Here is a 269,976-nt window from a genome sequence, read left to right as displayed (position 1 = left end):
TAAATGTTTCATATGTGCCCTTAAGAGGCAAAAGGTGTATTGTGCTATTCTGCCACTTGTATATTGATGATTAAATTGCCTTATTATGTGTCTGGTGCCCAATGTGAGCCAACACAAACCTCTCAGAGGCACCCAGCAGGTGCAGTGGTGCTGGATGGCTTCCGAATGCCATCTCTCCTGGATATATCTGCCCAGTGAAGGGGACCAGGATGTCTTGTCAGGAATGTCCTTGGAAATGCCTTGCTGTTTATGGCTGGGACATGGGGTTGAACAGGCTCACAGAGGGGCCAGACAGCTGCTTCTCAGGTTTATCCCTACCAATGCAGTGGGAGTGCTTGTAAGACAGTCCAGAGGCAGACCTACTGACTAGGCAGCAGGACTTGGGAATTCCCTTCAAGGGACCTGTTAGGTCAGCCTACCTGAAGCCATAGGTGCCTCTCAGTGGAGGCTTGCAGCCTTGCCTGACTGACATACTGGCAGCACTTCGTATTGGGAGCGGCAAGTTAACCAACTCAGCTAATTTTTCTGCATATATTTGAATGTCAAAAATAGTGCTGATGCAACAGCAGTTGGAAAATATATAAAGTATGACTTACTGCTTTAGACTAATTCAAAGCCAATCAAGAGGACTCTATAGAAGACAGCAGCTAAGACAAAGCTCTTGTGGTGCCCTGAAATAAAAGTCACTGCTGTGCAAATCAGTGAGTTGGTGGTCTTGGTGGTCTGCTTTGATACTGGCTGGTGTTGAGTCATGAAGCATGTCTGAAGAGCTCTGTTCTGCTGTCTGAGCTGAGAGCAGTGCCAATGAGGGTGAAGGTCAGAGTGGCTCCTCAGTTTTTGAGGACAGTTTTTGAGACTCAGTGTTTGAGGACCTACCTCATGCAGCCTGTGGATGCCTTGGAGGTCTTTCAAGAAGCAGAGGATCCCAGAGAACAAAAATAAGGCATTTCTTCAGGAAATGAAAGGTGAGATAGGGCATAAAGGAAGAGCTGACCAACCACACTTGAAGAAGCTCTTCAGGTACTAGAATAAGTTAACAACCATACATTTCTTGTCACTGCTACAGCTGCATGAAATTTATTTCTGGTTTTTTTCTGTGTACATTTTAACATACATACCCCAGAATGTCTGGTCTAGCCCCACTGAAGGAACTAGGAACACTTGTAAACTTTTTCCAAAAATTAGTTCATAGTGACAGTTCATCTTTCAGTTACATCAAATACATTTACTATAGTTTTCAAACCTGTAAAGTGTATTTTTCTTGTGATTTATACTGAACTTTTTGTTTGGCTCAAGTTTGACTCCCCCAGGTTGTCTTCTGGCCAACATCTGAAGCAGCATCCATCATGCAGCTCTTTTGCTAGACCTGACTCTTTCTCCTTCTGTTAGAGTAAAACCTCAGGACTCTGGTAGTTTGATGGTTTACCTAATCCTGTTGTGCTTGCCCATTCTAGAGTCAAGAGCAGGGCAACTTCTGGGGCTAAATTCACGGACTACCTTCTTAGTTTAAAACATCCAAAGGGGAATTTCTAGATTTTGACTACCCAATAATTCTACCCATGAGCTCCCAACTATCCTTCTGGAGCTAATGCCCCACAGTCAGTTTTTTTCACTATAAAAAAATGACTGATTATGCCCATGGATTCAGTGCCATGTCTGCGGGTTAGTTGCATTACTCTGGGTTGCCTTACTGACTCTCCTTATAAAGGTCTCAGTTAATTTCATGTGTACAGAAGAGACAGGCATTTCCAGCTAGCTGGAAACGTAGCTAGGTTATTCCTCTGTGGCTCTGGATTTCCTTGCCAGCATCTCAGACTGCTGGCAGGATCAGGGCCTCTGCTTCTGGGATGAGGGAGGAGACCTCTGCAAGGTGCTTCATCTGTCACTCAGGCTGGAAGTTCAGTAGTTTATTTTCTTCCCCTTTAATCTATATCCTATAAAAGGTCTAGAATTTAAGCACAACCTAGTTAAGAATCTTCACTTTCTTACTTCTGCCTTGGAGCTGCACTCTTGTCAGTATGAGCTGCTAAGATAATTTCTTTAAAACTGCAGAAATAGGAAGAGAACTTTGCAATCATCTCAGATCTATTTTGTCACATTAGCCTTGGGCTTAAACTTACATGTCAGGCCAACATCCCAATCTATCCTGCTGCCCCAGCAACTCTGTCTTGAGTATAAAGTGAGCCAGGTAAGTCAAGGAACAGCAAAGCATTGGAGGATACAGTTGGCTGAAATTCATCTCCTGTCTCAACAGGGCCCATGGCCATAATCCTCTTCCAACAATGTCCTGTGAGGATCTCTATTTAACACTGGATTAACTAATCCGCTTTAGAATACCAAAATAAAATTAATGGAAAGGGTGATATTCTAGGTGTAAAATGTTGTATTTAGGAGTCCCAAGACAGTGCATCATTATAGCCAGAGACCTGGCCCAGGGGATGAGTCTGGGACATTCATGGTGTGTGAGTCACCAGGTAAGAAAAGTAGCTGCCAGAGATGGAGATAGCCATGAATGAAGTCTAGAGGAAATACAGAAGGCAAAGTGTATAAGAATTGTCCAGGCATACTTACACTTCTGTTTGAATTGCCAGAAACTTCTCCTGAATGGAGACTAACTAATCACATAGTTTTGCACAGTTGCGCACCACAGACCAGCAGTGGAGCTTGAACCACAGTGTGCTCACTCAGCTAATGGCCATGGCTCCAATTGTTACTGCAATTTCCTTTGCTGCATCAGCTGACAACGTATATCTATGCCTGCCTAAGTGCAGTTATATGAGACTGCAGGAAGTGAAGATCAAAGCAGTAAAGTGTATTTGACAACCAAGGCAGATTGACAGATATAAGATCCATGTATTGAGCAATGTAAGAAATATACATGGCAATTTTTGATCAAAATCATCAGAGGCAAAGGGTCAAACTTTCATGCACTTTTTGCGTGAGAGACAATAGGTCCTGGGGTAGTTAAAAAGAGCCATGATATGTCAGGAAACTAAGACAGCAGGGACTGCCTAACAGACGTTCTGCTGTCACTGGGAAAGAAAATTGGGCTGTGGAGACAAGATAGAGAGCTGCACTAAAGCTACAAACAGGAGAGAGTGCTGAGCCTGCAGGAGAAACAGAAAGTGTTTTCTTTATCCTATCTGGCAATCCTAACAGGAGTAGTGCAGGCTCACCCAGCCAGGCTAGGACTGTGAAATAGTCACTAGAGTAACAGACTCTGTGTGACAGAATGAGCTCTTTGGTCTTTCTGTTTTACGAATAAAAACAAGCATTTAATGTCAATCTTGAGACCCAGTGTTAATACTTAGTATGCTCAGTGTCTTCCCTTTTACAGTACCTGGTATGCACAATATCCCCCCCTTTACTCAGTGCTGTTGGATTCTTGGATGATTAAATAACTGATTTCAGGCAACTGACTTTTAACAAATTTTTAAAAATTTGATTTTGATTGCTGTGTTAGAGAGTCACAAGTCAATGAATGGCCAGGCTACTAATGAACATTCAATAAAAATATAGAACAATCCCTCATCTGCATAGGCTAAAGCCATCTACATGTATTCTCCATTTCCACATCTCCACAGCTAACCAGCTAGTGAACTAAACTTCGGGGTTTACAAGCAGTAGTGTGTACATTGTGCTGTCTTTGCAGGCAGGATTTCAAATATTATTTGTTTTAGCATCCCAAGCACAACAATATGGGTTTTTTAAACTAAACTTTGTATTTAAATGCACACATGTGTACATATACTGCAGGTGCATAGGAGGTGGTTTGTAACTCTGGATGGCATAAACCAAAGTAGTACCTTCTGTTCAGGAAAAATCATACATAGTGAACCACAGGAAGAAATATTCCAAAGCAACAGAGTACCACAGAGTGCTTTGAGAAAGCCAAGGCTCTCTAGGACATCAAAGGACAGAAAAGCCAAGTATAAGTTTTTCATCAATGAATTAATATGTTGTCAAAGATCTGACCACTGCTAACTTGTCTTTGTATGGAAGAGGAACCACAGCAGCTTTTGTCTCACTCCCTGAGCACTGAATCATCTTTTCTACCTACATTAAATATCCACTGAACTAATCTAAACCTTCTGTAAATGTCTCTCTTCCTTAAAAGAAAGGGGTTTTCTGAATTAGTTCTGCCTGCATTTTTATGAACCAAGATAAATGTGAGTTGTTAACACATTTTTCAAGCACTTACTCAGGTTTTCAGGCTTGAAAAATCAAGCTAAGTACATCAGTAAGAAGTCTGCATACAACACACACAGCATCTCTGTCACTGCACTGTAATTCCTCCACTCTGGGATTAAATTCCAATGGACCTTGTCCTGCAAGTCTTACAGAAAGTAACTAATCAAGAGAGGCTATATGAAAAGATAGAATTTGGCATGAGAATGAAAGATCACATTTAAGGGACTGATATGTCTCTTGATTCCTATCATACTTAGCTTGTAATGACTTGCTGAAGTGCTGGGATAGAGAGGAAGAAGTCCAAGAGGTCTGTTAGCTCTGCCCTTTCTCTAAGTGCCCAACTAAACTCTTGCTTTGGTCTGATCAAACTCCTTTCTGGAATCAAAACTCTATGGCTCTAAGCAACTTTGTAAGCTCACCAAACTTCTTTTTAACTACTGCTTATAAAGAAAACAATAATTCTCCTGTGAGCAAGATTCACTTTTCCAAATTATATCTGCATATGCAAATATAGATGTTTTCTGATACTGTATTGGGTTTGTGGGGCCAGGTGGAGGGGGGGTGGAGAGGGATTACAGGGTGGCTTTTGTGAGAAGCTGCCAGAAGCTTCCCCTGTGTCCGACAGAGCCAAGGCCAGATGGCTACAGGATGGCTCCAAGATGGACCCATCACTGATCAAGGCTGAGCCCTTCAGTGATGGTGGGAGAGGCTCTGTGATAATATATTTAAGAAGAAAAAATAGTTATTGTGCAGAAGTAACTGTAGCAGAAGAGGAGAGAGGAGTGAAAATATGTGATAAAATCAATTCTGCAGACACCAAGGTCAGTGAAGAAGGAGGGGGAAGAAGTGTTTCAGGCACCACAGCTGAGATTCCCCTGCAGCTTGTGGTGGAGACTATGGTGAGGCAGGCTTATCGCCCTGCAGACCATGGAGGTCCATGGAAGAGCAGAGATCTACCTGCACCCCGTGGAAGAGATCCATGGCGGAGCATGTGGATGCTCAAAAGGTTATGACCCCTTGGGAACCCTGTGTTGGAGCAGGGTCCTGGCAGGGACCTGTTGACCCATGGAGAGAGGAGCCTACACTAGAGCAGGTTTTCTGGCAGGACTTGTGACCCCATGGGGAACTCTGGAACAGGCTGTGCCTGAAGTACTGCACCTCATGGAAGCAACCCCAAATATGTAGGTAACAGTAGACACAGAAGTACTGGATCTGACAGCATCTCACTCTCCATCTAACACCCTTTCAGTGGCTTCCAATGGTGCAGCAAATGCTACACAAAACCTTTTGTGGCTAAATCCTACTTTTCTCAATATTCCATTTCCTTGCAGGGCTTTTGCATTGTCCTCAGCATTTATGTCCCTGTGCCCTGCCTGAAAGTGCCCTTGATGCCCCTAGCTGTGTGGCCCCAAGGGATGGCACAGTCTCCTCTCCTCTACAGGTTTTCCTCAGACCGGGAGGGTAGCCATCAGGATGAAGAGCAGCCTTCCACCCTGCTTCCCTTTTTCATGGGCCCTTTCACAGGAACATGTTAACACGCAATAACCAAGGAAGCGTTTTAAACATCTGTGCCACCCATTCACTCATTTAAGCCAGAGTTTCTAGATGGGGTCTGCCCTGCCTGGTGTGAAGGGCAGTGACAGGTTGGCAGTGACAGCTGGTTACTAGAAGACATTATCTACTGAATTAGTAGCATTTCCAGACCCATGAGACATGGGTGTAGTTTCAGCCTACAACCTCTAAATAAAATTAACAAAACTTCTGTTCATGTTCAGCCAGAGGTCTGCCAAGGGGGCCAAGAAGGCTGATGGCCTCCCAGATTCAAAATATTATGGCCAGCAGGACTAGGGAAATGACTGTCCCTCTGTATTCAGCACTGGTGAGGCCACACCTTGAGTACTGTGTCCAGTTCTGGGCTCCTCACTTCAAGAAAGACATTGAGGTGCTGGAGCACGTCCAGAGAAGGGCAACAAAGCTGATGAGGGGTCTAGAGAGCAAGTCCTATGAAGAGCAACTGAGCGAGCTGGGGTTGTTTAATCTGAAGAGGAGGCTCAGGTACTTTATCACTCTCTACAACTACCTGAAAGGAGGTTGTAGCCAGGTGGGAGTTGGTCTCTTCTCCCAGGCAATTAATGATAGGACAAGAGGACATAGCCTCAAGCTGTGCCAGGGGAGGTTCATGTTGGACATCAATAAAAATTTTTGACTGAAAGGGTGGTCAGACATTGGAATGGGATCCCCAGGGAGGTGGTGGAGTTGCCATCCCTGGAAGTGTTCAAGAAACAACAGAATGTGGCACTTAGTGGTTTGGTTTAGTTGACAAAGTAGTGTTCGGTGGAAGGCTGGACTTGATGATCTTGGAGGTATTTTCCCACCTTAATGATTCTATGATTTTTTTATTCTCAGGGTGCACGGCAGGCTGCAAAGTGCCTGGGCTTTCCTTGTCAAACCCTCTCTCTACTCTTTTCCCAATGAGTGGAAGAAAAAAGAGCCAAGACCAAAAGAGCCTTTCCTATAGAGAAACACAGACCTGCTTTAGAAAACACTGGTGCCATTAGAAATCAGTTTTCAAGCAAGGGCCAGCAGTGAGCAGGGAACAGTGGTATGTTTTCGGCTCCTTGGTGCCTGCGGCAGGATCCCTGGCCCAGCAGGGGGCAATCCCAGCAAATAACTCAGGAATCAGTGCTGTAGCTAGGGTTCAATTCTCTTGCAAAGGTAAAAGGTTGAAAAAGTTATGGAGCCACAGCTACCTGGCTTCCTGCACCACCCTGTGAGTGAGTGTGAGGTGGGAGCTGGGAGTATGGAATGTCGGGGAATGGCCCTATTTCTGCTAATTTTGGATCAGCTTCTGATCTCAGGAACTCTGTGCCTTCCAAAGGTTTATGGGATCAAGCCCTGCTGGAAAGAAGACTTCTGAAAAGCAGCCAAATTCTGCAGACATGGAAAGATCCTGGGAGAACTGTTTTATTTTTTTGCACACCTCACTTGTACGACTTCAAATCTTCTCTAGGCCTGTCTGGAAGAATATTTGCAAGTAAAAGAAAATCAGAGCAGCTTAGTAGTCAGACAGTTTCTGGGTGCTTATTTCCGCTACTAAATGAAGTGACTCACTTCTAAGCTTCCAAGTACACTGAGTGTACTTTCCCACACATTGGTATCAGCAAACATTTTTACTGTAAAGCATATTAGCTAGTCATAAGCTTTCTTTTCTATAAAATAATGCAATGTGTACAATCCCCTGCTCATCTACATAGGTATTTGTTTGTTATTCTAGGCAGTCGATTAGCACTGAAAGCCAGAGATACCACAGAAATCATGCAACACCAAGTGTCACTGTATCACTTTTCTACATAGAAGGGAACTTAACTATTCTTAGCAGTATAAACATACATGTTATATCACTGACAAAAAAACATACCTATTTGAGGTAATGTTCCAAGAAGGCATTTGGTGTTCCCTCCATCAGCAGCACAATTGCTCAGCAAACGAGTTAAAACAGTAGACAGTACAGTAGACAAACTGGGCGGAGACAGAGCCACGGATGAATGCTGTAAGGTCTGCAGTCTCTTGGCCAGCCAAAGGTGATTAACAGCAACAAAGACTTGTGTACTGTTCCTTAAAAGCTGCTGCAGGAAAGCAGGCTGGACAGGTCAGAGACAATTCCAGGAAGTGCCATTAAGCAGAGTTCTATAACTTTAGGAGAGGGGACTTTTCTAGTGACACCCTTTGTTCCATGCAAGAAAAAAGTGATTGCCTGTGGTGTCTTGTGATTGTCATACAGGCTATAATTTATCCCACACTACCAGCGGGTTCAGAAGGGAATATTCAATGGTCTTTGAGGTACATCTTCTGATATTTTATCTCTCACTTTTAGTGACAAGATAGCATCATCAAGAGCTCTCAACAAAGGCATAAAATTGCTGTACTCATTTCTTCACCCCATCTTTGGAGCAAATCTGCTAAAATACAAGTCTACAAGTATTGATTTACCCCAACCCTCCTACAAATATGTATGTATGTATGTATACAAATACATATATATAACATATATATATGTATTCCATACCATTTCTCTAAGCATCCCGGTGCATTATGTCTTATGTATGCTCATCAATGTACAGTCAGTTCAAATGTTAATGAGATTTAAAAATTGTTTAAAACTGAGTTCATCATCAGGTACTTTGCTGGCTCATTCAGCAATACTCTTTTATTTCACAGTCAACCTAATGTGAGTTAAAACGTCATATCAGATCATCAAGCTCATCTCATAAACCCTAGAGAAAAGGAAATAATCACTAGAGAACCAATTCAGTATCAGTTGGCTATTTAATTAATTAGTCGAACAAGAAAGATGAATATAAAATTTCTACTAGAAATAATTTCTACAGAAATCAGTAATACCACTGATACATTGATCATATAATAAAGCTTCATTTTATAAACTTTTGCACTGTAATTTTTATTTGAAGACTTCTTCACAATATTTTTTAAACCAATTAAGCAAATATTTTTGCTTCTTATCACAGTGTGTCATTACTTGGCGTTCTCTTATTTAGGAAAAGAGACACAAAGAAAAATGTAATATTGTAAATGATACAGTGAAATGACTGCATCATTTTGAAATATGAATATACTACAAGCATGCCTTTTCAAACTATTGTAGTTGTGCACTGTGTATGCCGTTTTGCTGTGCACAGTGACTTTTGCTGAGGGCTTTGGACTGTAGCAAGAAAATATTTTAGTCACATGTATAATCATGGAAATATGTACTAATCACAGTGGGGCATATGACAGGGTTGTAGCCAACCCTTGATCCAACACCGCTGTGGTTGCTAGACTATGGCACTAAGTGCCACATCCAGTCTCATCTTAAAAACCTCCAGGGACGGAGAATCCACCACTTCCCTGGGCAGCCCATTTCAATGCCTGATTACTCTCTCTGTAAAGAATTTCTTCCTAATATCCAACCTAAACCTCCCCTGGCACAACTTAAGACCATGCCCTCTTGTCCGACTGCTGGCAGCCTGGGAGAAGACACCAACCCCCACCAGAATCCAGGCAAATCATATCGTCCACCCCAGCTCAGCTGGGGTCACATCCAATGGAGAGTGTGAATGCCTCCTCCTCATGGGCTATCTCTGCCTTCGGGGCAGTTACTCAGTGAGCAACAGGTTCATGACATGGTGCAGGTAATCTTTACTGCACCAGGGAGATACTTGGCATCAAGGAGGAAAGGTCCAAACCTGGTGAGGGTGCCTGCTCAAAAAGGAGAATACGAACAACAAAGGAATGGTGAGTTTGGACCATTGTAGGGAGGAAGGAGGGCAAAGAAAAGTAAGTGAAAAAACTGACTTTCTCATGGATTGTGTAAGTGAGATAGTTGATCCAGACAAAAGTTAGAAATACTAATTTAAAAAAATATTTGAGGGGGCAACTTTAGGCAGAGTAAGTGGTTCAGTGCTTTGAATTAGGTGATGATGTCACTTCTGTTATGAATGTCGTTTTTCCTTGGAAGGAAACACTCAGGGTTTTTCATACTGCCACTAAGCCTGGGAACAGTTATTGCAATATGCTGGAACAAGCACGGAAACATTTAGGCAGAAACTGTTAGTTTTATACAGTCAAATACCTAAAGTCTCTTCTAGAAGCTGGTTGACTCCCTGGTTTTCTCACAGGGCTTACCCACAGGCAGTGAATTGGGCTCAGTGTTTTGCGGTTGCATTCTACCTTTGAACTTGGTAATTCTCTCATCTCTTAATCTTCTTTTCTGTAGGAACTGGCAGACTGCCTGGCTTTAAGCAAAAGCACTGGCAATGATTTTGCATTTTGTATGTGTTTTTGTTTTTTTTTTAATTTTTAGGGCACTGCTCAATCTTGAATTTTGGATCTTCTTATCTGACATTCAGCCGCAATGACAGAAACAGGGAAGAAAACAAGTTACAGTCAGTCCAGTTTGTCTCACAGACAGAAGCAGTTATTCCTCAGACTCCTATGAATCGCAAGATTTCCTCAACTGGCATTTTGGAAAAACGACAGTGACAGCTATATATCACAGCTGTCTGTTGTGGCATGAGGAACAGGTATTTCCAAGGACCACAGCTGATCCCTGGGGACATTGCATACAAGATTCAAGGTATCTGTCCTCTGATTAGATCTTGTGCTCTGCTTCCTCCTGCATAGACTGGGGAGACACAGCAGTCTTCCTTGCCTGTGTCAGTTTACTTCCAGGTCAGACATGTTCAACTCACATTTGGGCTTTCTGTTCTTCAGGTTCTTGCTTCACGTTACAACATCGGTTTTTGCTGGCAGCTTTTAAAATGTATGTTTTGAGACATAAGAGAAAATCTGGAACATCTTTGAATTAAATCAGAATTGAAATCTTCCTTCCTGAAGCCACAGGTTTTTGAGTACTGCTTTGTTATGGGAGTTCATTTCCTTAGAAAATCCCCTCAGAATCTTTCCCCAGACTACTGAAAAAGACAAAGAAATTTTTAATCACTCTTCCTCTGTGGCCTCTGAAGGACTTTGGCACATTGCCTCAGGGTCAGATCTGTCTCTGCTCCCTGAAATACATCCTGACTGATGTGGTTCCTGATTCCCTCCATCCAGTAAGGTAGTTGAACCTCTTCCTTGCAGTGCAGAGGAGGATTTTCAAGGGTATGAAGAACATCTACATCACTCCTGCAGCATCACATGGAGTAAATTCTTACCAGAAATACTGTGGATGAAAATAGCATTGACTGTATGATGACAACATTGTTTTTGACCTTGAGATTTACTTTCCTATTCTTTAATGTTCCCACTCCTTTAAAGTGATAAAGACCATACAAAATCCTTCACTATTTTATTTGTTTCTTTTTTTAAACAGAATCGGCCACATCTCAGACTCACAGGAACTGGAACATCAGCCTCATGGGAAAATAGTTTACTGCTAATTCTTCATTATATAAGTTATTAATCAATAGCTTGAGGCTTGGGGAAGTACAGTGGAGAGATACGGAAGTTCTCAGTAATAATTAGATTGAATGCAGAAGTCTGTTAGATATGACCATGTTCTGCACGTGCCAGGTAAGAGTTAGCTGTGTGGGAAAAAAAAGATTGCTGTCCTAACTCTTCGGGTAACAGAAAGTCAGATCAGACAGATCTGAGCCTCTATCTTCAGTTTGCCAGGGTATCTTAGTGCATGCAGATTGCATGGAAGACAAGATATGTTTTCTCTTGCTCTATAGGCAGGCTCACCCCACTGTGTCTGGCACAGGGCAATGAAGGGATTGGAATTGCTGGTGGATGGAGGAGAAGGGCCTGGCTGCTGTAATGGCTGCAACTGCCCTACTGCATCAGAGACATGAATGTATTGGGATAGAAGAGGTGCCCTGCTGGGTCACAGCCAGATGACCATCTTTGTCTCTGCCAGCGTCAGAGGTGGTGTCTGAGGAGCACACATGGGCCTGGCTTCATTTTGTATTCCATCCTCCTACACGTTCCCAGCACCATGACTGTTGTATTACAGATGTTAGAAAGACTAACTCAGCCTAAAACTTTCAAGAACTCCTTGTGGACTTGTTCCATGTGAATTCTGTTGAATCTACTGACTACTGCTCATGTCATGAAGCCCTGCAGTCCTTTTGAGCCCCTGTATCAGTTTGGCCTGGCTCTCTTGCCAAGTCCAAGCTGTCTCCTCCCCCCTCCCGCTCTTTCAAGCAAGGAAAAAAAAAACCGAACCACAGAAAAAACAAAAGAAGCCCGAACGAACTGGGATTATATCAAAAATATGTATTTACATATATTTACAATTATATATACAATTTGAATATATTGCACATACAATAGGGAGCTCCTGAGGGGAAAAAGGGAAAAGGGAGGGGGGGAAACAGGGATAAAAAAAACTAAAACAAATATCTTCCAAATATACATCGTTAATAGAGAGCTAGCAAATAAATAAAAAAATTAATTAAATACTTCCCCAAACAAGACAACAGAACTGTGCAAAGCATCAACCAACTCCCCATGCCTCCTGGAGGGACCGGAGGCAACAGCAGGTCTAAGCAGGCAGGCCTTGGCCTAGAGAAGCAAAGACCATCTGTAGAGAGACCTGTCGTCTTCAGCCACTGGAGGAGAGAAGAGAGCGAGCTCTCTTATCTGCACCTTATTTATATGTTGTGTTACACTAAAGGATGATATGGAATACTTCCTTAGATTTCTGACCCCCGTTGCTAAGGAAGGCCTAAAAAATCCAAAAGCCAAGCCACTACAGGCCTTTCCGACTCAGGATATTTTATGATTCTGTAATAGTGATGATGATGATGATGAATAGTACTTGTATAGAGGGATTTTGTGAATAACACATCTGCATTAATTTTTTTCACAATCTTGTAAGTGTTGAGCACCTCCTCGGTGCGTGAATTATAGTTGCCTTATGAGGACAGACTAGAAGGCTGGGCTCTCCTCCAGTGCCCCATTCAAAGAATGGTCATGTTCTTACCTCTCCTTGTAGGGCAGCTGTCCCACCTCTCTGACCCCTGGGATGCCCCTGCGCATGTCTCTCCTGAGATGCACACACCAGAACCGCTGGAGATGTGGGTGTGCCAACACGAGAAACATGTAGCACCAACCCTCCATCCTGTTCTCAGCAGTGTTGCTGTTGATAGGCAACACTTTATTGGTTTTCTTGCTTGCTGCTACACAGAGACAAGGACTTCAGGTCAAGATCTCCTTCCTGTATTGACCCTGCCAGTTGCATTCACCAGCATCTGGCATGGTTTAAATTGTATATCACTGTCCAAAGCTTTGTCCGTCTGCGAACCTGGAGATTTCATTGTTATTGATGAAGACGTTGAACAAAACTAGTCCCAGAACTGGTCCACACTACTGGCTTCTCCCCATCTTAAAAAGTGATTGTTAAATACTACTACTTGCCTCTTGCTCCTTATTCAGCTTTCAATCTGTAAAAGGGCCTTTGCTCCAATCCCATGGAAATTTTCTTTCTTTAATATTTTTTGGGAACAAACCCAGGCAGTACAAACTGTCAAGACACTGGAACTGATGGGTGGTAGCCTCTACCCTGGTGTGTCTGGTTCTTCAAACAAGTGTTTTGTCACCTGGTGATGCAGATCTTGCCACGTGGCAGGTAACACCAGCACAGCAGGCACAGTAAAAGCTGTTATTATTGAGAAGATATGAAACAGGGCAAGTGACACAATAAAGAAGACCATCACTGAGAAGAGGAAATTTTAGCTGTCATCCAGAAAAGGAAGGAAATAGACAAAGAAAACTGTGGGGTTGGAAGATGCAGCATGTAAAGTTAGTTAGGAAAGCAGCTACCATAAGTTACCAGTGACTGCCATACAGGTACCAGTCAACTGTGAGGTTTCAGAGATGTCCAGTCAGCCTCCCTGGCATTGTCTGAGGAAGTCATAAGTACCAGCAGGTCAGCAGGATTTATGCACTCTGTAATAAAGAAAACCAGTTATTTAGAACTCTTTTCCACTGAAATTTTCAGAACTGTGAATTTAATGCTGTGTCAGCTGCAATGGGACATCACCTTCAGGTTAAGACATGTCCTACCAACAAAGCAAACATTTCCTCAAAACCCCAAACCCCAGATGTTAGATTTTAGATTTTTTTGGTTACTCAACAAAACATGCCAACATGAAGTGGGGCGTCAGTGAGAGACAGCCTGAATACCCCTTCTTTGAAAGGGGTAAACAGGGATTCAGCCAAATAAAGTGATCTTTGAGAAAGAAACAGATGTAGAACGTTGTTCATATTGATAAATCTTTATCTCACACTTCTGCATAGAATCATAAAATATGAAAAATGGTGAAAACAGAAGTCAAAGGTAAAATTCTATAAGAATCATTAATCAATGATAAGGAACAGAAAGATATAAGACAAATGAAAAAGCACAGAATAATGACTTTGACACTTTATCACACAAGAGTGGTATATCACTTAATAATAAAAAGAAAAAAAAAAGAAAAAAAACATAGAAAGGTACATACTAGCCCAGTTGACTCCTGTCATAAACTGTGAGCAGTGAACAAGGACTATTCCTACAACAGAAAATGGGGCAGTTACAGCTGTCTGGGTGGACAACAGTGGAAAGCTCTCAGCACATTCAGATTTCATCAGCAGTGTAACAGCCAAGACAGACAGTAATATAGAAATTCATAATAGTAACTTAGGGCAGTCATTGCCAGCCTAGAGATCAAACTGAAATGATATGTGGCTTAAAAAATTGGTGTTTCAAGAAAAAAATATTAGTCAAGGCTTTGCAAAGTTGTGCAAGAGAATGAAAATGAACAAAAGGTGTGAGTCGGAATCCCCCAACACCTGTGAAGAAGTTTCCAACATATTGGTAATTCTGCCTAGATTGCAGATTGCAAATGATATTCTATGTTTTAAAGGCAAAAAGGGACCACCATATTCCTTTGGTTATGATTTCCTGCATAATATAGCTTCAGACTTTCATTCAAGAGAATTATTTTTAGAAAATCATGTAGTCTTAAGACTTCAAATAATGGAGAAACTACTACCTTTCTATTCCATTAATTCAGATTATTAACTGGCACATACCATAAAGGATATATACACTATAAGAAGGACATGGACCTGTTGGAGCAAGTTTAGAGAAGGGCCATGAAGGTGATCAGAGGGCTGTCATCTCCTATGATGACAGGCTGAGAGAGTAGGGGTTGTTCAGACTGAAGAAGAGAAGGCTCTGGGGAGATCTTTTAGCAGCCTTCCAGTAGCTAAAGGGGGCCTATAACAAAGCTGGAGAGGGACCTTTTACAAGGGCATATAAAGATAGGGCAAGGGTGAATGGCTTTAAAATGAAAAAGAGTGAGTTTAGATTAGGTATGAGGAAGAAATTCTGTACTGTGATGGTGATGAAACACCGGAGCAGGTTGCCCAGAGAAGTTGTAGATGTCCTATCACTAGAAGTGTTCAAGGCCAGGTTGGATGGGGCTTTGGCAACCTGATTTAGAGAAAGGTGTCTCTGTTCATGGCAGGGGGTTGGAACTAGGTAATCTTTGAGATCCTTTCCAACCCAAACCATCCTATGATTCTTATCAAGTTGATATTGTCCAGTTTTAATTTCTTACTAATAGATTGTGTTGTCTGTAATATGACATTTTGACTAAATACCTTTATTTCCTGAAAAAAATGAACCTGCATTCTGAGAAATCTTCATTCCCTCCGGATGCTTGCTGACAGTAGTCAAATCACAGTCAGTGGTCTATAAAAGGTAACAAAAACATTTCTAATATATTACCATTCCACATTGTTGTACCTGATCATTTAATTGATAGCATTCAATTCATGGAGATAAAATTGCTTTTGTCTCTTATTTCTTCTTTGTCTCTTACAAAAATTCTCTTTTTGCCTCCTATACAGAATTTTCTTATAGAAAAAAAGGTAAAGCTAGATTATTAGTGCATCATATTGCCAGCAGATACTGAAAATTGCCTTTTGTCAAGATGTTTCTGGGTGAAATTTGTCTCTCAGTTTGTAGCAATGCACTAGTAAAGCCTACCTAGGATGCATGTTATGAGAACACTTCCTATGCAGAAAGGGTAAAGGGGGGGATGTCTTTAAAAAGTGAAGTAAACTAGGATGTTCTCTAATACTACTCTTTTTGCTTTTTATAGAAACATCTCCTTCTCCCTAGCTTGTTGCATCCATTAGAGGCACAAATAAACAAGTCAGCAAGCATCTTTGCTCACTTATTACCTTGTTCTTAAATCATCTTGGAAATAGATTCCCTGCCTTAGAAACATCAACCACAGAAACTCATTATATTATATATGATGATCCTGTACCAACCCTCTCTGCCTGCCCTGTCCTGTGCAGGGCACAAATGTGTCCCTGACATGCCTCTCAAATACACCTGCCCTGCCATCACACCCTTCCACTGGTACCTGAGTGCTGAAACATACCTTTCTTCACAGCTAACATTACCTTTCTCCTTCCCACTTTTTCCCCATCTCCCTGTGCCCTGCGCCACAGCCAGCCCTGGCCCCAGACCCTCCACACCTTGGCCCCTTGTTACTGAAATATCTCTTGAAAGTACTGGTTCTCCAACCAAAGAGAAATTTAGTTGGTTAATAATATGTACAAATATAAGTAAGTGGGTTCAAATAATATCTTATCCCTATTAATTTTGTCTTATTTATGTTTGGAAAATGTCTAGATCAGAAGAGAAAACCTACTAGTGATATGTCCTTAGGTGGCAAGGCTATATCTCTGCATATCCTCAGGAATAGAAGGCAATTCCATAGAAAGGTAGTTCTGACAAATCCTATCCCTCAAACAGGAATCACCTTGAAGGTCTAAAGACCAAACAGATTTCTTTAGAATACAGTCTCAGATTGAGTCTCAAAATACCTAAAGAAGACCTTTCAAAAAGTGTTTGAGAAACTAAATGTCTGTATTTGGACTACAAATTAAGAATGCATTCTATTACTCAGTGTAATTTTATTGCTTTGTTACTAGGGGACACCCAGTCATACAAATACCCTGAAGCAGCTCTTCACAGGATAAAGGAGTAAATATGGTCACGCAGCTGAACTTTTGCATTTGCTGCTAGAAGCCCTAAAACTAGAAAAGAGAACAGTAAACCTTACTCAACACACAAGCCCCTTTTGGTAAAGGAAAGCCCTTGTTTATATAAATACCCATTTCTAGCAATTTAGAAGCAGCTGCTAACCACAAGTGTTTTAATTGCCACTGCACTATTTCAATTACTAATCTCTGCTTTGTTCCTACCTCTCTATGGATGTGCTGTAAATTATTATAATTTGTTATGATGGACAGCATTAGAATGGCATCTATTAGCACTTCTATTTAGAGACCCTCATAATGTCTATTAGCAACCCTTGCAGGTGATGACAATGATGGAGGGGAGGTACACCATCCAATGTCTACTGTGAGTAGTAATTCAGGCCACTGAGTTCTGAATAATTACTCCTTTTTTCTTCCTTTTCTGTCTTTTCCCCCTTTTCTTTGTCTCTCTTCCAGACATAAATATCGTAATATGTAAGCACACTCAGTCATGCTTAAATCCCTGTAATAGGGTTCAGCAATATTTTACTACACTCAAAATTATTTAAAAATCTAGTATTTTACAGACAATGAGTTTCTTATATGTTTAATGATGATTTTTGGTTCTTTGTTTAAAATATTGAAAGAGAGCAAGTTAAGACTTTAAAAGGTTTTAATAAGCAGTAGGCTTGTTGCACAGTGGGTGGCAACACAGAGTAGCATAGAAGAGATAGAGCTTTTCTGCAACCTTAGTGACCCTGCAAGCTGCAAAAATCAATAAGAGAATCAAACCAATTAAGGGGTACTGAGAAGTTTGCAGAGGCTTAAAATGGAACTCAGGCATACAGCCATTGATTTATTGTCATAAAGTGATCTCAAATAATAGATTTATAATTCATTGTTTGTCATTGGATTTTTTTTTTCTTTAAAGTAATCAAATACAAGGCCCTCTTCTGATGCAGATGTGTTAGGTAATCATCCTTGTGAAAGGTGCTTTTGTCCTCTTTGCTCTTTAAAATACTTGAAGAATCACTTAGACAAAAAGCAAATTATTGAAAATGGTGTATGGCTCAGTAGGTGAGAGCATTATTCTCATTCTATTTCTGTGGGGGTGGGAGGAAATGTAAATGTTGATAAAAAAAACTAAAATTGCAAGAAATGGGATTCCTACTATCACTTCTTCCCTAGTGATAAATACTTTAGAAAGCATTCTCCTGAGACATGTTATGGTCTTCAATCCATACAGAGGATGGCACCAAACCTTGCTCATCTCCAGTACATGTCCATTCTCCTAATGACCCAGCAAGTGTAACACCTCTCCCCTCAGCTGCTTTGTGCTCCTGCTCCCTCACAAGACTCCTTTTTTCTCATATGTGCCCAAACAAGATGGTTTCATTCTGAACCACAGGGAACATTGCAGCAAAGGAGGTGTGAGGTTTCCAGGATCTCTAATTACAATGGTACAGGACCCATCACTTAGTGAAAGTGTACTGGTCCAGGGCACCTACTGTCTGATGTTCAGCTCAATAGTGCTGGTATAGGGGGGGTGTCTCCTCCTCTGCATGTTTGAACTGGCTTCACACTGCAGAAATTTAACCTCTTTAATTCTGATGTTAAATAGATACACCCTTGAGTGGAAAGGTTCTTCCCTTGGTTTCACAGCTAGCTATGCAGGAGTGATAACTGCTTGCAGTCAAGATATCACAGCCATTACACAAGGCAGTTGCCTCAGTTTGCTTTGAAATACCTCCAGATTTTTGGGAAATGCTCCCGAATTATCTCATGTTTCAGCCTCTCTGGCATCCTTCCTGGGTAATGTACTGGCTGCCCTTTCTCATTTCTTGGACAATGGAATGCTCCAGCCCAATGCAGGTACTCTCCCTAGATATGAATTGTCCTGTGTAGCCTGCCCCAGACCTCCAAACTCGAAGCTGCTCTGGGATACAGCTGAGCAATTCAGGAGCACTTTGGCAACTGAGTGGCTCCATCCTGTGCAAAAAGCCCTTTCTTTCTTCACTTTGTATTACATTAGAAATGTGTAATTCTACCAGAGAGGTAAGATGCAACTGTGTGATCCATGTCTCACTGCCCTCTTTGTTCTGGTATATGACCAGGGAACTCTGTACCTACACCAAAATACAATTTCTATTCTGATCTTTTTCTGATCTTTTTCTGATCTCTGTTACTGCTGCCCTGCCTGTGTCCTTTTTCTTCCCGAACAAGATCTATTTGTGGTATGCAATTTCTCTGTCTTGCTAACACAAGCACAGGGGATGTATAGAATAAAATACAGCATAGCTGACAATCGTGGTACAGGGAGAGGGGCTATAAAGGCATTGGAGAAGCAACTGAACTAGGATAAAGTATAACTGGATTTGGGAATGAGGAAAGAGGAACAGTGAAAGATCATTAACACAATTGCTCTGCTGCTGCTGGTATGTGAAAGAGGGTAGAAAGAACTTTTGGAAAATGTATCACAGCTCTTTTGGAAGTAATTGCTTCTCTGCCAGTCTTCACATCTTCCTTCATCAGTGCCAGCAGTTGCTGTGCAGGGTTCTAGGGCTCAGCACAGGCAGAGCCAGGCCAGTAGGGACATGGCTGGCTGACAGCCTCACAGCAACCCAACTTACCTTGTCTTTACAGGTCCTGAAAGTTGCTAAAGATACAGACAGTTAACAAGATCAAACTAGAACTTGTGTGTCTGGAGAGAACACTCTACTTAATACAGCTTTCTCTAAAAATACATCTGAGCTGCCTGCAGACCCTTAAATTTCTCCAAACACATCTAAATTTTGCCTTGGAGGTCTAGAAAACACTTTATTACTTTGGCTATGCATGATGGGAAATTCTGAAGATTATTTAGTTAATATTTGCAAGCACTTTAAAGATAAAACATGTCAATTATATGTTACAAGTAGCAGTAGTTACGCTCTTAGATTGTTCTTTTTAGTAGAGAACCAGGTACTTTAGTTAAAGATGAGAAAACAAAGGAGAATAAGCAGTGATGGACTAATTGCTACCAATTGCATTCCAACACTTTGCCTTTACAGTCAGCCAAGATTTGTTTTCTCATCTGTTTGGTGATTTAACTATGTGACTTCCCCAAAGCTAGACATCATCCCAATAAAATTCTGATGCATTTCCCTGGCAAACTTCTCCTTAAATTACTTCTTTTCCATTTACTAAAATACAACCATTCATAAATAGTCAATTCATTGATCCCAGTGACACTGTGCAGCTTCAGCCCTGCTAGCAGCTAAGTGACACTAATATTATATTGAATTTAGAAAGCAGCTTATTTGCACGGAAGAGCCTCATTGTTCAGCTATAGTCTATAGTCTGTGGAAATTAAGCAGCAGCTACTGAATGTGAAGACCCATGAGCTTCGTATTTTGTAAAGTTTTCACTCTGAGTGTGCTAGGGCAATAAAAGAGCTAAAATGGTGTATATGCCAGGTGGTTTCACAAGCCCTTATCCAGCATTTGGCATCATCCTGATTGTAAAATGACAAATATATTTGATCTTTTGCAACATACAATTGAACACAAGAAAGTAAAATATCCCCCATTCTCCCAAACACACAAAAAGGACCTTTTGAAATATAAATATATTACAAAAATGGGGCTATTTCTTGTTAAAACAGCTCAGTTATGGCCTAGTTATACAAAATCAATAGGCACAACATATTTTTGGTGAAGAACTATGTACATGTTTTTGCTAGATACTAATAATGGTATCAATTTTCTAATTAAAAGGACAATAGATATTACTTTAAAACTGTCTTAACGTGACTGATGCAGTTTCATATTGGCTAATAATATTCCTCCATTTGTTTCTCACACATTTATATGCCACCATTTAGTGTTAGTGAAGTGTGACCTTGCCAGATGTGCCTGCAGAACTAAAACGAGGGCACACAAGCAGTGAAAGCCTTGCAAGCCCTTCAGCTAATTGACATTACTGTGTGTACAGGAGGGTGCAGAAGAACAGCAGAACAGTAGTTTCTTTCTTCACCAGACTTGCACTGCAAAACCACAGTCATGGCATCCTGCTGAGCTGAACTGCCTTTGTCAGGAGACACTCCCTCTGGTTTAGTGTGAATTTTTAAAGATTCAAATTTTTTATTGACAAGAGGATTTTAGTCTTTACCATATTTACATGTTTCATTAGAATCCAAGCAATTGTCCTGGGTGAGATTATTAAATTTCACCTTATTTGGATTCAAGTTTTTTGAAAGAGAGAGTGTAAGAAAGACTCTCTCCTCCCTCCACACACACACCCTCATCCAAAGAACACCTTATGAGAGAAAATGCCAAATAAGACACAGTTTTTTAAAACAGTATGACATACAATTGTCCAACTTCTTTTGTTTTCTTTTTTTATAACTTCTTAAATACACAGCTGGCCTTTGCTTTACATTAGAAATACATGTGGACACTGATGCTAAAGTCCAGAGGGATCATTCATGTCAGGTATCAGCTCCTCACACAGGCAGTCCCAGCTCCAAAGGTGAGAGATGGGTCTGCATCTATATCCATGCCTCAGAGCTTGGTGATAGCACCTAGAAAACCAGGTTCTTGACTACATGTATTGCTCTTCTCTGGACATCTAAACAGACAATACCTCAAGGATGCTGCACTGGTGAACAGGCTGGGAAACCATCTAGTCATCTGCAAAGATAATGCACTGTCTTTGCTCTTGCTGTGGTGCTCAGTGAAAGGAACTTAATCCTCAAACTACTTCTTTTCTCCTCAAAAAACTTCATGTGTTGCATGAGGCAGGGACAGCAAAAGCCAGGGGTGCAGCAAAGTCCACACAAACATGGCTGGGGCCATGGAGAGGAGTTGGATGGGGCAGTGGTTGGACATGAGCGGGGAAGCCTCAACAAGATAGCCCTGCAGTAATCCAGGACTAGCTGACTGCTACAGGGATGTAAAGGTGAGCAGCTGAAGCTCAGCAAACTGAACAGATTTGAAATGAAACCTTTTTTAAGTAGGGAAAGTAATAAGCCATGGAACAAATCGTTAGAGATGAAGTGTCCTTGCTGCCACCACTTGAAAATGTAAACAAATGTTGGGTTTCTTTTTGAAATATTTGTCCTGTTTCCTCCACCTATTGCAGGTGTTAAGACTGGATAGTTCAGATATTAATGATAGGAGGGATCTTTCTCCTTTGCAATACACAACAGCGAGCACAGCAGCTTCTTGTGCCCTTACAATAGATTGATCTATCAGTCCCTTGACATCCATCAGTTACCAGCCACATCTCAAACAGACCTGTCAATTGTTCATTTCACATCATTTTCTTGAGATGAGGAATGAGTGGATAACGGCTGTCTTTGTTGGCAGGAAGAGTTGCATGATAGTGGCACAGCTGATGAGCAAAGCAGTCATTGCTGAAGGCCAGATTTCCATGCTGCTCACAGTTGAGGGCCACTTTGGTCAGCCTCCAAACACCCAGGGCTGACCGAAGCACCTGAGGTGTGCCTGCAGAGCCCAGCTTCTGCTCTGTTTCACCCAAAAGAGAGACACAGGCTCTCAGATTACACTGCATGGTAGATGGTGATGGTTTGCTTAAACTGCAGTCTCATGGTCAAACCACAGTGGTGATGTGGACACACCCCCACTATCATGGCACAGAAATGCCCCAGTCCAGGAGAAGACTTGACTACGATAATAATCAGCTCTGGGTCCTCAAGAAGCAGGAAAAATGACATCTTATGATTCCCATGGGCAATAGTATGACACTTTGATATGGACTTGGACTTAGTCTTGAGATGATAGCAGGATCTGGCTATCTAAATGAGGGACATGTGTTTTTTTTAATCTCTAAGACATATGGTTTAAGTCAGTTATGTAAAAAGAAAAATATTTACATGATCAACTCTAAAAATGCTGAAACATGTGGAACATTATTTCTAACAACCTGAGAAAATGTTGCCTAATAGCAGTTCTTGTCGTCTCTTTAGCAAGGCTAATCTTAGTCTTCATTTGTTTTCCAAATGACATTATTCAGTAAATAGAATATGAAGCCAAGGAACAGAAATCGCTCAATTCCTGGCAAACTATTCTCATCTTGCTCAATAATCATAATTATAATGATTTTATTCATAAGTCACATTAATTTTTTCCCTATGGTAAAATTAAATGCAATGGGAATTGAATGATCTGTTCCCTAAATGCAAAGTTAGAAGCAATACGTCTTGCTCTTACATGAAACAACTATATTTATGCTCCAGATAGTCAGTGACTGAATCAGAAATAACTATTCGGATGAACACTGGCATTCAACTCTTCCTTTTCTTTTTGTTTAATAGCAGAACAAAATGTCAGTCTAATAAATTAAAGCATTGAGATCTTTATGGAGACCCCACAATGTCAGAAAGATTGATACTAACTTGCTGGATGCAGAGTAATCAATGTCATCTGAAAGATCAGAATCCAAAAGTCAAATATCACACTGAATAGATGATTTGTGCTATGTTTTATTATAAAACATGTGCCACCAACTCTCTACATTTGCACCAGCCTGAAGGGGACCAGTTTTAGGACTAAAGTTGGTGTGAACATTTTGCTGAATTGGGGTATCTATAAAACCAAAGCCTGGATATGATTTGCTGATATTTTAGTTTAGTAGAAAGTTCTTACAATTAGGGGGAATGCTCTGAAAACCAGACACCCAAGGAAAGTGCCTGGGGTCTGAGGTTAGCAAGCAAACACATCTTCTTTGTTCACTATTGCCGAGTGAAGGTATATTGGACCGTACCAGGACACCTTCTGAGGGAAGCAGGATAATAATACAAAAGCCAAATAGTCTCTTCCCTTTGGAAGTGAAGTAGATGATTTTTGGAGGAGTAGGGCAAGCAGCAGCAGGCAGTCTTGAGGCTTGACACAATCCCGAACCTGACAAAGGACACAGAGAACAAGAAGTAGGAAAGGATGCAATGACTCAGATCAAAAACTTGCAGCCTTGGGAGGTGAGTGACTGATGTGTTTGCAAAAGGCACTGCAATTGTTTTATATTTGCTTGGCATTTGTGAAGGGTCAGTCTTCTGGGTTTATACCTGTCACATACAGCAAACTGAGGAGATTTGAGGGAAGAAGACTTAATAATAAATCTGCTAAGGCTCTATGAGTATAAAATGTTCTATAATAACAGTCGCAGCATTTACCTGAGGTATCTGAATTATTTTGGAGAAATTTTCACATATAATTTATGGTTGCAATGTTCAGCAACTTACCAAACCTAAAATAAGTTTGATTATGCTTGAATATTATATATTGCTTTAATCAAGGCTATAGCATGTCCATGACACAACTCTTGGAGAGCAAATGTCCCCACCGGCACTTTGAAAGAAAAATCAGCTAAATGCATGGGATCATTAAGCATAAAGAGGACATGTAGTCCTATCCAGATATCGTGACCTGAGCCAGCAACCAAGCACCACACAGCCACTTGCTCTCTCCCCCACCAGCAGGATCGGGGAGAGAATCAGAAGGGTAAAAACTGTTAAACGCAGGGGTTGAGATAAAGACAGTTTATTAGGGAAAGCAAAAGATGCACACACAAGCAAAGCAAAACAGGAAATTAATTCACTGCTTCCCATGTGCAGGCCCCAGGTGTTCAGCCATGTCCAGGAGAGCAGGGCCCTATCACACATGACGGAGTCTTGGGAAGACAAACACCATCACTCCAAATGTCTCCCCCTTCCCCCTTCCTCTCCCCACTGAGCATGATGTCATATGGTATGGAATATCCCTTTGCTCAGCTGGAATCAGCTGTCCTAGCTCTTTCTCCTCCCAGCCTCTCATGCACTACCAACTTTCTTGCCGGTATGGCAGTAAGCAAAGCAGAAAAGGCCTTGGCTCTGTGTAAGCCCTGCTCAGCAATCATAAAAGCATCTCTATATTATCAGCACTGTGTTCAGCACAAATCTAAAACACAGCCCCATACCAGCCACTGTGAAGAAAATAACTCTATCCCAGCCAAAACCAGAGCACCAGGTTGTCATAATACAATAATAAAAAGAGTTCACCAGAGAGCAAAGCAATACAACCAGGCATGTGTCGTTGTGTCTGTCTCACAAAGCGTATTTTCTGTAGTATGCTGAAATTTCCTAAAGTTTTGCCAGACAAGTCCTGTTTTTAGGATTACTTTTTGATAGCTTGAGAAAATTGATGCTAATTCCCACGTAGTGTGAGACAGGGAGACTCAGAAAGACAGCACCAAAGTACACACCATGTCACCCTACTCTCCTACCAGTGAAGATGGTGACAAAAGCAGCTCTGGTGAGGTAGATGTAGGATAGTCTGATCTGAAATGTGTGGAGCTAGGAGGCCACACTTAACCCCTAAGGGCTGAAATGCTCAGTGTAGGCAAAATGCAACTAGGGTCCAAAACCATCAAAACCATACTGGGCACTGAGTCGCCTTCTAGAAATGACCACTTGGCTTGCTCAGGATTCTGCTTTCTGAATATGAACCTAAGCAAAAAATGACGTCTATTTCTTTATTAATTTCTCCGTCTTGTTTGCAGCAGACTAGATGTCAAGAATCCATGTCTGTTTAGTTCATGCTGAATTTATGGCAGAAGGAAAATGTGATCAATGTTGAAGCCACATTACCTCAAATAATGGAGTTAATCAACTAGTTCAACATAGAGCACCATAGAAACAGCATGTTTAAAAGAAATACAAGGTTTTGATTAACTTCCTTGCATGTATTGTATGGATATGTGTGTGTAGCATATGTAAAGGTTACGTTTATTTATACTTGGTATCCCTGTGGAGTACCAGATACTCCCTTGCAGGAAAGAGTATGTCCTCTTTTTTGCCATGAATTTACCTCTGGAACTACACATGGAAGAACATTAAGATTTACAAAGCTATTACAACTGACATATTAAATTTCATGGGCATATGTATTTTAATTGATAACCATAAAAGCGGTGCAGTAAAGGTTATCTTGCAACTATATTTGGAAATTGCTTTCATAACATCACTTAATTTCTCCAGAAGTTATCTTTAATCAAAGAAACTCTCTGATGATATTATTACATATATTTTATCTGAAAGTGACCCTATTTTGTCTTGTTGGGACCTTATCTTATGCATGATCCAGCAAGAATGGGAACTCATTTGCTTTCCACAGATCCTTTTGCTTCATATATCTTGCCTAGATTTTCTATCCCCAAATAGACTAATGCAAGTATATAACCACTTGCTATGACATACTGAAATCCCTGATTAAAAAATGGCTGACGTGTAATTGTGTCCTCAAGCAGCTGACTACAAAATATTAGAAAATTGTGACAGAAGGTTGATTTTTTTCTCGTGTTTTTGTATAATAAAGATTTTTGCAGGAGAAAGGTATGTTGACTGAAGACCAAAATAATATTGTAGTGTCACTTACTACACATAATATAGAATTTTTTTCATCATTAAAAATAGAAGAAAATAAAGACTCTACTCTTTGGCTGGCAATACTGGGTCACGTCTCTTCCCAGCCGCAGGTGGACAGCGGCACCGTTTGCCTCCCTTGTGCTATCAGGTGTCCACAACCTGAATAATGGTATTGTGAGAAACAACAATTTAAAAATCTCCCTAGGCTGTATAAGTGCATCAACATATCAGGGAAGCATAACAGCTTGGAAAATGATTTGACTGGCAGTTTTGTCATTTCAGTCTGTGTTTTCCCTCCTCCCTTAATAAAACTTACTGGCTGTTCAGCTGTGCAGAGCTGCAGGGAGGCAGGGGAATTTGAAGGCTGTAGAGTTGTCTCTAAGGGTGTCTGTAGGGGTGGCTGTAGTGGTGTCTGTAAAGGTGACAGTTCTTTTTTCAACATGATAGTTACCATGTTAATTAAATAACATATCCAGTTGTTAACAGATATTCTTAATGTACAATTAATTGTATCCATATTGCACATGAAAGCACAAGTGTTAGAATTACTTTCAAAAATTAGAAGGATGTGAAATGAGAGGCCTGGTAATGCTCGTCTTGTTTTACCTTCAGTGCTCTTGTACAGCATGTCCCCCATACAGCCTGTGCTCCAGATCCTAGTTATGAGCCATCAGACTGTACTAGTGACATCTAGTTACAAATACACGTGGAAAAAACATAACGAAGGGTCAGTAAGAAAAGTTATAGAGCAAGTATGGACAAACCAAACTGCAACAACTTGCTAAGATCAGATGATTTCCAGCCAGCATCAATAGTAGACAACATACACAGAGTCATGTATTTGAAGAGAGATGGCCCTACCCTGAACAAGTTCATTCATTTAAAGGTGCCAAGAAGGGGGTGAGAATAAATGATCAGTTTTAACAGTAGAGTGGCTACCAGGGGGGTATGAGTGATGCAGTATAATCATAGACAATCTGGAAAAGGGGTGAACGGTCAAAAAAATGAACCAGACATGAGGAGTTATAGGAAAGAAACAGAGAACAAATCAGAGAACATGATTGTGCCTCTGTAGAAATGCATGATGTGTTTGAATTTGACTTGTTTACGTATTTCTAGTCCTCAGATTTCAGCCCACAGGGGACATACTGGAAATGGAAGAAGTTCAGAGGAAGGATGGTTATTGATACAGTGCAACTTCCATTAAAGCACTGATTAATTACACTAGGATGCATTTGCTTAACAGTAAATTAAAAGGGTACTTCCTCTATAAAAGCTCTAGTGACCTGGACAGAGTGAATGCAATACTGAGGAAAGAGTAGATGGACTTCAGAAGAAAAATTTGTACACCCAAAGCAAATCAAATCAGGCTTTTTTTCCCCATGATGTACAGTAAAACTGTTACTCCTTGCTGCAGAATTGTAACTTCTAAGTGTGGCTTCCATGGGACTACTGAGACAAATTCGATGAAGAAAAATCCATTGACAAAAATTAAATACAGAAGTATTTCTGTCTCAAGAAATGTCTGAGGTGTAAATTTTCAGTCTGAAATGGTAGAGCCAAGAGGCCTCATTCCAAGCTTGCCCTGTGCTTTTACTACTCTCTAGCTGCTGGGCACTGCTCAGGGCAAAGCCCTGGGCTGCCTGTGGTTGTGGTCTGGCCACTATTACCACCCCCATCAGAAAAAGTGTTGAACAATAAATACACTTTCCCACATTTTACAATAATTATTTAAATACAAATATGAGAAAAGAATTGAAAAAATAATAAACTAACAAATGTTTTACAGTGCAGTAATGGACCCCGAGGTAGTTGCTGTCCTGCTTGGGTCTATTGGGGAGATACATTACTATATGTTTTGTCCATCTGTGGTAGGCTTAAACATTTTCACCAATGATCAGTCTGACAAGACAGGGGCTTTCTGCGAAGTTTACCTGCACGGTTCAGCCTAGTGAAGGAATTGAAAGTGGTATTCTATAACTGACCCAGCTCCACAACTCTGCTCTGCCAGTACAGAACTGATTGGAGGCTGGAGGACCACCATGCTCATATTAATTTACCAGCTAGGTTAAATAAAAATTTTTTTGCTTATATAACCAAATAAAATAATTGCTGACCTTTATGCTACTATTTGCAGGAAGTGCACTGGGGTTTTGTTATTCTTCTGTTATTTCTTAGGATTGATTCAGATTAATCAGAAAGCTCCTGAAACCTTTACATAGTATTAAAGAGATCATGCCAGATAATCAGCACCTTTAGTACCAAATTTTTTACTGCATAACAAGTATATATCCTTTCCTTTCCTGCTCTGGGAACTGCATTTTCAGTGAATTAAACACATGGAGGCTGAAAGGCTCAGAAAAGTAGAGTTATATTAAGGGGAAAAGAAAACAAACACTATCGAGTGGCTGCTAAGTCACTTCAGAAACATATATTCTCCCTCTGGTCCCTTGTTAAAGGCCAGGCAGCCTTGGTGAAAACACATCTGACTCAAAAGAAGAACCTGCACACATTGAAAACTCTGTTGTACAGAAAGAGAGCAAGCATTGCAACAGGACTTTTTTGGGAAAAATGTGTGGATTAAATATGAAGAAACAAGTAGTTTCCTGAGGCTGATATTTTTACTCATCTTCTGAGATCAAATACCATGTGATATATTTAGCATATATCTTATCTCACAGTTGCGGGTTCAAAAATCCTATGGAAAGACATCCTACTAAATTCTGATGTACCTTTCTAGAAAATAAATGTATCCATTCCCATTTTTTCTTGGTGTATGACTTCTTTAAAGGTTTGTGCTTGACTAAATCTTTCTCCTTCAAAAACCAGACATTGAGAAAACAGCACTGCCAAGAAATTCTAATCAAGATTTAGAAGAGTCTGTTGCTATGGAAATAGGCATGGCATAACATGTTCAATACGACTTCTGCTGCAAAAAAAAGCAGAATGAAAAAACCAGGAAAGTCTTGCCTGAATACAATAAAACAACAGAGTAAACCAATTGAGTGAATTATATCAGTGATACATTAACAGTGAAAATTTAGCCTTTAATAATGATACTTTCATTGGATCATTTTTACCTGCAAGCACAGGGACTGCCTCCCCCCAGGAAGGGTGACTGCAGCAGAGAGGGATTACTTGCCCCCAAGCATCCAAAATGAGTTCACTATTTTGCTGAGTATATGTTTAGTTTTGGAGGTTGTATCTGCTCTCACTCAGCACTGCTGACACCAGGGTTGAGAAATCATGACTTAACTCTTCAAAATATTAAGTAGTTTTTCAAGAGCAAAGGTTCCCTACTCCAGGGGAGTGTGTGCATGTGGGCTGCAGTCAGAGCTACTGATTATTCTCATGAACTGGCAGAGCCCCATGTAACCTCAGCCCCACAGAATCTCAGCTCCACAGAAAGCCTATGGTAGTTTATTCTACATCCAAAATTAATCCAGATGCACTGTCCAGCTCTCATTTCTATCCCATCAAGCTTCAAGATACAGTAGAGCCTGCATCTCCAGTCTGCCCATTGACAAGCCCCCTGTACCAGTTCTGTCCTTTCAGCTCCACCAGATCCCATCCATTGATTCTTGCTACCACAACAGCCCTCCTTTTGTTTAGTTTGATCCCTAGTTGAAAGATTACTAAAGCTGAAGATACAAATGATCATTTGTGCCTGGAGACCTGATGACCTTGGAGGTGAATCAAACGATTCGCACCTCCCTCTAGTCAGTGCTCAGAATGTTCTATGTTCCAGGTAGATCTCATCACTTTGACAATGTTTAAGAATGTGAAATTAATTCAAACATGAAATCTCAGTTTATGGAACAGGACCTGGGTGGCTCCTGCCAAGCATTATGTGTAGATGCACATCCATTTTGGGGCAGTTCATGGACATATGGAGATTATGAGCACAATGGTAACTGAACTCTTTACAGAAATGGCTTTACATCATTTCCACATGCTGTGCAAGATTGCCCTGCGCATGTATAACTCTGTATGTACAAAGTGCAAACGTTGCTTTTCTGGGTCCTCTGTATCTGAATATCTGATTTTAGATCTAGGCAATCATCTGACTGCTGCAAAACCTTCCTGCAAAACTATATACTTGTGAAGAAAGATGTGATATCTGATGTACAACATGGAAAAGCCCATGTTATACAGGGTGCCTAAGCCTAGTGTGGCAGATGGATCTTGAAAGTCTTTGGCCTGTGTATTACGAATCCATGCCTTAACATCCAGCTGATCCAGTGCAGCTCCTTGTAAGCCATCTTATGCTAGTGATGACTATAGTGAAACTACTTTTAAAAGCTAGAACAAAATTGTCTAGTTATCTTAACTGAATTTTGCACCTTTTGATTTAACCTGATGTGGCCTCAGGAGGAAGAAAGGAACAGGAAGAGTTAAGTCCAATGTTGGTAGAAGGACGTGCTCTAAAAGCCTGATTATCCAGATGGAACAGATAAATCTGTTACTCTTTCTCTAAATATCAACACTGCATAATTAGCAGCTGCTAAAATAATGGAAGCCAATTGAAGAAAAACATGGTATGCTCTACATTCATTTATTAAATACCTTATGTTTCCAAACAGAGCTTTCCATATTTGCTGCAAAACTCTGTAGCTTCATGCTTTACACAACTGAGCAAAGATGACAGCACTGAAATGAGCTATTACTATTTCCATCAGGACGATATGGGGAACTAGTCTGTGTCTTTGAGGCAAAAATATATATTCATCAAATGGAAAAGCTTTAAAAAGCAGCACTATCTAAGATATCAGCATCCCGTCTCCCTTGGAGACAGCTAAACCCCATATTTATCTAAATTATCTTGGTAATATGACAGAGTGATTGCTCACTAATGGTCAGTAACAGTTTTCTTTGTCATTTTCCTAGTCATTACCTCCTCAGAATGAACTCCAGAATAAACTGCTGATGCATCGTGACTAGAATATAAAGCGCACCATCACAACAGAGACCATTTCTATTAAACTCACGAACCCTTACATTGGGCTTCTGACATTTTCATTTACGAAAAATAATACCCCTCTATTACAAACTCTGATGAGCTTAGAGATATTTTATGCTTAAAACAGAAGTTATATTTATTTTGCACAGCTGTCTTCTATTTTGTTCCTTTTCTCCCCACAGCTATTCGTGCACAGGAGCCACATTCTCTGCGAAATGAAGAGCACGGCTGTAAGCAGGCTAGTTTTGTAGGTACTGTATTTCATAGCCCATTCATCTGAATTTTTTAATTTGGATGTTTAAGTCTATTTGCCCTTTTTCAGGAGCTGGAGAAAATCACTGATTACACAGTCTGCCTGAATCTCATTTCCCCTGCTGAGTCTGAGAAAAGCCCCCACAAAGGGCTTGTGCACGTGGCAGCTGCTTATTGACTACTACTTCTCTCAAAGAGTGGAAATTTTCAGTGCTCTGATCCATTGTCTTTATTTCAAATTAAATGGAGCTGATTTGTTGAGCTACCAAGATGGAGGAGACAAAAAACTCGATCAGAAGTAGTAAAGGAGCCAAAGTGCTGCCGTGTGAAGCTGCATGATTTTGAAACAGTGCATCAGCCTAGAAAAACAGCATTGGAGTGACCATAAAGGAGTATCCTGTCTTTTCCAGTGTCACACCAAACAGATGCATACTGATCCTTCTGGGAGTCCTAAAGGCTGAAGCACTGTTGAAATGCTCTGGAGCTTTTACACTGCATTGTCTGACTTTTTTTTCTACAAGAGGGTATCCTATCTGTTTGCTGGGCAAATGGACATAGACGACATGGGCAGCCACAGAGTGACAGAGGTTCTTCCTTCAGTGAGTCGTCAAATGCTCCTCCAACCTTGTAAAAAACACACGCACAAATAAGCTATACCTACGAAAAGCTATCAATACTTTTTTTAAGCTCTGCTGTACTTAGGAGGGAGGAGAGAATTACAGCACACTCTGACTCCTAAGAAAGTGAGGCCCACCTGAAAAGCCTGATATTTCTGAATCATTAGGGCACAAGGAATAAAAGAGATCAAATTTCTCTTTCTCTTGCAACAGGCTACCAAGCCACATAATTTCCCTTGTTTTAAAGAAAATTCCATGTACCTTTGTTAGCCTACCTTTACTGTGAAGTTCAGGTCAGGACCATGGAGGAGTTCAGGTCAGCTTGATCATGAATTCAGGTCAGATCGTTGGACTTCATGACCGTGGAGTTCAGGTCACGTCCTCGCTTTAGTTAATCCCCAGGTGCACAGTTTACAAAAGAAAAACAGGATGCAGAGCCTCCTGAGGTGCTTTTCATAGCTGACCCCCAAGAATAGGCAGTGGTTACTTAAATGAATTCAGGTTTTCCCAAAAAGTGCCTTCTGGCAGCATCATGAACCACTCTACCCCTGGAGCACTGGGGCAGAGAGCTCAGGGAGGAGCAGCCTTGACCTGGGCTTCTCTGCTGAGCCTCATCCCAGGGCTGTGCAATGCTCCCCTCACCAAAGTTTTGGCTTGCTTGTGAAAGTGGATGATGCAAAATGCTTGCTGCCAGAAGCTTTCAGGTACAATACAGATGTATTCTTTCCTTTTTAAAGGGAAGGGAAAAGACAAAAAGTTGAGGTCTGATTGTAATTAGACTTTTTGAGTCCAGGTTGCTTCATTCCTATTGCCTTTCCTGGAACACAGTGGTGAAGATTTGCATATTTCTGTGTCTGTGTAAACATTAGATCTCCTTGGCAGGCAATGTATTTACCTGAGAGGGCAATGAAGGACTGGCACAAAAAGGAAACATTTTTCCTGCCAAAGTATTCATGCATGGCTATTCAAATTCTGTTTTCTTACTTTCAAAAAGCCACCTACCATCTGAATGTGATCAGTCTCCTTGAGGGCTAAGAAACAAAACGGTGCATCTGCTTCACATGCTGAATGGGCCATGAGAAAAAGGCTAGGAAGTCATCCCAAGCTATATGAGTCCTGTCCACAAGGAGTGAGGGAGTTATGGCTTCAGAAAGGATTCCCACTACATCCATGAATTAGCATCGACTTACTTGTTATCTACTATTCTGAAACTAGATTAATTGCTAAATTTTCTGGATGCAAGGTAAGAAACACAACAAGAATCTAAGAGTGTAAGACCCAACAGGGTGAGCTGGACAAAAGCTCAGGTTAGCTCATTATCATATCTGCAGTTCCCAGCTTTGCATGGGTATCCAAATGCAGCATTTTGTGGCAGCAACTGATTCCACAGCTTAATTATGGATTCTGTCACAAACTGCTTCATCTTTTGAGACTTGCTGGAAATGTCATTTAACGCCCTTTACTTGCTACGTATGAGAAACAGTCACTAACTTTTCACCTTCTCTATACATCTCTCTCCCAAGTCAAGGGTTTTAATCTGATCTTATATGGAACATATTCCGATAGACAATATTTGAATGTTAAATGAATAATTTGCAAATCAAGTAAATTAATGAAATGTTTTTAAATAAAGCTAATATGCCTAAGAAGAATAACTATTTGAAGATGGAGATCAGTTCACATAGTGCTGAGACAGGTAAGATTATTTTTACTGTTTAGTCCTCTGCTCTTGGGAAAAATTAAACACTCAAAGATTTGAAAATATATATATTGCAATAAAGAAGTAGTAAAAATATCAGCAGGAACCACCTAAGTATATGTGGGAGAGGTGAGAGGAGGCAGGAGGAAAGGGAGAAGGAGTTTAAGCTAGCATAGAAAATTCCCTCCCCAAAATCATTGGAATGCAATAAGAAATTAATCTGTTCTATATATTTCCCACTATAATGAGCTATTTTTGCTTCAGGCTGCCAATCAATTCTGCTGACAAAGACTCCAAACCTTCAAATGTCTTGCATCACTCTCTTGCATGAACTAAATTTTCCAGTTAAACGTAATAGAGGGTTAGGAAAAGATATTGAAAAATGTTGCTAAATTTATCAAGTGGAAAAGTGGCAAGGGCTAATTTATAAGAAAATTATTTAATTCTCCAAGGCGATTTAGTCTATCTTTCATGACTGTGTCTGAGAATTTAGCAGGCTATGTAAGCAAAATCACTCTTTTCAAAATGTGTACCAGATCTGCAGACAGATGTTTTGACCCTTAAGGAGATTTTAATCCATGGTTGCATAATCCTGAACCTAATCTTCCAGGTGGTCTTGCCTGAGGGGGAAAACGAAGTAAAGGAAATAGTAATATATGAAAGAAACAACACTATGCCAACTTGGCAAAAGGAGAAGTCTCATAACAAACCCCATGCCTGGGGTATGCCCCACTGATGTGACAACAAGGTGCCAAAGGGGATTTTCACTCAGAAACCAAAGGCTGGGGTACCTCAGGGCATCCCCTCTGGCAGTGAGAGCACACTGTTATCACTGCCGATCACATGTGGGGTGCTTCCTTTGCCAGAGTGGTCTCTGAAGTGCAAAAAAAGACATCTTAACTTTCAGTATTATTATTATAGATGTATCTGCAGGGAAACCGAATTTTTAGGAAAAGAAGTTTTGGTGTTTTAAAAATGAATGGGAGACCTTTTTGACCTTAAATGACATGCACAATTCTCTAATCCTCTCAGAAGCAGCCTCGTCACACCACACGGACCATTCAGAGGAACTCCAGGCCACTCTAAAATCAGGGGGCATATGATTAGCATTAAACCAAAAAGCATTTTAATCCTGCTGCAAGATTAAAAGGGTGCTGAAAAACAAAATGGTGTTCCTGTTTCCCTCTGAACAAAATATTTCATCTGATAACAGGAAGCTCTAGAGAAGAAACACCTGCACATTGGGATGGATGAGTGTGTGGCTGGAGGACTTTTCAACTTTTATACATCCAGCTATTAACTCCAGGGTGGTTGGTCCGACTCTGCATCGGTATCACTGAGAGCAGACCCTGGGCTCCAGCCATCAGACCTTGCCCAGTTCTCAAATGGCTTATCTGTAGCTCCCTAATAGAGAGGCTTACAAATAAGTGGCTCAGCTTGGTAAAAGCCACTTTATAAGCTGCCTGCTACAATACAAAGCTTCGTTCTTTGATTAAAAGATACTAAATTTATGGGAAGACAGCAGTGGCATGCCTTCCTGATGCTTAATGAGAACACACTGATTTATGAGAGAAGCCAATAAAAATGTATAGGTTGAGTCAAAAGCTTTTGATGAAGCTGAAAAATATGCTTTTAGGTATTTGTAAATTATTAACTAATTTCTGGACACAAACTGAGCACTTTTAAAAATATCTCCATATTTACAAACTGTAAAAATGTGGTCGAAGTTATCCTATTTAATTATGACAACTAGCTGACCGTCAATAGCCTAGACTATTGCTTGGTGCAATGGGATCAAAAGTGCTCTGAAAGTGACTATTTATTTAGGCAAGAATGAAGTATCTTGGGTGATGAGGCTTCTATTTTTCACAACCACAAAAATACATGAAGCTCCTAAACGCAACCCATAGGCTGAAAATATAAGGAGTTATTCCTGTCTTGTTGTCAATACTTTGTTATTTTATCTGTTTAATTTGGTCTTGAACCAAAACCAAATAGGGATTTGCCCTTACTGTCTATCAATTTGTGCAGTGTCTATAATACATGTCATGGTAAGAAACAAAATACAGAGTGCTGTGATAAGATGAAGTACCTATATTTATTCTTGTCTCCATTTTTAATAGTTTATGGCAAATTTCTATTCTAGTTAGTGGAAATTATAGTATATTGATGGAAGATGATAATTCAACATCTTGCAAGACAGGAGACAGAAAAATCAAAGGGAAACTTGCAGATTTAGCATCCTTATTACAATATAATAGTACCAGAGCATATATTTTCTTTTTAAGATGTTCCATTTAATTTTTACTTGCTTTGGATTCTTGGATTTAAGAAAAAAAATCTTAGCCACCACTTTATGGGAAATGTGCTGGTAAGAGGAGGAGCCCTGGTGCTATGGTAACAGAGCTGCATGCCTGTGTGAGCCACACATGCGAGGACCGTGAAACACAGGCTTTGTTCCCATCGAGTTCAACTGGAAGAGCTTCTGTCATTTCAAGCAGCATGAAATCACTCCTTTTCTTTCTATGCCAATGCAGGATAGTATTTCTCCAGATAATTTCCCTTCAAGGTAAAATTTTTAAGGAAGTACGCATAACAATGGGTCTGTTAAATTGACTTCTTTGAAAACACCTCCTTTATTCAGGGTTAAACACTCAGATACCTACCTCTGCTTCAGCTGTATCTTACATTTACTCGTGGTTCTATTACTCTACTTTGCAAATAGTCCATGAGATGTAAGGAATTAAATGTATATGCCAAAAATCTGAAAAAGACTTACACACCTTGTCCTGTATTTACCAAGTGGCCAGTGGCCTTGACAATCTGCACTTTCAAGGATTTCAGGCACCATAGTAGATGTGTACAGGCAGATAGCAATTCCTTCATATCAAGCTTCAATGACCACTAGTAATTTCTAAAAATGTAAGCTGCTGACTGCATGGAAGTGCTCGTGAGATAGAGGTCCAGTGGTGATTGACAATAGGTATCTTCTGAACAGCCCTCAAATTCCTAAGGAGGTTGCCTGACTTGAACTATAAACCTCTTCAATTATTTCTTAATCTGCACTTACTTTCAGACTCTGAGACAGTTTTACTGAAAACAAACAAACAAAGTTGCTAATTTAAAATTGATTGCAAATGCAGCAGTACAACTAATTATGCCTAATGTCATAACTCCATAAATTGGTCACAGCAGAGAAGGGAAGCATATGTGTAAGCTTGCTGTTTCTAGGGTGTGTGAGGTAGACTCAATGTTCACTTTAGGAGTTTAATTTGTCCACTATGTCCCCAGAACTTTAGGGGAGGGAATGTCCATTCTTTCTAACTTCTGTATCACGTGGAGAAGTATGCTGTAGGTAGAGACCCAGCCCACCTCAAGTGGGGGCCTTACTCCCTCATCGACTGCTTGAGGAGATCTGAGGGACCACTGGGCTCCTCCAGGACATGGAAGGGGGCAGGGATCACCCCTTCCACCAACATAAATACCTGTAGGGGTATGGTAGGTGCCATAATGCCCCGTGCGTTTAGTCCGAATGGTTCTCTTGTGAGGGCTGTGTGCTAGTTAAGGCACTGTGCCAGGGCTGCAGGACTGGCTCAGATGGGAGGGATCAGACTCCGTCTCCCACGTTTTAGGAGATGTTGAATCCACCAAAACAAGGATACCCAAGGATGCACTGGTTTTTTTGAGTGTGATCTGCACAGGAACCCTTGAGCCACACAGCCCAGTGAAGCCTGCAGAGGAGGGCACACGACTGAGGACATCCACTGCCTGGGGTAGCTGAGGCCCTGTTCCTAATCTGGAGTGCTTCTCATTCATTCATGGTACCATGCAGCCTGGGAAGCTGGGACCAGAGGTCCAGCAGAGGTAAGGAGGGGATAAAGCACAACTTTTTCATTGCTTTAACATACCTTGTTGTAGAGAAACAGCCTCATGATTTTAAAATTGCTCTAGAGCAAGACTTCTTTCATCTTTTACCAGACAAGATAATGGTTGGGGTGCTCATTTTTCCCTTTTAAATGAAGAAGACAAATGGAGACTGCAAATAACACTATAGCCCTTTAAAAAATAAAGACACAAATATTGAGCAGCTATAGTGAACAATACTTCTGTACAGACCTCCAGGTACATGAAAACCAGCCCCAGTGTGATATTGGAGACAATAAAGAAACAGGATTAATCTCTTTCAGAGATTTTTTTTGGAAGAAAATGAATCTCTTTTTGTTTGCAAATTGTTCCTCGGAAAGTTTTGCCCATGCCTGCATGCAGCTATAGTACACAGAGTGTCATGGCAGCAGTTTCCTCAGAAGTGAAGCATAGTTTGAGAGCAAGTGTTTACACATTCTATATGCAACACAGCAAGTATTAATGCAGAGGTAAACAACAATAATAGGATGTTGCTCTTGCAACTCCCTTCAAGTGTTTTTTCATGTTATTAGAGAAGAAAATTTGGGCTCCAAAACTCTGGTAGGACTTTTTATTTGCTAAAAATTAGGCAAGTGCAAGGAGTATAGCAACAAGTGGGCCCATGTCAAGATAAAAATATAATAGGGCATCTTGAAGATATTTGTCATGACTTTCACCCTGCCCATGTTTATAGCTAGGTGCTGCCCTTACTATCCTCTTCTGCCTCTCTAGTTTCCTCCTGCAGTGCTCAGATAGCCTTTGCTCTCAGGGCCCTCAGGAGTGCAAACGTGGAGCAGTCATTGCAGGGACGAGCACAGAGCTACTTCAAAAAGTCACTTAGAGAAGGAGCAGCTGAGAGCAAGTTCCCTTCAGTCAAACACATGTCTGATGTACTGATCTAAAAATAAACCTGTGCAGTCTGTGAGATGTGCCAGTCCCTGACAGCCTCCACCTTTGCTCACTGTGTCCTCACAAGGTGTGGAGCAGTGCAGTTGCAGAGGTTCACCTGAGCTGACCAGAGTAAGCCTGCCTATGCCCCCACAAGTAAAGCAAGTAGCCACTGAAAACAGAGGCAGATCTTTGTGTGGGCGTGTGATGGTGTGATGGTTCAATGCAAAGTTGTCTAGACAGCAGCCTAAGACAAATCAATACCTGGAATAAGGCTCATCATGCTCCAATAGCTGCTGCAATCTGCATAGAAAGACTCATGCTGGAAGAAGAGGACATGTGTGCTCCTGAGGAAGAAAACACTTAACAATAAATTCTCATTAAGTGAAAATTATTTGCTGATGAAAGATTGAGCCAGTTGGCAACGGCACAAAAGATGGGCGTATGGCAGAGAAAGAGCACATAATGTTTCCTAATAGATTCAGCTGAGGTTTGTGGTGGTGAAGTACAATGTAAGCAGCAGAAAATACTGCAGCTTTGCTTCCAATCACAGCTACTTTTTATCTCCTTTCTAAGAGGAATATCTGTAGGAACATTGACCAATATTCCTACAGAAGAAAGGCAAGATAGATCTACTGGAAAATAGCTGGAAAGACTATTTTTCTGTCTTTCATTAAATATTATAAAGAAGTACATTTCTGAGAGAAAAATGTGCTTATATTATAGTGTGGAATTTCTTTTTCCCAAATGTGTCATTAGGCTATCAGAGATAAGAGCATTTATGATTTCCCACATAGATCTGATGAAACAGTTTTTTAATTTACATTTGAAAGAAGGAATTGCATGGGTAACTTATGCAAGAAAAATAAGACAGAAAAAAAGAAGAGCATTGTAAAGCTACAAACACCTCCTGGAGTTACAGTGGAAAGAAGAGTGTTCACAGGTCACTGTGGCTTTATGCCTGACAAGGGGCAAAACAAATTTTGACCATTTTACTGTGGGTACCAGAACATGCATCATGTGTTCGGGGATGAGGGGGAGGGTTTCAAAAGCTTTTATTACTGAGTAGTGGCTTCCCACCATGAGTTAATGCCTCGTTACATGCAACCCTGGCAAATAACTCTTCCTCAACAAACTTAAGGAGTGGTAGACCCACACAGACAGAGCCTGACTCGCATCGATGTCCATGGGTCCTTGGGAAGCTGATCTGATGTCCCTCAGGACCTTGCCAAACCAATCACCTCTGGTGCTGTGCTCCTGCATCCAGTGGAACTCTGCATGGAGATTGCCAGGGATGCTGGTACAGAGGAAAGATTTGCATTCCCACTGCTTGCTCTTGCCACAACTAAATAACTGAAACCCACAGTAGGGAGGGTGTCTGCCTGTGATGCTCTGCCTCCTGCCACCTGATCTCCCAGCCATTCAGTCCTTCCCTCTGCTTTCCAGCCAGCAGCAGCTGAGAGCCAGCAAGCCCCAGCTGGAAAGGGAACAGCCTGGCCGAGACAGAGTGAGTACAATTATTTAAATGAAGAAAGTTGGACAGTTGTCAATGGAAAGAAAATTATTTGGAATCTAAATCTAACTAAAAGAAACTACCCAGATTACGGATACTGTAAATTGGATTAAAATTAAGTCCTATGGGAAAATCAATGGAAAGTGATAAGGAAGTAAGTCAAAATGACAGCAGAAAGAGGCAGATGCTCTCTGAGAGCTTATTCAAGAGATCCAGTCAGAAGTAGAAAAGAAAATTTAATTGAGCCAATCCAAATCTAAATGGTAGAAAAATAAAGGGAAATTGGAAGAGATTAGAGAGAAAGCCCATGGAAAATATTTTTAAGAAGGCTACAAATTAGTACAGAAAACAGAAAATGGAGGGGAAATTAAAGAAAAGAAAAAGGCAATTTTAATTACGTCTTAGAGCAAGTGAAATTAAGTGCCTGAGAGTAGGTTTTTTTATAGGATGCATTTGTTTACGTAGAAGTAGACTTTGATAGATATGCAGATGTTGTTTTTCTGAAAACAGGCTGATTTTTTTTAACCTATATGTGCAATTACAAAGCCTCTGAAATGCATGTGTTCTCACTCCATGCTCTGAAAACCACCTTTTTTTTTTTTCTCTCTCTGTCTTTTCCTTTACAGGTTCATCTCTTACAGAGGTGCTGCTCCAGGCTGTGGGAAGCTGGAGCTCTCTGCATCCCGCCAGCCTCCTCCAAGGGGCTGGAGCACAGGGAGCCTGTCCCAGTGTGAGGGAACCTGTCACCTCAGGAGTGAAAGGCTTTATCTTTCCTTGGCTACACCTACAGTACCACTGGATGTCACTGTTGTTTCATGAAAGACAAAATCTTACTGTGATCTTTTTGACAGATAACGTTTGGTAAATAAATATATGTGTATTTATATTCTCTTCCCCATAACTTTTCTGCACAAGGATTGCAACCTCCTGGCTCTCACATTTTCGATGACTATTTTACAGCAACTTTGTTCATGGGTCCCTTTGTGGCACTCTAAGATATCTTTTCTGTAAAGGATTTCTTTTTGCCATGGTAGATGTAAAGCATGGCCAAACTGCCACAATAAATTTCAAATGTTTTTTTTGCTTCCATTTATTATATTTCCTGTGAAATACTTTAACTCACCGCATCTGGACTGATTGCAGCTGTGTTGGAGTGGAGGAGTGAGCTGCCTGCAGAGCAGCAGGATCTGCTGGTGTCTGTCTGCAGCCCAGAGAGCTGGGCACTGCCAGGGCAGCGCTGTCCATAAATCAGGATTACCCTGGAGGTGTCTGCTTCCCTCCACTCTTAGGAGCACTGTGCAGAGACTCTGCCCCTGAATCAGGCACCTCCTGTACTGAGAGTCAGTGAGAAATTCAGGCCCTATTTCTTATAAAGGAAAAACCTTTTCCCCCTCTCCCCCATCAGTTGCCTGGGGTGGTCAAATGAAGACAAATAACTCTCTTTAAAGTCAGTGAAGAGGAACAGGCAGTTCCAGGAAAGTGATTCATCCCATCTGAAAGAACACTTCTAGCAGATAGGTCAGGCAGGTAAAGGTTTACAGGCACCTATTTCTGCCAAGTCACATTGCATGAGCCTTCAGTGACCTTTCAAGAAGAATCCCAACACCTCTACAGCAGGGGTATAGAGATCTTTTCTACATAAACTTCACTCCACTACTGATGATCTTTCAGCCAACTTTCTACATATTTCCCTAATGCTAAACATGTCCAAAAAGGCACATGATACCCAGTGACTCACCCCAAACTGCCCACCAGGATCTCAATTATCTCTCCTTCTCAGGGACTGAGAGTGAGTCAAGAGAGGCCTTGATAGCCCCTGTTGAAAACACACCAGGAGTTGATCCAACAATATGGCAGTATGGACAGTGGCATTGCTGTGCCCAACAAGGCTTCTGGTGCCATTTCATTTTCAGTGCTGCAGCTTAGGTGAAAAAAAAGTATATTTCTGTCGGTGGCAGGTATGTAGACCTCAGTTTCCTCACTGTCCCCAGCTCCCAGAAGTTCATCTGGTATACTGAGGACAACACAACTGTTGTTGCCTATGACAGGACATGAAATACAATGCTAAGAAAGTGGTCCTCTATTTCCATGAAAATAGTTCAGCTCTGTTAACTGTTCTCCATCTCACAACCCATATGAATTTCCAGAAACAGTGTAAATAAAGAAACTAAGGAATTTCTGATAGTTGCCTGTATCTCTTCATGCGTGAAAATAAAAAAAAAGAGATAAAGTTTGAGAATTAAAGCCCAATTATTCCAGTGAAGAGGTAACAAATTTGGGGCTAAAGGTCATGAATGCAGACTGGCCTAAGAGATTTGCTAATTTTAATTAAAAAGGATGCTAAAACCACTAAGAGGAATAATGCGTGCTGTGCAAATTGAATAGGAGCACTCCTCAGTCCCTGCTGTTTCTGGCAGCGCTATTTTCATTCTATATGCATAAATAAAGGATTGTGAAAAGATTACTGTCATTTAGTAGGGCACAGCAAAATGTCTGAATCACGCGAAGTTAGTGTCAGGGAATCAAAATTATAAGACCTTTCCAAAAATAAGGCTTTCTAGGGTAACTGCTTGGAGCAGGGCTCTTCTGGGGTTTGATAGGCAATTCCCCCATTTATCCACAGCACAAACCCCTGCCATCACCCGCATCTTTGGGCTACTGGTACCTCTAGAGGCAGCGGAAGGAAACCTGTCTCCCCAGTGCGTGCACAGGCACGCTAGTTGCATCTTCTTCGTCTTATTTTGATTGCCCCCAGGAGGTCTGTACCTGCCAGGCAGCCTCGGGCACTCCTGGGAGGTGCGCAGTGCGCCGGGGATGCAGCCCGTGTTCCCCCCAGCCGGGATGCTCAGCACACCCTGCTCGCCCGCGGGCGCGTTGTCTGTCGGCGGCTGCCGTAGAGCCCAGGCTGCTGTGCTGCCTGCCCAGCCACAGCCCGTGTCCCTGACAGGCAGAACGGCACCTGAATTTTGTGTATAAAATTAAGCAGCATGCAGAGTGCTCAGAGACACGTGCGAGCTGTGGGGCAGGGTGAGATTCCACCGCTCTACCTCTTCCGGTGCTAATGTGGTTGCATGAGGCCCCACGGGTGCAGGGACCTGAGTAACATCCCTTCACCCTCACTTCTTCTCCCCCTCTGGCGCTCCTCAGGACAGAAGGCAATGCTAAAAATGCCAGGTTTTCTATATCCATAATTATATGCATTTTTTCCCAATTTGTTGCCATTATTCCCATCACCCAAAATGTGATTAGTGATTTACAGAAGATGGAACAAGCCTGATCCTACTCTCATGTCAGTTTACTCCCAAGCTGTTTCATGGTACACATTCCCGCGGCAGCCGTGGAGATCAAATCCGCTTCACGCTCGGGCACTTGGAGATTGTCATGGGCAGGGAGCTGAGAAGCGCTATTCCTTCACGCTCCACAGCACAGGGAGGCTGGGAGGCAGACACAGCCCGCCCTGTGCCGGGACTCAGCCGACACGGGAGCTCCTCCTCGCGGCTCTTTGCCCGCCGAGGCCACGCGTCAGGGAGCCCCAGCCCCACTGGAAGCCTTTCGGGGGGGAAAAGGGACACCCCGGGAGCGGGAAGCTGACAGCATCGCTGTGCGGCATCCTTTTAGAAAGCTTTTTGCATTTGCTGTTATCTCCGCGAGTCATATGTATGCAAATTAAACACGGCTGGTAGCCGCTAAATAGGTATTTCTTTCCAAAACTATCTGCTCTCTGGGGTCCCCACCTTCTTGCGTTTGCAAACTGCATCAGATGCCACATAAAAAAGACATCCTCCAAGATGTGCCGACGCTGATACCAGTTTCAGGCAAGAAGTTCCCAGCCCTCCCTGCTTTTCCCCTTTAATCTTTTTTTCTTCGATTTTAGGTTTTTGCTTTCACACTTTTAAGCAATTAATTTTTTGGCTCCCACGTAGGATCAACAGGTGTGGAATGACTGGCATGGCCTTGATACGCTCCATCTGGTTGCTACTGATAAGGTAATCCTTCGAGCTGAGGGCAATATCTCCAATAAGCTTAAACGGCGGCAGCACCCTAATCTATTTGCAAGAGAGAACAAGCCCTGCAGCCAACATTGTTATTTCGCGGGAACAACTGGGCACAGACAGCACTTTCACAGGCGCGGTGGGGAGGCTTTCACCCCCCTATTTTTCCCTTGGGAGTGATGATTCACTCAGTGCAGTTGTACCCTCTCTCTCAGGAAAATTAAAAGCTTTGCTTTTTAATTTGCCCCCCCAACCCATGATTGCTGAATCAAACCGGTTATCGCTTTGCTTCTTTACATCCATAAAATCATGGCTCCTTATTTAATCTTCCCCAAAGCAATGGGAAAAAATGACCGTTGGCTTTGTGTTGATAATAAATAATATTGTCTGTAACTTCCATAAAACTACGACAGCTGTTGAGTTCTGATGTTGCATGTGATGAAAGCAATGGGGTGTGCTTGGGGTGCCCTCTGCAGATGAAGGGTTCTGTCATCTCCACGCAGGTTTTGGTCTGTGGTCACAGCCAAGGAAGCCGTGCAGGCACATGAGAACCATCTCACCTCCCCTCAGTGTGTTGTGCCGGTTTGTGGCATGAACCACGCAGTGTCAGGCCGACAGCATCACAAACCTACGCCTGCATCTTTCCTGGCGCCCATTTTGTAGGATTTCAGCCAGCAGCTTTGGAGCTTATTTTATTGGTGATTTCTGTTCTTAGCTTTCACTGTGTGGTTACCTTGTTCAAATACCTCTTCCAGTTTTCTGCCGACCAAGTCGTGCTGCGGGGTCAGCTGCCGAGCCGAGCCGCCCCGCCGACGGCAGCCAGACAGCCCTGCTGTAGCTCCTTGAGGAGCCACGGGAATTAACAGCTTGTATCCTCTCCTCTGGGCTGAGGAAAGGGTATTTTTAAGACGGTCTCTACTTAGAAAAACAAGAGAGAAGCGCTCTGGCAGACACGTTTACCGACGCGCAGGACGGGGTGATCCCACACTCGTCACACAAGGGCACAGGTGTGACGGAGGCCCCTGCGGAGCTGCCACCCCGTGCTGGACATCATGGTCCAGTAATGAGCACAAGCAGCGTCCCTGCAAACACGGCATTAATTGCGTCGAAGGGAGTTGCGGCATTACTGCATCACACTTTGTACCTTTGCTCCTCTCAGCCACAGCCGTTTCTGCTACGTGCGTGCACAGTGAATGCGCTTGGCTGTGCCCGAGGGGACACAGTCGGCAGCGATCCCTCAAAGCAGGGGCAGAGAGGAAGCGGGCAGCATCCGGGCTCTCCTGCACAAATCGTTAAGCTTTTTCGGCTGCTGCTGGTGTCAGACATTACCCCATCTGCTGGTGAGCAAAGCAATGAGCTCGCAGCAGCCAAGGGGAGTTCTTGCATCATGTGGGAAGGAGACGTCGCAGGGATGTCTTGACCATTTCTGCTGCCCAGGGCTCCCCAGGGGTATTGGGACCCTCTCGTCCTGCCAACCCACTGTGGGGAATCCCTGTGCCCCCATCTGCTGCACAAGAGGGGCCAAATCCAAATGGACCCCAGAATGTGTTGGGGGGACCACCACCGCCCCATGTAATGAAGGTACCATGATGCTCAGGTGATGGCCTTACTGCAAGATCCTGAAGTGAAGGGGAAGACACCATAGCAGGAAGGTGGGCAGGTGATCTGGGAGATGTGGCCCTCACAGAGGACCATGTGGTGGAAGATGAGGCTGCTCTCCAGTGAGGAGTTGTAGCAGCAATGCTGGGCTACAGCTGGTGCTCACCCCTCAGCTACAAGGAGGATGAGGCCAGGAGCTTCAGTTTCAACCAAATACATTTTTTCTGCCGACATGGTTTATGTCATTCATGGATTTACCAGATAAAAAGTTAAGATTAGTAGATTAAACATGCATAGTTGATTCTCCAGAGAGAGCTTCATCTCTTACCTCCCTTCTAAATCTGCAAGGACATCGGGACACAGAGACAAGACCTTCAGCTCCCAGTTAAGAAACAGGTAGTGACTCTGACAGCACTTTTAAAATGGACATTTTTGAGAAGAAAAGTGGCTCTTCCTCTTCCCTGCTGTCTCCCTGCCCAGCTCCAGGCAGCCCCAGAAAGAGGGCTCCAGCTGCACCCACCTCAGCACCCCACTTTTTCCATGCCCCTGCAGAATCTCTGCCACACTGAGCCTGCACTCATGTTGGGCGCTCAGCTGAGATGCTCCTGTTTGCACCACAGACAGCAAGTGAAGAAGGAGTGAGCATCAGTAATTACATGGAACAGCTTACATGATGCCCACATACATGCCTTTTGGGACAAATGCAGGACACAGAGGTGATGGGAGAGGTCTGCATGCTGTCAACCCATCTCAGAATAAATGAATGAATAAGACCAAAATTCTGATTACTTTTGCACCTGGGTGCTTCACTGGTGTTAATTACATGGTGGAAATGGAGGATCCATGTAAGCAAGATTCAAATCAGACACTGATATTTAGCTCTGCTTCAGGTCCTCTCTATAGGATTGCTTCTATCAAAGTGAAGAATGAAACAAAGAGGGGAAAACCTAAATAGTGATTAATGAAGAACAGTCCTTATTTAATCACAGCTTTCAATTCAGACTTTATAATTTAAACTTCAGTAATTGTCTTCATGATTTTGGCATCTGCTCATCCCAGCCTACACACTATCTTTGAACTAACAGCATGGCTTATCTTTGCAATTAAGCATTCAGTGTAGCAACAAAACTTCAATTTGGTGTGAGTCACTCAGCTGCTAAATCAAACAATGTGTTACTAAACAAACCAGTTTCCTCCTGACCTCATATGATGATAATAACGACTTGTGAAACCATCTTGAGATTTCTTTGGTATAATTTGCTGGTACTTTCTGACACGCTTTTTTTTATCACTGTAACTGGGTTCTGGATAAGAAATGAACAGTACACAAAAAATTGATAGTTGTTATTATCATGGAAATACCTTGAAACCAGTTGCTAATAAAGCAAAATAATTTTCTGTAAGTAAAGGCTGTAAGTACAGGGCAAGCCAAAGTTGCAACTGCATCAGCCTCAGTGGGTAGGTGGGGATCTGGACTCCTGTTATGAGGATGGGAAGTGCTGGGTGGACAAAGTGGACACTCCTGGTGCAAATGGGATCCCCATGCCTCCATATGGCAGACACACACGTGCTGCTCTGCATCACAAGTGTCTGTATGTGCAATCAATTAATACAAATAATTAATAATCTTCATCTTAATGTAGTTAAGATGACATTTGGAACCAAAAGTTACCTAGAAACTCATTTCTGTACTCAACCAGAGAAAAGCAATGCTGGGGGGCCAGTTGTGATGTGCAGTCCCAGGACAGGCTGGGCTCCCAAAACACACACCATATTGGCTGGTGAAGGGACTGGAGCATAAGTCCTATGGGGAGAGGCTGAGGGAGCTGGGGTTGTTTAGCCTGGAGAAGAGGAGGCTCAGAGGTGACCTCATCACCGTCTATAACTCCCTGAAGGGAAGTTCTAGCCAGGTGGGGGTTGGTCTCTTCTCTCAGGCACTCAGCAATAGGACAAGGGGGCACGGGCTTAAGCTCCGCCAGGGGAAATTTAAGTTGGATATCAGGAGAAAATTCTTTACAGAGAGAGTAATCAGGCATTGGAATGGGCTGCCCAGAGAGGTGGTGGATTCACCATCCCTGGAGATTTTAAACGCAGATTGGACGTGGCACTGAGTGCCATGATCTAGTAAATGGACTGGATTTGGACCAAGGGTTGGACTCGATGATCTCGGAGGTCTTTTCCAACCCAATCGATTCTATGATTCTATTCTATGATTCTATGATTCTATGATTTCATGCAGCTGAAATTTCTGAGAAGCTGGATTTGGAGTCATGGTGGATGCGGGCAGTTGTTTACCCTGGCAGCACTGCCTCATTGTAACCATACATCCTTGAAGTCCATAACACACAGAAATTGGTAGTGTCCTTTTGGGTGCTCAAGCTTTTAGTGCTCTTCCTCCTCAACCCTAGAAGCCACCAGAGATCCACCACAGCATTTTCTCAACTGTAGCTGAAAATACCTGGGAGGGCTTTTACTTCAAAGGCCTAGCTGCAGGACACGATAGCAGCTCTGAGTGGGTTTTGCTGTTAGCTGCTGACACAACAGGGTCAGAGATTGTCCTCATTTTAGGCAGCAGCACAGGCTGCAGCATCAAGGTGACACTGCTGCCTGCCACCTAGGTCTGTGTCTGGAGGGCTTCCTGAACCTCATTGAAGCTTACCTAGTAGATACACTATTGCAATGTCTTCAGTGGCATACTCTCTGCTTAGCTGAAGGATCCAGGTAGAAAGTCACTCACCTTCTTTCCTATTCCTACCTCTCATACAGCTCTTTGTTCCTTGGCATAAACCTGTTTCCCTCCTTCAGTGAACCTAACGCACTCAGGCAAGTTCTCACATCCACATGTCAGCTGCTGTCAGGTGAATTTTGTACCTTTTGAGCAGCACAAAATGAACTTGGCAATTTGAAAAATGTGATCCAGAAGCTGTTCTAGAGTCAAAATGTCATAGTCATGGTGCCTTCCTGTATTCAGGAGAACATATGCATCTAATCATAGTATTTAATTAGCTTAATTGGGCTTTTCATTGTACTGCACTGCTTTACTTCAGTTCTCAAAATGATTTCTAAGGGTTAAGATCCTCCTTTTACCAAAGGAGGAGCTTGTATGCAGCAACAGAGATTCAGCGTTAGATATGGGCCATCACCTGCCTGAATGAACCCTAATAAATATGCAGGAGGGAGCTACTTACTAGCATATTTTCACATTTCAATCACTGCAACTAAGGTGAAACAAAATAAAGTCACTCATTTTTTGATGGCAGTGCCAAGAGAAATAGGCTTCATGTTCTGTATTCTCTTTAATTATTGCCTTTGTCTGGCTCAGGAACTACATGAGGTACAGTGAATGCTACCACCTACAGCAGAGCTGCTGGTCTGTAAAAAAGCAGTATGATCAGATGACAGCGGGAAAAAGGCAAGAGTTAAAAAAATCATTTGCTTTTTATAGCAAGAAAATAGATTTCGGAATAGACGAAACAGAATAGGTTGCCACAGAAAAGGCAGCCACTTGGAGAGATGCTGAAGAGATGACAGATCTCACTTGTTTTGGTTACATGCATTTTAGAAGTTTCATTTTGCAAACCTTCACCTTCATTTGTACCACTGACTTTACCAGCTTCACTCCAGCAGCCCAGGCTTTCCCAGAACAGAGTCCCTTCCCAGTTGTTCTGAGCCTGGAAACACTGCAAAGTTTCCAAACCATCTCATTAACAGACAAAAATTAAATTTAATTGACTTTTCAATGGCAGCATGATGGGTATTTTCAGTTTGGTACCTACAGACTGCTCTTGCATCTTGTTTTCATGTCCATCTTCACAACTAGAGGAATTTTTTTAAAAGGCGAAAGCTGAGATGTTTGTTTATCCTACGTCTCCAAGACCTGGAAGAAGCATGCTGCATGTCCTGGTAAAGACAGGTCACACAGCTATAGGACTGTTCATGCCACGACACGTAGTCCTAAGGAAGTGGTACTACATAGATCACACCTCTCACAGACATTTCTTAGAGATGATTGAAAGACAGTTCCCTCCAAACTCATGTCAGTATTATTAGCAGAAAACAAAGTAATTTCATCTAATCCCTTCCAGCCAAAATCAGTTCAGCCACTGTGAGTGGTAGGTTTGGGTTGCAAGGATACTCCAAGCTTCACTGTTTACTCCTCCTGACCACCACACCTGGTGTGGAAAGGGAATCATGAACAGGTGGGTGGCCAGGCAGTGAACACTCTGCCACCAAAGTCACACCCCAGTTCAGGTTTTCTCCATTCCTGCACATGTTTTCGCCACCATCTCCTGAATGCTTCCAGGAACCACCTCTGGTGAGAGAGCCAGCCTCAGAAATTTGGGGGTTCATCAACAAAGGTTCTTGATCAGAGACCACGTGAGTGGCCTCTCTACTCTTAAACAGCCATAGCTCTATGAAGAAATCTGCCTCTGTGTGTCCAATCTCTGGTATTCACTTTCTGATTTACCTGCTGGGAAAAATACAGTCAGGCAGATTTCCTTGCAGAGAAACAGCTGTAGGCACGTGGCAGGCCAAGTGCAAGTAAGTCTTCAAAGTAGCTCTTTAGTGTTCTCAGAAGAAAAGTGGGTCAGACCTTGCTGCTTAAGTCTTCTGGGACTTTGACTTTAATTAAAGTATAAGATATCAGCACTTACCCTCACCTAGACATACAGTGGAGATGTGCTGCTATTAGTGCTTACAGATTCAAAACCCCAGGCTGGGAGCTTCTCTTTCCTGGTCTTAAGCCTCAAGTCACACAGAAACTGCATTTGTGACTTTATGAATCCATTCAACTGATGCAGAAATAATGTGCCAGGTGGAATGACACCAAAAGGGCTTTCCCTTGCACTGCTGACCAGAAGGAAGCTTCCCAGAGGGAGATGTCATGTTATTCAGGCAGCTTTTGCTCCACAAAATCCTTGGATTTGGCAGTGCCTGATCCTGGGAGGTCCTTGTGGAAGCTACCAGGCTACTGTAGAGCAGGAGATCAAACTTGAACCCCCAATCTCTTCTAGTAGAAACTGGTATTTCAGCACAAATGTCCATGGCAGCTATGTAATAAACTGACTGTTAACAAGAAATGTCAAGAGAGAAGTGTCTGAGGGCAGTAAAAGGCTGACAGGGAGACGTGGGATGCTGGAGCTGGTGGTAGGGACTGGAAACTGATGTCACAGTGAGTGGGGAGATAATAGATTACCTCGTTTCTACATTTTCAGGATGTGAGAGGGATATGGCAGCCTTAAAGAAAAGATTTTCAACTGCTTTTTGCAATTTATTTTAATTTCTTATTATGTCAAAACAGCATTTTTCTTACCCTGACTAAGTTAGTATGGTTTTATCTGTCTGTTTATATAGTGTTCTACCTATACTCTGCCAGCTCACCCAAATTTTCCAAATTTCTTTTAATATTTTGTGTTCTTCTAAAATCTCAGTTCCTGGAGATAAGGGGCATCCTCAGCATTTTAATTTTTGCTTTTTTTTTATAAATTCTAGCCAAAAATAATTTTAAAAAATCCTCAACTGCAATATTTGAAATGCATTCTTATAATTTAGAGGATGACACCATATTTTTCAATACATAACTTTCGAAATATTTATTGATGCTGCAGAAAGGACTGAACTGCTCAAATACTGTGACTTGCATGCCTCATATCAGTTTTATATTCTGGATGACAAATACAGCCTCGTGCAAATATTAGTCTGTATCTAACTAGTCTGTTCTAAACAACCACTATACCATTGTTAACGTTCTCCCCTTTGGAGTTTTTAATTATCCTAAAGTTCCGTTCATTTGGAAAACATCCATTAAGTCTATTCGCCATTTGAATGAAGCCAATAAACCTGAGAGTACACTCAAGTATATGAACAACTGACAATTTTTATTTCTTACTCAGAGTGAAGTTTTCAGCAGTAGCTGAGCAGAAATCCACAACTGATAAAAGCTGTATAATCAGGTAACTATAAGTTCTCCTGTAGCTGACCCTGCCCCTGTGCTGGTCAGATGGTCTCACTGCTGCCCAGAGGCAGTCCTGCCCCTTGCCCAGGGGAACATGTCCACAGCTCATGGGGACGCTGTCAGGTGCTGCAACAGGTGCAACTGGTCTTTCAAACCTCACAGTTTTCATCTCTTCCCCAGCCAGAGGGGAAGGGGAACTGTCACCTTCATGAGTAGTTACATTTGCTGATGGCTCTGCTTTCCTCCTTTTATGTACACAAGCCTGAAGCAAAATGCCCTGGATATGGTGGACAGGTAGATGATGCTTAAAGATCAGCAGATGCTACCTGGTGTAAGAACTGGAAGTTTGTTGAGCTTTGCATGTTTATCACCAATTTCATCTGCTCAGGCATCCAGAACTACATGTATAATCTGACAGATCTCTGACATGTTTCTGTGATACATGTTCTGCAGAAGAGTGAGTGGGGAAATGGTGTCAGAATCCTGACCGGGCAGCCAGCAAGGGCAGTGCTTATACACCCGGTGGTATAATACAAGAAGGAAACCAAAATGCCTCATAAATCTGTATTGTAGAGCTGCAAGGCACCCATACTCACAGCTGGCACATTTCAGGACGTTGAATCACTTAGATTGAATATCCATAAGGATAAGCAAATTGGTGATTACAGCACCTGATTTAGACTGTCACCATGCCACATGTCCTAGAACATTTAGTTACCTACTTTACACTTGTAGAGAGAGGCACCAATTTTAGGAGCAAACATTTAAGGTGGAGCTATTTCAATTATTATTTTTCTATGAGGCACAGCACAGCAGATTGTATTTGTGTTCTGGGCTTTGCAGGAAAGGACATGGGCTGCCAAAGGAAAAGCTAACTAGGCTGGTTCCATCTTAGTGGTAGCACAGAACATATTAATACACAAGATGGAATTGGGGGGCTACTTTAAAATGATGATCTAACAGCTAGCTAGTATATTTTGCAGCTGGGATCACTTACACTCACTTGGCAACAGTGTTCTGGCCATGCTGGCATCTCCTCAGCATAGCAGTTTGGCTTTGTCTCATTTTTTTCTGCAGCTTTTCAATGAGGAAACCAATTGCAGTTTTGCTGCACGAATGCAGGAGCATCACCAAGGTCAGCCAAGGAGAAAGGCTCATCCTGTTGTCCTCTGATGGTCATGCACCATCTGGTAGTAGGTTAGTATGCATTGTATGCATGGTATTCCAATGACAGGTGAAGCCACTCTCTCACTCTCTCTCTGCAACTGGACAGAGGAGAGAGAAAAAAAACAGCTAAGGATTCATGAGTAGAGATAAGAGCTGGGAGAGGTCAGTTATTGATTACCTTCATTGGCAAAACAGACTCAAAGTGGGGATAGCACTTAAATTTATTACTAACAGGATAAAAGCCAAAGAGTGAGAAATAAAACAGTCTCAAAAACACCTTCCCCCCACCTCTCCTTCCATGTTCTCCCTCCTCCCCCCCAGCTCTGCAGGGGGGCGGGGAATGGGGTTACTGTCAGTTGATGTTTCTGCCGCTGCTCAGAGAGAGGAGTCCTTCCCCTGCTTCCGTGTGGTCCCTCCCACGGGAGACAGTCCTTGATGGACCTTTCCAGCGTGAGTCCATCCCTTGGGCAGCAGTTCTTCCCAAATTACTGTCCTGTGGGTCACTTCTCCATGGGGTGCAGTCCTTCACGAATAAGCTGCTCCACCGTGGGTCCCCCACAGGGGCCACAAGTCCTACCTGGGAAAAACCTGCTCCCAGGAAGTGTGGGCTTCCCTCTCCATGGGCTGCAGCTCTCCGGCAGGACCTTGCTCCATCTTGGGCTTCCCACAGGGTCACAGCCTCCTTCATGCATCCACTTGCTCCAGCAGGGGCTTCTCCATGGGCTGCAGGTGAGTCTCTGCACCCCAATGGCTCTCCATGGGCTGCAGGGGCACAGCTGCCCCACCATGGTCTGCACTGCAGGGGAACCTCAGCTCTAGTGCCTGGAACACCTCCTCCCCCTCCTTCTGTGCTGACCTTGGTGTCTACTTTGTTGTTCCCATGTTCTCACTCCGCTCTTCCCTGGCTGGAATTCTTCTGCGCAACAACCTTCTGTTCTTAAATGTTATCACAGAGGCGCTACTACCACTCCTAATTGGCTCGGCCTTGGCCAGTGGCAGGAAGCCCATCCTGGAGTCAGCTGGCATTGGCTCCATGGGACAGGGGAAGCTTCTAGCAGCTTCTAACAGAGGTCACCACTGTAGCCTCACCCCCCGCTACCAAAACCCAGCCACAGAAACCCACTACATCTAGATATCTACATACACGTATATCTGTGAGCTAAGTATGAGATCTGCATTATGGTGGATGGAGTCAATAATGTTGATGAAGCGTAGGGTGCAACTGAGGCTGTCACAGATTTGGTTTCCCTGGCAGAGTGGGATACATCATGCTCTGGCTCCACTGCCCACAGTCGTGTGGGTTGTTTGGGACTATGGACGTGAGGCTGGATCAGGCACCTATGTTCCCTCTCATCTTGATGCAGCTGAAATAAGTGGAGCCCAGACCTCACTGGTCCACATTTCAATGTCTCAGACATAAGCTGAATCCCACCCTGGATGAAGTGTAGAGTTCTCCCTCTTCTGGAAACCTTGTAGGGCCTGGATATCACAAACACTACTATGCCTTCACCTGGGGCTGTAAATGACCAGCATACCTGAGGACCAAGGTACTCCTGGACATCCCTGCTAACTCCCATGGTCATGCTGCAATTTCAGTCAGTGAGGACTTCTGTCATTGTATTGGTTGAACAGAGGCTTTGTGTTTGCCAGAGGCTGCATCTGAGTGCAGTTATCTTTGTACTGTACATATATACATGATTAGCTGGGTAGCTTTACCATTTAGCAAGCAAAATATTATGCTGAAAATAAATGGTTAATGGAATGATTTAAACATTAAACACAGAAAATGCTGCTTAAGCAAAATTATATAATTTTCAGTCTTTTACTTAACTTTGCCATCTACAGTAGTGCTTCCACCAGATGTCACCCCTCTGCCTCCTGGCTTTTGTAGAATATTATATTTTGTCAGGAGCTCTCAAAAACTCGGTAATTAATATAATTTTCTCTTCTGTTTCCCTGATGGTTGTTTAGCTCTATTGTCAGTAACCAACTGGCAGTGAAATGGCCTGAACTCAATTTCTAAGTACTTCAACTGAAAGCACTTGATTGATACCAGTTCAAGACTCCATCTGGCACCCAGGGAAACCTGCAGCTCACTAGCTGTGTACCACAGCAGATCATTGGTGCTCACTCATCAGCAAAGGGCTCCCAGTGTGAACATAGCTGGAGTAGATGTGCATTTGCAGAGCTACCACCTGCTCGCTGCTCCTCACCCCAGGGGCACCAGCCATCACCTATCACCAGTTATCTGTGGTATAGGTGTGCTGTGATGGCATGAATACCTACCTGGCTCCAAGAAGAGACGTAAAGTATGAATGTTTTCTCCAAAAAGGCTTTATGAATTGTACCTGATGGCAGACAGCTCCCAATATGCATGACCTTTTACCTGGGATGAGTGTTGGTTTTCAGGACAATTTATGCTTACTACAAGACTAGCCTAAAGGCCTCCTAGCTGTTTTGGTTTATTCTGTAAATTTGCCTGTACTCCCGATGAAGCAATGCTGAGCTGTCCAGACTGGCTTTCTGCACAGCAAATCCAGATCCATATACTAGCTCTTCACTCATGACTATTCAGGACAGTCAAGGTAGGAAGATGTGGTGGTATTAATTTCTCAAGGGCCATTCTAAGTTTGCAAAGGAAGCAGAATGTTTATATAACATTGTCATTGACTAAATTCCAGTTTTAGATTAGAGGAGCAATCAGTGGAGCAATTTCATTGCTTGTCTATTACAGAATGCAGGAGGGCAACTTGCAAATGATAATTTGTGCTGGCTGATGGTAACAGAAGTGTGAATGATTATCCATAAATGGGCACTGTAGGCATCACAAATGTCCTCTCTGTGTGTACTAGTTTTGGCTGGGATGGAGTTAATTTTCTTCATAGCAGTCCATATGGTGTTTCGGATTTGTGACCAAAAGAGTGTTGATAACACACCAATGTTTTGGTTGTTGTTGAGTAGTACTTGCAAAAAACCCATACATTCTATACCAATTCTTTTGCTCATGCTCCCCTCTCAGCAAGTGTACTGACAGTGGCCAAGACTCTGTGAAGGGATAGAGCTGAGATAGCTGACCCTAACTGACTAGAGAGATATCCCACATGGTACTCAGCAATAAAATATATGGACATAAAAAAAAAAAAGAAAGAGGGGATACTTGGAGTTTGTCTTCCCAAATAATCATTATGTGTGATGAAGCCCTGCATTCCTGGAAATGAGAGATTTTGACTCTGGGGTCTAGCTATCAGGTGCAGAAACTGCCGGTCTGATCAAAAAAGAAAAAGAGACGTGCTGTATATCTCAGAAGAATGCACGCACAAAGGTCTGCTTTTCAGACCAAGAGATAACCTTTCATCTCCATCCACATCTACACCTCAAAAAGATTAAGTCAGAAAATGCGCAGATGCTTGGGCTCTTTAATCCTGCTGACAACTGTGGGTGCTGGATGGATTTCTTTGCTGGGGCTGTGAGTGAGCTCAAGCAGCGATACCAAATCACATGTATTATGGTGGCTTGTGGACACGTGATCTACTTGTTTCTATGTCTTTCAAAGTAATTTCTTTACAATGTCAAAGATGTTTCTTTGCATTGTCATCAGTTTCTTAGCTTCTGTGAAAAAAACAGAGAGCTGGATTTGATGGGGATTGCAGAGAACACAGAACTGGCTGTTTCCCCTCATATTCCTGGCAGGACTAGCTCTGCCAATTGGCACTGTAGGCAGCCCTGGCAGGCAGAATGGCTGGAGCCCTGCTCCCTCTCCATAGTCACACAGGCTCCTCCACCTTCCCTCCTCACTCTCTCTCTGCCTCTTGGATAAAAGATTATTCATGTTTTCTCAAATCTTAGGATGAATCTCTCTTTGAGTAGATCAAAATGTGAATGTTGGCATCCTTTTGAGAAAGTCTAGTTTCCCATGGGCCTAGTGTAATCTTTTCAGAAATTAAACAAACAAACAAACAAACAGAGTCAGTGTCAGTAAAGAGTATTCCTGCACTGCTACTGTTACAGGAATACTGTAACCTATCTTAACTTACGTTATAGAAAGACAGGATATATTCTAGAGTCGTGAACTTTAAGATGTTGTCCGTACCTGTCCAGTCATCCTTGGTATTTCTGTTGTGTCCATGTCTGTGCCTGTCCCATACTCAGCCTATCCCTGAGATTTCTCTTGTCTAACTTTCGAAAATCAAAATGCAAAACTTCAGCTGAAATACTCACCTCAGTGAAAAATCAGTGGCTCAAGACAGGCCTTATAAAGGGCAGTTCGCTCCCACCTAAGGCAGGCATTTGCAGAGGACAGGTGGTTAACTCCTCACTACAGAGGCTTCATGTTTTGAGGACTAGCATTGAGATGACACTCACTGTCCAAATGAGGTTCACTCTCTCCTCCACAGCTTTCTCTGCTGACCCACTGATGAGGAAAACATCTTCCTCCCCTGCAAAAAGAAGAAACCAGAAGGTGCAATTGCACCTGAATTTTAGTTCCTTAGTAGTGTCTCTGGGGAGGGAATGAGGGAGGCAGGGGCTGCTGTCTACCAGTCCCCCTTGACTGCTAGGAGCCCCATGGCTGTGTGACACCTTGGGGTGTAAGCCCAGAGTCACAGAATGTTTGGGGGACCCAACAGCCACTTTGTCATTTACACTGTTTTGTTCACAGCAGCAGGAGACACAGTTAACATTCCCCCAAGGAGAAAGAAGGTGGAAGATCTGATACCAAAACTCATTGCCACCACCTTATGAGGGTGATGTCCACTTGTGATGACAAGACTGAATTAAGCAAATTCACGTTATTATGACAAATACATGCCAGATTTGGCCAGACTCTACCTTCTAAAGTAGAATTTGTTGCTATTGGAATTCTGTTTTGTCTTCACTACTGTATTGGGAGTGGGCAGAAGATGGGCATGTAACTGTGGAGGTCATAACTTTTCCCAGATCTAGATCTGGGAGACATTTCAAATGTAAACTAAAGGGGGGATGGGGAGAGGTAGCAGCTGCCAAAGCAGAACTAGCCCTGGCATCCACATTCCTTCCCCTGGGAGACACCCTGTGATGCTCCCAGGGATCAGAGCAGAGAGGAAACCCGCACTGGGCACCCAGCCAGCACTTGCTGTCTGGCACATTCTTCAGAGCACAATTCATTTTATTCACCTCGTGCCCCATGTACCAATGGAGACTGGTTTTAGGGAAACATCTCACGCCTTCCTAGGCCCTCACACACATCTCCAGCACTTGCCCTGCCTTGTAACTGTTTGTCTCTGCAGCTGTCATGATATGAAGGTTTAATGGTCTTTTAAAACTGCTTTATTCCAGGTATTCTTGCTTGGTGTCAGAATTTGTAAGGTTGAAATACGAAGCCAAGAATTTGGGGTTTGGGTTATTCTCACTCTGGCCTCTCATTTGAACTTCTCAGCTGAACATCTTTTAGTGAAAGCTTCTTTCAGCTTACTGAAAGATGCTGTGATCTGCCTTGGCAGCATCTTATTAAAATGCCAGGAACAAGATCAACAGCTGTGCTGTGATTTCCATTTCTGTGCTGTAAGTGTATGACATTTTCTCACTCCAGCCCTCCTACCACCACACATTGGACCTCTGAATGTCCCTTCCAGCCTAAGTGAGGCTCTGATTTTATGGCTGCTCAAGCAGAGACCTCTATGCACAGCTCTGCAGCTTGAAATGAATTACACTTAATGAGGGCATTTCTTAAACAACATGTCCTTTTGAGGTATGTCAATGCTTTTAGGTTTCTTTTCATAGACTTTTCCTTGAATAAAATATCCCACAACCTTTATTCTAGTCACATAAAAGATTCATGCATGTCTTCTTTTGAGATGAGTGAAGAGAGGCATAATGTATGGGAAAAGGGGGAGCAACACTTAATATGTTTCCTCTTATGTATACTGAAATTAAATATAAGAGGTATTTTATATTTAATTTATCACCATATTACTATCTAAATTATATGTGCATGGAAAATTTATAGACCTCCTTTGCCACTCTTAGTCTCTCTTTTTCTTTCTTCCTAGAAATTAACATATCTTGGGTATTTCCATTGCTCTTTCCCCAATATAAGAAAATAACTAATGCAATTTTATCTACATTTTTTGGGACTTTTTTTCATTATATGGTTTACAACAACTCAAGGTGGAGGGGGTAATTTTCCATAGGCAGGCACTTCCACTGAAGGAGGCAGGATTGATACGCTTAAGACATTTTGCTTTGCAATAAAGCAGATTTGGAGGATGACTATGAGGGCAGACTGAAGGAAAGGGAATATTCTTTGTAAATTTTCTGTGGAAAAACAACTTCAGAAGTGACTGGATGTGCTTGTCCTAAACCCACCTCTCTCCCTCAAAACATGATTTAAATGCACATGATCTCACACCCTTTGATCAAAGACAAAACCTTGAAGCCCCAACAAATATCTTCTCCTGGTCATCTGAAAACTCACTGACCCTTCTGGTTCATTTTACCTTCCTGCAGGGTCCAAAACTCACACTGCAGAGATTGTGGGCTTCCCTGTCATCTTGCATGCTATCCCCATTCACCACATTTTTCAGTTGCTCCCTGTGCACACCTCAGTGGACACCATGTCCACGGCTCTGTCAGGGCCACCTCTGCCACCCAGAACTGCCCACCTGCATCTTTCATAGCATTAAAAACTTTCTCATTTTGCTAATTTCATACAAAGTGCAGTTTTTGAAATTGATACAGAAAGAGAATGTGATAGACAAGAAACAGCTGCCACTGTGAAAAACACAGCAACAAATCCACAGATTGAATTTCAAATATGAAGAAAACGTGTATGGCCTTGAGGGTTTCAGCCACAGGATGAGCAAGGACTGCTCGTCCACTCACCTGCACTTCTGTTCTGACAGTGGGTGAATGAAAATATTTTTTAAAAGCTGTCATTTTGTTTTGAATCCTTTGTGCACAAATTTTGCAGGGTGATTCCCAGCTCTTGTAGGTGGAGCCTTGCCAAATAACTGCTCACTTCGTAGAAACTGTCTCTTATAAAAAGTTCTAGTATAGCTCCTTTTGATCACCACTTTTTTAGTGATAGTCTCTTCAAACAGTAGCTGCAAGATACACTGATCATCTTAAAGACAACTTTTTTAGGCCTTTTTTATGCTTTCATAATGTGGGGAATGAAGGTGGCTCCAAATATCAACGGTACAGTATTTACACTGTCGCATCTGGCATTGTCTCTGTTAGTCACTACTCTCCCTCTGTTAGTTCCTGAATATTCAATTTTCCTCTTTGGCTGCTATCAGGAAGAGGGCTGAGGTTTTTCTAGGACTCTGGGAACTTTTTCTCACTTAGTCAGGGGCCATTTTCTGTTTGAAGCTTGTACTTTGTCTCCTGCTCATCTGCCATCCCTGCAGCATGGGTAAGGCATGACCACCTTCATGCACCATCTGAGGGGATTATGGGGGCCCCTGCAAAGTCTGGCACCTCAATGCCATCAGCAACTTGGCATCATAGCTTTGGCTATTTGTTTAAAATTAAATCCTCCATTTTTCAGTTCTATATTTGTGTTCACTAACTTGTAGGCTAAATGCCATCTTGGAGTAAGAGGATAAGTATGGAAGTCATAGGTGTTCCAGGTGTGACATCTCCACTGTCTCTGCTCTACTTTTCATTCCTTTACCTCTGTATTTTGACAAAGGCCAGCTTCTGCTTTTATGATGAGACCCCCCAGAGCTGCATGTGATGCTCAGATAGATGCTGTTCCTTTTCTCTCTGCATCCATTCTTGTTTGAGAAGATGATTTTATGGGGGTAGGAAGTGTGGTGCTTGTTAGCCCATACCTTAGACAGATACAGTTAAATAGTCCCATCCTCCCACTGCTGACAACTGATGGGATTTTATGTCTGTTTGCAGACACATTATCCTGGATGTCAAACTTTTTTGCTGGTATTCTTTACTTGCAGGGTCTCAAAAAGCACCAGGACATGAGCTGTAGATGTTGTGATTTTGTTTTGTGTGATGAGCTCCCTTGAGCCTCATGTGCCTTGCGCCCAAGCAGGGTCCAGGAAGTCCATGGAGTTGCTCACAGGAGCAAAAGAAGCAGCAGGCAGCACATACAGCAGAGCATGCTGAAGTTAGTAAGAATCTTTTAAGCTCCCACCTTCTTTTTTTTTCCCCCTGTTCCTTATCCTTTGCTGTCCAGTGCTTGCAAACCCAGCAGTATGCTGTGGTGACTTGCTCTTCCCATCCCATGCCTGCTCAGAGGGCACATGGGTGTGATGAAATGCCTGCTCACACAGTTCTCTGCACCAGGGCTGAGCACTTGAGTCTCAGTGCCTGTGCCCACCTGTTGCAGCAGGGGTCAAGAGGCAGCCCTTGGAGCACTGCACTTCCCTTGCACGCTCATCTCCTAAAACTGAGGCGTAAAACACCTTCCTGGAAGCGCAGGCAGTTCCTTTTATTCTGATCACCAACACACCACCTGGAAAAAACTGGGCAGTACAGTAAAGAGGAGAGGCATAAATACTGTGTAGCATCCTTATATATTCACTCAGTTACCTCGCATCTCACTTTTCTGTTATTTTGTAACCATCATTTAAATAAAGGAATTTTTCCTTCCACTGCCATCCACATCTTTTACTTTATGTTGCAATGGACTTGGAAACCACTTGGGGGAACTTTTCCCATTGCAGTTAATTATAGATGAAAGGCTGTGTTGTCACAAATACCCAGTGATCTGACTCAGCTGCTTTTATGAGCACTGAATATCACAGAAATCCAGCAAATTTCACTAAGAAATGTCAAATGCTTAGGACATTTGCAGATAAAACATTCTTTAGATTTCTTACTCTGATCATATAGTTTGGGAAACTTTGAGTGAGTGCCTAGTTAAGCACTGAAGTAGCTCTGAAAGACCTTTTCTAAAGTCTTGAACTGTATAGTGACCTACAAAAATAGGGAAATGTTATTTAGTTGCTAAACAGGATTTTGTGGTCCTGTAAGATAACTACTTTGAACGGTTAGATTAATGTCGTGCTAGAAATTGTTCAGCATGTACCTGTGCAAATCTTGTAGGGACTTTTTCCCCTTAAAGCTCCCCTATACATACTGTTGTTCGAGCCCTCCTACGCAGGCGGCACGAGTGGAATGAGCGCCGGGAGCCTCCAGCAGCAGCTGGGAGCTGCAGCAGCGCCTGTCGCGGAGCCGCCCGGCGCGGCAGAGCCGCAGTAGCGTCACCAGGTGGAGCCCTGCCCCGCGGTTCGCCTGCAAAATCCTCCCCGAAAACGTGAGCCCGTGCCTTTGCCGGGGTGAGGCCACATTTCTTACAAACGCGGTTTCTAGGGAATGTCCTTTGAATTCAGTTTTCAGTGCTAAATGACATTGGGGTGCTGTGCGGTGCCGCTGTGCCCGGCCACGGGATGCGCAGCGAGCGGGGACTTTGCAGGGAAGCGCCCTGTGCCCCCCTCACTTACAGCCCTGTGAGTCGGCCTACCTGCCGCTCCCGGCTTCCGCGATGAATCCACTTCCACCCCGGCTGTCGGGAACCTGGCACTGCCCCGGTGTCTTTTGGCCATTAATCAGTTTTGCCCGTCGAATGTGCCCCTCGCTCCTGCCCGCCCACAAGGTGTGTGCAGCCTTGTCCAGCCCGGCTGCCCAGAGCACCTCAGATACCAGGATCACAGCATTTCTCATGCTTCTAGTGAAATCAGTGGAGGTAAGGTCCAGGGCTGAGGTTAAGCATGCATCTGGTTGCTGTCCAGGACTGGGGCCCTGTCTTCCTCCTCCTCTTCCTCCTCCCCTCTCAGGGCCAAGGGGAAATGCTCTGAGTAGAAGCATTTTTCTTTGTGAGGATGTTGAATTTTGTGGCAGAGGCTGCAGTGTCAGTCACTAGGCCAGTGCCCAGAGTGTATGTGGCCAGAAGAAACTAATGGATGGACATGCATGAGAAAGAAGAGAGGAGAAGCAAGGTGAGGTGGGAAGAGGAGAGGAAAGGGAAAATAGAAAAAAAAAAAGTGAAAGGAAGGGAAGAGGGAAGGGATGCAAACTGGAAGCCAGAGGGACCACTCAAAGTGAGATCTGCTGTTCCTTAATGCATCCTTCAAGGAGAGAACAGAGATGCAAACAGGTGTGAGGAGTAGTAGTCGCAGAGGATTTTGTTAGAAGTATCTGCCATAAGGTAACTCTCCACCATTGAAAACATGAGACTAAATGCAACACATACATGCAAAGATAATTCCAGTATTTAGTTTTCATTTTTCTTTTTAGGTAAACACAAGGAAGGTCTGATATTCACTTGCAGAAATCATTGCTCCCCTGGGAACAGTGTACCTGCAGTGTAGCTGAAACATCTCATGGTCTTCTGTAATTGAACTTGAGGCACCCCGTGGTGGCTGAGTGCTGTTGAATAATCTGGGGCTGTCATGTCAGCTTTTTAAAGGCAGGAAAGCATTTTCTTGGACTGGGATGAAAGTCTCTAAACCACAGCCACAGATGGAAAAGAGACTCACTAGCCACTAGGTCACCCACTGACAGCCACAGCTTGGGGAAAAGCTCCCCAAAGTGATCAGGGAGGAGGCTGGGCATCAGCAAGTACACTTTTAGAGAAGGGAAGGTTAGAGAGCTTGAGGGAGGAGTATCTGCCACTTTGCTGCTATTTTAGCACTCTGCATCCAGCAGCCAAGCTGATCAAAAGCAATCAGGACTGAGGTTTGATGGCCTAAACTGCTTCTTCTTTCCAAAGTGTATTTCATCTATGCCTCCCAACTGCCCAGCTGTGGGAGAGCCCACCTCTGAGAGAGGAACAAGCAATCACCACTGAATTTTTGGCCCTCCAGCCTGCTGCTTTCCTTGCTGAAGCCAGGGAAGCACTCCTTTTTGCATTGCCCACAACACAGGCACAGCACTCCTTAGGACGGGGGAGCACTCCAAGGAAGGCTCTATCTGCCCATTTTAGCCGCCTTCTGAACCACGACCAGTGCTGATGGCCCCTTCCTCTGGCTTCTTCTTCCAAGGAATGTATATAAACAGTTATTTGTAAGGATTTTTTTTTTGCAATAAATATGGTTTTGTGGTGTTTATCAGGTCATTGGATAAACTTCAGAGAGTCAAAGCACAGCTGGGCTTATGCAGCTGCCCTTAATGGAAGGTCATCATTAGGATTTGCAGAAATTTGCACTATAAAGACTTGGCTTTGACTGGACCATCAGGGGATTTCTGCCCAGGAAAAACAACAGATTGTCATTTAGTATCTCCCTGGTATGACTTTAAACAGTTAAGAGAAATCAAAAGCTTAGAGGCCCAGAACTGCCTGACCAGGTCTTGCCAGGCATCCAGTTTGCTCAGCAGCATTGGGAGAACTGGCAAGAAACCTCTCAGCTTCTGGCTGGGACAACTTGAGCCTGAGAATTTATATCATTCTTTGAAATGTTTGAGTCACAGCAAACATTATTTCTATTATGACAAATTTTTGAATAGAGATTGAAATGATAATTTTTCTTCTTGCTGTAGGAGTTCAAGTTTTTCTTTGCCTCCTAGTCTAGAGGCTTAGGGTTGCCTGGTTACTCTGACTCAGAAGCTCTGTGAGGTATCTCTTAGTGAAGAGATACAATTTGGCAATTAGAAAAGCTTGATTTGTCATCTAAATGTAGAAATCCTTAGGAAAAAATAACCGTTTGAAGAGCAGTTGTACAGAAAACACAGTGAGAAAACTCTCAGAATGTACATTGGTACTGAACATTGCTGGTTTGCTTATTGTAGAGGCACAAAGGTCATTAATAATATATGCAATAATTAGGAATTTTTTTCCAGTGTTCAATTAATAGAATTCTGTTCATAGCATATATGAATTGCAAATGTGATCAGAAAAGCATTTTTGTTGAAGAATTTCCCCATGGACTAGCACTATAAAAAGACTCCATTCAACCAGCAATCTGTTCATCTTGGGCTGGAGTTAAAAGAGCTTGATGTATTTAGGTGAGGGCCTCAGCACAGCCAGCACAACAAGCTAAAAAGTGTCTGCTTAAATGAGCATGTGGCTACATATGCATTTATATATAGTGCACGTGTGTGTGCATAAATGTGTGCAGATGTTCTTATAAGAATTCATTTGTGCTGATGTGGAAATTTGTGATTGCAGAAACTATTTTATTTTGCAAAGTATTTCCATTAGAATTGAGACCATGTTGTTTCAACAGTTGCTTCATAGATGCCCTTTAGTTGTTTGCATTTTGATGAACAGCAGCAAACACTTTAAGAACAAGGAATGGCGTTTAATGATCGGGAAGGCGGGGAATGTTTGGTGAAAAACTGAGATCTGTGGACTGACAGTTTTGCTTGGAGGTCCAGGGAGCAGAAAGTCTCAGCCAGAGTAAACTCTAAAAGGTCAGACTTTGATTTAGTGAACTTAACTTTCAAGAAAACAAGCCTTTTTCATGCAGAATATCCCCTCAGGCTCACTGTATTTAACCAGCAATAAATGCAGAACAAATAGAATGACAAAAAAAAGTCCTGTTTTGTAAATCCTACCATGTTTTTAACCTAGTGCCACCACTACAAGCTTAAAAATAAATTTTAGATATATGTTGCTGTATCTACTAGGGGTAGGGTAAATCTATGGTATTATCTGGTTCCTTTATATCCTTGTGTTATGCCCACTACTGTAGCCTACACTACCAAGGTCTGAATTGTCTGCAAGTCCTCCACCAGGTCTACTCTCACAGACTCACTTTGGACACAGCTCAGTTGCAATGGGCTGTTGGCTTAAACACCTACACTCTGTTGGGATCTCTGACTTCTCACAATCTGCTTTTTTGAGCTCTTAAAATGCAATGGCTGTAATAGAGAAACAAAAAGCAACAAGGGTTTGTCCTTATTATTAAAAAGTAGGGATAACTCAGGAAAAACAGACATCACCCAGAATTATTATCAGTGGTATATAACTGGGTGTAACAATCATTTTAGATCTGAAATGGTGAAACTGTTAGGTAGTCATGATACTGTGAGCTTCTTGCCAGAACTTCAACAAAATAAAATTGTGCCTCACTAATCTCTTACATGAGTTTGTTGGGGTTTGTTTTGTTTACTAGAATCAATTGCAGTTAATGAAACAATCAGCATAAATATTTTTTCAGCAGGGCACAAGGTGAGCCTACAATGTGCACTGGAGTGATATGTAATCTATTTACTAAGTACTTACTAAGTACTGTGGGAAAATTCCAGTGAAATGAGATAATTTGCAGATAACACTGCCCTCCAAAAATATTTATATTAAAGTATGAGAAACGGAGAAGAGTTCAGGAAGCCTTACTGCAGCAAAGCTGGGTGAGCAGTGAGGTGGGACATGGCATGCAGAGTGGTGGTTGGCAGGAATAATTAGAGAATATGGCAGTCTAAATTAGTACTGTCAATTAAAAAATAGGGATTTAGTTCAGGTGCCTGAGGTGGATGGTGGGTTGCCTGTGGTATCTCCTCTCCTACGCTCCCTAAGGGGCCCTACAAGCTCCACAAAGTCCCAGGACAGGCAGGGCCCCAAGCTTGGCAGCGTTGGGTTGAACCTCCACCCACATCTTCCCCACCACTCAGCACACAGTGGCAGCAGGGAAGGGAGCAGGGAAAATTAGATTAGGAAGAATCACAGAATCATAGAATGGAAAAGAAAACGGCATAAGAGGTTGCACTGAGAGTTTGTTGTTGCAGATCGCAAATCATCAATCTGTCTGTGACCAGAAAAAGGATTTAAAATCTGGTCACCACAAGAAAGCAGGATTTAACATCAGGAGAACCAGCACTAGGATACAGTTGAGTGAGTGAGCCACCTCCAAACAGGCTGCTTATTTTTTAATGACTTATGGAAGCAATACTTGCACCCTCCCTTTAGGATCTTCCACTGGGTTCCTTTCTGAGTCAGTCTACTGGGTCAGAGGCATATGGGACACAGAGATATACGGAAGCCAATATGACAATACTTGTGTTTTTATGTTAAGATTCAGTCACGTTTAATAACATTATTCCAACGACCGTTATAGTTTTGACTGATATATCTTATGTTCTATTTTCTGAAGTTAATATCCATGTTAACTCTATCACAATATAGAAGGAATTTCATCAGCCTGGTTTGTATGTTTTCACTGACCTCATGTATGCAATATAATTTGTCTGTACAGACAGTTTATTTAGGAGGACTTAATGAGAAAACGGCAAATCAGAGAGGCCTTATATTTTTATTCCTGTCTGTAAACACTATTTATTTATTAAGAACTACATTTGCCTTTAATCAGAAATATGGTCTCTCACATCTTTTGCCAGTCATGTTTTCACTTACAGAAGTTGCCACAGTAAAGAGATACTTTGCATTTCCAGGTTGTCTTTCTCCAGCAAATAACCCAAACATGGTATTCATGGGATTTCAGTGCTCCCTATTGCAAGGGAAGAATGGAGCAATAACACCGAAGTGTAAAGCCCAAGGATAAGAAGGGTCTGTTTTTACCCCAAATTTCTCACAGCATCAAGTGCTTCTTTGTTAACGTGGGAAGTACCATGGTACTCAAGGAAGATTCATTTAACAAAACCACCTGAAATACACCCAAACTCAGGCACAGGAAAAGCTTTCAGATTCAAACTTGGATGTCACAAATTTACAGAGAGAAAAAGAAAACACAGTAGAGAGGAGGATGATTTCCCAAGCCCTGAGGGATAGATACTCTTTTACCAGAATTCAGGAAATACAGTTGCCTCAGTGTTAGCCTAAACTGTAGCACTCAGAAGGATCAGGCTAGTGGCAGGCTGCTATCCTCTTTTCTGCAATTCTGATTTAATTTTAGCATAAGAATAGGGATTTTATTATAGTTCTTTCTTGCTTAATGAATTATCAAAGTTTTCCACAGCTTTGGATGGAAATATGCTGGGCCCAATTTTTTTTCCTAGTCTTTGCCCAAACGATGCAATCACAGCCTCCCAGTGGAGACACATTACTTGAGGCTCAGAGGAAGAATAAATAAATTACTTAGAGGCAGTTGTATGAAATACACATCTGCATACATAGCTGTGAGGTTCTGGTCTCATAATTGGAGATCCTTTTTACAGATTTATCCACAGCCTGGTACACTTCTGGCTTCCTACAGTGAACTAGTTTACCCCTTTTTAAAAGTCACTTTGTTACATATCTGGTGCATAATATTAATGATGTTCTCAGCAAATGAGAGGAATTATAAACATCAGTGATGATGGAGAAATAATCAAGGAGCAGGAAGTTTCTAATGGGAAAATGGAGCCTCCCACAGAGAATTCTGCTTAAAATATCCTCTTTCACTAATTGATACGGCCACTGGTGTTAGAGATGTTGTTGTTTTGCACCTGATTTAAATAGAGTTCAAGGAATACTTAAATCAGATATGGAATTTGAAGTGTTTATTGTGTTTTTTCTGAAAGAGTGTTGTAAAAAAATATTTTAGAGACCCTGGGAACTCAGCAGCTAACACCAGTGGTGCCCCAGCTGTGTGGGAAAGGGCTAGAACCGTGCAGTTTCACATTGATAGGTGGCCTAAATACTCACCCAGGTATATCCATCTCTGCATGAAGGAAAAATTTTCTCAATTGCCTGGATCGTTACTTCCCAAAGACCAGTGCTATTGGAAAAGGAGGAGGAGATGTGAATTAACTCACCTGTGCAGTGAAGGGCCTCCTATGAAATGTGCAGTGGGGTGGGTATGGATCTGTAAGATTTCTGAAATGTAACAAAGTCCAGGCTGGGTTTCTCAGGCTCCTCTGAAGGATTAAGTGCATATTGTAGTGGATTTCCTTGCGCCTGAAGCTGTGAATGCAGAGTGACAGTATTCACATAGGACCCCCGGGGACCCTTGAATCCATTCCTGACAAAAAGTAGGCTGCATATATGTGTTGCTGCATGTAGGAGTTAGCTGCTTCTCTGCCATAGAAGTATCCTCCTCAAAGCTATTTTTGTACAGCCGCTCTTTCTCTCAGTATGTGCAAAGCCTCAAGTTTTAATTGCCTTCTCATATTTGAGCTTTTTATGATCCTCTTTACAGTTATTTATTTAATACAAATTCATATAAACAAAAGCAGATTTTTTCCAACTAATAAAGTCCCTTCATTTAAGTAAGGAAACTAAAGATACACATTTCTATCAAAGAACTACTCATTTCAAATGTCTTCCTGCATTATTATTTAAGGGTGTAGGAGGAGTGGGAGAGGGAAGAAATGCATTTCTCTCTCATTCAACCACAGAGGTGCAAACCATGGAGTGAATCCGCCTCTCCAGCTCCCTCCTAGCAAACAATGGTTTTTGGACACAGCTTAAGATAACTTTTTCATCTTACTGATGACTTCCTCAGCATTGTTGACTTCCTCAGCATTAACTTTGAGGAAGAGAAATAATGCTGCACAGAGACCTGGCTTAGTCAGAGATGGCAGCAATAGCTACAGGAAGCTTTTTTATGCCTTTCTGAAAGCAACATATCAAAGGGTAAGAGCTAAGCTACAGAGGATGCTTATTGTGCCAGGACAATAGCACAGACACCCTCACTTGAGATGGTGAAGATGAATTTTTCATGAAGCCTTTCATACTGCTGCCAGAAAATGTCATCCCATTGAATGTTTTCATGACAATGTACTGATGTACCTTTCCTCAGCAGGAGCTTCTTGAATTCATAATGTACACCTGGTCAAACAAGAGACGATAACTCTCCATGATGCACCCATGTTGCCATGATCTCCAAGCTGCAGTCACTCTTCCTAGATTTTTTTAATTAAGCTTGAAAAAATCCACATAAGCAAGCAATGAAACTCTCCACAGAACAGGTTTTTTTATTTCTCCAGCTCTCCCTAGTCCTTCCCTAATGACAACAGGTTGTGTGTTGCCTCAAAGAACACATATCTCACAGAAGCTCTGCCAGGAAGAAGGAAGTCAGATTGCTGTTGCTAGAGGGGCAGAGCTGGGGTTTCCAAGGTATTTTAGCTATGCATTGCCTTATTTTCAAAAATGATCATATTTTAGATTTAAAATACAGTCTGAATTTGTAAGTTGCTACAGTTTTTCTTGTGACTTAAAACATTTTGGTTCTCTTCAGGCTGCTGCCACACATGGTGAACCTTAAACATGTTCAGTACAATCCTAAGAACACAGTATATTGCCAGCATCAATCAAGACTACAGCTGCAATAGCACAGTCATCTATAACACTCATGCACAAAAGGTACATGCATTTTGTACATTGGTAACCTCTGAATGGGAAAGTTAACAACATCAGAACATTCCTCTGCTCTGGGAAAAACACTGCCAGATAGGACCAAATAAACCAAGACAGAAGGATACTTGGATTAGCATCTCATATCAGAGCACATTGGAGTAGTTTGGCTTCCTTTTACATAAAAGGATTTCTCTAGAACAAGGCTGATGTTTGAGAGCTTCTTGATGTTTCAGTCTCTCATCTAAAGATTTGCCTGCAAAAAGCAGCAGTTCATTCCATAGTGACTCACTTTAGCGGATGGAAGACAGAAAACCTCCCCGACAGCACTTTATTCTTAGTCACAGTTCTCCGAAGCAGCATCTATTCAATGTACATGGACTGTCATCTTACTTGATCAATTAAAATCTGGAGCATTGCGTAAACATTATCGGAGAAAGGTTGTAACTACAGTGGTAATGGGATACATCTGCATAACAAGAAAGTAACATGCAGTACCAGCTTCCTGCTTTTAGAGCTTTTGGTTGAATTTTTTTTAAATAACTGCTTTCACATGTCAAGATTTTTAGGCAGCATCTAGGAGATAAATCAGGGATAGTTGGATATAGTTGTGTATGATTCTTTGTGTGCCTATGTGTGTATTTAAATGCATTATATATATATATATATACACACCACTCACACACATATATACATACATGTATTTACATATACATTTTATATATAAATATATACAAAAACATGCAAAACCTAGATTTATACATAAATTACTATGCAATTGGGATGGTTATTCATGAAAGTATGGAATAAGAGAGAGACCTCAGCAGAGAGTTGTGTTCTGCTGCCGCCTGCGTACTGTCATGCTCCCAGATAATTTCTGAAGTCAAAGCAGCCTTCATTGGGCAGGAGAGCACAGTGCAGTGGAGAGCCCAGGATGGGCAGCAGACAGGTGGTGAGGAACTGTAGGCACAGGGACAGCACTAAGAACACTGACTTCACTGACAGCAAACTAATTGAATTGGTGCAAACTTAAGACTCGCCCAAACGTCTATTAAATGTTTCAGTCTTATTCAAAATAACATTAAAGTGGATAATTTTCATTGTAGAAAATTAGGGGGGGAAATTACAGTATACCCACAGAAGCGTAACGAAAGCTTAACAATTAGAGATATTAACAAACCTGACATACACAGGTGTTTTTACTCATAATTAAGTAGTAATCCTGGAAAGATTACTGAGTTTCTTCCCAGTAACCCTGGGAAGAAAGTGTGGCTTTCTCAGTAAAGACAACAGTGATGACTTTTACTCTAGTTATACTTTAGACATGTAAATCGTCAGCATTGTTGCTTGAACTTGAACCTTAACATCCTTCATGTTCAAGAGACAGAAATTAGTATAGCAACATTTAGGTTGGAAAAGAACCTTAAGACCAAGTCCCACTGTTAACCCAGCACTGCCAAGTCCATCACTAAATCGTGTCCCTAAGTGCCACATCTGCACATCTTGTAAATACCTCCAGGAATTGTGACTCAACCACTTCCCTGGGCAGCCTGTTCTAATGTTCTACAGGAAATTTTGGAGAGTGTTTTATTTGTTCTCTTAGATGTGGAGTTTCACTAATTGTGTCCCAGACTCCATCAACTATATTGATTTGATCTTTGTAAAGGGGACCCAGGGAGACTCAGAGATGTTGGTTCCAACTCAGATGGATATTATTTTGGGTAGTGTTTGCACAGAAAGTTGCTGATACTTCCCAGGTTTCCTCAGTTCCCTCCCTCATCCCTCCCCCACACCTTTCTTGTGGAATTGTCTCTCTTGCTTCTTTTTTTCCCCAACTCCTGCAGCACAAGAGAATCATGGGTCCTCTTGGTTCCCAGAACAGATTTGGCTGGAACGTGGTGTGAAGGGTGGTTCTCTTGGTGAGCCATTGTGATCTGTACAGCAGGTTTGACAGAAAGCTCTATTTCATCTGCCTGCACTGGGCTCAGCCCTTTCACCAGGACATGATGCCAACACCCCCCTGCCTGACATGCAAAAGAGATGAGAGGAGCCTGGGCAGCAGCAGCTGCACACTGTGGTGACAGAGCACACCCCAAGGCTGTGGAGCCGTGTTGCCATTTGGAAACATTTGGTGCCACTGTGTTCCTGAATGAAGGGACTGACACAGAAGTACTGTCCTTGCACATTTAGGCAGGGTTAAATAGAGGGTTTAAATAAGAAAGCATTGGAAAGGAGGTCAGGTCTATCTGCTTGGGGTTCTGGAATCTGTTTCTTGAGTTAATAAGGCCACTGGGGGAACATTGCGTTGTGATACTGGACCACAGTGCATTACTGATGCATATTGTTTACTACACTGACGGTTGCTATGGACTGCAATTATAATGCAGGGCAAAACACAACATGAATGCACAGAGAAAGGTATGGATATTCATTTCTCAACGAAAGAATGATATTTAGTTGAGTGGTGTAGAAGGTTGGCTTCAACAGCAAGCAGGCCAGCTATGTATCTTGAGAGGTGTGATCACACTGCATATATCACACCTGTGCTATGGCATATAAGTTTTTGAGGAAGAGAAAGAGCTTAAATGGTGAAGTAGAAGTGCTGATTTAGCTCAGTGATAAGTGACATTTCAGGGGCAGAACAAAGGGGTGGTTAGATCTCTGAGTGGGTTGGAGTACGATGTACCATTTACACCCTCACCATTGATACGATGAATCTCAGATGCTGTATTACATTAACTCTGCACTTACTCGTGCATGGAGCATCTTTAAAGCCTAACTTCATATTAGGCATGACCTGCCACAACATTAGCATTATGATCCATACATTTCATGGATCTCCATTCTCACTGTCATACAGATTATCACACTTGGCAAATTACAGATCCCAAATTCATCATATCCACATTTAATAGTTTTCAGTGCTGCAATGATTCTGTATTACCTAGCACGTCATACCTATGATTAATAGCCTTAATGTTCATCTCACTATACACATACATTTTACCTGATACTGATATTATGCTGCCGCCCTTAATTTCAGTACTTTAAGGTATTCCTTCAATGTTTAAAAACTACATCAGTTTCAAGGGAAATTGCAATCCATATATTATTTAAATAATTTTAAGCTTCATCGCTTTATATGACATCATTTCAATTACATCGTTGATCAATATATAGAGCACTTACTCATAAAAGAGAATGAGTGAGTTAGTCAGATGTACAGAGTTTTCAAGGTCACTATATTGTTAATAAAACCTGTTAACTGACATAGGCATTAGTCATAAAGCTGAGTAAATGTAATGATTAAGCCACTCACAGCTCCTCACCATTCTGTTATATCCTGTCTTCTAAAGAGACAATTTTTATTTTGGGGCCTAATTTAAACCTACTTAAGTCAGTGGAAAAACTCCCTCTGGTTTCACTGGTATTCATATCAGACTGCCACTAAATAACAGAACCACACTCATGAAAGGAGCAGACAACAGGCTGGTAATTCAGGCAGACTCCTACACATCAGCTCCTGGCACAGTTTGTAGCTGTAACGTTCATCTCAGCAAGACAGATGGAGCTTGACCAAGCTCTAGGTGGAACTGTAATTACATTTTATTCCTTCAGACACCTCTTACTGCAGAAAGCACAACATTTCCCTGCTGCAGAAAGAGTGGAATAATAATTGTTTGGACTTGATGGGGGTTTGTTGATCCCCTAATGGTAGGCTGGTACCCATTTGCTGGGTGCAAGGGACCAAATGAGAGTATAGATACAACATGCAACCCTACAAAATGTGCAATAAACAAAGTAATCAGGACCCAAATGGAGACACTTCAATTTAATGAAATCCCCACTCAGCTCCTGGGAGAGATTACAACAGACAAAGTTCCCTTTTAGTGATAAGGAGTACATTATTTCTATATACATGACCATTCTATACTGAATATTAACAGGTATTATGTATTCTGTTTAAAAGCAAAGAATTTGTCTGGCCTGTGGCTTTCTGCCTTACTCAGAAAATCACCGAGGTTTTAAGATTAGGTATTTGAAAGATCCTTGCCAAATGAAAAGTTGGAAGGCTGGAAAGAAGACTAAGGCATTGTCAGTGCCAATATGTACAGTATAGGATGAATCATGTCCTATGTGGGATCCCACATCTCACCTAGTATGAGACATCTTGGATACCTCTAAATCTGAGCTAGTCATCCTAATCTTCCTTGGAAAATGGAAAGATGGCAACTACCTCCTATAGGCACTGTCTTTAGTGTGAAAGGAATTCTGCCATTGACCCCAGGAGGTATACTGAATAAATCTCCATTGACCATACAAGGGCCCAAAGAAGACTCACATACATGTAGATTTCTACATGGTGACATTCATTCAAGGCAGTGCCAACTACCCAGAAGCATCTGCTGCTGGGTACCACAAGGCAAAAGAAAGACAAGTTGCCAGTACAGATTGCCACCAAAACAGGCAAAATCCCTCTTTGGCAATGCCAGACAACTGCAACACACCCTTGAGGAAGCCAAGTCTGCCACAGAGACTAAGGGAGCACAAAAAACCTCTGTGAGTAGACTGTACACTGCAGTCCCCTGTAGAAGCCCCACTTAGGGCAGCATACAAGAGAAAACGTCCAGTTAAATAGACAACTTGCCAACTAAAAAAATACTTACACAACATGTATATAGGGTGTCTGCAGATCTCAGAGAGCGAGGCATTAAATTCACTGAAAAGTAATGGGGGACAGGCAGCACCTCATCTAGAAAGCTGATCTGGTTAGGAGCAGCAAGACAGAGAAGTCTGGCATTAGATACAGCATATGAACAGATCATCAGAATGTCACACAGCAGAGGGACAACAGCAGCAAGGTCAAAGGACTCCTTCTCCTGGTAGTAATAGTAATAAGGGAGCATTCAATACAAAATCCAAGACACTTGAAGGATGCATCCAGAAGGTACAGCAGACCAGCAGCAGAGACTGTCCTTCAGTGCGATTCATTTATCAGCATCACAGCCTCTGTCACAGCCAGCTGCTACCGAAACAGCTTTTTCTAAAGAAAGCAAATCTTAATCCAGCATGGTCCTAAGAAAGAAAAATCATGGTTTTGGGAGCTGGACCTGAAAGAAGCAGCAGTCTGTGCACATGGCTACATTGTTATCAACAAAACATTTAGAAAAAGGAGCTAGAAAATTCTCTTAAGAATCTGTAGTTTATGCAAACAAGAGCGGAGTCTTCCTACATTATTGTAAAGTTCATGTCTCATGAAACAGTATGGATACATGCAGAATTTAGTTTCGTCAACAGAATTATTTTAATAACATAAAATTATTTTTATATTTTTATTTTTGTTTGAAAAGTACTCTTTACAAATCATAAACAATATCTCAATAGCTGGAAAATGGTGAACATTTTTTTTGTGTCAGTGATGTGTTCATTATACTCACATGATAGTTATCCCTCTTCCTATTTTGATTTTGTCTTTTTCTTCCTATAATCGTAGGCTGTAAAGACTAAAAAAAGAGTAAATCAGCACTTAATTTTGCATGTGCATCTTTGTATAATTGCCACCACAACAGAAATTGATGCAATCGTGATGCCACTCCAGCCTGATTAGGGAATCCAGAAAGACTAGGGAAGATAAGGTAGAGGGGGATTCACTCAAGTAGGGCAGCAGTGTCTGGAGCAAAACACGTGTCCATGGGGAGAAGAGAATTCAGAGCAGATGTCAAGGTGAGGGGTGATGAATGTCTGGGATGTCAGGATGGAGCACACGGTCTTTGCTAGCTGAAATTATTTTGAAGCTGAATTGGAAAAACAGGGGGCTTTAGCAAAGCCACAAGCACAGACTTAGTGGAGAAGGCAGAGGAAAACTCTAACACAAAATTTGTGTCTGACACACATGGAAAAGCTGAGAATCAAAGACAAGGAAGCATGCAGGACAGATGGGGTAAATAAGATTTTTAAAAACACCTAGATTCCTAGGGCTTCTAAGTGTCTCTTGTTTTCAGTGTCCTGCTTGGTATCAACAGGTAGAGATGAAAAATCCCACTGAAGGAGAAGAGCTCCAATCAGGCCGAGCAAGAGCTGGACCTCAGGCATGAAAAAGGGGTTAAAAAGAAATATGAAAGACTAGGAGACATATGTGCATCTGAGCCAATGTTAGTACATAAGCTCGTTTTGATCACTGTTTGTAAAGAAGAGGGGGAGAAAACAGTCCTTGAAGGAGATCAGCAGAGAACACTAGAAAAGAGGATCAGGAAATGCACCTAAAGCTTTCTTCAAGATCTGAGTTTACTACGCATGAAGGTTGTGACAGTGACATTAAATACAAACAAACTAGCTGCTCACAACAGATTTGATCTCCACATGGTGCCACAACTTAGCTTACTTCTGAGCAGAATCAGCCCTGTTTAACAGAGCCCAGCTATTTTACTTAAGGGTGTAAAGAGGAACAGACTTCGATATTATTTATTTGAATTTACCTGGCTCCATGGAATTGAACAGAGATTAAGACCTGCTGAAATTAAACAGACACACATAAAACTGTACCAGATGTGCCACAGATGCAAATACTCAAGACCCTCCCTGTGACATTTGGATAGTATTTGGAGAAGCAAGGAGGATTTTTAATTTGCTCTCCATGTGTACACAGGAATGCTGTGATAGCAGCAGTAAGCTGTGCAGGTGGGCAGGGGAAATTCTGGACAACTCCTGACACTGGTGCTAAAAAACAAGTATTAATTTCCTACTTCTGAACAACTCAGGAGACTATAAGAATTTTAATATAGGAAAAGGTCAGGTTATTTCAACTTGGAGTTTGTCTGGGCTTTATTCATTTTGCTAAGGAAAAATGTAAATTATAAAAGAGCCAGGAGGAAATTTCTCACGGTATAAAATTGCTTACATTAAGCAAGCTTCCATACTTGAAAGTTGATAATAACCTGCTTTGTGAATCGCCTTTTACTGTCATTCAACACTATATAATCCTTTGTCATACAGAAGGTGAGGAGCAGTACCATACATGGGTTTATTAATGCTATCAAAATTATCTAAAGACTGTAAGATTTTAACTGCATCCTTCTTCCTACCATCAGTAGGAAGCAGTCAGGTCTTTGTCACACAGTGATGGGAAATCAAGGCACAGGGAGCCTGGGAGTCAGACCAGTACCTATGTAAAAAATTTGCCCCTTAATGATTTGCCAAATATTACACTGGAAATTTACAGCTGAGCAGAAAAGTAAATGAGTGTGGCTTTGTCCTGGCTATCTCTGGTCCGGGGCAAGGGGGCAACATGGCTTTAGTCTGTACGGTAGCGCGATTTTAAAACAATAAAGTGGGATGTTTGAAGAAGATAAGGATAATAGTGCTGCCATCTGCCCAGTACTTGAGCTTGGGAAAGTAACTCTGGTGATTAAAGGGAGCTGAACAGCCAGGAGAAAAAGCTGAAAAGAGCTTTAGTTTGCAGCACAATGCTTCTGGCCTCTGGCTGAAAAGACGGCAGAACCAAGCATAAGCCTCTGTGACATTTCCAATGAAAAGGCAAACCTTTTGTACTACCTGCAAGGTGGCAAAGGGTAGTAAGCACCTGGTGGGACCACCAGCTGGAAAGCAGGGATCTGAATGGGCAGTGGCAGCTCTTGGGATAATGAATGCTTTTTTGTTCCTTAAGGGTTTTGTATCAGGTGAATTGCTGACAGCAGGTTTCTGTTTCCCTGGTATGAATGTGAACCAGATCCTGACTTAACACAGGCCACCTAATTCAGTGGCCTACTTTGTATGAGCTTGTGGTCTCTCCATTGCAGTCCAGCTGAAAATACAGTTTGACAGTGTTTATACCGTCAAACACATTTTCTTTCATGTTTGGCTCTAATAACTAACTCCTGCTAGTGCAAAATTAATGTTGGATATAGTCAATGTGTAGTTCTTTGTATTGTTCCAAACAGTTTCCCACACCAACAGTCCACTTGGCTTCACATCAGCCTGTTTCTCCAAGCAGTTGTACAAGGGCATGGACTCTATTGCTGGCTTTGTAGATTTTTTTATTGCCATCAAAACCAATAAACTAGACTTTCAGACTTGAGTTTTCACAGAGAAATGGAGGCTAAATTAATTTCCTAGTGGCATTGAAAATCAGTAATTTCTATGCTAATAATTAACTAATAGTTTGCCTCTCATCCAGCAACTTGGTAATCTGTCCTCTAAGTCTTCTTTTGGGTCATATTAAGTTACAGTAGAAAATATGTTCCCCATGCGAGGAGACAACAAACAAGCAGAGGAAAGTGGGAATTCTGCTTAAAAAGCCCCCAAATGCTGCATTGTTTGTTTTGTGTAAATGTATTTCCTTTTATCATCTACCTGTTTGACACTCCAAACATGCACACACTTTGGAAGTAACAATATCCAAATAATTTACTTCCATAAAAAAGCAATTTACTGTGAGATAAAAGCAGGAACAGCATAAAATGGTGATAAAAGCCAAAAATCATATGCAGGCATGGAACTTCAATATATATTTATGGTTTCTGCACCTTCTGTTGAAACTCATCCCCACTGGGTCAAATGCACCTGCAGAAAAAAATAAGTTTTGGGCACTACAAGATACATACTTGTTTCAGCTGAAATCACATGGGTTTTGAATAGACAGAATGTACACAGCAGTATTTGATCAATTAGAAATGTACAAAAGTTTTCTCTGAGCTCCTTAATACTAAAATAATTGGTTCTGAATAGAAAAGCAGTAAACAAAATCCTCATTGTTTTGTTCTATTTTCTCCCCTAGAAATGCTAGGATTTTCACTATCACATTTTTAACAAAATAAAGAATATGCAATTTTATCTCATTGTTTTTCTATTATTATCTGCTTGTCCATCATATTGAATTTTAATATTGTTCCCAAAGATTTAAGAATAATATCTAAATTTACAAGACAATGAATAAAACACCAAAGCAGGTGGTTTAGCAAGTACTTTAGCTTGTGTGTAAAAACGCTTGTTATACACAGATGAGATGGCAAATCCAAAAACCTAATCCCCACCTAGGCAATGATTGATTGTAATATGACTTCGCAATTCCAGTGTTAATGTAGACAACAAACAGTTGAATGGAAACATTATACAATGCACAATTGCAATGTACAATTAATCATAAATCCTAGAAGGAAAATACATCTAAATGACACCTAGAAAGTAACAAATGTAGCATTTTGTCACCAGTTCTTACTCATTGCAATTTTGTTGGTCATTAAAATACAATAAATAATTGAAGTAATCAGAATAATCAAAATTGTATTTTAAAATATTTAACTAGTTCTGAAGGAAAATTCCATGAATTGTGAAACTACTGCTTTCGGACTTTAAACACAAATACTTTTGTGAGGATAATGCTGGCCTTGCAATGGAGCCCCTGAGATAGAAATCACATTTTGTAGGAAGTTCCTGTAAAAGGATCAAAAAATCATCACAGAGATACCGAAAGTGCTGTAAATAAAGGCAAAGAGAAATGTTGTAAAACAAAAGCATTAAAATGAATATAAACATAAAATATATTGTATACAGAGAAGCACTAGTCAATTTTGCTGGCTTACACAAATCCTGTGCAGTTGCCAAGTACCTCATAAAATATCATGTGGGAACAGAGCTGGACAGGTGGCTTCTCCAGTGCTGCTGTGATTTTCCTTTGATGATGTCTCCAAGATGACTGCTTTGGAACCACACGATTCTTACCCCCCTGCAGTTTAAAAAAACCTTTCATGGCAAAGACATCGTTATATGATACTATTTTTGGCACTGAAGTATGTCAAATCAACGTGTTTTTCATCTGTAGTACTGCAGCCAGTCTAAACTCCCTGCCAACATCACCTGTCAAGCAGTACAACTAATAGTGTTCAAAAAGATCCAGGCAGCCTCCAGAAGACTCACTCTGTCCCACTCTGACAACCCTGCAGCATCCAAACCCATCTCATCTCCACTGCTCTTGGCAGCTTCTGCGGAGCAGCAGGGGAGAAGGTACAGCAGAGAGCCACCATTACGGGTGTTTGCCAAGCCCATCAGGCAAATACAGGTTTTTAGGTCTACTCCATGATTCCCCATCATTAACTAAGGGCACAGCAGGTGACCATCAAGCAGGGAAGCAAGAGCTCACCCATGTGGGCATGACAACCCGTGCTGTGGTGGATCTGCATTTGCTCTGCCTCAGAACATCTCCCCAACAGCCAAGAAGCAAAGACATAGGCACACATTTTATACCCGGAGACCCAAAAGACACTGAGTGGTTTGAATTTCATGAAAAGATTTCCACTGAGCAGGTTTAGCAATCTTCTCTTTTAACTGCTTCTCTTTAATTGCTACTTTACTGGAAAACCCTGCCTTCTGCACCTACACGGCTGCAGTAATGATTCTGTACTTTGTATATGAGCTATGCATATCTATATTATAGAGAAGATCATAAATGCATATTTCAAAAATACATGGCTATTTTGGGTACAATGCAATGTTTTTTCATGCTTTGAAACAATGAAAAATTTGAATCAACTCATATATCTAGCAATCTAAAAGCCAGTAATTTCATGGTAGAATGTCCAGGCTTTGATTTGTTTGTGCATTTTCTGTGACTAAAAGAGTTAACTCATAAATAAATGGAGGAAAAAAAAAGAAAAAGAAAAATCACCTGCAGAAATGGAGCGATAATGTTTAATTTTCCAAGTGTTAAAGAAGCAGAAGTTTGAATATTGCAACACAATGGCAGCTTGCCAACCAACGATCAATATCCTTTACTAAATTTCTAGCATTGTTAAAGCTAATTTCTGAGTTGATGAAAAAGCTCCTTATGAATTGGAAAAGTTGGCTCCAACCCTGTCAGAAATATTATTTTACTGAAAAAAACCCAAAATGACATTCAGCTTGAAATAACTTCTCTGCAGGCAGGCTGGCAGCCCTGTAACCCTGAATCAAATCAACTGCCATTTTGAAGAGTTGCATTCACCTCCCCCCCCCCCCGATTCAGAATTTCTTCATGGTTCCTTCAGAACCCAACAGTGATTTTAAAAAAATCCTCAAAGTGTTAGAGAAAAACATTAAAATTTTTATGGAGTTTCTTTCAATTGTACATCAGCTCAAGTACTCACTCGGCATAGGCAGCTAAAACTTCTACCCAACCAGCTCTAAAAAAAATAATTTCCTTCTTCACTTTGTTACCATGATCATCTGGGCTCTGGAGGTCAGAGGAAAAGCCAAATCCTGTTATGGCAGCTAGTGTTTGTTCAGAGGGTTTGCCCACAGTTATGTATTGTCTAAATGAATGTGTGTCCTGTGCTCCTGGGCAGGAGTCAGAGCTACCTGGTATCCACCTGCAAGCCTTCCAAAGGATCATGTGAGGGGTAAGTTCTGGTAGTAAACACTTTTCACAGGACAACAGGATCATTCAGGAGGTCTCCAACCTGCTGTTCAAATCTACAGGATCAGGGCTTTATCCAAGAAAAGCTCCAAGGATGGGAACAGCACAATCTCTGGGAAAACTTCACTGTTTGACTTCTCACGGTGAAAAACTTTTCTGAATATTCATTCTGAGCCTCTTGTTTGCATTTATGCCTGTATTTCTCTTCTTCCCACCATGTACTGCTGTGTAGAGCCCATCTGCCTTCTCTATCCCCTCCCCATGGGTGCCAGCAGGCTGATGGTGGGACAACCCCCCGCCCCAGCTTCTCATGGCTGGGCAGGCACAGTCATGGTTTCCTCTCATGGAATATAATGGGAGAAGCAAGATGGTATTTGAAAATACAGCAGTGGATGATTTCCAAAGCCATAAAACTTTGGAAATCATTCCCTTACTTCTTAAAAACTGTGAAAATGTCAGAAGTGGGGCTCAAAAGGCCACTATTAATTTTGACACCCTGCACCTGAGAGGGCAAAGCTGCTCTCAATTTGAGCTGAGCCCCATGGAGTGGTTAAAAGAAAAATCTCCAGGTCTTATTTTTCTGGACTTCTTGCTTGCAAAGGACTTGTATACAGTTCATTTATGGAACATAAGTAATTCCCTTTCCCTTCTTTCCCTGTCACGTCTCCTGAGATTCACAGCAATCTGTGAAAATGAGCTTCACAATTTATTTATGCCATATACAGAAGAAAACTTCATTTGTTTTAAGCTGCTGTATGATGGTCACCCTGGGTGTTCTGTAGTTTCCGCATGAGAAAATCCAGCAAATTCCAGTCTCCTAATTACCTTCAAATCCTTCATAATTTTATATAGATCTCATCCCCCTTTCTGAGTCACCTCTCTCCCAAGCTAAACAAGTTGCACTTACACAGCTGCCATTTTCTATCTCTTATCTTTTTTGTTACCATTCTTTAAATCTTTCCTATATCTGTTAGACACATATCTTAGATGAGGAATTCAGGTATACACACATACCGTACAGATGAGCTGTAGGATTTTACAGTGACATGATAAAATGCCATCCAGTTACTTCCTGTTATTTTTAATATTGTAGTTGCCATTAAATTTAAAAAATAGAACAGCCTCTACAGTTTTCACCTCAAAATTGCAACCACTGAGAAAACAGAGCTATTTCCTTAACCAGAAATCCTGAACACAGTACAAATCTACTCTAAAGGCTGATGTTAAGAAAATATGAGGAAAATCCAGAAAATGCTACTGACATGATCAGATCATATAAGCTGTAAAAATTAGCTACTTTAGAAGTTTGATGGGAAACCTGTTTAGCTTGGATCAGTAATGACTTCAGAAGACCACAACACAAAAGCCTGCAGACAGATTTCATATAAATGTGCTTTATTGCAGAGAAGTTACATTATTTACATGCTGCAACACATTACAACATAAATCTATTAAGTATTTCATGGTGGATGCTGTTGGTTGCCAGATAACATTGTCATAAGAACCACATTATAAAGTGAAGAGACTTACAGCTTTATATACTCTACAACTTGGAGTAGCTAAAATGTTAAAAGTCAAAGGCAGTGTTTGCTCAGGCCTGCCTGTTGTCATATGCATGCAAAAGCCTAAGGAGAGCAAATATAAAAGTATTGTCCGGTTTCAAGTCTATGATGCCACCAAAGCTGACGATAGGTGTGTACTGATTTATATTTAAAAGCGCATAATCTTGCATAAATTATACAAGTCTAATAAGATTGGTATAAATCTAATTCTTTATAAACCATGTCTTAGAAATAAAGGAGAAATGCAGCTTGCACATGCATTTAAAAGGACAACCTAGCAAATGTTTGTGACCTTCATGTTTATTGTCTTTTCTCTGAACAGATATGCTAGAAAACATCTTTATAACATTTTTATTCTAGAGTTGCACTTCTCTTGGCTGAACAATGATAATGAAACTCCAGAAAAAGACAACTAAGCAATCTAGCCCATATTTGCTGGTGGAGAAAAATCTATGAAATACAGAACATTATTTATGTCTAACTTAGTATGTCTTCATTAAGCAATGTTTCTAGTAGCATCATAGTGAAATAGAATAGTTGTGTGAAGTTTGGCCCCTCATTTTCTTAAATGTGAAATAATTTTAAGTCCCAATTGAATCTGTAGTCCAAAGATCAGTTTCTTAAAAGACTGGGGAAAGCTTTGTTGTCTTCTAAAGGAAAGTTACCCAGTTGTGTCAGTCTTAGGGGATGTGACTACAATGAGCCTAAAGAACCATAACAGACACTTTTTAAGAAGTGAAGGAAACAGTCAGGATGAAAAAAATCAAACCCAAATGAGAATATACAAACCAGTGCCTTCCCCGGTAAACCAGCTTTTTGCTTGCTGTGCAACTGGGCTGTTGTACACCAGCCAAGGACTGGGCTTTGTTTCTGTGTTTCTAATGAAGTCATCTTTTAAAAAGAGAAAGAAAGGGAAAAGAAACCAAGCAAGGAATTATAGATACATAGCGGTGGCACAGACACAGTCATGCATGAAGGGCTTGATCCTGCCAGGAATGCAAGGGGCAGTGGTACTGTGCGGACACTTTGCCAGTGTGGATCCCCTCATCCTTGGTGTGTGCTGCACCCCAACACGGCTCCCACAGAGCAGGGCATGGGCAGTGTGTCCTTGCTCAGCTCTGAGGTTGAGGATGGAGGGCCAGACGAGCAAGGGCAAGAGGGTTGGTGCCTGCTCCTTGTGACCATCTGTCTCCAAGAGGCAGTGAGAACACACAAATATCTAGTTTCATGATTCCTCCATGGATTCCCACTTCTAACGTCACTGCCTGGGTCTGACAAAGTACTAGTTTTGTGAGTCAGGGCAGCCTGCAATAAGCTGTCCCCCCATCCCGTTCCCACAAACCACTGCTAAGATGGGCTGCAGAACCTCCCTTTGAGGGTAGGGGAGGTGTGAGGTGGTAAGCATTTCATCAGGTTTAAAACTGTGTATTTCTCTGCATACAGGGTCAGTGTGCTCCTGGAGGACTCCCAGGAAGCTATGTTCCCATGATGGACTTCTTCCCATAGAAATATAGGGTTACTTTCTCTGTGAAGAGCTGATCAAGTCCCACTGAAGTTGACAGAAAATTTACAGACAAATTCCACTAGTGTCTGGGACCGGGAAGGGAGAAGCTGAGCACACCAAGTCTAACCTCAGCTCTTTTCCACACTAAGGACAGAGCTGGATTTGGGCTGCACATAGGATGCCACTGGCACTGTGTGTACAAAGTGGGTGCACTGATGTCCAAAGCACTCAGGCTCATATGTCTGACTCTCTTTCATGGGGGAAACGGGGATTTTGGGTTGCAAGGGTGCCAGTCAGATCTCCTAGGCCATAATTACACCCTACAAAAGAGGGGTGGGAGAGTCGGACAAGCCCAGGGTAGTAAAGACCTGAGGCAGCATGTCCTTGTGGTGTAACTGAGCATCATTCTGGCTAACCAGGTTGGCTGGGGCAGCTCAGCCACTTAATCTGGAGCTATGAGGAGACTTTATAAGTGAGGTCAATGTGTTTAGACAGCACCAAGACCTGAGCCAACTTGTCCCTAGCTGGCTTAAGTGTTGGCATATTCCAGATTAGGGCTTAGCAGAGGCAGTAGGAAGATCAGATATATCTTGATCTGTCAGTCTAGACATGCCCATAGACTCCTCTCCCTTCTAAAGGACAGAAAAAGTCCTCCTCATGCCCAGGTTGTCTATGCCCCTCTGCTCATTGCATTTTATCTTAAGCCACTTTTCTATGATGCCACAAAAATCAGTTTATACTACATACGTGTATGTGCATGTGTGTATTAGATATGACATTTATATATATATATTAAACATATATAAATATCTATTTTTATATATATTATATATATATTAAACAACACATTCTATTCAATCATCCTCATTTCACGTTCTTCCACTGAATCCCATCACTTCTCTCAAATTGCACAAGTTCTTTAGGACTGAGCTGTCTTTGTTTTGGAGTACACTACGTAGAGCCAGTTTCAGTGAACAGCACTTTACTGGTACCGCATTTAGATGGCTGGGGTTTTTCATAATTACTGATACTCCTTGGAATCTTTACAATATGTCCTCAGACCCTGATGGTGAACCATCACTAAGACTCATAGTTGTGGATGGGCCATTTATGAATTAAGCTCATATGCATGATGAGGACTGTAGCTATTGCTGAAAAGTAGCACTGTATTAAACACTAACTTTTACTGTAAATGTACATATAAATTTTAAAAAATCAAAGCATTTTGGAGAGTGGGAGAGAAGTGCCATCATTTCCATTCCCATTACCTCTTACAATTGCATGTATGGGGAAGAGTAATATTTTGGACTTCTCACTCAAGGGCGAAGTTTTTGAGGTTTGCCATCAGGGGTAAACAGTACAGTGTTGTTCTATATAGGCTAGCTAATATACTTCCCAGAGCTGTCTGGTTTTAGTAAAACAGGTGATCATTTCTGGGGTATATTCATTGTCATTCTTTCTTACCTTATTTAGCAGGATATGCTCAGTAGGGAATACTGAACAAGATCATCACAATCAATGTTTAAAGTAAGAGTTCTGTTTTGTTAGATGATATTTTCCAATTAGTAACAAAAAAACAGATAAGTTGTCCTAATATGTAGCTAAGACGACTGAATTTCCACTACTAACAAAGAACATTAACAGGGAAGTGCATAACTTACTGAATATAAAACTCCTGAATAATACAGTATCAAACTATAAATTTAAATAACAGAGAGTAAACAAAAAAATTCACTATATAAATCACAGGAAAGGAAAAAAAAATAATCTCCAAAGACCAAAAGAATTTCCTGATAAGAATTACGGCTTCCATAGCCAGTGAAAGATTACTGCAATTCTATATATAAACAAAATGATATTTTAACTTGCAATTAAAAGAAAGTATCTGCAGATTGCATAAATATGTTGTTGTGTCACATAATATCAAAGTTATTTGCAAAAATTATACAATCTGGAATGCTTTAATATGAGACACAACGGTGTACTTAAACATACAGTAATAAGAAAATGAGAGCAACCATTATAGAAAATATTTTTGGGATGCATTGAGTTAGCAGTGCTATTTAGATTAAATATATAAAGTGAAAAGTCGTCATTTTAATAAGCTGCTCATTGATACCCCTTTCTGCCATCAGAACATTTTCTGTGCCCTACTTCTGCCAGATCTTTAAAGTCCCAAGGGCAAGTTAAAGCAAGTTACGGCATCCAGAAATAATTCGGTTAAGATCTACACTGTGCGTTTGTTACCATCATGTTATTTTTCTTTTAAATGAGAAGTGATTTCACAAAGGCAGATTTCTTTCACTGACACAGTAAAATCCTTGGAGCAGGGACCATATTCCGGGCATTGCTAATCACATTGTTGGCACGCAACAAATAAATAATAACAACATCAATGATAATTTACTTCACTTCTACTTATTTGTAGTGCTGATTCCCTTGATTTAAGTGATGCTCCTTAGGAATTTTCAGATCCTTTTGGCCTAAGTCCCCTCTGTCTTTCCTGTTGTCTTTCTTCTCAATGTTGCTACTCTCCTCAGTCCAAAAGCCTCTTATTTTCGAGGTGCTGCTGTTTTATTTGCACTTATAGCAGAGGTGTTCAATAAAGCTACACTTCTTTCTGCATTTGGTAAATCTGGTGTATCATACTCCCAAGGGCAGACTTCAGCTCGAGATGCTAAAGGTTGCTGTAAGTAACTACTTGGCTTATGGGAGTTAGATGAAAGCACATTTCCCTCGGAAGAGGCATTTTTTTTCTGTTCTGCCAATTTATTGAGGTTTTCCTTTTCTGCTGCTTTCTGGGGCAGCTCCTCCCGCTCCCCAGCACAGGTATTAGGTGTATATTTATTAACATTCTCACACTTCAGCCCAGGAGCGACCTGAGACTTGGAATTTGACTGGTTTTTCTCATTTTCAAAGACCTGCTGCTCTTGTGTCTCCCGAGTGGCTGCCTCCACCTTCTCTGAGCTCTTTTGATTTGACTGTTGGTACCCCTCAGGTGTCTTCAGCTTGTGATGAGTCTTCCCCTTTGGCTGGGAAGGGTGGTTTTTCTCTGCCTCTGAGGAAGCAATAGATACATGTTTTTGAGCTTTAGAGTCAAAAGGCACAGGACCAGGAATTTGGTCATATATCTCCCAAGGACAAACTTCTCCTCTGTCGAAATTGTCCTTGTGCAAAGACTTACCTGGGCCTGTGTCTGGATTTGCAGGTGTTTGACTAACCCTTTGCTGTTTAATAATTCCAGATTTATGGGCTTTCTTTGTTTCCTCAGAGTGGGTAGAGTTTTTCCTGTGGGAATCCTTATGTTCCCCCTTATCAGAGGCTGAGTGCTTTTTGCTGGCCTCCTTACCCTTCTGCTGAGGTTTATGAGATTTAGTGCTTTCTTCTAGACTTTGTGTTTTACCTGTTAGTCCCAGAGTCTTTTCCTTGGCACTAGCAATAACACTGAGGGATTTTTGTAACACAGACGTTCTTGGATGCAGAGGTTTCTTATCAGCACTTAAATTATGTGCACTTACTGATTTGCACACCAAAGGGACCGATTCAGTGGAGACAGCTTCAACTTTTTCAGGAGCATTTTTGGTTAATTTGTTACCATTCAAGGAGTCCAGGAGTGTTTTCTCAGCAGGTATAACTTCTGCACTTTCTGTAGTTAAGCCATTTGGTTCTTCTGTTTGATCCCTAACATGATCGTAAGTGCTGTGGGACTTTTTTAAGGAAAAGACCCTGTTTTTCAAAGTCTCTTCCTTTGGCTTTGCAGAGCTTGTGGAATCCTGTGCATTTTTCTTCAGTGTGGCCAAGCTCTTCACAGCACTGTGCTCCATCAAGTCCTTCTCATCCCTGGAGCACTGCCGGGTGACTGTCTCAGGGATTTCTGTAATACGTCGCATTATCGAGCGCCCCAAGCCCTTTTTAGAGCACCTTTTTTTCTGGAGATGTGGATTATTAGCAATCATCTTTTTCCTTTTATAGATTTCAAGCTGGGCATATAGTTTCTTCAACTCATCCTGCAAAGCAAAGTGAATGGCAAAACTAGTATGTACAGAGCGAGTACAGTCAAACAAGCAGCCTGATGAGTGCAAGATCTATTGCTCTAACAACGGCATTAAACTTACTTCACTGTCTTTTCTAATTCTTGAATTTGCTATTTCTGCACCAAATTGAATCCAATTTTTTTTCCACTTTAAAAATAAGTTCAACCCTCATGCACAAACATGTTACTTTCCACAGCACACATAATTCATATGCATTTATGCTGTATGTTTCACATTTCACAATGCTGTGGTGTATGCTTTCCTGCTGATCTCTATAGCTATTCTTTATTCTCAGAATATAACCCCTTTTATCATGTAAAATAGGAATCATTTTTTTCTTTTAATCACGTTTTTAAAATTTTATCTATGCAGTTATATATGCTTATTTATATGTTACATACCAATGGCTAATCACACTGAAACCAAATGTTGTTAGCACTTCAAGATAATTCAAAGAGCCTATGTAAACTGACAAACAGCTCTTGCTGTGGATGATTCCTCCTCCTTAACTGCCAGTATGACTTTTACTGCAACTAATAATTCAGCATCTCTTCACACTAGTGAATACTTTCCATGAGATTTTACATGACCTGATACCACAATCGTAAGAGACCTAAGCTAGCCTTTTTCAGCCGATATCTGCAAAGAAAGATAAATGCATGCAATTTGGAGTTTACTTGTAGGAAAAAGTGTTGTTCTTGAAAATGAATGCTATTCAAATCAGTTATATGTACCCGAATATCTTCAGGATCCAAACTATGTTCACTCCATGCTGAATTGATACTGCTGTTCAGATAGGATCCAGATCGACCCATATCAAGCTCATCTTCATAAGCTTCTGTAGCTATATCATCTCTTGGGTTATTGCTTGAATGTGAAAACTGCAACAAGTATTCATAAAAGAGAGGTTGCCATGAGTGCAAAAGTTTACTCCAACATCACTGTAAGAGCTTACAGCAGTTTTTATGGTACAATGATCCTTCTATAGATTTCATGTGATTCTCGAACACAAAACACTAGCTATAATCTTCACTGGCATAAGTAGTGTCCTATAGAATATCAGTATTGTGTGGAAGGAACTCTTATTAAGATGCCTTAACTTGATAAATCTTAGAGATTTACATAAGAAAAAATTCCTACTTGTTTTGATGCTTGTTTAAACCTCTTTAAATGGCATTTCAATTAAGCTAGGATAAAAATAGACTTTCAGACAGTATTTTCAATTAGGCAGCTAAAACCGTAAACCACTATTTTGTATTCCATACACCTTAATAATCCTGTGGAAAGCAATTTTTCCATTTTAGATCCTGACCCTGAAAAGGAAGACATGAGGTGGCCAAAAAAGGAAAAATAAAGGAAAAAAGATGGAAACTAATGAAAAAGGAGATATTTTTTCTCTTCTATGTTTTAGCAAATGCTTGAATCAAGAGTTGGAGAGTGTTTGTCATAATTTTTTTGTTCATATTGATTCACTCATCTGTAGTTACTATTGTTCACACAGTCATCTGTCTTCAGGAGTTTATGAATAGAACAGAACCTTGTGAATCTTAATTCCCTGAATTCTTTGGTATGTTGGAAGAAAAGCCTCCGCAGTGTTACACAGATAATAAGCTAAAAATTAAAATGTTGATCAGTAGTTATGAATCAGCTTCAGAAAGCTCAACAAATTTTCTAGACTAGTTTAGAAAGACACCTCTGAAGATACCTTATAAAGTATATGAATATAAAGTAGAATATATGACTATTGCTAAAGACCAGAAAAGTAATTTAAAATAAAACAAGATTATGCAGTATTAAGGCTGCATCCATGTGTCCCCTCGTTGTGACTGTTCGATGTATGTATATTTGACAATTATCAGCATACCCTGTTCTGACACACAGGCAAAAGATGGGAATAGCAGCTTCATTAACCTGAACATTCTATCAACTCAAACTGCTTAATGCTTTTCCTTCATATGTAGCTTTCACCTCTACTCCTGACCTTTAGATTAATATGATTGGTCATTTCAAAAGCCATTATAAAATCATTCCCTTTGCTGGGGTACTGTCTTAAGAAGGATGCTCCATTCAAATCCTGGGGATCAGTGCTAGAGACAGGTGGAGCTTCCTGCAGTTCTCCTGTCCCTGGTGACACTGACATATTGCCACTTCAGCCTCAGTGCCCGATGGGAGGTGACTGCAGCGCTCGGAGCATTTTCTCTTCTCTTCCCCGACTCCTGTCATCCCCCTCGTACTTGTGCCCCTACAGTGTTGGCACCCAACACTGCTCCTGGCTCCATGTCATGGGCCATGTCTCCTCCCAGTATGCAGCATATGTCCATCCCAGGCTCTGATTTGCAAAGGGCTCTACTTTTTCAGCCTATAACTGCCTGGTTTAAATCCCAACCTCCCTGACTCATGGCTAGTCCAGTCTCCTGATTCTAGTTTTTCTATCCCCTTGCCTAAACTCTTTTTCTGTTCCCTGCTAACTCTGGCAGCAGCACAGTCACCCAAACACCTGAAAAAAGTATAGCTGGGCAGGATTCTTTCCTTCTTATATTAATCATATCAAAATTTTAAGTACTTTAAACTCCTGGAATTTTGAGAGCTGAAAGAAAGAATCTTTGAAAATGTGTAAGTTTTTTTAAAAAAAAACAAACCAAACCAGCTTTTTAGGTAGCCAAATAGCCAAATTTTACATCTTCCTTTTTTATCAGTTGCTTGCTAGATTTATACAGAATTGCTTCTGCATGACAACTTTTATCTGCCTTAGTCTTGGCAAAAGAAAAGAGACAGAAGACTCAAATACCTTAGGAATCAGAAGTAGCCCAACAGTGACTGTCACAGTCAAATGTGTGTGTGCAAAGAACAGCATCAGCATCCAGTCAGACTGAAGTCTTGAAACAAGAATGAATCTGAAAATAGAATTCAGGTTTGCAATTCACTGCGTTTTCTCCAGTGCATTAGATTTAATATCTTTAATGTTCCTTAGGTTTCTTTTCATTGAATGGCCAAACACAACTGGTTTTGTTCTGTACTGCTTTCATAAAGACTAAAAATTACATCCACATGCTTTTTCTATATATCACATTTCAAAACAACTCAGAAAAAACCCAATCAACAAATCAAAATATAAAAAGAAATAACAGACCTTAAATGATACTGCTTATTCCATCTTTCTCACTGTATTGAGCTGTCTTTTTGTTTGGTTTATATTGTCACAGTTTCTCTAGCCTGAGCTGAGTTATGGCAACTTACATACATTAAGGATGTGAAGGGATGATTTTAGGTTAAGTAAGCACACGTACTATGATAAATTGCAGTGCACTTCATAAACACAGGATGTCCACAGATCGCAGCTACCAAGTACAGCTGATAAGCCATCAAAGAGAGAACTGAACTGAAATGCATTTTAGTGGGGAGCAGAGAAATGATCTTGACTGCAGGACCGCCCAGCTCACTGCTGCGGGGCCCAAGAGCCTTGTGAATGCTTAGAAATGAGTGGCTGAACCTCCCAAACAAAACAGTTCCTTGCTGAGCTTTCTATAAGGGTGGTAGAACAAGCAGTGCAGGTAAAGCTAGCTGGAGCATGCTTGGCTTGTCTGCTTTAGTGAGCTCCCAAAGATAGAAAGAGTAAGCAATGCAATGGATGAATGGATGTACCGCTGGCTTGCAATTTGCAGGTTTACAAAAATCATTCAGACAGAAATGACATTTGCAACTTATCCAAGTTCACAGATGCACATTTTGCAGAAGCTTTTGTTAACAGAAATAGTCTGGCATGAAACACTGGTTTATATGCTGCAATAATACAGTCATAATTACTTGTTTAATACTTTGTAAATGAAATGTTTCATGAACACAATAAAATATTATCATTAATTATTTCTTACAGAGATGTTGCTGTTGGGATGTGCAGGGATATGAGGAGGCTCAGGCCTGAGGTTTAGCTAACTGAACACGAGAACTGATGAAGATGACATGAACTGCTGGATGTAACAGTGAACAAAAGTTAGAGGGATGGCAAGATTTCACAGGTGGTTAACAGGGAGTCATTTGAAAGATGGCCAAACTTCACAGGTAACTGAAGGATCTTTGAGGGAGTAGAACTTGCAAGGTCAGTGGTGCCAATGTAACCTATCAGTAACAGCATATATGACTGCATATGATTACCCTGCTAATGGCATCACAAATACCAAATTTGAGTACAGATGTAGCAAAACTTGGACCAATCAGAAAAAAATAATGAGGGGTGGGTTGTTTATTTGGGAGAAGACAAGAATTGGGACAGATAGGTGATAAGGTAGGTGAGGGAAGAACACCGGAGACCTGCACCTGGAAGACCCAAGGTCTCAGCCCGTGCCCAGCTGCAGAGGAGGAACAGGACCAGGCTGTCTGTGTTGGGCCTGTGCTGGTCCATGTGGGCAGCCACGTGCTGTGTGTGACTGCACTGCAGTTGATGTGCTCAATCTGCAAATGGAAACAGTGGCAGCCAGATCCATCAGACAGCCAGGAAAAAGTACCCGCATCCTGATGCCCACTGGATTTGTTTAACCCTGAACAGATCCAACCCTCAAATTCTGTGAAGGTTTTTTGCTTGTTTTATGTATGAGATCTTGACGGATTAAGGTATATGTGCCATACAATACCTCTGAAAGCAAAATAGCACTTGTGGTATCCATTCAGTCCTACAGAGATGGGGTTTCTATTTGAATGAGATTTTTTCCATATAAATTTTGGGTTTCTCTGTAATATAAGAGAAAGAGTAACACAGGAGTTTAATACTGTGCTGATCTGAAGATAATCCAGAATCCTCTTTTTCTGAAATGGGAATATTTTAAAAGGAAAACAAAATGCAAACAGTTCAAGGTTTTATTTAGTGCTCACATCAATCTTCTATGAGCTTCAGGAGTTTTTAAACTGGATGGTTGCCTTGTAGGTGTCCTTCAAGGCTCCAGTGCTTTCAACTTCATGACAACTCAGATATGTCATATAAATCTGAGTCCTACATATCCACCCTTTTAATTGCATCCAGAACTTGGCAGGGAAGATGAAAGCAAAAAAAAAAAAAAAAAAAAAAAAAGTAAGGAAACAGACTAAAACTTGTATGCAGAAATGGACATAATCTCAGGAGGGATCGTGTGCATTTTATTCATTCCTATCCATAAACACTACATGATTCTTCTTCAACAAATCAGCATGTATCAGACAGATGGCAAAGAATCAATACAAAATGTACATAAAAAAAAAAAAGGAAGAACAAGATCAGCAGACCTTAGGCTGGAGGCACAGGACTGTCAATAAGATAAACTGAAAGACAATCCTTTTCTGTCTCCTTCATAAAGCATGTATTAAAATGCCATATTTTCCTATTTTTCCCTTTTCCCCTCTCTTTAATCCAAGATTACTTTCATCCTGCTCTATTGTTAAAAGAAACTTGCAGCCCACATAATAGGTCTCCTAGTGCACTGAACTGTATCTTCTAACATGGCCCAAAATACAGTTTAGGAATATTAATTAAGGGGGGGGGGAAATTGACTGAGAAGCTGTCATATTGGTTATAATAAATTCAAAAGCATTTTAACTGAATTTTACATCCACTAGGAATTAAAAAAAATGCTTCCATCAAATATAGATTTTAAACAATAGCTTTGCAGATGTTTGTGATAGGGAGTAAAGATTTTGAGAGTATGTGGATGTTGAGACACGGGGTTAAAAGAAGGGGAAGGAAAAAAAAAAGTTGCAAGTCTGAAAAATGCAGTGAACTGTATGACAACGATAAGGGAAAAGAGTACCAGGAAAGAACTGAGATGAAGGATTTGCTTTGCTGATGTTTACTCAGAAGAAAACATGAAAGCAAACAGCAAGAAGACAGAGAGAAATGTGAATACCAAGACAGACCAAGGAACTGGTCTGTCAATTTGAAGACTGTCAATTAAGCAATGCAAAAAAAATAATCTTAGTAGATAAGATCTGTCAGGAGGCAAAGGAAGGTGTGAGAACATCATAAGAAAGTCTTAAGAGTTTTTACAGGATGAGATGAAACTCATGTTATCTTGCTATTTTGCATTTTCTAGGACCAATTCATTTGTACAGGGTACTCTGTAGGAAAGGAATATATAGCAATTTTCATGTAGCTCTAGCAAAGATCCTTATTACCCAAATACTACCCAAATAGTTTAGAAGTATGAAATGTAGAGCTCATTACAGACTTTAGAAGAAACATGGGCTTTATATTACTAATATACCATCATACGCATAACAATACTTTTATGTCAGCATATAAAACACTATGCTTCATGCCCAAACCAGTACAGTTATCTTAATATATAGCTGCAGCTCACCAATCTGTTATACACCAGGAAAAGTTCATATAAACCAACATTCTTACCTGCTGTTTTTCTAGGGGTACAAAACAGTGAGCAGTATGTAGACGACTGAAGACAGATAGCAGTTTTGCTATACCTAATTTATCATATATCTAATTTATCAGCTATATTGAAAAAAACCCTAATTATATAATTTCATACTCTTGAATCCCATGGGAACATTTTTAAGTTTAGTAATCTCTTAATTAGCAGAAACATATTTATAAGACCTTCCATTATGCATCCTATCCCATTCACCCATTTTAAGTTGTACCATATGAAACGTGAAAGATAAATAGTTAATTACTAGATCTACAGATCACTTGCCTAATTGTATGGAATATAGCAGAGATAATGAGCTCATTGTGAACTGCAACAGCCATATAACGTGGCTCATGAAATGCTGATGGGACTGTCCGCACTGCATAGCAGAGATAAACACCCCACAAGAGGAATAAAAATTCAGCTGTGAGAAGAACAAAAAGAAATAATTTGCAATTAGTTTTATAGATGGAAGGAAATGTGAAGTACTACAGCATCTTCTGTATGTGTGAGTATCTATGCAAAGACAATACACATGTACATAGGCACACACATAGGCATTTAAACTCTTTCAGGTACTGTTACTGTACATCATACATTTGGTTTTAATTTTACACACTTTTTTCCAGATCAGGAACCTTTACATTTATGGTGTTTCAGTTTTTCAATTGACAAACTTTAAGACAATGTCTAATAATGTCTTGCTTGCTTTTATATTTGGTACTACAGAAGTCTGACATCATTTCAAATAGCAAGTATTTTTAATTGCAGGTCTGGTTCTTGTTATAGAGGCAGATACTGGTGCTATTACTAGACTGTGCTTTTTAAGACAACACTTTCATTTCAAAGGTTTATAACTCAGATATAACAATATATTTGGGTTTAAAAAATTCCTTTGTTCATGGTAATTAATTCTGCTGGTACCCATTATATGATGAGTCACTTCTGAGGGTCTAATGCAATTATAACAAATGATGTGTTTCTGTTAGGAGAAAAATGAGTAAGGGAAGAAAGAAGAAGGAGTAAAGGGTCAAGATCATCTTAAATTATCTGGTTAGAGCTAACTCATCTGCACCCAGCAGTATGCTGACTTCAGTTTCCACTGGACAGTCTGATGTGACATCATTTTGATTTTGATACAAATGAGGTGATTTCCTACCCATCTTGAAAAAACTCTCAGAAAAAAAAAAAAAACCACAGCTCTGCCATGTGATTATGAATAGAGCTGGTGCCTGTCCCTCTTGCCTTCCAGCCTGGGTGACAAAGGCTGAAAGTGTTTGAGTGTCATCCAGCAACGTGCCGTTCCATGTTAGGCCAGCATTACTCCAGGCCAGCTTCAGAAACTGAGTGTGATCCTGTTGTTACTCAGACACTGCTTTTGCCTTGTTGAATTTTAGCAGTAAAAGCTACAATCAAATGTAGTATAATAGAAAATTATTTCTTTTTCATACTTACTTTTGCCAAAAAATGTTATTATACTGTAACTAAAACCAGTGATCAGTGACATCACTCTATGGTAGTGGTCAGCAAATAATTACTGGTCTGATTTAGATAAGCACACAAAAGCTTGTGAACCCCACCATTATCAACAAACTGAAATAAAACATCAGTACTGGATATCTCATGAGAAAACGTCCTCTGGTTTTTCCACTTTTAGTAGTACACAGCTGCTGTAAATTACCTATATTATATTGTTATATAATTTTGAAATTTCTAATTTTGCTATTAATTTCATGTAAAATCAGTAAGAGACAAGTCTGGATAAAATGAATTCAGTTACATAGATCTCACTGTCCTGTGATAAGAGTTCAGTTTGAACTCTGAACAACACTTTGCATGTTTCTTAATGAAAAATAGATGGCCTTGCTCCGAGATCATTGCTTTTACTAGATCATATCCTTCAGACACTCGGCAGCCCTACCAGTTACATAAACCCAAACATGTGAAGAGGCACAATCCATGCATATTGATGTTTTTATGTTCTTCCTCACCAAAATCCCAACAATAATAAACCTTTTTATCTTTTGACTAAGTAATAGTTTGAGTATGTGTCCTAGCCTGGTTTTGAGCTCAACAAAAGTATATACGCAGGTATGTTTTTCCCACATCCCCCATACACTCACTGCCTGGGCAAACTGGCTGCTACTTCCATTTCATTCCTAAAAAATTAGCTATGCTACCAAAGAAGTCTGTTACTCTGGTTTCCTAAAACCTTCTACGCAGAATGATCTATCAAGAGATCTTGTTCCTAAAGTCTTTCCTGGCCAAGTGGAATACAAATTTTGCTTCAATGAAATAATACTAGAGGCTCTTTTACAAATGTTAGCAGTTTGGTGTTTTTTTTTCCTTTAAGTACTTGCCTTGCATATGCAGAGTCATGGCACTGAAATGTACTGCTCTTCAAAGCACTGTAATTTATTGTTTTAATTGCTCTGTAATAATTTAGAAGAAATTGAAAAGCAGAAAATGGTTAGAATTAGGCTGCTAAAGCCAAATCACTCTATCTTACTGTCCTATCGTCTATGAAAACCCTTAATAATACGGCTCGACAGGAACCCCCTGAACATGCCAGAAAAACTATTTCTTAACATTTTGCCTTTCATCCAAACTCCCCCTGCTCCCCAAAATGAGCAGCAGAACTGAACAGACAAGCTAATTACGAAATAACAGGCATACTCCGCAAAACTACCCGTGGTCCATTCTTCTTTCTCAGCTGAAGTGAGAAGAGCTCAAGTCTCTTACTGAAAAGTTCAGTTACAAGTGCTAACAGAGGCTGAGAGCTTGAAAAGGTTTGGCTTTTAAAGGTATAAAAATTCCCATATAAACCTTCATGTGCTGAAGGTATTCTTACTTAATTAAAGAGTGTGGGCTGAATCTTGCTTATTTTTACAAGAAAAAACCCTACTCTAAGTTGGAAGATTTACAAGAATTATCTTTTTTGTATACAGAGCAAATGAAAATGAAAAAGCCACACTTCCATTGAAAAAACCACACACAACCCAAACATTTCATTTAGCTGGGCTGAGTAGGAAGGCAGGTAGCATTTGATCTCCAGATCTGATTAATTCTGAAAATTTCACAGTTTTCAGTTTCACAATCATAGTTACAAGGAGTTCCTAAGAAAACAAGGGGCAATTTCAAAGCATTAACATACTGAAGCATAACAGTAGCTTGCACCATTCAGTGCATAATGCTTTTAGAAAAGCTTTACATATAGAGCAGAGATGGCACTCTTGTCTGCAGATAATAATTAGTGTGACATCTGGTATGCAACACAAATAGGGAATAGCTCTTAAAACACAAGGTAAAATAACAGAGTTCCTTTACTTGCTAAGCCCAACATTACAATAATTTCATTAGCAATGACAAAACAAAACAGACTGATAGAAGACCAATTTATTATCTAAACCACTAATTAAACAGCTTAAATGTATAATGTAAAAGCTGTGCTTGAGGGGGGAAATCAAGTACCTATAATTAGCTACAGACTATTAGTGCAATTTGTAACAAAAATCTGAAGGACTATCTTAGCATACTGCATACCTGTCAAGACCAAACTCAAAGCTCAAAACACATGATCTCGTTCCTATAAGTAAGATTTATCACAAGGCTTATAAATTACCACATTTTACATATTAAGCACAAAAGCAAGAAAACCTTCTTTTCCCCTCCCGAAAAATTACGGAAATTCCTAGGAGAGAGTGTTGTCAACAGCTCTCTGGACAGAAAATGTGGAGTCAAAACAACAAAGCACAAAAGAGCTCTGAAAAAACCTGCAGTAGTTACTCTTTGACTGTCCAAACCAGGCATTCGGATGTCAGGAGAAAATCTCTGAGAGATAAGAGGTTAAGAAAAGGCGTAATTCCTTTAAAGGCATAAATGGATGTAGATGTGAATGGAAGGTAGGAGATGAAAATGTAAAGTGACCTCAATATGTCATGTGCATAAATGAATTAATCTTTAAATATCTCTCTTCCTAGTCACTACCTACTTCTTATCCACAGAACCTCTTATCTGGTCTTTGCATTATCTAATCAACCTGCTTAATATATTCTCTGGTGCTTATAAAGCAAAAGTCTTCCTTGTCTTTGTGATGCTGATCATGTTTTTAGAAAACGAAGCAATTTGGAATACTTAGCTTGATCATCCAAGATACTGGGCCAGATTCATGTCTGATGCCACTGGCCTGTTACAATGAAGAGTGTGCCATGTCTGCTCACTTGACATTTGTTTAGACCATTGCTCATATTCTGCATCTTCTGATACCGAAGGACAATTATATATGTTCACAGTTTGTGATACGTATCTGTTGTTAGAAAAGGACAGCTCCAGGGTTGTTATTATTGACTCAAACTTTCTCAGAAAATCTGGGTTAATATATTTACTAGGTTTTGCTAAACATGCAGTTGTCTGTATTGCAAATTATTCTTTCATATTTAAAACCAGTACAAGGTGAAGCTGTGTCCAGAGCCTGTGATATTTTCTTTCAGTGTCCATCAGCCATGCTGTGTCATGCCTTGCATGATACAGTGTGTGCAGCCTGACCTGTGCCCACCTCTCCAGCCCCCAGTAGAAGGAAATCCCCACGTTAAACCATAGCCACTTCCATTGCCTGCTCTGCAGATGTCTGTACTTCATCTGAGAGCACAGAACTACAGAGCAAGACAACTGACAACTTCGGTGATCGAAGTCACTGTCCTCTCTTTAAATATTGAAAAAGTCATTGAGATTCATATAAGGAAACATGAAAAACCAAGAAATGTGAAGATGGACCTTGGAACATGGCTTACACACCAGCTCTTCTCAGAGGCCTTAGCAAAGTACTTCATCCTTACTTCTACAGCTTTGCTGCCTAAGAACAGGACAGCACCAAATAAAAATACCACACATGCAGCCTTACGTTGCTCTCTTTTGCATATATAGTTTTCAGTTAACACTATCATTTCTTAAGAGACCAGACTTATTTAATGCATGTGACAGAGTATTTCCAGGGATAAATCAAGGTTGGCTAATGAAGAAATCTCTGTAATTTGTTGCAAATAACATCTAGATGTCTAGTGAATGAGAGGAAAGACTGCAGGGTGGGGAAAACCAGTCTAGTGCACATGCACAACTGAATTCTAACTTTGCCTGTGCCTCAAGCTTTTATGCATATGAAAAAAAAACCCACTCAAGGTCCCCATTGAATCCAAACTTTGCAGAGGTGATCACAGAGTGAATTTTTCTTGCTATCTGGGTGCCAAACAAGGCATTTTTGCTGCAATTTGCAGCAGAACTAAGCATGCAGGGCTGTATTTGTAGCCAGTGAGACCATACGTAAGGTTATATATAGATTTGACTAAGCTCTGTAACTGAGCCAAAGGCATTGCAAACTGGACACCCAGATTAAATGGACCATATAACCCTAATCTTACTGTGCCTCAGCTTTGCCTGTGTAAAATGGGGATAATGCCACTGTCATTGCAAGGTGACAGTGGAAATAAATTTATCCATATTTGTGAAAAGCTTAAATCCTAAACTGCGTGTTTTCTTCCTGCCATGGTCAGGAAAGCAAAGCAAGTTATTTCAGACTGTCCATCCTGGTTGCTTCTCAGTCCTCCTACCCTGGCAGAAATGCCCTTCTGTTGTGCTTCTTCATGCCAGCCTCTCAGTGGAGATGGCTGTGGGCTAGAGATCCTGAAAGGAGCTCCCCGGAGCCAGGACACCCATCCCCGTGCTCGTTTGCACTCTGCTATCCAAAAGACACTTGCAAAAAGAAGACACCCCTGGAGGATTAAAGCCTATTTTCATGACTCTGTATGAAGTTTTATGTGTGACCACACTTATTTGTTTAAAAAGCACCATCACAGGCTAAGAACAGGACACTGATCCCCAGAGATGGTGACCTGCTCTGCCTCTTTTCCTTAAACCAATAAAGGAAAGCCCATTAAAGCTGTGACTTGACTAAGTTCAACTGGTATTCTGAACTCTGCGCTGTTGGTAAAACAGTACTGTTCCAACAGTTATACCATTTTTAGCTCAGATTTTGGAAACAAATTACTGATTACCACTCTACTTATATCCATAACACAGCTACAACAACTCATCTATTTCTCCACCACACTTCACTACATTTTAAATCCCGTTTATTAAAATGAAGTGAGCTATGGATCTGGAAGCACAGCTCCTCCATTCGTTCATTCACTCAGGGTGCCAGCTGGAGCCATTTTAAAACTGGGAAAAAATCGTGTCCTTGATTGCTCCTGTGTTGCCAGCCAACGCAATATCTTCCTACTTCGCTGCGTCCAATCTCCCACCTGGAGAGTTGCACCGTGTCATAGGAGAAGCTTTTTTCTTCAACTGAAAGGATTTTCATATATTTCAATGAACTGTGATTACATGTGTAAGTCTTTAGTGTCAAGTCATTCCTAGCAAATTATAAATCACCAAAGGTTTATCCGTCTCTCTCACCATATCTCAGCATCATTTTAATTAGCTACACACAGCAATAAAAAGACCTATATGTGGAGAAAGAAGTAATGGTGCCAATTCCAGACTTTTTTCCCTACCAGAACTTCTGTGGGCTGTGGTTGTGCAAGGCTGAGAAAGAAGAGCAGGGGTCCTTGGGCTGGTGGGGGGCACAGCATACTCTGTCCCCCACACAGCCACAAAACTGCCTTGCAGGCGCACTTAAAGCAATGCAAGGGACATGCTAACCCACAGTCTGTGGGTCCCGTGGCTGGAGGGTGCCCTAGAGATGGTTTTTGCTAGCAGTGGAAAAATATCCACTGACTTGAGTGTGAGCAACATGCCTAGGAGTCTCACTGCACTAAACATATGCCAGTGCTCAGGTTTAAAATCCCTAGGAACTCCCCTCATTTCTCTTAGCCCTTATACTAAAGCACTTTTTAAATTCTTCTACACAGATGTGCTGTCCTGCCTTATACCTTCCATAGCTCACTGTTGTTATTAAAGTCAGTTAGCCACTCTTCCTGTCTCCATGTGCCCTATCATCCTCTTCACTTGGGTGTGGATGAAAGAGGAAGAACAGGATCAGAAAAATCTACCACTAGCAGCTGAAAACTGGCTGAGTGTGGGGCCTTTTATCTCACATATTAAAGGGTATGCAAGCAAATGCCAATGGTGTCCAAAGTACTTGAAGCACTGGAAAGACTTGGAGTAGTACAAGTAGTGGATTCCAATAGGGGTGGTGCAAAGGAAGTCAGAGCATCCATTCCAGCCTCTCCCAAAGCCGTCTCCTCCCACAAGTGGCTTGCAAAAGCAGCGAAATATGGCATTTACCAATATATAAACATGCAGCTAAGGCAACCCAAACATGGTTTCCTGAGTAGAAATACTTTGTAGAAATTGTGACTAAATAAAGGGTCTGGAAATTCATCTACCATGTAACAAGAAAAACCAACATTACTGCAGGGGGTAATGCAATGCAAACTGCTCAACCTGGGGATTCCAGCACCACTCACCATCTTTGGTGCTCTTCCTCATACTCTTCCAGATTTACCATATCCTAGAGATGAGTGACATAAACTGCACACAGTGTTGGTGATGCAGACTGTGGAAGAGGTGTACGTGGTAGCAGAAGTGGCTTATAAGCAGAAAAGAGACAGAGCTGAAGGCACTTTGTAAAACAGTATTCTTCTCCTATTTCTGCTCCAAACATTTTATACATCTCTGGCCTTATCACTTAAAGTAAGCTTTTCACAAGTGATCACTATTTTTACATGATACATTTTCTGAGCAACTAATGTGAGAGATGAAGCACACAGTGATCCACACCAGTGTTGAATTCTAACAGGTGTCTCCTGGTTGTGCTTTCCACACAGGCTATAAATAGTACTCTGAAAAAACAGGCCCTCAATGTCTCAAGACAGAAACTTAAAATGGATAGCTACTGTTGACAATTCTGGCTTTAATCTTTGTGCATCAATACTAAGGAGAACATGCTTTAAAATGCCCATTTGGAAATGAACAGTTCTTTATTCATTGCGTGCTCTGAACCATACACTCTGAATATGGCATAGGGCCACATCAAACAGTGATAACAAAAAGAAATAATAATCATTCATTTACTGAATGCAGCAGAGGGGCTGTAGAATATTTAATAAAGGGCCTCATAAAGATGTATTACAATGCCCCAGCTCCAAACTGTACAAGCAGTCTTAATGCACAATCTGTCAGAGCCTGTCCTGGCACCTCTTGCCCTCTCTGCAAATATTGTATTTGTTAAATATCAGCAAATGAACAGTGGGAGGGAGTTCTTTCAGGAACAGTCCAAAATACTCACTTTGTTCCTTTTCCTGGCTGAGAGCATGCAGTAATCACGAGAAAGCTTTGTGTTTGAAATCCTCCTGATGTCCAAGACCTAAAGCATGACCTACAGATGCGTGGGCCATGGCAGCAGCTCAGGCCAGCCACACAGGAGTAGCACTGCTCCTGTCAGCCAAGAATCAAAGAGGTTCTGGGGAAAAACACCTCCTTGTGCTTAGTTAAAACATGTCATTCATATCTAAATAAAATACTAAAAAATGCATACAGAATGCATGGGGGATTTTTAAAAACTATCCTATCCGTGCTGGGTGAAACTCTGGCCCTGATGAAGTCAGGAACATCCATCCACCAAGATTTCACCTCTGCTTTTTATTTGTCCTTGTGCAGGCATGTTTATCTCTCTGCCTGCCTTTCTCTCCTGCCTGGGGCTTTGTTCATTAAACTTATTATTGTCTTTTTTTTCAGTTTCTGGGAAGTTCTTTTAAATCCTGTGCCTATATCTGTTTCACTTTCAGAATGCTTTCTCCTCAGGATAAAAAATAATAGTTTGATTTGTGACACTGCAAGCCCTTAGGTTTATCAGAAGTTTATCACTTGGGTTTTTTTCCAACTTGGAATCTGACTGTGACAGGTATAGTATACATTCAGGCTATAGGAAAAAAGCTTTGTGGGTGAGTGTTTTCAAGCCCCCAGGTCTTTCTCTACAATCTCAGACTGTCACCCATGCCATGGTTTCTCAATGAGACAGATGCCTCAACCTTGAAAGCGATGCAGAAACAAACACAAAGGAAATAAAAAGAATCCAGGCAAGTAACACATAAGCTACCCACAAGTATCCAACCCCAAGGAAAACACACGCAAACCCACATTATGTTCTGTAGATAAAATAAGATTTACTGAATGCTAATTTTTCTCATCAGCGTATCACAGAGTACAGAGGCAATGCTAGAAATGGTGACAACCTTTATATCTAGGTCCCTACTTCTCTCACAGAGAGCATCCTCTTAAACTTAATGGAAATGTAAATATAAAATGTTCACTGCAATAAAAGTCTCCAGAGTCTAAGTAGCATGATTAGTATGGAAAATGCTTCATAAATCCCAACTCCACTAATCTCTAGTAGCATAAAGGATTCATCTCATTATGACTTTCTAACAGAGCCTTGTTAATTCTCACTTCACTAATCTGCGACCTTGAAAATTCCCTCTCTGCATTTCAAAGAAGTGTTGACAGCCAAGTGAAATAGGGAGGTATCCCAGCAAGGACTACAAGTAACAGAACATATCCCAAAACACTCACTAGTTTTATATAAAATACTGTGCTTAACTATATTAAATGAAATAACAAGTCTTTAAAAAATTGCTATCCACCAGCTTTATTTTAGCATTTGAAATCAAATAGCATAATCTATCAATTAATTTATCACATAGTATATTTTGCAAGGCTGCTCCCAGTCAATTATAGGAATAAAAGAAGTTTGGTATTATGGGCATTTCTTCTGACACATCTCTGAGATGAAGCATCTAAATTCGGAAGTAGTTCCTATTGACTGTAAGCTTTTCACACTGCTATTAACAATAAAAATCCTGAAGTGCACATGCACACACACACATATATAAATATATATAGACACACACATTAGTACAGTCTTGTAGGTGTACATCTCCTGGTACTGCTAATGTGACTGCATAGTTTACTGAAGACTTGCACAAGCATAACTCTGTGTATGAGGTAATTTGGGTAAGAAGACAAAATGACAGAACATAAGAAATTTTGCCCAATTTATTCAGGCTTGAGAGCTCACTTTGCCTCTACTGCCCTTGAGTATATTTTGAAAAACATTTAAAATCCTTCTAAATGTAAATATATCTAAAAAAATTATCCTTCTTTTTTTCCAAAACTATGCAGACAGTAACTTATGCAATTTCTTACCAAAAAGGGACTATTGATCATAATTAGGTATTACGATCTGAATTATTAATCACTGCACTACCACAACTATAAAATACAGAGACTAAAAACATTTGTTTGTCATTATGCAAAAACCATTACTATCAAAATTTTAATGAAACTACATTGTCAAATGCAGTAAAATTTTGATCCAAAATGGGTTAGTGCAAATGACATTATCAAACATTTCACATTTAATTCTCTTTTGTTATTAATTTTAAAACATCTCTGGCAAGAGTACTATTCCATTACTGCAAAAGGGCCCAGATCAAGATGCATTTCAAAACATACCCCCTTCTATTCCTCTCTGTGTGGTTTACCAGTGAGCATATTCACAGATGGGATACCCATGTGCCTCACTGCCTCTGAGATTTTACACAAAGGAGAGAAAAGCAGAGCATGGGGGTACCTTAGAGCCATGGACACACCTTGATGAGGCTGGCAGCAGTGTTTTGTTCTGTGTATTGCCATGCACTGGCTTTCTGTACACCACTCAGAGAAAACACTTCTTATACCTGCAGACCACCTCTGGCCATCTCATCTGCACTCTGATGTGGAGGAGCCACCATTACCTCTCCCTAATCCTCAGCAGCAGAGCTCTGTCAGTGGGATGTCCATGGGGGAATCGGGAAAAGAGCAGTAAGGTAAGAATCTTTTTTAGATTTCAGAACACTGATGTATTTGAAACAGTGCGTGTCAAGCTTGGGCTGTACTTGAAAAAATGGCTCTAGGTGGAAGCACCGAAGCTGTGTGACCACTGGGAGAAAGCACATTACACTGTTTAACTGAACCCTGGCACGGGGAACCCCCTGGTTGTCATAGGGTTAAGGAAACAAAACCAAATATTTTTTCTCCTTTCTATAAGTTCTGTGGAGTGTAATTTTTTAGCTCCTGCCTACTCCATGCACTGAGAACACATCCAACAAATACATTAAGTTGGCATATTTGATGTGCATTTCCTATTTCCTTTACTTTTACGCTGATTTTTGTAAGTCTATGAAGGAGTGTTCTTGGAAGTTCTTTCCCTCCTTACACAAGAGATCTGCCCAGTTCTGCGGCGTAAAAACAAAAAGCCTCCTCTAATCTAGCCACAATTTCTGACTGCAATAGCAGAAAAGCTTTTGAAGAGCTTCAGTAGTAGAAGAACTAGATACCTTCTGCCTTCAAAGATGAAATGTCTTGAGTACCCATCACTTTGTTACTACAATCCAAGTTACAAACCTTTGAAAGGCATAGAAGTTCAGTATATTTTAATTGTTTTACTTCTCACTCCATTTAAAAAACTTATATGCCGATATTTTACTTCCATAGAAGCTTTTCACATAATATTAGGCGGTCTGACAAAACTTTAAGAAATTCTAAAAGAAGAAAAATTAAAAGGCAACCAAGCTTTATTTTAGAAATTAAAGATAAACTAGAAAATTAACATACCAACAGCCATCATGTAATCCCAGCGGTCTATGAGGCACATGTTGAAGATCAGGTGGTCAGATGTCTGCCCCTGGCCAATGAGTGGAATGTTTCTCTCCAAATTTTGGGTTATTGCAGAAGTCCAGCCAACAAGAAACCAAATGACTACCAGAAGAATAACAGCCAGCATCCTCATCACTCGCCCACCTGTCATATATGGAATACGCTGAGCCGTTCGGGACAGGAATACCTTCAAAACCCTGAAAAATTCAGACAGTGCAGAATTAAGAAGAGCGCTAGCAAGTGTCACAGGAATTAGATTTTCCTTTTATTTTACTATCAAATTATTACAAAAAAAATAAATCAACATTCTTTCCCCCTGACACTATGTGCAAGAGTGAAATTTGAAACACTACTACTTTCATATTAATTGTATTTAAATGGAACTGATTGCTGCCCAGAGAGTGCTACACAGCAATAATAGAAAATATTAGCTATGCTTATGTTAAAGACATGCATTCACATGCTGTGTTGTCAAGCTGTTTTGTACCTTCCAGCTCGCAGTGGAAGACTTTTGTCTTTGGAAAAGGAAAGGTTATTTCCATAAAACAGCAACCATGTATGTTAGATTTCATTCTGTTTTGATGCTGTCTGCCTGCTCATCCCCAATCATGCTATTTCCAGAGAACAAATTAACACTTGGATATTTTTCCCACTGAGTTAGATGCTGCTGAGACAATAACCTACTCATCATAGAAATAACTGTGGAAGGCTCTTGGCTAATTAAGTGGTTTCTGATTTGTTCAGAGGCAACAACATGTTTTTCAAGCTAGGACAGAAACATCGTAAGAAAAGCCACACCACAGATCAGGCACATATACCATGTAACAGCCACTGAACATGTAACACTTTAAAAGTATTTGCACTTACTATTAGGATAAGTTTACTCCCACCAAGAATTATTCAAGGAAATATCACCTGCATTTTCTATCCATCACCACCTGCTAATGCAGAAAAAGGTCCTCCTGGGAGCATGAGAACAATCAAAACTTGAGGAAATCACCCTGGGAAGAGGGAGCAGTTTGATTCTTCATGTGGCACAGAATATCTCCTTGTGCCTCCTGTGGCACGGGATCTGCCTGGGAGCATTGCAGTGCTCCAGCCTTGGCCCTGCTAAGCTACCAATGACGAGCAGTGTGGAAAGGCTATCATGTACCCAGACCTTTAGAAGCAGATGGGCTGAAGTTTAAAGACTGTTTCAGAGACTGGGGTGAGGAGTTTTTCAAAGTGAAGAGGTAAGCTGTTTCAGTGATTTTGTCCTGACTCCTAAGCATGAGCATGTCCAGTGAATACTCTTGATATTCATGAAGGGACAAATTATCACTGAGGTTTAGGGATCTGGATTTTTTTTCAGAAAGTTGAGTTTTTAAGTGCTGTTGTCAGCTCTGAAGTTTTTTCAGTGTACCAAGCATCAAGCCACCTCCCAAGCCATTCCACAGCCAGGCCTGCCTTTTCAACAGTAAAAAAAAAAATCATACTTCAGATTAACATTTATGCTTATATTTGTCTAAGAGAAGGCAGAAACAACCAGTGTTGCCACTCCCTTGAAAAACAACTAATAGAGCAGTGCCTTTAAAGGCAGAAGCACAAAAGCTTTTCCATATCCATAAAAATGAATCAGCATTTGACTACAAACACAGTCTTCACAGTGTGCATTAGGTGAAGTCAGAGATCTGAATATGTTCAACATTATTTAGCTGTTTCCCTCCCAACAGTCACTCCACAGGGAGTCACAATTTTTGATCTTTCCATGTTTGATAGATGTTCTGCTCTGCCTTTAAGTGCTAAGTGCCTTATGTTGGAAGCAGCTTCCCAAAGACTTCAGGGAGGAGAGAAAGAAAACTCTACAGAGGCAAGACAGGCCACTTCCCTCCACATTGCTCAGCCACAGCACTGGTAAACCCCCATTTTCTAAACAGTAAAAATCAGGGAGCAAAGGCTTTTCTACTCCCTATTGTGAATGCTGGTCAATAGTTTGCTTCTCTGAAGAGAAGGAAAATCTATTCTTTTTGTAGTGAACTGGAAAATTTCACAGCTTTAGTCTATCATTTGAGAAAAATCTCATTGTACATTTTTATGAAGGTAATAATTACAGAAATCATACAAACCAGCTGAGAACTATTAGAAATGTTCAGTATTTTGGCTCTCCAAAGTCAATTCTTGATGATTCTACTGAAAGTCAACATGTGAGCTTTCTCTGGACATAACAAGGCAGGACCCATTAGATTACTTCCAGTACTAGCTCATGTGAGACAGTTCACTGCTGCCTGTGAGACAGCTTTCTAAGGGAGAAGGGTGGGCTGCTGTTACATTATTGATCTAAGCACAGTGAAACAAATATCATTTTGCAATACAGCAGTCAAACTCCCTCCAATTTGGATCAAATCACATTTCTTTTTTTTCTCCTCTTTTTCACAAAAATAAGCATCCCCCACCATGACCATCTCTACCTTAGTCATATAGTCCTACATGTAACCCAACCTTTACACTTCACTTTTCAAACATTCTTTTTCTGGAAAAATGTAAGGAAAGTTGGGTTAGATTTGTAGTGTTGAAAATCTCCTTTTCAGAGGCTGTGGCATAGAAGTGCTCAACCAGAACATGAGCTCCAAAGTTGCAATTCCCTCATCTTCCTGCCACAACATGAATCTAAAGTTGCATTGCTCACCACCTCAGCACTGACTTACATGCTTCGTCTGCTCTCATCTCCTATGTATTATTGAACATGGATCCAAGCAGAGACAACTGCCCAGGAGTTTCCCTCCCAAGAGCAAGCACTCTCACCAGGCTGGAGGATGATTACCCTTCCTGTACCTCTGACTCATACAGTCAAAGTTCACTATAAAAAAGTTGAATCACTGCAATATGAGACCAAACTGCCTCACCAAGCATGTAGTGTTCGATGACTGGTACCCTCTATGAGAAAACAGGGGAGTTCTCAATTCAAATCCCTGCCCTGACTTCTGGGTAGCAAATGCTCAGACCCCCTTTTCCACTCAGTTCTATATCTATGTATTGGGTCAAACTAGCTGTGGAACAAATGAGGGAGAATTCTCACAGGGAGGCAAGAAGTGAAGCTGCATCTATACTAGGAAATCAAATAGGCCCTGGGTTGTCCCTGGCACTGATGCCAACCAGCACAGAACAGCCAGCATCCATACTATTACCCTCAGCATTACAATTCAGCAGGACAGAGGATGGGGCTCCAGTGTCTAGGAATGTTCTCTGATGCTACTTAATTTATGAATATAGATATAGCCTTGCATTCAAGTTCCTGAGTAAAATAATGTTTAATTATGAGTTTCAAGTAAGTAAATGTAAAATGGAAAGACTTCTCCTCCTGTCCTACCTACCCCCAAAATGCCTGGCAGCACCAAGCACCAGTCAGTGCCCTGGTAGAAGCCTAGGGCGCTGTTTGAGCCATATGGTCTCTGATCTAAGGCAAAAGAGGAAACTTCACCATCTTCCTTGGCATCTTCTAGTTCTTCTCCCACCTAAAACCATTCAGCATATGCATTCCACTTTTCTGTGCTGTCGTTGGATAATCAAACAATCATTTTCAGTGACATGTCATCAGCTCTGTTTACAGGCAGATCAGACAGAACACTGCAATGTGCTCTACCTGCTTTGTGGGAAGACACAGCTGCCTTCAAGCAAAGCTCTGACGTACAGGCAGCATTAAAGCTGATATGCAATAGCCATCCTTTTTACAGAGTAAACAGAAGGCACAGTTCAGGCTGAATGAACTGCCTGGAGACCCCTGCAGGTAACTCCCAACTCTTCTGGCTGCACTGTCAGGTCTGGGAAGAATTAAGCTATGCGGTCTGAGGGTTTTCTTTGCGGTGCCTGGCTTCACATAAAGGGACAAGGAGAGGGCTTGGTTGCAAACACGGAGAGCCAAGGGAAGCCCAACAGCTGGGAAGAGAAGTGATGCTGTAAGTGGGTCTGAAGCAGAGGGACAAAGCCTGCTGGTTCACAGGACTGGCTGGGATCACCAGCCTGGAAAAAACAAGCAAAGCAGGCGACTGCCACTGTAGTTACATCCTGAGATGCAATGTGTAATCTTTGAAAATAAATAAAATCATATTAAATTTTCAAGTCATATCAATAATCTGTCCTGTGAACAGAAAAGATGGCCCCAAACTACTGCTGACTGCATAAGCATTAGCAACAACAGGTGACGGATCCTGCTTTGACAGCAATGACCCAGCACAGTTTGTTTATTTTTTATTTCTAGCATCTGTCATTTTGTGGCTCTACTGAGTCATTCTGTCAAACTGTTCAGTTCCAGATTGATGATTTTTATTGTGATACGAAAGCTACAGCGGAAAGATAACAGGCCAAGCTCTTAGGAAGTATATTGCTCTCCTGCAGTGCAGGGATTATGTTTTACCTGCTTTTTCTGGAGTAACAGTGAATATGCCACTAGTTACTTTGAGTTTGTAGATTGATGTGATTCTACTAAAAGTGAAAAGGTACTGGTGATACATGTATGGCACAGTGTCAATGTCAAGAGAGCCTAGACTTCACACTTGACACACAGTTACACACACATACACAAATACTGAGTGCAAGTTTTATTTCCACATCAGAAAACATGACTGAACAAAGAGTATTAACACTTAAGGCCCAAGACCTCAGAAATCATATTTAGATGGACTCACACCACCAGTTACTGGCTCTCCCTGGAAAGGATAAAACCCAACTGAGAGAGAAATGAACAGCTTTCTAAACAACTTTCCAGTTGAAAGTGTCCAAATTAGTCATTGTTTACTTCCCAAGTGATTTCTCAAGACCTCAGCACAGAACAGACAAGAAGTGCACCTCTGAAGAAAATGCTCACTGAAATTGGGATGATCTTTCACTTTATTGATTCTGACCACATTGAACCTGAGCAAACCTGGACTGAGAGACACCATGACAATGAAAGACCTGCATCATCTTCATCATGTCCTGTCCAGTCAAAAGGTATAACAACTAGAAAAAGAAGTTCTGGCGATTATTTGGGTGTATGAATACTTCAGAGAGTCCCCACCTTGTGTATAGCCAGCAAACTTGGCCCCATATTACTAATAGCCATCAAAATATCTCAATTCCTTCACACCATGCATGCAATAAATCCCAGTGTAGATAGTAGGAAATCTTTCACATTTTTCATTTCAGAAAAGAATTTTGTAACAGCAAATACACAGTCAAGAACATTGCCATGAAAGGCAACAAATGCTCAGAAGAATCAACTGACCCTTCCAAATGCACTGGATTTTGTAGTGGGTAACAGAGCACAAGTGTGCCCTTGTGGCCAGGAAGGCCAATGGTATCCTAGGCTACCTCAGGAAAAGCACTGCAAGCAGGTCAAGGAATGTGATCCTGCCCCTCTACTCAACCCTAGTGAGGCCACATCTGGAGTGCTGTGTCCAGTTCTGGGCTCCTCGGTACAGGAGTGACATGGAGCTCCTGGAGTCAGTCCAGCAGAGGGTGACAAAGATGATTAAGGGACTGCAGCATCTCTTACAAGGAAAGGCTGAGGGAACTGGGCCTGTTCAGCCTTGAGAAGACTGAGAGGGGACCACTTCAATGTTATAAGTATCTGAAAGGGGGGTGCCAAGAAGATGGACCCAGGCTCTTTTTGGTGATGCCAAGCAATATCACAAGAGGCAACACAGAGAAACTGATGCACAGAAATTCCACCCGAATATGAGGAAGGACTTCTTTACTGTGACAGTGACCATGCACCGGAACAGGTTGCCCAGAGAGGTTGTGGAGTCTCCGTCACTGGAGATATTCAAAAACCACCTGGACACAATCCTGTGCAATGGGCTCTAGGATGTCGCTGCTTGAGCAAGGATGTTGGAACAGATGACCCACTGTGGTCCCTTCCAACCTGACCCACTTTGTGATCCTGTGAAGGCTGGTCTGCACAGTGAGACCACTAATGTTATCACAAGCTTGCTCAATAGTTACAAGGTAAACCCTAGGTACCAACAGTACTGGAAACATGCGGAGGAAGACTGTGGTGAAGCATTTTTTTCCTCTGTACTGGAAGCATGTCTGGCTTCAAATCCTCACCTGGCAGTCTGTGGTTAATAAATGGCATTAATATCTGAGGATATCTTCATGGTACATTAAAAATTACTGATCAGACATTCTTGTTTTATGGAATGATGAAACAGTGCTGTCTGTTTTCCGTAACAAATTATATTTACTTTCAAAGATGTGATTTTGAAAGTACAGTTTCCTTGACATATTCCCTAATGCTTTAAAGTGTTTTTCTGCTGTGAAGAACAATGCAATACAAATTTATCAGATGTATGGGTAGAAAAACAAGCTGCGAAGATGTATTTTACCTCAGTGCCTGGTAAAATCTATCACTAGTAGGCAAAGACACAGGGGTAATGACTTAATGCTAAGCTACTCCATACAGAAGTTTCCTAGATTAGTTTTAATGTTAAAGGTAATTCTGTAGTGCTTAAATGAAAGTTCCCCTTCTGGATAAATGTACAGAAGACAAACTATTTGAACATAATTTCCAAGAGTTTGAGCAGACTAAGGAAGGTGGGAGGGAAATTACATGCAGTTCAAGGGAAGGCTCTGCGCATTGGGAGGCGATAGGTTTCCCACCGCTATCAGAGCCACTCACTCACTCCCATGTGAGCAGCACTGGACTCAGTCTCATGTATATTTAATAACATGGAAAAAGTCTAAAAATATGATTTGCTTTGATGAAAATTTATTGATTTGAAGTACCTTTTGTCTGCCAACCTGTAGGCAAGCCTGGAATGAGTAAACAACATTGTTACTTCTTTAAATGTAGCCTAGATTCTGACAATTTTCATGCTATACATAGGCTTTATTTTCTCCTTTCACCTGCTAGTCTAAACTCCCATCTGAGAAGAGCTCAATTTCCTGGTGGATTATAGATCAAAAAGCTTCCTCTGCCTACAGCCAGTTCCAAGAACTGTAGCAGGAGTCTTTTGACAGACCAGCTGAGGTTTGCTTTTCCTCAGTGCCCCCTTGCTCCCCAGCTCACTGCCTTGCTGCCCCATCTGTTCCAGCTGCCTGTCAGCTCCCATTACAGGAGACACTGAAGCTCTGTGTGTGTGTTGCTTTTTAAAGTGCTTTTGTTTATATCACCATATCATCCAGGTAGGCCTCATCAGCAAAGGCTGTTCCTCAAGGGGATTTGCCCATCCTGAGTGTGTGCTGCTGTATTTACTAAGCACTGGGGAGCTGAGAGGTAAGAAGGCTCAACAAGGGGACTTACTTGCCATGTCACGTAACTAGGTTTCAGTGATGCAGACCAAGTCTCCTTATTTATTAAATCCTCATCTGCTTTGTGCTCATTATCTCTTCTAATAAACCACTTACTACACTAATACCCCCACGAATCCTGCTGAGATTAGCAGAACTACAGAGCACCAGTGAAACGTCTGAAACTTCTCTGTCATACTCTGATGAGGCAGAGCTCTTACAAGGCACACCATAAATCATTAAATAAAAAGCCCATCAATCTGTCCCCAGACAACTAGCAGTGACATATCACAGAACAGTTAGGGTTGGAAGGGACCTTAAAGATCAGCTAGTTCCACCCCACTTCCACTAGAACAGATTGCTCAAAGTCCCATCCTACCTGGCCTTGAACACTTTCCTGTCTCCTGTTTGTCAACTACTTGGAGCTTAAGGTTACATCACACAGTTGCTTTGGTAGCACCAAAATCAAGAGCTTATGATCACAGAATCTGATTCTTAAAATTCTGAAAATCCCAGGTCCTTGGGATAGGCACAAAGTCATCTCTTTTCAAGTCTGCTACTGAATGGTTAACATAGCCCATTTCAATACCTTCCTCTTGGTAGATATGTTTAAATAACTACATCCTTCACTCAGTGAAAAACGAGGTCAGCTCCTCAGACAATTTTCTCCATAAGAAACCAACCTTGCTGAAGTCTTCATTCAAATTTGTAGTGATTTTGTGACAGGAACCTTAATTCATAGATCCTTAAGACTCCTACCACTAGTAGTTTGAACAGATGATTACAAATCCTTCAGCCTTTATAAGGACTGGCTAAGTTAATTATTTCTTAAAATTCATCAGGTGGTTATTATCTTTTCGTAAATCTAAAGCCATTGAGTTCTTTACCCTTATCAAAGACTTTCAGAACAGGCAGTACAGATCTCAAGGTCATTATTTATCAGGAAGCTTATACCGAAAACAGATGCAAGAGCTGCCTCCTGGTAACCTTTTCCTACAATAGGTCAAGAACATTTTCAAGGCTTTCATTCCAAAATTTGCTTCACATAGAGCTGTGGAGTTGAAACAACCTTTACAATTGTCAGAGGCATTTTCTAGTGTCAGTAATACGGTAACTGCTCAAAACCTTATGCCAAAGCTTGTACTTTTGTTCTTAAAATTGTCACACTACAGACAGGGAAAGTCTTGAAATGGATAAAGCCCAAATTCAAACCAAAGTAAATTTGAGAGTGGCTATTTATCTTGATACAGAAAGATTTTCTTTCCTTTCTTCTTCTCCTTAAGTAAGTACTTATGATCAGAGAATGATAAGCCCCACCTAAAAAAGACAGTACTTTTTCAGCATTTCTATTGTGTCCAGAAAACCAAAATACCTCACCCCTAAAGCTGAAGACAGTAAATATTTTGGTCCATTTGCATGATGTGAAAAGTTACAGCTTTAATAAAGACTTAACCATCAATTGCAGCTGTACTACATGTTTCACTACTTTTATAAATAGATTAATTTATTCATTCAGGTACTGTATAAGAAGAATGCAAGGCTTTTCTCGGGATCAAAAAACAGTGAAAAAAAATTTAGTGGACTTGAACAAATCACAATTCACTCTGCTAGCAGTCGTTTATTGTGAGGACTGAACTATACATCCATAGCATACTTACAGCTCACTCCACTTTGCTTTTTGAGAAATGCACCAAACAGTAGTCAGCAGTTGAAGTAAAACAACGTAACCATAGTTTCACAGATAAATGTCTTCACATTCATAGATAGATGCTTCATTGTTTTACACTTTGTATTTCACCTATGGTTGATATGATACTGTAACTGTTAGTTTGTGTGTGCTACATTGTGGATTGAATAAGATAAAAAGATTTCAATAAAAATATCTCATCCATTTAACTTATTTTAACCCTAATTACATACCAAGTTTCTACATTAAAGCAGCATAAAATGAAATGTGGTGTTATGTGATCTCTTTTGTCTTGTTAGTTGCTTTAACAACGTTAAAAACTATTAAAAAATGCTTTTATAATAATATCATACAATTCTGTTACTGAATTTTCTAGAGCAGCATCTGAGATCCTGCAGGGCGGGGCAGATGTAGCTCTTTATTTCACCCAGACTGCCATGCCTGGGACCCCTTTAATACACAGACCAGTGAAGGTGTTTTTCACGGTCTCCACAGCCCCAGCAACAAGGGGGTTCCCCAACCTTGCTCTAAAGGAACAAATACGTTGATTTACAAGATCTAACCACACAGTTTGGGTTTGGATTTGTCATCACAGCTGCTTCAGTGACCCAGTGATTTTTCTGAATACTCCACTTGCAGGAGATGAAAAGCAGCAAAATTCTTTTCTCCTTAGGAGTCAAATTACATTTTCCTTATACAGTTTCTCATGCTGATGAGATTTTCTTGTGGATCTTCAAACTCCATGTGACATCTGTTATTATCTATATTTATCTATATATCTATCATAAGATATTAAATATACAATTCTTTAAGAAACAATGGGGTCAGTAGACTTCTCTGACAGAAGTGCTATTTCTCTGCCTGTCTATGGACTGCTGAGTAAGCTCAGATCTGGGAGACAGCAGCGGGTAACAGTAAGAGATCTGGAGCAGTTCCAAGAATCTGAAACAAAATTCACAAGCAACAGAGAAGACTGTAGAAAATTTGATGTAACTTCAAAATTCACCAAGCCAGATCAAATCAAGACCTGCCCTGCAAGAGGATGGCACACTAATCAAGAATTAGGCACAAACACTGCTACTTCTGGTCTGATGCATCTAGTTGCCTTGAGTTTTTTCCACCAAAAAAACAAGTAATCTTGTCTAGTCAAACAGATTTTCTGAGTTTTCTCATTGCCTTTTTGGAGGAGGTGCCTTCAGGAGAAGGCAACTACAGCTCAAAGGTGTCACTGACTGTGTGTTTTAACTGTATTTTCAGGGACACTCAAGAGAAGTATTTTTCAAATAAACTGGTTTAAGCATATTGCCTTGAAAAAAAATCCAGGGAAAAGAAGCAGACCAGGAAAAGAACTGTATCTGTGATGCACTCACTAAAACACTATGCACAAAAGCTTTTGGCACTGAAGCATCTCCTCACAAATTTTACTTGCAAGTGCTTGTTTCCTTTTCTGCTGTGAAATGACATTCCTACACACTACTTTAAAGCAGCAATCCATTATTAAAGATGCAGGAAGCAAACATCAGCAATTGAGGAACAGGAACCTCTCCCATCTTTAAACACTGCAACAAACCAGCATTTTTATGCCCTTATATCTTTTGGAATGTGCTTTTTTTTTTTCCTTTCACTTTCCTTCTGTCAGAGTATTTCAGTGCTGGAAGTTACTGTGAACTGGTTAAGTTGCTTCCATACCGAATGACCAGAAGTAAGTGCATCTTTACATATCCAAATGAAGCCATATAAATGTTCACTTTTTTAACACATCATCCTCCCAATCTTTTCACTTCATTGATAATCCTATCTAGATAAACAATAACAATCTACATATGTATTTCTTTTCAACCACGAGGACACTCAGGAGGAGGACACATTGAAAGATCCAGTCTCTGATGTGTTCTGCTCTCACTTAGATGCATTCACTGCCATGGCAGATAATCAAACAGCACAGATGTAACAGAAAGTCTGACTATTTTACTCCCTTTAGGTGTGAGACAGAGTAATAATCACACCCACTGGAACAATCCTACTCTCAGATCTTTTGTACTTCAGCAGAACTCAGGAGAGGTGCTGGGTTACCAACACCCTTATTATATGATGCAAAGATGACAGGGGTTAATGAAATGCGGTACAGAAAGCTGCAGAAGGACACATAACTGTAATATTTAGTTATAACATTTGTTGCTGATTTTGTGCCCATTTTAATAAAACAAATGTTAACCAATTTATAATGTGATTGACAGGCAGCAGCATTTTATATCAACTCTACAGAAGAAGAAGCTCTTTATCAGCACTGTGTTCTCCTTCCACTTGTGGAATAAATATTAACTTTATCTCGTGGTTATGCATGCAGGTATCATGGCTAGGACCCCCATGTGTATTTGAAAGGAAAGTTTATTCTTCAGCTTGTTGGCAAAAGATAACATTCAAGCCACTTTTATAACAGATAAAATCAGGAACATCTCCACCTCTCACAAAATATAACAGTGTCAACACCAATAGAAATTGAGACCATAAATAACATTAACTTTTTTTGAATAAAATTTCTATGTTATTACTAACAATATTCCTCTGTAAACGTGCACCCAGAGTAGTTTAAACCGAATGGAATGAAAATGTTGGCAAGGGTATTACAGCTCATGAGGCATCTGGGGAGTTATTATGTCTCTGGTTGATTAATTCACAGAATAGCCAAGGTTGGAAGGGAGAAATTACAAAATTGCCTAATGACAGCAGGTTATTGAGGACCTTGTACAGTTGGGTTTTGAGTTATTAGTCTATGTCAAGCAGAGGAGAAAACAAGAGGCCAGCTGCTGGCGTCGAGGAGCAGTGACCCTCTGTAGAATAAAAAGTCCAACATGCAAGTTAAATAGCAAAGGTTTCATGTCTTTCACTGCAAGTTTCATGCTTTCCAGGCTCTCAGGAGATACTTAAGATGCAGGAACAACATCATATAAAAATATGCCTCCAATCTATCAATATAGGGGTGCAGATATGGCTATTAAAGGTTGCAGTGCTACCACAGACGTCCCTTTGCTTTACTAGTCATCTTATTTTACATTCTCCACTCTCAAAAGCAACAATGACAAAGGTTCCAAACCTTTATTACTTCAAACTCCTGTCTTCTCTTCTGAATAGAGATGGTACAGAGGACAAACAGACAATAGTCGGTAACCAAGCTGACAGTCACATAAATTCCCTGACATACTGCCCAACTTATTTATGTTTCCTTCACTAAAAACTTAGGAAAAAATGACATTCTATAGTAAAGGTAAGCAGACCAAACCAGAATTTTTTAGGTATTTCAGTATGTCAAACACCTCTCCTGTTGGAAGAACAAGTAGAGCAATGATCATGTAAGAAAATTAATATCAGTATGTGCATAGCAGTTTCTCAGCTAAAGTAGAAGACAAATTCTGGCCAGAGCAAAGTCAAATAAAGAAGAATGCACTTCTTCTGTTTATAATACTATAGTAACAAGACAAATAACTAAAAAAATCTGACATGCCACTGACTATCATTATTGAAACAGATCAGTTACATTCATGCTCTGGAGGAGATAAATTGCATTCTGTATGTTCTCCCAATGTTTCAGATAAAATAAAACATACAGTTATAAGAAATTTAGAGAACAGTAGCTGAAAATCATTGCATAGTATCAGCAATATCTGAATAAAATTAATTCTTTAATAAAACTCCATGACCTATTGCCAGGTAAATGCTTATTCAATGGTGTTTACTCTCAATACGTGTAAGCATGTGTAGCAGTCAGAAAAAACTGCCAATCATGAGCACTTCTGAGGAAGCTTCAGTTTCTTGGAAACTAGTTTCTGATTGTCTGTCTGAATTTAAATTTTGTGAAAATAGTTTAAGTTGCATGTCTGGATAAATACTTGCTGGGCAAGAACAACCCCTTGCAGCAGTACATTCCGAGGGCCAACCAGCTGGAAAGTAGCTCTGCAGAAGACAACTTGGTGGTACTGGTGGACAGCAAATTGACCATGAGCCAGCAGAGTACCCTTGTGGCCATATCAGGACCAGTGTTCTGTACCATACGAGGCAGAGTATGTTCAGCGAGTTGAGGGGGTGATCCGACCCCTTTACTCATCATTGATGAGACAGCTGGAGGGACGTGTCCAGTTCTGGCCTCCCCGGTACCAGCGAGACATGGACATAGTGGAGATAAGCCCTGTGAAGGGCCACAGAGATGACTGAAAGCCTTGAACGTCTTCTAAGGGGAGAGGCTGAGAGGGACTGTTCAGCCTGGAGAAGAGAAGGCTTAGGGAAGAACTTATCATTGTACATAAATGTATATAAATATCTGATGAAAGGGAGTAAAGATGATTGAGCCAGACTCTTTCTCAGTAGTGCCCTGTGTCAAGATGAGAGGTAATGGACATAAACTTAAATCCAGGAAAGTTCATTTAAACATAAGAAAAATATTTTATTCTATCAATGTGTTCAGACACTAGAATAGGTTGCCAAGAGGAACCTTGTGGAACTACATCCTCAGAGAAATTCAGAACCTGACTGTACATGGCCCTGAGCATCCTGATCTGGCTGAGTCTGCTCTGAGCAGGTAAGTTGGACTAGAAGACCTGCAGAAGTCCTTCCCAGCATCAACTCTTCTGTGGTTCTGTAGTCTTTGTGCAGATGTACAGATGGAAGAAACTATATTTTCTTAGTATACTTTCTGCAACAAGCTTTTTATTCAGACCTTAAATCTTAAAATTTATTATGCTTTAGAAGTGTATTAGTACTAAAAGTATAGTTAGCAGTAGAAGCTCTCTTGCATAACTTATTCTGTGAACTTCTTCAGAGCTTTGACTGAATATTCTACAAAGTATCACAAATTCTGCTCTCAGGGGCCCACTAAAGTACACATTTTCACTTTTATTTTCCAAATTTATTACTAGACAGTACTGTCACCCATTCTAATGAAGAGGGCAGTGCAATTACTCATAATCCCCTGCACGGTTATATATATCAATGCAACATACAACTTCAATAACTAAATGAAACATTCTCTTTGTTTATCATTCTACAATAAAATATTCAAGTTAAAAAAGTCAACTACAAGAAACACTAATTCTCATCTCCTAGTTTCCTCTCACACACACAGGAAGAAACAGCACCAACTGACAAGTTGAATGCTGCAAACTGTTGTTTTCTGCATTCACCATAAAATAATGAAAAAAATTATAATTTAAATTACAGTCAAAGGTTTAGTTGTCAAGAAAAACAAAAATAATGTGTCTATTTAATGATAATTAAAATTATTCTACTCTTCTGAAGGAGCATGAAGCAAGCACACAAGAGAAGCAAGCACACATGAGAGCTAATCTAAATGCCACAATTTTCAGGACAGAAGAGGAAAGGTTGATTTCTATGAGACAGATAAAACGCTCATAAATTCTGACTGAAATCAAATGTAAAAGATGCCGACGCAGGCAATCTACCCACACAGAGCAATGAGACCCTACTGCCAACAACATGGACTGAACAGAATGGGAGGAAAATGCAATAACTTGAAGTTCTGTAAAATCTGCAAAGATAAATTAAGGACAAAGAGTGCCATCTCCACTTTGAGGTCATATACACACTAGAAGTGTTGATAGCCGTGAATTTTTTTAGAGAGTAGTTGTTTAAAAAGAAATATTACAATTAAAGAGACAACAAATAGTGCTAAGAAATGCAGTGGCAATGACCTTGCTTCACAACCAAATAACCCAAAGAAGTAAACAGGGAAAAAAGGGGGAATTAATAAGACTCCTTTTTAATTAACAGTCAGACTTTGACTCAAATTCAGACTTGGTGACATCCATGAAACAAGAGCTAATCACACAAGAAACAGATTTGGACTCTTGAACATAACAAACAGCTTAAATGTGGTGTTTTATGTAACACAAAGATGAAAATAAAACAAATTAACCCAGTCTAACTGAGCATGCAGACAAAAAGGAACAGAAAACATGGTTTGTTTTCATTGAAAATAGTCTTGATATGTCATTTGGTTTCTGTATTATATATCTGACAAGTCTTGCAAATGACATGGATGACTGATTTTTCATGCTAATGCAGAAGCATGGTGACAGACCTGAGGCTGTCCAGGGTAGGGCATGCTGCCAGCTCTTCTTACATCTGAGCCTGCTAGGACTACTTCCAGGCTGCAAGCTAGGAAACAGCCAGGCTTCAGTGCTCATTGCATTCTGAGAGCATAGCTACAAAGCTCACCTCACTAATTTTGATTTCCGTTATCTTTCAGGATACTCAATTTTGCTGTTCTCCACAGTCTTGTGTTTATTTCAGAAACTGAGAAGCCCACCCAGGAAACCCTTCTGGGATTTGGGATAAATAATATTGTTTGGGTTTGCAGGCTGATCTTTGTCAGTGGCTTTAGTACAGTCACTACGCTTATAGTAGAAGGGTGCAGAAAACAACTATGAAAGTTCACTGACTTGATTTATAAATTCTATGTTTTTTCTGCCTCACAGCTGAAGTCTCAAGGGCTTTGGGTTGGGGTTTTTGTTTGATTATTTCAGAAGGTCTGTGCACTCTGGCTGTGCTGTGGATTTAACAGACACAGTACACTCTGGCTGCTATGCACTCTGTACAAGAAGGTCCTTGCCAGCTGAGGGGAACTGTGTCTTTAGGAAGGTCTGGCAGAGAGTTACTGCAGCTGGTTGCTATGTGCCTCCTGTCCTGCAACACTGGATTCTGCCACTGGATAAAGCAAACTTTGCCTCTGCATGGTTTCTGAACACTACAGAAGGAAAACAAAAACATAGACAACTCAGTTCTCTGTGGTCAATCTATCTTTCTCAGCTCAAGCAGCACTTTAAGTGTTTCATGGTGCTCAGAGTTAAATCCAGGCAAGCTGTGTATGTGCAACCAGGAGCACTGAGGTGTGAGCAGCAGGCACAGTTCAGTGACAGCCAGCTAAGGAACTGTTGCACTGACATTTGAAAAAGCAGGACTTTCTTCATCAAAGTGGTATTTTAGACACCCAAAAGAAGGTGGGAACAAGAGAGTTTGTGACACATCTACGGTGAAGAATCGGTCTTGTCATTTGAGGTGGAGAAACTGAGCAACAGAACTGGCTGACATCTGATCGAAAAAAACTCAGAAGGGAATTACTGTGATCCCAGAATTAGCCCTTTAAAAAGCCACTAGGATTTGTCTAGCAAATAAATTACCTAAACAGAACTTGGGATCAGAAGACCTGTGGGACAAAAAGGCATGTGAAAGAATCTACAATAAATACAGCACTGCACCTGATGGTGCTAGACAAGACATCTATGTTCTTCAAACACCAGTCACAGTGTTTGAAGAAAATGATGCCATATCTATTGCTATACCTGGTGTTTGAAGAAAGGCTCTTACACTCTGCACAGGACTATACCAGCAATGCAATTACTTCCACAGAAGTAATGAATGAAACAACAAAGTATCATGATTAAGTTTAAGGTGATGAAGGGCTCCCAAGGCAAAATGGCAGCTAAAATAATGCCTAGTGCTCAAAATAAATGCATAGCTAATGAAAACTAAGTATAGTTTTGCAGGTAATTAGTGAGCAAACATCCTGTAAGCTGGCAAGTTAAGCATACATATAGCTAAATAAATAACCGGAAACTACTCAGTTTATAGCTTTTACCAACAAAAACATGTATGAATTAAGAGGATAATAGCATGCCTCATTCTTGGTATCGCTCAGCCTTATCTTTCCTTGGACAGGCAAGGAATAGGCAATTGAAGAACATCCTGGCAGAATATACCACATTCATAAGAGTTCAAATAACCTATAGTTTTATGATGATTTATGCAGCTTACCACAGGGCAACAGCTTAAATGGAGAGAGAGTCACTTGGTACTCTGACAAAGAAGTAAGGAAATAGGTAGTTCTGGTTCTCCAGAAAGCAAATGAAGACTAGTTAAAGATGCAACCCAGCCCCTGTAAGGCTAAAATACAAATATGAATATGAAAGAAACATTTGAATGCCTCAACCAGGGAAAACCTGAAGGACATGGACTAGGAAAAAAGCTAAGGCAATTGTGCAATACTCTCATCTTCAAGAGAGGTTATGGGACAGGGCACAGAAATGCTGTATTAATAAAAAGCACACTGGTATCAGGACTGGTAGCACCATCACTACGTTAGTGAGGTGCACACCTTAGCTATTTGTTGAGAGTTCGGTTTTTTTGCTCAAGTTGACCTCAAGTTGTGCCAGGGGAAGTTTAGATTAGATACTAGGAAAAATTTCTTCCCAGAAAGGGTTGTCAGGCATTGGAACAGGCTGCCCAGGGAAGTGGTTGAGTCACCAACCCTGGAGGTATGTAAAAGATGTGTAGGTGTGGCACATAGGGACATAGTTTAGTGGTGAACCTGGCAGTGTTAGGTTTACAGCTGCTCTCAATGATCTTAAAGGTATTTTCCAACCTAAATGATTCTATGATTTTATGTCTGGCACATTGTTGCAGGGTTCTACTACTTTCAGGTATCTGCATGATGTTGTACCTTGCAGGAGAAAAATCAAGCAACAGCGTTTGTTTGGCACTGCTGCCTCATGCTTCAATTCATGGCACACATCACATTCTCCTCTGGGTGAGATAGTTTATCTTGGGCACGCCTAAATTTTCAGTCAGAAACACAAAAGCCATTTGTTAGCACAAAACCCATTCTAGAACGGTTAGAACAGTTGTCCAAGACTCTGAGGATCTTTGATGAGAGCTTGGAGTTCTGAGCAAAGATAAACAAATACCAGAGCGCCACATGAGAGCAAAGGTAAGCACAGAAACAAAGTTCAAAGAGAAGTATAAATAGACAGTAGGCAACACCATCATGTTTGCCACCCAAATAAAAAACTGTATGAAAACACACAGAATGGTCCGCAAGGTGGACTTGATGGTGCAGATGTGCAGCAGATGTGAGTGCAAATCCCAATAAAGAATATGAAAAACAGTGGGAGTTTATTCACTGGGCCTCCAGACCTGGGGTAACATCTTAGGAAGCAAACAAACCGAACTGAACACCAGCCAATATTTTTGAGGATGGACACTGACAAAGTTTCCTTACAAGAGACTGAGCCACAGGCAAAATTAAACATCACATAGCATATGTTCTTGCAAACCTCTGCATTTTAATAAATTCAAATGGTAAAACAGTCAATGTCTTTTCCATGGGTACAACAGTGACATGGTTTACCAGCCAGCACAAATAGGCTTTTGTTCATCAGAGGCCAATGCTGGCTGATACTCACCAGAAGCCAACAATTGCTACTTTAAAACAAGTTTAACAATTACCACGTACAAGGATCCCAGAACAATATACAGGCCATTTCCTCAACTAGCAAAGTATGATTTGCAAATTGAATATAAACTTGGAACTGAGATTTGGTCATTGCAGCCACATTCTCCAAAGCATCTGAAAAGGTGCTGGGAAGCAAAGTCCAGAGCTGGATTATGTTAATCCGATTTAAAAGAAAAAAAGCCTGTCCAGTCTAAGATAGAAGGCAGACTTATTGCTGAGGCAAGATCCTGCATAAAGTAACTAAGGCTGTTACTAAAGGATGGCTAGGACAGTGTAATTCCAGCTCTTTTATCAGTTTTAAGGCTCTCAGCACTATATGGAGTTTTGTTCAAAGCCTACAGAGAGTGATTTCTGAGGTGCTAGAGAAATATCTCAAAAGGAATATATGATGGTCATTTATGGACTGAAGGAAACCATAGGACAGCTAGAAAATACATGTTTTAAGAAAAAATAATTTAAAATAGAAAGTTGAATACATAACTTCATGAAACAAGAACAGTAGCATGAAAAAAGTTTTAAAACCTGGTCACATGCAAAACCTAGAAAAACAAGTCAAGAAAACCTGTAAAGGTGTGCTCACTAATCTGATTGCAACATCTAGAACTAAACAATTCATAGAATAGCCTTATTTCAGTTAGACAGTGGTACCAAACAGTTCCATGCTTATACATATCAACTTTCTTTTTACCAGCCCTGGTGAAACTGCCACAGTACTTCTGACATTGCCCCTTGTTTAGAGGCCATGAATTTACGTAGTTTGAACTGAAGTATGATTTCAGACATGTAATGCCCATTTGCATTATTCATGAGTGAACAGTAAAAAACAATGTCAAAATAATGCTGAAAAACATATCTGACAAAGACTCTGGTCCACATACACCAACAAGGGAGAACCAGTGAATCCCTGGTTTTCAATGCCTGACATTTTTTAGAATAGGAAGCTGAAAACAAGAATACCTGCACTGGTGAAGACTGATACCAGTCAGAGTAGCTTAATATATAAAAAGATATATAAAAAGATAGGCAAGGAAAAACAAAAAACTTAGTAAGATTGGTGGTCACAAGAGCAGGTGCCACTTCCCAACAACTCTGTGCAAGCCAGTGCTTGAGGCACAGGCTGCCAACGGCAGGAGCCTCCCCACCAGCAGCGCTGTACTCACAGGAAATTGTAACTTCCCCATGGCAGACCTGGGACGAACAGGTGGCATCTCCCTAAAATCCTAGCAAGGCAGGAGAAGGATTGTTTTGCTCAAGAAGATCTCAGAAGACTAACAGACGTTGCTGTTGTAGAGGCCACGAGCAGAACATGGCTCCACCAGGACAACTGCGCTGCTGGGAACTGCCAGAGCGCAGTGATGCTGAAGGCTGGGAAGAGACTCAGAGGCCCCTGAGTAACGCAGCACTGCTAACTAACTCAATTCACACAATAGAAATAGGCACTCAAAATTTTACACTCATTATTAACAGCTAGTACTTTTAGAGTTGCCAGAAACAGAGGCTCCAGCTTGAACCATATACAATAACTGCAAGTAAGCACAGAGTGCACATGGAGGAGGTAGGACTCAAGAACACACAAAACCTGTCCTGTACTGTAATACTCTACAGTAGGAAAACATTTTTATTTTTAATAAATTTTTTGCAGTAAATTGAAAATATTGCAGATTAGTTCTAACATAAATAGCTGGATATTTACAACTGAGTTAATAAATACTGCAAGTTTCTAGAGGACCTGCTGGGTATGTATTCCTGAGCTTCAAGCAGCCAAGTCAGCATTGTCTTGGCCTTTCCAGTTCAGATCATGGATCCAATACATTCCATCTAAAATCCTTGGAGCACCTTGGACATCTTTCAGAAAAGCATCTATGAGGATAATTCACTAGTGTGCAGAGTGGTACAATGCTGATGAGCTTTACCCTTCTGTATGTTATAGCAGGGCAACACAGCATTTTATGTCACCAGTGGTTGGTTACCACTGAGCAGGTACTCCATTTTTCACGAACATAATGGCAATTTTTGGCCTTCATAGTAATCCAGAAAAGGACAACAAATATGTGAGAATATTTGGTCCAGGGATCAGTTTCTGCAGTCCTAAAGATCTTCATTAGAGTAAGTGATCAGGAATAATGTCAAAGCAGCTGGTATATCCCATTAAGCAGTACAACTATATGTAATTTCAGTTTATAAATATGTTTAATTTCTTAATAGATCCATACTAATATGAAGCTATCATTTTTATTGCATATTTGTAAAATAAAGGCCAAATATAGGATTAACCACTAAATTTTATAGTTTGATCAGTTGTATAGCACAGACCATTACATTTTTCTATTGAAACTCCTGTAATTTGTAGTAGTAGTTAACTACAGAATCTTCCAAAAAAGGATTCAGTCTTGAACTGAAAGCAGCACAAAAAATTTCTCATTTCTCCTGTTGGATTTTTTCAACAGCTAAGCACCCTTCTGAGAAAAACTTGTGCCAGATTGCTCATTTGAATTTCTCTAGCTTTGGCTTCCCGCTACCAGATCTTATTAAACCTCAGTCCAATAGATTAAAGAGTCTTTTGTGACTACTTTTCCTCTTCCTGCTTGCTTATACACCTCATAAGAAGTCATCTTTCAATCTTCTTGCTGATCTAAAAATCACAGTATCAAGCATTTTCCCAGCCCTCAAACACCAGCCAGGTGTTGGACTTCAATGATCCCTTCTAACTCAAGATATTCTATAATTCTAATAAAGATTACTTTTCATTACTATACTTTCTGAAACAAAATTTACCATTTCACCAAGGTTTGTGTTATCCACAAATTTTATGTGTAATCATTTTTTGCTTGGTTCTTCATTGCAACTCAAAATGCTAAATAGTATCAGGCTTATTCCTCATCCTTCACAGTAGCCCACCAGAAGCCTCCTCTCCAGTCATGATTTTTCACTGACAATCAGTGTATGTGATCTGCAAACCCCTCCTTCCACTCAACTGTGATCAGCCCCTGGGTGTGAGTCACATAGTTAACTCCCTTCTTCACACTCCTCCACAAATAGCCTGTAACTCAAGTATTGCAGTGCAATGCCTGGTTTCTCTTTCATGCCATAATTCCACCCAGCAGAGATACCTTGTTCCATGGACCAATTCTGTCCTTCCCACGTAATGAGAAAAAGCCCAGTCTGTAGAGCTATATTACTTGTACTGCTGATGCATGCACAAATGCACACCTACCTGGAAGGTACTGCATCACAGCACAAAGTTTTGCCACCTTGGGGGGGTCCTGGACTTGGATAAGGTCTCAGAAAGGATAGGTTCCAGTTCTAGTTCTGCAACCCTTCTGCTATCATATAATCTGATGTGTAAAACCAGTCCTTTCTCCCATTATTTGCCACGGTGCTCTTGCATGCCATCAAAAGACATCTGAAAGGTCTTGTGATACCTGTGGATCATTACAGAGGGCCTTCCAACCCACTGCTGGGTTTTTCTACACATGATAGCAATATAATTTAATATTAGAACACCAGATACTTTCTTTATCTTCTCTTTGAACTTTCCTAGCCAAATTCAGTCTACTATGATAAGGAAGAATGTTTGCTATATTAAGGTGATTAAACAAACAGCCCATGGAACTGTACAGCTGTATCTACAAAATTTTTATATAAATTAAATATTAATAGGAATATGGATGAGAATAGTTTGAGGATCACAGTGCTCTAATAATCTTATATGCTGTTGACTTTTTTTCTTTAAGATAATGTTTATTAGTCCCACTTCTACATTGTGCTCCATCAAGATTAATTCTGCACTGTGTTTTTGTAACAGTTGTGCTGCATTTTATTAGTTTATACATAAGAAAGTAGATACTTTATTCAGAAATACAAAACTGAAACATTATGCTGTCTAGTTAAGGCTAGTTATTGCTTGAGAATGGTAGGGATACAAAAGAGCTAAGTAGGATTTTAATAATGTAGATTTTATTGGGAAAAAGGCCACAACACAACAGAATGAGACTCATTTAATCTGGAAGAACTACAAAAATGAGAATTTAATCTTGAATGTGCATCACGGAGGAATGCTATATGAAATTTACTGTCTAAAGCCCCGGTTTTTTCTATACCATAAAAATAATTAAATATAGTAGCAAAGGTTTGCAGCAGATAAGAAATAAATTAGACCCAGGAAATTAATTAATTAGGTTAAGATATGATAACAAGAAAGCAGATTTTTCCATGACCAGTCTAATTAGTAACATTTTGTTCCTTATGAGCTCCTACTGTATGTGCATACACTTTTGCAGCAAGTCCAGCTCCCACCCTCCCTAAACTGCATCTCCCAATCTTTCAGTCTGCCCCCAGCCCTTAAAATCCCTGTTTCTCTGCCACTTCCTCCAGCAGTCAGGCCTGAGGCATAGTGTGGGAGCCACCAGCACCATGTGCCCCACTGATCACCAATGACATATCAGACAGAGAAGGACCTACTGATGCTGTGGGTTTCAGCCTTTGGTCTGTGAGGACATGCATAAGGTCTGTTTTCTGCCCCATCACGTTTTTTCACAAAGCTTTGTAGGATTCAGTGTGTACAACCTCTGGTGCTAAAATATGCCACTTCTAGGGAAGAGATAGACAAATGGCTGGAATAGTTATAAGAAGTCCCTATGGTGTAAACATCTCTACAGCTTGACCAAACCACTCCTTTTCCTGTCTCGCAAACATACTCAAACACATATTCCTGTCAGTCAAGTTAAAGCAGTAAAACTCAAACAATTCAATGAAACAGTAACAGACCAGCACTCTGGACACTGCATTTTTGCAACATTATCATCTGCCTTGAATTTTCCCCCCTTTTGTTTCACATGAGATAACAACCATTACAGAAACCACATCCAGTAGCAAAATCCAACAGTGAATGCATCTGTTTGAAGCCATTTCACTCTCACCTTCCATAAGAAAAAAGAATAATTTAATAGAAAGTATATGTCCCACTTTTTTTGAGTGTTAACCTAAAAGACCACGAGGGTCTGACTCATTTAAAAAAAAACAGGGGGGCTCACCACTACCGCTGCTGCTCATCTCGCTTTCCTTGCCCACTTAAGCTGAGGTTACACAGTAACCACTACTCCAAGACAAAACTACTCTCTGCAGTGCTTCATCACTAGTGCCTGGTGTCATGGAAACATTGGGTAGTGGTGTATTGGCACTACAGAACTATCATCTATTGGCACTACAGCCTGTGAAATATTGGTCTAGGGACCATCCAACTGTACAGGTTCCAGTTGCCAAGGCACGTTCTGCCCTTTCTGCACCACATTCCCACTAGCCACTTTTAGACAGGATCATCTATATCTTCTTTCCCACCTTTAGCTATGAGAAGAGCCATTTGTCATGGTTTCGGAATGATATTCCCCAATTTAGCGTTCCCCCTGAAACACCTCAGACCGTGTGCCACTCGCTCACACCCATCTCCCCCTGCAGTGGGATGGAGAGAAGAATTGCAGGAACAAAAATGCAAAGATCATAGGTTGAGATAAGCACAATTTAGTAGAAACAGCAATGAAATAAGAAAATGAACAGTAACAACAACAGAACTAATAACAGAGTGTACAAGAGAGGCAAACAATTCACATGTGAGCGCTCACCATGTGCCACCCAATCGCACACCCCGGTAAAGCCAGAAAAAACCCCTCCATCCCCCCGCACATGCCATGAGGTGGTATCCAATAACCCCAGGCTCCTGGCTGTGCCCCTCCTGGCTGATGCAAAAATTAACCATGTCCTCGCCATTGATGCTTCAAGGAGCAAATCAACATCTTCTTTGGGTTCTCTGCTAGCACGAGTCTCCTCTTCGATCAGATACTGAACCATGACCCACACAATCATAGAATCATTGAATCATTTAGGGTGGAAAAGACCCTTAAGATCATCAAGTCCAACCATAAACCTAACACTGACAGATCAACCACTAAACCATGTGCCACACTAAATCATATCCCTGAGCACCTGATGCTATCTATACTGCTTTTCTCCTTCTTTCTTTCTCACCTACAAAGATCTGTAGGAAGGTCCACTACTTGCTCCAACTGTACCAGATGGCAAGGCACAGCAGTGTAATCTCAGCACAGCATTTAGATGAAGTGCAGAATTGCCTCATAGTGTTAACATCTTGTTCTCCCACTAACACGTCCATCCCACCCTCACTACTCACAAAAAAAAGTAATTTTATGTCATTGCCATGTTTCCCATACCTGGAACATTACCTTCTCCATACCTTCTGATTCTCCTCACTTTCCCAGTCTTCTCTGTTTCTCTTAGTAATATAAGAAATGGAGACTCCTACAAACTAGAGACACCGTTCTTGGGTTTCATTTTCCTCAAATGTCTGTAAGCTATCCTATGTATACACACACACATACATACATTTGTCTGTATGTATATAACTCTCTTTCACTCTTATGCTTTGATCCAGAATTAAGGATTCTGTATTAATCCTGATGTCAAGATGACAGAAGTTATCTCATTATTAAAAATAATTCCTTGCTATTAAAAATAATGAGATAACCTGTTCATAAAATACAGGGCTTGAAAAAGGACACAGTCTCCTCACTCACACAAATACACTGAAAGGTGCAAAATCAGCAGATCCTTTAAACCCAAAAGGTTAAATTTGAAATATCATTATTTCTTGAGATAATTATTTTGAAGAATTCATTGTTAAGGAAAGTATTGTAATTTATGTTCATGGCTCTACAGCTAGATTTCTTAAATTAAGCTCATTTCCTTACCCCCCATCCTTCCACCCCCACAAACATCAGCTCGTTATTTTAAAAATGCACAATGAATAAGAAAGAGGCAATTTAAGATGAGGCACTGTAGAAACTGTGACAGGTGTTCAAAGAATGAATCAGTACATGATTTCCTAGTTCTTTTACTCTTCCTTAAGCATCTGCTTTTGACTACTTTTCTAACTTCTCCTTGATGCTTGACCCTAACAAAACCTCTGAGATCTCCTTAGGAAGTGAGGAGCTACAGGACAAAAAAGAAAAAAAAGCTACAAAGAAAACAAGTGTTTCCAGTGACTCCTACCTGGCTTTGGTTAATCTTCATGCTCCGCTGCTACTCAAAGCACCTCATTTGTTGAGAACTACAGCTTTAGACTTTCTTGTTATCATTAATAGCTGTCTTTACACAATATTGGTTCTCCCATTAAACGCAGAAAAATCGCAAGTTCCTTGCTAGCAATTGGTTCTTCCCCCAGGCAAGACACAGCTGAGCTGCAGGAGGGAACCAGTCTTGCCATGAATATTTGTGGTGTCTGCAGTAACCCATTTCTCAACCCTGTAAGGCCTGTGGGTTGAATTAGATCTGCAAAATTTTCTACCAAATTTCTATTAGCACCACATTTTTCCTAATCAGCATAACTGCTGTCAGTGTATACAATAAAACATACATCTAATTTGACTCAGTCTTTTGCAAGACACACTCTGTGACTGAAATATTCTGTACCAAAAATCCCCACAACATCATGAATGTAGGAAATGTATAATCAGGTTATCTGTGTGGAAAACAAAAGACAGATTCCTAGAGAAAGTAATTCTAGAATGATATATTAAATAGGCTTTTTTCCCTCTTCACATTTCACAAAGGAATACAGAATTTTTCAAGTTGGAATTACCTCAAGTGGCCATCCAATGCTCACAGCAGGCTTAACGGTGAATCCATACCAGGTTGCTCAGAGTTTTATCCAGTTGGGTCTTGAAAACCTCCAAGTACGGAAATTCATAACCCCATGAGCAACCAGTTCCATGGCTTAAGCACCCTGATACTGAAAATGCTTTCCTTGTATATCGCTGACCCTAATATTAATTTATATTGTATAAAATTGAAATCTCCTATTTTAATTTGTCATTATCTTTTGTTCTCCCAATATACATCACTGTAGAGAACATGACTCCACCTCCTTGTAGCTGTTGGATAGCTGCTGTTAGGCCCCTCCGATGCCATCTCTTCTCCAGGCCGTACAAGCCTCAACCTCTCCTTGCAGAACAAGTGCTTCAAGCCCTGACCATTTCGATGGCCTTTCACTGAACTCACCCAAGTTTACTGATGTCTGGACACATCATTGCAGATATGGTCTAAGGTGTGCTGAGTAAAGGAGAATAATCACTTCCCTCAGCCTTCTGTCTACTGTCCTATTGATACAGGCCATTCTGCTGCTAGCCTTCATGGCTTTGTGCTGATCAAGAACAAGGATATAGTTCATTCTTGGTTTCTTATTCAATCTTTGTCCTGTTTGATCACCCTGTCAGCACAGGTGCCAAGTAACACCGAACAGCTGAATGAGCAAAGCAGAAGTGCAAGACTTTCTGCCCAATTTTGCAGCCTGCCCTCGCTTCATATGAATGGAAGATCAACTGCTTCCTCACATCATGCAAAATCATATAAAAAACCTTGTAGGATAGCAGAACTGCAATGACAACATGAACTGCCCACAGTCTTAGGCTGTTTCTCTATATCTGAGTTACAGATAACAAAGATCCAAGCAAAGTCACTGGTTCTCTCTTGTCTATAGTGCTCTAGTTGTTTTACTTTGTGCATCAGAAATTGTTCATCCCAGAAAATACCATGAGGGTGTGGGATTTTCTGGATCAATTTCAAGGCAAACATGTGGTCAGACATAGCACTTTACAATCAGTTTAGTAGCCAAAGTGTACACTTGTACTCAGGGACACAAATAAAAGGGACATGCAAGAAGAGACTCTATTTCAATGGGAAAGCATGGTTTTTCACCTAAAATGTGACAAGTCAATATGCATCATGAAACACAAGATATTTTTAGTTCTTATTCAGTTTATGAGCATAATATCAAACCTCCTCTATATAACATGCCAGCACAGTAATGAAACTAAGATAAAAAGATGAGCAAGTGTACTTCATCCAATACGTCCAAGTATCAATATACTGCTTATCTCTTTGCTTGAATAAAAATACTTGCAAAATGTATCAGTAATTTTTTTCATTAAAGTTTCAAGAGGAAAAAGCATTAGGATTTTATACAGCATATACAAAAAAGGTTTAAATTTTTAAAGGGACTGTAGAAGTGGGAATTGGGCCTCTCGACCTTAAATCTCTGAATCAAATGTGAACACACTGCCAACCCTCTGGAATCCAGAATTTCCCACACATTTTTGCTGGCAGGTACGGATGCTTGTGAGTGTGTAGCCTGTCTGCTGTGATTGCCTGAAGAAAGCAGCCCTTGACTTAAGAGACATAAGAAAACACAGTAAGCACATATACCATAGTCTATTATTTTAGCCACCATTGCTGTACCTAAACACTTCAAAAGCATCTATCTATGAACACTTCACAGGGAAACTTTTGATCACTCTATGAACGCTTCTGTATTTTCTATATTCAAGGAAAACACATTCACCTTCTATGAAAAGGGGTTCTTGCACAATTTTACAGTTGATGTATATATTTTCATCAAATCCTGTCTGCATTCATAGCTCTCGACTGGCAATTAGCAGCATATAATTTGAACAGGAAAATTGAGGAGAAATACACAGTGGTTTTAAAATCAGAAACGGCACTTGTTTATGATAATATCTGCAGCTCTTCCATCTAAGTACCCACACAGATTGCACATACTCCCACAGAGATGGAAATTAATACGTGAAATACCTGTGCAGCTTGAGCGTCACAGTTCCATAAACAGTAGCAAAGCCCAGAAGACGAACCCATCTTAGGAGAACACAGCGAAATACACTTGGCTCAAAATACAAAATGACAACCTATAGAACAGAAAGATAGAGAGAGCTTCAGTACTGCTTTCATGAGAAAGTAGTTCTTCATTCAAATGCAGAATAGCTGCAAAACAGGACAGCAGACACATTTCAGCTCGTACTGCTGTATATTTAGATTCTCTAGTAAAGCAGCGGGATGATCTGATCAACCAGCTGGCACAGTTATAGGCACCAACTTCTTTTGAAGGGAGCTGGCAAAAGCCCTGTGACAGACTGTGAAGTGACAACACTTTTAAATGCAATTCCACTGACTTTTCTTAACTGAGTGAAAACATGTACTCAGAGAAGAGGATAGAACAGACAAGGACATTTTCCTTGAGCTATTCCAGTAATATGCAGCTGGCCTAATTCTGGTTTGATGGGCTGTATTTACTAGGTTACACTTCAAAGTCACTTCTAATAAACCTATCAAAATTATAGCTGCTCATTTTTTTCTGCCAAACTAAAGTGATTGCACTAGCCTCTCTCTATCCAAAATGACAAAATATTGATGACATATTTGACTGTTTTCTTCCCCATACATTTTGTGCCTAAGCTATACCAAATCTCCTTATGCATCATCGCATTCTTAAGGAAAATAATCTTTTTGTTCACCTACATATTTTTCTAATCACAACAAAAAGGTCCTACCGGTCTTTCGCACTATCTACCAAGTACCATGCATGACGGCAACATCCCATAAGCAGTAAAATAAAGCTACTTCTGCAGGTATAGTGCATATAGAAGCTTCATTACCAAGTAAAATGCCACCCTTCTCTAAAACAGGACTGCTCGGTGGACTCGGTCACAATTTGAACCAAGAATCCATTTCTTCTCATTCCAACAGGCTTTGTCCCTGGTGTCCTGAGGCATGATCCCATATTCCTTCTCACCACTGGCCCCTTCCTTCTTTCATCTCACCCCACCAGGAGCCTGATGTCTCAGGGATTTGGCTGTAAGCTGCCCCTACCCCACCTGCAGACCCTGCTTGATCAGCAGTTAGACCCAGTGCATCCCACATGTCTGACTAAACCTGATAAAACGACCCAGTGCACCATAGTATAAATTAATTGGGTAATCCTGGTTCACAAAAGAAAGCACTGAAACATTTCAGGCCATCTGCCACAGCTTCATTTACAGTCAGTACATTCTGGCAGCAGAGGTAGTATTATGCCTACTGGCTGCCACATGGTATTATTTTCCTAAGTAAATGCTCTTCTATGTGGGAATTCAAGTCCAGGATATGGCCAAAAGCCCAGGACTGTGTCCTTTGGGTGACACAGACTTCTTTTAGAAGGGTGGGGACAAAAGTGGCAGACATGGGTTGAGAAGCTTTTGTGCTTTGCTGGCATGCTTTTCTTTTACAGAATCAAACTATTTCTTTTAAAAATATGTTTTGTTGAATTAAATTGTGGTGTAAAACTTAATCTGCTTTTTTTCATTGTTATTGGACTGAGATGTTTCAAGGTAGACATTTTCTGGGAATATGACAACTTCTCCATGTAGGGAAGGAAGGAACAGCGTGCAGCTTTTCTCCTTGGAAAATCATCTGGAAAAATAAAATGCATCCACACACGCATGACTATGCTTGGGCAAAAAGAGCATCCAGCAAAAAGTTTCTCAGAAAGACCTGAATGATAGCAATGACCTCTTATCCTAATATACAGTTACATACATTAGGACAGTTGCAGAACCAGAGCGAAGTCTGTAGCAGTAATATGCCTCCTGAGGTTTGCCAGGGGGTAGAAAACACCATGTTTCATCTTTGATTCTTCCAAACTAGAAAAACAATGTCAAAAAAAGACTCGTACACAGAGATCCTGAACATTTCAAAGTCGATCTGAAAGCAGAATTTTTCAGATAATTGAAATGGGAAGGTCTGAAAACTCTCCAGGCATAGAATTTTCTGAACAAGGGCAACTGCTCTCTTTGCTGTGCAATCTGACACAGCAATTTCATCTGCAGTAGCTTGTTGAAATATTAACTGCTTGTGTCTAGAAAATCTCATTGATTTGCACTGAATCATTTGTATGAGCAGCTGAGGCATTTGGCTAGATATCAGCCAAGACACCACTTCAAATGCAGCACAGTGTGAGCCGGCATGTGGCACCTCACAGTTTACCTGCTCCTTTGCCCAGTGGTGTAGGACATTGCAGAAGCACGACTTGATCCAAGTTTGAATCCCTTTTGGATCTTCCTGTGTTTATATGATGAAGAATAGTTACAATTCTCTCACAAGGGCCAACATCCATTTCTACCTATTTTTGCATGTGGTCTGTCATGGACCTAGGCTTTGAAGAGCAAGAATTGCTATATGTACACTTCACTTGCTTCCTAGGCTTTCCAGAAAGCTCTTCTGAGAATATGTCATTCCCATCAGGGCTCACCAGGATGTTCAGATGACTGCCCTCTCTAAGCTCTTGTCAGCATTAAGTCTCTTATAATCACCATGAATTTCAGAGGCACAATTTTTAAACTGAATAATCTTTAATAGATTAGAGTCAAGGGGCTATAGAAACACTGCCCTGAAATCCATGCTCAATTTTTTAATCTAAGTGGAATACAATTCTTGTAAAGAATCTGGTCCAAAGTATGGCTGCTGCACTCCATCCCTCACTCTCCCTAGGTTTTAAAAAAAAAAAAAAAAAGAAACATAAGATAGAAGTCTTGGTTTAGTTTCATACCAGCCTCTTCTACCTCACCAAAAACCCCATTCACTACTGTTATTCCCAGATCTAAGCTTTCTTCAAGCGACAAACAACATGCAGCAAAAGGTCGCTGAGCTCCAAGTGAGGAGTGTAGGATGAAACCAGGATTCACCCACATATCCAGGCTGCTCTCAGCAGAACAAGGGAATCCCTCTGCAGATCTAAAAGACTGCCCTGCCCACCAAAAATCTGACAATAATTCATTTTCCCTTTTGGCTTTTCTAATGCATTAGACCATAACAGCAGCATAGATCCCACTAAAAATGCTTAGAGGTTTTGCTGATGGATGTAATAAAACCTCTTTACTGTACATAAAGAAATGTGTTAGCTGTTTTGCCAGCACCTGGAATTCACTTAAATACCAGACATAAGTTTCTGTTACTTAAATAGCAAAGATCAGGGAAAAAAATATTTGGAAACCAGAAGAAGAGAAGCCAAACAGTGACTGTTCATGTACCAGTTACTGCAGCTGTGCGTGAGACTTCATGAACTATCTCATCTTTGTCATTTGGACAAATGCATTTAGATGTCTGCTTTTAAACTCAATGTGTTTTAAGCTATTATTATCCTTGCCAAAACACCGTCCCAGCAGTCATGCTACCACTTGTGGAGTCAGAGATGAAAAGACTTTCTGAGGTCACCAGCTAACTGTCAAGTGTGTTTAGAGCTGGAGAATTACGGTCATGGAAGAGGGACTTAGCTTGCTGACACAGCGATGAGCCAGCTCCGTTATTCATCTCACGTGATGAACAGACACGCACACTCTCTAAAGACAATGGCTAAAGTCAATACAGGCACCTTGCACAATACAGCAAATTTTTGTTATCAGGACAGGTAGGGCAGTAAAAGTGCAAAGAGAACTAACACTTAACAATTGAAGGTTGAATATCATAATAGAGTTTGTTGTCACAAAAAATTAGCAATTAGGGACTTTTATAGGATCAGTGCCATTGCTTCTTAAAAGATAAACAAATAATCTTTAGAAAGATTATTTAAAAAAAAAATCCACCTTATCACAGCTCTATAATGTTAACAGTAAGCAATACTTCTGTGCATCACAAAATACTCTTTTATTTTTCAGATTAACTTTATTGTGCACATTAAAAGATGGTTAATTCTGCACTTCACCTTGGGCACCAGATACAGGCAAAAATATTTTAATACTGTGCATTTCCCCAAGGTGCATTAACTGGGATAGTAAATCAACCAGGTCTAGTAAATCAGCTCTACTAGCGCAAGTTCCATAGATAATCCAGGGATAAAGGCAGGTACCTTGAAGAAGTTTGGCTTCAGCTACTTGAACAGAATCTTGGCCTACAGGTTTCAAATACGCATCTCCATTGGCTAGAAAGGTACTTCAGCATTTATTTTAGGGAATTTGCTTTACTACATGTCAATTAATAACCTGCATTAGGAGGACTAAACCAAGCATTCTATAGCCAGCTGTAACTATTTTGTAATGTGTTGAAGACAATTTGCTTTTCACCTTGATTTTTAAGCCACAGAAGTCACATGAATAGATCAAAAACTCATTTTCCTCTTCAATCATCAAACTGCTATACTCTATATTGAGAAGGAATGGGAAACACTATAACGTCTCAAAAGATCAGAAGTCGAAGAACTTTAAAAAATACATGTGGTTGTCAGTGCTACAAATCCTAAAGCTAAACATGAAAAATTTTGAGCAGGACCTTAACTCAAAAAGCGTCAAAGTGTTCATTTTTGAACCCTTATTCTTTCCCTCGGTTGTAGAATCGTGGTAAGGTTTGGGTTAGAAGGGACCTTTAAACATCATCTAGTTCCTAGTGCTGTGAGCAGGGATGTTATCCATGTCAAATACATGGAAATGAAATTCAGAGTTTAGAATTTGAGCATCAGCATCATTTGGTTATGGATGAGAGACAAAAGTGATGCAAGAGTAATAGTTATTTTCTCAATTGCAAATAACCATATTTTTCTTAAAATTGTGCACACTTAACCCAGAGAGCATTTCAGGAAAACTATCTACTTTTTATATTGAACTTCAGAATTTTTTGCAAGTACTCTGCACAGTTCAATGCAGGACATGACACAGCCATTTAACATAATGCCTTTCGGGCTAATTCCATTAACAAGCATCTAGGAGATACTGTGAAGAGATCCATCTGATCTGTTCCACTGCCCAATACCATCTGCCCTTGCCTGACTGCAACAGCTGTCTAGGGCTGTCTCTAGGCAATTCTGCTACAGAACAAGCCATCAGATACTTCCTTTCAGTATCCTGCTGTGTTGTGAGATGGGCAGTCTTCCTTCTTCTGCCATGTTTCAGTAGTTTCTTCCAACACATAAAATACTCTCCAGGGTGCATCAAGTCACCTATTAATGTTTTATTATCACCTATACTGAGAAGGGATTTCCTGCAACGGAGGTGCTGTTTGCAATGTTAGATAAGCTTGCCATCCAAACTCATAACAATCTGGCACTACACTTCCTAGAAAAGGGACCAATCAATCCACTTCTATGTGGGCACAATGCCATCCTAACAGATGGGCATGAATGGAGGCATTCATGAGCCTGTGTACACTACGGGCACCACATAGCACTGCTCAAAACATGAGTCACAGCTCAGATCATCTGCTTAAGTATTAGCGAGTGCACAACTCCTTATCCAATCCTGTACTACCAACAGACATTTCCGGTGCAACTACACAAAACACTTTAGAGGTATGATAGCAACTGAATATAAACTTAGGCTAATTACATAAGAACACTTCCTTCCATTTTCATCCCATTTTTTTAAACTATATGTGCTTTTTAAGACATGACATTTTATTCTAATATGTCTGCGATCAACAGTACCATCAAACCCCTCCATCTTTGCAAATCTCACCATTTTAAAGCAAAGCTGTGCCAGATCATCAGCTCACTGTCTCTGTAAAGCACTTTGTTGCAGGAAACCACAGTAACTACTCAGTAAGTTTTATTCTTGCCTCTGAATTGGAACTGAATCAAATTCCCAGTACACAGCACTGGAGGCACTATGCTGCTGGGGGCAATGCATTTCAGATAAGATGTATGCCAAAGTCAAAATACTTAGAGCCACTTAAGATCTTTTGGGTTTCTTCATAAAAGAAGACAAGTTTTTCCTAGTCACCCACACAAAGTCCAGCTTGAAATTCTGCCTACTGAAATCCTCTTTTCCTTCCCACTACACTTTCAACTGTAGATATTCACTGCCTGTCTTAATATATATATTAATATATATTTAATCTCTGTCTGTGTCTGTGTTTCAGCAAAGACACGTCTTGCCTATAAAGTCTTTTGGAAGACCACGACCCAGTACAAGCTCCTAACCACAGCATCAGTGTAAAAATACGAGGGCAGACTTCTAGAACTTGATTCATCAGAACCCTTTGCTATCACTAGGTTTTATTACACTTTGGATTCATCCCCATCAGGCAGTAACAACAGATCTCTAAAGCTCTTTATGGAACAAATATTTTAATATTTTACAGAGGAGCTCATTTAGCCTCCTGAGAGATATTACTGGTGATTAAGCAAACAGAACCTTCAAGACCATTCTGGTTTGACACAAGACTGCATACTTAGAATGCCTTTTTACTGATATATCTTCAATTATTTTCCCTCTTTTTTTTTGCTCTGTTCATAAGCCAGATCTCAGCTAATATTTGACAAGACACCCCTGAATATGTTATTCTGAGGAACATAAATGTCCACATGACTTCCAAGATGCTGTCAAGTCTTTCCTCCAATTTGAAGAGAAAAAGTGATATGGCACAGATCCTACCAGCTCTGGAAATACTTATTTATAAGTGACCTGAACATATGGCCTGAAAATGCATTTATCTGCCACAGATTCTAGCCCCTGCTTAGACTTACTAATTATCCAGCTTCACTGTTCCTATTAATGTTGGCCTAATGAATAGTATTCTAAAGTCAAGTAATAAAAAAATCAACATATAATCCATGATGGATTAAAAAAGAGACATGTTTGCACTCTGTGAACAGATTTGATCCTCAAAAAATGAAGTTTTATCCCAACAAGGCTCACGCAGTGGAGAAGGGCATTCTGGGACTTTTTCCTAATAATGGCTAAAACTTTGTCACAAAACAATTCCTCAGCTTATGAGAGACATTAACTGATGCCCTGGCTGAATCAAGTATAAATGCTAAGGGTTGAAGGGTACCCCAAGGGTCAATTCACAATCAACAAGAGAAAGGAGATACAAAACAAGACAGCACACCAGGTCTGTACCCTCTTACAGGAAAAAAGCTAAGAACTAGTATTAACAAAAAGACTAGACCAGGCTGCTGTGGGAACCATCAGGGGAACTGAGGAGACACAGAAATTACCTTGAATCGCTGAGTTACCACTTGTGTTCTCTGCATCTATTTCCAAACAGAGATTATGCTTAGTTTTTCATTGTAATAGAATAAACTATTTATCTTTAACCATAAACTTCTCAAATACAAGGAGAGATTTCAATGGCACTGGCTCAGGGAATGATGATCCTAAGCAGGTCATTCAGGAAGTCTCCCAGTCTAAGGGGCTATAGGCACTGAGCTGCTGGAGGTGGCAAATCCCATTTCTTGTGGGCAAATCCCATTCTTGTCCAAGAAAGGCATCTTCCTGACCTCTGTGGGTTATTAGATGCTTCTGCAGCATGGAGTACAAGACAGAGAGAAGGTCTGAAGCTCAGAAGTTCCACTGAGACCATGACAAGGTGTACTGTAATGAACAAATTGCCTAACACTGAAAAATCCAAGTCTGAAAAAAAATATATATGATAGCTCTAATAATGTCCCATCTTAAGACAGAAGAGAAAATAAAGTCTGAATTACATACTAGGTTTTCCTTGTTCTCATTCAAACGTACTTCTGCTTCACCACTACCAGAAAGCAAAAGAAGCAAATGAATATTCTTAGGCAGTCCAAACAGGAATGGGCTTGGCTGGCCCAACAGATCTTCTTATCCATCTGCTTTAATGTGCCAGTTATTTGTCTGTCTTTGGTATGTGTTTATCCCTCATACATATGTTGGTTCCCTCCTGACAGCCTCACAGTCTTTAATACAGTTACCCTAAAAGTCGCCTGAAGAGCCTCAGAAGTCAGTCCTTGAGGACCTGAGAGCTGGCTCATCTCAGTAGTTCAGAGGCTTCAAGCTGGTGAGATGTGGACTTGGTTGGACATCCACTTAAGACATTGCCTCACAAAGATTAAAATCTGTTTAAACAAGATTTTTAAAAACAGTAATAACTGTTGTGCTTCAAAATTTAAAGCCTATCAGAATCCATGTCGCTAACGGTGCACAGGAGCTTCTCCTGACTCATGCAGATCACCAGCCACAGTTTTGAAGCACAAAATAATAACTTATCTGATTTTAAAGATACGTAAGAGCTAGCCAGGGAGTAGGAGCCTTTGAATTCACTGAAAGGCAACTACTCAAATATTTAAAAAATATCTGGCTTCTTGCCTTCAAACAGAGCTTCAAGCATTAAGAGCAGTGTAATTAACACCAACACTGATGTAGTTAACACATTTGATGTTCTTCTTCCCAAAATTATACAAAAAGGCCTTGGATTACTTTCCAGTTAAATACTGAAAGAGAAATGAAAATGTGGGTTTCCTGATCAAGCACATGGTCAGGTTTTCAGTGAAGCTTATTAGACCTGATCTGCCAGCAGGAACACTAAAAGCAAATATGAGCAGATGCAACATTCAAGGCTTCAGCCACATGCACACTATGGATGAGAAGAGAAGCACAAGTGAAATACAGAGAAGCTGAGCTCCTTAAACATTCAGTGCTTCTGTTTTCATAGTGTGCATTACATTCAAAAAACATAATTCAAAATTAATGGAAATAATTTCATCAGAACATTTTATCTAGACAAAAGGTATGATGTATGGGCACACCAAAAATTGTTCTCACTGATGCAAAATTATAAAAGTGGAAAATCAAAGGAAGTTGTAAAGTCAAAACATCTTCTAAAATATTTGCTTTTTCCACCAGTTAACTTTTATAATGCAACTATTTCTGTCATTTGTTCAGACACATTTTTTCCCATGTAACACACCACTTGGGTAAATGACAACAAGTCAACTGAATGTTCTAGTTTACCTACTTCATATGTGAAAACAAAACCCCATATGTGAAAACAAAACTTACTTACTGGATGCATTACTATCACCGTTTCTTAACAAACACGTGGTCTCAAAGAAGCAGAAAGAGAAATATTTTAAGGAGCTGAAACATCTCTAATGAAAAAAATTGACATCTATTCAGCCCAGTCATTTGCCAAATCATTGACACATTTTAACAACAGGGTTAAGGGTATGCTAGTTTCATTATTTTATTAAAAACAAGGATAATCTAACAATCAATTTTAAGATCACATCTGATTTTAGGAAAAAGGAATCTTTTAGAAACATAATGGTAAAGGAATTTATATTAAAATAAATCTTGCAAGAGCTGCAGCTAAATCAAGACATAATAGACTAAATTATTCAGAGCAATTTGTCAAGTATACTTAATGCAAGACATAGGTCATACAAGACTTGTATAAAAGTCACACAGACTTTTATATCTCATGGATTCAGTATGGCTGAAATCCTTAGAAATATACAGTGCAGACAGGGGGTTTTATGTGAGTATTTCAAAATACTGACTTATTCCTGGGGAAATGAAAACATGCAATATTTAGAGTTCCAAAAATACCTTATCTCCTGGTCTTAATCTATAAAAGCCAGTGAGGTATTTAATGCTGAGTTTGTGAGAAAAAAAAACTACCTGATGGTTTAGGTTCTTCTGGAATACCTCCTTCCTGGCTGCATGCTTTCTCTGAACTACATATTGGCAGGTTCATGCGTCAAGGCAAGAATTCTATTGACATCAGCTTTTAAGACTGTTATTGGGAAGAGATAATGAGGACAGATCAGGACTTTGAAATACACTGTTAAACCACAGCAAAAAGCAGGACAGAACCAGCTGCAACCCTGCTCAGGAAAGTTTTTGTCAGTATTTATTTTGACAACCAGCAATTTAGAAAAACTCTCTCCACAAAATACCAGCTGGACACCTCAATCCAGCCAGCGCTGATTAGTTTACTGCAGACATCACTGCTGGAACTATCGACTTTTAATTTTCAGCTTATGTACCTGTAGCAACAACAGCAGTGGGGATAAGCCAGAGGCCACAGTGTGACAAACCTCCAGAGAAAGTGCTGGGAACATTCCATCTCCTAATGTTCCGTAATGAAGAATGGATGCCTTTCTGAGAAATCTGCTATAGGTAAACTGAAGCCATCAGCTTCAGTAGAGAGGTAATTGGATGAATAGTGAAAATGAGTGACATACTCTGCTGGCATGAGCAGCATGAACATTAATCTTAAATCTACATTAACCATTTCAAGCAAATTATGTCACTAACATGATTAATTAATTAGGAGTAATTAACAAAGTCCAGAAGAAACCAGCCACAGCTGCAAACTCAAAATTCACTCCGCAGTAGAAGCTATGGAAATAGGAATTAAACACTTCTTCTCTTCTAGTAGAAAGACATTCTTATAGTTCTTATATCACAAGGATATGAACATTGCTACCTTCAAAAAAAATTGTCTAGACAGTATGCTTGGCTAAGAGGGCCAGAGTGCTCATGCTCTTTGGTTCTAGCCAAAATTAAAAAAAATTGTTTAAGATAAATCCATGCAATAAAAATATTTATGCAGTATTGAGCAGATATTGTAAAATTATTATGACCGAGAAACTAAAGCAAATTTAGCAAAATAAATTCCTATATTCAAGGCGATCAAGCTCTTCAGAGATTTTCTCTCAGTCACATATGATATCTAGGTGATTTTTAAAGAACAGCATAAAATTAATCACATATTTGTATAAATATTTATGCATCTATACATTTAAAGACAGAAATAGATTTGATGCATTTGTTGCTCTCTTTCAAAAGTTAGCTACTTTTCATGCAGATTCTAAAGCACATTGATTCCAAAATAGCAGCATAATTCAAGTATATCTGTGTCAATGTTTTCTTCTTGATGAAAAGCAACACAGAACTTGATCAGTATCAGTTTTCTGCAATCCTAAGCAACTCTGAAATACACTTTATTGCAGAAGGGTTCACAGGGCATCTCCGTGAGCCATAAAACACTCCCTCATACAGTATGTGTGGAAGTCATATTTTCTACATTCACTCTCTTCCACCACATTCAACTAAGGTGATTTGATACTATAATCCATCTATTTCCATAGGGATGATAAATCTGGGGTAGAGGTTCTACACACCTGAGCTAGGGAAGACAAGTGAATTGTTGAAATCCAAGACAGCCAGGCTAAAATCCCTCTGTATTCAATGGGGAACACTGTATGCAGAGGCCAAACTACATTGTTCTTCTACAGGCACCTAAGGTAGGTTACGAGTGCTGTCCTCCAGAGGTGCCTACTTTTTTCCATGGGCTATAAAGGCACCCTGGGGCAAAATGGGATGTTCAGAGTTAAAAGTAATTAAAAAAAACCCAACCAACCAACCCCGCACTGCAATAGCCACTCCAAAGTTTTACTCACAGTTCTCAGCACTCTTTCCTTCTCAAATGCAGGCAGTTAGCAACCTGTCAGACCATGTAAAGTCCATCCTTCAACTCCGAAATACTACAGAGGACAACAAGCTGGAAAAGGCTTTAGCCTGATTTAATATTTATTACTATTTTAAACTGGGCGTCACAAAGGAAGCAAAGAACTTTAGAACAACTCAACAGATTTGGAAAGAAATGAGCCTAGAACAAAAGGTATGTTTCGTGGATTTTAAGGGGGATGCAGACACACAGAAATAAGATGCCAAAGAAAGTAACAGAGACAGTAGCTTGTTGAGGGCTATGAATGGACAGGTGTCATTTAAATTACAGAAGAAAAGTGAAAAAGTCGCAAAATGAAAAGTAACGATCTCAAAGGAGGCATATTGGATACAAGATGCCGAGAAGCTATCTTGAGCAATGTATCAGCAAGATAGCTCGATGAACTCAGACGAGCCTCTTCTTTACAGACCTCAGGAAGAATATTTCCTTAATAGTTCAAGAACAACATATTCAACTCTGAATGAGCAGTCTTCAAAAGCTTCAACACGTGTAGGTGGCAACCAATTAAAGAGAACAACTCAGAAAAGAAACCTCTCCTTGGAAATGCTGCATGGAAGTGGAAAGTAGGAGGTTTGGATCTTGGGGCAGAACTTCAGGAAATTGAGCGTGGACTTGAAAAACTTTAAAAAGAGCAGCGGCTGAGAATTCTGAAGTACAATGGTGCAGGAAAGAGAGGAGTCAGGTGACACAGGCGTTGCACAATGTGAAATCACTGACTGGGAGAAACTAGGGTAATAAATCCTCCTCCTCCGGAAAACAAAGTTTCATGACACCTCAATGATTTGTATTGTTGTTCATCACCTGAACAATCAGCGACAGTGAAAACCCTAAGGGACAATAGGCAAATCTCATCCTTCAAATACTGCATTTTCTAACCTTTGCATACGTTCAGGTTTTCCATAAAACGGCATTGCCAAATGCACAAATAAATGTATTGATGAATTCTTAATTGTCTGACATGGGCAATTTATTTTTCAAAAAGTAACAGAGAAGCCACAAAACATTTGAGATATAAGGTTGCATTAGACAGGCATATCTTTGATCTTTAACGGTTTTTTTTGGTTATCATTAAAAACTTCAATCCTCTCTCTCATACGATACAAAGTCTTTTCGGGTCATAACGATTTGAACTCAGACACTCAGAACTGCATTAAGGCTTGCGATTTGTTTTGCTGAACTCTGCTTTTTCTGTATCTTAGGCTTTGTTTAATGTGAATATAATTGCCATTTACTTTGAACATGTAAAGTAACTGTACATAAATAAATTGTGAATAAGGAAAAGAAACTCCAAGGAGCTGATTTATTATTATTTTGAAAATTAAGTGGGATTAGATGAAACAACAGTGCCCTGTCTGCAGTGCAACAATTAGCAAGTTTCTGAGGAAAGTTCTTGACAGTAAATGATTTAACCTGGAAATCAACTAAATTCAAGCTATGTTTTCACAGTGACATCAGTTGAGGCCCATATGCTACTTTCTGCTCATACCTAAAAATAACTTAACCATTCAGTTAGAAGCCAGATCTCCACATTTTAACCAACAGGTAATCTAACCAACAGGTAAAATACTCTCCCTACTGCTCTGTGGAGTTGGATTAATATTTGTGCTTATACCCATATACTACTGCTTAATGAAGCCATGTGAAATGGAACAATAGCAGCACAAGAGGCTGAACACTTCTCATACTCGAGCATCTTAGAGCCAAAGCATTAAAGCTTTCTTCAAGGTGGTATGAGTTTGTATCTTCTGAGTCACAGGGGGAACTGAACCCAAGTGCCACATCCAGAAGAAAAACATTAACAAGTGGAATACTGAAAAAAAAAACACTGTCTGTAGGTTGCGTTTTTTACCACCTATGCTTGGTAAGAAAGTGAGGATTGCACAGTGTACCTGAAGAAAGGGTTCCAGTCTGCAGCCCATGTGAAGGAAGGCATGTTCCCATGCAGAAAAATGAGGCAGATCATAAACCAGAAATTCCTCTCTCTTCAGCACATCCAACTCCCTAAGAGTCCCTGACTGGGAGCACATGGCCCTCTCATGCCAAGAGTACCTCACTTGACCTCAAGGCACCAAAACTGAGCAGTGTAATATGGAGTTGCAATGTTTCCCCAATGGGAAGTTGAGTCCTTAAAAGACTTGCCATGATAAAAAGTTGAAGCTGTATTAGGAAACACATTCCCTACTAATGGCTTAACTATTCAACCACATTTAGTCTCCTCTTTTCAGAGACACTGACCAAAATAGCTATAACCAGTACCTGCTGGTTCCCTCCTGTTGCGGCAGCTGCAAAAATAAAACGTTAGAAATACCAGTCTTTCAGGGTAAGATCGCTCATTTGCATTCCTGGCACATCTCACTTGCACGGTCCACAAAATGCGTTCATTAACAGATAACAAAACAGCAGAAGGAGGCTTTCTTCAAATGTTCCACTCCTTCCTGAGCACAGGGGGAGTCCTCCAAACATTTCACTGATTTATCAAACAAAAGTCCCACCCTCTATCAGGAGAGACATATTCTACTGCATTTTGTTGCGAGGCAGTCCTCTGCATTTAATTGCAATTATTTATTTATGTGAACTTCCTTCTCCATCCTCCCTACCAAGCTGCTTGTGGTGTTGGATAAACAACTGTACAATAAAAAAACCATAAAAGCAGAAGGACAAAATATTTAAGAGCAAAATTAACAGTTGTCACCAGAACTAAGAACGAGATGGTAAACAGAAACCAAAATAACTGAACTCCAGGAGGCCAAGGAGAAACACAGCAATTTTTTAAAAGAGAAGTCAGACTCTAAGATAGACAGATAGCAATGAGATAAACCAACTAAGTGGTGAGACCCCATATCTGAGACTGCCCAAAACAAACATTTCAAGACTCACATTTAGATGAGGAGCTGTGAGTACTCAGAAGGCCATGACCTTCTTTTTCTTCAAGGTTCTTGAACACTTACTATATATATATATATAACAACTATTTATGATTTAAAACAAATCCATTCTGGCAGATTTTGACGGGATTGATTGTGACATGTCTGAGAAAAATGCATTACTTTAAACAGTCTGAGGAAATGAACCTAGCAGATTCAGTGTATCATGCTACAAAATTTCATCTACTTTATGAAAGACACGCACGGAGGGTAAAAAAAACCCCAAACATTTCTTCGAACTTGCTTAGGTAACTACAAAATCTCAAGAATGTCTGATGTGCTCTCTAGACCAACAGAGCACTCAGTGTTTAGCGACAGGAACTTCTCTGTCCTCTGTTTAATTTTCTTTCTTTCACTGTGGTTTCAACTTTTGTCCAACTTTTTCCTGTTATTTAACCTATTTCTTAATCAGTTAAGACTAAACACTATTTGAAGTTAGATCAAGATTCCAAACTTTTTGTTTTCATTTGTTGACAATAACAGAGAATGATTTTTCTCAATTTTACTGTCTTCTCAAGAATTCCTTGTCTGTCAACTTGCTTGTTTAATCTGATCTTCTATTATTATTATTGTTATTATTATTATTAACAATAGCATTACTAATTATGGCATCAAATACAATTAATTATCTATCAATTTCACATCTTCAAGTTCTTGATCACATCTGATGTCTGCTATACACACTGGAGAGTCAAATCAGAAATGAGTGCCTTTCACAATTATATCATTTGATATGAAAGGCTTTTGATGTTATCAGGTTAGCCCAGTTTATAGGTACTTGTGGAAAATCTGATATAGTAGAGGTTTCCTTTCCAAATGTAGTAAGTACAGATGTCACTTATCCTAAAAAGACAAGTTAACCTGCCTGAGAAAAAAGTGCTCCTTATTACCTGTCAAATCCCACAACCAACAGCACAACACATCAAATTTCTTTTCCTGTAAATCTAGCAATGTGGAATGTTTTTGGTTCCAGAAAAATTACATAAAGAGCAGCTAAAAGTGAAATTTAGATTTTTTTTTACGTATTCCTGGTGACATCTGAAATTGTCAGATACCTTGTTGTTGTCAATAATAAATCTATTAATCTCACTTAAGACTTACATGGTAGGTATTTAGAGTACGTTTCTGATTCAGCTATCTTCCAAAATTCCTGGATCTTTTTTAAAGACCTGAGCATATGATATTCCAACAGAGCCTTATGTTGAATTAATGGATAATATATATGTTCCTTACGGTTTTAAAATACTTGTTATGACAGCATTTTGCCTTCTCAGAGCAACAACTGGTGATTACTTGAACAGAGAGTGCCTGCTACTATGGCAGTAACTTATTTGGATTATGATTTCAAAGATGTAAATATGCCTTAAGGCTTGGAAAGTAAACACACATTTAATAAATATGGATATAAAGAGCTGACTAAATAAGCCAGTACATAGACTTCTATAGATCAGTTCTTTACAGGTTTCAAGGCAGTGCCATCAATAAAGACAGAAAAAAGGATGAGCTGACTCTACGGGCCAGGAAGTTCTGCCAGATTTAAAATAAAAAAACTCCACATTTCAAGGATTCAGCATGTTGGTGTTGTCAGATTTGGAATTTAAGAGACAGAGTTGAACACTGAGAACACATGCTTGTATACAGCACCCCAGTACATGCTATATTTGAGAGGATTAGACTAGTTAAAAAACTAAGCAAAATTAGTAGATTTAACAACATACTACTGGAATATATACAATTGAACTCTGACTAATGTGACAACTTACATTCTTGGATTGACATAGAAAAAGAGATCTGAAGATTAAATCACAGTTCCATGTTTCAAAAACATTGGTTATTTAACTATTTCCTGCAGAAAATTCCAAAATTAAAAGGAAGATGTAAGTCTGAACAAAATACGATACTTGAAGGGAAAGTGGAAAGCACTTCCTTATGCCAACAAAACTTCCTTTACTTTTCTTCCTAAATGTCATCACAGTCTGCATAAGTGCCAGCATATGACATATAAAATGTTTGATATACCTGTTTGATATACATGTAACAGGTTTAAACATTTCCTTCAGTGAAAGTGATAAAAAAAGTTTTGGTCATGCAGGAAAAACAGTATCAGTATAAATTTCTTAGGAAAAAAAAGTTAAATGAAGAACTATTAAGATTTCCCTTTATCAAAAAATGGTTTCTCACCAAACTTTGTACACGCACCACGAAGCAGAACCACACCTCTTTGTTATACGCTCTCAGTCAGCAAGTGCCCACAGGGACGACGCGCTGCTGCCGGGATGGCAGTCGGCCACGGGAGCAGCACAGGGCACGCTCTCCCATCAGAAACTCTTAACACAGCTTGACTCCATCACAAAGCACTGAGACTGCAGCACATCTGAGGAACACACTCTGCCTTTGTGGTGGATCTGCCCACCACAAGTTGCACCAGTGGAACACATTCGGAATATGTAAGGATTTGTGTCTGTGTATGCTATGGATATGGTTTGCATTTTCCAATGCATTTGGACCCTCAGATTACTTTTAAAACCAATGACCCTGACACTGACAAAGTTTCCAGGTACTCCAAGTATCTGCTTAGGTTTACTTTTGCCTGCTTTTTGGCTTACTGCCTTTCTCACTAGCCTTGAGTCGATCTCACACTCGACATACAAAGCAAGAACCCTCTATTGTCTGCAATATGTGAGAAGACAAGAAGACATGTAAATCGGTAATCCTTACCTGCCAAGGGGTCTAAGGCATCTAAAGGATTAGCTTCAAGACCGACTCCTTGCTGTAAGTCACAAAAACCTTGTCTAATGTAGCATACATCTGAGCCCCTCTCCACACAAACAAACCCACCCAACTCATGCCAATGCCAAACTATGGAACATTTAACTCCCTTCTGAGCCCTCTTCAGCTGTTAGTGTGTAGGATCCAGGTTTACTGGTAAGGCCAAACCAAGGGACTCAGTAACCTCACTCAGGCCATGGAAAAGCAGTTTTAAATCCCTGGTTAGTGTAAGGGAGTGCAAAGACCCTTATCTGTAAAGGCATGCCAACTGTGAGGCAGCTCAGGCATTGGAAGCTGGCCTGTTCCCAACCCACTCTAGCAGAGCTGCTCCAGTTTACATGGAATGCTTGAACATATTCACCAGGACACTCTGTACCTTATGAGCTCAGGTCAGTCCCCTAAAAATGAACAAATCTGAGTTAAAAACTCATCATTCCGTGACTATTCAGAAGAAGACTGGATTATTCATCTGATAAAACTGGGACCTCTTCTTGCTCTTGCCCCTTGACAGTGCAAGCTTTCCCACTGTTCCTCCTATAATCTTAAAGCCCATAGATTGATGCTTTCTAGTGAGAGTTTCTTTCTGCTTTGTTTATCATCTAATGTCTTTTAATGCAAGTTGGAGCAGCTCCATAGAAATGACAGTAGTTCTGAAATACAGTCCATGTGGGACCAGTGTCAGGCTTTTTCCTGTTTGTACTTCTATGCCTTAATCTTTTCAAGCCTAAATCAAATATTCTCAGATCATTCTCATAAAGTACCTATAATTTCTAGCACTGTAAAAAAAAAATGGATGCTACCAGACCTTTGGAAGATGAAAAATTCACCATTAAATGTGTCCTTGCTCACACCTTTAATAAAATATTTTTAAACACTTTCATTGTTATTATTAGTAACAGCCATTTGTAACGTGATTCTTACTCATTGATCATGACCCTGCTGTGCACGGCACAGCTAAGCCAAACATCCCTGTACCAAAGAGTTCATAATTTAAATATGAGATGAGAAACCACACATCAATACAGAGGAAGCAAAAGGAAAGAATAAAAGATTTATCTTATACAATTATGTAAGTGGTGTTTTAGGAAAGAAAAAGAAAGCTTGCAAGGAGTAGTGAGAAATAACTGTATGCAAGCAAGGAACAAGCACTGAATGTACAATCTGTGGTTTTACAGATATCTTCTATAACATGTAGTCGTGATAATAAGAGTGCTGACTGTATCAAAGTACAAGATGTCATTTGTGTCTTGTTTTCATTTCTATACTGTTTGATTGCTCAATTTTAGATTAATTTTCCTGTTGCTACATTAGACTTTTTGCTGTGTTTCAATGAGATCTCTCAAATTCTTTATTTGATTTTCTCACTATCATCCTTTCCCTTTTCTCTTTACATTGCTTTTACTGACTAAACAATATGCAATAAGGCTTTAGCACCCTAGTTTATTTAAAATATTAACATCAAATAATAATGAAAATTCCAGATGATTTAAATAATTTAAGTTTGATAAATTATACACTGTAAGAGAACTGTATAAAATGTTATTTTCATCCACTTACAATTTTTTTGTTTGATGAAAGAAAGTCTCTTTTCATCCTCTTATTTTCTATGCTTTTTTGTCCACATGTATTACCTGGGAATTGCTTTAAATTATTTTTAGCTCTGAAATCCTTCTATCCATTTCCAATAAGAGTTTTGACTGAATTGGTATATTTTTCCTTTGCTTCTTTTTTTTTTTTTCTCTCCCCCAAGAACATCCAGAACTTACTGAACTGCCTCATGCCACTAGAAGAAATCTACTTTGGGTTCAGTGAACACTGTATATCAGTTATGAAGTACAGTATATTTCTTAATAGCTTTCTCAAAACTTGTATCTATTTGCAGATCTGTGCTTAGTTCCATAAAGGCATAGAATCTCGAAATCAAAGTTTGTATAAAACACTGCCTGTTGAAAATAGTGCTTTTTTATGTGGTCCTAATACACAGTTATATCCAAGAAATAGAAGGTTTATATCACATAGGAAAAAGCTGCTTTTTATAAAGACTAATTGTTTGCTCTAATGAACATTTTCTGTCGCATCCACAGTATTATTGCTACTTCTAAGAACAGAAACCTCATCTCTGCCTACTTGATGTGATGTATGTTTAGACCCAAGCACTAGTCTTTCAAGTCTCAGTTTCAGAAATGAATCTAGCTAGTTTCATAGCAAATTTTTTACCTGCTGGCCCCTACCACTTCAATTTTTTAACCCTGGCAAAGTAAAATTTTGAGCATTTCTGTCAGATGACTCTACTATTATCAATAATAGAAGAAATACAGAATACCTCATACACTGCTACTTGTTCATGTGTTTTGATAATTTTATATTGCAACTCATGTCATATTTTAAACTTGTCTTTGCTCTCATAAGTATTTATATTACTTTTCCTAGTTTCTACAAGTAAACAGCTAATTTCTTATTTACATCAGGCAATAAGTGGTCTTGGGTTAACAGCATTGATTTAAATCCCATTGATCTCTAATCCCAGAGTTTAGGAATGAGAAGTTTAGAAGTGCTACACAGTAATGAAAACTTTGCACTATCACTAATATAATTCTGTAAGATTTTTCCAGTGCAAAGATTTCATTAGTTAACATATAATTTTCCCTGTAAACTGAAAACTGCTTAACTTCTAGCAGTTGTTATTAAAAACCGTAAAGATATCATTGCCTGCATCTTCTAGGTATTCAGCATGCAGAATGACTGAATAAGGGCGGCCTCATCTCTGATGGATGAAATCTCCTTTGTTAAGGATCTCTTCCAAAAACATCAACTCTTCTCTTTCTCCATTGTAATGTATTGAATTTCTCATCTCTCCTAATCATTAACCATTAATCACCCTTCATGGTGCAACACTTAAACTCTTAAATTGATGATTAGGAAATACCTAATGCATTCATACATAAAAGAAGAGAGATCAAGAAAGAAAAACAAACGAGAAAAAAAAAGCATATTTCAGCTCCTGTATTATTCACAGTGAACAGGCTTTGAGATGGAGACTCTGTCTTTTCCTTTTCCTCTGTGTTGATGCAGAGTTCTCTGTCAAGTGACATGGAAGTTGATAGGTAAAGTATCATGTTTTATCACTCAGCTGTACATTTTATACTGGTTTATGTCTTACCTTTAATATCTCAACTTCATATTCCAAGGCATGGTGAGTTATGATACTGCCACTATCCCTCTGACAGCACTGGTTTACAACTGCACTAAATTTCATATCAGAAACAGCATCATAGTATCAGCTTATCTATTTCAAGTCTTCCTTAGGCTTGAACTGCTACTGCTTTCATTTTGCTTCAGATTCTTGTTGGGGCAGATCACAACAACAACACCTGAGTCTAAAAAGTTCAGGAAGACTTAAAAACAAGATACAGACCTTTCACTTGACTATAGTTGTTGCTCCTTGGGTCTCAGGTATGAAAGCATGAATAAACAATGGTGGAAGAATATGAACATGTCTCTAGCTTTCACTGAAACGCAATGGGTAAGTGAAAAAGAATGAAATTTATCTCCCATCAACATGAGTCTCTCAGGTGCTAAACTGAGTGATAAAATGAGTGAAGGCAAATCACTGATAAAAGGGCTATGCCCTACTGAGAATATGTACATGACAACTACAACTTCTAATATTTTCCTTTTTGGCACAGTTCAATCCTGGCTCATCTATACTACCTAAACTTCTTGTCTCTTTAGTTTTACAGTTTAATAAAAATAGGGTATATCCTTTTTCATTATCTTTCCTGTAAAAGTTCCATCACATTTATATTTTGAACTAATACATGTGAGCGCCTTTTCTCATGTATTAATTTTTTTCATAAGCTTTTACATCACTACAGTAAAATTCAAACATATTCTAAAGCATCATGCCTATCAATTCAGTTCACTTGCCAAGTGATCAGTGTGGTCATCAAAACATGTTTGTCTGAGAAAATTAGTCCAATCCTTTCTAGTTTATTTGCTATTAAGATCCAACAAGAGTTATATAAAATAAAGTACATAATCATTCAGTAAGACCTTTTTCCTGTTTTCTTACTCTAATTCAGCAGAAACAGTGAGGTCAAACAAGGACTTTCACTAATTTGATTTTTTTCAATCAGGTGTTCTTCAGTAATTCTTTGACTTGAAAGTGGCACTGCTGTAGTCTCCTGCTCAAGTGTCTAATGGTTTAGCTTTAGAGAGCAGAGCAATGAGGATGAATTATTACAGCATGGTTTCAGGCTTAAGTAAGGAACATACCATGAGTATTTCCAGCACTATTTTCCTCCATATGAATGCTCCCACATTCTACCCTTGGATAACTTTTGTGTTTCAAAGCTTTCTATGATCAGAAGAGAGTTCCCACAATTTTAATTTTCAAATGTAGCGGATTTTTAACTTGTGCATGTGTTATTGCTCATGCTATATCCAAAAAATTTTAAAACTCCTTGCTAAATATTTTGCATTGTTTTTCAGGACTGTGGTCTGGTTTTATAACACTATTTTGAAAAGAATATATTAATGTAGAGTTTCATCTATATATAAGTAAGTTTATTCATGCAAGTTATTTCAGTGGAATTATGAATAAAGAGGAAAGACCACAAGATTTTGCCCCGCTCCCCTCACCGCAGGATTAATTTCGCCGAATGAAGGGCTGGCAAGACTGTACCACACAAGTCCCTGCAAGCCAGCAGTGCAAGACAGTAATTTAAAATAAAAAGGTCAACAAAAACCCAGTGTGGCAGTTGGTTCAGGTCACTGGCTGCTGTCCTTTTCTCTCCAGCTCTCAAATCCTGCACGCTTACATATACTTGGCTATTCACTGAACTTAGACTCTGACAAATGTGTCCTTCAAACTCAGTTCTCAAAAAAGCTTTCAGAGTAGCAAAAATAACACTAGCCTCCTACAACACTGTACTGTACCTTTGTGGAAGGGGAAAATTGAGTTTTGTCATGGTATTGCAATTATTGTCTCAAGGATGAGCATAGAAGTCCAAGATGTGAAAGAATAGTAACATCAGTACCTGTATGTTCACTGACGTATCTTCAGCCTGTCATTTATAAATCCCACTATATGTTCCAGCAACATCACATATTTTATCACTATTCAAAGAAACTACAACTATGTGACTTTACTGTGTGCCTGGTTGGGGAGTCTCTATCCTTGCAGGTTTTTAAGACCTATTGGATAAAGCCCTTAGTAACCCTGTGTCCTGCTTCTGGCCAAGACAGGGTTAATTTTTTGCAGTAGCCAGGAGGGCATATTGGCCACAAGGGGGAAGGGACTGTCTTCTGGGGAGAAGGAGTTCCTTCTGGGGGAGAAAATGTGGCAGGGGGAGCTGTCCAGTATTGTTTATTGTCATGAGGCCCTCCTGAACATTTTTGCACATGAATCACTCTCTCTCTTTTGTACACTTTTGTTTTTAATATCATTGCTGTTAATGTTCATTTTCTTATTTCTTATCTCAACCCATAATCTTTGCCTTTTGTGCCTCCAATTGGAGAGGGGGAAGGGGGAGTGGCATGTGGGGTTTTCATGGGAGTACTAAATTAGAGAATACTGTTCCTAAACCATGACACCTTGTCTTGTAGCAAGTCTTATAGCTGACTGTCCTTTGAGCAGGAAGTTAGACTAGAGGCCTCCTGAGGTCCCTTCCAGCTTAAGCTATCCTGGGAACACAGTACATAGACACACACAAACACAGAGAATATAAAAAAATACTCCTCACCAAATTCCATCTGCATGATCTCTTAGAATTTATGATGTCATAGCTCTACTAAGTTTCCAATACCCCAAATATTGGTCATATACACAGAGATATCAATATCTAATCAAGATCAGGAGACATATAGCTCTTGCTAATCACAATTCTTAATGTGGATAATCATATATACAACAGTCTCTAGTTAATAGTAGCTAGTAGAATCTTTTAAGATAGCTATGTAGATTAGTGGTAACAGAACCATGAAAAACTACCACACTGTGTATCTTGCTTTTCTGCTATTTCAAATATATTTATCTGAAAAGCAGAAAATATTCAGTGCTTACTCCCTATTAATAAAAACAGTCATAAACATTTTTCTTAGCACAGTTCAGGACAAGGACAGAAGTGTTTCCAGTACCTATGAGGTTTCTGTACTTTGTAGCACAAGCTTGTAATGCAGAGGCTACACCAGCTTACTTCTGGCTTTTGCATTCAAAGAAAGCTGGTTCTCCAAAAAACTCTATTGGTTTACCAGTTGTATATTAACTTCAAAAAATACGTTCATCTGACAAGGACACTGACCAAGGGAGACAAATGATTGCATCATCTTCAGCCTGGTTCCCTTGCATCTCTGCTAAGACAATGTACATATAAAATCCTGGCAACACTATTTAAAATCTGCCTTTTCCATTGTCTGGACATCTAATCCACTACGATCCAAACAAAATGGAAAGACCCTTTTCTAGAGTACTAGGGAAATCTGCAGTGATTATCTCAGAGCAGATATTTACACTGTGTCCTTGGACTTCAGTGACATGAACACCAAAGACAGGCATGTTCTTTATCAGAAACAACAACAATAAAATGACAAGTGTTAATTCTAAAGGCTTTAAACACTATTTTGTGAGTAAAGAAGATGTAATTATATTCTGAAAAAGAATCAACCTAAAACATCTGGGGTATCAAAGCAGGTTTGCAGTGCTAAATGTGTTGGAAAAAGCCAATCTTTCAGTTGACCTTAGTGCACATCAATGTGCATAGAATAAACAGTGACTGAGCTCTTGTAACACATCCCTTACAGGAATACTTGAGGGACAAATGCATAAAAGTATTTTGCACTGTTCCATTTTCACATTCATAAATGTCAAAACCAGAGCTTTCCAGTGACCTTGCTCTGCTCAGGACTATTACAACTAACGGAGCTACCACAGCCTCATCCTCCCAACCCTCATGGCTCACTTCTTCCATGCTAATTCACATACAGATCATTTGAGGGGAAAAAAACCCACATCCATATCTAAGCTCTACTCCTCCTCACTTTCTATCTCTTCTCATAACAGAAAAGGGTAGGTGATACTAGCTCAGGCACGAGAGGAAGTAAGACAGCCCCAGAAACACATCCTAACACCTAACACATGCAGCAAGATGTCTGAGCACAAAGCTTATTCGAGGATTCACTACTGAACTATTTCATGAGCATTAGGAAGTCCATGCTCTGCCATCCCACAGCTCCATTTCTCTAAAGTGGTAACCGGCCTTGCTATAACTTGCAGTTTGGAAAAACAAGGGAAAGCAGTAAAGAATTCAGATTCTTTAGCCAAAGGATGAGAAGACTGAAGGACCAAAATCCTAACAGTCTTTAAAAAGATACTCTGCAGCCTCCTAAACTAGTTCATCTTATGGTCTAACTGACCTCACTGTTACAAGGTTCACCTCCGCTGTCTAACATAACTTTGACTTGCTGGAATTTAAACCTAGTACTTATCTGCTATATCAAGAATATGGAGAAGAAATTATTCCCTTTGTCTTTGCATCATCAGACTCACTAACTTTTCTCACTGGCTGTAGAAACTGTATCATAATATTGCATGGAGTTAATTTTGGAGTTCCAGTTAACACAGACTAGCAGTATGGAAAATATTTAATATATCAGATAATCCTAGTTGCCTAGGGTAGAGTTCATCACCATTTGAGGCAAGTACCTCAGGCTTCCTTTATAGTCCATGAAGTGTTGGCCATGATGCACCTCATTTTCAAGTCTAAAGTCATAAAAGGCCCATTTCCTCTTCAGGTGGGCATAGGGTAACTGTTTCAGCTATGGATACATACATAAGAAACACAGGCTCACAGAATAATTTCCTTTGCAAGGGAGTTTCAGAGGTCATCTAGTCCAGCCTCCTGCTCAAAACAGGTCTAGTAGGTCAGGTTGCTCAGAGCTGGGCCCAGTCAAGTCATGATACCTCCAAGGATGGATATTTTACCAACTCTGGACAAACTGTTCCAGTATTTGACCACCCTCATAGTAAAAAAATGTTTCCTGCTATCTAATCAGAATTTCCTATTTTTCAACTTGTGCCTAATACAGATATGTAAAATCAGCTGAGATCTGACCCCTAATGCAATGAACAGGTTTTTCTCTTATAATATTGTGCTTGTGTTCACTTTTGTTGAAGGTCTTTGTAGCATGCAAAAGTTTTTAAACCTGTGTCAGTGAGTTCCAAGCATTAGCAAGACATGGAATTAGGAAAGGTGTAAAAGTTTCAATAGTTAATATTTCTGGAAAAGGAAAGTAATCAGATACCAAGTGCAGAAGTCAAGGGACTCATCCATAAGATGGCTGGGTTTTGTCTTTCTATTCAAAATCTAAGAACAAAGAAATATAAGCAAAATCAATTAGAAACCCTAGAGTTCATCTGGAGGAGGTCCATTGATAATTGAAAAGACTAAGCAAAGGAATATTAGAGTTGTTACTGTGAGACTACAGAAAACACAAAAAATGAGAGCTGCCCAGCAACTTCTGGGTAAAATCTATGCATTTGTAATTCATCTGCCTGTTTATAATTCAGGAAAGATCAGAGTGTTGTTATCAGTATAGCAGAATTTGAATAATAAATTTAGGTGGAGACCATCATTTGCACTTCCCATTTGGTTAGAAGGGCATTGTAACAGCTGTTTTTCTCACCAAAAGCAGCTGACTGGTGATATTATTTTTCAATTAATGATGTTACACTATGAATAGATTACTGCATGTAGACATGCAAACAACGACAATTAGTGAAAGAAATTCAGCAATGTAACAAAGTAGGTTTTGGTTTCCATTTAATTAGAGGGTAGAAAAAGTCAGAGATGCAGTAAACCCCTTTTGGACACAGTGAAATTTGTATGCTGAAGGTTCTCAAAACAATCCAAGACAGACTGAGTGAACAGATCTAGAAAAAGTGCGAATTTAGGAAAGTGTAGAAGAACAGAGAATAAAGATGCAAAGACTTGGAGCAGTGTTGAGAAAACCCAAGGGGATTTTGCTTTTTAAATAAGAATGTAATTTTGCATTGTATCTGTAAATGAATAGTGATTTCAGTTATTTAGAACCGAAATGCTGTCACTTTATGTCTTTACATTGTTACGTGCACTAAGCCACGCTCCGTAATTCCGCACTTGGTTGAGTGCGAAAGTAAAGCTTTTTGGTTTTACACTCCAAATCACAATAGAAGAGATGATACAAAAAGGAAAACAGCCTCATGTTAAAAGACAACATCCTTCTGTAGTGATGCTTGTGAACTCCATTCCATATATTAACTTGCATTTCACACTATCTGTGGAAAACATAGCCTAATTTGGGTCTATAAGAGGTGAGATCTGTATTAACTAGCCTTAAAACTCTAATGTACTACTCTATCATAAAATGAGGACCAAATCAAATAGCTGAAACAACAACCTCTGAGTACATGTTACTAAGTCTTTAACTGTATCAGTAAGTCACAGAATATTCCCAATTCTTCTCAGAAACAAACAAAACCACCAAATAACAGGAAGGACTAAATAAGCAATGGATATGACCCAGGAAAAACAAGATCTGCTTTGCAGGTACGTGACTCATGACTAACATATAAAATGATAATATATGCTCTATGCCTTGCTATAAATGTGCATGTGAATGTCAGCTGGTGCAAATGAGACTCTCCATTTAGACCTTAGGTTTCCTTTCTCAAGCCATTCCACTCTGTTTTGTGCTCCTTTTCAAAACAATAAGCAGATGAGCACACTTAGATACTGCCCATGTAAAGCTAAATATCAAGAGTTCACATTCCAAGCACCTGAAGACTGAAGACAGACACCACCAAAAGGCATTCGTCCTTTGTGAAATGGAATGCTTTATGCTATGAATTTCTGTGAATGCTTCTTTCACACCACCAGCTGAGGAAACAGTGCATGGGCTTTCTGTTCTGTTCACCAGAAGGAAACATGAAAGACACTCTGAAAATTCTGGGGAAATGTATTGTTGTAAAAAAACATTTGTGCAATATGGAAAAAACAAAAACTTTTACTTCCCTGACATCTGCAAAGTGAAACATGAAAAAACACGTAAAACTATCCTAGAAATGCACACACTTTTTCTTGAGAACTTGAGAGGCCCACACGATTGAAAAAATAATGTATAAAAATTCCATCAGGATTTGTGTTTCTTATAGTATTCTTCACACATTCTACTACAGTTTATTTGCTACTTTTTCTGCAACTACATATTTGAAAACAGCCCACAACTCCACCTTTGTTTCTCTCCTGACCTGCATGCTATCAACTTCTTTCAATCTACACTTTGATATCTTGCCTTATCTAGCCATTGTGTTGGGTTTATGCAACAATTAACAAACTCAGTTTTCCTGGGATTTTTGAAAAGAGAATGGTTCCACATTTCTATAAGTTTTGTAATGTATTTCTCACATGACTGTGAAATTACTTTTTTTTCCACTTACAGCATAGAGATAATACCATCTAATTTTCCCAAATACATGGTGTTGCAGATGTCACATAGCCTTAAAAACATCAAAATATATGCCACTAATACACTGAAATAACTATCTTCCTCTGTACTACATTCCAGAAAAATACTTGGTGTAATCAGTGTCTTTCTTTTACACACCTTGCTGATTAGAGAGCTGTCATCTCTAAAAAAAAAATAAATCAGCTTAGCCCAGAACACCTAAAAACTTCCAAGTCAAAATGGCTGGTAAGTTCACTAAATTGAAAATGGAGAATTATTACAAATATAGCAAAACATTTGAATGCTCTTAAGAATATTTACAGAACACAGCACATTTTACAGTCAGATTAAACTAATAATTAGTTTTGACATTTATATTTTCACCAAGTCACTCATGCAATGTTTTAAAATGTTGGCAGGGATATAATTTTTTTTAAAGTTATAGTTTGACTTACTGGAAAGTACAGAAGAAGTGATCCAAAAAGAATGGTTTCCAACAGCACCAGCCCTGAAGCCCTGATACTCTAGAAGACAAAAACCAACACAAAATATTAGAAAATTCTCTCCATGTGACATTTCAATGCTAGTTTCTTTGCAGAAGGCACCTTCACTATTGTCAGTATAACACTTCCACAGTAAAGCTTATTAAAGCAGAATATTAAGCTGTCTGTCATACTGGCTCTGCACTCTTTAATTCACAGGCCCATTAAAATGGTTGTGTTTTACAAAATCCAATTTAAAAAAAAAAAATCACTCTTTCCTATGTCAAATACTATTCAACACACAATACCTGGATACAATTTGAAACTGCTAAATTTGCTCTCAAGTGTAAAGAATTATGGATCGTGGGAATTACAGATAAGAATTAACTGTGGAATTTGTTCTGCATTGTTTAAATTTCAAGAAGTCCTTTGAATATTTTTACTTATTTCACATTAAAGACTTGGCTTCTATAATATGTATGAATAATCTACCATTTTACTGAATGTAGTGTGCTCTTAGATTGAAAGTGCCTTTATTTTTTCTGACATTTTGTACAAAGATGTTAATTCGGATATTAATTTGTCAGGATTGTAAAAATACCATGCCATTTCCTTACTGATTCTAATGTAGTCTCTCCATCATGTTTTCTTACATCTTAAAATTAAACAAAAAAATCAATTCTTTTTCCTAACACAAAGTGTATTCAAACAAGTTTGATGATTTATGTAGAGTGCAACTGTGCCTTATCTTAGAGACAAAACGTCAGCACTGCTTCCCTCTTCTTTAACCATCTCCTTCCCCAGGGAGTTTCACACTTTGTGATGTCAAATTCCCAGCACAAAATTATAAAAACTATAAAAAGCATTATAGGACTGTGTCCACAAGATTCCTTTTGTGGTCCTGATTCTGCCATAGGTGGAAGCTTCACTTGTTTTGATAGTTTTTCTTCACAACATCTTTGTAAGACAACATTTTTCTCCCCAGGAACCAATGCAGAGGGGTCTGCCCAACACCATACAAGACACTGGCAGAGGTCAGTGAACTCATCTCTCATGACTGAGCAATACTCAAACCACTGAAGAAACTCTTTTTTCTGATTTTATACAATGCATCTGTGTGTGATAGGATGGCCAACAAAGTGAAACAGACTTCATACAGGGAAGATGGAAATTATCTAAAACATCTGGTCTTTATATAGCTTCTGTGTGAACATCCTTTTCTAAACAAGTTTTCACATCCTGATCAGTCTTTACTTATCGAGCTTTTTTCTGGATGGCTTGATCGTAAGAGAACCTGCAGGGGCAAAGAACTTCAGCATTTACAGCTCTTCTTCCAAAACAAGTAATTAATCCATGATTTTCTTCTCACCTGTGTTCAGGGAGGGACCATTCTCTGTGAATTCTGTCTATGCACTTCTCCTTCCTGCCTTAAAAGAAATGTGGCTTACAAAGAAACACCGAAATTCAAAATGAGCTTGAATCCAAGTTTTGACTGTGTTTTTTGTCTCAGTCTTTGATACCAGGAAAATGGAGGTTTTAACCCAATGTTTAAAGATATCATAGCTCTTCTTAACAGGATTCCTCATTAAATGGAACAGACATTCTAGCACATATGAATGCTATCCACAGCGATGAAGAAAAGCACAAAACTTCAAATAAGAAATAGTACAACCAATGAACTATTTTTGTGTAAGTGTAGAGAAAAAAAAAAATGGAAATGGAAGTATGAAAATTCTCCCAATCTACATTTTTGAAACTGTTAATTTTTGCTACTGCAAAGAAAAAGAGGTATTTTAATAACTGATTTTAAAAACACATGAATGCCATTTTTCTTCCATAGTGACCACTATATTCCGAAAGGTAAAGTCCAGGAAGAAAAAACTCCATCCAGCACTGAAGCTTTAACAACAAGGAATAAGTAATGAGGAGAAAACCAAGCTAAAACAAAATGTTTTAAATTTTATTAGATAAATGTATGATATATTAGATAACTAGGTATTTCCAGCAGTCTCTGAGTAATAGCTTTTTGACCAAAAGCTAAATCTTCCACTGTACAGACTTTGCAAACATGGGCCCCTCATGCATGGCTGGGGGTAGCATCACAAATACATCTACGACACACAGAGCAGTGAATATGCCCACATACCTCAAGAAAAAAGCCTTTGCTCTTTTAAGAAAATAAATGAAAGAATGATAAATGATAAACCAAAGTCTAATGATAAAGTCTCCACCAGTTGGTGTCCACCAATACTGGCTGCACAAATAAAATTCTCTGACGGAAATCACAGAAATCAGGGCATTTTATGATACAGCCCTGAAATTTCATGCAATGGGATTTTCTTCAACTTGCATTTAATGTTTGCTCAATTTCTTCTTCTTTTCCTTAACAGCTGCCTGGTTTTTTTGCATCTGCCTTGCTTGTTGGCATTTATTTTGGTTTTACTTATTTATTTCTCTGGCTGTTCATCTTGTGTACTGTTTGTTCATTGCCACTTTGCCTGTGTGCTCACATTTCCCTTTCAGGGTTTTATTTCTGTGTTTACTTTTTTGTGCCAGTAAAACTGTCCTTTCTGGATTTCCTAGTCACACTCAATGGTTACACATTGCTGACACCTCAGTAATACCGCACTTTATTTTGCTTCTAGTTTCATACGAACTTTTAAACTTAACTTAGCTACCTATACCATCTACTGATCTAGGCCTGTTTGTGAAGGACTGATTTATGCCTTAGGATTTGCTCAGTCTTCCATCTACTCATTCTATCTAGACCACATTAGTAGCCTTTGAGGTAAACAGTCATTCCTTATCCTTCTATCTTAGAAAGTAACACCATTTCTCAGGCAAATCATTAAGAAAGCCATTTGTGCCCCTTGGGCACTGCTAAAGAGTCATAAATAAATGCTTAACAATTATTTGCATGAGAGAAATTTAAAAAATAAGCTGTCCAAGTTGCATCAAGTAGAACAAAATAAAAAGCTGAAATTATGTATAAATATGCACAGAAGATACTGCATTTCAATTCTCTATGGTCCTAAGCAATCCAGGAAATACAGCAGCATTAATTACCACTGAATTCCTGAATGTCACCACACAAAGTCAGTGATGTGAGTGTCAAAGTATTTTCAGAGTGGAGAAAAAAAGAAGAAACTAAAACCCAAAATAAAATTAATGTAATCCTGTATCTCTTACATTGCATAATACCGAATTAACAGAACTAAAGACTTTTGGTATCAGTCCAGGAAGACTGCAGATTCCTCCAGGGCCACATGTCACTGTGTATTTTATGAGCATGGTACCATGGAAACCTAGCGAGGGGAAAAGGTTGGCATATTTTGATTTGTTTTCACTTTTGTTAAACAGTTCTGCCACTTCTATAACATAAAGAATGACCAAAGAAGGTTGTGATTTAAAGAAAATTTCCTTTTGCAAAGATGGCTTCACCAGAATGTGAGCTTGTCATACAGATAAATGAAGCATACAAGAAACTATTAGGGAAAAAAATTAGATAGAATTCTTCTTTGATCTCAACTTTAAATACAACACATTCATATTTATTAAATTGTAAAGTGTATCTACCACTCAATGTACAACTGGAAAACACATATGGATACTTGACAGAATGGTAGAGAAGCAAGGAAAGACAGAGAACAGGCCCAAGTGTGCTCTGCTGTACTAAGCTGATGTATTTGAAGTGACTAGAAAAATTACTATGCAAAACTGTCTCAAAACAAGTGAAATGAAAAGCTTAGCTAAAGGTACGTGTAATGGCAACATGCTCGCTCTCCAGTGCTCCCAGGAGGACCTTTGTGACCCTTGTGGTGCAGATCCATTCTCCTCTACATGTGAGGACATGAGAGATGTGATGAGATCTTACTGGACTGTATTCCCAAATCTCTCCCTTCCCTGAAAACTCCTCCTGTTCAAATTCTTGTTTCCTGGTACAACTGGTCTTTAGTTCTACTAAACAACAGAGGTGAAAAGAGATTTTTGTCAAGTTGAAAATACGTGGTCTGAAGTGGAGCTGGTTGAAATGTTTTATTACCAGTTGCTTTTCTTATTAAAATACACCTTCCCAACAAACAATTTTTTTTTAGTATGGCTGTATTTTTCCTTTGATTTTCATGTGCTGTTTTTCTAAAGCCCACTGAACCTTTTTCCTCTTTCTTACTCCATATATCTTTTCCCAACTACAAAAATACAGTTATCTTTTTCAGTGAAAGAGCTGTGTGGAAAAACTGAAGTGCTAACTTTCAGGAATTTTATCTAACTTAAAGTTTACTTTTAAGAAACAGAATACAGAGACCCTTCTTTCTGTCCCTGAGGTTGAACAACAGCGAGATGTTTGGCTCTTCGTCAAGAGACAAAAGTTGCCAGTTCCCAGACACTGATATTAAGAAGAGCAGAAAAGAGTGGAAATACATTTCATTGTGGTGGTTATCTTAATACTGCTCAGATCTGGAAGAGGATTACTGGGGACTAAAGAATGAGCACAAAAGCAACTGGAAGGAGTTCTTTGAACCCTCAGTGAGTACTATCATAATTTATTGATTTTCTTGATAATAAATTCAGAGACTGATTAGGACTGCTATCCAGGAAAAGGGAACTGTCAATTTCCATAACAAAGCTACGCTTTAATTTTATTTTTGTTGGTTAAGGAACAAAACTCAAGCAACTCATTCCCAGCTAACTGCAGGAAACACCCTTCACTTCAAGGGAGAAAGACATGGAGCTCTTTTGAAAATTGCGCTGTAAAACAATAGAAGAGAAAATTGCGTGTCCTGTTCAACCTCTTGCCACACTGACAAACACTTTTAATGATAATTGTTCTATTTGAATAATATCTATTAATAGAATATGGATTGCAAACACAGAAGATTTCATAGCAAAGGCCAATTTTCCAAAGACAGGCCTACATTATGTGCTGCCACTTAAACTATATTGGAAAATTGTCAGAATTTTCTGGCATTTGCAGGTTTTGTGCAGTATTTCTAAACCTAATAAATATAATCCTCCTGTTCTTTCATTTCCCCTTAAAGCCTTTGAAGAATACTTACATGAAGGTCATTTTATTTCTATTACTAGTTGAAGGTGAGCTCAAATAGAATACAATTATTAAATTTACTTTTTACTGTAAAAAAGTCGGGAAAAGCAAAGGCTATCAATCATAAATCAATTTCATTATAAGTGCACAAGATGTCAGGCATCCAGGATATCCCCATATACTCTATTTTTCAATTCATGTGGCCCTTGATCCTTTCTGGTTATGAGAGTAATGAAATCTGTATGATATATCATGATGATAAGGTGTTCTGCATTTAGAAACACAGGTTCTGCTGCATCTAAGTTGCACTACACCACCTACAAATAAATATTTGAGAAAACAGTATTTGTGAGTGAAGACTCTCACAATAAAAATAGTTAATGTCTCAGGGACATCTTTCCTTATAAAAGTGGGAATTCCTTGGGGACATGTTGCTTAGATCACCAGGTGAAGAAAGAAAATTAATAATAAGGTAAATAATACCTAAGTTCAATTTCGGTCTATTCACAGACTTACGGTAAATTTAAAAGCTGAATATGTACAATAGCAATCATCAAAAATCTAGATCACTTCAAGTGCCTGTTTTGCTAGGCTATGCAGTCAATTAATGCAGAAATTAAATGAAAGGAAGAAGCAAAGGCATTATCTTCAAGAATAAAATGCACTCTAATATTGATAGTTGCCTAATCAGCAAGAGATTAAATGGAATACACAAAAAAATCTGATAGAAACCAAATTTCAGGAGCTTTGGAATACCTGAACTGCAATTCAGCATTTTATTCAACATGGCCTCACCTATTACAGAAGGCAATACCACAGCTCACTAAACAGTCTATATAAATGGTAGTTCAATCACGTAGAGAGCAATAGTTTGTGGTAAATTACAGGATAAAAACCCCAACCTGACTGCAAAGCTCAAGATCCATATCTCAGAGGAAACAAACTGACAATGATGTAAGAAAAGAAGGGCTAGAATAAAGCTCATAAAGATAAAAAAATCTCATTATTCATATGACTGAGAAGGCAAATGAACTACAGACAAAGATCATTAGATTAATTTCAAATCAATCAAAACCTCATAATTCTGAAGAATTTAAATCCAAATACAGTTTATTTTATTCATTTTTACTTTACAGGAGCCAAGTGGCTAAACCACTCCAAACTAATAGATTGGATCTGAGAAATGCTTGTCCCAGAAATGGTGAAATTTTTCAGCTCTTCAGAATCTATTATGCTAAGTAATGTCTCATTAAGTTTAGATCACTGTATGTTTCACTGCAAATAAAAGCACATTTGCCTTTGAAGGAAATATTGCTATGTAAAATTTAATTATTTTTCCTACCACTGCATTGCTGAAAGGCCCAGACTCGGGGAAGACTCAAGTTATTGTGGACCCGGCACAAGGAGAAAGTGAAAAAGACTGTCCTACCTCCACAAAGTTAAGAGTTAAAGGGACAACAGACACATAAGGGCAGATGAGAAGAACAATGAAACAACAAAGCAATATCATGTATCATAAGCAGCAATTAGTAGTCCAAGCCTATCAGTATCCCACTCTGAGTCACACAGTTTGTCAGCACTTGAATCTGAAGCCATGATACGGAGAGCAGGGGATGCTCTCAAAAAGCCTCTACCAAACATGAGGAAAATACGAAGGCAACAAAGGGTGTTTTTGAAAAATGTAACAAGATGAGGCTGTTGTTGACACTTCTGCATCAGAGAAATGGCATTAGGAGAGAGAAAAAACTCATGTGGGAGTCAAAAAAACAAGAGGTATAGCTCGTGCATGATGTAAACAGGGAGATGCAACAAGGACAACACAAAGTTGTGGAACAGAAAATTGTTTCCAGCATCATTTTGAATAGACTGGAGCAGGCCATGACTGCATTTGCCAAGGCCAGCTGAAAGGACTTTGCAGTAGCCAAGACAAAAGATACCAAGCTGAGACAATAAATTTAGGTCTGCGGACTATCGAAGAACATATATTAAAAGGGAACTCAGAAGGAGTTCAGTAAGGCTCAGACATAGCTGGAAGCAAAGTGAGCTCTGGAGTCCAAAATGACTTTCAGTAACAAGCAGGTTGCTACAGTAACCAAGAAAGTAGCTGGGATGTCCTCGAGGGGAGCAGGAGGAGATCAAAGTTTCTTTTCTGCTATATTGATGCTGATGAGAAGATGTCAGAGAAAAATGTCACAATTTTATTTTAGACAGGGGGAGGCATGGCTGAGACAGGGAAGGCATAAAGCAATCTGACTGTGTTCATAGCACGACATCCTAACAAGAAGCTGACGGCATAAGCCTCCTGCTATAAACCTTCAACTTTTGCCCAAAAAAATGAAGAAAAGAATGAAGAATAGGCATATGTTTTAGTCTGAATGATCTGTGTTCAGATTCCACCACATGATAGAGCCAAAAAAAAAAAAACCTCACATAAAAAACAGTACATAAAGTTTCTGTGAGCATGCTATCATTAAATATAAGGTTTGCAATAAAAAAATATTCAGTAAAAATGCAAGATTTTCCTAGAATAAGGTTTCCAATACAGTTATATTTCTGCTATTTGGAAGTTCTCGTGCTACATCTTTTCTGTTGTTTTCTTTCCCAGTTTCTTATTTATGTTATTTCTTCCTTCTCTTTGAGTGAAACTTCTAAAAAAGCTTATTTCCTCATCTTCATAAGCGCCTCTCCTTAGTTATACTGTTTTTTCAACATCAAAATGGGGTCCAGACACCAGCACTCCAGAATGCAAATCCCAATTGCATCAAAAGCCATATTTCAGCCTCCAAACCCTAGCCCTGTCTATTAGCCAAATGTTTTTCCCAAAGACAAAGACCTCACACAGCAAATGACTGTCTGCAACGAAATTCTGAAAGCCTTCCTGGTTCAAAGTCCCTCTACTACCAGTTGGGCTTATGCTTGGAATAGTTCTCCTGAGCCTACACTTAGACCCTTATAACAAAAGGAAAGGCCCGCTTCAGGAAAGGAAAGGTCTGCTCTTGGAAAGGGAGGCATGCGAAAGACCTCATGCAAGCCATCAGGGACTTTGCTACTGCTATTGATTGTACAAAGAAGGGTCTTAGCAGGATGCAACTCCAAGACAAATAGCAGGATAAATAAATAATGTTGGTGTTATTCTGCTGACATGATAGGAATTCTCTTCCCAGCAAATCTGTAAATACCCATTCACAAACCCAAATGAAACTTCAGGTAAATGCAACTCTCCTGAAATTACTGCATCAAAGAATCAGTGGGGAAAGCTTATTATCACGTGACAGAGCATTTGGTTTACTCAGCTACCCCACAAGGGCTACAAATACAAGACTCAGCAAGACTAAGAGAGTGACAACCAAAAATTTTAGCAGTTTGCTAAATTTGTAGCTCTGAAACAGCTCTGGAAAGTTATTCTATGCTGCTATAGTTCTTGTTGTTAGAAAATATCTGCTGGAAGTCAAGGATTTGATTACCTTTATTTTTCATTATTTTAAAAGTGAAATCATAGTGCAACACAATTAAACATATATATGCCTTCAAGGCTACTCCAGCCACGTCTCTTGTTACAGCTGTATTCTTGGCCAACACCCTACACTGAAAGTGCACTATCAGCTCCATTCATTTGAACTTTGGGGCTGTATGTTGTAGAATTTTCTGGAGTATTGGTGGAACATAAGATATATTCATATACTGTAAGGTATTAAACAGCAAGACACTAAGAAAGCAAAAGCCAGGAATCACTTGAGACACCAAAGTGGAGCAAACATGTCACATTCCATGGTTGATTCACATCACTTTGAAGGCAGCGTACTCCCCAAAAAATCACGAATGTTTTCCAGATGGGTCCTAAGGTGTTGTGCAATCCAACTCTGTAGAGACAAGCCCTGGCTTAATATAAAGATTTATAAAGAAGATTGTAGCTTTTGAATTCTTAGAGCTACTCTTGAGTACTGATGAGAAGTTATTTTGAAGACCTATCGTTAGAACATTGTCCATTAGGAGTAGACTCAGTCTAGAGAACCCTGTACGTAGTCATTTTGTGCTTCCTACTGCCCTGCTCTTCTCATTAGCTATTCTTCATGAGACTGAAATGAAATCAACAAACATATTTCATATCTAAATCTTTATTTTCTTCACACTTCAGTTTTTCATTAGGCCTGAAGTGTCTATAGTGGAACCAGGTTTATTTTTCTATTCACATGTATTAGAATGCAAATATATACAAAAGTGAAATCTTTGGACTTACGAAGTGAATGCTGCAACACCCTGCAAACACAGGGCAATATCACCCTTGCAGCCATGCCTACCAATGCTTGCTGGTTTTGGAAACTCCAGCAGACAGTACATCATCCCTGAGACTCAACTACAGGCTAACAGCCCCTGTACTTCTTATCTTTTCAATAAGGCACTCTGCAATTATTTATGTGATAGTTTAAAAAGTACAGCATCCCTAAATGCATCTTAACTACCCAGGAAAATGGTAAGGGACATTTTATGAGTTCTGTTTTATTAATAAAGGAAATGAGAATTCCACTAAAAACAGTAACAGTTTCGAAAACAACATTGGCAATGTCTTTAAAGTCGCACACCTGAAGACTTCAATAAACTTCCTGAGAATTCACAAGAAACTAGGTTCTCACAATAGGATATGATGAAGAAAGGGTGTGTAAAGCACTGCACAGAATGTGTATGTGCTGAGCAAACTGTCAGGTATGCCCACCAGAACAGCATGTAAAGGAAGCTGCTCCACCTGCGCAAGATCTCTTCCCTCTATCAAGTTTCCACTTCAGCTGAAATGTCAGAAATTGGTGTCTAGGGAGAAAAAGCAGAATGCGCACCAAAGATGAAAGGCATCCAAGCATAAGCACATCAAGATGCCACTGTGAAGTGAAAAAAAAAAGAAAGGATTGGCTGATTTACATTAGCAAAAGAGGTATGTTTGCAAAGCCAGCACACTTTAATGTTTAAAGATGTATCACACATCAATAGCCTGTGATTACCTCACTCTGAATTACTGCATCCTACCACGGCTGCAGTAAGGGAGAAAAGACATTCTTGATTTCTCAGTATTAGAAGGGGGAACTACAACATAAATTTGCATGTTGCCTTTCCATCTATATGCAGTTCTGTGGAGTGTTTACAATTGCATTGTTTAGGGACTATCTTCACAGTTTTGAAATCATATTTAGCAGAACACTTCAAAATATTTACACAAAAAAGAAAAATAGAATATTGGTGGCACAGTCTATCTAGCCACACTGAATTCCAAACACTAAAAATCCATACCCAACAGACTAAAAAACATATAAAAACAGTCTGTTGCTCTTATTTGCCACAGTTCCCTCGAGAGGTAAAATGATTCATTCCTGTTGGTGATTAGTCATGTGGTCCTGTTAACTGTGAGTTTTTTCCTTGACCAGTGTTCTAGATGTACATTTTCCTTCTCTCATTAAAAGCATTTGTATTTCTGTATTTCCAACAGTTCTTGAGTGTTCCTAAAGGGGGGAGGGAGAGGAAGACCAGTGCAATAAAAGTTGTTTAGTTATAAATTTCTAATATATGTGATTGGAAATGGTCTTGAAAGAGGCAAAGCCCTTCATTCCAATGGCCTCCATCACAGTCCTTCATCATTATTAATGCCATAGGACAACACCATTCCAAATTGCTATGTTTAAGACTCTCCTCTAATAATTTTTTCCATTATTTTTCAGAGCTGAAAACAACCTTTTCCAAGTGTTCTCACTGCTGTCAATTTTACCTTGACATGCTGGGTTTACATCCAGAGATGCTGGCCACTGGTAGGTTAGGCAGACGGAAAGACCAGATCCCCCAAAGGTTTCCTCCCAAAGGTTCGCCCTCAGTTCCTGCATTCTCAGAAACTGGCAGCACCACTGTGCATGACAAGAAGAGATGATGGCAAAGTAGTTTGGCTTTAGTGCAACTACTCTGAAGCCTTTAGCATTGATTTGAATGAGAATTCCCAGCAAACAAGACCCTTCTGAATAAGTCTAGGTGAGTCAAGGCTGGCATCACATTCTCATCTCTCCTTCATCACCAAAGTAGCAATTAGCCCCTTCCAAGCTACAGTTGAGATCAACTTCTCTGGTCTCTTTGCCAGCAGAGGTTCTTAGCATTTCTTAAAGGGACTCACAATTCCTCACAGCAGTTGTATCCTACCTAATAGCTCCATGTTTGATTTGACAGGTTGCAGTGCAAAGGTCAGCTATTTTCTGCTCTCCTTTCCAGTTCATTTGAAAAGGCAGCCTGATGAGCCCTTTAGGTTCCTTGCAGGTAATGTCCTTCTGCAGTCTGGTACTTTTGCATGAACTTGTTTACAATGCAGCTGGTTTCCTCTCTAAGGCTCTGGTAGAGTTTTAGTCCCTCAAATTCTATGCTAAATTTGAAATTTATAAAAAAATTGGATTTTAATTTATAGTTATTTAAATGTTCAGTTTCTTTCTAGTAGCTTTGCTACCCCTACCCTACACTGCATGTAATCAATACTGCAGTTGCTGACTCCCTGTTTGAACTCTCCGTGGGTTCATGTAACACTACTCACACAGAAAAGTTCTCCTATTTTGTTGATACTTTTTCTTACAAAATCACTGTTCAGCTTCTCATTTTTGAGAATATTTGCTTCAGTATCCATGATTTTTAACCAGTTACTTTTGTTAGCTTAGCCTCATACTTTTTGGATGTGTTTTTAGTAGTAATGTTTGCATTATAAAATCAATAATAATGCCACAGCACATAAAAATGTGTGCTAGTATTCATCTTAAGTTGATTTGTTCCCTAGTTGTTCAGCCTGGAAAATGTTTTGGGCCTCTGTATACAGCCATAAAGATCTGACTTGGTAGGGTAGAAAGTTGTTCTGTAGGATCCTGTCATACTCTGTCAAAGCCTTTTGAAAACCAAGGAAATAAGGTTGAGCCTACTCCTTTACAGACTCCTCTACAATTGCTAAGACATATCTTGACCATCAAAAGCACTGAGCATGTTCCTTGTTTTACATACATCCAGTGTCCCTTCATGTCTCCTACACTGCAGAAACCTCATCATCCCCCCAGGTGCAGTATTCAGCAGGATCACCCTATCAGAGCAGTCTAACAGAACTCCAACATTTCCACTATTGAGGAAAAATCTCTTTTTCCCAGGCTTCATCACACAACTCCCTCAGTGTCATTAAACTGGTGCTGTCAGGTGCTGTCAGCTTTTCTGATGGGATTTCACATGTTTTCATCTCCCTTGAGTTTTTCAGCCTCTTGCATTTTGTGTCAATGCCAGGCTCAGGGTTTCCAGCTTTCACTACCAATTGGTATGAGGGGTGTTGAGAATAAAGATTTCTTTGAAGTGATCCGCACATCTGCTTTCCCTTCTGTATTAGCTGGGAATATTTTTTCCCTCTTTTCTCTTTGGCACATTTCCTCCATTTACTCTCCTGTTGAAATGCTTTACCATTTCCCATTATAGCAGTAGCATCTTCTTTATCTGTTAAAATTTTCATCTTTTTCTGTCTTTCCCTACAACGCTTTTCACTAGTGGTTTAGCTTCTGCTGCTCCTTCTGTGCTGCCTTCTAAATTTTTTTCATTCTTACCATTTTGGAGTTCTCCTTTCTCTTGGCAAAGGGCCACATTTTCTGCCTGTGGTTTTCTTCAGTTACGACTCTTGCAGTTTAATAACATTGCTGCTGAGCTGATCTCAGGGCTGCTGAGTCACTTTCACCTGTGTTTGACAAAGCCTCAAATGAATTTGTCAGCATCAATCTGAGCTTGCTCATAATATCTTTCGGCTGTTCCTTCTTGTACTGTTGGTCAATTCCGACTACTTCTTGTAGTCACTAATTTGCCATTATACTTACAGGTTGGCAGTGGTCAGATTGGTCGGTAGTACCAGTAGTTTGGACCAACTGTGTTTTGGATGAACAAGCTGAATTTTGTTTCGCCACATATCAAATGTGAAAGTCTATATGAGTAACTAAAAGTTTTTCAAGAAGAGAGCAAAAGAACGTCTTTCTGATTCAGACTCTAGTGTCATACCTCACTTCATGGCCTGTGCTGTATTATTAAAGAAGGAAAAGAACAGAGAGTGATCCTTCCCAGTCTATCCTCGCAGTTTCACCAAAACCACTGTGTTTAAACACACTAGAAATAAAGAAATATATATAGAAATATCCTGCATTATTCTTCCAAACCCTGTTTTAATTGCTTTATACTTCAGGATCCAGGGTATTTTTTGCCAATGAATGACATGAAGCAAATAAAAGTTATGTAATGCACCTACTTCATTTTTTTAACCATTTGAGAGATCCCTTTGAACACCTTCTAATGATACCTTAAGAGGAGTCATGAATATATGTTCACACATCAATATCACCTTGTTGCACATGACTTTATACCATATTTCCTGTGCTGTCTTTTCCTCCGTCATCTCTTGGTTACCTGTAAGTAGTGTAGCTCACCTAGCTCCTTGAGATCATAATTTTTAAGAGCTTTTGGCAGCAGACCTTGGAAAAAGTTCTCTCATATCCACATGCTCATAATCCACCTTCACAGAGCTATAAATACATTTGTAGGGCATCACATTCTCACAAAAACCCACTTCCCACAGTTATCCATGGACCGGTAGTTCTATTTTTTATTACCATTTCTATATATTTGCAACTGTGTAAGTTGGACCTACTGATCTTTAGTTCTTGTCACCATTATGGGAAGTCTTTATAAGCACAGTTGTCACATTTCCTATCTTCCATTCCTCCTTTACTGCTATTAATACAAGCAGTAGCTTATTTCACAGTAAATAGTTCAGCAGCTTTCTAGAGTTCTTTCAAAAGTCTGAAGAGGATTCTTTAGATGAACCTTAAGAAGTTCTAAAAGAAGAGACTGAAAATTTCAGAGACTTGTAATGGTTCCTCTAAAGAGAATCCTGGCTTTAAGAAGCCAGTCATCTGGCTTGCTATGGGCTTTGCCTATTTATTACCATTCATTTTGTCAACATCTTTCACTTCTGGAACCACTTTGACTGATATTTATCAGATTTCCCTGTATCTCGTTACTATTACAGCCTAGGTTGGTAATAAAGGTCATGTCAAAATGGAAGTTGTATCATCACATTTTTTCAATAACAGTTTGGCAGTAATTGTTCAAAACATTTCCATTCTCATCACCACACTCTTTGGAGCAGTACATCTTTTACCAGGCTGATCTTTCAGTAACTGGCTTGGACCTAGCATATATTCCACACTACTGATGATACCAGGCCAATGGCAATTTTCCATTATAATTACTGCTTGGTCATAAGATGTGCAAACAGTATGATCTGAATAGCTGAGGTATTTCTTCACTTGTCTAAAATGCTTATGGTCTGCATCTGCAATTACTGATATATTGATTTTTTGGAGAGAAATGTTGTCACTTCCATCATGATCTAAAAGATCCCTATGGGCCTTTATCATTCTTTTTCTGAATTATTATACTCACAATAGCATGGTCAAGGTGCCTGGGGTGTTTCTTTCCAAGGTGCTTTCTGTTGGCAGACCTTAATTTTTCAGGACCCTAGCTTTTTAATTTTTTTTTTTAATTACCAGGACCCTCCATGAAGTACAAGCATTGAGAAGTCTTTTGCAGTCACTTTTACTGAAGAGGTAACCTGATCTCATTTACCTTCTGATTTTACTGATCAACAACTGTACCAAAATGCCACATACCTACTTCTTCACTCTTTCAGCCCTGGGGCCCTAATCTAACATTTTTTGTTCTCAACCCCCTTCTTTTGCTCTTTTAAACACTTTGAAGTTTGTTTCTTGATATCGTAACAGTAAACAGTTCTTTCTGTTAAAATGTTGTATTGAAAACTACTTTCTTATAACTATTTGAATATTGTACTGCTACATGTGGGAGAGAATTCAAAAAAGTGCTCTTTTCTGACACCCACACAGCACAATGGAAATGAGCAGTTTAACACAGCAACTTTAATCACAGACACATATACTAAACTAATTGTGGTTTGCTTCACTAACAGTTGGAAATTCTCAAAAAGGCAGATATTTTGAACATATTTCAATATGTGTTCTTTCATTTTCATGACTTTCCCCCCTTGGCAGAGAGTACATAGTCAGCTACTAGGTTTTTTTCCTTCACTCCAAACTTCTGTCATTTCCCAATGTAACCAGCAGTTTTCTTAAGCAAATACTCATTGTTTTCAGTATGTTTGTCCTCCATACAGCGTCCCATTTCATGGTAAACATATGAGATTATTTTCTTCTTGAAATCATGCTGTACCAACAAGATAAAGAACATTAAAGGAATATCAAAGAAAAACTCAGCTGAATACATGGAAAGCAGTGGAAAATCTATTTATCGGTTTCTATTCCTTGAAAACATCAATCATAATGGAAGGGTTTGTTAATCACCATACTATTTTTTTTGGTTCATATTTCCTTCCCTTTTCCTTGTGAGATACACATCTAGAAAAAAGTCAACTCTCTTCTATGGTAGCAAAATCGTAATTAAATATATCTCTGGCCAATTGAATGAATTGCAATGTCTGAAAGGCATCACTTTTCATTCTGGGAAAAAGAATGCTTTGGTTTATGTCTGGTTTCACTCGTTCAGATGTCATGATTTCTAATGGTAAAAGGCAAGCTGGAAAAAAAAGTAAGGTCAAACCTTTTCATAACGACTGAAAAGCTCTTTATAAACAAGGAAAGATGTGTATATGCTTCTTTAGTATTGTTTTGGTATTAAAGATTTAGATCCCATCTGGTTCTTTACTCATAGACTACTTTGGAGAATTGATTAATCATCACAAAAGTAAAAATGCGCCTTTCATTACTAGCAGGTTTTGTGAAACACAAGATTTCTCTAGTATGTTTAATAAAGATATATCTTTCTTCTTACAGTAGCAGATATGTATATCAGAACATAAGCAATGCACAGGTGCAAGAGTGTATGTAATTTTATTCATGTCTGATCTCAAGCTACTTGTGAGAAGAGAGACATTTCTTATTAAACAATATTTTAATGTGTAAAAAAAAAATCAAGCCAAACTTGCTTCTTTCATGATGTTGTTTATGACATTAAGGGAGTACCATTATCAGACTAAAACCTCACAAAATCGGAACGAAGTTCTTCTGCTAAGTTAATGTTAGGCAACTAAAGAGATGCCTACAACAAATTTTCATAATGAAAAATTTTATAAATACAATTAAGTCTGTAATTTGAATGATTTTATGCAATATCATTAAATACAAAGACTCTTTCAGAAACAGAAGAGGAAAAAAAAAATGTTATTGCTCGTTCCATGATTTCCTGCCAGGATATTAAAGTCTTTCAAAATGAGCCACGCATTTGTAACACAGACACTGCAGGATTAGGAAGATTGTGGGATCAAGTGTTCCAAAAACCAAAATGGAAATGCTTATCTAGCTACAGAGAGTGGATGAGGCTCTTAATTTCAACAATGTAGCATACTGTGTGCACACCTACATCTCCCAAATGTAAGTAATGAATATATGCCATCTTCAATTAATTTCTTTTTATTAAATTTGAAGTTTTAGAGAACATTCTGCATTTACTGAGGCAACAGTGAGATTCCAAGAGATCTTACAAGATTTTCAGTGAGGAAAAAGCAGAAGGTTCATTAGGTTAGTACATAAATGCTGCATCAGAAATTTAAAAATACTCTTGAATATACTCATGCTTTAGTGAAAAAAGTAATAATCTTTAACCACAGAATCAAGTTTAAACTCTCTAGGAGCTACCTGGAAGTATTTCTCTTTCATATAATTATTTTCAAATTAGTCTCTCAAATATATTGAAAACAAACATCATTCCCAATAGTGGTAAAACAGAGACTTTCAAGATCCCGAGATTCTAAAAACCCCATGTTCCCTTAGGTACCTGCAAAATTGGCCTGATTTTCCAGAATTACTTTGAACATAATAGGTTTCCTTGATTTTTGCTGAACACCTACAAATGTAAGAGTATTTCACTGGAAGACACAAATTGCTCAACTTTTCTTTTTCCAAAACTACATAAACAATTGAGGAAAACACCCCTATTTGGAAATCCCACCCTCCCCTTGACCTGAGCTCCTTACCTGATAAACTGACTCTCCAAATGAGAAGCTATACACCTAAGATAAATGAGTCTGTACCACACAGTGAGGAATATCAAAGCAAAACAAGTCAATTTACCTTTGCCTTGCGAAAATGGTAGACTACCAGCATGCTTATGAAGTCCAGCAGCATACAGAGCGTTTGGAATGAGATGATAGCCAGCCGTAAATACTTGTCCTCCTGTGCATAGCAGGGAGTATCGTCTGTACAGTAGGAACATCCTTCTCTGCAGGGCAGGCAGGTGTAGACTTCCTCCGACAATTCACCAACTGAAAAGCGATTTTCTGCATCTTTTCCTGAAAGTATCAGAAGGGCAAGGGGGAGACACCTTTAGTTGTACAGGATGGGGAGTTCATCCAGACAGAAGCAAACCATTACTCTGCTGGGCTCCCTTTCCCTTCCCGTTGGCCTCTCTAATTAGATTACAAAATAGCTTGATCAGTTTTGCTTTTTTCACTTCAATCTCCTTTGTAACATTCAGAAAATGCAGACCAAATTAGATATGAAGGAAAGTGAGCTTGTTAAACATCAAATGCTTCCCTGTTACATTTAAAGTTGGCTAAATCTGCACGGCAAATTCTATGAAGGAGAATTCTGAATGGGGACAAAAAGTATATGAAAGATTTGAGAATAAGGAAAGGATTTCACACAGACACATGAAGAGCAGACCCATTAACTACCTAATGTTCATAGTACAAGTTCTGATCCTATTTCAGATTTTTCCTCAATTTCATAAAGATGCTATCTAGTGAATTAATGAGCTTCAAATTAGATAAAACTCTTCTTAATTAACATTTGTTCAGCATGTTGTTGCATGATTGCACTACTCTGTGCCCAAAGCAAAACCAGTCCACTTACACTAAGTATAATTTTCCATTGTTCACACAAGCGCATCAGGAAATCTGGAAAACCTACTGGCAAAAATTAATATTTTGTCTATGAAAATCAGTGATTCTTGAGCTGACATCTCATCCATCAAAATGAACCCATCAATAGCGCACATAGAAGGATTCCAACTTTTTCTGATCTGTGAATACTTTTCTGTAAACCCCTCTAAGGCTTCTTACCCTATAGGAAATTAACGGAGTAAAAAGGTGAAGTCAAATCAAAGGTGTGTTAAAATGTGTGATAACTCACTTTACACAAGACTAGAGAATTGCTCCAATTTCTTTGATCAAAAATTTCCTCTGTCACTGACAACAGTAAATCATCCATTGTTTAGTCTTAATTCAAGAGACATCTTATTCCACCGATGTTGCATGTGCATATGGGCTTATGGAACTCTCCTCAGACTTTTAGCTGACTTTTAGCCCATTTTAAACACAAGGATATCTCCAAGGGCAATTACTTATTGCCTTCTCAAATCTATGTACAAATGCGCATGAGCTCACATCTGCTGACGGTCAAAGCCTGGGAAAGGGACAAAGAGGTCCTATACCCAGGCCTGTTTATTTGCCATGCCATTCCAACAGCCCTGTGCTCCTTGCCCTCAGTGCAGGGTGCTTTGCTCCCACATCCCCTAGTGGGAAGAGAACAGAATGGTATTTCTCATGAAGATTGTGAATTTCTCTTTGGAGCGTTATTCTAGACAAAGATGTTGGAAACCTGAATAGAGCAGAGTAGTGTTGACTCACGCTGATAGTCAGATTTTCTTAGATACAAGTAGACAGCAAGAAGAGATTTTGTGACTTTTTGACCCAGACTGTGGGAGGCAGGAATGGAAATGCTGGAAAATAACCATGTTTGGGCATGACGAAAAGGTGGAGAACCTCTAAGGAATACTATCTTGAAGATATCATAGGACTGGAAATCCTCTTCAGAGCAAACAGCCATGGGCCTCAGCACATTAGCATTCCAAGAGCTTTACCAGAAACCACCATCTAACATTACAACCCTGTTTTCTTAATTACAGCTAGAGCAACGGACCCACACTGTATTCTGGCAGAGAACAGAAGTTACAGTCCCCCACCTCCCATCTCCATATCCAAATCAAGAGTGCATTACCTACTGTCCAAGTTTTCCACTTTGTTTCCTCAACAGTTGCACTTGTCAACCTGCCTTTCCACCACACACCTGTTACTTTATTGTTTCTTAAAGAGTTGCCCTTCAATTAGCCCATCTCCAAAAAGACTATTTAATCTCTTTAAAATCTCACATTCCCGAGCCACGTGAGCCATTCGTTAATATATTTTATGGTGTCAACTGAATAAATTATTTGCAGCATAAAAACATACACACTGAAAAAACAAAATTTAAAACCTATAGCTATGAGACTACCAGTCACAAATATTATATGAATATGTCTTGATAATTTTGCATGGTCCTAAACTTGATACACTTACTTTATTTCTGAAATGTTCAACCTTGAAAGTCATTGCAAATACATTATAATCCATTTTATCAAGGATTTTCTTATCTGAATCACGTGTGGGAGTTTCTTCATGTGTATATGAATATATACAGGGATAACAGCCAATAAACAGTTGCATGTTGCAATAAATATCCCACAGATATGACTTCATAACACAACAGCAAGCCTTCATTTAGCTTTGTCTGGTGTCATGTTGTCTGTTGTACACAAAGGAAGATCATCAATACAAATCTTCACTGTCTGCACTGGCAGATACAAATGATTTTTCTGTGAATATTTTTTGACTTGGAAACAATTCGTTGTTTTATAGGTAATATAAGAAAGATTAAAAAAATTTGATTTAGCTGAGGTTTTCCACAATGTGATAAGGAACTATTTATTAACAATCCCCATATTTTTAGGTTTTTTCCTCCTTGACAAAAAGAAATAACATTTTTCAGACCCTCTAAAAGAAGTTCTTGGAAAAGAATGTCCATTTTATTTACCACTGACTGGAAGCTTGTTTGCCCAATCACACCCTTGTCCTGACTGTATGACTCAGGGCACTGCTGCCCACTGCATAGTTGAACATTTCTGCCCTTTATTTCTGGTCCTGTCCACTCACCAAAGTCAATGGAACATCAATTCAAACCACAGACAGTCCCAGCCAAGCATGACGTTACTGCCTCTGACAGTATTGCTTAGAGATTTCATTGTGCCTTCTCCTGTCTCAGCAGTTCTTTGGGATTACATATCTCCTCCAGTGAAGAAAATCAGTTTTTCTTCCTCAAAAGATGACAAAAGATTCTGGACACTTGTAAGGTAGACGGACAAGAAGTCAGTTCTGCTCTACACAAGGCTGCAGAGTTTTTAGCATGGACACAAATGAGACAGAAGTTATACTGTGCTGCAGGGAGTTAAAACTGAGAATGAGGAAGGTGTAAAAAAGTACCATTCTAAAGGAAAAAAAAGAACAGAAAAAAAATGCAGTAACCAAAAAATAAAAAGCGTAAAAAGGAAGAAGAAAAGAACAAAGAATTGATGAAAAGTAGGAATAGGGACACAAACTAATACAAAGTACAATACAATGAAACAATAAGCTTAAATGCTTCAGCTATATACACTCTACGATATTTTTCCCTAGTTCTTCCCTCTTCTATTCCAGCTTATTTTTCTGCTGGATTGGCCCATCTGCTTTTGAAATGGTCTCCTGAGGGCAACTCTTCATCAGCTTCAGTTCTCCTAAGGACACTTTGCCACGCAAGGGATGCCTCAGCAGCTGCGATATTGCCAGCTGAAATCTTCCTGCAAACTAAGAATGGCACCACAGGCTGCCAAGATCCAGGGCAGGAATTGCTACTGTCCCAAACCAAATCATCCCACACTCCAGTCAGAACTCAGCAGATGAACACAGAGAGCACAGCGCATGCTGAGCACTGAGCAGAACAAAAGACTGATTCTGCTCCTTTTCTCTAATAGTGTAAATGAGGAACAACTCCCGTTGCTTCAGCGATGCTGCAGGAACCCAGTGGGATAACTGGACCTGCTAGCATCAAAACCTTGTATCCTGCCATGGCCATAAGCCTCAGACTAGAAAGGGATTGCTGAAGTCAGTAACAACCTCCATATGTGCTAAGATCTGCACGTGTGAGTTCTGCTGAAGAACCTAAGCCAAAGGGCAGGTGTAAAAAATGGGAATTCCAGTTGAACTGAAAACCCCTCTTGGAACTTTTCATGTGATCATAGCAGTGTTAGAGACAGCACAGTCCTGTATTCAGACAAAAGGGCCACCTCTGGTGCAAGCACCTTTTTGCACAAGGCAGGTTCCACATCCAAACAACAAGAGCTAAGCAGAACTTCTACAATATATGGACAACGCATTGCTAAAGACAGAACTTTTAGGTTGAACAAAGCACCTTGGTTCTGCTAAGGATTTTCCAATGCAAACCTGATTATCCCACGAGGCAGAGAACAGAACTGCTTTGGAGAAGGGTGTTCCAGAAATGTTAAAATGTAAGTAGTCATCAGTTAGTCTATTCTACCTATACTAATAGTGTTACCTAAAAATGAGCCATTAGGAGAAAGTGCATAGTCATGTACTCAAGCACTTACAGGTTAATACAACCTGCACACATGAAATACGTTTTTTTTCTAAAATCAATTTCCAACCTCAAAAGAGACCTCGGGAATTTTTCAACAACTTTGTGTCCCACTGGTACCCAGGGTCCTCATTGACACATGCAGAAAAAATAGAAAGGTTTTACATATTTTTGGCAGTTTCAGTTCTGAAGAACTGATGCAGACATGGGAGGGAAATGTCCTCCTACCTGGCTTCTTATTCAGTTAGAGAACAGCCTAAATTCCAGCTGTGCCCTTGTCCCAAACACTCTTTGGGAACCTGCAACACGTGCAAATTCCCTGGGAGCAGCAACATTGTACTGCTTTAAGGCAGAAAAGTAACTGATCTGCAGAATCTTTCCTACATGGGACACTGTTTATGCCACATTGCATCCTGGTGTTCAGGGCAACAGCTGAGTTTGCAGAGAGGCAGAAAAGCAACCTTATAAGCCTTCCTTATAAGCACTGTGTAGTGCTCAACATCCCTGAAAAGCCACTTAATACAGGCATCTTTTAGGCTCAAACTGAAACATTAATCTGGACCTAAAGCAAAACCTTTCCCCCGCTTAGAAGTCAGACACGTCAGACACTTGTGCAGCCGTAGTTAACCATATTTTGCTGTGAAGCAGAATCCCAGTATCATTGATAAATGCTCCCATTTCAAGACACAACACACTCAATCTAATTTTTAAATTCAGAAAAGTATAAAACTGGTCATTTTTTCTATCTATCTTCTTTCTTGTATCTCAAGACCTGCAAATCTTTGCTACCTCCTTATTTTATTCAACTAGGAATACTTTCTAAATGATTAACATTTCTATTCAGTTTCATCTCTTTTATCATCAGATTTCATCAACCTATCTCCACAGATCTTCAGGTCAGACAGTTTCTGTCAAAACTGCTTGCAGGATTTGTGTCTAGAATTCCTATGTTATCATCGTTTTGAAGCACCAAATACATACTACAGCCATTTTAACCATGGAATTTTTTTTCCTCTTTTCTTTTTACAGAATGTAGCTGTTTGACAGGGCCAACTTTCCTTTGAACCACAGGTTTTTCTCATTACTCAGTCATTTCCAGTCTCACTGGAAAATCATCTATAAAACTTGGCAGATGGAGCTGCATCTGGATGAATTAAAGCAGTTCTTTATTACTATTTCAAAACTCACAGATACAAAGGCTCAACTCAAACTGGCCCCTTAAAATATCAGCATATGCAAACACTTTCTTGAGACAAATTTCACTCTGTGAGGAGCTAAATATCCTTTCTCAGGTAGGTATATAGGCTCTTCCTTCTAAAGTAAATGAAGAAAAAAGGTTACTTGTCTGAGGTATTACTTTTCCCATCTAAAGACAAATTACCCTCCAGGGGAGCCATGTTCTTCATGCTGACTGCAGTTTAAACCTAGGTGACTAATACATAGCAAGCCTATACATGATATAAAATTAAGCTCATCCCTGATGATCGATGCTGTGGTGATCTCTAGGCACATTATTTTCGTGTGTTCTCTGGCATTTGGTATGACAAAAATCTAAGAATTATTTTTTTTTAATATGCTCACTCAAGGAGTTAAATCCCAATTCCACCAGAACTCACTGCACTGCAGGAGGAACCAAACATCCTCCTTACTTCACACAACCCAGAGAAACAGCACTATCACAAGGCTGCCATCTGTGATACTTCACAATATGAAAAGAGAAGGGGAAACAAACACTCACGGGGTAAACTGTTGAACAAACTGTGCTATTTAGGCTACAAATACATACAGGAGACATGATATCTCTCACAGATATATATGTGCACGGTTAAGTGTTGAATAGTACTAGAGGTATTTCTACAGTGGAACAGGAACAGCTATTTACAGACAAGGCAGGAGATAATACACACAGTCTCGGATCAAGCTTGGTGAAAGTTATTCATTGCCATTCCCTGGGCATCTCATACAAACTGCTCTCACAGAGCAGAGCTGATGACATGAACCTCTGCCTAAAGAATAGTGCGAAGAAGCTGGGGATGGTATTTAACTGAAAGCAAGAGGCAGAGAAGGATGCCCTGTTACAGTCCATACAATGTGTGTCCTGGGCACATGGATGCTGTTTGTCATCCATATCATACAGCCAAACAGACTTCCAGGCCTGAACCATCTCTATTACCTCATCGGCATCTCCCTTTGAATTCTCCTTTGCAAATGAAGTAAAATAAAAACAATTAAAGCCCACACAAAGCCAGAGGCTAGGGCATTGTCATTTCCTCTGGCCAAAGTGAAAATGAGTAGATTAATTTCCAGAATACTTCTGCTTGAGCACAGGTGCCAGAAATCTCTATTTCCCCTTAGCACGACTTCTTTTCATGTTTTTAAATTTATTTACAAATCAAATATTCTTCAAGTGGGTATGTTTTACAGGATCCTCAAGAGTATTGTGAATGACAAACCGAAGGGCTAGAACTCCTTAAGTGATTATATAATCCGAGAGTTGCAAACCACTGGGATTTTACTGTATAACCCAGACAAGGATAAAAAGGAGCCCTGCATTATTAATGCTAGATCTGTTTTCTTTTTTTTTTTTTTAGCTCAAGCAAAGGCACTTACTCTGAAAGCTGTTCACTGAGAAGATGTTGGGATGATAGAATCCAGCTTTGCAAATACATTTGTAGGCTCCAAGCACAAATCCAAGGCCTTTAATTGGCATGCACTGTGAGAAAGGAAAAAAAGAAAAGTCATGCAGATGATCATACAACTGTATACTCAGATGTACATTCAGGCATAAAGACATTACAAGATATTGCACACAGACTTCTAAGAACAAATAGGCACTCCTTGCAGACTGACAGCATTTTCTCAGTGGCTTTTCCTGTTGTCATATATCACTCCAGTTTTTTTCCCTTGTCGTTCGTCACCAACAAACAGCAAATACAGCTATAATCAAGCCTGTTCCACTGGTGAACTGACCAAGTGCCAAATTTGACTCTTGCACATTTGCTCTAGGCAGGACATCCAATGGCTGTGTTTTTCCCTGAAGAGTTTCCAGCACTTTTTCCCAGCACAGCAGGTGGAGACAGCTGGAGCTCACACTACATGAGTAAGAACATGGACACCCACAGCCAAGCCACCAACCTTCTGCCAGCAGCACATGCCGGTGCCCCCGCCACAATGGCAAGCACAGCAGAGTGGGGATAACCCAGTTAAAACACAAACAACTGGTTAGAGAAAATGGCTGCAGACATACATCTAACATTGGTGAAAGAGAGAAAACCTATGTCAGCAGGAGTCCCATACTTTTAAACTCTCTTGTCCCTTTTGGAGGAAGCAACACGTGAATTTGTTTAAATGCAGCTTCACTCTTGCTTACTTCTGACACCAGGTCAACCATAGCAAATTTTTTACCATGACACAACATCTAGTGTTAGACCATTTCTGTACCTCAAACAGTCTCTGCCTAGTACAGAGGAAAGAAACAGTACAGCAACATAAAGGTAGAAACACTGGTAAAATTATGTTTCCCAGTACAGCTTATTTCACTTCATCAGATTGAAGTAGACTTCTACACTAAATGCCTTTCCCATCAGTATAGGTGTACTTACAGCATAGGTGTACCTATACCAACACACCTCCATGAATAAGAACTAGACACCAGCAGTTCCTCAGTGACAAATTGAATGATTTAATTAAAACAGCCTCTGCCCTCTCACCTGACTGTGACTTCAGAATATGCTTCAATCTCTAACTGTCTGTAACTGGCAGGGAGATGAAGAGGACAAGGTTCAGTAAAAAACATTTGACTTTCAAAAAGTCAAGTGTACAACAAGAAAGGCCTTGTGTCTGCACTGACACTTTAGAAAAATTCAAAAAGAAAAATTAAAAATAAATAAAGATTAATAAATTTTTATTATCTCAAATTTCAGCTTTGTGACATCATTCTGCCTGATGTGAGGAAAGCCACTTTGCTTTTCTTTGCCTCTGTTTCTCACATGGCATCTCTTCTTGCACCCTTTGCCAATCCGGCATCCATGCAGGCAGTGCAGGCTGTGGGTGCTGTTGGTAAAAAGCTAATGAGTAGGAAACTGGTATGCAAGAACACTGAAAATTCCTTCAGCTTTTGTATAAACATGAAAGAAGGAAAAAAAGAAGCAAAGAGAAGGCACAAATTTTTTTTTTCACACTTTATGCTGCAGAAATATGACTGTTGACAGGGTGGAGGGCAGGAGAAATTGAAGTGGGATGAGTGTGTGTGCAAGTCCAATGACAGCGAAACCTCTTTAACCAGGTGTAAAATGGTAGTTAAAGTGTTGAAAAGACTCTTAAGGAGAAAATTCTCTTCTGCCTTTCTGGCTTCTTGCTTTGTAACATGAAGATGCACCGTACTACAGAGACTGCATTTTCTTTTTGAAGGAAAAGAAGAAAAGAAGTAGTTTCTACTGTATTCTGTGAACACTATATTCATAATCCTTTCCCACTGAACAAATTCATAGAATCATAGAATTATTCACATAAAATATGCCATAGGCTCATAAATCTGTTCTGCATTAAAATGAATGTTTAACTGATGGTCCTTTCACAAACATACATTATTCACATCAAATAAAAGTCTGTACCTTTTATTTTATTGTCAATGACCAGTCTAGAACTTGAAAATCACCAAAATATTTCAAATGCTGTAATCTTTCCTTGGTCTAGGACATTATCCTTGCTTCCAGACTTTTGGTAGCTGTAATAATGCACACCTTAAAAATTGTCAATTTGTTTCTTGCATTGCACATAATCCCATGCAAAGGTGCAATAGGGGTCAGGACAGCCTGTTGAAAGGTGGAACGAAGAGGAGAGAAAGAGGCCTAGATCATTCTAGATCTAGGCTAGATGCAGTTTCAAACTCTGAAATTCCACTCTGCTCGACATTTCATGCAAACATTTACAGCCTGAGGTTTTTCAAGAAATTGCAGCAGCTAGGCAGGGAAGAACACTAAATACCACGTGGCCAAAAATGGGAAAAATACTTTCCCTGGAAAGAAAAATTTTCGCTCTTTTCACAAAAGATTTAACAGTTAATATTTTATTAACCAATGGTGGTAAATATTATGGTGAAAAAGGTAATAAATAAATTGAGTAAGACTTTTCTGCTGCACAGAAGGAGTTTAGCAAACAAAGTCCAGATTTGTTTGCAATGTTTGTAAACAGACACAGAGGCTTTTCCTGGTTGTCTGTGGGTGAATCTACACAATACACAGCAGGCACAGACAAGCAGTTTTTGTCCTTGATTCCAGTGACCCCAGAGGCAGACTCTGAGCACAAGCCTGGCAAAGCTGTACCAGCTCACCCACAGCAGCCACAGGATCGGCCACGGGCCTCAGAGCCTCAGGAGGGCAGGAACTGAGCAACACACAACAGACTGTGCAGACACAGCCAGTAAAATATAAATCTGCTGCTGAGTTACTTAAGATTTGATCCATATAGAACTTAGCACTGAAAAAAAAGCAGATATGTGAAAAATATCTGCTTCCACACAAGCAAAAAAAAAAAAAAAAAGTAAGCATAAAACTGATCTGGTTTCAGATTTCATTATAAATGTGAAAGCAAAGCTCTGGGAATAAACCCACCATATTACTGAGCATTTTTCAATTCATCAGTACTCATAAGCTTTTTAAAAATCATACTTTATTTAATTCATGAAAGCAGCTACTATAGGTTAGATCAGAAGCTCCATTTAGGCTTGTATCACATCTCCTACATGCCCAGAAGCCAGTGTCAAGGCAAACAGTGAAAGATGCAGATGGCTATTGAATGATCCTTCACCCATATGCCCTTCAGGCCATCATACTCCTAAATGGAATTTGTATTGCTTTAAATTCCAGCCATTAGTTCTTACAGATGGCTTGGTTACCATTAAGATCAGCTTTATCATTTTCACTGCTAAAAAGAGAATAATAGGTGTGTGTAGAATTCACACAGCACATTTATTCCACCTATCTGTTCCCTGGTATTATATTTTTAGCTTTATAGTATTAGTCTAATTTACTGACTCCCAGGCTTAACATAGTATGCTTTAAATTATATATTCAGCTCAAAAAAATAAGATATTCTATGAATATCTATCTTGAAAATATTTATAAATAAATAGCCCCTGAATCAACACAGACACAACATCTAAACCATTTTTTTTGAAGTCTGTATTGGTTTCATTTTATGCTGCTTGTTGTAAAGGACAATGTTGGTAAAATCTAATGCGATAAAGATTATCTCTGCTGGAAGAAAATAAACCTTTCAAATAACCTGTGCAGTTGCTTTGAAAGTCTGAGCCAAATCTGGCACAAGAGAGACAAAGCCCTTCATCAGATCTGATTAGGCAGAAACCAATTGACCAAGTATTCAGCAGACACACAAAGCAGGTGTTACATCCACATTGGATGTAACAGAAAGGGGAGAAAAGAAACTAGTAGTTTAAGAGAAAGGATGTGGCATCATGTCCTACATGTAATTTAGAAACTCAGACAAATGACTAAACAAATCTGTCCTGTGGCATTCTTGAGCAGAGGGGGTAAATCAATAATTTTGGAATTTAAGGAGGAAAAAAAAACCAAACTAAAAACGCAGCCAGTCTTGATTTGGGTACTTTTAGTTTTTCAAATAGCAGCCTTCAAAATCTGTATTTCCACATGGATACAGAAATGAGAACATCTCCCTTTTCTAAAGTCGACTCCTTGTTCGCAGAACGTAACAGGAGCAAAGTCATGATAGATAAAGATTAACAAAAATAATACAGGTAAACCCATATTTCTTTGCTCTGGTCAGGGGTAGCACATAGGGGATTTCTAGAAAATACTAAACACATATGAGTAATTTTGTGCCTGGCACACAATAGCAGCTGGAGCAGGCTGGTGTCCTGCAAGACCCCACACGCTTTTTTCTGATCCTGTTTACCATTGTGGTCAAGCACACTCACTCATAAAAAGCATAAGAAAAAGAAGACAAAAGCCAAAGTGTCTCTGCTTAAGTCAGTGACAGCTCTGACATTGAAAAGGCTTTAGCCATTGTATTTTCTCACTTCATTTACCCTTCAAGAACAGAGTTTTATGTTACAGTGTGTTTGCAGCCTCACAAGTGAACAGTGAGCACATCCATACAATTCAAGAACCTTGTGCAACACCTGGGAGGCCCTGCTTGTGTCCAGACAGCTTGAGAGGCAGCCAGCCTGCCAACCACACTACTCATAAGCTTTTCTCTTCAAATACAGCATTTTGTTTCAAAAGTACAGGACAGGGTTGGCCACTCCATGCTTTACACAACAGAGTTACTTAGGCCCCTGTAGCTCTTCTCCTCCCTTCTGAGTGCATTGGTGGAGTTAATTATTTTTAGATGCAAGTTCAAAAAGGTGTTTTCCAACAACAAGGGACTTAGAATAACACCAAGTTGTTTAAATCTGAGTCAGCTGAAGCACAACAACAGCTGATCTGATTCAGGTTAGAGCAAAGGTAGCTGTCAGGACAATATTTGTCTTCCTAGTTTGATGCTTTGCTAAAAATTCCTTAATGTTTTTCAATCTGAAATTTCATTATTCTGGTTTTGTTAAGCATGGGCTGAGACTAAATACCGATGGTAAGGAGCCTCAGCTCATTCACACAAATAATGATAAATGACACGTGACTACTGACAAACCACAAGCAGAAAAGAGCAGAAAAGTTAATGTCATTTACTAAATGAAAGAGACTATAGAGCCTTTAACATCTAATTAACCTCTTTTGCAATGTGAGTAATTTTGGTGACCAGGCTGTACATCTGAGGACATACACGATTCCCTTCTGTTTATCTCCTTCACTCCCAAGATGCAGATGTTATCAGCCCTTGGGTGCATAAACACTACAAAAATGCAAGTACTAGGGAAAAAAATGGTGGCAGTGAAGAATTTTGCAAAGAAATGAGAGATGAGAAATATGTACAAATCATGCTACCTGCTTAGAAGACAGTAAAAGGAGAAAAAATTTAATTTAGCAGTGTTTGAAAATAGGTTACTTGGGGGCCATAGTGGGGCTACAGAGCAGAAAACTCATCATCAGCTGTTGTCGTGCACATGGAGAACTCACAGTCAGCTTACAAACTATGCTTCCCACAGTCAGGATCCTTTAGAGAAGGACAACAATTAGAGCAATTTTCAGAGGATGTGCAGCTTTGACACTCACAGGTTCTCTGCAATGACAGTGTTTAAGACAGATTTTTCATTACTGCTGAAAACACCTGTGCAGTCTACAGTCAGGTTACTTTAGCAATAAAAATCTCTTTACTTGGCAGTCTGGAATTGACACTGGTAACCTGACTATTATTTTAGAACACGTCAAACTTCACTTCTGATTAACATGCTAAACAATAAAATTACAATTTCTCCTCTCCCAGAAAACTGCACTGCAATTACAGGGGAACCTGTTAACAGACACCAAAGGGACTGAGAATTTTATAGCCATTAAATAATGCAGTGTAATTAATTCGTAGGCATTTTCTCAGGGACAGATATCCTTGGCTTTGAGGATGAATTAAGACATTTTTCACCATTAGCACAGGTTAAACTTCATTTAGAGCAAAGTTTAATTCACTTTCTCGGTGTCTTACCTATATTAGAGAGAATTCTCTTCATACTGTCTCTCCATCCACTTTTTCCCTATCACTAGGCTAACTGCTTTATACATGGGCAATACTAGAAATATCAAACATTATCTGCAGATCCCCTTCCGGAAGCTGTCAAGGAATATGCCAAAACATACAGAGGTCCTTTACCTCTGGATATCTGGTTCTGCCAGCTACTTCTGCATTCATCTGTGACTTGGCAGCAACTGTTGCAAAGTTTGCCTGGAAGATGAGCCACACAGTGAGACAAGAAAGCTTGCCAGAACCTGCAAGAATGTGAGTCATTTCCAAAATCATTTAGTGGGGGAGAAAGCTGTATCTTTTCCTGATCCCCACAAAGGATGCAGTGTTAAGAAATGCAAAACCCCTTAATTTGGTATTACTTATTGATGTAAATTTTTTAACCAAATTTTCTGTTGGCATTTCTCTACCAATAAATGCAACTAACAGTGCTATGACAATATAAACTACTTCCACTCTGAAATCCATTTTTTGCACGTTTATAAACTTTAAAATATTTATTTATTTATTTATTTATAATACTAAGAACACATTTTTTTCTAAAGGCCAATAGGAAATACAAGAATAGTCAGTCCAGCCCAGTAACTCATTAAGAGAATTGGGGAATTCATCAAGGAATGCATCAAGGAAAGAGTAACAGAGGGTGCATGGGAATTGCACAGCTCATCTCACAGAATAGCACAGCCAAACATCCACTAGACTGTGCTATTCTTTGGAAAGAGTCTGACTGTTGAAGTGCTTCCTGCATGGATAGCCTGCTGGCCCTGCTAGCTGGAAAGGGGAAAAATTTCCTGTAGTTCATCCAAAAGCTAACAAATCCATGGGTAATTTAGATGCATAAATCAAAGAGGGGAATAAAATGGTGGAAAACTGTGCACGATATTTTAATAAATTAACATGGACAACATTGCTAAACCAACATTTTCTAGCTGGGAGATGTATCTGTCATTTCTACTGTATTTCCCAGCAACCACTCACGTAACTACTTCTTGATTCTTAAAACAGCCACAAGCCTCCCATCCTCAGGGTTGGGTTCTCCATCAGAACTGAAGTTCAGAGCACAGTTTCTAGGTTTAACTTATGATCTGAGCTCTGTTAAACTACATATTCCTCTTGATTGTTTTCAATTTTATCACCTGTCTACTTTCACAGTCTCATCTATTGGAGGAAACCGTGATTTTGGGGCAACGCCATCATTCCTTCTCTTGCCCAAGAACACTACAGACCATGGTCTGTCAGACTGTCATTCAAGCACCATCATAAGGGTCATATCACAGTGAGAAGAAGCACCATATTGTTGCTGTCAGAAAAAATCCTCCCCAAATGCCACTACTTGACAGTGACACTGATCTCCACAGCCTGGAGCTGTATACTCACTCACTACAAGGCACAAGTACCACAGAGGTGCTACATGTCCCACTAGCACCATGAAAACAGAGCACCCACTATTCGCCAGCTCGTTTCACCTCTTCTTTAGCATTAGGCAAGTACAAGCATTTTTAAAAATGCTTTCAGCAAGACAGGTTAACTTGCGGATAACAAATCGGAAACAAAATGTTTTAACAACATAATATAAAACAGTAATACACTTGATAAATTAACACCTGTCTAGTTGCTTACTGCTTCTCATCCAGGACACCTCAGAGATCAGCCACGAGAGCACACCATGAAATCCTGCCTTTTGCTCTGAACACTCACTTTCTTCCTTCAGCCTTTATCAGATCTGAGGAAAAATGCCTTAATTCTGAGCAGTAACTGTCCTACAGGCAAGTTCTCATTTCTAGGTCTAAGGCTAGCCAGAGTGTGGGTGATCCAGCTCCATTTATGGAGCCACCACACTCTAGATAGACACTTTGAAAATATTTTATCTGTTCTTCTGCTTCAGTTATTTCAGATCTAGATTGCTACTTTTTATCTAAAGCCATGTAGTCTTGATGACTCTTATCTCACTCCTTCATTGCCTTCTGAAGCTGGAGGGTTTGACCACGGATGTAAATTCCTTGGAAGGCTCTCTCTAAATTACTGCTTTTGCTATTTCACGATGCTTCTCTCTACCCATCATTACTTTTCCTTTAGGTTTTGCACTTATTCCAACAAGGCTATTCCTCTGCCACGGTGATTAAAAGACACTTTTCCCTGTTCTTGACTGCCATTTCCTGCCCAGGCTGAAGTCCTCCTTCATACAAAGCTACAGCCAGACTCCATTTAACATTAAAAAAGCCACATACTATAAAGTTGTTCTCTGAAGTACATGGTATAACACCAGCTTTGATACAGACCCGCAAAGTGCATTCTGTCTGAGAATAAGGTATTGTGTCTAGATATGTGTAGGAATGCAAATATTCCCTCGTCCTGTCTCCAACAGGAGTTGTGTTCTCTGTGATACAGGGTCCTCTTGCATCCACAGAAATTTTAGGTGGGTGGGTGTCTACTGGAGCACATCACCCACAGCTTAATGGGTCCCAGAGCCCAGGGAATCCACAGAGCAGTCCAGACTCACAGCTGTGGCAAGGTGACTTAAAATCTTGCTAACAGTCCTCCTCCCTTGTGAGATCTCCAAGCAGGACAGCTTTCTGCCTGTATAAATCTGTAGTATAGCTAATCTTTACCAAGGAAGTATTGCCACATTTTAATTGATCCTCTGAGATATAACAATACACATATCAAAATGAAGGTTAAGTTCAAATCTAAGCTGGAAGGATGAAATACACTTTTTGTTTTAATTTGTTCAGTACTCTGCTTCCCTTTGGTTCAGCAATGTCCTGTTTTTGACCCAAGGTCCCAAACCAGCACACAGATTCCAAAATGAGTTCCCTGCTAACCCAAATGGCAGATGGCCACACCACAAAGATAAAACATGACCTGGTTCCAGCTTGCAGCAGGAAGCTAAAGCAAAGCATCAAACAATCTCTGGAACCGGAAACTCTGGAACTTTGTATTCCTTCTCCTGGCAGGGTAACTACTGATAAAACTATTTGAAAATCATGCAACTGCAAATTTGGAAGCCGGTTTCCTAGGAGTTATTGAGAACATCAGAAAATTCAGCAACTTTACTTGCACTGTAGTTATTTCTTCCTCAAGTACTTGCAAGTATAGAGTGGCAGAAGAGTAACACCAAAACACAGGAATCAGTGGCCTTCAAGCAGTAGGGTACCTATCACTCACCTATTCTATTTAATGAACTTGCATGAAAACAGGGCTTAAAGAATAACAAGTAACATGGTACATCAACTGAAGAGAAAGCAAGCTGGAGTTTTCTCTCTATTTTGCAGCAGCTGCCAGGAGCTGGTTCACAAAGCACGATAGACTGGATCTTTTCTGACAACATTAAAATTAAAAATGAAATTGTTTTCCATTATTAATTATAGAAATGTACCCCTTGCTCTGAGAGCTCTCAGAAATGGTGAAACAGCATCTGGTAGCAGCGCAATGTAGGCATATAAACCTCAGCAGACAATAAGATGCTTGGAAGAGTTTGCCTCAGATTCAACAAAATGTCAAGTTTACTTTCCATCTGACAGAGTAAACTCATTTTTATTAGAAGCCACTACAGAAATAGCACCGAAGACCTGACAGCCTTAATGTGACACAGGCATGCACGTACAAGCACCCACTCTTGCTCTGTATTATTACTTTTTAACTCTTACTTTGAAATCACTTGCAGATGTTACAACACAGTTACCACTTCTATCCAGTGGCACAATCCCAGTGAAGCTTAAGCCAGGACAAATGAGGTGGAACCAGGTCCTGTCACACATCCATAGATTTTAGTGGGTAACATGTAGATATTATGGAGGTGACAATGGAAGAGGAAACGCCTTTCAGGTTGAGAGAAAATGTTTGGTTAGTAATTTCATTAACCTGCAAATTTAATGGCATCAGATTTTGCTTCATATTTATAAATAAATAATGGTCACCTGTCTTCCTGGGTTAACAATACCACAAGAACAACAACAATATTATAGCACACAGGCTTGTAGAATTAACTTACTGCTATGGTTTGTTACTGCTCTCCCCTCCCTGTCCTTTCTACTCTCATTCTGCTGCAAAAAATAACACATCACTAAGGACATGGGACTTGTGACCCACTTCCCCAGAAACATCTCCCACCTCATCCCCAGGAACAACAAAGACTCTCCATTTGCCTCCCTTCAAAAGACTCTTATTCCCAATGCTTATGAAGCAAAACACAAATCCAGGAACCAGCCCATTCAGAAGTCTGAAGAGCCTTCCCAGTGCAAACACATTTCCAAATCTTCTAAAAGCACAAATGGGACACAGACTGGGTCTTTCATATTTCTATTCTGAGACTTATAAAATTCCATCTCAACCATTGACTTTATTAAAACAAACAACAAAAAAAAAAAAAAAAAAAAAAAAGAAAAAAAAAGAAAAAAACCCACCAGGTAAATTCTATTAACATGTTCCTGCATGGTAAGTGAATTAGAAACCAGCAAAGTTTCTAGACAAGAGTTTCTTTGAGTTTTCTTGAGTCTAAGCAAACTCTCCCAAAGTACTGTCATTGCTTCACAGATTCCAGGAAGTTTCCAGATTCTATACATAAAGGTTGTAATTCTATAGTATAGTAAATACAATCCTATAATATGATAACTATATTCAAAAGTTCCATCTTAGTTATGATATAGAATTATAGAGCTGCATGAATGGACCATGGCAGAAGCTTATGGTGAAATCCTACTCTCTTCATCAACCTTACACTGAGTAAGCTGCAGAATATGTAATGAAAACCCTAAAACCAGAGGCAGTGTTCTGGAAGCTCAAAAAATTCAGAAAAATCAGGTGAAAAAGCAAAGCACTCTCTACTGGCAGCATGAGAGCCCTGCAAACTCGCAGGGTTTAGAGCTTGTGTGCTTCCACGTCAGGTTTGGAGGTTCTTGCTAAGGTTCAAAATGTTCAGAAGTTCATAGGCATCTGCATGGTCGCTCCAAGACAAATACTTCAGCAGACTGTCAATGTGACTTACCTACTAACAACCCTTATCTACCTCTCATGAGTAAAAAGTTTTCTTTGCTTATCTATAGGCTTCTGTTTTGCTTGTCTTGTAAATGATACATCTTTTCCTTATCTATGGACTTCTCAGGGGTGAGGGACTTTCTTTTTTGATCCCACTTGCAAATCCTCAAGACATCTCAAGATTAGGGATTTCATATAGCCTTATACCATGAGAAGTGTTTTGGTGAACCAGACTGATTGTTCAGTGTCATACCCATATGGAAACAGAGGGGAGGAAAGAAAAAAATAAATAAAGGTTCCTTGCTCTAAAAAGTAGTAACTTGCTCACTATAATATAAATATTTTTACAGTATTCCCATGACATAAAGAAGGTTACCTGACAAGCTAAATTGTACTTGGGTTTTGCACTAACTCTTTGTTATCTTTATTAGCTCTTTTGAGACTATTATGCTACTTATAGTTACCCTAATGTGTAAAAAAAAAAAAAAAAAAAAAAGCCAAACAGTTAATATCAGCAGTGATGCTGGTACTGACAGAGCAAGTTATAGACACTGAAGTAAATTATATTCAAACTAAAGTAAATTTGGGAAAAGCACTCAGCATTTGACTACTTTTCAAATTACAATCTACTGTAAATGCACAACTTCACTTCACTAGCAAATTTTTATAAACTTGTGTTAGAGAAATCAGTTTTGTGAAGGAAAAGTTCTCTGTGTAAGGACCAAATGGAAAGAAGTGAATGGGCAATTAAACACCTCCACCTACAGAACACACCCTTCCAGCAGTAGCCAGGTGAGTGCCAGTGTCCCTTCATCCACCTCCAGCTGTCACATGTGAAAGAGGGGAAAGGTGGGATTTTATATACTGCATCCATCATGCTTTTTCTCATTATAGTTTCCAGCACTTCAAGACAGATGATTTAACACAGAAATGCTACTTTTGTGCCTTAAAAAATTTTACCCAGGTATTCATGCAAACTAATAATATCCTGAAAACTGCCTCCCTCCCTAGAAATATTTTACAGGCTCCTCAGCCACATCTCATAACCAACTCCTATTATAAAACTCCAAAACAAATACACAGAGAGTGAAAAAAAAGACATCTTATCTTGCACTAATAATCTTAGTAATAAAAGTTAACTACTGTTAATTCAAAACAATAAATATGAATTATATCAATTTACATAAATACCAACCATATAAAGTTAATATAAAAAAACCCCAGAGAAATCACACTTAGCCATGAAAGAAACATGTTTGCATGTAAACCTGCATTGCAAATAACAGAAATAACAACTAGAGTGGCTGTTTAAAATCACCATCAGTTAGCTGTAGCTAAAGTAACAATATATCTGTTTTATTATTACTAATAAATCTGATAATTAACACATTTTTCTCTAAATTTCATTTTTATTTTACTAACAACTCTACACTGCAATGTATTACAGCAGTCACTTTATAATATATGTCCTCACTGAATCACATCCTAGTGCACATAGCCTACATATTTTTTATTTAATATTTCTAGGTTACAAATCGTCAAACTTCAAAACTGGTGCTCTAAGCAACTGCTGACTTGCTTAGTCAGTACCCTCACGGATTACTTCTTACTCTCAAGTCAGAACCTGGATTCAAAGATGGTTTGACAGTGAGAAGTCGTTAACTGTAAGATTGTAATATAGAACAATATCAAGGAAGATTCCGACAAAATGTAGATACAACCTAATACAAACATGTAATCCTGGGGAGAGAAGATGGGAACAAGTCAGACAGACAGCAACCCACTGGAGGGACAGACAGGGGCTGCAGCCCAGCCATGTCCTGGAGTGGTCTAACCTTGCCTTTCTGCACCAAGTTGAACAGAGGTGACACCTGCCCTCAAAAAAATCACATCAGCTGAACTCTCATTTTTATGAAAATCTCTTTTCATCAGAAAACTGTAGCTAAGCCAGTCTCATTTTAGTTTTTCTCACATCAAAATTAACACTACAGAGGAAGTGGAAGGGGGGGATTTAGTATATCCTATTATCGCAAGGATGCCATCCAATATCTTCCTCCTTCATACTTCTTCTTCAACCTTGCAATCTTTAAATCTTCCAGACAAAGCCATTTATCCTCACAGGCAATTGTGCTGCTGAACCCCAAAGCAGAACTGAGGAAACACATTTGAAAGGCACACCAGCTTTTAGTGGCATAATGTCAAAAGCAGCTGAAAATACACAGCAGTTCATCAGAAAGGACAATTCTTCTGGAAATGATTAGTGGTTATTTTCAGAATCACAATAATGTGCTCAGAGCTGCACAGAACAAGAGATGTATACAATCTCTGTCACGTGAAGTTTGTTGTAACTGACACTTGAAAGACAAAATGAGAAGGATCCAATTCTGTTCTCATTTGCCTTTTTTTAAAATAAAACAAAATTCCAGTGACTCCAGTGTTTCCAGTCATCTCAGTGAAACTACTGGCTAACGATGCCAGAATCAAATCCACTTTGCTTCCTTCTGCTTTTATACTTTAATCTATACTCTATAATTTCTTTAATATAAACTTATTTGTTGAGACTATAAAGGAGTTATAAAACCTAAAGAATGAAGATCACCACAGCCTTAAGTGCTACCTGCAACTCCAGCTTCCAGCAGATTCCAGAAGGACCAGAAGGTAGGGCAGCCTTGCTGCTACTGCCAATTAGCAAACAACACTCATTAAGCCACATAATTTCCCAGGTCCTCATCAAATTCCATCTTTATCAGTGAATACTTTCTTACTAAAACTGTTTAATCCACAAATCCTGTTTTTCAATCCCTACAGTTCTAGCAAGCCCCCCTCCTCGCTGGACAGTATAAGCTTGCATTGATAAGATGCAATTGCCAAGTTTTACCACTGAAACAGCTCAATTTCAGTGTTAGCAAGTGAAAAAAAAAATCCCTGAGGTGTTCTTGAAGTCAATAAAGTGGACTGTGGGATCTTTGAGGGAGGAAGAGAATTATGCAATTGTATGAGTGTTAACAGGACTTTAATTATTATTACTTCTGAACACCCTTCTCACCATAATCAATGCCAAAGAGGTAATGGACACAGCCTGAACTTCACTGCTAAGACTAATAAAGACAGGCTCTTTCCAAGAAAACCAAAGAACCTTTGGAATATTTATTTGTAACACCACTTGAGATTACAGAAAAAGCTGGCTCAGAACAGAATCACAGAACAGTTAAGGTTGGAAGGAACCACTGTAAGTTGTCTGGCCCAACTTCCCTGCTCAAGCAGGGTCCCCTAGAGCACCCTACTTGGGGCTGTGACCAGACAGTTCTTGAATCTCTCCAGTGAGGGAGACTCCACAACCTCTCTGGGCAACCTGTTCCAGTGCATGGTCACTGCACAGTAAAGTTCTTCCTCATATTCAGGTGGAACTTTCTGTGCACCAGTTTCTGCCTGTTGCTTCTTGTCCCATGCCTAACTGATTCACATTTTATTAGACAACCAAAGTAGCTATTAGGTTGCAAAAAGCCTGTGTCTCAAAAAAGCAGTTCCACTGGCAGAACTTCTGACATCGCAGACACCCCTTTTCTCTTTCAGTAAATTAGCCAATTTTTACACAGCAGTAACTCATAGCTGAGTCTACAACAGAAATACCTTCTTTGCATGGGAGATTCTGTCACCTTCTCTATTCTGGTTTGCTTTTTACACTGAAAGAGCCCCTTGGATTCTCATGGTTGCTTTATTGGTGTAAGAAACTACCAAAATGAGCAAGACAACTAAAATACAGCCCTAAAATAAGGTGCGTAACAAAGCCGTAATCCTGTTATCTGTGGAGATGTCAAGCATTCCTCAGCTTTTGGAAGAATCACCTATACAAATATTTAAGACATCAAAGCCAACACATTTACCAATCATTTAGACATAATCATCTTGTCACTTACATACAGCTCAACAAACATGTCACTGGGGAAACCCGACAGTGTAATTAACATTGGGTTGAATGATAACTGAAGAAAAACTTTATAACCATTTTCGTTCAAACCTGAAAGGCAGTATCTGGTATGTCAACACTCTCTTCACCAGGAAGACTGATCTTGCCCATTATTATTCTTAATTGTACATACGTAGCTTTCAATTTAATTTCACCAAGTATTTTAATCATGGCTTGGCTTTGAGGTTTCCTGTTTAGCCGTGCAGTCCAAAGTTTTATTCTCAGGAACACAAGAGATAAAGCCACAACACCTGACAGCACAGTTAAGAGATCTGATGGTCAGAAAGAAGAGGAAAGAAAGAGAAAATCTTACTGTAATTTTTATTAATCTTCAATTTTGCAGGTAAAATTTTCAAAAGAAACAGTAAGTGTCAGTTCCACTCCAAATAATCATTATATTTTTCTAAATATACTGTCCAGTCTTCTGAAGAAACTGTGGCCTCCAAAGGTCTTATTTTGCTTTCAATGTTGTAAACTTTCATAGAGCAAAACAACTTGCAGTCATATTTACCTATGTTATAATATATTTCCTCTACATTGACTGCAGAGATGCCAGCAGAGTTATCTGTCAATGTATCATTTCAAAATACAGCCACAACTGTTCTCTAAGCAGCAACACAGTCCAAAGCTCTGAGATGCAGCAAGGTCTCACCAGCACATCTGAATTCTGCAAGTACTATTAGTGTCTGATTAAATATTAATTACAAGAATGTAGCTGTATGGCATTTAACGGGGGAAAGGCCATTAGCAAATCACAATTTTTCTGCCAAAAATATCTAGCACAGCACAATATTACTTTCTGCCCTATTTAATGTGGATCACAAGGAGGTAGTAAGCGGTCTGAAAGCATCAGTCCCACCCAGTGGCAAAGGCTATGGTCCACTCTCCTCCCCACTTTAACCAGACAGAATCCTGGCCTGGGAGAGAGGAGTATTATTTGTTTCAACAACAGCAAGAGGAAAAACATTGAGTTTCAAAGAGGAGTTAAGCCTGTACATGGGAAGCCAACACCATAGATGCTCCTGACCTCCACTGTGCTCCCCCTTCCCACCTGCCTGATGGACGTTTCAGGTGCCCTCACACCCCACCTGCCAGCCTGGGGTCTCTGTTGATTACACATGGACCACGGCCATCCTTCTCCAAAAGGAAGGGACTATCTCCAGCTATCCACGCACATTTCTTGCAGTCATCTTAACCAGCAGATCAAACTGAGGACCCTTCCCATACCCCTTGTCATACTCAGCTGCTTCATGCCCTATCCCACAGATGTGCACCAGATCTGCCTGTGACTGCTGATTGGCAGTGATGCAGATGTGACACCATTTTTTCCCTAATGCACCTACGTCATGTGATGGATATATCACAAATAATTAAATACTACCAACTGAGGAGAGTAGAACTAGTGCCTCCACTGAAAAATCGGGGTCATTCCGATTTTGCTAACTTATAGCGATGAGATATAGGCTGAAGGAAAGCTCTAGCACTACCACGGGCCAGGGATAAGCAAATACTTTTCAACTATTATTCACAAAATAAGAACTGTCTGGGTCATATTTAAATTATTTAACTGTCTGAATTCACTCCCATGAAAAAATACTGGTGAGTAGACGGAGAGCTTAAATTTTGTATGATTAAAACATGGGTTCAGTAAGGGCTGCAGAACTGGTTGTCTCCCAGAACTGGGCACTGAAAAACCAGGAGAACCTGCACCTATCACGGTACACGAGGCATCACAGGTCCAGGTCTTTCCCTTGTGTTGAAGGACACAAACTTGCACCCCCCTTCCCCTAGAGACTGCTCTAGCACTCAGAACTGTTCTGGAAGTAGTTTGTCACAGATTCAACAGAACAGTACAAGATACTGATCTCTGGGCATTTTAGTTTAAGTCTCTGAATGTGCTTTAGAAAAAGCATCTCACCTCTCAGATGCACCCTTTGTGTATCAGGCTAGTAATCCATTCACACTTCCTTGCTGCTTCCTTGTTTCATGGTAGCACTCTAAGTAATTTATTAAGTGACACTAGTAGGGTATAGTTGAAGTGTAAAATGTACTTCCCATTTCCTCACACTAAAACACCCCATTACATTTTTTTTATCACACACTTACCTCCTGTTCAAGGTGCCCTCTCAGCTTTCACACATTTCATTAGGGCACTGAAATATTTTATAGCACTCACGAGAGCACTGGATGGCAGAGGCACATGATCTCTGCCCAAAGAACTCACAGCCTGGAGAAGCAGGCAAGGATGAGGCAGCAGGACAGCAGGAGCAGTTGGGTGTCAGAATTTCTGAGCTCTGGGATATGGCCTTCCTGGGCTTTTATACCTAGTACTCCATCCTCCCCGTCTGCCTGCCTTTCAGGAAGAGGCATTCATACAGTTCTGAGCTGAGCTGCACCTGCAGGAATCGCTCTGCTGATCTTTTTTTTTTTCTTTCTCCCCTTTTTAATTTCCTTCAGTCTTTTTCTGCTTCTGACTTTTCCCTTCTTTTCAATTCTTTTGTTAGATCAGTTTGATATGATTAATGAATGAAAGACAAACCCAATCACACTGTTGTTCCCCATTATACAGGACACATAAAATGTTTAAGAATTAAGCAGTCATCAAGCAGAGGTTTATGTGAACCATTTGTCAGAGCAACTACTCAATCTAAAAAGGGCATCAACTCAGAAGCACCTTTATACTGGCTGGAGAAGAAGGGCATCCTCAGGCAAGATGAACCAGCTCCCTACAACCCGTACAACTTCTGTCCAATTCCCCAGGCACTTCCTCTCAAGAGATCTGTATTACCACATTTACAGTACCTTTTGTGTTACCAGGGCAGTTGCTAATGGAGAGCTGGTAACCTCCAAGAGGACTAGAAACAAGGCATGCAGCCTGCTAGGGCAGCATCACATTATGCGCTCCCAAGGGTTCAGCGGGAAGTGCTTCTCCCACCCGGGGTCTGTAAGAAACAGCACTGCAAATAGCACCACATGAAGAAGTATGAAACTGCACTTGGGGACAGAATTTGAGGGTGTTTTTTCACTCCACTCATTCTTTGCCTGCAGGTGCCTTAAATATACATGAAATTACTCCATGTGATCCAACTTCTCCAGTCTCTACACTGGGTTTTAGAGTAAAGGAACAATCTGAGCTTGTGATTTTTTGTTTTAGTTGTTGCCTCTGCATTAAATAGGTTATGTTGATTGAACAAAGATGATTTCTTCTTAAGTGCTGTCAGCCTACCAGGAGATGAATGCCAAGGAACCTCTCACTGGGCAGCCTGGATTCAGGCCCTCTGGAGCTGCAAACACCCTGGGAGAGCACATGATTTTAATTGCAGATACTCTTGATCCTAGCTTACACTTGTAATTATTTGTCTCTGCTCCTCTCCATAGAAATGAAAGGATTTACATCTTTTTAAATAACTGTTATATAGTAACAGATTTGATGAATTTTCAAACGTATCTGACAAAGACAATTAAAAGTGTTCAGGCTGTGTTACCTGAGCTGTTAGAGCAGAGAAGCAAACAAATCTGTATGATTCCCCCTTCTTTTACTAATGCATTTTTATGTTCTGCATACTTCAATATTTAGCTATACACTCTTTAAACTGATAAATAGAGAGCTGCAAGCACTATTTGAATATTACATCTAAGATTACTATGCCATTTCTCAGGAGTCACAGGGAAGAGTTTAAATTTTCTTCTGTAGTCTTGCCCTCCTCTCCTTTTCTATGTTTTTCAACTTTCTACTGCAGTATTTGAAAACAAAACTGACCAAGAAAACCCAATAATTAATTCCAGAAGCAGTGATTGCAACAGAAAGTTGATCTAATAGATTTAAAACAGTCTAGTGCTCTAATGTCCCTGCCTTCCACAGTCAACAGTCATAAATTCTAACTCATTCTTTGAAATCAGAAGCAGGTTGCTGATGCAGACAGATCCAGTTTCACCTGGGAGGTAATGAGGTGAAGTCATTGCACGGGAGAGAAGAAAAATACATCCAGCTGACTATGCACCATTTAACTCAATGGCTCCCTAGTGGGAAGCATCAACAGCAGGGGTGCAGCTGACAAGTGAAATGCTGCTTTGTGCAACACTTTACTACCCATTTGTGTGCTATAGGAATAGCAAATCATCAAAAGGCCACAGAGGAAAAGAGCCCCATCAAAGCAATCTGCAGAGATACCCTTTGTGGTTAGTAGGCAAGAATTCAGAAAGCCCCTGGGTTGGCACAAAGCTCTGTCCCTTAAATTTTGTTAGAAACTAGTTTTCTGAAAAATGCCTGCCCAGGCTGTGTAGTCCTTTATAGTATTGACAGTATATAAAGCCCATGCTTTTAGACCTTATACCATATAAAGGACAGGTGACAATAGGATTTAACATCTCTCTTGATACCCTGGATGCCATTGTTACCATCTAAAAAAAATTCTATAGGCAATACAACGAAGGAAGTCTGATTTCCTAACAGATGTACCTCATCTTTCACTGTAAGTTCTACTTAAAGCATCTCACGTGGCTGGGGCAGTGACAGCATCTCCTGCACTCCTTTTTGAAACAGATGAAGTCACCCCATGTATTTCACCTCATGGAGAGCTTTCCTTCTCCTCCACTCCTTTCTCTTCACAAAGCACACAGGACCAGAGCATATTTGTGACTTCACGGTCATACTGGCAAATGGCTCAAAATTTTCTGTGTGAGATGACCTGACAGTCACACGACGCAACAGCGAATGCACCTTTTCAATGAGAATCCAGGCTAAAACTACAACAGAGATACATCCAACAGTAACACAGTTAACCCCCGCTCCTGTCACTCACAGAGCCTAGGTTCTGTCCTCATTACCCACTGAGCTACGAGACTATCCCAATTTAACCTGGATGGCTGGCCTCCAAAACGCTTCCAGGCAGACTCCTGTTTAGCAGCATTGGGGGATCGAAGTGTGCCCACAAATTTGCCAAGATCTGACTCTCTTTATCCCAGGGTAGGACTGAACACCATTAGAAAGGACTCATTTTCAGCACTTTTCTACTACTGAGCTTGTATACATTTCTGCAATCACAACTTTGACTGTGTGACCTGGATAGAGAAGTGACTATAGAAATGTGGGAGTTTCCAATATATTTGACACTTTACCAATTAAAAATAGAAATCATCAGGAAAAAAACATTCTTTTTCTCAGAATTGTTTATCTCCACCACAGCTTCCACGTTTCTACAAGCACTGCCAGAGCTGCAGATTGGTTAATCTCACTACAGCTAATCAAGAGCACGTCTCTTGTGCCCAGCACCACTATTTCAGTCAAGTATAAGAGATAAAAGTCATTACATTAGCACACTAATAGTCTCTGCAACTACATGTGCTGGCATAGAGCTAACTTCCTTTGCAGTGGCTAGTACAGGGCTATGTTTTGATTTGTGCTGAACACACGGCTGACAATATAGAGATGTCTTTGTTATTGTTGAGCAGGGCTTACACAGAGCCAAGGCCTTTTCTGCTTCTCGTACTGCCACACTGGTGAGGAGGGAGGGGGTCTGTGGGAGGGGTCACAGCCAGGACAGGTGATCTCAAATGACCAAAGGGATATTCCAGACCACACACGACATCATACTCAGTATATAAGGGGAAGTATATAAGAGGAAGTGGGGGGTGTTTGGAGTGATAATGTTTGTCTTCCCAAGTCACTGCTATGCATGATGGGGCCCTGCTCTGCTGGAGAAAGCTGAACATCTGCCTGCCCATGGGAAGTGGTGAATCAATTCTTCATTTTGCTTTGCTTGTGTGCACAGCTTTTCCTTTCCCTATTAAACTGTCTTTATCTCAACCTATGAGTTTTCCAGCTTTTACCCTTCCAATTCTCTCCCTGCCCCTGCTGGTGGGGGAGTGAGGGAGTGGTGCCTGGGGCTTGACTTCTCTCTGGGGTTAAACCACGACAATACCCAACAGCAGAAAGAAGAAAATGGGCTCCTACTGATTGACGCTGTCCTGAAAAGGGGGAGAATTGCCCAAAACTTCATGCTTTCTGAGCAAGGGGATTATAATATCATTTCCAACCATTTCCTGTTCAAAGTAACAACTAAGCAAGGACCATTATATAATCCTAACTGCTTATCGATCATTAATTAACTTGATTATCATCAGCAAAAACTAGCTTCCTGAGCAAAATTTATCCAGTGCCCAGCATCAGATACTGTATCCTTCCCTCCTAAAAGAAAACATTAATAGTCGCCATAATTGTTTCTTCATGAACCTTTCCCAACCAGGGAAGTCACTTATCTGCATCTGCCCTAAAATCCAAATGTCCAAAGATAATACAAAGCCACCTAAACAGTTTAGTAAGCACCACCAACCTACTCCCAGACAAAAAAACCAACAGCATTTGATCCATCATCTGCCACCTTTGCAGCCTTGACAGCAAGCTGGGCAGCCTTGACCTGCAGCATTTCAATTTGAGAATCACTGGAAATTTCCTCACAGCTGGGGCACTGCTGCACCTTGTTGAGACAGACATTGTTAATCAGACTGTCTTCAATCTTACCAAGGCTGCAGATGCAACTTTACAGGTATGAGAATGGACTACAGAGAAATGTTTATGAAAAAAAAAGAAAGTACTTTCTAGTCTTATTTTCCTGACGGATTCAATTCAAGACATTCTGAATTGCTATGTTTAAAAGGAAGCACACAGCAAGAACCCTCTATTCTTTTCCCCACATACGAGGAACATGTCTTTGCTGTTCCCAAAGCAGTGCAACAATGGTGTGAAAAGATTTCTAGGAGAAATAGCAGTCAGAGTCTAGGACAAAGACAACATCTATTTTCTTTTTCCTCTTAGTAAGTCTCCAGAGTTTTATAGATACCTTCGCTAAGGAAGAGTTTCAGTGTCAGAAGAGAAACATATAAGTAGCAAGAATTGAAGTGTCAATTCATTAAGGTAATTTTTTTAATTTAAAAAAATAAAATCAAGCTTAAGGTTGACTAAACCACTATTGGGTTTTGCCATTATCCTTACTGACAGAATAAAATGTCTTTGATTTGTGTGCTGCTACTCCTTCCAGTGAAGGTATGGGCATGCATTTGCATTTTGTGCTTAGCCTTCTCTTTGAATTTAAGAATTGTTTTTTGGTGTATTGGAAAATTCTAATAACACTAATAAGATTTTTAATTAGCAGATATGTATTCACACTTTCAGATAAATTAAGGATTTTTTTTTGTCATTCATTTCTCAGTGGCTGTGGACTGAAAGCACGCAGTGCTGATATTTCGCTCAAAGTGACTATCCTTAAAAGGATTTTAATTTTATATAACTTCTTCATTTGCACTTGTTCAGTTCCAAACCACGCTTATCTAGAAACTAATGAAGTGCTTATATTAGGATCATTGTATTGCTTTCATAAATAAGAAATCATGGTTTCTTTAACTATCTACCCATATAAATAGCTATCATTCTAAATACGCATTATCTTTATCATTCATAAGAATGGTTTTAAACAATTAAATGTACATTCTGATATCTTTTCATTATAATTTTCACATAATACTTTGGAATTATTAAAAGTTTCAATGAATCTTCCATTATCCGAACTCCCACATATAAACAGCCAAGCAGTTTACCAACAAAAATAATGGTGCAAACAATGAAAAACAAATGACGAATGCCTAATAGCTAGATGTATGTAAGATAAATAAGGGTACAGAACATATGAAACAAATACATTCCAAAAAAACCAGAAGAGATGGCTTGAATTTGGAATATTATATTTTGGAGAAGAACTAAGGTAAACCAAGATGTAAATGTCTCTGAAATAAACATCTTTATGAAGTCAATTTCTACAACCAACCTGCAGGTTTTTCATTTTTTTCAGTTCTAACTAGTATACATGAAATAAAAGAACAAAATAAAAATACCAAAGTTGTATAATAAAGAATTTAAGTCAAATACAGTCAAAGATAGAAGAAAAATTCCTTTTGAATCAAGCTTTAAATAAATATCAATATGAAGAGACTACAGAGATTTCTGAAGAAAAATAGTTTATAGCATTCTAATTATGTTTTCTTTTTGCTTTAGTGGATAACTTGGTTGTATAGCATCTTTGCTGTTTGTTGCTTACTCCTTTCCTATTTCATCACTCCTTTACACCCCTAGGCTAAGGCTACTCTGGAAGTGGTAGTTTCCTTCTTTTATTTTTCTTTTTTCCTTCACTCAACAGACCAATTGCATATTCATATATTACCACAAATCTTCCCCAGACCATATGAGAATAATTTCAATCTGCCCTAGGATCATTTCTGTCACCATTGTCTATTCATTCCCATTAAAGCTGTTACACATCCTGTTATTCAACATAAAAATGAAATCCAGTATTACCTATTCAATGCATCACAATGATGCTGGGGTTCACCTCCTGCCATTTGAGCAGTTTGTGGCAGTGAAGACTGGCTTGAAAGATGGTCAGTGTTTACAACTCCAATAACAGTAGTAACAAAATTTTAAAAAGGAGAGATTTTTTTAAGTTTCACTGGTACGAATATTCAAGTGTTCAGTGAAACTGGGAAATGACATTGCTTTCCAGTGATCCTGGGGTTTGCTTGCTGTAGGAAAAAGAAATACAACTTTCTCTCCAGAGGACAGCCAAACCGCCTTTTCCCAAAGTAATTCAGGGAAGCAGAGGCTGCAGTGAGAGATCCAGGTCTACCCATTGCTCTTTACTTCTGGACAGCGTTAAGTGAGGACCATGGAAAGATGAGTAATGGTTGGTCTCTATGCCCCCACTTCTAGACTAAAGAAAATCATCTTCCCATTCTTAGAATCCTTGCTCATGTTTCACTCTCAGAAGACACAAGTCTGTCTCAAACACGATATAAACCTAACAGGTTGTATTTCAAAGGACTACAGCACAAACTGTGAACTGTCTGCTCCAGGTTCTGACCGGCTCTGCCGCAGCTTCTGACCAACAGGAAGAAGCAACAATTCACCGCGTGTTTTCAGCCCCAGTCCTACCCTGTACCATGGCTCCCAAGAGCCCACTTGCTCTGTCAGTTCTTTCCTATGGGGGACATCAATCAGAAAGGTTGCTCCTGGGGACAGCCAACTGCAGCCTCACTCCCCTCTTGTGGTTCCCTTCATTTTCTGACTTTTCCCAGACAGTTCTCCAAGATGCACACACCATGCCAGTGGGTGAGGGTCATTCCTGATCACTGTCCTGTGACACTCCTGGGAACACTCCAGCCCTGGTGAGACACACGTGCCTCTCCATTGCAGGTTCCCTGAACTGTCCTTTCACAGTCATGTTAATGAGCTGCATTTCTGAATGCCCGGCACTGCCTCCTTTTCCTACCATTTTCTGAAGCCATGTACTATAAATATTACACATCTACTTGCTCTGATCTACATGACTGTTCTATTTTACAAATCCAGCTCTATCCTAGTGCCATTTCCAACTAAATCACCCAGCCTTCTTTTCATTTAGTTTTTCACATAGCAATAGGCTTTCTGGGATAACTAGTCTGATCACATCTTCTACCTCCACCCATGGTCCTGAAATTCATATTTCTGTGACCCTTATAGGACTACTTTATCTGACATCAGAAGCAAGGAGAGGAATTTAGGATGGCCCAGCAAACACCAAGACAGGGAAGAGAATCACAGGATATGGTCTGTAATTGTACAGTCCAAAGCTGTCGACTCTGCTTCATTCAGAACACAGGCTAGACCTGGATTTGGGACAAATCCCAGTGCTCACTGACAGTGCCTGCTCCCTGAGTAACCCTTGTTTCATGTGCTGCTGTAGTTGAGCAGCACACTGAAAATGAGGTAAAGCATTAGAGGACTTGCAAGATGATTTCATGATTCAGATAACTACGTACTTCCCTAAAAAACATGCTTCAATCCCAATCCAGGCTGCAAACTATATGTGTAGTCAATCTGGCAAACTTGAGCTCACCCTGCCAGTGAACTGACCCAAGACCACATACATCCAGAGCACAGCCTCGTATGCCCTGTGTAGGAAGTCAGGCACTCGGCTGCATATGAAGTGTCTGAAGTCAGTAGAGTGACATTTACAAAGAACGTGAGTTTTTCTACTGAAGTCTGTTTGGATGAACCCCATCATACTCAGGTATAGCTCATGCTCTGTCCCAACAGCTGCTGCAAGGAAGGTGTGCTGCTCAGGGCAATTCTCCCTAGTCCCCCTGACAGCTATCTTATCAAGAGAAGGGGAAAAGAAGAGTTTTCCAAGAGGCAGAGATCTGCTAAAGCCTGAGCACAGAGGATTTGGGTTACCAAAATCAAGAGAAGGAAAGCAGCAGAGATCAGAAGAAAGAAACAACTGCCCAGCAGATGCCATTTGGACTCACATATTTTTGCTGCTTTGAGCAAAGACAGCTGAAGCAGTCTGATAATCACACATGGTATGATCATCAGTTTCAATGGTTAGCCAGACAGGAGCAGGAACATGAAAAGATGGCTTACAAACAAAACCCATGAGTAAATAATGGAAAATAACTCCAGGGAGAGTTGCCTTAACAGTGCCTCTAAAACTTCCTGTGTAAACAGTCCTTCAAAGGCTGCCTCATGAGAAATCTGAAATAAATGGTAGAGTCAAGAGTACTCAGCAGCCTGCAGCTATTCACAGGTTAGAAGCATCCTGTGTGTCAAGCACCGTGCCTTACAGACTCACAGGGTGCTCGTTCACCCTCCCAGCTGCACAGCAAGAGGCACAGATCCTGACATAACTCAGCCCTGACAGCGGAAACAAGCTCTGCTGGCTTCACTGCACACCCACCCTGCACACACCATCTATGTCTTGCATGGAGGTCACCCCACCTCTGGCTGCCACCTCTGTCAATGAATAATAACTGCTGCAGTTCCTGTATATTTATACGCAATAATACAGCTCCACATATTTCTGTGTGGCCTAACAAACACAAGGTGTGTTGCACACTTAGTTTTAGTTACATAATGCTATATCTAAACTACTGTTCTCAATGGTGTTTTATAGTTGAACTAACCTGTAAATATTCCAGCAGTCAAAACACTAAAAGGATGCAGACTGTGCTGGTTTATTTTTAAGCAAGTAACTACTGCATTTCATTCTAGCAAGCATTTCTCTTCGCTCTCATTAAAAGGAAAAGCTGTTTTTATAGAGATTGATAGAAACTGAGTAAAGGATGCTATCTGTATTTTATGAATCCTGTGTAATTCCCAGCTTTCACAAGCCTTCAGAGTTAACAAAAAACAGGAAACACCCAGTCAACATTTCATATCATTTAGCCAAAATAAACCCACCAACTAGTGTTGGGAGTTAATATGTTCTGAATTACTCCAAAAATAACCTTTGAATAAAGCTCTGAATAGTCTGATGATTAGATGGCATGCACCAAGGTGATAAGACATAAGTGTCCTCAGACACCATGAGTCGCTATTTTCCTCCCCCTTCTTATGATCTCTGACCCTGCTCTGCAGTGATCATACGCTGCAGTTTTCCTTTTATCTAAAAAAAACCCTTGAGAAGGTTACAATAGGTGAAGTGATAGTGCTGTAGACATAGCCTACTTCTCCTTTTGTATGGCAGTTCTCTGAAACATTCATAAAATATGCATGTTTTAAGCTTCTTCATGGCACTGACTATTGTGCTACTTAGCTTGATGAAAGCACAGCAATAGCAAATTTAAAGGGACACCATCAACTGGTTTGACCAGAATTCAGCATGTGTTTGAAGGTGTTGGATGTTAAACAAGTCTAATAACTACAAAAATGCATGTTGCAACAAATAAATTTTAATTCAGAATAAACTGAATTCCTTCAAATTATCTTCCATAAAGTTGTGAAGACCCCTTCCAAAACACGACTGTGCCAAAATAAGATTATAGATGAAAGAGCTATGCAAACTCTGTTACATAATCAAAATGACGTGATTTTTCTAAAATCACTTTAAATGTTTCTCTATTTTTGAATGAACATCCCCAGACGAAGATCTTTCTCTATTCCACTGTTGCTACCTTCTGAAAAGATGGCTCTGAAGAAAAGATAATACTGCAGGGAACTTCGAGCGTCTTCGTTAAGTCTGAAAACTTTTCGGTCTAGGTGACAAAACCTTCGAAGAAGGTACCCCCAGCCTTCAGCTCTGACTATCCATTACCTCAGGATCACATCCAAAAACGGCTGGTGGACTTCAGTCTTAACACTTCTTCCATTACTAGCCTTGATGGCCCAAACATCCATCCCCCACAAAAAAAGGGTCATAGCATACTTGTGATAGTTTCAGTCTAGGCCTTCCTGGAGATGAGCTTGTAACCAGGAAGGAACTAGGGAAGTGACCAAGGAAGTATTCCATGCTATTCCTTTATGTAACCTGAGGTATAAATAAGGCGTAGATAAAAGAGCTCGCTCTCTTCTTCTTCGGGCGGGGTTTGGGAACGGTGGGTCCCTGTCTCAGTCTTGCTTATCTGGAGCTGAGGCCTGCAGTGACTGCTGCTGTCTACCACGCGTGAGGGGAGAGTGCTGGGCCACGTCCAGCTGTCCTGCTTTTCTCGAGGGGAGTGGTGAGATTTTATTAGTTCTTTATCTTGTCGGTAACCGGGTTTTTTTCGATTGTGCATACCTGGTTTTGTTTCTGTCCCTTTTTTGTTTTTTATCCCTGTTTCTCCTTCCCTTTTCCCTTTTTTCCCCCTCCCTCGGGAGCTCCCTATCATGTGTACAATATATTCAAATTGTATATATAATTGTAAATATATATTTTTGCTATAGCTTTGGCTGTTCAAGGGTTTTTTTCCCCCCTCTCTGGGGAGTAGGCTTTATTCTGGGTTTCGGCAACTCCAAACGTACACAGTACTGAAGGCCCTCAGCCTGTTGACAGTGTCCCTTAACAAGAGCTCACCAGGCTTTTACACTCTTTGAACAGATACTAACACCTGAGGAAGATGCAGAAGCCAAGTAGTCCTGACCTCACTCCCCTCCTGTTCCTGGCAGATATGTGGGTACCAACAGAAGCAGGGTCTCTGCACAAGGCAGCTGCTGCAGTTGCCTAGTTGAACATTCTGCCCCCTTACCCCATTTTTCGATTAGAGTAGTTGCATAGGACATGAAAGACATAGATTGAGGTCCCTCTTGTCTGAACAAGGTTCAAAAACTCACCGTGTAAATCCCAAGAAGGAGAAATGACCACTAGACTCTGTGCTTGTGAAAGATGAAGGGCAGAAGAAGGTGAGAAGTGCTCCTCAGCCATGTAGCTGAAGCATTAATAAACAGAATTAAAGATTCATTATAAAAGACCAAGAAACTACATATGCAGAAGGAAAAATGAAAGTCTCCTCCATATCTAGCAAGGTCCCTGACCATTTGGCTTTCCACAATCCTTTTCTCCCATCTGATTCATCTTGAATCCTCGGTTACGCAAGTCAACAGGAAGAGAGGTCAGTGTCCCACCAAAGAAGAGAATTAGTCTGGTGACATGTTACTCATCTGATCTGAGTGGTTTTATAGTCACTCTGAAGTAATAATATTGGAATCTGGCTTCCTCTTCCTGGATGAGAGCTTTAATTACCAAGCTATTGCAGCATGAAGATACTAGCAGGAGCTCTTCCTCAAGCTGTGTTTTAAATTAAAAAAGTGAACCACGATGAAGTTCCACAGGAAAACATAAAAAAGGCTGCCCATAATGCAGTGGGGAGATTCAGTAGCACAGAAAGAAACCTCTCTGTTGTGTTCAGTGACTTACCAGAAGTTGCACAAAGGGTCAGCAGGAGAGAGGGGAACTGAATCTAAATCTGCCCTCTAACCCCGTGCCCTTTCTGCTGCATCTTCTGAGCTCCCAACTTCCAGCGCTGAAGTAGAGCTCAGCTGCCTGAGATTCCCCAGCTATACTTGAGTTTGCCTTGCAGGGTGCTAAAGCCCTCCAGCACATTTCCTCTTGGACAAACCCAAGAAAACATACACAATTCCTCTCCTGTTGCTTTTATATGTAGGTGCCATTCCCCTACTTAGAAGAAAAGGACAAAGGAGAGCAAAAGCCAAACGGGGGAAGATTCAGAGAGACAACTGCCTTGTCTCTGGGGAGCCCTCTCATAGTGCATGTCTACAGTCATATGATCAAAGTAAAACCATTTTTGTTGTTACCACTCTTCTGTAGGTCCTCTGAAGAAAAGAAATAACAGCTGACAAAAAAGGTGAATATTTACTCTTGCAGCACATGATCACTATCCAGCTTCTTTGGCTTTTGCTATCGCTGCTGCTATGCTTCCTACAGCTATTGGAGGGAAAAAAGGCTTATTTTCAGATATCAGATATTTCAGCCTCTTAAAGACTTTGCTCTCTCTTTCTCACAGTTAACCAGCAAAGAGTTTCCCTTTAACAGTCCCCTGAACTCTTGCCCATGGAACCCAGCAGTCAAAGGAATAATATCAGCTAATGTCACTAGAATAATCTATACTTTATCGCCATCATCTTCTTCCACCTTCCCCTCTCCTCCAAGAAGATAAGTCAAACTATTACTGACTTGAAGATTTTCCCTCTCCTTTGTTACCTCTCTTTTATTGCCTACTTAAAACTCTGTGGCTCAGAACATTTCCTGGTGTACAGCAGATAACACACTGATAGACAGTAGGACAGTCTTAATGCCAGAAAATTTGGAGTGACTCATCTTCATGAAAGCAAGCCATGTGAGTCACAGCCATGATGACTCAAAAGCCTGAGAAGAAGGCACCTTTCTGGGAGGAAGAATTGAAATTGTCCTACTTTTCCAAATATATAACTTAGAGAGGAGCTTCCCGTAGGGGCAGACTGAATCAGGGGGAGGGGAGGAGCAAGGAGTGACGTGGAATTACATCATCAAAAGTAAAGGGACAACATGTATATTAACAAAAGAAACCCATCAGTTACATTGTGATGTCATATTTCCATTATTAGACCTTCTGTTTAATACACAGCATCCTTCCTTTCTTGTTATGGAAAATTAAATGGTGTTAGGGTTTCTGTTGAAGTGCTTCATTGCCTGACTTCACTGGCCATTCAATAATGATTTCATGAGTGACCATATGGAAAATAAAACTTCTAAGACCTATAGTTCATTAAAACTGTCAACAGAAGTGGATAAATATGACACATTGAATAACAAATTGCAATGTTTCTCCATATAAACATGCTAAGGCCTTTATTCATCATGCTTCACATGATGGCAGAAATATCAGACAGGATAATCTGAAACAAACAGCATGAACTTATAAATCCACTTATCATAATTTGTATATAAACTAGAAATTATAAATCTGCTTATCAGAAATTGTGCAAAGATTTAAAGTAGCAACCCCTCAAATATGATGGCAGAAGTCATGTCAAGTCTCATCTATGGACCACATGTGGTCCAGACTATGCAAACCATAAGGCATGACACTTTCCTTTTCTAAACGACATGAAGATGGTCTCATTCTTTTTTTCACTGTTGCCCACAGGGCACTGCACTGCTGTTGAGAAAGCGGACCTTTGAATGCTTCCAGTGTTAGGATCACTTTATTCTTCAAGTTTCAGCCCTTGGTGCCAGATGTGGCACTAGAAATCTGAATTTTCTTTCTTCAAATTGACCATCCTACCCATGGCTGTTCTGGTCATGTCCTTTAAAACGCACTGTCACATGGACTATACTAATCAATGGCTGTCTCTACATACATTCTCTTCAACCTGCTTCCCATTCCCCAAAATTTTTTTTTTATGTTTCAATTTCCCATATTTGACTTAGAGTTATGAAGTAATGCAGCTTTACTTAAAACCTCGGCAAAAACGTTTAAGCTAATGCATTTTATTCAGGAAGACTATGAATACCTAAACCAACTCCTGAGGTCTCTTCCAGTTTGAATCGCTCAGTGAGTCTATCAGGTTGATAGTTACAGTACCTTAAATAAAAAGCAGCAGTCTGTTACCCCAACATAAGCCATTTGTCTGAGACAGCATCAGCATTTGAAGCCACAGCTTACAGCACACGCCTAAAGCATGGGCAGTCACACAGAGGGCTGTTTAAAAGGCTGTCAGTGTTCAGATACTTCATAAGGAGAGGAGGCACATAAGTAGGCAAAGCAGACCGGTTTTGCAGATGTTCCCTGGAGAACCTACCTGTTGTTAATGATTTTGAATATTTAGCCTGACAGCCAGCACAGTTGGCTCCAGCTGCTGCTGAGGACATTGCTGCCCTGGCTGTTTATTCTGCCTCAGACGTTGAACTACTACTGATGGCCTTACCATCATCGGCTGGTAAAGGTGGGTTTGCATTAAAGCTCAGGATGGAAAACGGATGCAGGTAATGTACCTGCCCAGAACCTCTTGGCAGAATCCTGTGGCAAGGGTGCAGGTCTCTGACAGTAGGGACATGCCCTCCACATTGCTGTTGGGGACAGCAATGTTTCAATCTACCACACACAGGTTTGCCAGGAAACATCTGCCATGGCCTGCAATTTCCCTGGACTTAAATTCAAATAATTCTCTTCCTATGGATGAAGACAGAGCGACACTCCCCTCCCATGTTTCTATTACTACCTCAAAGGTATTTATAGATCTTGGAAACATTTTCCAAAGCAGCTAGCTCTTGTACGTATTCTGATTTCAGGATGCCTCTGCTTGATACACCTGAAAAGGCCCTGTTAACAAATACACCAAGTGCCAGCTCTCTCCACAAGCAGGTCATCTTGAGGAGGGTGAGCTCCCTCTGCACCGCCAAAACACTTGATCTGTCACCCTGGCTCTTCTACTTCATTAGGAGATTTGTGGCAGGCATGAATCAGCAAAATTCCCACTGGCTAATAGAAACTTTAGTACCATCTTCTTACAGGTTTTCTACTTCAGTTGTCACAGAGATATTGCCCTTCAGTTTTCTCTCAGTTTTCCATATATTTTGGTCACCTTTCAGAAACAAGTCTGAGGTCACACCACAGAGCACTTTTCTTCATAAAGGCAGCTTAGAAGAAAAAGCATAAAACAGAAGTACAAACCAAGCCAAAGTGACTTGCTAATCTGTGTGTAAATACGTGATTTTATGGTACTGCTACTTTTTCTGACATACACAATTAGAGTCAGTGGCTTGAGGGCTGCCTTCAGAAAGAGAAGCAATTGATTAAAAATCCACAAATTCCTCTGACACAACTGTTTATATTTATAAAAGTCCTATTTCCCTGAGCACAGGAGGAATCAAACAGCAGGAGACAGTGGGTGTGTTGATGCTGCAGGACGCAGTGCAGCACAAAGATACCATCTTTAAACAGGCTGGCTGGCACACTGGGAAACCACGCTGCTGCAGCAGCACAGAGCTCCACTTCAGGCCAGCACGGCCACCCAGGTTTGCATGCTAACCCCCTAACACTTTCAAAATTTTCATTTTGTTGACCTCTGGCTCCCTGACTGTAGTGCTAAAAGTCAAAGAGGGTGTGATGGAGGCAGGCTGAAGCAGGTTGCAATGGTGCTGTTCTCAGCCAGTGTGCAAACTCTGTGGAATAGGTTCAAGCAGTGGCAGAGGCAGAGCTGCCTGACCGGGCTCCCTGCAGAGCAGCCAGGCACCACAGCCAGGACCCAAGTCCAGGCTGCTCCAAGAAAGCACAAGTTTCCTGAGCCAGAGTGACTCTTCCCTAATTTGTGTGCCCTTATATATTTAAGCACCACTAATGCCACTGTATGACTCACTGTTATTATTTCTCCCACTACCCAGAATGACTTACATGAGACTTCATGAACTATTGCAAAGTAAGGCTGGATAGGAGAACAATGTAGCTCAGAGAATATACTTACATCTTGGCAAGTACACACGTATTCTTAAGGAGAACTGATAGAGGGAACTTCAACAGGAGCTAAAATCTGGATTAGGTTCAGGCTTGTCCATACTCTTGGCTCAATGTTAGCCCTCCTGTTTCCCAGTATCCAAGCTTTGCTTTCCTTAGCTCTTATCATTCCCTCTGAAAAAATTCACTCAGAGATGCTGGGTGAAAAGTGAGGGCAATTATTATCCCCTGCACCACATCCCACCTTTACAAGCTGCTTCTGCAGGCAATTGATAAGATCCTGAATTACATCAACAACAGGAACTGGCATTGCTGCACAGCAGTGCTAATGCCTCTATTAATCCATAACCTCCATGAAACCAAGGCCAAAATTCACGGTCCTCACAGGAGACTCCGGGCACAGCCCAAATCAGACATAATTAGCAGACCATGTGTCTAATGATAAGGCATCGATAATATTCGACACCAAAATTACTTCAGAACTTCAAATTGCAGAGGCTATATATTTTAATTATAAGGCTATTTATAGCCTTGATAAGAGGATAAAACTAAGTCCCTTCTGCCTATCCCTGGCTGCTGAGCACATGGATGCTAAAGATCCCCCTTGCATTCAGGGATCAGGATAACCCATCTTCTTCAAAATAACATCACCAGCAAAACTAAATTCACAACTGTTGACACCGCACTTGTCATCATGTTTGAATATAAGTAAACAAATACTGTTAGAGACATCTGCCTACACCTTAAGGTACTAGAGCAGTGTAATGGTAAATTGGAAATAAAAGTAAATTTTAACTTCAAAAAGTTTTCACTGCTCCGAATACAACAGTTAGTACAACAGCTGTATGCATAATATATAGATTAAATGTGTTCTGATCTAAAGAAAATTAAAAGTAATATTTTTTATAAAATGCCGTTTACCACAAAAAATATGCAGAATTAGATTATGTTGCGATTTTTCTTGGGTACCCAGAAAGCTGAAACATAATGTGAGTTACGTGCATAAAGGAGCAAGATATTTGATTGTATCTCTCCACATCTTAGGCAGAGGGCTGCACTGCAACTGGCAGAACCTGTGAAAACCTGCAATACATCAAATTCAGAAATTATCTCTAGAAAACCACTTGTACAGTTTATTAATTCTGACAGAATAGTTGGCTGTACCAAAAATGGTGTCATCATATTGCAGGCTAGAATTACAGCATGATAATTCATTTGTAATCAGATTTTCAGAGAGAGAGAAGTGTAAGAGAGATGGATGACATTAGAAAAAACAAACCCTCCCCAAGTATTTTCTATCACAAAGCCTTCTTGAGTTCATTATTCATAAATTTTAACAGCTTGTTCCAAAGAGTTACCAAATGGTCAGGTAAGAATTAGGGAGAAAGCACAAACACCTGAGCACAGCAAATAATGAATAATCCTGTTAAACTCAAAAGTCAAAGATGTGCCTTTCAAAATCCAGCCCAGCTAAGTCTTCCTGAATTAATAAAGAGATAAGCTAGATAACTTCCTATCATCTTTGCCACAATTCCCAGTTCAAAATATACGTTGGTTACGCAGTCTCAAATTCCCACTTACACTGCAAGAACTAACATCTTCCTCCCAAGATCCAAGAGTTTTGCAAATAGAGCTTCAAGAAATACCCTGCATGATGAGCAGAAGCTCCAGAACATTTGGACTGCTCAAATAAACATTAAGGACATCTGTTCTGAAAACTAAACCAATCTCTGCGGTTTTATATGAGTAATACACTAAAAATGGATCATAAGCGGTCAAATTCTGTTCTCCATCAAACTTAAACAACTTCAATGATTTCAACACTACTACCCTAATTATCTCAGTTGATATGCATCACTTCTGCCCATTGGCAAAGAAGCTGCAATATTATGTTACAGGATGAGGTGCTTTCCATAGTTAAAATTCTCTCCTTTCATTGTCTCTTCACTGGTAATTTTATTTCCCGCTACTCTTCAGTCTACTATAATTTAGTCATTTCACATCCCTTTGAACATCCAGTTGAGAATTACAGTTCGAAAAAACTGCACTAGGAGAAAGGCAGAAATGGAGAAAGGGACAGTATTCACATACATTTCATCACTCAAACCGCACCTCGGTTCAGCCCAACAGCAGAGGATGAGCTGGTCACAGCCATGAGTAACAAAGTGATTACCAAAGGAACTAAGGAATTTCTCACTCATTAGAGTCTTTAATCTCAGATTGTATGTTTCTCTCAGATACCCAAGTTCGGTTACAATTTATCAGACTTGACAGCTTTTACTTATATCCTAGAATAGATGAACTTCCTCCACAGCAGGAATTACCAAATTACATTTTGTGCTTTGAACTATGCAGATGATCAGACCAGTTATTCGTATCTTCTCTGTGTGGCCTTGAAATTGGTGAGCCACAGCTGAGGCCACGATATGTGATTTGATGTGGCCTAGACTTTCCAAATGAATATTTCACTTTACAGACTAGTCTCCATCTTAACTTTAAGGTGGCACAGTTCATCAAGTTACCAGGTCCTGGCTGAATCCAACTCTCAGTATTCTTGGATGAGAACATGTTTTAAGTTTCAGTTTAATCCAAGTCCAAAATTAGGAAACACTTCACACATGCACAAGCCACAGCCCTAAAGTAAATTAATAATCAGGTTTAGATTATATGAGGGAAAGAAAACAAAAACCACTGATATTTTCTTTCAATAACATTAATACATTAATTTTTACCACTGTTAATTTGCAGTTATTTTGAGACAGATGAATATTAAGTGATTTTGTAATCTTTATAGTATTACTTTTATGTCTTTGAAGACCACTAGTGCAGGACTCAGTGAACTCAAATTTCCACAGCTCCCCACAGAAAATCGTTTGAGGTTGGAGAAGTTAATATCTCACAGGTCATCATCATCAGAATATTCCTTGCACTAATGGAACACAGCAATTCTCAATTACCAAATGGTAGAAAGCATTTTATTCTATTCCTGGCAAGTGGCATAATAGCAGACATTAAAATAACATAATTTCATTTTTATAACATTTTTACTTTCCTCTTATTTCAGTTTAGATGCAATATTAGGAACCAATAATTCAAGAGCAGCCAGAAATAGAAATCAGATCCTTGTACTAGCCAAGAATAGCTTAAAAACATTTCAAAGGCTATGAAGCATTAACCTTCTCCTTTAACTTTTTCTAAAGTGTTATATATTTGATCCTTAAGTTATATCTGAACTGAGAGGAGGCAAGATTAGAAGCAGATAGCAAAGAGTCACATCTCACAATTCACAGTAAGTAAATACTTCAAGCAAAGGCACAAATAATACAAGGTTACATAAGAATTTCCAAGTATACCCTATAATCTTTCAGTAGCAGCACCATAAAGCACTTTGCAACCAACTGCAATATATTCCTTGTCTCATTGCTTTTTATGCTGCAGTAACCAGTGTAATGAAATAAATATCATTAAGGCTAAATTTGACCAAGGGAAGTAAACAGGGACCACACTCAGCCCTTCTGTGAGTATCACACTCCAGCAGCAGCAAAAGCGGACGAATATGAGGCTTTATTTGAGTCTGATCTAGAGGAAGTTTAAGTCAGTGGAGTTAAATAAAATTGTCCTACTTTCTGTCCCACTCTAAGGGATTCTCAAAATTGACAAAAAAAGATTAGAATCTCTTTAAAAATTTCATAGAAAATACAGAAGTTGTAGCAATCTTCCAGTTATCCCACTACACATAAAATTTGAAGTCTATGTTGTTTCAATACCTACACCAAAATTAAAAAAAGAAAAAAAAGATTTTTTTTTTTATTTATTTGACACTTTGACTTTAACAGTCTTATTTTGTACCACTATTGGTATAGAATGATATTCTGAATTTTGTAGTGCTACTGTCCAATCTGAGAAACTACGTTCAAGTGTCCTTACAAACACAGAGCAAACCCAACACCACAGGAGAACCCAGAATATCTATCTCTCCTCAGCAGAGAAAGGATTTGTCACCACTTTGACATTACCGCAAGGACCATCTTATGATCTCTTGACCATTTTCATCAAAAGAAACCACTTAAACTGAGTAAGGGATGTTGCCAGCTGAGAATATGGATATCAGGCAGTGGGATTTTAGGCTGTGTTATTATGACAGCTCAGCCAGGTCGATATTGCATGCATTAGAATAATATATAGTTCATCTGCCAACAGGCAAACTGCTTTACACTAAGAAGGGACTATGCTAATTGCACAAACCTGCAGGTGATTTAAACTAATAATGACGATCTCAGTAGTACATTCAGGTGTGGGTAAGCAGAGAGATCTGACAAAGCTAACTAAGAATAGAATTTTTTCAATTAAATTGCTATACTTGTTGATTTAACTGAAAATAACTAGATCTGGAATCAGGGTACATATTACTCGCCTACCATAATCATTTGAAACAGCTACAGCCTTGTGTACTTCAGGCATACACAAAACATGAAGGAATAAAAGGGGCAAATCTGGCATATTTCTGCACTGGGCACAGATATGCATGTCGAGTGTGAAAAGTAGCAAGTGCGTGATGTGACATACAGAGAAGGGTACTGGGTAAAAGGGGAGCTATAAACCAAGCTGCTGGGTGGCTAAACTGAACCTATGCAGGCTGTTGGAGGTGCTGCGGGTGTAAGAGACAATTCTGCTGTTGAATCATGTTCATGGCTTAGTGGTCCTGAAATTGTAGAGGCTAGAAGGCCAGAGCAAGCTCACACCTCACCATGGAAAGCTGTATTGTGCAGAGTTAACACTCAGCTCCAGAAAGAGAGTACCCGCACACAGTCAGTGTTGCAGACAAGTCAGCAAGGCCCTTGTTGGCAGGAGTTACTAGCTCAGGACAGTCAGCTCAAAAAAAACTGCAAGGAGAAAACAAGAAGCTGTCATCTTCTCAATTTTTCACCCTAAAAACCCAGGGTTGTATGAAAGAGCCTGTATCACCTGCAGCACAAGCAACCCAGTGGGCCAGGCGTGCATTAGGAACCACTCATGGCTTGAGGGACAACACAAATTGTCTGTGAAGCTATTAGCCATCCACAATCAAAAGATAATAACATATAGAGTAGACTTAGCAGAAAAAAAACGTAACCACACTCAGCAACAGGAGCCTACCCATGTATTCTTCTGGGATTTGTAGTGTAGTTTTTGAATTTTAACAGAAATTTTTATAATTTTTCAGCCTCAATGGATCACTGTATAGTTGCATGTGTCCTGTCCAAAATTTTGCTTGTAAGAGAATCTTTAAAAAATAATTGCATAGCTTTAAAACTCAGTAAGGTATGATTATAGAGAACAAGGGGAGACTTCAGAAAGTTAAGCATAAAGGAGAAATTCACTATTGTTTTTAACCTTTTCCATTCTCCATAAAGCTAGAAAGCTACACAGTGCCAGCAACTTCCCCTGCTGTATGCTTCTCCATACAGCCAGAGACCTCATCTGGTTTTCCTATTATGAGCACCCTTTGAAGAAAGTTGCCAAGAACATAGGTCAGCCACATTAAATCAGACCAAAGGTGCAAAGATGCCTAGCATCCAATCTGGTACTGTGGCTAACAGCAAATATAGCCCATAAGGACTGGAATAATATACAGTGATAATTCTCTACAACACTCTCCCAACTTCCAGCTTAAGGGGAAGAGGCTTTACCACTGAATTTCATAATGCCCATTTGATTTTGCCTTCTGTCATCTGTCCAGACGTTTTTTGAACATATGTGAACTGTTAGCTTCTACAGTCCTCCCTATCAAGGAATTTCAGTGCTGAATTATTCACTGCACAAAGGAATTCTCTCTTCTTTCTGTCACCTGCTTGATGCATTTGTTGTCTTCCTTCCCAGAATGTCACTATTACAGAAAGAGAAAGTATCTCTGGTACTTATTCACCACTTGTGGGGGAAAGACTAAAAAAATTAAGATGGATATTGACCTCCTTGTATACAATAACAAAACAGTGCTGGAAGAGAAGGGTGATGTAGGATTGTATTCTTCTAACAACCTGAAAAATCTCCTCTTCTCCAGGACAGAGCTATATCCCAAAGGCTACAGCAAACAATTAAAGCTGGTGGTTGTAATTGTAGTCTGTAGCAGAGACTGCAGGGCTCTGCCTCCCCAGACCCTTGCAAGAAAGTCAAGTCCTTGCCACAAGTATCACAGTGAGAGAGGAACCTGAATTGTTTCTGGGTCTGTCAGCCTGTTGGGAGTGATGGGAGGCAACACTGGATACACTTCACAGACTAATCAATAAAATTACTCACATTCAAAGGAGTTATGCGCATGCTCCAGTGTGTATTTATATCCAGCCATTTAACAAGATTTTTATGTAAATACTAAAAGAATACTCCCAACTGAAACAGAAATGCACAACATATTTTCACAGAAAACTCCTTCCAACTGCATTTCTCACAACAACATAGCAGGCCATTAAATAAACATGCTAGCGTCAATAAGCATAGACTTAGGAAATTTAACTAATATAGAGCTAGTCCCAAGGAAGTGAGCTGAAAGCATTGAGAAAATAACCAGTCTACAAGACGACGCAAAATTGCAGAGATTTTGTCACCACAGGCTTCCGATAATGTCATAGAATCCTGGGAGACAGACAGTAGACTCTCTTTAAAAGTAACCACTGCTATGAATACACAGTGAGCAGAGCTGACCTGAACCAGAGTGCCTAGAAAGGGCAGAGTCTGTCTAAAGGCACCAATAACACCACATTTTGGGCTTGAAGCCAGATGTCAGCCACCACCTGCATTCCTCCCCCATGCCAACAACAAGTGCAGCCCTGCACTTCTTACACACTATACACAAAATCCCCTACTTACTCCTGGTCCATACTGTACAGGACTCTGAATTTAAGAGATATTTTAAACAGAAAGCTCCACTTTAATTATGCTACATATCATGTTCTAAATATTAATGGTTTTGCATTTGTCTGTTTCATTATTTGGGGAAAGGAATAAACGTCCTTTTCCGTTAACCCTTCTTTGAACAACTGTTTCTCCAAAATAAAATGCAAATCTTCAACAGTTATGTTATGTACAAACAGTTATGTTATATACAAACACAGAGCCATGTCTTTTCACATCTAGTTTTTAAAGACAGCCCTCAGTCAAAATCAGCCACATTCCCAAGATGATTTTCAACACTCTGTCCATTTAATGAAAAATCAGGCTGTTTTCACTAGTACAAACAAGGAGACAAATGTTCACCAAGGAATCCAAGATCCTTCCTTTTTATGTACCATCTCACTTTGCTATTCATTTATTGAACATGTCACACTATGTCTTTTATCAACACAAAATTCAATTTAACTCTTAAATAGGAAATAAAAATAACCAGACATTCATAATTAGGACATCTTCAGATTTTTCATTCTGATTTTTTTTCCATTTGATTTATTTTCAATTGCTAACTGTTTACTTTTTTAATAGTTGATTGAATTTGGGAATAATTCTTGATGACAAATTGTACACATTCTGCTTTTCAAACATTATCCAGTGGGTTCTGCTGGTGTTACCACATCAGACATGTATTCTGAATAGTATTTTCATTGACTTTTTTTTAAACTAGAAGGACAATTATCTGAAAAATGTATTTAAAAACAGGGCTGAAGTACTAGTCTTTATATTTGCCTTTTAAACATCAGTTTAAAGGCAAACAAGTGAAAGGGAGTTGACAAGTCAAACCATTCAATAATTCTATGATTCCATTCTCTATACTCAGTATATGCTGTGTACTGCCCAGTGGGTTAGGGTGTAATGGTCAAAGTGGACATCAACACCAGGCAGCCACCACCACACCACCTGATGGTACCTATCACTCCAGGCAATGCCTTTGAGGAGGGCAAGAGGGGCAGGTTACAGACCTAATCTTAGTTCTCATGCATGTCCATGGTTTGCTACTTGGGTGAGGATGCCAACACCTGCCATAAAATTAGAAACACTAAGCAGCTTGGATTAGACTTTTCAGCTGCCATAGGGACAGGCATTGCTTCTCTATGTTGTCTATATTCTTACACTAGAATACAGTGTATTGATGTACACCTTGAACACCACAGTCACCAAGGAAGCTGCTGCCAACTGCAGCCAAACCCCTACAGTTCCTGGCCTCCATAAACATGTAGCCAACACCTCACAGAAGCCAAGTGGTCAGCAGACTCTCCTGGTGTCTTCTTAGGCAAGGCATAACTGAGCATCCAAGTCACCCCTGTGGCCTTGTCATTTCTAGGCACCACTCCCCAGAGAGAAAGCTGAGAGAGCTTCTGACTTGTGCTTCTCCTGAAACTCTCAGCTGATAGCTCCCTTTAGCCAAAACAAAGCTCGACAAGAAAAAAAAACTAATGATAAAATGTATATGAGCATGAGAAACCGAACAGAGTGGGACTCTCTAGCTTGGCAAAGACATGCTTTGCTAGAGGCATGATTGAACTTTATAAAGTGACAGGCACCAAGCGAGTAAACAGGAAGGAACAAATCACAATTTCCTATAACACAGCTAGAGGCAGAAGAAAACTACTTTTTCCCCACAAAATTTGCTATTCCAAGCAGGGACAAGGAACCGAGACATTTTATCCCAGTTCAGTCAGTACTGAAGTCTGATCAGTCTTGTAGGATTTTGTTTGCATTGGCTTTCACAGAGAAAGCACAGACATGAATCTTAATAAATAAAGTTAGTAGTTTTGATGTTTCCAGCAGAGCAGAGTATCAGTTCTAGGAAGACTTCTCCAGAAGAGCAGAAACAAAACTTCACAAGATTAAAAGCCTTTCATTTGTTCTACAGAATGATTTTTCTTCTGTTATGCTAGTGACAGCCAAAGTAGATCATATTTGCTTTCCTGAAGTTTTGAAACGTGCCTATCAAAACCCATTACCACAGCAGCAGCCATTCCCACTAGAAGCCATTAGCCAGCAGGAAATTACAAAACTGTTCAGACACAAGCAAGAAAACAGAGCAAAAATTAGAAATGTGCATAGACAAGAAAAGGCTAAAAATATCAGTGAGCAAGTTTCCAGATATAACTGAAAAATACAGTCATAGAAAACACCCAGCTTCCAGTAAATGCTGATGCTGGTTCTACATAAGGAATGGTCATTAATTACAAGCAAAATATATTACACTATATATAAACAGAGTAAACTCTCAGAACTTGGTTAAAAAAGCTAAGAATACTTCTGAAGATCATCGATCTACCCTTTCTGTGCTAGAGGCAGATCTGCATCTCTCAGGCCAACAGTTACATCAGCATGAAGAACTGTCCTAACTCTACCGACTGAAAAAAATTTACCATTTTTCATAAAGTCTTCACTTTATGTTTAATACAGGATCTATTTTGACCCACCAAGTTATCCTTTTGGTAATATTTACCTGTCACAGAGAAGAGAGAGAAGCATTTTATTTTTTATTCAGATGCCAACAGTAGCCCAGAGCAGAAGCAGGTCAGCATCTTCAGGGTAACAGAGATCCAGCCACTCTATCTGGAATGTGGGTCAAGACATCTAGAAAAGTCACTAGGAAAGATGTAGTCCTGCAAATCGTTCCCACTGCTGATCTTACACAGTTCAAGTGGACAGGAGTTTTAACCACTTACTGTGATCTCTACACTCCAAAATACTGACTGAAGAAAAACGTGGGCACTGCACAGCAGTGCCTACGGGTGTCTGTAACAGAAGAAAAGGGTGGTGATAGAGACTACAGAGCAGACAGGAACAGGACACTGCATCTCTTTAATGGGTCATTCATCTGGCTGGGCCTTATTAATTTGTAGGTCTTCAAAAATTAAGTGCTGTCAATTTTAAAAGGCCATGGAATACACAATAATCAGTTTTATCAAGAAAGATTTATAAAAGAGCAACAGCAAATATTTAGAAGGAACCCAGGCCATCAATTAATAACCTCAGGAATTTGCAATAGACTACAAAATCATTTCTTCTGTTACTAAATACACGTGCTTTTTTTTTTTCCCCAGTTTGGGATTTTTGTAATTTTTTTTCCCTGTGTTCCCTATTGCCACTTAGTGCATGGGACAGGGACCTGCTCTGTGTCAGGTTCCATAACCCAACTCAGTCATTACACTTCACATCTGAGCCCTAGAAACCACTTAATTCCTACAGCTGCAGCTGGGGGGCAGGGGGTGGGATGGGAAGGGGCTGGTTTGCAGAAAGACAATTTCATGTCTTGAGAAATATCACAAAAACATCCTGACCATTTCCATTAGGATGCCAGGACATTCTGTTTTCAGAACTGTCTCAGCCAAACAGGGGTGTCTAGACATGTTATGTAACTACTACAAACCTGAAGCTTATCTGTACCCCAGTTGTTGGTGCTGCCAAGCTACTGCAGAAAGAGGTACAATAGGCTACACTGCCCTTCTGCTGTGGAAACATCTGCCAAAATTTCCCATTTTTACAAGCAGAAGAAAAATTTACCCAAAACGATGATGCAAAATTCTTCAATTCTGAATAATTGTAATGCTGAGGGCACCCCTGAGTCGGAGTTGACCTATAGCTGAACTTTTCAACCTAATATTATATTTAGCCTAGTATTGTATATAGTCATATATCTGCTTATTAACCAAGATGCTATATAATGCTTAGTAATGCTTTAAGAGTACGCATTTATGTTTGTTAGCCCAGTATATTATTAATAATTAGTAAGGCTTGTATGTGTTATAAATGTATCTTCCTTTTAAGTTAGGCCATAAAAGCAGTAGGCCTCACATGGTTGCAGCTTGTTCATATTTGAGATATAAATGTAGCCACAGTCCTCTATTTAGAGACTGGTCAAGGCCATGGGGCATTTGATAGTAGTTGGTCCAAACTTTCTCCCTTTTTAAACACAGGGGAAACTCCTCCTTTTGTTCTAGGTAATGGAAAGTCAAACTTGGAAAATCACTGTTTAAAAGGAAGGCTTAATCAAGAACAAGTGCTACTAAGATAACATAGGAAAAATATGAATTCCATAGCCAGTTAAGGAGATTCACAGAGCATGCAACCTGAATTTTACACATAAAGGAGCAAGGAGCTAAAGCAGATGAAGGACAGTGTCAGGGAAAGAGGTTACAAAAAGATGAACATGATTGAAGTTCCATATGGAGTCTGGTAACCACTGAACTTCAAATCAGCAAAGGAAACTCTGAAGGGCTCCTGAATGGTTAGAAATTAGCGATGAAAATTTATCAGGTAAACATTCCAGTCCCCTGAAAGACTAAAAGATAACAATCTTTGAATATAATACAAGGAAAAATATCTAATAGTGAAGTAGGGAGATTATATCATCTCTGAATTGAGCAATGGTGAAGCACATTCTGGGATGTATGCCCATTCCGGGTGTATACATTTTGTGAAGGATCAGTGGTACAGTAGAGTAAATCCATAAAAAGATCCATAAAAATGAGATGAACACCAGAAAATGGGCTTTACAGGAAGACTTCATCATAAAAAAGGCTGAATAGTTTAGATTGAAACATATTTTCACAAAGAAGGCAAACTTCATTTGATAACTAGCCAAATACCTATAGCAGAAGTTGTTAACCAATAATAAAGGAGGCCTTTAGATAACATGATGTGATGAGGCTGATAGCTACATGTTATCTCTGAATCTGTGTATGACATTACAATTAAAAACAAACTGAAGCTAGATGCACTTAAATACAGAATAAGAAACTTATTTTCACACAAAAACCCATCACACAACCAAACAGATCATTTACCATTTGCATTGTAAAAACTCCCCAAGTCATTGTCTTGTGGTCTACCAAGTATATGCAGAAATTCAGAAGTAATTCTAGGTAACCTAAGCTGCACAAGGGATTTTAGGGTTTTGACTTCTTTTCTCAGGAAACTACTGCACAGAACTGTTTCACAAAAGGTGTAACAAAGAAAGTCTGAGGTACACTCTTTTGGTAATAACATAAAACGAGAATGCTTCTTGTTCAGTCCCTATGCCTGCAACTAATCCAAGACTTTTAATTCTCTCAGTAATTCAGCTGGTACTTCTGATTTTTGTTTGCCTCACCTTGAAATATTTACAATCTTGGTGTTCTCCAAAGGTAGGAGACTGTGAAAGATCAGCTGCAGTCTATTAGAATGATAATACAGGGAACACAACTATGGAAACTTTCTGAAAGCAAGAGAAAAACAGTTTGAAATAAAAGTAATAGCAGATTGATGGAATATGGCTGGTCCTTGTGTAAAAATGGATGACAGAATCCCTTAAGTTTTTGAGTTAAAAATGTGAGTCTGCTTTTAATGTTCATAATAGGTAATGTTCATTTTGATCAGGATGACAAGAATCATTCCTCCTAAGAAATAAAACAGCATCACTATTAATTAAAAAAAAAACAAAAACAGAAATTATTTATTTTAGATGCCAAAAAGACACATATAAAGCTACGTATTTCTCTGGCTCTTATGAATCCTTAATAAAAAATGCATCTTTATCCGATGCAAGCCAACTGATCTTAATCAAAACAAGCTGAGGATGCAGAGGGTGATGGCCCTTATCTCTGTTAATCATCCAGTAAATATTCCTCTTTCCCTTTTCAGCAAGAGATCCCTTGGAATCAGTGAATACCAGACCTTGCAAAAAGGACTGTTCAGACTGAAATGTTTCTATACTTTAAGATATGTGAAGGCTGCCAAGATGGAGACTGAAGATGGAAGGACAAAAGAAGAAAAAATGCTTGAAAATAGCTTTCAATAATTTCTGATTAAATAAAAAAGGTGTTTTAAAATATACTCTATATTGTGTGACAAAGAAATCAGGACTTCTACATTCTGCAACTCTTACATCAAGTAGCACTTTTTTCTAACATCACCTCACTAAACCAGCCGAGCTGCCTGTGAATTGAGGTGTAACTAAAGTAGAGTAATAAGCATCTTTCTCAGAGGGTGCAGTGGGAATGGTCCTGTATTTCATTAAATTTATATTCATCATGCCTCTGATAACAGAGCTGGGATACAATTTACATATCATTTCATTTTTCTGTGTACATAAAAAGATTTCCCTACTTCTACCAAGCACTGGTAAAGACAGTAATCCACAACAGTAAGAAAATTCCAGTATTGCTTTCTGGTCTATTAAAACTAATAATCAGTTCTACTGCTGTGACAATGCTGGTAAGTCAAAAAAACATGACTTTTACTCAGTAGGGAAAATACCATTTTTGCAACAGAACTGAGACTGAAGAGATTCTCAGTAGATAACAAATGAGATCCACAGGGCTCAACCCATCTCTGATTCTCCCAAACCTCTGTTAATTGTCCCTTCCCACCATGAAACAAACTCCAAACATGGTTTTCCTTGCCTGAGGAATCTCACCAAGCTCACTATATGATATATAAGCACTCCTAGCATTCTCTGTATGCCTTTATCAGTCTTCAAATAAAAATGGGTTGCTTATGTCTGTCAGACACAATCCAATTACTTAGGTGTTCAATTACTGAGACAAATGCTGACACATCCTTTTGATTACTCTCTTTTTATTGGTTCATACTTCTTTGACATTACTTATGAGCTATGGTGTCCTGTATGTATTTATGCAACACTTGGGAAATCATGTCTTCAGCACGAACAGGAAACAACTGAGCTACCTGTACCTAACCAGGCAGCACACAGACGTGTGTAAATTTGCGTAAACTGTCCCAAACTCTGTGTTACCTATCTTTCTTTGCTACTGCTGCTACCTAGGCTAGGCAGATGAAAGTTGTCTTATGGACCAACTTTTCTCATTTTTATCCTTATTTAAGTTTGAAAATATCTTTGCCTATCAAACAACCCTTTTCAGTACTACAAATCTCCTCCTGGAGGTATATAAAAAATTCACTACAAAGATGGGTAGCCCACAAATCCAAACAGAGTGGTCTTGTACCTTTTCTGATTGAAGACAAGTTTTACAGTGTACTGACCTCATTTCTTCAGTCACTCCCAAGTCAGACTTCATATTAAGAATGCACTTAAGCTTGTGCTGCAAATTGATGTGGCATTTCAGTACCATCGAGGTTTAAATCATTCTATCCTGTTTCTAATGTACTCCTGATCATAGAATGGCTTGGATTGGAAGGAACCTTAAAGACCATCTAGTTCCAACCCCACTGCCATGGGCAGGGACACCTTTCACTAGAGCAGGCTGATAAGAGCCTCATCCAATCTGGCCTTGAACACTTCCAGGGATGGGGCATCCACAACTTCTCTGGGCAGAAGGTGTCTGCTCGAGGACCTTGAACCAATTTGCAAAAGGATTCGAGTCAGAGCCTTCATTTGAGGGTGAAAGACTTTAAACAGCCAACCTAATTGTTGGCTCCTTTATTGCTGGTTCTCTTATTGCTTTTGCACTGTCATAGAGAAACAAGGGTTTCAAGTCTTTCTTCCTAACACTGTTATTTTTAAAACAAGGTCATTAAGGTCTAACTACCCTACGGTCACTAAAGACAACACAAATAACTGTAATTAAATCCCTGAGAAAGGCAATTCCTCAATTTTTCACTACATTCTAAGGAAAAAAATTTTAGACTGCTCAGCACCTATCAGTCACAAGAGAACGGAACAGTTTGTGTATTTACAGTCAGCTTTTGGACCTACTTTTCTTCTTTTCTGATGGAAATAAACAAACTAAAAAAAAAAAAAGGTAATTTAATTATAGTAATGGTTCATATATAAATACTCCATCTTGGTAAAGTCAACCATAAAGGGTAAGCCCTGGAAGACTCTTATTGACATTGCTACTTACTGATTAACTGACAAATGTCGTAGGCAAAGTGCATAAAAATACTTGAGAAAAGCAAGTTCAAAACAACATTTACACCTGAAACATTAAAATACTGAACTGGAAATTTTTAAGATACTCACCTGCACTTAACACTCAGTGTTAGACATAGCACTGATTGGTTCAAACTATTCATAACTTTGGTCTTGCTGTAGACCTGGATGAGATGAAAGTTAGGAAATTTTTCCCCCTAATTTTAGCAGTAACACACACACACACACACACAACCTCAGAGAAAGGTGCTCCTCAAGTTCCTTAAAGACCAAGTAACTTAGTTTCAGATAGATAAATTAATTTCATTCTTATTTCTGAATTCAACCCTTGGTAACTATATGATACACTAAAGGTGGTTGGACAAACTTGAACCCGATTTCATCTCTTATAAAGAAGTCAGAGCACAGATTAACTTTGAGATTTTAAATTGAGTTTCTATGAGTAGAAGTTAAAGTGTAGAAAATACGTAAAATATCATGAACACAGAAATTAGGTAATAGGCACAAATATAAAACAGCAAGGAAGGGAAGGAGCAATAATTTTAAAAACTTCTGAGTCATGCTTTGGGACTTTGTCACCTTACACGTGACAGTTGCTAGAGCAATGCCTCAGGTTGAAATTGTTCAGAAACGCAAGGCTCAGTGATGATTTGACAGCCTGACTCAGAAGCAGCTCCTTGGAGTCTGTAGAGTCACATTCAACTAAAACCCTGTGTAAGCAAGAGGAAAAAGTAGCCCTTTAATAGCCTGTCAGTATTAATCTTGAATAATCTTCAAGTATTTTGTGATTCCTCCTGTCAAGCTAAGACTGGTATGTGAAACAAGCAGCAAGATATGCTCCCTGCCACCCAATAGTTTAGTTAGGTTCTTTCTTAGAATAACTAGTTCTAAAATCAGGTTTTTCTCATTCCATCCAGGCATGCAATTACACACCAATTACCAACTGTAGCAGTAAAACAAGTCTCAAATACTATGTCCACCTCTGGAGTTTTGAATTTTAAAACTAGTTTCAGCCTTTCCACTTTGGGTAAACTGGACATCCTGACCCTGATTTGACTTCTTACGAGACAGTTCTGGCAAGAACATTGCTAAAATACAGAAGGAAAAAAAAAAGAAAAGAAAGAAAGAGCTACTTAGTGCAGGACAAAGGAGTTTTTAGCTTCTTCATTAAATGGAAGGAAATAGATCATATACAAAATGCATGAACTGGGAGCGACAGAGATGAATAATGTATCTGTTACTTGTTTGCATAATGGAGTTATTTGATCTACTTTGACTTCTCAGGCAGAGCAAAACCAAAACGTAATGGTTTTCCCACCTTTTTCCAAGAAAGTCTTCAGAAATTCATGTCCTTCTAAAGGCCACAGGATGCTATAGAATACTAATGAACTTCCAGCTGTTGTTGGTACACCTGTAAAATAGCATAGGCAATGTTGCCCCTTTCAGTTCAATTCTAAACAGAATTCAAGGGCACCACTCTCTAATGAGAAAAAGCTGAACACCTGACCAGACAAGCTTCCGTTAACTTTACGTGTGGTAGCCTTCACTGTTTTCCATTTTTTTCTCTTTTAATCTTTTAAACTACCCTTGAAAGGATGACGTTCACTTCAAAACCAAAAGACACACTTCCTTTGTGGCTCCTCTGCAGTAATGTTCTGCTGGAACATTCTGCAGCAGGGAAGGGATTTTCAGCTTCTCAACTAAAGTTATTCTGCTGTCATAAAAGGTTACAGCCAGACATCAGTGAGAAAGGAGTAAATCAAGACATAACCCTTCAAGCCAAGTAGATTTTTTTTTTTTGGTCCTCATATCATCCCAATATGTAAATTACCAGTTGCCAGACTTCTGTGGTACTTCATATCGTGCTTAAAAGTCAGTACACCAGATCCTTCAGAAGGTTTGGTCCAGCAGCTGAAGAGGGCTGCCTGGCCTGTCCAAACTGTTACAGTGGCTCTCATGTAGGAATTTTGGGTGTGGGTAGACATGATGAGTTGAAAACCCTGAGACCATGTGTGGACAAACTAACTTTACAGGTGCTCAATAGCATGTCTATAGCAACAACTTCTTGCTCTGCTGTGTCTGGAAATTTCTTATGAATCCTTGTCTCCTGTAATGTCAGAACTATACTTATTGGGTAAAAAACGTGTTATTACAGAAAAACTTTGGCATTACTTTCATTCTAGCTAATCTAAAATGAACACTAAACCAAGGGATTTACCAATAAAAATACTGCCTGATAAAAAATTAAATTTAAATTTAGAGTCTAAAATGTAAGTTGGTTCTAACTTGCATTATAAAAATTTTCTACATAGTTCTCTACTGAATAAAAATGGTTCACTTACCTAATAAAAACACTTGCACTAATAGGACGGCATTTTTCTCAGTTTACATATTTGAAACTTAATAAAATGCCTTTTTCCCTATCTGATTTATTTAGTTAATATCGTCACTAAGCCCTTGCAATTAATTACATCTTTAAGTAAGAGGCTTCTGTCATTTATCTTTCATTACACTAGTTTCATTTTTTAGCTTACCAGCCTGCTGATCTCTTTTCCTTTTATTTATTGTTGTCAATTTTAAGTTCTAGGAAAAAAAAAAAAAAACAAACTAGAAAAGGATCTTCCCATTGTGACCTAGAAGATGCTGAGCTGTGTTCCATAAAGCAATAGCACACAGCAAGGTGCACAGGGCTTCTCTGCCACAATTTGCTTGGGTGTATTGACAAACTGGGCATCAGTGATTTAATTGCTACAACCCTATGTTTGAACCACTGTCCTTATACAACAATTAAGTTGTTACCTTTCAGGGACAGAGGCTGACAAAGTAGTTCAACAGATGTTAGTTTTAATCATAAGGAAGAGCCGTTTGTTTCCAAGCTTCCTATTCCTTGGCTTGAATACAGTCTGCTTGACTACAACCTCTTCAAGTCTAATTTACAATTGCTTTTAGGAACATTTAATTTCATTATGATAAACATGCCTGTATTCCTTGTATCTGTGATGCAAAACCCATCACACTTCTTCCCAGTACAAGTGGGATTTTTTGGGGAAGAGTTGTTAACATTTGTTTCCATACCTTCAGAGAACTAGAGCAACTCTGGCACACAGCATCACACGACAGAACACATCCTCGTTATCGTTTCTCCTGAAGAATTTATACCAGTGGCCCTTCCTGTGAAGATTAGATTGCACCTCAACATATGGGACTATCAGAAACTGAAATGTCAGTTAGTGACATTCTGACAGAGACAAGGAATTCTTAGGGAGAAAAGGGAATAGATAAAAACAACACTATTTTGAGAGAGTGCTGAAAAAATACTCATTTTTGAGTATATATTGTAAATATCTTTAGAAGTTTTGACAATTCACCAACCCTCCAATAGGTAATCTTTACCTTTCAGTGAGAGCACAGTTTCTTGAGTCAACTCTCACAAGATCAGTGCCAGCAGTGGTTTAAGTGAGAACCTACTTAATACAAGTAGGGAAAAAGAGCAAAAAATAAATTTAAGAAAGTCTTATGTCCACTGTTTTGAATCTGAACCTTTTCCTTAAAGATGGCCACAGTGATTGGGGGAGAAGAAGCAAACTGTGCTAATTGCTTTAAAAATGCTGGGTGTTTTTGTATCTATCCTAAAGAAGATTGACTCAGTTCACACCTGCAGCACTTCCTCTGTGCAAGTCAAACTGGCAGTCTCAGGGAGGCATCCAAAATCTAGTTGTTCTTTTTCTTCTTACAGACTACTTTCAGGGAGAGATGTGACCAGTCCAGTGATGCTCCCCAGGAGGAGCACAGGGCCAAAGATACACATGATGAAATGATTCAGCACTTCTGATACTTTATTGACTATATTTTAAGACAAAGGGGAGCATTAGAGGATATAACCTGACCACCTATGTAACACAGACCACAGCAATTCAAACAAAACATCTCAATCCAGATCCCAATGGCATGTGAATGGCTAATAAGGGTTTTCCAGAAAGGTATCTGGTCTGCATTTAAACACCAGAAAGAGAAGAGGCTGCACTTGATTTTACTTGATCTTCCTGGTTAACAAGGAAAATATCCCCAGCATCACTATGCCTTTGTGATCAAAGTCATCAGGACAAAATAAACACCACAAGCAAATGCAGAGTTACACCTTCACATGCCCTCACTGGCTGGCAGAAGGGGTTTCACACTGAGCACCTGAGCACACACACATTTGAACAACACACAACTGTCTGCCAGTTTCTAAACTCACTTCAGCCCAATGCCTTACAGACTGTATTTATTAAAGACACTACGTAAGCTGGTAAGAAAATAAAAATTACAGGAAAATAATAATAGAAAATATCAAAAATTATTTTAGAAAGAAAAGCCAAAACTCCAATGTATTTCAGTAGGTAGTCAATCCAGAGAGGAGAAAAGCAAAACCAGACTTAAGGCAGAGTTGCACACAGATAGCACTATTTACATCTGCATACTTCTCAAAACCAGGAACATGATCTAAAACCAAAGCTAAACTAAGCCAGAGACTCCAATTTAAAATAAGACTGCAGACTCAAGAGCACAAATTTATATAGTTGTTTAGGGTTGTTTTTTTCCAAAAAAGCAAAGTGTGGTGTGGGTTTTGGTGGAAGGAGAAGGTAAAAAGAAAAGGGTCTGATTGACCCAATTATGACACTAAGGCAGATTAAAGCAAAAATAATTATTGGTAACATCCTTTCACAAAAAGAGGAAGCAGAAACAAAAGACTTCCTTTAACCTGCACAAAGGTGCTCCAGAAATCAGAAAGAATGCCAGCCAGGAACCAGTCTGACCTTAATGATTTGGACCATGTCCACAGAGCTATACTTAACATACACTTATGTTGCTTGAACTGATGGTTAAATTGAACACAAAGATCAATAGCACCTGAAAAGGTGATAGAGAGCACGATCCCCTGAATGGTGAGCTGATTAGCCTTTGCTGCAAGAGGGAAGAACATATCCCATTTGCTTTCATTCCCCCTCCAAGATCTAAAATGTCTCTCTACAGAGGATGCTCTCGAAAAAGCTCGTCAACAGAACAAAGCACAACTGGAGCTCTGAGGGCCAGCACAATGGGTCAGCAGCTCCACTCACAGATTACTGGATTACTGCTTCTGTTCTTCAGGACCAAACAAGGATTAAAATTATATTAGTGAGAAATGTCTGCATGCTACAGACTGAAAGACCAATTCCTAATGTAAAGCTATTGCCATGAACTCAGAGTAATGGATCATCTGACTAGATAACTATAAACATTCTCACACTTACAACTCAAAATTATTCATGACTTAATCAAGGCAAGAAATAATATGGGGAAAAAAAACAAAAACCACAAGGACTGTTTTTTGTAACAGTGTTTATATCTTTGGAGAAAACTAAAGGAGTGAAGTAAGAGAACAGTCAAATGTTTGATGTTTGTAATTGACAAGTGAGATGTTCCTTCACTGTAAATTAGAGTTAATGTTAACAGTGTTATTCTTGCCATATAAGTCTTACTAAGAACGGAAGTATTAAGTTGTTGTATATGATTTATGCTTTTCAAGCCCTCCTCTTCTTCCATCACTCTTTTCTCGGTAGGACATTGAAGCTTGTAGCTCTGGCTTATGGGAATAGCTCCTCTGGCCACAGGATCCCCCTGACATACACAGTGCTTCACATACACACCAACTTTCTTCTCCCACGTCTGTGAAACATGACAGTCATTTCTCATGTAGCATACACACATATTTAAATATAGAATTAATGCAAGGACTACGGAAAATTCAGTGAGAAGTAAAGACTTCAAAATTGATGTATCTCAATTATTATAGGTATTTTAACATTTTCACCACCTAGCAGTTTTACAACAAAGATATAGAAATAGGGGAAACACTTCAATTTGCTGCAGTGCAACACAATGACAAAGATGCAAAATGTCTCTAAAATCATGTAATCACTGAAGAAAATATTTTTTAGGTTACACTTGTAACAAAAATGACTGCTATAATGTACCATTTCTTTTAAACAATGTTTAAAAAGAAAGCAGCTAGAATAATCCACTTATGCATAATTAAAAGCAACACTCAATCACCTATGGAAATGAAACATAACTGAAATGTGCATTAAATATGCAAAAATATTTCTTCCTAAAGTAGCTGACTGAATAATACTTCATAAAAATTGCCTCTTATAATTACACAGTCTATGTAGCAATATAGTGGTCCCTTAGAAAGCATTATTATAGAGTCCTACCCTGCAAGAAAACTCAGATTTTGAAATTAAAATTCATTCTATTACCATGAAAAAAAAAAAAAATCAGTCTTGGAGTTTTTCACAAAAATATTCCAGAATATTCATATCAGGACGATTGGAGCATCTTATTTAAACATTTATTTCAAACAAGCATCCTATTAGTTACCCATATAAAAATTCTGTATAACTAAACTACCAAGAAATGTCTCCTTCAGCGAGTGTAAAGCGGTGTTTACTTTGAAGAGCTCTGGAACAATATGAACACAAGAGCTTAAGCTCTACAGGGCAAATGCTTGTTCTCACACATTTAAAACCTATTTGTGCCATGTCTTGTACACACTGGAATGTAAGGATGTTTTATCGTGTCTGGTAAGAGTTTACAAGTTCTGGAGTGGTGCTTTATTTGACTTCCTTTCTTGGAAGAGAGAGACAAGCTGTTTTGGGTGAGCTCAAAAACACAATGAATATCCAACAGCAAAAGATAGATATGATTACTGACAGAACTGGACAAATGGTATCAAAAGTTTCTAAACCTTTCAAGAGACAAAAAAAGAGACACTTTTGGTGAGGTTTTGACTGATAGACAGGTTTCTAGAAGTGCTCACAATGTTATCACCAAGCCATTTCCATTACCATACAACAGGACTCTCTCAAAGTGTCCTTTTCTTATTTTCTTCCCATAAGAAAGGATTAAGACGAATGCACGTTTTTGATCAAGTTTTATCAGTTTTTCACATTACACAAATTATAGAGCAGCACCCTGAAAAACATATTTTCATATTTCAAAATTAATACTTTTTTAAATGTTGATTCAGGAAAATGCACTGCTGGTATTGGCTTCACTACATTTCAGGATGAAAAAAAGTATCAAAATGTCTTAATTTCAAACAAGCCTATAACAATTTACTGAGTAGCCCTAGCCATTCTCTAACTCTAGGGCAGTATTCTATACATTGCAGTCTACTTTAGTCTGTTTGGAAACCTCACATTTTACCATGCAGCATACGTTGCCCAATTAAATCCCATTACCATATCCATATTGCAGATCTTCCCTCCACTCAAAGATTTAAGTGTTAGATACTTAGATAATATATATGAAGGGATAAAAATATTTCAAACCTAGCCCAAGCAGCAAGCCAGTATAATTCAAAATTTTAGCATTAGCTCTACTAAATCAGCTTTCAAAGTACTGAAAGTAAATAAATAGAGATTTTACAGCTACTACCTGAAAAAAACAAATACCTGGATATACTTACTCCATTTCTTCTATGGTAGTAGAAGAAAAAAGTGTTATAGAAAAAGTGCCAAGGAAATGATTTCTCAAAAAAAACTTACATGCACATCTTCACACACTTATAAGAAGTTTAAAAGAAACAAGTGATAAGCAAAAGCAGTTGGCAGTGGAAGAGAGTCTTGACATAAGTGTAAATAAAGCAGAGTGGAAACACAAAAGGTCAAAAGGGATACCATACTCTCTGGATATAAATCAGACAGCAAAAATGAATCATGCAAAAGATGAAAGAGCAGCTGATCACAAAATCACACAGCAGTTGAGCCTGGAAGGCACCTCTGAAAGTCATCCAGTCCCAACCCCTGCTCAGAGCAGGCTCAGCTAAAACAGGTTTCCCAGGGCCATGTACATTCAGGTTCTGAAGATCTCCAACAGTGGAGACTTCATCACATCTCTGGACAACCTCTTCTAGTGTCTGACCACCCTCACAATTTAACAAAAAAAAAAAAAAAAAAAAAAAGGTTTCCTTTACTGTTTCAGTTCGAAGCACTGCCTCTTGTCCTGTCACTGACTACCCCTTAGAAGAGTCTGTAGAAGAGTCTGTCTCTGTCGCCTTTACACCTTTTCATCAGGTATTCACATACATAGATAAAATCTCCCAATCTCCCAAACGTTCTCTTCTCCAGGTGGTACAGTCTCAGCTCACTCAGCCTCTCCTCATTCAACTGGTGCTCCAAACACTTAATGATTCAGGTGGTCCTTCGCTGAAGTCCCTCCAGAGCATCTGTGACTCTTGAACTGAGGAGCCCAGAAGTGGGCACAGCCCTCCAGAGGAGGCCTTGACCAGCTGGCAATGCTCTGCCTAACACATCCCAGGAGGCTGTTGACCCCAAAAACACACTGCTGGCTCATGGTCAACTTAGTGTCCACCAGGACCCCCCTAAGCCTTTTCTGCAGAGCTGCTTTCCAGCCATGCAGCCTGTACTGGTGCAAAACAAAGACCACTATCTCCCCAGCCTCTGTAACATCTCTTCACAAAGCAGCTCTAGCAGAATGCCTCTATGCAAAGGACCAAGTCCATCACAGCTCCACAGATACATCTATACAGATGCTCATGCACATGCATTTATATGATGTTCATACACGTGCACACATACACAGATTAGCTGTAAATATATATTTATATAAAAACACAGACACAAAAAACATTTGAGGAGTACAAGTAATTCAATTTATCGTTACAGAGATAGCTCAGTTTGTTTCTCAGGTGAAGCCAACATAGTTAGCTGTATTTTAAAATGCAACAGTAAGACCATGGCTGATTTAGATGAAAGATATGGGACTCACTTTGCTTAAATTAGAATGCATAGTTATATCACTCCGTGAACACTTTTTTCCCCCTAGCAAACTACATTTGAAAGAGGAAAAAATTATCAGAATGGTTAGATGGAATTAGTGGTGAAAAAACCCTAACTGTTACATTCTGACAAAAAGAGTGGAGCTCAATAAGCAAATCCTACTATCTATTTCATGCAAGTAAATGAAAACTGATTGCCTTGAGAACAGTAGTTGTGGTAAATTTAGGGACCAAATTTAACTGCAGAGGAATTCTGATCCTGCTGCAAGAAGAAAACAGTGCAGTATAACAAATATAAAATTGTCTGATTGGTCTCTATGGCAATATCTAATTTCCCTCACCATCCCTTGTAAGTTAAGGGGGAATCAAAGACAGTAAATATTTTATTCATCTTAAGAAGTTTATATGTATAAGATGATGGGAAGAAGTGTTTTTTCTTTCATTACTTTTTCACTGATAGAAAGAAGAGTAAAACCCTTAAAGGAGATGAATGATAAAAAAATGCAGTAACATGATGAAGCTCAGTAATGGCTTATTAACTAGCCAAAACACAGAAAAAAGGTAATACTCAAAAATCTAAAGATCAAAAATCAAATGTTCTGCATTCCCATGTTAGTACTAATGCTTAATATATTAATTACCTAAAAGAGCAAAGGGCAAGAAAGTCATGAAGAAACAAAAGAAGATATAAAGCAGCTTAGTAGAGACTAAGAAATTTCCAGGAGACGAGTCCCTCCTCAGTGAACAGATGATCTCATAGCCATCAGTATACAGTACTGGCAAACACAAACCATAAGGATAAATCATATTGATTACGGGGATTCAAACAAAAGCTTAGGTAACCCAAAAGCAGTTATTTTTCATTTGCAAAAAGCATTCACCTCCTACCAGAAGTCACCAATAAAAATTACTGTATTTGAATGTCTAATGCTATAAAACTGTGCTTCAAAAATAAAACTAAATTAGTTTTTTTCCATTAAGGCTATTACTATGACTTTGAATATGAAGATTCAGCAGTTATTTTCTCCAGTTTTTCATCTTGGGACCTTTAATATGTTTTCAATCTAATTTTAATTTGTTATAGAAAAAGAGGAATGAACTTTCTTCTTCAGGTTAAATTAAACTTGCCTCTTGTGCAGGTATCATGAAGTACAAAAAAAGCAGGAAAAAAGCAGGAAAAACAGTTGCTACATTTCATAAAAGCTTTTTTCTAAGTAAGACAGACAATGAACTTTTTCCATTAGTTAACTGTTTCTCAAGTCCCTGGGGGGTTATTTTCATGAAAACTGTAGAACGTGTGCATGAGCAGAACTGTCTTAATTTAATAACCAAAAAATCCTCCGCAGTTTATTGCCTGAGTAAACTGATAGCTAAATGTGCAAGTCGGGACAGAGTCTGCACAGTTCATAGGAAGCTGTGTCCTTAGCAATGACAGCAAGTGTAGCAACAGTGTGTTTACCTAAGAGGAGGTCAGGCGACTTCATTATTGCCCAGAATTCTATCACAAGTCGACCACTAAGAAAATTACTAAGCTGGTCAGACTTCAAAAATATATGAGGATGCTTAACTCTTCCTGAAGTATGGAAGTATGGGGTGGGTGGGTGCACACTGGAATGCACCCCAAAATCCCATTCTAAAGACAATGCAGCCTGGGTCCTGGCTGGAGCACATCAGGACTCTCAGCTCACATGCGTGTCATACCTTTCTGCAGAAACCAAACTCCGGAGGAGGTAATTTGCACACCTGGAGATCACTCTTCAACTCCAGTCAGGGCATCTATCAGCTCAGAGATAATCACTTTGCCTCTGCGCCCCAGCTCTAAGATGGTGGTAATAGTCTTTATTTTACCTCACAGGATATGGGAGTACTTACATATCTTCCAAAATAAGCATATCAAAATCTCTCACAGAACAGACCAGATCCTTTGAAATCAAAATAGATATTTATCTATTTGCATATATCTAACTGTGCTTAATGCTATTAGATACATTTTGCAGATATTGTACAGTAATTACAAATGAGAGTCCTGAATGAAACTGCTCTCTTTATGCCTGGATTTGATACAGCTTCTGTCACTTCACATCCGGGAAAGGTAATTCACAGCCAGTCTGCCAAGAGAATGGTACAGCCTGGCTACTGTCCCCAGCCTCCTTGCTGCAAGGCTTTCTGTGGCTCTCAGTACACTTCCATCTTCTGTTTCTTGCCGCAGTCAGACAGAGTTTCTCAGCCTCTCTCCAGGGAAGAGCTCTTGCCTGGGCCCACCCCTCTCTCAGAGACTTTCCCTTTGCTACCACCACGTATATTTTGTTCACATTCCACCAGCTAACTAAAATTCTGGGCCTCACCTACCCCCTTCCCAAAAACAATGGAAAGAAGCACCTGTTCAGCTAATCAGCATTGTCTAACAGGATGCTCTACTAAGCAAAGAAAGATCCAGAACTGTAGGTATAGCTCTGAAAGAAATGGGAACTGATGCAATGTTACCATCACCTGTCATATGCAAGACAAACCAAATACCTCCCTGCTATTTTAATTTCTAACAGACAACATCATTCAGCCAACCATCTACCACTTTTCATGTTTTAACTCTGGGGGAAGAAAAACAGCAGCAAATAGAACTGACCCAGATGAATTTAAATGCTCAAAGTTAATACTGCTAACTAGGATGAAAGAAATTGTTGCAAAGGTCTTCTCCTTTGAAGAAAACACTGATAACCAAGATTAGTTCCTGCAAAATACAGTCTCATGTAAAATTTTTCTCTTAAAAGCAAAAATGCTGTAGCTAAGCAACATAGCTCTTCCTTAAACTGAAAGTTGGTTTTCATAGCACCTTGTTTATCACTGAGAACTCTGATAAACCTCCACCTTATTTTATGTAACAGTGTCTGGGGGAGTGCCAGATTAGATCTGGTTTACAGTCACAAAGGGACTTTTCCCATGAATGCAGATGATGCAAAGTTATTTTTAAAATAGCATCCAAAATGTTCTTCGTGTCTACTGCATGCTCTTCAAATACCCCAGGTTGTGTGAGCAGCGATCAGTTGGAGAGAACAGATACACCTTTCTGCTTCTGAATCCCAAAGTGCTGGCTTGGTTTTCTTCCCCTGCATACTAAAAGGAGCCACTGCCCTTTCTCCCTTAGATTTCCCCTTCAGCCCAGGATTTGATACAGCATTTAGTATTTGGATTCTATCACTAAAGATGTTTTCTTCTAAGAGGAAATATATCCTGACATACAACTCTCTACTCTGGTTTGGGTACTTCTCTTGCCCTATCTTGGATGCAGTCTGTAGCTCCAAGAATGATTGTTTCCAAATTAGAAGCTAACTATATTCCATAAGACCATTCACTTTTCTTTCAGATTTTCTCATTCTGACTGCACTTTTCCTAACAGACAAGACAGAAAATACATGCAGGTAATAAGCAAAACCAGTGACACTGGATATGACCCACTGAGTTAGGACTTCAGATGCTAATCTCCTGCCATGCTTCCTCTCCCACAGACTATGCACATTAATATTCCCACTTTGACAAGGGCATTGAAAGGCATTTGCTTGAAAAACCTGGAAAGCCTTTGTGTTCTTTTCCTCTTCTCTTCCAACTCAGTCCCTATTACAATTCTATTTTTAATCAACCCCCGCCTCCCCCTTTTTCAGTTGCTTGTCTGTAGTACTGGGTACAGTATGATAAAATATGACGGTCCCAAATGTTTTGCTAAACAATGGAAAAAAGATTTTGGCTGTAATGCACATTTGTTTTCCTTTCTCAACTGGCTTTGTGTTTGTGCAGAATAAATACACACAATAGGCCTATGCATCTTTCTACAAACATATACAGACACTGTATACAGACAGCAATGCCTGTATACTCTGCCTCTCTCACTTCCTCTGGATATTTTTGCATGCTGTCCTTTGTGGAATACTGTTAAAACCCAAAGGGATGTCAGCTGAGCCTGCCTCACATTGCAAGCTGTTGGCAGGCTCATTAAGGACAGGGGAACAGTGTGGAGTCCACTGCCACTTTTCACAGACTGCTGCTGGTTGGAAGCAGTCAGCCGAGCTCAATGGGCTACACCAGCTGATTTCTTCAGATGCTCCTCAGCCTTGATTCTATTGTTGGTGTCTCTACAAGAACTCTAAAGTTGTTACTAAAAGTGCCAGCAGCTGCTGACAGCACGTATGGGGGAGAAATCCAATATAATAAAAGAACAGTCTTCAAGAATTTCAAACAGGGTAAAAATGCATGTTTTCTTCCTCCCATAACCAGTCTTGACAGTACATTGTACTGCATTGCCTGTGCAACGAAATTACTCTGGATTTGTTATTGGGCAACTACACTTTTTCTACATTTGTTAATTTCAGAATTGTCTGCGTTATTTTGCGGTCTACCCAATTTAATTATTTTTAACTCTGCAGATATTACATGCCTCATCTCTAGCAGTCGTACAGAATCCAAATTTCTTGCCCATATAGCTTTTGGGGAAGCTGTTCTCTATTTGAGCATCAAGCTGGAGGGTAGGAAGAAGAATTGTAGCTCTCTATGCTTCACTATGAGCTGACCTTTATTCCTCCAGGTCAAAAAAATAACACCTGGCCATCAGCCTCTTTTGGGCTGATATAATTATCAAAAAAAAAAAAATAGAGGCAAAAAAGTCACAACCGAAACAGATTTTAACCAGTGCTGCAGTTTGGCTTCCCTGTGTTAAGTCTTACTTAACTTCTTGCCTAATTAGACTCAGCAGTTTCCAGTTATCCTGAGGTTAAAGGAGTCCACTCTTGTTCTTCCAGTTCATCTAGGCTGCTATGAAATCAGGGTGTACTGTCCACAAAAGAGAACAAATTAGGAAAAAATTTGACTATGTATCAGGAATTTAAGTAGTCAAATTACAAATGGGAAATCCAAAGTTCCCTGAGGTTGCTTTTGTTTGGTGTTCAATTTTAGGGCACCATACCTAAAGCAAGATATTTAAGAGCCACCAATCCTAAGGAAGAACACCTAAACCTAAGGACAGATGGAATTTTAAGGAGGAATAGTATGTCTAAGCATTTTGCATATTTGAGTCATAATATTCATTAGTTCCTCAACCAGACGCTATTTTTCTTTCAAGAAAGGACTAGCACTACAACTATTGTATCACAATCAGGTTACTCTTTATGACTTTCCAAAGACAAATCCCAGTGTCACAGTTAGCATCATGTCCTAATGATTCTGTGCCATACCATGTGAAGGTAGCACAGTACTTTCAACAACAGCCTCTTTATTTCCTGGTAGAAGTTGGATCCCATCGATTCCTTCCCTTTTTTTCCTGTCTAGCATATACAGACAACTGGTTTACCAAATGCTTACATTCACTGCCATGCACCTCCATCTCCCTCCTTTCAACTGATTTTTATTTAGAAAATAAACACTTCAGAACAGCACAGAAAATAGGGGAACTTGTCTGCAGTGTGCCTAACAGATTCTAGCCACTATAAAATTAATTGAAATAGAAGACAAAGTAAAGAAGCATTTTAAGTAATCCATCGGTTGGGTTTTTTTCCTCTTGTTCATTCCTTAAGTCACTAGCTACGTTTTCATAGCATCAGGGGAGAGGGGAGTTGTATTTCTGAAATGTTGAGCTTTATGCCTTAGATTTAATGGTATTGGTAGCCCAGCCACATGATATGGGCTATGCAGTAAACAGACTTTCAGAGCCCAAGCAGAAATTCACTATGGCAAAGCTTTACCAAGCAGTCTGCACAAAGCTTATGCTGCACTAAATACTCAAGTCACTTAAAACTGAAGAGAGCAAGGAGTGTCTAACTTAAGCAGAACTGGAAGTCCAGAAATCTCCATTCTCTTCCTTACTCAGCTGAAGACAGACTTTGTAAACGGGGGCAGAGCATTCCAGCATCAGCAGATTTCTGTACCTGCCTCTAAGTAGATAAAAGAGAGCATACAGAGTATCATTTTATCAGCATTTATGAGGAAAACTGTGTGGAAAACATTGTTGCACAATTACATAAGTTACCTTTATCCCACATAGTAGATTCCAATGAAACAAAGTACAAAAAGCAGCACAGGAGACCTGCTCCTGAAACTATCCCTGGTTTCAGCTGAGATAGTTTCTTCTTAGTAGCTGGTAGAGTGCTGTGTATTTTGGATTCACTATGAGAATAACGTTGATAGCAACAGTCAAAACATCAGCGTGTTAAGCAATGCTCACATTAAGTCAAGGACTTTTCGGTTTCCCATGCTCTGCCAGAGAGGAGGTGCACAAGAACCCAGGAGGAAGCATAGCCAGGACAGCTGTCCCAAACTGGCCAAAGTGATATTCCATACCACAGAACATCATGCTCAGTATATAAACTGGAAAGAGCATCACTTGTTCTTGGGTTTTTTTTCCTTTTGTTGCCCATCATTTTAGTAGCAGTATATTTTATTATCATTAGCACTATTATGATTTACTTTGTTTTAATTATTAAACTGTTCTTATCTCAACCCACGACTTTTCACTTTTTTCCCCAATTCTCCTCCACATGGCTTTGGCAGCACTGGAAATGAGAGAACGGCTGCACTGTACTTAGTTGCCAACTGGGGCTAAACTGCAAGAGACCTGCTCATAAAGAAAGTACATTTTTCTTTACAGACTGAACTCTCCTAAAGCAGTGACCATAGGGTAAAAGGAGAGAAAGCTTTTCTATAGATTGTTCCCAACAACTCCCCATGCCCACTCTTATTAAGCAAGGACTTTCATCCTCTTCAGTTGCAGTAAGAAAAGGCACTCCCTGTCTGCAAGTTCCATTTTGGGGGAGGTTTCCATTACCTATATGTTCTTCCCTTAACCATGACAGCCTTGTTGATTTAACAGTCTAGTAAGTGTCATGGAGAAGGAAGAACAGCTGGCAGGTTTATTCACTGCATACAAGTTGAAAAGCCTTTCATGAAGTGGCATTCATCTCCTTACCCAAGTTATTAACAGCTCCAGGTGACCCCACCATTGATCATTTTTTCCATTTTCCTTTTGCCTTGTTTTTTCTCAGTCTTCTCACAGAGTTGGGGTTTTTGCCCCTCTTCCTCTTGGTTGCAGAAAGAGATGCAACTTACAATCCCACCCCTCTGCTGACAAATTTTGCTCAAAAGACATCAAGAAAAGGAGGAGCACTTGCCAAAGTATATAATCACATTCAAGATAATTATCATATGTTAAAAAACAAGGTTTACCAGATCACATGGGAAACAACATTTCCTTCTAGGAAGAAACATGAAACATTTAAGAAGTATTCCCTTAAATTCAGAAGACAAAAAGTACTTCACAAAGAAAAACATATTTCTCCATTTGCAGAAATATTTAATCTTTAATTAGTCTGTATCAAAGACTTCCTTATTTCTCATTTCAAGTTTATTTTAAGAAAATAATCGAGTTGAAAATCAAAGTGAAAAATACCAAAAAAATAATGTTTACAAAAATTCTGAGTTCTTGGTCAAAAACGCTAGCAGTTGAATTCACCAAGACCAACTGTTTTCCCAAATTCAGATTTGGCTTTGATAAATTGGCATTTTACAGCAAATTAGGGAAAAATCTCCTGACTTCTGGCAGACAGTGGTCAACTTTCCCTACTGTCCCTTCTCAAAGCACAGAAGTGCAAGAGTTGCCTACTCTCACAAATGGGTGCCTTTGAAAATAACTTCATATGCCATAATAAGAAAAATCATTGAATGTACTTTGTTTCAAAGTTTCATCGAACACATGACTGGCCAGGCTGAATGATCTATGATACGCTAACAGATGGAGTCAGACACAGACCTTCAGAAAAAAGGGGAAGCAGGAAGGAGCTGAACAGAAACATTTTAGTCAGCTCTGTCAAAATGTTGGCATTTCTACTAAGAAAGAATTTCAGTATCCAATTCTGCCTGTTATTCTGTATCATTCTATCAAAAGACCATGTTTTTCTGTCTAAATTACCATTAGCATTTGAGCAACTTCTACTATATTTTGCAAAGCTGTCCAAGCAAAAGTGACACTGACATTAAAAGCCTATTTTCATTTTGAGCACGAAGTAATTGTTTGACCTCATAAATCATTTCATTGGTAATATTCTTTCCCCCTGTAACTGTTATTTCTTCATAATAACTTAGCTTCTGTTTCATTTAACACAAATAATTCTAAAATGCAGGCACTCCTGAAACTCACGCACACCAAAACACCTTGCACAGAAAGATTTCTTCAGCCTACAAACCACATTTAACACCTATAAAATAAATAACATTTATACTACAGAACTCTACTCATAGTGGAAAGATTTGTTATTGAAGTGAAGTCCCTTAGAGACATACATACCTCAGAATTGTTGAGATGACACCTGTGTGTCCCCGAGAACCACCCCTCGCTCGAACACTGGTCAATGTCCACCTTCTGCAAATTGATGTCAACCTTGACAACACCTCTGAAAAGAGAGAGAAACAGTGGCGAACATAAGTCCAGATATAGGTTAAACTTCTTTATGATGCTGTAGCCTGTAAAGCAGAACTACATCTTTCCTTTAAATATGGAACTTGATAAAGTGTCTAAAAACAGTTTTGTGCTCCCCAAGCCATGGACACAGAAACACATTCTTATTTTAGACTTTACTTAGATGTATTATGGCAAGAGGTCAGCAAATCCAGTGCATTAAGCATAAGGTGGAAGTTAAGAACAAGTTATACACTCAAACAGTGCAATGCCCTTCACATTTTACAATGCAGCAAAGATCCAAAATTAATACAATGAAAGACATGCACTACTTTTTCTGAGGCAGCAACCTCGCCAGCCAACTCTGAATAAAAGGTACCAGGCACCACATCTCACCCTCCATCCAGAGACAACCACATCCTCCCCTGTGCTCCAGGGAACCCTATTTGCTAAAACAACTGGCAAAAGCCTTTTTCTGTATTTTCCCCGGAGACACTCCAATGTCTGCTGACATTCAGGCCTCCCCTCTGCAACTCAGCATCCTCCTCCAGCAGGCATTCAAACCCTCTCCCCCAGTTCCTGCCAGCTGGTCCTGGTATAAAACCTGATACAACATCAGAAAGCAGCACGAGTTAGCAGTAGTCCACTGATGTCTGTGAAGCCAAAAAAACAAAATTTCCTACACACGCAGGTCCTCAAAGACCAAGTAAGGACAGTCCTCTGAACTGTGTAAGTCCTATGCCAAGAAGACTCAAGTTTTCATCAAGTTTCCCTCAAAAATTCTTTTGAAAGAAAAGCTAACAAACCAATTTCAAGGCCAACACTGTTTTATAAACAACTCAAAAATCACCAGAAGAGAAAAGCTGCAAGGCTGAAGTTTCAGATCTTAAAAAAACCCTTCAAAGACTTTGATATTCTCTCTAAAATAACCTCCAGAATGACTTTGGACATAGAACATTTATAGCATCACTTTGTGAGAGCACATTATCTGTGACTGCTTTGCTGCAGTCTGGACTTAGCAAAAATGTCAATATGCAACTTCTAGTTGCTAGATCATTACACAAGCTCACTCACAGTGGATGAATGCTCTCTACTGATTTCTTAAATCTATGGTACCATTCCTTTTAAGTCGGCCATTTCAGCCACTTTAGACAGAACTTTTCATTTCCACAAGTCTGAACTTTTACAACTACAAACACCATCATCCCTTCTTTCACGCTGTGGACTAACAAGGACATGGTCCAACCTCTATCTCAAGAACACCCCACTCACCTTGAAGTGTGTTGCCTCTTTTAATCAAATCTCACAATAATACACTAATAACAACAACATATCTACAGAGCCATATATTTGAGAGGGTGCTTACTAACAAAATTAGAACAGGCATAAGAGTGAGCTTGATCAAAACCAGGACAATATTGTTGACCCCAGTACAATCAAGTGCTAAGTATCCACAACAGCTAAATTTGGGCATTCTTCAGACATGCTATACAGTCATGAGAAACATAAGCACATCATTTAAGTGATCAGAAGAAGAATGCATTAGAAAATTACGTAACACAGCCAATAGGAAGTTAGATAGTACAGGAGCACTTCATCCCCCTCAATCTCCTGCCTAGAATCTAAATAATCCGATGCCAGGCACACTAAGAAATTACCTGAAATATTTAAGTGCTGGTTCAAGCAAGTTCAATTTAAAACAGCACACACTACACTTCTAGAATATTTTTATATACTTTTAGTTTACAGCTTTGTGCCTTTGTACACTTGTTTTGAACAACAGCTTCTCCAGGAAATGCTCAAACCTTACTTCTACCCCAATGAACTGGTTTTTCCATGTTCCAGGTGACGAACAACCTCAAGGGGCAAAACTGCCATACTGCACAGATTATCTCGTTAAGGTGTTGATATCGGCAGATTACAAACTTAATCTTAACCAGGTAAGAAGGTACCTGACTCAGATGCTCATAGCAGTAGAGGTAGCCAATTACTCATCTAGTCACATGCAGATCCCACCAGGTCCATATATACAGAAGAAAAGCAATACTGCTTCAACCTTATTCAAACTGCAACTCATTCACCTGAGAAACTCTCAAGCACCTTAGAGAAGGTCTTATTTCCTTTATATGGAAAGTTTTTCCCTCGTGTACATTTTGGTTTTAAGTGGTAGAAGAGGAAACTCCCCTTTGCTTCTACAAAGACTTCTGCAAAGAGAAGTACAGACTGCAAATGAAGAGCAAACTAATCATTGCTAGGAGAGGAGAAAGACCTTAAGAGTTTGCTGTGTGGTACCACCAGCAAGCCCTGTAGGAACACAGTGTCAGTAAAAAAGGATATAAATATTTTCAAAAGGAAACTTAACTAGACGTTACTTGCAAGAAAGACCACACACACGCCAGAGGAATTAGGGTCAGTAAGCACACTGAGCAAACATTTGAGTGTGGCCTTGTACCAGAAATGCTCCAATTTGGAGAATTCATGGCATGTTCTAGTGGGACAAGCATCAGAAATCAGGATAGCATCTTAAGACAGAGCCATGTACTGAAAAGAAAGAAGTGTACTTCTGGATTTCTCACATCAGAATAGATTGGGTAACTTGTATCCTTTGAAAGTTCCTTAACTCAATTACTTTGTCCAAAATAGATGCAAAAATCAGATTCATACAGCAAGTGTCATCGCAAGAAACCTCTTGTGATCATTCAGTCCAACCACCTGCTCAAAGCAGACTCAGTTCAGTTGGGGTTTTTTTATAACTTCAATAATGAAGACTTTACCAGCTCTGGGAAACCTGATCGAGTGACTGACCACCCTTCACAGTGTCAAGAAAAGTTTCCTGATGTTTAAAATAAATTCCTTGTATTTCAGTTTGTGCCCCTTGCGCTTTCTGTATCCCCACTGAATAAGTCTGAGAAAGGTCTGTTTCTGTCACTCCTTTACAGTTTTTCACTGGGTATTTGCATACACATAAAGTGATCCTGGAGCCTTTTCTTCTCCAGGCTGAACTGTACCAGCTCGCTCAGCTCTTCTTGTCTGTCAGATGCTCCAATCTTGAACTTTGTGGCCCTTCACTAGGCTTGCTTCAGTACATCCATGTCTCCGGTACTGAGGAGACCAGAAGTGGACACAGCACTCTTGATGGAGCCTCACCAGGCTGAGTCAAGAGGAAGGATCACTTCCCTCAACTCATTGGCAACACTCTTCCACAGATCAGGAGGCTGTTGGCCTTCTTTGCCACAAGCACACACTGGTGGTTCATGTCAAATTGGTGTCCACCAGGATCCCCCAGGCCTCTCCTGCCAAGCTGTTTTCCAGTCATTAAGCCCTCAGCCTGTATTGGTTCATGGGATTATTCCTCCAAAGGTGCATCAGATGGCATTTCCCTTTGCCAAACTTCTAGGTTCTTGTTTGCTCATTTCTCCAGCCTGTTTCAGACCCCCAGAATGGCAACACAAACAACTGGTCTCTGAGTCACTCCTTCCAATTTTTATCATCTGCAAACTTGCTGAGACAACACTCTACCCTATTGTCCAGACCACCAAAGGAAAACGTTAGAGAACTGACTCTAGTATCAACCCCTGGGATATATCAATAATGACTAACCTCCAGCTGGACAGACAGTCATCTATGCACAGAAGGCTACTGGGTTGGTTAAATACTATTTCCCCTTCATAAACGCATGCTGACTGCTCCCAATCACATTCCTTTTCCTCATGTGTTTCACAAGGAGTTTTCACAAAGATTTGCTCTATCACCTTTTCAGAGATTGAGGCGAGGCTGATCAGCCAGCAGTGCTCGAAGACATCAAGTACCTTGGCCTTTTCAACATCCTGCATCACAAAGTACACTTTTCCATTCAACAGCAAAGACCTTGGAAAGGACCTTTAAGATCATTGAGTCCAACCATTAACCTAATACTGCCAAAGCCACCACTAAACCATGTCCCTAAGTGCCACATCTACAGAACTTTTAAATATCCTCACAGAGGGTCACTCCACAACTTCCCTGGTCCAGCTGGCCATACTATTGTTGATACAAGATGTTCATGGTCACAGTCATATTCAGATCGTCTCCATATTCCTCTCAGGTTACCTGACCCTGCTTCCACCTCTTGCGCACTTTCATTTTATGCTTCAGTTTTGTCAGGATCTCCTTGTTAAGTCATGCAGGCCTGAAAGTCATCTAATTTCAAAATATTTTCATAAAACTTCTTCCAGAAATAATAAAAAATTCTTCCATTTCAAGCTAAATGTGTTTTTCTTTTGCTTCTCTTGTGTTAAAACTTTTCTTATGAGAATGTTTGTCTTTCACAAAATACAATCTTCATCAACTCAATACAAACTTTTCTACCTACACTCTTCAAAATGCACAACCTGAACTTCTAATATGGTTAAGTTGTTCTGGTTTTCCCCTTTCTCAAAGCTTTGCAAATCTCTGGGGTGAAAATCTACAGCAAGGAGAAACAGTACAGACCAGGAGCAGGATCATGAAAGCAATTTCTAACAGTTACAATCTACCATAGGCTTTCAATTTTTTCCCCCATGGTGCACATTATTGTTTTTCTTTGAGCAATACATGTGGCATTTACAGAAAGCATCAGGATGGTACAAGACTTCTACTGTGTTCATTTGGGATGCATTGCCATTTTAAAACACCACCTCAGACTTGTACCCCACGGTTATTACACACAGAGTACACCAATATGTACACGATACATTTTTGAAATTCATCTGTGATTAATACAGTAGCTGGCACAGCTTGTTTAGCCACCCACATTTTCAGTTATTTTTGACTCAGTATTCGGAAAATGGAACGTATGGAAGAATACATCCTCCTAGAATGTATATGGACCATCTCCCTGTGTTACATTTATTAAACTAATTGGGAATAATGGCAGTGTTGCTATCTTGATAGAAGCAATCAAGACAAATATCAAGTGTATAAGAGTAGACTCAGCTTGTCAGCATAACACATTCATCCACACTGACAATGCTGCCTGGTTGAACCAAAGCCACAGACATAAGTTAACAACAATAGTACTGGTAATTGTGGACCATCTGGCAGGTAAGTATATTTTGCTAATCTCCTTATAACAATAAATATTTTTTTCCTGCCACGATTTTCAGCCTTTTCAAAAAAATATATATATTTAAGGATTGCGTGTTCATGTTTAACATGTAGTTAATTAAGAAAGAATTAGTTGAATTGTATATAACAGATAATAATTGAAGAATTATGTCATCGAGGATTTTTTGTCAGGTCAGAGGTTTGATTTAAGAGGCTTTAATGTCTGTCTTTATTTCCAGTACCACTGTTTGTTGGCATGCTGTTTGCCTTGAAATCTGTGCCAGAAATTGATTTAAGCTTATTTTCCCAACCTACTAGCTATCTTGATAGTTTCAGTAGTTATAATATTTCATTGTAACAACATGTTGTAAAACCTCTATCTACAGAATAATTTTTTCTGCCTCTACTGTTATATCATAAAAAGAGTAGAAGGAGCATGTTCTCTTTCTCCCAGTCAGCTTAAGCTAGAACTGCACAGAATAATAGCCTGCCAACATATAAAAAGTGATAAATAATATCTTTGTCCTCCAGATCTTCAAAAGCTTTTTTGGCACAGAGGCCATCACAGCTCAGCTAAACAAGCAAAGCCTGTCTTCTAAGTTTGTACACTTATTTTTATACATGTAAGCACTGCAAGCAATCATAATTAAGGTATAAGGCATGGTTATCACACACTGAAGCAGACATCATCCCCCAAATCTAAGCAGCTGCTTAGATTCTTGCTGCTGTATTCATTCAGCCCTACATGATGGCCTTCATAAGTCCTCCTTACCATAAAATGAGGAGATAAGAAAAACAAGTTCTCTACAGCCATCCCAAATCTGCAAATGCCCGCACCTCTAGACAAATGCCCACTGTATTTAGAATAGCCAAGCTTTTCAGGACAGATGCCTTTTCTGACCACACATTTTGGAGGCTAACACTTCCAAGAATATTAATCTTCAAATAGTGCATACTGACATCTGAAGCTCCTCCATCAAAAGTAATCCTGGTGTCAAATTCCCAAATTACTTTCAGCTATAAGTCTTTCAAAAGCAACTTGAACCTGCAGAAGCTGTTGTTTGTCTGTAAGTTAATATTTAGGATTCTGCATCACTTAGACATTGTTAAAATTGTTACCTCTGCATATCCAGCCAGATTCATAAAAGGTTACCGGGACATTACATACAACCTAATTTTGACCTGGTCACAGAGTTACCTCTAATTCCAAACTAATAGGAGGGAGAAAGACTTACCTAATTCCTCAGCCATAGCATGACTGCTGCTTTTCGGCACACATTTTCATAGAAGAACCAGCTTTCACTAAAAATAAACTGAAGTGAAGAATAATACATAGCAGTGTGGGCACATGAATTAGGATTCATCTGCAAAGAAAATCCCTCTAGGCCATTTGGAACAGTACTACAATGGTAGAATACTTAAAGCTGTTGTCTGAAGAATTATTTCTATCTGCCTTCATATTTATGGTATGCAATGCTGCCTCTCTGGGGATTTCCCTCCAGTTTAGTCAGAGAGCTTCCTAGATACTCCGAGGGGCAGTGATATTTTTTTTTCCTTGAGGATGCTTAAGTTGCTGCTAGCATCTTAACTCTGTCACAAAGCATCACCTTATATAGGAATGCTAGGTGTCAGTGATGATGGGGTACCACTTACATCAGATTCTCCCTATGAAAAAAGGTCTTGAAGCCAAATTCAAGTCACTTACTAAGAAACCAGTACTTTTTTTTTTTTTTAATGTTCCCATTACTATCTATGAGGGGAAAGAAAGGTTCTCAAAGAACAGTACAGAACATGATAGAAGAAAAAAGGTTAGGAACACAAAACTTTTGAAATAGAAGAATTCTACACAGGAGGGATGGTCTCAGCATAACCATACCAAGTCCTCTGAGACTGAAGATTTATTCAAAGGTAATAAGGTCATTTTAAAACTGAAAAGTAAGTGGAAGTCAACATTAGGAAAAAAAATTAAAAAAAAGGGAAAACAGAGAGGCATAAACCTGATAGGAGAACTCAGCACTTCCACCGCTCTTACATTTTTCCTTAAGTACCTGCCAGAAGCTGCTTTTGGATCGAGGGCTAGGTAAGGCTTTCATCTGACCTAACATAGTAATGCTTTTTTTCTTAACTTCAGGAACAATTCTCTACCTCAGCCCACATTCACAAATAGAATAGATGGCAGTCTTGGAGCTGAATCTTGGATAGTAAGGACTGCCACATGTCCATCCCCTTCAAAGGAGCTTTGATAACCTGCTGTGCTGGAAGCCTTGCCCAAGGGGGATGGGGATAGAGGACAGAGGAATTGGAAACAACAGTTTGACCCAAAAAAATAGTTCCTTTTATTGCAACTTAGCATGTGCTACATAATTGTGGACATTTATGCACTAAGTGTTTCAATGTTCTCATGGCCATATTTAACTTCTTTCTTCAAAGACCTGCTTCTCTTTCTCCAATACTGAAGAAAGCTGAATCATGTTTCTAAAAAGAAAAAGTCCTACTTATTGTTCCTTTCCTATGTTTTGCCACCATCCAATCTTCTATCCCTATCCATGACCTCATAAGAAAAATGCCAGCAGAGACATAATTGATTGCCTAGAGAATACTTAAAACATACTGGGGGTTTCTACAAGCAGACAGTAAATTATAAGAAGTTTCTTTGTTCTAACTTTTCAGGAATATAAATCCAAGACTTTCAGAAGCTCTAGGAAATAAATTATTCCTTTTCATTTTTAAAACCTGTTCTAAATCCATCCACACATTCAATCATGTTAAGGGTCAGGATATGTTATAAAAAAAAATGATAAGCTCATCATTTTAAAATATTTTCTAGATTATACAACTAACATATGATGTCACAAAAAATTAAAAATTCCCCTTAAACAGTTAAAGTGAATTTTCTTTCTTGGCTCGGTACTGAGACTAAAGAGGGGTAGGGGTTAGGGGTAGGGGGTTGGGGGTAGGGGTATATCCAATTTGCCATATATACATTTGGGGTTTTTTACCAAGCAATTTAATAGCTGTAAAATATTTAGCAGAATATAAAATCATGTATAATCCCTAAGAAACTACATATTTTTCATATATACTTCTACCTCCATGGTTTAATCTGCCTTCAATAATGTTTCCTTAAGTTAGAGTCCCATTATAGCCTAACAACAGAGTGGTCTGAGTCATTGTTAACAGTACAGTGGAAATCACTATATTACACTGCCTTTAGGGAAGAAACAGTTCAATCTAACTGTGCAATAAAAATTACCTTTGCATCAAGGAATACTTTCCAAATAATTGAGAGAAGTAGCAAACTTCTGGAAGACAGAAAATTTTAAGATGCTACACCCGATCCAGCCAAACTTCAGAATGAAGTTATGTGTAAATGCTCCAGAATGTGACACCATTCAAAATTTAAAAAAAATTCTCAGCTTGCTGACTGACTACCTTTCCGCCAAAACAGATATTATTCCATTGCATTCTCCCCAAAGTCCTTAAAAAAAAAAAAAATAGGAAATACTGTCCTGAATTTGGTGAAAAATTCGCCTAAGCACAGTGGAAGAGGAAAAAAATGCCAATGCCCCTGTATCCTGAAGACAGTCTGACCAACTAGATGGGAAATAATGTGAGACCAATGACCAGTTCCCAAAATGTTGACACATTACTAGATGACATTAAAGAAAACGAGAAGAGCACACACGAGAACATTTTGAACTGCAAAAGCAGCAATTCATTAATCAGAGTTTGGGGATAATTGATGTCATTGCACAAGGCTGAAACATTGCACATGAATCTGACTAACCATGTTCAGGAAATACAGGAATTAGACTTCAGAAGGACCATGGCAACAGAGAGCTTATAAAAGGAGCCTAAAGAAAGCCAGTTTGTGTAGTCCAGTAAACAAAGGTGGAGAAGGGACTGTTGCCTATAAATAAGTCAGGGCAGTAAACATCAGCAAGGAGTGCTACGTCAGATAAAAAGCAGTTCTGACCAGAATAAATGGATGAGAACTGACTGTGAATAAATTCAGACCAGAAATCAGAAGAGGTTATGCAACCATCACGTTGTCCAGAGGGAAGCCCACCTACTTTAAGATGGAGGTTTGTAAATTGATGACATTGAGTGGGCTTGTAACAGCGGAGGACTGAATCAGTGACCCAGAAGGACTTTTGGGTTTTAATTTGTATATTCCTAGTGGCTGACTACTTGGTCGTCCTTCTTCCAGCTCAAGAAGTGATCTTCCTCGCTTATCTCCGAGATTGCTGAAGCAATGAAAACCTCCCACCTCCTCTCCAAGGGCCAAGCAAATACTTTTAGAGAAGGAACTGTATTTACACAACATGCAGCTTCTCATACCTTTTCACTTTCTCAGCAGGGCTGCAAAGAGGCCAGTTGGGTCATCATGTGCTATGAAATATTGTTCATTCTCATCACATGATAGGCAGTAGCAGAGGAGGGTCACAGAAGATCTGTGACAAATGCTATTGTGTTCTACCCTCTGCAGCACTAGAGTTGAGGAGTGATTAGGCACATTAGATGGTGAATTCCAGCTGCAAACTGCATCAGTTTAGACTTCTTAAGAAAGGAGAAGAGATGGTTAACATCAAGTGATTACTTCTAGTCTCTGTTGATCCCCATTTCTGAATGAGAGCTTGCACTGCATCTTGTAAGCAGGTAGTAATGTTCTCTCTCTGTACTTTGGGTGGACCAACGACCAGCAAATGCAGACAATAAAATACCAGCAAGCACTGCTAAGAAGCTGCAGCCAGCCAGCACTACTAACTTAGCATTGTACTGGGCTAATGTGATCCCACTGGGCCTGAACAGCTTCTGGTACATTTATCAGCACAACCAAGTTGTCTTTGGTTTCTGTTTCATCTCAGTATTGTCCTACAGTGTTAGCCCTGACAAGACAACTTAAACAACCATATTCTCTCCTTGGCCTTCACTTCGGACAGTTTGGCAGCAATCTCTTGGTAAGGAGGGAGGTGAAGTTGAAGACAGCAAGCTGTTTGCAAGAGCCCCCTGGGCTGTTAACACTCACATCCTCCAGCATAAAGCACTATAACCCTTCACAACGTGAAGGGCAAAGCTTGCTGCTTTTTGCTGCACCTTCGGAATGCCATTGACAACAGCACTACAGTAGTAGCATATATTGAACATAGCCAGTAGTAATTATTAGTATTGCCTTCATTAAACTCTTTCCATTGCTATACCACATGACATACTCATCTGTTGCTGCCACAGAAGAGATATCAAGAAGAAGGAGCAATGGGTTTTCCTTCTGTAATCTGAAAGAACTCTATTCCATGGATATAGCATACTCCTGAATGTCTTACCCTCATGTACCATGCCATAAACCTAATACAAGGAAGAGTCCACAAACTGGTAGAATAATATTAAAGTGGCATGCACTACATTACCATTAACAATCTCGTATCAGATTATTAAATGGAAGGAGCATATTAACTAATGCATTAATATCTTCCTAACAGATGGTTCAAAGATACTTTGTTTGGAGAACCAATGCAGCTTTTTCAAAAGATGGAGGTTAATAAATACTGTCTTATCATACAGGCCTTAAACAGGAATTTAAAGTCAAAATATTGTGTCACTCAAAGACTGGTGGTGAGGAGAAATAAAGCTTATTTCAAGAGGCACCTTACAGTGATTCACAGTAATTTTCCAGTAACTACATTAGATTTTACATTTTTCTATTGCGTGCTCGTACCTGGAACCATTTTTCCTCTTAAGAACTCACGCTGAGGCTGTGTACCTATCAAGTATAGAAAACATTCTGCAAATATTAAGACAAACCATAAATCTTGGAAGAAGCATATTTTGCGTGTAGTATTTCCTATGCAGCTGTAAAGTTACTTTCTCAATATCTAAAAAGAAAAAAAAAGTTTGTATTAGAAGCCTATCTTTCATGTAACATACCTCAAACTAGGAACACAGGAACTATCATTTAGCCTTGGCAGAATATGTGCACATGTGTATTTATAAATGTACTTCTTCCACCTGCTTCTTTAATAGTTACAAAAAACATACAGACTCATTCTCTTAGAAATGCTTACCAACAACAAAACTTTGTTAGTTTTGTCCTAACTGTTGGGTATAACAGCGATACAACACTTAGCACTTGCACAGCATACTCCATTTCAAGATCTTCTAAATACGAGGTGGTTCTCCAAGCTTAGATGAGCTCAATGGATGCCCTTTGAAGTATCAGAGTTATAATAGGTTATTCTATTTCTTCAACTGAAGTGACTCTCACGTGGCAAACAGAGGCTGGGAAGGCGAGGCAGGGAAGGCAGTGCTCTTACTGCATCCAGGAGGACATCTACTGGTTGCCTTGGTTGGCCACAGTTACTCCAAAAAGGGACCTGGTGTTTCCTGCATACCAAAGCTACCACAGCAGAAACCTACACCACTAAGATGCCTTCTGGCATCACAGGATCTTGGCACAGAGCTGAGATTGAAGCTTTAGACATGAGTTTATTTCCTCTTCATTGAAGACAAGATTGAAGCTTCTTTGAATCATGCTTTATATCCAAATTTACATTCTCGAATACCTGGCTTGTGGCTGCCACCCCACCTCCAGCCTGGTGATTCTGCAGGTTCTGTGAACCTCTGTACCCAACAAGAGAATATCAGCCTACATTAACTTTCATCCACATCCTGAAATCCATCAAGTGCATTTCAGTCATCTATGAGAAGTTTCCTGAACTTCTCTGCACCCTCTAGGGTCCAGAAGAGCTCTGCAGTAGACCTATTCTTGGGTTTTGATCTCAAGAGGAATTCAGCAACAAACAGCCTACAGATGAGCTCACTTTACCTTAACCCTACCATCCCCATAAGCATGAAAATTTCAAGGCAAAAAGCAATTCAACAGAGAAATAAGCAGTCACCCTCCATTCAACAGATTTTTTTTTTTCCCCCTCTAAGGATTCATGACTGCATTCATATCACTCTGATCCCACTGGATTTCGGACTAAGCCAACAAAAACAGCATTCACAGACACTATTGCCTCATCACCTAGGTACGGCAAAATCTCTTTGGTGTCTGCTGTGTTCTTATCTATTCTTACCTACTACTAACTCATAGCACAAAGCAAATTCCGTGTTCCTCTCTCATCCTCTGAGAAATGCCAGCTACTTCTGGGCAGTGGGTATGCCCCAATGGGCAGAGCTACCCATGAACCCCATCACAGAACCGCCAGCAGGAAAATCTGGCTTCTCGTACCCCACAGGTTGCTCTCATTCTTTGAGCAAATCTCTCTGCTGTCAAAATACAAAGATACAAGAAAGAGTCTTTTATATCGTCCCTTCTGCTAGTCACAGCCCAGTGCAAAGTGCTGGGATTAACAGCAATAAAAAATACGCAAATCTTTACACATTCCAGGTATCAACTACACAGCTATGTAGCCAGGAGTGTCCTAAGGAACGCTTTCCTACTGCCAATTATACTGTGGTTATAGCCACATGCACTATGACAGAACTGCTGTCACCAACGCTTATTTACCTAAAAGTGTACTGACCACTGACCAGGCTTGAGCACCCCACCGTGGATGCGCTCTGGAGACCAGAAATTGCAGTTTACCAGCACAACACTGAGGTTTCCAAGCTGGTTAAAATCATAGCTGGGGTCAAGCTAGGTTTAACTACACTGTATACAGTGAAATAACACCTCAATAAACATCTTCCTCTTGCAGGCAGAAATAAACTTCAACCAGCAACTGCTGCTCTCCTCTCCCCACCGCAAACACACTAGGAACGTAACTCACATGCACATCTGCTTCCAGGGGAGCAGGTAAAGCAAACGTTGTCTTACAGATGGAGATGACAGCGATTCTCTTACTGAGCAACAGCTCCCTAAGGCATAGGAAGGTACAGCTCAACAGGAAGGCCTGAGGTTGCCCTGCGGTGTCACTGAGCAGCCCGCGCGGCAGGGGTTGATCAGGTCACTCCAGAGACATAGCCCCCCTTCCTTAGGAGGGAGGCAGAACCAAACCCCCACTTAACCCCCCCTTCTCAATAGAAAGCAAGAAGAACTCCTCCTACCTGAACTCGGGGATGACGTTTGGTCGCCCATAGAAAGCCGCCGAGAGAGTCACCAGCCAGCCGGGTTTGTAATTCCCATTCTCACACTCTAGGTATGGTGAGGACCACCTGATGTGGCTCTTATCAGCAGCGAAGCTCTCCCGCCTCTTCCAGCTGTTCTCCAAAGTTTTGGGGCCCGTGTTTAAGACCTTCCTGTGGAGATGTGGCCTCCACTTGCGCTTCAAGCTGTGGAACCACTCTGTTTCCACAGAGGCATTGGCCAGTCGGTGAGCTGAGGAGGATAAGTCCTGCAGGAGAACATGGCTCTCGTTCCTGCTGGCCTGGAGGAAAACCTGGGGAGTGGAGGAGAAGGGCTCCGTGCTAAAAGTGATAGCTGCCCTGGAGATGTTGGGGTCCTCCTCCAGCAGGCTCCTGATCAAGGCGCGGTACCACTCCAGGTCCTCCTGCAAGTTCTGCTCCCGGGACTTATTGCTCTGGAGGATCACGTTGAGTAAGTTGGTGGCGTGGGTGAGGGTGCCCAGGGCCCCATGCAGGGAGGGGTGCGAGGTGAAGCGCGACTTGCCGGCGAGGCTGGCCAGCTCGTACCGCCCGGAGCAGTTGGCTCGCCGCAACTCCCGGGAGTCGCCCGTGTAGAGGAACGAGGCCACGTCCTGGGGCACCTCCTCGGCGAGCCGCTGCGCCAAGATGGTGCTCTCCGTAGAGCGGCTCCGCGGGGCCGGCGGAGGCTCCCGGCTCTTGATGTGGTTGTAAATAGACTGCGTCCCTCCGAGCGCCCGCTCCCGGCCGCGCACCGCCTGCCCTTGGCCGGCGGCAGCCCCCGGTCCGCGCTGGGCGAGGAGCAGGAGGAGAAGAAGCCAGAGCAAAGCCATGTCCCCCGGTGCTGCCGGCGGCGCCGGCACGGCGAGGCGGCTGAGGATGGGCTTCGCGCAGGCGGCCGCGGCGCAGGGGCGCGAACGCGCAGGGGCGGCGGAACGCGGCCCCCGGCCCGCGAGTCACCTGTGGCGGCGCCGCCCGCGCCTCCCCCAGCACGGGGCGCCGCGCAGCCCCACCGCCGGCGCGGAGCGGGGCGCAGCCCCTCCGGCGACGGCAGCGCCGAGCCCGCCTGCGCCTCCTCCCGCCGCGGCCACCGCGCTCACTGAGCTGCTACTGCTGCTGCTGCCCGGCGCAGCGCGCAGGGGCGGCGGCGCCCGCGCCCGGCGCAGCGGCGGGTCCCCCCGCGGCGCCCCACCGCCGCCCGCGCCCCGCCGCTCCGCATCCTTCGGGCGCCGCTGCCGGAGAGGGGGGCCCGCGGCGCGGGACTGCCACTTGCTGCGGGAGTCGGCGGGCGGGGCTGCTGCGGGGGAGCCAGCGCTCGGCGCTCCGAGCGAGGACACCCGGCCGCGGGAGGATGCTCTGCAGGCGGCTCCGCCACGGGCACCGCGCGGCGCCCCTCACCGCCGGCCCTTATAGGTGTACGCCGGGCAGCGGCCGCCCTATGTGGCCGCCTCGCCTGTCAGTCAGCCGGCAGCCACTCACGGGGCAGGAGGACGGCGCCGTGCGGCGCTGGGGGAGGCGGTGCTGCTGCCGGCGCGGAGAGAGGCGTCGAGGCACCTCTCCTCACCTGCCGCCGGCTCAGCGCGGGGCGGAGGCGGAGAGGCGCCCGCCCCGCCGGCACCGCTCGGCTCTCCCGAGGGTCGGGGGTCGCGGGCGGGGAACCCGCGGGGGCTACGCCGCGCCCGGGGCTGCCCGCGGCGGGGGGCAGCGACACCTGGTGTCGGGGCGAGGGGCGGCGCCGCTCCCTCTGCGCCCACGCTCCGGGGGCGACCGGCGGGAGCGACCGCGGGGCGAGCGGAGGAGGGGGGTGCCGGTGCCCAAAATACCTCCGCCTCCCACCGCCGCGGGGAGCGGGAGAAGCCCGGCGCTCCGGGGAAGGCGGCTACAGCGAGATCTGCAGCGTGGGCTACCGCCTGTCAGGGCTGCGTTCGCCGTGGGGAAGGCACTGTTGCCTCCAGCGGTGCAGGGGTGGGTGGCGGGGACACGGGTTGCTCCTCGGCTTCCGCCGGGCCGCGTGGGCCCACTTGGGCTGCCCCGGAGGGAGGAAGGAGGTGTTTGGCTGAGGGAACGACGTTTGGGTGGGAATGGGCAACTCTGCCTTCTGGGATGTCCGGGCCCACATCCAGGATACCCACATCGACCGCGGGCTCCTCGCGTGGGCTGCCCCACCTGCCCACCCTGCTTCACCTGCCCCACATCCCACCGGAATGGGCACTGAGCCACTCTCCCTGCAACTACAGTGGCTGGCTGATTGTATTTATATAACCATGATCTTTTCTTTTTCCCCTTGGTGTTTTAACTTCAAGGTGCTAATTCCTACTGCTGTTTTCAAAACTAAGCCCTTAATCCCGTGGCTTTCAACACTGACCTGCAGAGCACCTGTGTGGAGCCAAAGCAGCAGAGGCTGATCACTCAGCTTTCCTCCCGCTCTGTGGAAACCCCCCTTGGAATAACACAAATGCATAGAAGAGGTAGTTGGGATTTTCCAGATAAGCCATCGTGATCAGTAATAAGGATCTAGTTTAGCAAAGCATTTACTCGTGTGTTTAACTTGGTGTGTTTTCTTTGGTAGAAGTATTCATCTGCTCAATATCTTGCTGTTGGATGAGGAGTTTGTGACAGGAGGCAGTTAGCAAAGGGTGAATTTTACAGAAAGTGGTCCACAGCAAAATCTCCTAAATACAATTAATTTAATTGTATTTAATTTAATTTAATTTTAATTTAATTAAATTATATTAAATTCTCATTTAATATAAAATTCCGTTTTGGAACTCAAAAGTGCAGATGAAGAGAGTAGTAAAAGAGGACCTTTTTTTTTTCCTCACACACACACATGCATGCACATCCTATAAGGAGCAGATTTCAGTCATGCAGAATATATGATCTAATTTTAAACCACTGACAAGATGTATCTGTTCCTTAAAGCATAATCTCTAACATAGCTAAATGTAAATTACATATATCCTGGGACATGTAACATGATATTATACATTTTATCTTTGCCTGTGGACATCTTTAATAGTCATAATATCTTGTGTGGATAAGAGAGAAAGTTATAAATACTTTTTTGCTCTTGTTACATGCAGTTGAAGAGGATATTCACTGCCTAAGAAAAATTTACTTCTACTGAACTTTCCCTCAAGTGAATAGTTGGTGAGATTATTTAGAAACTGAGTATACTGAGCAGCTTAGAAGCTGGTATTTACAGTTTAGCACAGCACGGGGAGTCTGTGCTTCCAAGTCTGCTCTGAGCAAATACCTAAAGATGCATCGTTTACTGCGGATAAGAGAGAACCAGCGATTTTGAAAGCAGCAGCCCTCAGGACTGAGCTAAGATAACATGGGATCTGTTACATGGGGAGATATCGCTGGCAACATAAATAAACAAGCATTTCTTTAATGGTGCACCTGTGCTGGTTCTCTTTATTGACAGACAAGGGCTGTTCTAAAGGAAAGGTACTTCCCTGTTGAGAATTCACTTCCCCTATTCTAGCCTGACTATTAGTACCTATCTACATTGCAATAGAGCTGCTAAATGTCCACATTCACACATTCTCAGGATAATCAAATATCCCCTTAATGTACTTGCAGAGTAAGTCCCTTCTACTTCCTGATCTCCTCATAGTCCTTCCAAATGCCCTTCTCCAGTAGCACTCACTGTTCTCCCACCCCCTTGTCCTTCAGTAATAACCCCAGAAGTGTAGTTCTTAATCCAAAGGTTTGCCAGGAGCAAAGGCCCAAACGGCTTAGGGCACAGCTCCAGCTGCTGGAGGTCTCTCCCTTAATCTCAAGCGTTAGAAGACTCTCTTTCCTGTCTTATCGGTCTGCTCTGTGTTTGTGCTCCCTGCTCCACTTCTTCCAAGTCGGAGGGAGAGAATGACAGGTTAGCTGGAGGACTTTCTCAATAAGGATGCTGGGATCATTGTTGAGTCTTGTACCGCTGCATCACAGAGGGTTCAAAGAGGTTTTCTTTATCCTGTAGGGCTTCCTCCTGCAGTCAGTTCAGACCTGATCCCAAACAGCTACTATGTACAGCCAGGTCCAGAGTAAGACACAAACAGATTTTAAGCCATTGCAAATGTGCAGCTTCTTATAGCTTTGTAAGAACTATGCTGTGGGACCCAAAGCCTGCCATTAATTGCCCAAATCCAGGGAATTGGCAATATGGAAAGATAATATCCTCCTAGATTAAGGAAATTACCAAATATTTTATTTGTGTGAGTTTACTAAGGGTTGGAAGAGGTGTAGAAACCTTTGATCTTTGTATTTTTATTTAGTATTAAAATGCACTGATGGTTCTGGATTGTCATTCGTAATCAGCTGAGCATGAAAGAAATCTGTTCAGCTGTGACCACGACAATGTGAAAACTGAATTGTGAAAATGGATGAGAGTCCCTGAGACACAAGGTGACACAGGTGACTGAATAATGTTTCCTATGCTTCTGCCTCAGTTGTGCCAGAGGTGCTGCATCAAGCCACCCACTGGCGAGGAATCAGGAGGCATCTGACCACTGTCCTGAATATATCTGAGTTGTTACAACTATTGCAAGTGCTGCATGCAATGTACTTGTCCATGAAGTGTCTCGATTCACTGTATTACCTATCAGGATAGAAGTCAGCTCTACCTGAGTCTAATTACAGTGTAGAAAAAATAGTAGTGCAAAGTGTTAGCTGTTTTTAACAGACTGGAGTGTGTAACCTACTTTCTTCAAATATGGCCTATACAAAAAGATCTTGAAATTTGAAATGCTAGAAGCGTCAGAATTATTAAAATCAGCATTATTAAAACCAGTTGGAATGAAGGAAAGGCTGTTGTAGCTGTGAAATGTATTAAAAGACTCAGTTATTAGTATTTGTCCTGGACTTTTTAGGTGAAATATAGAGTTTCCACAGGAATAAGTGATAAAACTTTTTAAATTATGTGTTGTATTTCTCTCACAAAACAGAAACAAAACATTTATCAAAATCATTGCTTATGCTATTTAAAAACACATGAAAATAAAGTATTCTCAAAATAAAAATACTTTTACTTTTAGCTTGATTACTTAAACAAATCATGTTCTTGCAGTGATATTTTTGTCTGTCTGATGAGGCCTTTCTGTCTGCCAGTAATTTCTGATCCCATTAGTTCATTTCAGGTAAGTTTGACAGCAGTCTACAAGCGTCTACAAGTGTTGTGAAACTCACAGATGGATCAAAGAAAGCAACCCATGTTCATTTGTGTGCTGAGGGAAAAGCTTCAGAGTGAATTCAACAATTAAATGGTCTCTCTGGTCTTTCATTTGGCTCTCATATTGGCCAGTAAGCATAAATATACCCCAAAACAGCTGGAGCATACAGGGCAGCCTCCCTATCCAACAGCCAGGGAACAACCAAGGGGGCTGGTGGAGTGAAACTCAAAAGGACAAGGGGAGTGGGAAGTACTGTTGATAGTGAACACAGTGCCATGAGGCTTTAAT

At 40.0% G+C, this 269,976-nt stretch overlaps 2 protein-coding genes and 2 long non-coding RNA genes across 5 annotated transcripts; 1 reads left to right on the top strand and 3 right to left on the bottom strand.

Annotated features, from left to right (window-relative positions):
• Positions 1-82,614: 82,614 nt before the first annotated feature.
• GPR158 (G protein-coupled receptor 158) lies at positions 82,615-265,894 on the bottom strand. Of its 2 annotated transcripts, XM_027751749.2 has the most exons (12): positions 264,485-265,894; positions 251,261-251,366; positions 186,625-186,727; positions 179,644-179,861; positions 162,391-162,459; positions 134,310-134,419; positions 106,375-106,613; positions 95,011-95,149; positions 91,125-91,230; positions 89,071-89,217; positions 87,487-88,309; positions 82,615-87,360 (listed from the first exon to the last, which is right to left on the bottom strand). In XM_027751749.2, exons 1-12 carry the CDS (start codon positions 265,351-265,353, stop codon positions 86,855-86,857), a joined length of 3,435 nt encoding a protein of 1,144 aa, XP_027607550.2. In that variant the 5' UTR covers positions 265,354-265,894; the 3' UTR covers positions 82,615-86,854. The 2 variants fall into 2 exon arrangements, with proteins under 2 accessions (XP_027607550.2, XP_027607549.2); XM_027751748.2 differs by having other exon boundaries at positions 82,615-88,309; positions 264,485-265,353.
• On the bottom strand, positions 191,986-192,867 carry LOC120323039. The gene is made up of 2 exons (XR_005563105.1): positions 192,793-192,867; positions 191,986-192,210 (listed from the first exon to the last, which is right to left on the bottom strand). It is a non-coding gene; the product is annotated as an uncharacterized LOC120323039 (long non-coding RNA).
• LOC114004095 lies at positions 224,170-235,488 on the bottom strand. Its single transcript, XR_003546460.2, has 3 exons — positions 235,432-235,488; positions 234,204-234,277; positions 224,170-224,220 (listed from the first exon to the last, which is right to left on the bottom strand). It is a non-coding gene; the product is annotated as an uncharacterized LOC114004095 (long non-coding RNA).
• Positions 265,696-267,922, top strand: LOC120323038 (dapper homolog 3-like). The gene is made up of 2 exons (XM_039380151.1): positions 265,696-266,988; positions 267,604-267,922. The coding sequence occupies exon 1, from the start codon at positions 265,872-265,874 to the stop codon at positions 266,733-266,735; it is 864 nt and encodes a 287-aa protein (XP_039236085.1). The 5' UTR covers positions 265,696-265,871; the 3' UTR covers positions 266,736-266,988; positions 267,604-267,922.
• Positions 267,923-269,976: the final 2,054 nt, after the last annotated feature.

This window comes from Pipra filicauda, unplaced genomic scaffold (assembly GCF_003945595.2).
Source record: "Pipra filicauda isolate LSUMZ 115617 unplaced genomic scaffold, ASM394559v2 scaffold187_size1440530_pilon, whole genome shotgun sequence".
NCBI lineage: Eukaryota > Metazoa > Chordata > Aves > Passeriformes > Pipridae > Pipra > Pipra filicauda.
Note: the sequence above shows the minus strand (reverse complement) of the source record. Positions and strands in the feature narration are given on the sequence as shown.

Bases quoted from the DNA above. Each gene is read 5' to 3' on its own strand.
- LOC120323038 (XM_039380151.1), top strand. From the start codon at position 265,872: ATGCTCTGCAGGCGGCTCCGCCACGGGCACCGCGCGGCGCCCCTCACC.
- GPR158 (XM_027751748.2), bottom strand. From the start codon at position 265,353: ATGGCTTTGCTCTGGCTTCTTCTCCTCCTGCTCCTCGCCCAGCGCGGA. The intron at 95,150-106,374 runs GTATGTTAATTT...TTCTTCTCACAG, and splicing joins GGATTACATGATGGCTGTTG to CTGAATTTTTATTCCTCTTG. The intron at 89,218-91,124 runs GTATTTGAGTCT...TACTTGTTGCAG, and splicing joins GGCTACTTCTGATTCCTAAG to TTTTCACATTCAAGCAATAA.